Source organism: Euprymna scolopes, chromosome 15 (genome assembly GCF_053919585.1).
Source record: "Euprymna scolopes isolate OS-2025 chromosome 15, ASM5391958v1, whole genome shotgun sequence".
Taxonomy (NCBI): Eukaryota; Metazoa; Mollusca; class Cephalopoda; order Sepiida; family Sepiolidae; genus Euprymna; species Euprymna scolopes.
The window spans coordinates 128011632-128238564 of record NC_136496.1 but is presented as its reverse complement, the minus strand read 5'-3'; the positions used below and the strand labels follow the sequence as shown (position 1 = coordinate 128238564).

Genomic DNA, 226933 nt, shown 5'->3' with positions numbered 1-226933 from the left:
AAAAAAAATGATGAAAAAACAAATAATTGAAGACTACATACATGATATTTTACTTTCTTTTTTTTTTTTTCATTTATTCGTAATAGAATCAGAAATGATAGAAAAATATCCATCCTCTCAGATTTCTATAAATATTTTTTTAATATTCAAAATATATGTATATGGAACTATTCTATTTAAAAAAAGTAATTTAAACTTTCATATAAATAATTTTCTAAATACTTAAAATATATTCATATGGAAATAATCACAAATTTTATAACATAATTTTGCATAAATAATGTATCATAAAACAAAGTAAGTTCAATTGAATTATGAAACAGAAAATTTTTTGGATAACACAAGAAGTGTTAATAACTTTCATACATTAATTATGGCAAAAATTTGTGATAAAACGTGTGAAAAACAAATATATTTCCAAAACCATTTATAGAAATATAAATAATAAAAATATATATATAGCAAAAAAAAAATATTGTTATAATATTTTTCTTTACAGTTAATAAAACTTAAAATTTAAGGTAGGGTTTCTTTTCTTGTCGGCTTAATTTCCTCGGCGACGCTCGGCTTACTCTGGCTGTTGACATCATGTTTCGGGGAAAGCTGGGCGGACTCTGAGTTACGTCTGGATCACTCTCTGCATGAGTATCAACTTTTCATGCATTATTTATGACAAAATTCTGTGATAAAACTTGCAAAATAAATATATTATTTCAAAAAGACACCATTTATAGAAATAATAAAAATATATTTATATAAATATAAATAATAAAAATATATTTATATAAATATAAATAATAAAAAATTTTCATTCATTTGGGTTTTTTTTCATGATAACACTAGTGCTAAAAAAAAACTATAAAAATGTAAAAAAATGAAAGTTTATTTTTTATTGTTTTAAATGTTAAAACTAAAATATTTTTTTTAAATAAATTATTTCCACATGGTTTCATATTTCGTTTCATGTTTAGTGACTTCCATTCCATATTTGAGTAAACCGAGTCCACTTCCGGTGTTTTTACTTTGAGTACTGAATTTTTGGACATAACTTCAAATTCTATTAATAATTAAGTGAAAGATTTACTAAAAAAAATGCACTTAACTTTGGAAGAAAATATCATATATATATATTGTCTTCAATTATTTTTTTTTTTTGTTCATCTTTTTCATTGTTTCATTTTTCTGCATTGCATACATCCTTTTTAAACACCTATGTACTTATTTAAAAGTAATGCTTCAAATAAACTACAATAATCAAAAACAATTTATTAACAATTATTCTGTATACATCCACCTTGATGAATCTCTCTAACTAAAACTCAGAATGTCATTTAACGCTCCCTGCCATGAAGAAATTTAACGCTTCGTGCAGCCCGTTAATGTTATAACTCTATTTTTGTTCAACAACATTTGTTCATTCCATAGATGGCGCCTCCAGTTGATCATGTGACAAGTGTTAATGCTGCGTATCAGACACTTCAAGTAAAGTACGTAAAACTTGTGCGTATATTTCAACATTTTCGACCGAAAAGGAGTTAAAAGGAAACCTGTCATTAATCAGTGACACTCATTATATTTATTGATATTTATCAAACCTTTCACAAGATATTATAATAAATTTAAATTTTATTTTATTCATTTCTGTTTTTATTTATTCAAATGAATGTTTATTCTTACACAATTGTTAAAATATTCCTCCATTTTATAATAAAGGCCAATGTGTATTGTATATATGAGGGGTGTGCAATAAGTAATACCCTGACCCACTTCCCATAGAAGTAGAGCAACGAAACTTGGCACAGTTATTAGTCTTTCTCGACATAGGAACCACCCAGAGTTATGCATTTCTCCCATCGTTTGATGCAGCTCCGGAGACCGTTTTTGTAGAACACCCCAGGTTGGTCCTCCAACCACAACGTGACTTCAGAAATGAAGGCTGCATCATCTGGGAAACGCTTTCCTTTCAAAAACAACTTCATGGCTGGGAAGAGGTGAAAGTCAGAGGGTGCAAGGTCAGGAGAGTAGGGAGGATGGGGAAGGATTTCATAACCACACCCGTGCTTCTGATCTGGCGACATGCGAGTTGTGGACCGGAGCATTGTCCTGCAGGAGGAGAGTATCTTTGCTGATCTTGCCCCGCCTCTTGATTTTGATAGCTTCCCTTAATTTCCTCAAAAGTGAAGCATAATAGGCTCCTGTAATTATGGTACCCTTTGCCAGGAAATCTGTCATCACTACTCCGTCCTGGTCCCAGAAGACTGTGAGCATGACCTTGCCAGCGGAGGGCTGCACCCTTGCCTTCTTTGGAGGTGGTGAGTCCAAGTGTTTCCACTGCATTGACTGGGCTTTGGTCTCTGAATCATAGTGATGGACCCCGGTTTCATCCTGTATAATCAGTCTTTTGAAAAACTTTGACTCATCTTGTTGGCACATCTCCAAATTCATCCTCGAGCACTCTACGCATTCTCTCTTCTGGAATGGTGTGAACAACCTGGGAATCCATCTGTCAGACACTTTATGCATTTGCAAATGGTCATGAATGATAGTTTCCATAGACCCTGTACTAATCTTGACATCTTGGGCCATTTAGCGAATAGTAATGCGCCGATCTTCCAAAATGGCAGCCTCAACTTGACGGACAGATGCCTCATCAATGGCAGAAGGGGGGGGGTGACCAGGTCTGGGAGCTGTTTCCACAGACTTCCGATCATGTTTGAATTCACGATGCCAGCGTTTTACAAGGTCATATGATGGGGCATTATCACCATAAGTTTCTTTCATTTCATCAAAAGAGTCTCCTGTGGTATGCATCCTTTGAAATATAAAAACCAGATCACTGCTCGACATTCAACAGACTCCATTTCACACCTGACTCAGTTCAAACACCTGTAAAACAGAAACCACAATTAGTTCAGAGCTGTAATTTGCCACATAACTCGTGGAGATATAAATCATTGCACATGCAAAATTTCAGCTAGATCAGACAACTGGAAGTGGGTCAGGGGCATTACTTATTGCACACCCCTTGTAGCTCTATCTCTACTATTATATAAAATGAACTTTGTGTGTGTAAGTTCATTCCCTATACACTCGAAAACGGTTGAGCTGATTTTTATATTATTTAACATGAGGGTATTTTATGTGCCTGGCAGTGTTCTTAAATAGGTTTTGTATCGGAATTTCTTTGATAAGTATTGATCATGGAAATAATCCGATGAAAGAAGGAAGGGCGATTTTGACCAAAATTACATCTTACACAGTCTAACAACACATGCGCATTTGAGAAGTTTTATTACCAAACAAGCCAAAAGGCCCAACATATAAAATCAACTTTGATTTGATATGACAGGCGTGCGTTCAAAATGAATGTTTCTGTTTAAAGCACGATTGCACCATGATACTTGACTTTTGGATTTTAAACTTTAATTCAAGCCATTATATATATAAAACATAATTTTATAATATCAACAGAAGTTCTCTACAGTGCAATGTAGACAACAATATATTGTGGACTAAGTCACTGTGAGAAGGATATGAAGTTTCCTCCTGGTGCACCATGATAGGTTTCCAACTAGAGAAGGCATTCAATCAATTTAATTGAAAACTGGTCGCCTTCACTGATTTCTATGACAATAAAAATATGGGAGTGTGAAACATTCGTTAATCATTCAATCCCGGGCAACGTTGAGTCTCCTTGCTAGTATACACACACACACACACACACACACACACACACACATATATATATATATATATGTATATATCATAATTTAATAATTTTCAAATCTAGAATTTTTATTATATGTAAGACAAAGAATACATGTATTGAAACGTATTCTTTGTTTTGCAATAACAATTGTAGATTTGAAATTTAACCATTTCACATCATAAAATTTAAATTACTAAATTATGATTTATTTGCTCTATCTGGTATATTGAGCAATTTTTTATTTAGCTGGGATTGTCTTTATAAAACAATAATATTTTGTAAGACCAATAATCACTGGATTTCCATACCAGTAAATCTATTGCATTACATTATTCTAAAGAATTATATATTGTGGCGAAGATTATGGGAATGCAAGCTTACCTCTTAAACGACATTGGTGTGCGCTTTGCCAATGCAGTGTCATGATGCTGAAAAAGGTCCAAGATGGCGCCTGCAGCTTTATATAACAATGCAGTCTCACAGAATATTGTGTGCTCTCGTACGTATGCAAATTTGGAGGATTCTGTCTTTTATAAAAACAGGCCACTGGAGTAGATGGTGACAGATGTGAAAACGAGTCTACGGAAAGTACTGACGACACTGCTGCAGTGAGCTGAGGTTTCGTGTGCTCTTTTTTCTTTGTAACAACAAGCTATCTTGGTGTACATTTTTACCATGAACAGATGAAGCTGATACCAGAGTTTGACGGGTCCCCGGCTAGTCATTCCATGGTTGAATGGCTGGAGAAGGCCGAGCACGTTTGCTGGTTGTGCAAAATTAAGGTTTCAGCTATGGTCATCCCATCGAGGCTCACTAACGGGGCTTATGCCATGTACAACCAGCTCGGGGATGAGGCGAGAATGGAGCAGATAAAACAAGCGTTTTACGGAGCATTCAGTGCGGACCCTTTTGTTGCCTGCAGGCAATTCTCTGAACCTCGGCTTGGGTCAGGGGAGATTGTGGACGTCTACCTGGCCGACCTGAAGAAGCTTGCTGAACCCTTCAGCGGTGCAAGTGACCGAATATTGGCATGCGCCTTTTTGTCTGGCTTCCTGGATGACACCAGTCAGCTGTTACAGGCGCCATCGAAGCTCAATGAGTTTGGGTTGGAGGAGTTATTGGCTAGAGCCCGAAACATCATAAAGGACGATCTGGGGCAGCGGTTGACGCACTGGAATCGCCTACAGAGAGCCCACACCTCTCACCCTGACGTGGTACCTGTGCAGTGCTTCAGCTGGCGTGGTAGAGGGTGAAATGTCGTCCTTAGGGGTGACGTTATACCAATAGATCGTCTCAGGCAGACTTGTTCCTCATATTGAGAAAACCTCACATCACCGGTGCCGTCCACGGTGATTCCACCCAGCTGTGTAATACTATCCATTCCAAGGAGAAGGTCATATCCAAGAAGCTCCCTGTTAGCCACCAACACCTTCACAGCCACCAGGGGGACCATTGCCAACGCTTATATGGACAATGCTTACCCCACAACACACCAGCGAGCCTCCGCCAATGGTTAATACTCGGAACTTCTGTTTCGTCCATGCGGTGCAACATTTCTTTTGTATGAGAGTTTGGGTGCATCTGGTGACAACCAGCGCTGAGTGCCTACACTCATCAACTTGCACTATCACTACAGAAAGCGCCTTGTTCAGTGTTGCTTTGGGGGGGGGGGAGGCTGGCACCACGGCTTCCTCCCCTTGACCGTTCCCCGGACAGTTCTGTGCTACGTGGCCTGGCTTGTCGCATCAGTGACAGCGTCCGCGTCCTCGTTTCCATGCTCCATAGTCCGGGGTGTGCTTCGCACCACTTCTGCAGTCTCTGGCGAAGTGGTTGGGGCCGCCACATTTGTAGCACCATGGGCTCTCTGTAGGCGATTCCAGCAGGAATTGCTACCCTCTGATGAGAAGGAATTCTATAGTGGTCTATTTGACATTTGCCTTTAAAGTCGCACATTGAGGGGATCATCCATCATCCAATCTATTTTTGGCACTTTTTTACAACCATAAAATGTTTCAATCATAGTCATTTGTTTTCCTAGTTTTTGCATATGAATTACAAAATATCTGATATTTCCCCAAATATTTCTCTTTGGTTTTCATACATAAAGTAAATTTCACTTTGTATAAGGATTATTTGATACTAGAGATATTCATAATCATACCCTATTTCCAAAAGAGGGGAGATATAACATATGAGAAATATTGGGAATCAAGTCTCCTCTTGCTGTTATTTCAGATCATTTGAAACCATAGCAGCAAATTTTAGTCTTCCCTCCATCAAGGCCAGAGGTTTTGGGGAGAAATATATATAAGAGCAAACAGTTAATAAAACATGTTAAAAAACACTTTGAAAAAGAGTTAAAAACATATTTAATTTGAAAAGGAAACACTAAATAAGTGGATAGTCCTTAATCCGCGGAGTTTCAAAGAAATACTTTCCTTCTCATCAGAGTGTAGCAATTAGCAAAATGCAGGATCAGATTTTGCCTGCAAAAGTATTTGATGAAACTGCAAGTAAGTCAAAGATCTTACTTGATAACAAAAAGTGAAGCAGAGGGAATAGGGTGAAGAAAAAGGTGATTTCACGTGAATGGATTTTATGTGTGTGTGTGTGTGTGTAATTGTGGAAGGTAAAAGGAGGGAAGTATGATTCTCTCCAAAAACCTCTACTGGCATAATGATGATTCATTAAAATTGTGGGGTCTGTGTACGCGCCTAGTCCACAAAGTATGGAAATAAAAGATTTAAAAATTAAAAAAAAAAACGTTTACAAGTGTTTTTGATATAGATGTACATAATACTTTGATAAGTATGTTTTAACTTAAATAGGGATGGTATAATAAAATTGTGGGGTCTGCGTTTGCGCCTGGCCTCCATAGAATGGAAATAAGCACAAACTTTAATAAAGACTTTTCATATCTATCTGCGTAAGTATACTTTGATAATTATGTTTCAGTTTGAAGAAATATGGTATAATAAAATTATGGGGTGTTCATTCGCACCTGACCTCCATAGAATGGAAATATGTCACAAAGTTTAACAAGGTTTTTTAATATAGATCCACAGAATATTGTGATAAGTGTTTCAGTGTAAACAGGTATGGTATAATAAATTATGGGGTTTATCTATTTTATTTTTACTTTCATCATATTTTTTCTCTGGTTTTGATACCACCAAATTCGAAGCTATCTCTTTACAACCCTTCCTTTACATAATCTATCATACTTTCATAAATCAGAGTCCATTTTCTGTAGGGTGTTTTTGAACCCAGTCAACAATGGGTACTTTTGCTAGCATATATATATATATATATATATATATATATATATATATATATATATATATAGGCAGAATTTTTTCATTCTAACATTTAAGTTTGGTAATTTTTTAGATAAGGATCATTTGGATCGTTTGAACTACTGTTCTCATCTTGCATACTATTCTCACAATGTTTCGGCCGATGTAAACTCCATCTGTATCTTGTTGAACTTCAAATTGTCTCTGTCGAACTCTGGAATATGTATAGAATTTCAAACGAGACTTTATTTATTCCATTTTTCTCGTTCTGTCAGCTATAACCGAGTAGAAGTCTTAAGTAATTTTTATTTTTGGGATTCATCGGACGACTGTTCTCATCTTGAATGCCATTTTCACAACATTTCGGTTGATTTAACCTCCAACCTTCTTCAGATATATCTTGTTGAACTCGAGAATGTTTCTGTTGAACTCGGGAATTTGGACAGAATTTCAAACGGAACCCTTTATTTACTTCATGAGGGTAGCATGTTCTTGTTCCATCTGCCATGACTGAATAGAGGTTTTAAGTAATTCGCCCACACTGAGGATTGAACCTTCAACGTTCTGGAGAATATCATTTTTACAATTGATTTTTTTTCAAGTACACTAACCACTGCACCACGGGTCCTCTACTGTTTGCTGTCCAGACCTTATGGCCAGATTCTTGATACAGTATGGTGTTTGGAACAACTTCCCCAAGACTGGAGCGAAGCAATAATCTTCCCCTTCTACAAAAATAGCGACCATCATGATTACTGTAACTATAGAGTCTTAAAAAGCGACTTTGATCTCGCCAGGAAATAAGATGATCCATGAAATTGCAAATCTAATAAGCCATAATTCGAACAATTTTTCTCTATGGATGTGAGATCTGGCCATTGTACTTGTACAAGAACAATCTTCATTTACTTGAGGTCTTTGACCACTACTGCCTCTGCTGTATCTTGCACATTTGCCTCTCCGACCAGATCATCAACTCGACCATCTGTGCTAAATGTAACATTCGTGGAAAAAACTCTGCTCAAAAGGAGACTCCGGTAGTTTGGTCACATGCTACACTAGACTGGTGAGGAGTTTATCTGTAAATTGGTGGCATCCAATGCATCCACTGATTGTAGGAAGTGTCAAGGTGGCCAACTCAAGGCATGGATCCCAATGGCAAAGCTAGACCTGGAACTTGTATCCGATGCTGGGATCACAAATTGCTGAATTATGCCGTTGACTCTGCTGCTGATCGACGAGGGTAGACAACCTTGACACATGATGCGGTTAACATCATTGGAGCTTGCTCAACCCACCCTGGGTGAATACCGCTACAAGTAAATAAATCTGCCAGGATGCTCTACTAGTCTGTATTTCGTTTAATCAGCCAATCATATTCTTGTGAGGATACATGCCTATTCATTACATCATGTATATTTTGAATCTGCAAAATATTTTAAATTTGTATTTGTTTTATTTGTTTTACCATTTGAGAAATGAATGTCTCATCACACGTTAAAAAGATGATTCAATAAAAAAAAGTCCAAAATTTTTCCAAATATTTATTCTTAAAGAAAATATTAGAACTTGAAAAATACAACACAAAAAAATGTCATTACATTTTGGAGAATATGATTGAAAAAGTATCAACATTTGTTATCTATTTTTTTTTTCAGCAGTTTATATGATTTTGGTTGTCATGTTTTTTATGTTTAGTTTTTGATTATCTTCAAACAAGGCATATTGCTACTTCAACATAACAGGCTCTTGTAATAGGAGTCAGATTTGTAGGAGGACAACTCAGATGGGGAGTGGAGCAGCAAGATGTTTTGCTTTTTTTTTACATTGGATGTTGATACAGTTGGGGAAATAAGGAGCAGGGAGCATTCCAAAAGAAATTGACCAAGGACAGAATATCAGAATAATAAATCTTGCATAATCTTCAAACCTGAAGAGGTGGGATTTTGCTGCTAATAGGGTGGATCGCAGGTATTTATGTTGAAGGGATACATTATTTTGTTCTCTGCTGATCAGGTGAGACAACTCAAAACAACAAAAAATTCAAATAAAATGGATGCAGAAATAAACAAGATTTATTTTGAATCTTAACAAAAAAAAAAAGTTGCTCTGTTCATCAGGAATTTGAAATATGGTTACGCAATGAAAGATGGATTCCCAAAACCCAGTTTCTGTTGCATTTCTTCGAGTTCTTTGATTACCTCCTTATCTTGAAAGCCAAGCTGCGGACAAAATAAATAAATAAAAATATCAAAAGATTAAAAAAAATGATGAGAGTCAAGATTGTCTGCTCTTCCATTTTGCTGGTTAAGCGGATAAGAAAGCCCTTCTTAACTTAAAAAAAAAAGGGGTAAGACTCACATTATCTGAGAGGAAGATAATCATAATCAAAAGGGACCATATCTTGCTTGTCACTGTTGTTCTGTCTGCAGAGCAGAAATCGGAAGTCAAAAAGAGCACACAATCTTGACTATAATCAAAACATTTGGTGTTTTCACATCTACGTTATCACACTCTTTTGTAATAGTATTTTCAAGTCAAATTCAATTTTTACACTATCTTTCTTTTTTTTATTATTAAATTGTTAGGTGAAAGTACAGATTAATTACAAAACACCCTCCCCTTCCCATGTTAAGAAGGGTTTCTAAATAATTTATTCATTATAATAATTTATTATTCCAGCACCATAACATAGATGCACAAGTACCCCAAAATTATATCATAACAACTGTGATATAACGAGCACTCATTCTATTCATTGAATAGAAGTGAAAATTATGGAAGGGAGGATGAAATTCAACCATTAGGAAGTTTGTGAAACCATGTGACTTCCAGAGGAAGGGAAATCTTCCTTTTTTCCATTGACAACTTAGGTAGGCGGATGCAAGACATGGCTCTTTCCCCAAGAAGTCCCATTGAGGGTTGGAGGTAGTCACGCTAGGGGTAACAAAGCAAACTATCTTATTTGCCTATCCATCTGTTCATCTATCGCTCTCTCTGTCTTCAAAGATTAATCAACCCACACTTGTTAAATTCCGAACATACCTCACCATGTTTGTGAATATTTCAAAGTCTGAATATTCCACGTGTGTTAATAAACTTCTTATAAAAACTAAACATCAGCTGCCAAGTGATTGTATCCACAGATGATCAAAAACCTGAGTTGTCGAAGACAATAACGGGTGTATATACATGTATATATACATATCACACACAAATAAAACTGACAACATTAATAATTAGATTGATTCAGCAGTTCTCATAAGATCATGAAAGTTAAGCAATGTCCAGCCTAGTCAGTACTAGATGGGTAATCATTTGGGAATTGCAGTACTGTATTTGTGAACACGACAATACTTTCTTGTAAAAAAAGAAATGGCAACAACGTCATCATCATTTATGAATGAGATCACTAATATTCATGAGAAATTTCTTCCTTTGGAGGAAGCCGGTTGAACCCACTCAGGGGGAATATCGAACCAAGTATAGCGGTAGGTATATACATAAATGGTTCAGATAGATTCGTAGGGATTTTTTTTTATGAAAATTACTCCAGACAAGGCATGAAGCCACTTGATGTAGACAGCTTAAAAAATAATACTTCAAGGTCAAAAACTAGCTAATAATAAGTGCTAGATGAATAAATTCTGACCCCAAAACAGTAATTCTTCCCTTTTTGTCAGAAACATTGTCCATGAACTGCTAGATTTTGGAGTTGCTTCCCGGTTTCTGGCTTCCCTGACTGTACTAACATGCAAAAGTTTAAGTGTAACATGAACAGACAGTTCTTGCTGCTCAACTCCCTACATAGTTTATTTGTAGATATGGTGTCAAATAGTAACCGCTTTATGTCCAAGTGGCACTGTGCCTTGTTGGGGATGAATAAGAGAGTGTTTAAAAAAAAAAAGAACAAATGAGAAAAGCGAAATGCTAACATTATATTTGTTACTAATGGAGATTTGGTATCTGTCTCAAACCAAAAATTTCCTATTACTTCTATTAATTGTATGATCTTTGCAATTACAATGCAATTCAGAGGGAGTCATGTAGTATCTGTTCCATTGTCATGATATGGTATTTCAGCAACTTTATTTCAGATCTTTCCCCATTGGCAGTTGCACGCTGGTCCTACATTTTTTATATTTCATAGGCGTTGGACCCCCTCACTTCCCTGAGTGTACCGAGCCATTTCAACTGGTCAGCTTTTCAACTCTAACTTCTCTATCCAACGACGACGCAACTTTAATTGAAAACTGTACACGTCTCAAAATCTATCTTCCTATCATGACATCATTAATACACGTTGCACTACAATCATCACCTGATGTTTTTACATAAATTAACAACAACAATTAAAAATATGAACAATATGAAATATGATTTTAGAAAAGACAAAAAAGGTTGGTTAACAAAAGATACATTTGTTTAGAATTACTGTAATTATCAATGTAACAAAATAACGATGGCTTGGTGAAACTCAGGTCAAAAAAACAGGACAAGCGAGTGTAGGTTACGAGGAAGAAGGAAAGTAGTCAAATTAAACAACAGCCAGCAAACCTGACTTCGAGTGACTATTCACTCTATTAATAACGAAATTCAATGACAATAAGATTCCTTTTTTTGTTTTTCTTTTAAATGTTTGGTCAATAATAAAATTTCAAAAAACTATTTATCACTAGTCCAGAAGGTATTTTCTGCAACTTTCCGTGGGTTGAGGGGGTGTATTTTCCTTTTTTGTGTTTTGGATTCTTTCGGCTGGACTTATCCATGAATCAGGAACCGGAGTTACCTTATCGGGTACAAGCTGATAACTGATCTGCTTCCCTTTTCACAACCTATTTATATGGCACCATAACCCATTCTAGGTTATTGCAGAACCCTCTGGGACCTTCTAGATCATTCTAAAACTTCTAGATCCTTCTAAAATTTCTATTATTATACTCTGGCTTTTAAACTATTTTGTGAATTAAAAACTTTTGGGATTTGATTATTAGGACTGCCTAGAATACTTTAGAACACATTTTAAACTGTTTTAATGATTTTTTATTATTTTTTTATAGAAATGCTCCCTCATAACAATAATAATCGACTAGTTTACTTTCTGGCATTGCCCGGAACTAACAACATAACAACAAGTGATTACCTACCAAGATTAAAGAGCACTTTACCAAAACCTTTGGTAGGCGATGGTGGTTCACAAACTGATGAGCTTGGTGTTCCAAGTTCGAATCCATTTTGTTTCATAAAAATCACCTCCATTTAGGATGTTGACAACCTTCTCGTGGTCCCTCCTATAAGTACCTGATGTCTTTCTAGAAATAATTCTGACTAGAAAACTATCGGGGAAACCAATGCTAACAATAGAATCTTCAGATTCATACGATGACGATGATGATCATCATCATCATCGTCATAAGAAGAAGAACGTTTTTGTTAATTTGATTTTCAAAATCAAGATGGCCGATGAGATGGACACAATTTCAAAATAATCGTACCTTGAGTGCGTACTTGAATGATTGTTCTGCTTCATATTTCCGTTGTTTTTTAAGACAAACTAAAGACAAATAAGCCCACACTTCAGGGTCCATATTGTTTAGGATATTAGCTTCACACAAGCATTCTTCTGCTTCAGATATGTTATCCATCTACAAAAAGAAAAGGAAATTCAAACTCAGTATCTTAGATCGTTAATTCATATTCGTTAACATTATGCCACTGATGATACTAGATCAGGCTGTCTGAAGATACTGTCTTTCTGACCTCAAATGCACTAAATATAAAACAAAACAACCAAACCAAATCCCATAAATAAATATTTGGAGATATAAAAGAACCTTTACCAAAATGACCAGTTTTGGTATTTACTAGCCCGTAAAACAAAACAACCAAACCAAACACCATGAATAAATATTTCAAGATATAAATAACTTGAAGTATATAAACTTTTTTTTTTACATAGAAACTTTTTTTAAAGCCTTAAAAAGATTGATATGCCGTAAAACAAAACAACAAAGCAAAAGTAAACTATTCATTTATTCATTTATTTGTAGATTATTATCGTCATTTTCTAGTTGATGTTTCACAACGTTTCGGCTAACTATTGCTTTGGCCTTTATTTATTTAGTTGCGGACTGATATCCTCATTTTCATAGTTGTTGTTTCACGATGTTTCGGGGCCCGTGGTGTAGTGGATAGAGGCATTGAGTCTCTACGGTTCCAGATGACCATTGTCTGAAGATAGCAGTTTAAATCCTACCCAAACAGGCTAGAGGATTAGTTGGCCAAAACGTGGTGAGACAACAACAACTATGGAAGGCAGTAATTGCTGAAGATACACTTAAGAGACTCAGCATTCCTATCCTGCCGTGGTTAACCACCTGAAGAAGGCCAGAGGATGAGTTGGGCGAAACATTGTGAAACAACAATTAGAAGATGAGGATAACAGTCTGCAAATAAATAAATCATCTCAAAAGGATTTCAATAATAAAAACAAATCAAATTAATATTAAAGTAAAAGACGGTCACACATTAAATTACATTGTTTAAACATATACTTTCAAGTCTGTTTGTTACATATACGTCATCTGCTCATCCTGTGACTGTAGTGTGTGAAATTAAAGTTTCACAACAACACAAAGCAAAGAAGAATAGTCCAAATTTGATAAAAACGGACTTTATTGAGGTGTTGATGTTGCCTTGCTGGCAGTGAATGACGTTCCGACTGATATTTAGAGACGCTTGAACTCTTAGTTTATCATTGATTTAGTCATTTTTTTACATGTAGTGTTTATCCCAAAGCTTCCAATGAACTCATTTTTGTCTCTTACTCACTTTCTCTTGTAGCCATGTGACATCATGTCCGCTTCCAATACAGATCAAGATGGCCTTGAGTGCACTTGCTGACCTGATGACCTCAGGTTCCTGTGTACGTATTAATTGAAATCATTAGCTGAATACTAGCATAGCCCTTTTTAGATTTAGCATGTTTAGAATGTATAACTTGATGCTTCAATGTCTGTATTTCCGTTGGTATCATTTAACAAGATTTCATTGGCTGCGATATTGGCTGAGTTTTGTGTTTCTACGATGAACAGAACCAAAATTATTGTCATTTTTTTTTTTTAGAATGTTTTGTTAAATCTAGTTAATTATCTCCCTTATACCCTTATATATTTAGATGAAGTCAAAACAGGCTTACCTCCCTTTGGATGTGTACACCGTGATTTGGACGAGAACTTACGAGACTACACATTGCTGACATAGGACGCGCGGCTTTCTTTGTTTTTGATATTGTTACGTGCTCAGAGCACAAGCACACGTGTTAAAATGAATCTCTTATTTTTAATTCATAAATCTATACCTATTACAGGAATTCCCAAAAACTATATACATAGTTACATCTAACACATCATTGGGTACGATTTGTAACATTTACGGCCCCAGAACCTTGACGTATACTTCTGTAACATATTTTTGCTGATAAACTTTTTATTTTTATTTATTTATTTTTTTTACACAGTGATCACCATTTATCAAGGCCTGGAAGCCACTCAGGGATAAGGGTTATTGCAAGTACATTACGTTAGTGTGGAGATTTGATGAAGTGTTTACTTAAGCGGGCGGTTCATTAGGAATTTGTTAACGTTGGACTTGAAGACATCCAAGTTGTAGTCTGGTAGGAAGCAGGCAGACGGAACAGAGTTCCATAGGCGTGCAGTTCCAAGAAAGAAGCTTTGTTCATGGAATCCGCGTTTTGATTTAGGCACAGATATAGAGTGGGGGAAATTTTTCACAGTGGATTCAGCTAGACGGGTGTTTTTCGTGAAAGATTGGCGAGGGGGGACCAGAGATTGGAGTTCAGACGAGCACCTGCCATGGAAATAACGATAAAACAAGGATAGGCTCGCAACATCTCTTCTGTGGGAGAGAGGTTGCAGGGTAGAGAAAAGGGCATCCCCCACTAAGCCACGAAGTTTATTTTGTACTCTGTCAAGGCAGGATAGGCTGTTTTTAGCAGCTCCTGCCCAGATATGGCAACAGTATTCCATCCTTGGACGTACTTGGCTTTTATATAGATATAGAACTGCATCAGTAGTGAGATATCTTCTGGAGCGGTAGAAGGATCCCACCATCTTTCCAGCGACCTTGGCAACAGACTTGATGTACGTGTTCCATTTCAGATCAGGAGTAAAGGTCAAACCCAGAAGCTTGTCCAAACACGGGGCCTCACCCAGACAAGAGCCATCCATCACAATTGATGCCAGATGGGGATCAGAGCGTTGATGATGTAAGGATAGGAGTTTGGTTTTGGATGCATTAAAGGTAACCAGCCACATCTTCCCCCACTGAACCACACGCTCGAGATCAGAGGAGAGAGAATCAGAGAGAACTTTGTCATTTACAGACTTTGATGTGTTGCCGTAGATGGTCGTGTCATCAGCATAGATGTCAACGAATGATTTAAGTATGTGTTGAGGGAGGTCATTGATGTAGATCAGGAAGAGAGTTGGGCCCAGGATTGACCCTTGAGGGACTCCAGCATTTATATTGCAGGCCTCCGATTTTTGTCCATCAACCACTACTCTTATGAGCCTATCGGACAGAAATGATTTAATGATTGAGAAAACATTTCCAGTTATACCGTAGCTGGAAATCTTGTGAAGTAGGCCCTTATGCCATACCTTGTCGAAGGCCTTTGATATGTCAAGAGCAATTGCCCTAGAAAGGAAGCCTTTGTCAAGAGATTCACTAATCCTGTGAGATATAACCGTCAGCATATCTGCGGTAGATCTTGCAGAGCAGAAACCATATTGTGTGTCACTAAGAAGGTTATTCCTGCTGAGGTGGTTGACTATTTCTCTATTTAATATGGATTCCAGCAACTTACTCATAACACACAGGAGACTTATTGGTCTGTACTGAGACTATAGAGGACACTTCCTTTTTAAACATGGAGTGCAGAGGTAAATCAGATATGAATGTACGGAAGCTATCCCAGTCAGCCATAGAGTATCGGTATACAGTACGGTGGAGGGGTACGTCTGGGACTTCTTACATTTCGTTTTTATCTTAACTGATACGATGGAGTGGTCGGAGGATCCTAGAGGAGAATGAACGGAACATGAACATAGCTCAGGGGAAGTTGAGAGAAAAAGGTCTAGGAGGCTTGCATATTGACCGGGTGTATCGGGCACATGGGTGGGTTCGCGAACAATCTGAGTGAGGTCATAAGCAATGGCAAAATCATGACAAAACCTCCCCTCATCATCTGTCTTATTTGAATGGGTCAGCCATTCCACGTTATGGACGTTGAAGTCACCACAGATGTGGATGTTAGCTAATTATAGCATTGTGTTTGTGTTGATTATCACCGGCTCGCAAGGTTACAACAGTAACTAAGTGTCCTCGTTTTAAATGTAAATATAATTTTCATTTTAAATAAACTTTTTGAAATATTCTGATTATGTATTGAATTCAAGATTTTGGTAAACTCACTGTGAAATTTTAATCGATATTTGATGTAGATATTCCAAAATTAAATTAGTTCTAACTTGAACAAAGAATGGTATTTTGACCAAGTTTGGTGATGTTTGATCAAGCGATATTAAATACTAGGCTGTACATAAACAGTGACAGATTCAATCGAATACATAACCCCTTGGCAGAGGTAACTATGTTGTTTTTGGTGGTTCAGTTCTCAATGTAAAACTCTACAATTCATTATCTGCCTGCAAATATAACTCACATAAATTGGCCAAGGTGTGATTATCGTGTTATATTTTATGTTGTGATATTATCGATGCCCCCCCCCTTTAAGTGTTAGGAAGTAAATAAAGAAAAAAATATATAACAAAAAAAGAAGAGATAAGTTTATCAGCAGAACAAAGGCATAGGAAGTTGTTCACCAGCGTACACAAAAAGAAGCTAAACTGGGACTGTTAATCAAGGTGTGGCAGATGACTGGAACGATATAAAAACATAATAAACTGCAAATTCTTTGAGTGCATCGTTCCATACTTACCCTGTAGCAAGCAATTCCAACACCCAACCAACTGACAGATGACGGATTTGATTGACAAGCCAGCAGAAATGTTTTACGAGCCTTGTCAAACTAAAAGGTGAAAAATTTAAGATTAATAAACAATAGCAAATATATAATTAAACTTTAACAAATTTGACACCAGACGACGTGCACACTCAGCATTTTACATTGAAAGTGAAAACTTTTCTTACATTATCGAGCGTATATATATAATCTCTGGTTGCACTCTTCAAATGCATGCTCATAACATATATATATATATATGCATACATATAACATACATATAACATATATATATATATATATATATATATATATATATATATATATATATATATATATACATGCATACATATAAGATATACAATTATTTACTATAATAATCATTAAATACCTACAGACACTAGTGTTTCATCCTTTCGGGAATCTTCAGTGCAGGGTGTCACGATTAACACCAGTCGATAGATTCGAACCCAGCGACAGAAGCCATATCTGGCTTCATTAGCAAAGACTGTATCCATTCAGCTACCGTTAACCACATGAAATAATGTTGAAATTTAAACATTTTATTTTTAAATGTTTTTTTACGTCAGTCAGAGTGATCTAATCGTTACAATAAAATTATATATATATATATATATATATATATATATATATATATATATATATATATATATTATATATATATATATATATATGGGGAATATGTTTATCCAATTATATTCATTTATACGAGTCCTTTAATTTATGAAGCTCAATGTAACCACAGAGCATATAACAAATAAATGACAAAAGTCTACATTCCAAATTTCATGATGTTGATCATCTTACAAGTTATTTCTTTAAGTACGTTGACATTCACAATTCTTGACAGCACCTGTTTCGTAGCGCAAAATCAAGTGCTATTTCTTCTGAAGAGTTAAGGGCAGAATAGATTCATTGATTGATATAATAATTAAATGAATAATTTTGCGATTACAAACTTTGCTTTTCTATAAGCTGTATCGCCTGAAGAGGTCTCTAGTTGCTAGTAACTAGCTGACTGAAACATGCTCATGAATGTGTAGCGACATATAATTGCTTAAATAAAAACAAATAAAAAGTATATATATATATATATATATATATATGCAGTTAGTTGTAATATTCACAACAGACAAACGAATAACATAAATGGATTTATCAATTTTATTTTTATTGCAGACTATTATCCTCATCTTTTCTTAGTTGTTTCACAATGTTTCGGCCAACTATTCCTCTGGCCTTCGTCAGGTGGTAACCACGACGGATAGGAATTCTGAATCTCTTCACTGCAATTACTGCCTTCCATAGTTGTCGTCTCACCACGTTTTGGCCATATCTATTCCAATTCATGTTCCCGATGCACGTTAGGCCAAGGAGTTTAAAAAAAAGTGCTTTCAGATAATGTATTTTTGGCCATTGCTATTGGTGATAAAGAAGGGATCTTGTAATTATTGAAGGAATATTTCGATGAGACATATATATATTATATACATATCTGTTATATAATATATATATTATATACATATGTGCTATATAATATATATATTATATACATATGTGTTATATAATATATATATTATATACATATGTGTTATATAATATATATATTATATACATATGTGTTATATAATATATATATTATATACATATGTGCTATATAATATATATATTATATACATATCTGTTATATAATATATATATTATATACATATGTGCTATATAATATATATATTATATACATATGTGTTATATAATATATATATTATCTACATATGTGTTATATAATATATATATTATATACATATGTGTTATATAATATATATATTATATACATATGTGCTATATAATATATATATTATATACATATCTGTTATATAATATATATTATATACATATGTGCTATATAATATATATATTATATACATATGTGTTATATAATATATATATATTATATACATATGTGTTATATAATATATATATTATATACATATGTGCTATATAATATATATATTATATACATATGTGTTATATAATATATATATTATATACATATGTGCTATATAATATATATATTATATACATATGTGTTATATAATATATATATTATATACATATGTGCTATATAATATATATATTATATACATATGTGTTATATAATATATATATTATATACATATGTGCTATATAATATATATATTATATACATATGTGTTATATAATATATATATTATATACATATGTGCTATATAATATATATATTATATACATATGTGTTATATAATATATATATTATATACATATGTGTTATATAATATATATATTATGTACATATGTGTTATATAATATATATATATTATATACATATGTGTTATATAATATATATATATATTATATACATATTGTCTCATCATGTTTTTGGCCAAGTAAGCCTTTGGCCGGCTTTTCGTTAGGATTGAAATCGCTATCTTCAGACAATTCTCACCTGGAATCATAGAGATTCAACGTCTATCAACTGCGCCACGGGCCCCAAAGGGCGATCAAGGTTGAATTTTTTGGTCTTATAAATTTATGTTTATTATCTGTTCTTCCATAGTCGGGTCTATACCGAGTGGTATATACTATTTAATTGAATCTCTACGGTTCCAGGTGAGAATTGTCTGAAGATAGCGGTTTCAATCCTACCCAAAGCCGGTCAGAGGCTTACTTGGCCAAAAACGTGGTGAGACAACAGAAACTATGGAAGGCAGTAATTGTGGTGAATGCAGTCAGGAGATTCAGAGTTCCTATCCGTCGTGGTTACCACCTGACGAAGGCCAGAGGAATAGTTGACCGAAACGTCATGAAACAACTAAGAAACAATGAGGATAATTGTCCACAATAAAAATAAAATTGATAAATGATACTCATCTCAATAAATTCCAATTAAAATGATAAAAATAAAAAAATAATATATAGATGGATTTATTTACAAAATTGACAGAGAGAGAGAGAGAGAGAGAGAGAGAGAGAGAGAGAGGGGGGAGAGAGCGCGTTGGCATGTGTTTTGGTCTGTTGTGGATGTGTTTGTGTGGGGCGACGGCAGAAATTTCAGTCATGCTGTTCGTCTTTGTTTTCTTATGTTTTAAATTGACCTCAAATCAATATTCCTTGAATTGGAATGTTTCACAGTGCTATTGTTTGCATTTTCGACGATTTTCCAGGACATTCGAATTCTCCATCAAGAATATCGATTGATTCCTTTGTTTTTATTGAATTATGTCAGCAATATGTAAGAACATAAGAAACATGTACAATTCCATATATTCGTATCTACTAAAAACATGTCACATATCTATTTATACTTAATTATACTTACAGAATACACCATAGCTTATAGTTTATTCTCCAGTTATACTGAATTGTACTCTCACTCACAAATATGTCGTTACGTATCTACATTGAGCATACATCTTATCTTCTTGTATCAAATATTCAGAGTTTCGGCACCAGATTTTATTTTAATTCCTAACATCAAGTTAATCATACTTAAACATGTTAAACAAATAAATAAACAATGTTTTAACCAAATATTAACTCCTCCATCTAAAACCAACCTGCTGCAAATTTAATTGCTTCTACTGCATGAATTTGTACTCATCCCCTCTTCCAGTAACAATGAAATGGAAAGCATAGTAATGTCCTTCTTAATCATTTTGAGGAGTATAACTTTTCAGTAGAGATAAAACCTCTACTAAATAACCCATTAACATTAACTACCTATGCGGCATCACAGAAATACCTTATTTAGACCCAGGAGCAGGGCAAACCCTCTCGGAGCTGATAGACCTGTAGATCTTCCAAAGTCATCCGTCTAGAAGGAAAACTCAAAAGTTAAACCTAGGGGAGGGAGGCCTATTCAGTTCTGGACGACAACCTTCCTAGAGCTGGAGACTCAAACAAATCACCGGTTGGCAAACCTAAACTGCTTAAGGAGTAGATAAGCTCTGTCTATCGCCCAGCTTTCATACTCCTTCTTTGCCTCTTGGCCAGGCATAGAGGTGCTATCACAGGGATTCAACAGAAACACCCAGTGGTCGACCTTGTTTTCTGACTAGGGCAATGAATGCTGTTTTTTCTCTGCTCCCACCACATCCCATCCCCCTAAACTGGACACTGTGGGGGTGCTTGAGTGCCATATATGCCAGTGCAATTGGATTGGGTTTACTTTTGTCTAATGGGTTGAAGGTACCAGATTGACAGTTCCTGGCTGCTGTTTCCGATTGATGGTACAGGAGCTCTAACACTTTGGTAGCGCTTAGAGTGGCTGCTCCATCAACAGTTGTATAATAACTGGATGATTGTACCAAATACCAGAGCTGATTGGCCAAATAAAGAATTTCATGAATAAGGAGCGTCATGTGTCTATAGAGACAATAAGTGCACAGTTTGATGTCAGTGTGGGAACTGTACACACAAATATTTGCAAGGAACTGCAGATGTGGAACGTTTATGCATCAGTTCGCAACTTCATCCTTGTCACAGACTATTTGACTAAGATCGGCATCAAGACACTTCCTCACCCTCCCTATACTCCAGATCTTGCTCCCTGTGACTTTTGGTTATTTTCTAAGCTCAAGAAAAACCTTAGAGGCTGTCGTTATGAGACAATTGAGAGGAAAGAGGTTGTGATGAGGGTCATTGACACACAAGAGAACTTCTATGGGGCCTTCTAGAAGTTGTTGGAACGGTACAAGAAGTGCATTGCAGCCGAAGGAGATTACTTCGAAGACGACTAGAGTTTCATGTGTGTATTATCGATAAAAGTGCTCATATGAAAAAAGTCTGAATTTATTGAAGGCACCTCATATTTTGCATATTGTTCTACGCTTCTATTTCTCTCTCCATCTCTCTATCTTTCTTACTCTTCTTCCCAAGTATCTTTTTTTCTTCTTCCCATTTTCTTTTTTTATTTATCTATCACAAATCTTTTTACTATGCCAGGAAGAAAATTGTCACTTGTTTCTTTCTTGCGTTTTTATACTCCCTCTCTCTTCTTTTATACTCCCTCTCTCTTCTTTTATACTCCCTCTCTCTTCTTTTATACTCCCTCTCTCTTCTTTTCCATGATTCTTCACTTCTCCAAGCCCCTCCTGCTTATCAAACTGATTTTTCATAAAAGAAAACTATTTTCATCACAAAGTCATGTTTTAGTTCATATTATGTCAATTTCATCTTTTATTCAAGCGACAATTATTTATTCTTCTAGTCAAGCAATTTCCATCTTTTTTTTTTTTTTTGTTACATAGGCGTCACCACTTATCAAGGCCAAGAGGCCACTCAAGGATAAGGGTTAAAAAGTGTAGAGTAGTCAAAAGGACAATATAGTAATTGATAGTAATGGAAGTTCGGTAAATTTGTTAACTTAAGTGGAACGGCTCATAAGAAATTTGTTCACATTGGACTTGAAGACAATCATATTATAGACAGCTGGAAAGCAGGAAAACGGAAGACAATTCCACAGGCGTGCAGTTCTAAGAAAGAAGCTTTGATCATGGAATCTATGTTTAGGTTTAGGCACAGATAAAGAGTGGGGAAAATTATTGATAATGTTTTCAGCTAGTCTAGTGTTTCTTGTGAAAGTTTGGCGAGGGGGGAACATAGATTGAAGCTCAGTCGAACACTTTCCATGAAAATAACGATAAAGCAGAGACAAACTCGCAACATCTCTTCTGTGAGATAGAGGTTGCAGCGAAGAGAAAATCTTATAAAACAATTTTCAATATGATATGAAATAAAATAAAAAAAACATTACCTGTTTTTCTTGAAGATAAATCGACGCTAAGCGCAGGTAAACAGAATGCATATCAGTGGCATCATTAACAAATGCTAACGTCCGTTCATAGCACTTTTGGGCACCTTCAGCATCGCCCATGAAGTAATTTACATGTCCAAGTAAGGCCCACGTGTCAGGTTGCTAAAATAATTAAAAAAAAATGATATCATCATCATAATCATCATCATCATCGCTGACATGTGTTGGACGGTTTCAGAATAACATATCCTGACCAAGTCTTTGTTTATCCTTTTTCCCCTCAGGTCTATTTTTATCACTTCCTCTCATGTTTTGCTTGCCCTCCTTTAACTCTTCTACATCTACTAATCTAAGAGTTATCATCCATTCTTTCAATGTGGCTATACCATCAAAGTCTCCTGTTCTGCACATATCTCTCTATATTGTCCAAATTTAATCCTCCTCAGGTCATCAGATCACAACCTGTCTTTCAGACTCACATTACACATCCATCATATCATTCTCATATCATTTCTCTCCATGCAACGCATGTCCTCAACTTTCACTGGTCAGATTCCTTTTCCACACATTATCACACTGCATACACATGCCTGATAGACTTAAATTCAAAAGAAAGGTCAAAAATTAAGTTTTAGATCGGACAAGGCAACACACAAATTACATGCACAAAGAAAAAGTCTATTGTGTGATGTTAGTCGCTGTCTACGTTTAGCTAATTTAGAGAAGCGTTTCTGCTTTGTGTGTTGCGTAGTGGTGTCTTTGCGTCTGCTAAGACTGGATTGTGTTAGTTGAATTATTCGGACTACCATTCCTCATCTTGGATGTTATTCGCACAATGTTTCGGCCAATGTAACCTCTGACCTTCAGATGCATTGGATCAAACTCAGGAATCTGTAGAGAATTTACAACAGAATCTTTTATTTGATCCACAAAGAGTTAATGATGACGTAATTCAAAAAAGTATAACCTCAGAATAAGAGACGTATAAAAATATGCTAAGGCATTTTGTGTTTGTACGTACGTTATCACCTTTCACACAAATTTATACAAAAAAGAGATCATCTTTTCAACAAATATGGTGATTAATCTAAGATTACTAAGATTCCAATTCTACCTATTCTATCTGACTATAATTATTTTTGCAGAAGAAGAAAGAGTAATTTCCTAACAGTATTGATCCTGACAGCCATTTATTAATTTAAAATGAAAACAATAAATTATAGAGATTGACGGATGAAACACCACGGAATTTCCACAGGTCTTACTAGTTTAAATAGTAATAAAAGAAAGCATATAGGCTACCCTACTTAAGTGAAGTGACCTCGGGTAGAAGCATGCATAAACCTCTGTTCGATACTGATACCAGTCTCTTTTCTCCATACTTACTTCATAACTTATCTGCAAAGAATCCTCTAAGATTTTCTTGGCGTTGGCAAATTCTTTCTTCAAAATATTAATTTGAGCCAGGCTGATGTAATACTGAAGTTGCTGGTTCTGGTTGAGAAGGAGTTCATGGGAGAGTGCCCGTTCAGCATACTGTCGAAAAATACATGAAACTAAGGTAAAGAAACAATAAGAAAAATTCTGAATAATCAAATCCCACCTCAAAAATAATTGAATATTTCTGTTCATTTCTCTAAATATTTGTTTCTTATTAAATTAAGGAGTAAAAATCTAAGTATAATCTCAAGACCAGGTTTAAAAATTCATGTTGATGGTGGTATTATTATTATTATTATTTTTATTATTATTTTTATTATTTTTATTTTTATTATTATCATTATTTTTATTATTTTTATTTTTATTATTATTTTTATTATTTTTATTTTTATTATTATTTTATTATTATCATTATTTTTATTATTATTTTATTTCTTATTATTATCATTATTTTATTATTATTTTTATTATTATTATTATTATTATTATTATTATTTTATTATTATTATTATTATTATTATCATTATTTTATTATTTTTATTATTATTTTTATTATTATCATTATTATTATTTTTATTATTTTTATTTTTATTATTTTTATTATTATCATTATTTTTATTTTTATTATTATTTTTATTATTTTTATTTTTATTATTATTATTTTATTTTATTATTATCATTATTATTATTATTATTATTATTATTTTATTTTATTATTATTATTATCATTATTATTTTATTTTATTATTATTATCATTATTATTATTATTATTATTATTTTATTTTATTATTATTATTATCATTATTATTTTATTTTATTATTATTATCATTATTATTATTATTATTATTATTATTATTATTATTATTATTATTATTATGCTCCATTGGCCTTGGAGATAAGGCATATACACGGGGTTAAAACACAAATAATCCCGATCGATCGTAGTAGGTACGCAAGTCATCTGGAAGGACAATTGAAAAAAAACTACGAATCCCCAATGTTTTAGGCGGCCTTCAGATTTCTGCTATTGTAGGTACCACCAACATCCTAAGGAAACCCTTGATTTTTGTTCAGAAAAATTTTGTCAGGTTTGGAATATTCAAGAACCTTATCAGTTTGTATGAGCATATTTCAAAAAAGTTTGACATTTTTTTTTTTTTTTTTTTTTACACGGTGGTCACCACTTATCAAGGCCCGGAAGCCACTCAGGGATAAGGGTTATTGCAAGTACAGTACGTTAGTGTGGATATTTGATGAAGTGTTTACTTAAGGGGGCGGTTCATTAGGAATTTGTTAACGTTGGACTTGAAGACATCCAAGTTGTAGTCAGGTAGGAAGCAGGCAGATGGAACAGAGTTCCACAGGCGTGCAGTTCTAAGAAAGAAGCTTTGTTCATGGAATCCACGTTTTGATTTAGGCACAGATAAAGAATGGGGGAAATTTTTCACAGTGGATTCAGCTAGACGGGTGTTTTTCGTGAAAGATTGGCGAGGGGGGACCAGAGATTGGAGTTCAGACGAGCACCTGCCATGGAAATAACGATAAAACAAGGATAGGCTCGCAACATCTCTTCTGTGGGAGAGAGGTTGCAGGGAAGAGAAAAGGGCATCCCCCACTAAGCCATGAAGTCTATTTTGTACTCTGTCAAGGCAGGATAGGCTGTTTTTAGCAGCTCCTGCCCAGATATGGCAGCAGTATTCCATCCTTGGACGTACTTGGCTTTTATATAGATAGAGAATTGCATCAGTAGTGAGATATCTTCTGGAGCGGTAGAAGGATCCCACCATCTTTCCAGCGACCTTGGCAACAGACTTGATGTACGTGTTCCATTTCAGATCAGGAGTAAAGGTCAAACCCAGAAGCTTGTCAAAACATGAGCCTCACCCAGATGAGAGCCATTCATCCCAATTGATGCCAGATGGGGATCAGAGCGTTGATAATGTAAAGATAGGAGTTTGGTTTTAGATGCATTAAAGGTAACCAGCCACGACTTCCCCCACTGAACCACGCGCTCTAGATCAGAGGAGAGAGAATCAGAGAGAACTTTGTCATTTACAGCCTTTGGTGTGTTGCCGTAGATGGTCGTGTCATCAGCATAGATGTCAACGAATGATTTAAGTATGTGTTTAGGGAGGTCATTGATGTAGATCAGGAAGAGAGTTGGCCCAGGATTGACCCTTGAGGGACTCCAGCATTAATACTGCAGGCCTCTGATTTTTGTCCATCAACCACTACTCTTATGAGCCTATCGGAGAGAAATGATTTAATGATTGAGAAAACATTTCCAGTTATGCCGTAGCTGGAAATCTTGTGAAGTAGGCCCTTATGCCATACCTTGTCGAAGGCCTTTGATATGTCAAGAGCAATTGCCCTAGAAAGGAAGCCTTTGTCAAGAGATTCACTAATCCTGTGAGATATAACCGTTAGCACATCTGCGGTAGATCTTGCAGAACGGAAACCATACTGTGTGTCGTTTTCCTGTATCACTTCTGGTTTATGCTCATACATTTCTCATTGTGGTCTAATTTATTGAGTTTGCATATATTCCGGTGTTGTGTCTCCATTTTTTATATTGATGTTCAGCATTCTGATATAATATGGGCTAATGTTTCTTCTTGTGATGGGACGATTCCAATATTTTTCCCGATTCCTATACAATTAGCGATCCCATATTAAATTCCTGATTCTGATTCAATTACCAACTCTGATCCTTTATAAATACCGAAATATTTAACTATAAAGTTGTTATTTTTTCCAATTACCAAAAAAACAAAGGCTAAATGTGCATATCTTTTTTCCAAACGTAAAAATACGTTTGTGGGCGGGGGTGGGGGGGATCTATAGATTTAAGTTTTACTGGAAGTTTAAAATCAATAAATTTTTATTATTTTATTTTTACTTAAAACAAAATCAAATAAAAAAAGATAATTAAAGGAATCGTTTTTGGCATCGGAAAATAGGCACAAACTTTTCTGATTCTGATACTCTCTAAAGTCCTGATTCCGATTAATCGCCCAAACACTAGTTTCTTCCCATTTTATTACATAATCTGCACATCGATGATTCTGCAGTTTTGTCAATGTTTGATAAACCTAGTGCGAGTGGCTTGTTCCTTTTGGTCTGTCATTAAAGTATTTTCAGTAGATCTTAAGATCAACTTTGACCAACCAATTCCAATTGTCATTAACTCTAAATTTAGTATTTTTAAAGAATACACATTTCGAAATAATTTTTCCTCTCTTTCTTGCAATCTCTGACTTTTTTCGCCCCAGGTCTTAGTATCCTTTTTTTTTTCACTTCATAAAGAAGAGTTTCATCACTTTCAGAAATAATTAGATTTCTTTCTCTATATTTACCATCTCTTCAATGCTAAGTAAGTCTCGACTGCCTCCTTTTCTAGGTAAGTACAATCCATCTACATTTCCTTTCTTAGCAAAAACTCCATAAAATGCAAGCATTTTACGTGTTTTTGCATCCAAACATTTTAATTCATCTACATTCTAGTCAAGTATACCAGCGGTATATTGAATGATAGCTATTGCTTTGGCATTGATGGCATATATTGTATTCCGATTATGAAGGTACGATTTAAGAATAACGTTTAATCTTCTGTTGTACTCAGTTATCACCTGGTTTTTTATTTCCATGTTCTTAATCTCACCGGCTTTTAGTATCCCCAAATATGTATAGCCTCTCTCGCTGTCAACAAATTTTTTATCATTTTTTTTGTGCTGGAAGCTCAAGGTCATCTGAGTGGATGACCTTTTCATCACAAGAATATTTTCATTAAAAGAATATTTTCATCACAAGAATATTTTCATTAAAAGAATATTTTCATCACAAGAATATTTTCATTAAAAGAATATTTTCATCACAAGAATAGCACATTTGCTGATGCCAAATTCCATCCTTATGGCATTACTAAATCTAATCGTATTCATTATCAAGCTGGTTCTCATTCCTTCCAAAAACTTTAAGGTCATCCATGAATAGTAGATAGTTGACTATCAAAAGCTGTTTTTCAAGTTCATATCCTGCTTTCTCATTTCGTAAAAGAAGTGTCAACAGGAGCAAACTGATGATGAAAAGGAAAGGGGGAAAACCTATCGCCCTGAAAATTTCCTCTCTTAATTTTCACTTTGCCTAATGGAAAATGTCCTGAAGTTAAATTGGATTCCTAATTCTTCATGCTATTCTTTATAGATGTTCGGATGTTAGGGGCTTTTCCAAAAATTTGCAAACATTTAAGTATCATGTCAAATGCCTTCTTATAATCTACCCAGCCCATGACAAGGTTGATAAATCTTTGTTTGCAGTTTCTTAGGATCATTTTATCGATCAAAAGCTTATCTTTGGTATCTCATGATCTTTTTCGACAACCTTTCTGTTCTTCAAACAGTAAATTGTTTTATTCCAAATGACCATAGATACTCCCAGACAATATGAAAGTGAAACGTTTTCACATAACTTAGAAGCAAGTGATGTATTTAAAGTTTCTCACTTCACACCTTTTATCTTTAATGATCAAGTTTCTACTGCCCTTTGTCAACCACTCAGGGAAGTTATCCGTCATCAAACCGTCATTTAACATTGTTGTAAGAAGTAGGTGAAGAGCTAGAAGGTTTTCAAACCAGTATCCCTGGATTTCGTCAGGCCTTTTTGGTGTTTGTCAAATTTATGGATCACCTTTTTAGTACATGTCAAATTTACGGATCACTTTTTTGGTGTTTGTCAAATTTACGAATCACCTTTTTGGTGCATGTCGAATTTACGGATCACCTTTTTAGTGCATGTCAAATTTATGGATCACCTTTTTGGTGTATGTCAAATTTATGGATCACCTTTTTGGTGTATGTCAAAATTATGGATCGCTTTTTTGATGTATGTCAAAATTATGGAGTACCTTTTTGGTGTATGTCAAATTTATAGATAACCTTTTTTGGTGTATGTCAAAATTTATGAATCACCTTTGTGGCATATGGCAAATTTACTGATCAACTTTTTGGTGAAAGTCAAATTTACGGATCACATTTTTTGATGTACATCAAATTTACGGGTTACCTTTTTGGTGTATGTCAAACAGCCCTCCGACTTTTGAGTTTGCCATTTCCGTCAGTTTGTATTTTACTTCAATCCATTCTAAATTGTTTTAATTGCCCTTTTAAACGTTTCTGCCACCGGGCTTCTTTCTTTACTTCTTTTTCCCGCTTTTCTATTTCAAATATCTTTCACACCATATGGGCAGCAGCTTTAATTACTTTAATGCACTGATATGAATTATTTACTGCTAGAAATGGCAAAACTTCATTTTAGGATTGACAAATTTATATCTTTTCCTATTGACAAATCAGAGATTCAACAGTTGTTCTAAATTGCCAGCTTTTAGCTTCTCACACATGCCTTAGCTTTAATATCATAGAGTAAGCATGTATGAAAGTCTACTATGATATAGATATATATATGAGTAAGGCACGTGTGTGTGTAGTATGGATGGCCACCGTCCCTGACCATAGGGCGGTGCATATACGGCTAAGGCTAAGGCAACGAAAGGGAGTTATTGTTATAGTATGATATATGTAAAGGCATAAAGGCAAAGCTTGGTTGAGGGGTTAAGTTTACTTTATTATAAGTATATAAAGGCAATGGCTATGGCATGTAAGATTAGTTTACATGACAAATGATTTATGATTAACAAACAAGTTCAGACTTGTTTATACTAAATCTATAGATAACAGTAGATGATTTACGACGTCAGATGGTACAGATAAGAACAAACGGCAATATTAAGAAACGTAAGCATTACGGTCGCAGGAGGCAGCCAGTAATTTCCAGAGAACAAAGAAAAAAAAAAGAAAAGAAATTTAAGTAACCGCTACTTAAATTCCCATACTAAAAACTTCTTAAAAGAAATGGAATCAACTCAACCAGTTAATATCATACCAAATCCAGGAGCACCAAATCCTCCACGATCTCTGATCGAGTCTAATAATGAGGAAGAACTTGTATCAGAAACTGACGACGATCTACTCTGCAAAGAAACGGAATTAGAGAATCAAACTTGTGACAAGTACGAGGATCTGAAACACCGAGATGCATCACTATTAAACGAACTGGAGGTAAGTGATGCACTTTCCAATGATGATGATGCATGTTTTGATACAGATAATCCTGCAATGGATGCTATACTACATTCAATACGCGACCATGGATGGCAGCGTATGTAGATTCTAAATATGGTATATTCCAACAATGTGAAAATTGATTTTGAGTATATTTCTGGTTCTATCATCATTTAAAGGATCATCATTTAAAGGGTCATTATTTAGAGGATCATCATTTAAAAGATCATCATTTAAAAGATCATCATTTAAAGGGTCATCATTTGAAGGATCATCATTTAAAGGATCGTCATTTAAAAGATCATCGTTTAAAGGATCATCATTTAAAGGGTCATTATTTAAAGGGTCATTATTTAAAAGATCATCATTTAAAGGATAATCATTTAAAAGATCATCATTTAAAAGATCATCATTTAAAGGATCATTATTTAAAAGATCATCATTTAAAAGATCATCATTTAAAGGATCATCATTTAAAGGATCATCATTTAAAGGATCATTATTTAAAGGATCATCATTTAAAAGATCATCATTTAAAAGATCATCATTTAAAGGATCATCGCTTAAAGGATCATCATTTAAAGGGTCATTATTTAAAAGATCATCATTTAAAGGATCATCGTTTAAAGGATCATCATTTAAAGGGTCATTATTTAAAGGGTCATCATTTAAAAGATCATCATTTAAAGGATCATTATTTAAAGGATCATCATTTAAAAGATCATCATTTAAAAGATCATCATTTAAAAGATCATCATTTAAAGGATCATCATTTAAAAGATCATCAGTTAAAAGATCATTATTTAAAGGATCATCATTTAAAAGATCATCATTTAAAAGATCATCATTTAAAAGATCATCATTTAAATGATCATCATTTAAAAGATCATCATTTAAAGGATCATCATTTAAAAGATCATCATTTAAAGGATCATCATTTAAAAGATCATCAGTTAAAAGATCATTATTTAAAAGATCATCAGTTAAAAGATCATTATTTAAAGGATCATCATTTAAAAGATCATTATTTAAAAGATCATCATTTAAAGGATCATCATTTAAAAGATCATCATTTAAAGGATCATCATTTAAAAGATCATCAGTTAAAAGATCATTATTTAAAAGATCATCAGTTAAAAGATCATTATTTAAAGGATCATCATTTAAAAGATCATTATTTAAAAGATCATCATTTAAAAGATCATCATTTAAAAGATCATCATTTAAAAGATCATCATTTAAAAGATCATCATTTAAAAGATCATCATTTAAAAGATCATCATTTAAAGGATCATCATTTAAAAGATCATCAGTTAAAAGATCATTATTTAAAAGATCATCAGTTAAAAGATCATTATTTAAAGGATCATCAGTTAAAAGATCATTATTTAAAAGATCATCATTTAAAAGATCATCATTTAAAAGATCATCATTTAAAAGATCATCATTTAAAAGATCATCATTTAAAGGATCATCATTTAAAAGATCATCAGTTAAAAGATCATTATTTAAAAGATCATCAGTTAAAAGATCATTATTTAAAGGATCATCAGTTAAAAGATCATTATTTAAAAGATCATTATTTAAAAGATCATCATTTAAAAGATCATCATTTAAAAGATCATCATTTAAAAGATCATCATTTAAAGGATCATCATTTAAAAGATCATCAGTTAAAAGATCATTATTTAAAGGATCATCAGTTAAAAGATCATTATTTAAAGCATCATCATTTAAAAGATCATTATTTAAAAGATCATCATTTAAAAGATCATCATTTAAAAGATCATCATTTAAAGGATCATCATTTAAAAGATCATCATTTAAAGGGTCATTATTTAAAAGATCATTATTTAAAAGATCATTATTTAAAGGATCATCATTTAAAAGATCATCATTTAAAAGATCATCATTTAAAAGATCATCATTTAAAAGATCATCATTTAAAGGGTCATTATTTAAAAGATCATCATTTAAAAGATCATCATTTAAAGGGTCATTATTTAAAGGGTCATTATTTAAAAAAACATTATTTAAAAGATCATCATTTAAAAGATCATCATTTAAAAGATCATCATTTAAAGGGTCATTATTTAAAGGGTCATTATTTAAAGGATCATTATTTAAAAGATCATCATTTAAAAGATCATCATTTAAATGATCATCATTTAAAAGATGATCATTTAAAAGATCATTATTTAAAAGATCATCATTTAAAGGGTCATTATTTAAAGGGTCATTATTTAAAAGATCATTATTTAAAAGATCATCATTTAAAAGATCATCATTTAAAAGATCATCATTTAAAGGGTCATTATTTAAAGGGTCATTATTTAAAAGATCATTATTTAAAAGATCATCATTTAAAAGATCATCATTTAAAAGATCATCATTTAAAGGGTCATTATTTAAAGGGTCATCATTTAAAGGGTCATTATTTAAAGGATCATCATTTAAAAGATCATCATTTAAAAGATCATCATTTAAAAGATCATCATTTAAAAGATCATCATTTAAAAGATCATCATTTAAAAGATCATTATTTAAAAGATCATCATTTAAAAGATCATCATTTAAAGGGTCATTATTTAAAGGGTCATTATTTAAAAGATCATTATTTAAAAGATCATCATTTAAAAGATCATCATTTAAAAGATCATCATTTAAAGGGTCATTATTTAAAAGATCATCATTTAAAAGATCATTATTTAAAAGATCATCATTTAAAAGATCATCATTTAAAGGATCATCATTTAAAAGATCATCATTTAAAAGATCATCATTTAAATGATCATCATTTAAATGATCATCATTTAAAAGATCATCATTTAAAGGATCATCATTTAAAAGATCATCATTTAAAAGATCATTATTTAAAGGATCATCATTTAAAGGATCATCATTTAAAAGATCATTATTTAAAGGATCATCATTTAAAAGATCATCATTTAAAGGATCATCATTTAAAAGATCATTATTTAAAGGATCATCATTTAAAAGATCATTATTTAAAAGATCATTATTTAAAAGATCATTATTTAAAGGATCATCATTTAAAAGATCATCATTTAAAGGATCATCATTTAAAAGATCATTATTTAAAGGATCATCATTTAAAAGATCATTATTTAAAAGATCATTATTTAAAAGATCATTATTTAAAGGATCATCATTTAAAAGATCATTATTTAAAGGATCATCATTTAAAAGATCATCATTTAAAAGATCATTATTTAAAAGATCATCATTTAAAGGATCATCATTTAAAGGGTCATCATTTAAAGGATCATCATTTAAAGGGTCATCATTTAAAGGGTCATTATTTAAAAGATCATCATTTAAAAGATCGTCATTTAAAGGATCATCATTTAAAGGATCATCATTTAAAGGATCATCATTTAAAGGGTCATCATTTAAAGGGTCATTATTTAAAAGATCATCATTTAAAAGATCATTATTTAAAAGATCATCGTTTAAAAGATCATTATTTAAAGGATCATCATTTAAAGGATCATCATTTAAAGGGTCATTATTTAAAAGATCATCATTTAAAGGATCATAATTTAAAGGATCATCATTTAAAGGATCATTATTTAAAGGATCATCATTTAAAGGATCATTATTTAAAAGATCATTGTTTAAAAGATCATCATTTAAAGGATCATCATTTAAAGGATCATCATTTAAAGGGTCATTATTTAAAAGATCGTCATTTAAAGGATCATCATTTAAAGGATCATCATTTAAAGGATCATCATTTAAAGGATCATCATTTAAAGGGTCATTATTTAAAAGATCATTATTTAAAGGATCATCATTTAAAGGATCATCATTTAAAGGATCATCATTTAAAAGATCATTATTTAAAGGATCATCATTTAAAGGATCATCATTTAAAAGATCATCATTTAAAAGATCATTATTTAAAGGGTCATTATTTAAAAGATCATCATTTAAAAGATCATTATTTAAAAGATCATTATTTAAAGGATCATAATTTAAAGGATCATCATTTAAAGGATCATTATTTAAAGGATCATCATTTAAAGGATCATCATTTAAAGGATCATCATTTAAAGGATCATCATTTAAAGGGTCATTATTTAAAGGATCATCATTTAAAGGATCATCATTTAAAGGGTCATTATTTAAAGGATCATCATTTAAAGGGTCATTATTTAAAAGATCATCATTTAAAGGATCATTATTTAAAGGATCATCATTTAAAGGATCATTATTTAAAAGATCATTATTTAAAAGATCATCATTTAAAGGATCATTATTTAAATGATCATCATTTAAAGGATCATCATTTAAAAGATCATTATTTAAAGGATCATCATTTAAAGGATCATTATTTAAAAGATCATTATTTAAAAGATCATCATTTAAAGGATCATCATTTAAAGGATCATCATTTAAAGGGTCATTATTTAAAAGATCGTCATTTAAAGGATCATCATTTAAAGGATCATCATTTAAAGGATCATCATTTAAAGGATCATCATTTAAAGGGTCATTATTTAAAGGATCATCATTTAAAGGATCATCATTTAAAGGGTCATTATTTAAAAGATCATCATTTAAAGGATCATTATTTAAAAGATCATCATTTAAAGGATCATTATTTAAAAGATCATCGTTTAAAAGATCATCGTTTAAAGGATCATCATTTAAAAGATCATCATTTAAAAGATCATTATTTAAAAGATCATCATTTAAAGGATCATCATTTAAAGGATCATCATTTAAAGGATCATTATTTAAAAGATCATCATTTAAAGGATCATTATTTAAAAGATCATCGTTTAAAAGATCATCGTTTAAAGGATCATCATTTAAAAGATCATCATTTAAAAGATCATTATTTAAAAGATCATCATTTAAAGGATCATCATTTAAAGGATCATTATTTAAAAGATCATCATTTAAAAGATCATCATTTAAAAGATCATCATTTAAAGGGTCATTATTTAAAAGATCATCATTTAAAGGATCATCATTTAAAAGATCATCATTTAAAAGATCATTATTTAAAAGATCATTATTTAAAGGATCATCATTTAAAGGATCATTATTTAAAAGATCATTATTTAAAAGATCATCATTTAAAGGGTCATTATTTAAAAGATCATCATTTAAAGGATCATCATTTAAAGGGTCATTATTTAAAGGGTCATTATTTAAAAGATCATACATTTAAAAGATCATCATTTAAAAGATCATCATTTAAAAGATCATCATTTAAAGGATCATCATTTAAAGGATCATCATTTAAAAGATCATCATTTAAAAGATCATCATTTAAAAGATCATCATTTAAAAGATCATCATTTAAAAGATCATTATTTAAAGGATCATCATTTAAAGGATCATCATTTAAAGGATCATCATTTAAATGATCATCATTTAAAAGATCATCATTTAAAAGATCATTATTTAAAAGATCATCATTTAAAAGATCATCATTTAAAAGATCATTATTTAAAGGATCATCAGTTAAAGGATCATCATTTAAAAGATCATCATTTAAAAGATCATTATTTAAAGGATCATCATTTAAAGGATCATCATTTAAAAGATCATCATTTAAAAGATCATTATTTAAAAGATCATTATTTAAAAGATCATCATTTAAAAGATCATTATTTAAAAGATCATCATTTAAAGGATCATTATTTAAAAGATCATCATTTAAAAGATCATTATTTAAAGGATCATCATTTAAAGGATCATCATTTAAAAGATCATCATTTAAAAGATCATTATTTAAAAGATCATTATTTAAAGGATCATCATTTAAAAGATCATCATTTAAAAGATCATCATTTAAAAGATCATCATTTAAAAGATCATCATTTAAAGGGTCATTATTTAAAAGATCATCATTTAAAGGATCATCATTTAAAAGATCATCATTTAAAGGATCATCATTTAAAGGATCATCATTTAAAAGATCATTATTTAAAAGATCATCATTTAAATGATCATCATTTAAAAGATCATCATTTAAAAGATCATCATTTAAAGGATCATCATTTAAAAGATCATCATTTAAAAGATCATCATTTAAATGATCATCATTTAAATGATCATCATTTAAAAGATCATCATTTAAAAGATCATCATTTAAAAGATCATCATTTAAAAGATCATCATTTAAAGGATCATCATTTAAAAGATCATCATTTAAAGGGTCATTATTTAAAAGATCATCATTTAAAGGATCATCATTTAAAGGATCATCATTTAAAAGATCATTATTTAAAAGATCATTATTTAAAGGATCATCATTTAAAGGATCATCATTTAAAAGATCATCATTTAAAGGATCATCATTTAAAAGATCATCATTTAAAAGATCATCATTTAAAGGATCATCATTTAAAGGATCATCATTTAAAGGATCATCATTTAAAGGATCATCATTTAAAAGATCATCATTTAAAGGGTCATTATTTAAAAGATCATCATTTAAAGGATCATCATTTAAAAGATCATCATTTAAAAGATCATCATTTAAAGGATCATCATTTAAAAGATCATCATTTAAAGGATCATCATTTAAAGGATCATCATTTAAAGGATCATCATTTAAAAGATCATCATTTAAAAGATCATCATTTAAAGGATCATCATTTAAAGGATCATCATTTAAAAGATCATCATTTAAAGGGTCATTATTTAAAAGATTATCATTTAAAAGATCATCATTTAAAAGATCATCATTTAAAAGATCATCATTTAAAAGATCATCATTTAAAAGATCATCATTTAAAGGGTCATTATTTAAAAGATCATCATTTAAAGGATCATCATTTAAAAGATCATCATTTACAAGATCATCATTTAAAGGATCATCATTTAAAAGATCATCATTTAAAGGATCATCATTTAAAGGATCATCATTTAAAGGATCATCATTTAAAGGATCATCATTTAAAAGATCATCATTTAAAGGGTCATTATTTAAAAGATCATCATTTAAAGGATCATCATTTAAAAGATCATCATTTAAAGGATCATCATTTAAAGGATCATCATTTAAAGGATCATCATTTAAAGGATCATCATTTAAAAGATCATCATTTAAAGGGTCATTATTTAAAAGATCATCATTTAAAGGATCATCATTTAAAAGATCATCATTTAAAAGATCATCATTTAAAAGATCATCATTTAAAGGATCATCATTTAAAGGATCATCATTTAAAGGATCATCATTTAAAAGATCATCATTTAAAGGGTCATTATTTAAAAGATCATCATTTAAAGGATCATCATTTAAAAGATCATCATTTAAAAGATCATCATTTAAAAGATCATCATTTAAAGGATCATCATTTAAAAGATCATCATTTAAAGGATCATCATTTAAAAGATCATCATTTAAAAGATCATCATTTAAAAGATCATCATTTAAAAGATCATCATTTAAAGGATCATCATTTAAAAGATCATCATTTAAAAGATCATCATTTAAAAGATCATCATTTAAAGGATCATCATTTAAAGGATCATCATTTAAAGGATCATCATTTAAAAGATCATCATTTAAAGGGTCATTATTTAAAAGATCATCATTTAAAGGATCATCATTTAAAAGATCATCATTTAAAAGATCATCATTTAAAAGATCATCATTTAAAGGGTCATTATTTAAAAGATCATCATTTAAAGGATCATCATTTAAAAGATCATCATTTAAAAGATCATCATTTAAAAGATCATCATTTAAAAGATCATCATTTAAAAGATCATCATTTAAATGATCATCATTTAAAAGATTATCATTTAAAAGATCATCATTTAAAAGATCATCATTTAAAAGATCATCATTTAAAAGATCATCATTTAAAAGATCATCATTTAAAAGATCATCATTTAAAAGATCATCATTTAAAAGATCATCATTTAAAAGATCATCATTTAAAAGATCATCATTTAAAAGATCATCATTTAAAAGATCATCATTTAAAAGATCATCATTTAAAGGGTCATTATTTAAAAGATCATCATTTAAAGGATCATCATTTAAAAGATCATCATTTAAAGGATCATCATTTAAAGGATCATCATTTAAAAGATCATCATTTAAAGGATCATCATTTAAAGGATCATTATTTAAAAGATCATCATTAAAAAAATCATCATTTAAAGGGTCATCATTTAAAGGATCATCATTTAAAGGATCATTATTTAAAAGATCATCATTTAAAAGATCATCATTTAAAAGATCATTATTTAAAAGATCATCATTTAAAGGATCATTATTTAAAGGATCATCATTTAAAGGATCATTATTTAAAAGATCATCATTTAAAAGATCATCATTTAAAGGATCATCATTTAAAAGATCTTCATTTAAAAGATCATCATTAAAAAGATCATCATTTAAAAGCTCATCATTTAAAGGATCATCATTTAAAAGATCATCATTTAAAGGATCATTATTTAAAAGATCATCATTTAAAAGATCATCATTTAAAGGATCATCATTTAAAAGATCATCATTTAAATGATCATCATTTAAAAGATCATCATTTAAAGGATCATTATTTAAAAGATCATCATTTAAAAGATCATCATTTAAAGGATCATCATTTAAAGGATCATCATTTAAAAGATCATCATTTAAAAGATCATCATTTAAATGATCATCATTTAAAGGATCATTATTTAAAAGATCATCATTTAAAAGATCATCATTTAAAAGATCATCATTTAAAAGATCATCATTTAAAGGATCATTATTTAAAAGATCATCATTTAAAAGATCATCATTTAAATGATCATCATTTAAAAGATCATCATTTAAAAGATCATCATTTAAAAGATCATCATTTAAAAGATCATCATTTAAAAGATCATCATTTAAAAGATCATCATTTAAAAGATCATCATTTAAAAGATCATCATTTAAAAGATCATCATTTAAAAGATCATTATTTAAAAGATCATCATTTAAAAGATCATCATTTAAATGATCATCATTTAAAAGATCATCATTTAAAAGATCATCATTTAAAAGATCATCATTTAAAAGATCATCATTTAAAAGATCATCATTTAAAAGATCATCATTTAAAAGATCATCATTTAAAAGATCATCATTTAAAAGATCATCATTTAAAAGATCATCATTTAAAAGATCATCATTTAAAAGATCATCATTTAAAAGATCATCATTTAAAGGATCATTATTTAAAAGATCATCATTTAAAAGATCATCATTTAAATGATCATCATTTAAAAGATCATCATTTAAAAGATCATCATTTAAAAGATCATCATTTAAATGATCATCATTTAAAAGATCATCATTTAAAAGATCATCATTTAAAAGATCATCATTTAAAAGATCATCATTTAAAAGATCATCATTTAAAAGATCATCATTTAAAAGATCATCATTTAAAAGATCATCATTTAAAAGATCATCATTTAAAGGATCATTATTTAAAAGATCATCATTTAAAAGATCATCATTTAAATGATCATCATTTAAAAGATCATCATTTAAAAGATCATCATTTAAAAGATCATCATTTAAATGATCATCATTTAAAAGATCATCATTTAAAAGATCATCATTTAAAAGATCATCATTTAAAAGATCATCATTTAAAAGATCATCATTTAAAAGATCATCATTTAAAAGATCATCATTTAAAAGATCATCATTTAAAAGATCATCATTTAAAAGATCATCATTTAAAAGATCATCATTTAAAAGATCATCATTTAAAAGATCATCATTTAAAAGATCATCATTTAAAGGATCATCATTTAAAAGATCATCATTTAAAAGATCATCATTTAAATGATCATCATTTAAAAGATCATCATTTAAAAGATCATCATTTAAAAGATCATCATTTAAAAGATCATCATTTAAAAGATCATCATTTAAAAGATCATCATTTAAAAGATCATCATTTAAAAGATCATCATTTAAAAGATCATCATTTAAAAGATCATCATTTAAAAGATCATCATTTAAAAGATCATCATTTAAAAGATCATCATTTAAAAGATCATCATTTAAAAGATCATCATTTAAATGATCATCATTTAAAAGATCATCATTTAAAGGATCTTCATTTAAAAGATCATCATTTAAAGGGTCATTATTTAAAAGATCATCATTTAAAAGATCATCATTTAAATGATCATCATTTAAAAGATCATCATTTAAAAGATCATCATTTAAAAGATCATCATTTAAAAGATCATCATTTAAAAGATCATCATTTAAAAGATCATCATTTAAAAGATCATCATTTAAAAGATCATCATTTAAAAGATCATCATTTAAAAGATCATCATTTAAAGGATCATCATTTAAAAGATCATCATTTAAAAGATCATCATTTAAAAGATCATCATTTAAAAGATCATCATTTAAAAGATCATCATTTAAAAGATCATCATTTAAAGGGTCATTATTTAAAAGATCATCATTTAAAGGATCATCATTTAAAGGATCATCATTTAAAGGATCATCATTTAAAAGATCATCATTTAAAGGATCATCATTTAAAGGATCATTATTTAAAAGATCATCATTAAAAAAATCATCATTTAAAGGGTCATCATTTAAAGGATCATCATTTAAAGGATCATTATTTAAAAGATCATCATTTAAAAGATCATCATTTAAAAGATCATTATTTAAAAGATCATCATTTAAAGGATCATTATTTAAAGGATCATCATTTAAAGGATCATTATTTAAAAGATCATCATTTAAAAGATCATCATTTAAAGGATCATCATTTAAAAGATCTTCATTTAAAAGATCATCATTAAAAAGATCATCATTTAAAAGCTCATCATTTAAAGGATCATCATTTAAAAGATCATCATTTAAAGGATCATTATTTAAAAGATCATCATTTAAAAGATCATCATTTAAAGGATCATCATTTAAAAGATCATCATTTAAATGATCATCATTTAAAAGATCATCATTTAAAGGATCATTATTTAAAAGATCATCATTTAAAAGATCATCATTTAAAGGATCATCATTTAAAGGATCATCATTTAAAAGATCATCATTTAAAAGATCATCATTTAAATGATCATCATTTAAAGGATCATTATTTAAAAGATCATCATTTAAAAGATCATCATTTAAAAGATCATCATTTAAAAGATCATCATTTAAAGGATCATTATTTAAAAGATCATCATTTAAAAGATCATCATTTAAATGATCATCATTTAAAAGATCATCATTTAAAAGATCATCATTTAAAAGATCATCATTTAAAAGATCATCATTTAAAAGATCATCATTTAAAAGATCATCATTTAAAAGATCATCATTTAAAAGATCATCATTTAAAAGATCATCATTTAAAAGATCATTATTTAAAAGATCATCATTTAAAAGATCATCATTTAAATGATCATCATTTAAAAGATCATCATTTAAAAGATCATCATTTAAAAGATCATCATTTAAAAGATCATCATTTAAAAGATCATCATTTAAAAGATCATCATTTAAAAGATCATCATTTAAAAGATCATCATTTAAAAGATCATCATTTAAAAGATCATCATTTAAAAGATCATCATTTAAAAGATCATCATTTAAAGGATCATTATTTAAAAGATCATCATTTAAAAGATCATCATTTAAATGATCATCATTTAAAAGATCATCATTTAAAAGATCATCATTTAAAAGATCATCATTTAAATGATCATCATTTAAAAGATCATCATTTAAAAGATCATCATTTAAAAGATCATCATTTAAAAGATCATCATTTAAAAGATCATCATTTAAAAGATCATCATTTAAAAGATCATCATTTAAAAGATCATCATTTAAAAGATCATCATTTAAAGGATCATTATTTAAAAGATCATCATTTAAAAGATCATCATTTAAATGATCATCATTTAAAAGATCATCATTTAAAAGATCATCATTTAAAAGATCATCATTTAAATGATCATCATTTAAAAGATCATCATTTAAAAGATCATCATTTAAAAGATCATCATTTAAAAGATCATCATTTAAAAGATCATCATTTAAAAGATCATCATTTAAAAGATCATCATTTAAAAGATCATCATTTAAAAGATCATCATTTAAAAGATCATCATTTAAAAGATCATCATTTAAAAGATCATCATTTAAAAGATCATCATTTAAAAGATCATCATTTAAAAGATCATCATTTAAAGGATCATCATTTAAAAGATCATCATTTAAAAGATCATCATTTAAATGATCATCATTTAAAAGATCATCATTTAAAAGATCATCATTTAAAAGATCATCATTTAAAAGATCATCATTTAAAAGATCATCATTTAAAAGATCATCATTTAAAAGATCATCATTTAAAAGATCATCATTTAAAAGATCATCATTTAAAAGATCATCATTTAAAAGATCATCATTTAAAAGATCATCATTTAAAAGATCATCATTTAAAAGATCATCATTTAAAAGATCATCATTTAAAAGATCATCATTTAAATGATCATCATTTAAAAGATCATCATTTAAAGGATCTTCATTTAAAAGATCATCATTTAAAGGGTCATTATTTAAAAGATCATCATTTAAAAGATCATCATTTAAATGATCATCATTTAAAAGATCATCATTTAAAAGATCATCATTTAAAAGATCATCATTTAAAAGATCATCATTTAAAAGATCATCATTTAAAAGATCATCATTTAAAAGATTATCATTTAAAAGATCATCATTTAAAAGATCATCATTTAAAAGATCATCATTTAAAAGATCATCATTTAAATGATCATCATTTAAAAGATCATCATTTAAAAGATCATCATTTAAAAGATCATCATTTAAAAGATCATCATTTAAAAGATCATCATTTAAAAGATCATCATTTAAAAGATCATCATTTAAATGATCATCATTTAAAAGATCATCATTTAAAGGATCTTCATTTAAAAGATCATCATTTAAAGGGTCATTATTTAAAAGATCATCATTTAAAAGATCATCATTTAAATGATCATCATTTAAAAGATCATCATTTAAAAGATCATCATTTAAAAGATCATCATTTAAAAGATCATCATTTAAAAGATCATCATTTAAAAGATCATCATTTAAAAGATCATCATTTAAAAGATCATCATTTAAAAGATCATCATTTAAAAGATCATCATTTAAAAGATCATCATTTAAAAGGTCATTATTTAAAAGATCATCATTTAAATGATCATCATTTAAAAGATCATCATTTAAAAGATCATCATTTAAAAGATCATCATTTAAAAGATCATCATTTAAATGATCATCATTTAAAAGATCATCATTTAAAGGATCTTCATTTAAAAGATCATCATTTAAAAGATCATCATTTAAAGGGTCATCATTTAAAAGATCATCATTTAAAAGATCATCATTTAAAAGATCATCATTTAAAAGATCATCATTTAAATGATCATCATTTAAAAGATCATCATTTAAAGGATCTTCATTTAAAAGATCATCATTTAAAAGATCATCATTTAAACTATCATCATTTAAAGGATCATCATTTAAAGGATCATCATTTAAAAGGTCATCCTTTAAATGATCAGTAGTAAAGGGTCCACAGAATTTAGTGCCTGGAAAGTGCATCACTTACCTCCAGTTCGTTTAATAGTGATGCATCTCGGTGTTTCAGATCCTCGTACTTGTCACAAGTTTGATTCTCTAATTCCGTTTCTTTGCAGAGTAGATCGTCGTCAGTTTCTGATACAAGTTCTTCCTCATTATTAGACTCGATCAGAGATCGTGGAGGATTTGGTGCTCCTGGATTTGGTATGATATTATCTGGTTGAGTTGATTCCATTTCTTTTAAGAAGTTTTTAGTATGGGAATTTTAAGTAGCGGTTACTTAAATTTCTTTTTTTCTCTGGAAGTTACTGGCTGCCTCCTGCGACCATAATGCTTAAGTTTCTTAATATTGCCATTTGTTCTTATCTGTACCATCTGACGTCGTAAATCATCTACTGTTATCTATAGATCTAGTATAAACAAGTCTGAACTTGTTTGTTAATCATAAATCATTTGTCATGTAAACTAATCTTACATGCCATAGCCGTTACCTTTATATACTTATAATAAAGTAAACTTAACCCCTCAACCAAGCTTTGCCTTTATGCCTTTACATATATCATACTATAACAATAACTCCCTTTCGTTGCCTTAGCCTTAGCAGTATATGCACTGCTCTATTGTCAGGGACGGGGGGGGGGCATGCCATACTACACACACACATGCCTTAGCTTTTGTCAGCCGATACTTTTAACGATCACTTCTATGAAATTGTTTGATTGTCGTAAGTTACAACATTTTTGTTTACAGATTTAGTTGTTTCTTCTATCGACATTTCATCAATTCCATCAAGTTTTCATATAAGTTTTCTTTTTTAATTTCTCTTTTTAGTTCTTCAATTTCAAGAGCAGATAAGAATTCATTTGTTCTTATTGCATTGGATTGTCTTGCAAGTTTTGCTCTGTTCATTAAAACAGTCTTAGCTCATTTTATCTTCGATGCATTCCTCGTCTTTATCACCTCTTAGAGGGTCAATATTCAAATAACATTGAATCACAATTTTATTTAAAGCCTTATTTTCATTTGTTTTGCGATAGCAGTTCAAGAATTTCTCTGGATGATGGCCTGGGAAGCCTCATTCTTTCCCCTGCAGGACATAGGACCTTCACTTGATTTTCCTGTCCAATTTAAATCATTTCTTAGTTTGATAGTTTTGAAAATTCGTATTGGAATAATACAAGAAATGGTTTGTATAAGATTTTCCTTACTTGCTATTTTTATTGAGATACCATTTCAGAATTGCTTACGATAGCTAAAGACCCAATTTTGGCCATAAAACACCATTAAATCCCACCAAATTTAAAACTGCTGTTGCTTATCATCAGGTATTTACTTAAAGATATACTTTACTGGAGATTTTCTATTGTCTATGCCGTTTGACCCATGGCTGGAGTTATTATTATAATAATAAGCATTATCAACATTGCTATGATTATTTTTAGTAATATTCGATTTAAAATTTAAAAAAACAAATATTATCTAAATATCAATTTATTTCTCTGTACGTTCAGTGTCACAAAAAACATCATCATCACAAACATTAATTAATTAGAAACGAATTATCTCCCTTTAGAATCGTTCTTTATCAGTTAAAAAAGCATTAAAACCATTTCCTCTCTAAAAATAAAAAAAAATTTAAAAAAACATAGCTGTCTGTTTACGGTTTCAAATTGGATATTTTATTTTATAATTAAAAAAAATCATGTTGAGAAGAAACTGTAAGTTTTTATTATTATTATAGATTCTTTTCAAATTAAAAAATGTGCAAATGAATTGACATTTGTTCCTTTATAATTTATATGAAAAAATTATTCAGAATAAAAACAAAACAAAAAAAATGTGCTGTGTGTTGACTTTTCATTGAAAAATAATCTAAATTTTTTAAACCAATTCTTTTTAAAAGTTTAAAAAACAATTTGCTAAAAATTGTTTTAAATTCGTCGTTATTTGTTTTATTTTTTATTCATTTTATTTATGTGTTTTAAAATTTTTCAACTACCGTGGAATTTCCATTGTTTCTGCTAGTTGTAATTATTATTATTGTTGTTAATGTTATTGTGTGTACTTACTAGGAGTTTTCATTCAAGCCATCATCAAAGATTTCTCTCTGTCAACAACCTGTGGTGTTCTCTGGAGTCTAGGTGACAACAAGTCTCCCCAGATCTCCAGTACCCTCCGCCTCTTTCAATAACATTTACAAATGAATTTGTATTATCGCAACAGCCTTTTGCCATCAATTTCTAGCTGGCAGCGGCCATTGGCCAGACTGGAATTTTGGTCACAATAAGCCTTCCCAGTGGAGGTCTGGTTATTGCTTTCTATCTTCTTTGACCCTTCAGATATTTGGTGTGGTACCAACTGATGCCAGCACTACAATTTCTTTCTAATCAATTTTTTTTAAGTACTCACGACAACTGCTTTCATCTGTAAAAGCCATTCAATTGTGACCATAAAAATGCTCTTCTCTGGAACCGGCGCTTGTTCTATGGGTGTTGTCCCTTTCTCATCGCCTAGTAGCGTGCCAGGTCTCAAAGAATCCGGCTGTTTCGCTCTCAGATTATGATTCAATGATTGGTTGCCTGGAAAACACAAATCAAAACAAAGCAGAAAGATTGAATTGTTTGTTTTACAAGAAAGAAAAAATGTTTGTTTCTAAAATGATATTTATTTTTGTTTTTTAAAATGCACCGAATTTATGATTTAGATTTCTTATGCGTTTACTATAACTGTTTTTTCCCCCTAAAATAATATGTGGTGCGGTTATGACGTGAAAAAGACTTTTTTTTTCTTTGTTCTTTTTTTTTCTTTTGTTCTTTAGAATTCTAAATGTGTGATGCGTTTATGACGTGGAATGAACAAAAACATTATTTTCACTTCATTTATTCTAATTCTAATGACTGTTTCGTTTGAACAAAACCAACTAAAACTTATTTTCAAGTCATAAACGCATTATATATTTTCAAATATTGCGCTTGCATGTTATTTTTTTCAAATCAATCATCTTGAGAAAGTCTTGCAATAAGACCGTAATAAGAAAGTAGATTACAGACTCTACTATTGTATAAACAATATCGCTTGAAGAGGTCTCTAGTTACTTGTTAGCTGACCGAAACATGCTCATGAATGTGTAGCGACATATTACTGCTGGAAAATATTCACCTTGAATTATATATATATATATATATATATATATATATATATATATATATTTATGTACAGGGTGTCCAAACTTGTTTTCCACACGCACGCACGTATATACACAACTACGTATATACACCCCAGGCACGCACGCAAGCACACATACGCATTAACCACACATACGTACACACATACGAGCGTGAGGTCACTTCCTTTTTTTCTCCAAACGCATGCGCAGAAAACCAAGGTCCCACGCGCAGCCCCTTTTTCTTTCTCTTTCATCGGGTGGTTTTTGAGCTGACCAGTCGCACCAGATTTCGCCTCCCGACTACCAGTGGCCACTCCTCGTCAAAACATGTGCGCGGACGGTTAGCGACCTGCATACGTTCGCCCTTTCTTTCTCCCCCGTTAAAGCAGCAGTCGCTTTATGTGTGCCTTTTCATTTCCTCCTCACGTTTGGATTTTTCATCTTTTGAAATGAACATTAGCTTTTTATTTTTCTACGAAAAATAAACGTGTTCAAATTTATTCAACAAGCGTTTTCATTCCTTCATTTTCTGTTTGTTTCATTGTATATTTTTGCACCGGTTTGGTGTATTATTATATACTAACCCGTTACAAATTTGGTGACCCCCGAACTTTAAAATGAAATGAACGTTTTTGAAGGAACCACGTGTTGAACTCTAACACAAATATTTACAAAACACACGGAAAATAACCGGACAACCACGTGGAAGAATAACGTCAAACCGCGAACAAAAGACAAGTAAAATAATAATGTCACTACAACCCACGGAAACCCAGCATGAAACAATGACATTGAACATTCCACCCTTCAACCCGGCGAACACAAAAATATGGTTCGTCCAAATACAAGCTTTATTTGACGCCAACCGAATTACCTCACAACGAGCGCGTTATTGCTATCTCGTCGAGAAACTGTCTTTGGAGATAGTGGAAGAGGTTATAGATGTACTTGACAATGTGCCTGAAGAAAACCCATACGACACACTCAAGCAAGCCATTCTACAGCGAACCGGCGTTTCTAATGAAGCCATGCTGCGAAACCTGTTCACACAAGTTGAATTGGGAGACCGCACACCGTCGCAGTTACTACGACACATGAAATCCTTGTTAGGAGAAAATAAAATGTCTGACAGCATTATGCGTAGCTTGTGGATGAATAAGCTACCCGCGACAGCAAAACAAATCCTCGCGCCAATGTCTGAAGAGACGACGTTAGAAAAACTCGCCGACATAGCTGACCGGATACTCGAAAGTTCCCGAAGCCGACAAGTGTACGCACAACAACAGCAACCAGTGCAAACCCGAGACGAGGAGCTAGCGGAATTAAAGTCCACAGTGGAAAAGCTGTCACAACAATTAGCCGACGTTCTCCAAGTATGTCGACGTTACCCCAGTAACTACAACAACACGCGACAAAGGACCAGGCGAAGAAGCTCCAGCAGCAGGCGACACGGTTCACGTGATAGACAAAACATATGCTTCTATCACAGAAAATTCGGCGCGGACGCTCGACGATGCACTACACCCTGTGCGTTCAAAAAAACAGCACAGGGAAACGAATTTTCCAGCCAGTAACGACGACAACTGTAGCTGGAATACACAAAAAAGGTCGTCTGTTTTATATCCGTGACAAAATTCACGGATATAACTTCTTAATAGACACCAGAGCTGAAATCAGCGTCATACCGACACCGCATGGCCATCCAACGGGGACACATTTTCTCACTCTGCAAGCTGCTAACGGGACTAAAATACCCACTTTTGGAGAGAAAATGTTAAACTTAAACCTGGGAATGCGAAGGAATTTTGTTTGGAATTTCACCATAGCCAGCGTGACCACTCCAATATTGGGGGCAGACTTTTTAGCCCATTTTAACCTGTCTGTCGACATGACAAACCATTCGTTAACAGACAACGAAACGAAGATTTCGGTGAGAGGAACCACTTCAAAATTTTTAACCACCGGAATCAGCGCTGCCTTACCCGAAGATGCACACGTCCGCCAGCTACTCCAAAAATATCCTCAACTCTCCCAGCCATTTAAAAATACGGACCCTATCAAGCATAGCGCTAAGCACTACATCAAAACTACAGGACCGCCCGTCTATTCAACCCCCAGACGCTTGAAACCGGATAGATACAAATTGGCAAAATCCGAGTTTCAAGACCTACTCCAGATGGGAATAATACGGCCCTCGAAAAGTGCTTGGTCGTCACCACTCCACATGGTACAGAAAGCTGACAACACCACATGGCGCCCGTGCGGAGATTTCAGGCATTTAAACGCAAAAACAATTCCAGATAGATACCCTATCCCCCACATCCATGACTTCGCCAACGGACTTCAAGGCGCCACAATTTTTTCAAAGCTGGACCTCGTAAAAGCCTATTTTCAAATTCCAGTCGCAGAAGAAGATATACATAAAACTGCACTAACAACACCATTCGGCCTTTACGAGTTCCTTAGGATGCCTTTCGGGCTTAGAAACGCCTGCCAAACTTTTCAACGTTTGATTGACGAAGTTTTCAGAGGTCTGCCTTTCATATTCGCTTATGTGGACGATGTTTTGATTGCCAGCAGAAACCTCGACGAACACAGACAACACCTTGAGCAAACCTTTAAAAGACTATCACATTTCGGACTGAAAATAAACACCGATAAATGTGTTTTCGGCCAACAAGAAGTTAAATTTCTCGGACACTTGATTGACAAGGATGGAATTTCACCTCTACCCGAAAAAGTAAGCGCTATTTCTGATTTTCCTGTACCGACATCTGTCAGACAGGTACGCCGTTTTGTAGGCATAATCAATTATTACCGACGTTTTTTGCCTAACTGCTCTACGTTACTCGCGCCTTTAACGGACATGTTAAAAAATCGGACAAAAAACCAACAGTTAGTTTTGGAGGGACCTGCACTCCAGGCCTTTGAAAAATCGAAAACTGCTTTGGAAAACTTCACCAAACTAACTTACGTCCAAGAGAGCGATACAACGAAACTCACACTAACAACGGATGCATCTGAAATAGCAGTAGGTGCAGTCATTCACCAGATTTCCGACAACAAAATGACCCCTATTTCATTCTTCTCGGCAAAGCTAAACAAGGCGCAGAGTAAATACAGCACTTTTTCGAGAGAGCTACTTGCGATTTACCTTGCAATAAAACATTTTAAACATCTGCTCGAGGGTAGAAATTTTTCCATCTATACGGATCACAAACCCTTAACATTTGCTCTACACACACAGGTCGACAAATACGGCCCTCGAGAAATTCGACATCTCGATTTTATTGCCCAATATTCTACCGATATACGGTACATAAAAGGACACGAGAACATTGTAGCTGACGCTTTATCTCGCGCAACGATTGCTTCTTTAAATTCCGCTCCACTAAGTATGGAATTAATAGCACAAGAGCAATCAGCCGATACCACGCTTCCAGCTATAATGGAAAAGACTTCACTGAAGCTGGAAGAAATGCCGACACCATTCGGAACAACAAACTTCTACTGCGATGTATCGCAAAAACAACCTCGCCCGTATATTTCACCGAGCCTCAGACGACAAGTTTTTAATCACTTTCACAATTTGTCCCACCCAGGAAAACGCGCCACTGTGAAATTAATAGCGGAACGTTTTGTTTGGCCAAATATGAATACGGACATCCGTAGTTGGACCAAAACTTGCGTTCCGTGCCAAAAAAACAAAATACACAGGCACACCAAATCCCCTGCAGGAACTTTCAGTGTACCTGATGCCAGGTTCACCCATGTGCATATTGACTTAGTTGGACCCTTGCCCACTTCAAAAGGGCACACCCATATCCTTACTATAGTCGATAGATTTAGTAGATGGCCGACAGCAATAGCAGTCAGAGACACATCAGCCTCAACGATAGCCAGAGTATTCCTACAGGATTGGATAGCTATTTTCGGAGTACCCTCCGTAGTCACAACAGACAGGGGCGCACAGTTCCAATCAACTCTTTTCGCGGAATTTAATAATTTGTTGGGAACCAGACACATAAAGACTACTGCGTACCATCCGTGCGCAAATGGCATGGTCGAGCGCTTCCACAGACAATTGAAAGCGTCTTTAGCGATGAATGAAAACAGCGCGGACTGGGCAGACAATTTGCCGCTCATACTTTTAGCAATCCGCAACACTGTGAAGGAAGATTTGCAGAGCACGCCCGCAGAATTAGTTTTCGGATCAGCTTTAATTTTACCCGGACAATTCTGCGAAAACAATGCGAATATTGCCCCAACGACAACCTTCGTGACCGAATTAAAACGTAAAATGTCACAATTAAAATTCACTCCAACCAAAAAGACAGACACGAACATTTTCGTTCCAAGGGATGTTCACACCTGTAAATACGTGTTTATCAGGAACGACGCGGTCAAAAAACCACTCCGTCCAAATTATTCCGGACCCTATCTAGTTCTCGACAGAAGTGAAAAATATTTCACTATTTTAAAAAGAGACAAAAGAGACACTATAGCAATTGACAAAATCAAACCGGCATTTATAGACGAACAATTGCACTTGTCCCCTAGTCCAATACAAGAAAGTACACACTCACAAACGGACGAAGAGACTACGAGAAACAATACACCAGAAACAACAACAAAAACTGGGCGAAAAGTTCATTGGCCCAAACATTTCAAACAATATATTACTTATTAAAAACACACATAAAAAAATAAATATAAAAAAAAATACATTTCTATACACATATATATTTTTTTTTCTTTCCCCAGGAGGGAGAGTATTGTCCAAACTTGTTTTCCACACGCACGCACGTATATACACAACTACGTATATATACCCCAGGCACGCACGCAAGCACACATACGCATTAACCACACATACGTACACACATACGAGCGTGAGGTCACTTCCTTTTTTTCTCCAAACGCATGCGCAGAAAACCAAGGTCCCACGCGCAGCCCCTTTTTCTTCCTCTTTCATCGGGTGGTTTTTGAGCTGACCAGTCGCACCAGATTTCGCCTCCCGACTACCAGTGGCCACTCCTCGTCAAAACATGTGCGCGGACGGTTAGCGACCTGCATACGTTCGCCCTTTCTTTCTCCCCCGTTAAAGCAGCAGTCGCTTTATGTGTGCCTTTTCATTTCCTCCTCACGTTTGGATTTTTCATCTTTTGAAATGAACATTAGCTTTTTATTTTTCTACGAAAAATAAACGTGTTCAAATTTATTCAACAAGCGTTTTCATTCCTTCATTTTCTGTTTGTTTCATTGTATATTTTTGCAGCGGTTTGGTGTATTATTATATACTAACCCGTTACAAATTTGGTGACCTCCGAACTTTAAAATGAAATGAACGTTTTTGAAGGAACCACGTGTTGAACTCTAACACAAATATTTACAAAACACACGGAAAATAACCGGACAACCACGTGGAAGAATAACGTCAAACCGCGAACAAAAGACGAGTAAAATAATAATAATGTCACTACAACCCACGGAAACCCAGCATGAAACAATGACATTGAACATTCCACCCTTCAACCCGGCGAACACAAAAATATGGTTCGTCCAAATACAAGCTTTATTTGACGCCAAACGAATTACCTCACAACGAAAAATAAACGTGTTCAAATTTATTCAACAAGCGTTTTCATTCCTTCATTTTCTGTTTGTTTCATTGTATATTTTTGCAGCGGTTTGGTGTATTATTATATACTAACCCGTTACAAGGGTGTCCACAAAATCTGGCTGAATTATGCAGCCAGACTTTGTGGACACCCTGTAGATTATGTAGCCAGATTTTGTGGACACCATGTAGATTATGTAGCCAGATTTTGTGGACACCTGTAAATTATGTAGCCAGACTTTGTGGACACCCTGTATATATATATATATATATATATATATATATATATATATATATATATATATATATATATATATTAGTATTGCTGTAGTTTACTATGATTTAATTCAATCAAAACCCGGTACTTAAAAAAGTGCTCAGTAACAAGTAGAGCAGTATTATAGTATAAATTCTTTTATTTATTCAAATATTATTGGCTACAAATGTGCAGACATATTTTAGGTGCGACTTCTTTCGAAATCCAACCTCATCAAGCGAAAATCTGCAGATGAATTGAAAGTTTAAGTCGTAATTATCTCAATATAAAGCATTTTTTTTTTTTTTAAGAGGAAGGGTATTGAATGAAATATTAAAAATAAAAATAAAGTAAAAAAAGAAAAAAGGAAAGAAAAAAGAGGGTGTAGAAGAGATACCTCCTATTAAACTGGAAAAGCATTTATTTTTCTATTCATTTTGATTTATATACACTTTTGGTTATTTTTAGTTTGCACTAATGACCTTGTAATAAAAACGCTATCGTGAATTGACCCTGACCTGAGCAAGAATCAGTTGATCTGACTACCATGATCTTGAGACAGAATCTCACACCAGTTGACCTCTTACAAATTTTTTTTCTGAGCCAAGAAAGAATTTCAAATATTAAATAAAAAGATCTGAACCATGGATTTTGTCTTGTGGTTGTTGTTCTGTTGTGGGGGAACCACTCTCCAAATGGACTAATCCATCATCCATATAAACTAACTCATGCCGATCCCGAGAGAGGGATCTAATTCCAGAGCGACCCTCGCATGCTCGGTGAATTACCAACACTTTCGTTTGTAACCTTTCCGTTGTTTTCATGTATTTTAAACTGTCATGCATTGTTCTGTTCTTCTTGTAGCTATTTGCAAGCCATAACATGTTCCCAAACAAAATTTGACTACGGGAAAAACACAAGAAAGATGGACGGCTAATGAACCCGAGACAACAATAAAGAAAAGTTTAACACGCCTTTACAGCTATGGGTAGAATTTTTTATAAAAATTGTTCCAGACAAAGCATGAAGCCACTTGATGTAATGGGCTAAAGAAAAATACTACCTTAAGGTCAAAAGCCAGGCAACAATAGGTGTGAGATGGATAGATTCCAACACTTAAAACAGCAATTCTTTCTCCTTTGGCAGAAACATCACTCGTAGACATGTGAGGATTGGAGACAGTGGGTGAAATGGACAGAGAATTACTTAAGAGGTCCTAATTTTCCAAGAGGACTGTTTGGTAAGTATTTGTTTACATTAGACTTGAAGGCGACCATGTTGTAATCGGTTGGGAAGCAGCCTCGTGGTATCTTATTTCACAGATTAAATATTGTAGGAAAGAAACTTTATTCATGGAAGTTCTGTTTGATTTTTGGTAAAAAGGAAAATTATTTGATGTGGTTGTAGTTAGACGAGTTCTTGATGTGAATGTCTTACAAAGATAGCAGGAATTTGAGCTCAGATGAGCACCTATCATGAAACGATACAGTGTAGAGATGCTAACAACACCGCTATCCATAATTGTCTTCTTTCAAATGACAAAATCAATTACTCTAACCCTAACCCTTTTTTCCAGACTAATTCAACAAATTTCTCATCGGAGAATGAACATACGCGAAGGTTTTCTTTCCAGCTTTGGTTTTGGTGTCGATGCTTTGTCCTGTGAATGAATAGAATTTGATCTTATTGCTGATTGGGGAATTGTAGAAGCACTTTGTTCACTGGCTGGAATCCCTTTGAGATCCCCTTCAATTACTGGAAAAAAAAGCATAAAACTGAAATGAGAACATAATTTAACATGGCTTTATTCAATTAGTCCATTGGTTCCCAACCTTTTTAGGTAAGCACCCCCTAAAATTTCTGAACTCGTGGTTTAATACATGGCTGGATTAAATCTAAATTTAATAGTCGCTCAATTAAAATACTTGAGTGCAAAATAGAAGGAAAGCAGTTGACACATTGCAAAAGAAAACAAAAAACACAAAAGAGTAACACACAAACGAATACCCTATTTTTTCATGTAAACTTTTTTCGTACTCCCTAGTATATCTTCTTGCACCCCCAGGGGATGTGAGCACTCCAGGTTGGGAACCCCTGAATCAGACTAAAGTACGGGTACCTGTCCTCTAAAAAAAATGATGGAGAAAAATGTCATATTTTAGAACAAGTATTATTTGAATTATTTAAACTACGTTTTGGATTTTATTCTTCCAACGTTTCAGACAATTTAACCATTTATTGTCTTCAGATCCGTCTTGTCGAACTTGGCAATTTTTATGTTGAATTCAGGAATATGTACAGAAATTTGAAAGGAATCTTTTATTTAATCCACAAGAGAGATTGCCCCTCCCCCATTCCGTCAGCCATGATCGGGTAGAAGTCTTAAGTAATTCACAATTGTATTCTTAGTATCGCCTGCACTGAGAATTGAACCTTTAACCTCCAGACGAGTGTGACTTGAAGGTTCAATTCAAAACGTTAAAAAATTATTAATGATTTTGTATGGATTTTTATTTGATTGATGAAAAAAATAATGTGGTTCAATTAATGAAATAAACATCAGTTTTCTGTTCACCTTTGACTTTTTTTTTGTATTTTCACTCCAAATAAAACAATGCCACTTGGATGTAGGTGACTAATATTTGGGACACAATTTGCAGGGATACTATGTAGGGAGTTGAGCAGCAAGATGTTTGTTTACATTACACTTGAACTTCTGCATGTCAGTACTGGCAGGGAAGCAGGGACCTGAGAGGGAATTCCAAAGTCTAACAGTTCAAGGGAAGAAACTATTAGAGTAAAAGGCTTTATAGCATCTATGGATTTCTACTGTGTAGGGGAGAAATTTTGCTGCTTTTCTGGTTTGTCGGGAGTATTTACATTGAGAGTATACAAAGGCTTGGAGCTTGTAAGGACACGTTCCATTAAAATACTCATAAAATAGGCAACATTCCATCGATGGGACAAAAGGGTTGAAGTATGGTTGACAGAGGGAGACCTATCAAGTTGGCGACTCTTTTTTTAGCCCTGTCTAGGAGAGAAAAGCTAGTAACAGATGCACCGGCCCAAATGACAACAATACTCCATATATTGGCAAATGGTGGCCTTGTAGAGGTACAAGATACTCTCAGGCATAAGTAATCCTCTAGCATGGTAGAGAGAGCCCACCATCTTCACAACAGCCTAGGCAATGCCCTCAATGTAGCTATTCCAACTCCTTTTTCCCATGAACTAAAGAGTTTGAACGAAGTACTTTCAGGTAGTGTATCATTAGCCATAGCTATTAGTGGTTGAGAAGATTTCTTGCAATTATTAAAAGAAAGAAGCTTGAATGTTACCATCGATTTATGTCTCCATTCCACTACAGACTGGAGGTCTACCTCTAAGGTTTCAGCTAATATTTAGTCATTCATTTTCTCCTCATGTTTGTTATAGAGTGTGATGTCATCAGCAAATGTACCCATCTCAGAGACAATTTTATCAGGGAGGTCATTTATGAATAAGAGGAATAATAAGGATCCTTGAGGCACACCCACCTTCATATGTTGATCTGACGTATGACCATCGAGGACAACCCGGACTTTTTTTCTTATTTAAGGAAGATTTGATTATGTTAGATGATTGATACCAGAGTAGAGGAATCAGAGGGAGTTGGAGGTTTTGGAAAAATTCAGAATCAGAGTTGTAAGAATGTTAGAAATCTGAGTCGTGTTATTTAATCTTTAATAATTCAACAGACAGTTGGATTACTAGAAGACTTTGAAATGAGGAATCAGAGTATGATATTTTGGAATTCTATGAGTTGAAATCGCAATTTTTGGAATTCTCGGAGCCAGAGTCAGATCTTATAGCCTTATAATTCTGACTGATTCATTCGATATAGACGTTAGATGTTTTAATTTCTTCATCCAAGTTAAACAATGCAGCAGTATCAGATTTCTATATATACTGTGATAAAAGTTGGGTCGCTAATTTTATGTATGGGTTGAACGGCATAGCGTTTGTATTCAGAATTATGTTTTTTTTAAATAATATTTGAATTAAGAAACATATAAAAAAACAATTTTTATGCATGTACCAACAAGTAAATTAAATGGGATTCATTAAGTCATAAATGAATAAAAATATAGTATAACTGAATAAACGTTACTATTGGTATAAATTATATCTATCTATATATCTGTAAAAGTGAAAGTGTGTGTGTGTGTGTGTGTGTGTGCGTGTGTACACTTTCCTATCAAATAACTCTGTCAGTTTTGGGTCTACACACTCGAAATTTTACATACAAGGTATTGAGATTTGGGAAAATCTTTTTAATCGGGTTTCAGCCACAAATTTTGCTGTTAAGGAGTCAAAGTTCAACGATTTGACCTTGAAGAACTCTACCAAACTCCTCCGCAAACTTTTGGGCTAAACACTTGAAATTTAAGATATAGGTTACTTGGACATGGATCAAACTTTTTAATTTGATTTGAGCCCAAAATAATAAATGCTAAAGGATCATTATTGGGGTCAAATTTTAAAAAAATTGACCTCTGCGGTCTCTACCAAATTATTCAGACAATTTTTGGTCTAAACATTTGAAATTTTAAATAAAGTGTATTCAGACATAAGTCAAGCTTTTTAATAGGTTTTTGGACAAAAAGTTGGCTGCCAAGGGGTCAAATCTCAAAAGATTTTACCGTTGCAGTCTCTAGCAAACTATTAAGCCAATTTTGGTCTAAACATTTTAAATTTTACATAAAGGGTATTCAGATATGCAGCAAGCTTTTTAATCAGTTTTGGGGCGAAAATTTTGTTGTCAAGAAGTCAGAGTTGAAAGAATTGACCTTTGCAGATTCTACCAAATTCCTCCACTAATTTTGGGTCTAAACACTTGAAATTGTAGATGCAGGTTACTTGGACATGGGTCAAACATTTTAATTTGATTTGAGCCCAAAACAATAAATGTTAAGGGGTCAAAACAGACAGAACTATATAGAAGCTAGAAGTAACTGCAAGAAAGAAATAGCGACAGCTAAAAGAGAATTTTACAGAAACCACCAAAAAATGCATTGAAGCACAGAAATTAGGGACCCATGATTTCTGGAAAATCTACAACAGTGTAGTAAATAATGGACAATTCCCCCACTATCCAACAATCATGAGGTTGTTTGCTCAGCAACTGAGAAGGCTAACATGCTTGCCAGTTGGTTTGGCTCAAACTCCACACTGGGCCCTGCAAACCACTCCTCCCTGACTTTCCTTTGTGGACAGACGCCACACTAGATGATCTGAAAATCACCCCTTCTCAGGTGCATGCTATCATAAAAAATCTTGAAACTTCAAGGAAAGCATTAGAGGCTGTCATTATGAGACAATTGAGGATATGAAAGAGACTGTGACGAGGGTTACTGACATGATCATACTAGAGAACTTTCGGAAGTTGTTGGAACGATACAACAAGTGTATTACAGCCAGAGGAGATTACTTCAAAGGAGACTAGAGTTTCATGTGTGTACTTTCAATAAAAGTGCCTATACGAAAAAACAATCTGAAAACTTATTGAAGGCAGATCATATGACTACTTACTCATGACCAATATTTACAGTAACTTCCTATGCTTATATTTAATATTAAATATTAAAACAAATTTAACTCAAATATAACAAGTAAGTAGATAAAACAAAATAAACTGTTTCAAACTAATTTCTCAATTCTTTTTATTTAAAATGATTTATGTCACTAATAGTAGCGTTTGTCTAGAATTGTCCTAATGCACAAAAATAATAGGGAATTTTAAAGCAAAGGTTTGCGTATAACTAACCTGATCAGCCAGGGTGCAGACTGGGTGAGACAACTGGAAGCATGGGTGAATCCGGTGTTAATCATCACCTAGATCCACTAGTACAGTATATTCAAAAAAACTCGCAGGATTTCTTTGTTCTTCTTTGCACCAATGAAAAAAAAACACACACACACAAAAAAAAAAAAAAAACCCCAAAAATCTGAAACTACTCACTGACATTTTCCTGGCTATTTCCCGTTAGCATTTCTGAATGTATTGGTTTGTCGTTTTTTTCATTGGCTTCGATGATGGACACATCAGGCTTTGGTGACACTTCTGTGAGTGATGTATCACTTGTTTTGGGCCCATTCAGTTGCGACAATCCGGTTGGTTGTGACGATACTACAGCGATTGCTACGTCAGCCTCTGTTATATCTTTCGCTAGAAATTTGGTCAGGTTCAATTGGTTGGCTTTAAGGAAAGCCATTTCAGCAGGAATCTCATTGTTTAATGCATCATGGAAGAGTCCTGCCACAAGGAATAGAAGAGTTTATAAGAATGTTTGAAAAACCGTAAAAACTTGTATTTCGAAGGTTTAATATTTTCAAGGTTTTAAAATATTTTAAGAAATAATTTTATATTTCAGTTTTTAAATTTTATTTAATTCTGGTATTTATGTTTTTATTCATTTGTTTATTCATATTTTATTAAGAAATAACTATTATTAGACAGCTAATGACCAAAAACACACAAAATAAAAACAACTCACATTAAATCTAAGTTTCCTCAAGGAAATACATTGATATTACTACAAGTGATTCGACGATTCCCAAAATTTTTCCGATTCCGATACATTTACGATTTTTGTTCTAAATTCCTGATTCCAATACAAGTACCGATTTCGATTTTTTAAAACTTTTTAAACATTTAATTAAAGATTTGATGCTTTTAAAAATGTTCAAATGGCTGTGTGTGTTCTCAAATGTTTTTCTCAAATGTTTTTCTTGAATGTTTTTCTCAAATGTTTTTCTCAAATGTTTTTCTCAAATGTTTTTCTTGATTGAAAATTGTGAGACAAGATTTGCTTTTCTTTTAAAACGAACCTAATTTGCATATTTTATTTATTTATTTATTTTTTTTTTTACACGTTGGTCACCACTTATCAAGGCCCGGAGGCCACTCAAGGATAAGGGTTATTGCGTGTACAGTAATCAAGCATATGTTCGTTGTTAATGTTATTTGAAATTTTCGTAAACACTTAAGAAGAATCAACGATTGATATGCAAAATAAAAAAAGTGTAGGAGCAGAAAAGTTAAAAAAGTAAAAAAAAAAATAAAATAAAAAAAGCCTGTCTTATGCCAAGAATGAATTTCTACATGATAATGTTTTTTTATAAAACATTATCATGTTAACTCTTCTCTACCTTCCTTCTATGAAAAAATTCTATAATTTGGAGTCAAACTCCATCTTCAGAATTTTGTATATTTTTTTCTTTCTTGTTATGTTGTTAAGTTAGAGAAAAGAAAAATCAGTAAAGAGCTGTATGTTGTCCCTCAGCAGTGGTATTTTGAAATTACGGAACGATGCATTGGCTACACAATATTAACATCAGAGGTGTGAGTTCCATGATAGAAGCGTTGATTGAATTTGAATAAAATAAAATATGTATAAGATACGTTTGAAAGCCAAATCAAAACGCAATATCACGAAAATAAATATTTATTTGTTTGAAATTTATAATTTATATATTTCAGGGTCAAACTCCATCCTCATAATTTTGTATATTTTTCTTTCTTTTTTTTTCTTTTATGCCATATTGTTAAGTTGGAGAAAAGAAAATACAGATGATGATAATAATAATAATAATAATATTAGCAAATAAGTTAACACCTTTAGCTAAATAAAATCCTACTTTTATTAGATGGTTACGTGGTGGAAAAAAAACAATTTAGAATTTCGAGTAAGAAAGCAGTTTCGGACATAAATTGAACATAATGGCCCATTATAATGTTTTATTCTTGTATAAGCAAATAAAATACTTATAGAACATAACATTTTCGGGTACTTGTACAGTTTAATCAAGATATAAAAAAATGAAAATATCGAAAAAAGGTTATATTGTACGTATCCGTTTTGGACTGAAGATCTCTGAAAAAAATTAATTTAATTTGATCGAGTAGTTTTTATTTTACAGCAGAAAAACACGTTTTTATGAGAGTGTGTTGAAGTCAGCCATTATGAAATTTGTTGAACACGCCATGGGGAGATAACTCCAGTTAAAGCGCCGACACTCCGTCCCCATCATTATTACTAGGTTTTCTTCCTAAAAATGGAACCTTTTGCTCGGTATTATAAAAAAATTTTTTTTCGCTGTAAAATAAAAACTACTTGATGAAATTAAATTAATGTTTTTTCGGAGAACTTCGTTTCAACACGAATACGTATAATATAACCTTTTTTTTTTCGATATTTTCATTTTTTAATGTCTTCATTAAACTGTACAAGTACCCATTTTCGCTTGATTGTTAACATATATTTGATGTGTTTCTGCATTTTTTAAATTTTCCATTTTGAGAGGTTATAAAAAGTTCTTTAGACTAACAATGCCTATAAAATGAGCTTTCTTACCAAAAAGTGTCCAAGCAACTATGCTTTTTGGAGCAAGCATTAAAACTGTCTCAAAAAACGTTTCTGAAAGTTCGGTGAGATTTTTAAGGCTACTGACGATGGCAAACAACAGAAGCCTGAAAAATATTAAGAGAAAAAAAAAACGTATCAAAATTTATGCTAACAAAATTATATGGAAAGAAATTGATCAAAATCAATAGAAATGAAAAAAACATGACAAAAAAGACATGCGGATTACCAATGTACAGGGTTACCTCCCCTTCACACACACACACACACACACAAAAAGACATGCGGATTACCAATGTACAGGGTTACCTCCCCTTTACACACACACACACACAAAAAAAAAAAGACATGCGGATTACCAATGTACAGGGTTACCTCCCCTTTACACACACACACACACACACACACAAAAAAAAGACATGCGGATTACCAATGTACAGGGTTACCTCCCCTTTACACACACACACACACACACACACACACACAAATACCACCCATGGATTCGTTGATATAATTCGAAATCCTTTTTGTAATCCAATCATATTTGATACAAATAAACTTCAGTCTGTGAATGACTTGTCCATCAAGTTTCAATCATGAATGCCCAACAGTTTTTTTGTTTTGCTGCTATTTGATAATAGACAGGAATATTTTAATGATCGTCTCATCTATAAATCTGACACATGCAGTGAAAAATAAAACACAAAGTTAAAAAAGTTATTTTTACCCATTGAAATTTTCCTGGTCGATGGCAACACACTTTTTCAGGCATTCTTCAGCCTAAAAAATACAAACAAAACATAAAAAAGTATTAAACAGATGCCACGAATGAAAACAAGACTTAATTCCAGCAAATAAAAGCGATTCAAATGTGATTCTATGAAAACTTGAAAATGAAATCATAAAAAAGGATTCAAATCGAACTTAATCCCCTCCCCACCTCAAAAAAATGATAAAACCTTTCTGTTAGTAATTGTCTGTATTTTTGAGATGAGGTGTTTTCATTGATTGAGGTTGTCGGACTGACTTCCTCATCTTGGTTGTTATAGTTACAACGTTTCGGCCGTTTTGCCTTCCGGCCTTCATCAGGTGTTTTGTATCCAACTGGAGAACCGTTGGTTAGGAGTCTCGAACCCAACCCTTTATTATTATTACGGGGGTACCGTGTTCGGACTCTAGCTAGGCTCTGGGACATAGTTGCTGATTCTCTGTTTTGAATGTTACTTTTCACTGCCTTTGTTCAGGATTGAACTCAGCAACTCGGCCATATGTCCTAGTGACATATGGCCGAGTGGTCCTAGACGTTGTATCAAAGTTTACAGTTATCCAAAGTTGCTGACAATGCTCACATGGAACTGTAGATATTCAACACCTCTATCCACTGCATTACGGGCCCTGAAGGGCGATCAAGGTTGGATTTTTTGGTTTTATTAATCCAAGTTTTCGTTCTTATCTGATCTTCCATCGTCAGGTCCGTACTGAGTGGTTATTATTATTATTTTATTAATGGAATCCTTTGAGATGAGTAATTTGTATATTTTTTTATTTGCAGATTGTTATCCTCATCTTCATAATTGTCGTTGTTTCACCATGTTTTGGCCAACTATTCACCTGAAGAAGGCCAGAGGATGAGTTGGACAAAACGTGGGGAAACAACAAATATGAAGATGAGGATAACAGTCCGCAAATAAATAAATATACAAATCACTGACCTCAAAGGATTCCAATAAAATAATACAAGCACCAACATAAAAACGTATGTATAATAACATTTTATTTCGTCTCTTGATCACTCACAGGTGAGAACGTAACCCTATTGCAGTAGCTCTTAAGTGGTAACATGCTCTGTCTGGAGCTAATAAAATGGCACAAAAAATGTTTTCAGTGGATAAATCTCTACCAATAGACAAAACTTGCTTATTGGTCAGTTTTTACAGATGGATCTAGATTGCCATCAAATGCTACATTGCTCCTTCTAATCTGTCAGGTGAGTGGGGCTTGGGAAAGTTAACAAGTGGATGATGCAGCAAAACATCTACAAGCAATACAAGTGTTAAATAATGAAAGCCATTATTTTAATGGGGGAGTGATTTAAGGATGGGAGGTCAGAATTTAGCCTTTAGATGATGAAAGTTGGTGAAACCACATGACTTACAGAAGACGAGAGATTTTCCTCTTTTTGGTTGACAACTGAAGCAAATGGATGAAAACTGTGGCAACCAGGGAGGCTGAAGACAGTTATGCAAAATCATATGACATTATAAAGCGCATATTGTTTGTTTCTTTGTTAATTCTCATATTTTGTGTGGTTTAAGAATATAAATGCATTGATTTGCATATGAATGACTAACTGCATTGTTGTTTTACTATTATTCTTATTTGATTATACTTTGAAAACTGTTTCTAGCAGTGTTCACATTTGCCTCCTACCTTATCGATGTCTTGTTGACCCAAACAGAAAACACCATAATCCAGCCAATGGCTAGCATCATTTTTATCACGTGATATTCTCTGGAAAATATTTAAAGAAAATACAGCCGATTAGAAAAGTAAAATTTTGAATAATATAATTTAAATAAAACACAACATTTTTGTTAAATTTATCTTTTTTATAAGTATTAAGCAATACATTTGCATTGTTATGGCGTTTTATTATTTTACTAAAATATTTTCCTTGTCTTCATCACAAGAGTTGTTATATATGTCTATATAATAAAGTAAATTTAATTCCTTCCATAAAATACTTTATCTAGATCAGAATTATTTCCGTTATTTTTAATGGGAGGTAACTCTGTATGCGTTCATACAGACATGCTTTCCTTTGTTTGGAACAGAAAATATTTTAGAAAACAAGGAACATAATTCTGTGTTTGTCAGATTTCAACGAAATGGCATGATAACCGAAATTTGCCACTTTTGGCTTAAAATGTGCCCAGCAGTCATTTCCCATATTTTGTTTCAGACAAGGACTTTATTAACTATTTTTATTTTTTAACAAAAACATATTTTCTTTTGTTTGTTAAATTGTTAAGTTAAGCCCTGTCTTCCCATGTTAAAAATAGCTTTCTAAATAATCAAATTATTATTTAGAAAGCTTAACATGGGGAGGGTGGGCTTTGTTAATAAATATTTCCTTTGGGTATTTGCAAAAAAGAAAACATTCCAATCATAATTGATGAATTTGTAATAAAAATAAAAGAAAAAATTTCAAATGAAAGAAATCACTTTACATACTTTATGTGCTGACCTACGTGGTGTCTTCAATAAGTTTCCAGGCTTTTGTGTAAACATTTAAAACTGTCATAGACTACTGAAAATTCAGTATGTTATTGCTATACATCTTATGAGATGACTGACCAATTTTTATGATTTCAGGTTCAAATGAATAGCTACAGCATGAATTGGAATGCATTCTACTAAAGCCTGATTATCACAGCTGGTGAATTTTAAAAATGCAATCTAGACATGAGCACACTTTAGAAGAACGATATGCAATAAAATTCTGTTTTAAACTTGGAAAAAATGTCACATAAATGTATAGAATGCTTAAGATTGCTTTTGGACCATCTTGCATGAATCGAGCATCAGTTTTTGAGTCGCATAAGAGATTCAAATAAACCTGTAAGTCTGTGAGGGATGATGAGAGGTGTGGGAGGAGTAAGGAAGCTAGAATACCAGAGTTGATTGGCCAAATAAAGAATTTCATGAATAAGGACTGTCGTGTGTCTATAGAGACAATAAGTTCACAGTTCGATGACAGTGTGGAAACTGTACACACAATTATTCGAAGATGCGGAACACTTACGTGAATGCACCAACCCATTACTCCATCCTTGTCACAAACTATTAGACTAAACAGTTCCTCATCTTCTTTATAGCTCAGTCACAGACCCCCTGCCTTTCTTGAATCTCTTATGTCACTAAAAAACTGATGCTCAATTCATGCGAGATGGTCCAAAAGCAGTCTGAAGCATTCCATACATTTCTGTGGCAATTTTTTTTTTCAAGTTAAAAACAGAATGTTATTGCACGTCGTTCTTCTAAAGTGTCCTCACGTCTAGATTGCATTTTTGAAATCCACCAGCTGTGACAATAAGGATTTAGTAGGGTATATACTAATTCTTGCTGTAGCTGTTCATTTGAACCTGAAATCATAAAAATTGGTCATTCATCTCATAAGATGTATTGCAATAACATAGTGAATTTTCAAGAGTCTGTGATAATTTTAAATGCCTTTAAAAAAAAGTCTGGAACCTTATTGAAGGCATCTCATACTATTTTTTTTTAAATCAATTTTGACATTTCTTTTCTTTCTTTAATTGCATTTTGGCCATTATTTACTCTAAAGATATAAAACATTTTGGAGTAAAAACTCAAATATTTTGTACATTAAATCCAAATCGAAATTAGGCAATAAATTACTGGTAAATTTTATTTGTAATTTCCATGTTCTGATAAACAACTCATTTTTGTAATTTTTTTTTTGGAAAAGCTTTTTAAATTTTTACTTTTTAAGAAGTAAAACTTGTTTGAGATATTCTAATTATTAAAATGTTCCTATTTACAATGCCTCCCCACGGGACAGAGTTAGACACCAGGGTCGTTTTTTAATGTGGAGAAAAGGAACAAAAATAAAAATTGTCTCAGTCGTGAAAGATTTCTCCTCCACTGACAGAGAACAAGAAATTGAAGTGCAGTATCTGAAGAACAGATTTGAGGTATTTATTTGCTCCCCCACTAAGCAAATTAGGCACAAGGCCGATTTTTAAAGTGAGGAGTGAAGGGGAAATAGGGACCAACTCCCCGGGGAGTAGGGGAGCTGGATAGTGACAATTGGTATGAAGGGTTGCCCCTATATTGACCAAGGTCTTATATGTGGGGTCGCCCCCACATATGGTCTTTGCTTGCAGTATCTTCCGGGACAGATACTACACTTTGAGATATTAAATCTTTTATTCATGTTAAAAAAAAAAAATACAGAAAAAAAAACAACGATGAACAAAAAACTTAGGCACATGGCCAACTCAAAAGGGGGGATTTTGGGGGTCGTTGGTCATCCTTGTCACTCCAGAACTAAACAAAGTCGAAAGTTTCTCCCAGCTAGTATCTTCTTTCACCATAATACCGCATTCACTCTTTCATATTGGGGGACGTCCTAGTAACTCCCAATTTTTAAAACATTTTTTATTGACGTGTAAATACAAAAAAGATAACAATAAAATGGTAACAATAATTCATTTGTGTCGAGGGAGGGGGAAGAAAAAACAAAAGGTGATTAGTAGGACCCTCCCAACCCCGTCTAGTTGATAGACTGCCCGTTCCACTAGGTTTGTAAAAGGAACCTCGCTTCTGCGGGTCAGTCTTTAGGTGGGGATGCCCTCTAGATGGGGGTGAATGGAGAAAAGAAAATTTTGTGGGTAAGGGATGGAGGTTAGTTTGTATTTCTTTTTCTCCAAGATGGGTAAAATTTAGAGGAAGGGGTGAAAACAAAAATTGCAGGTAAGAGGGGATGGGGATCTTGGAGGCTTCCTAATCGGGGAGAGATGGAACACACACTCAGCTAGCTGAGAGACTACTTGTTTAATTTAACTTTACAGAACTGCGCGTTCCACACCTAGGCGGGGAACACGTATTCAAATTTGGCTCCTCTTTGTACACACAGACTTGCCACATGTATCCATCTTCTGTCAAATGCCGCGCGATGCAGCCTTCTTCTATCACATCTGATCTTCACCCGTAGTTGGTGTTTAAAGAAAGCGATCAGATCTTGATCAGAAAAAGACAACACCCCCCGGCAACCTTGCAGACGCGACGTCCAAATCACCATTCTCGCCACGGCCAGAATCGTAACGTAGACCATTTGTCTTTCCCGGTCCCACGGCGGCCTCACGTTGTCCACAACATTGGATACAGTAATTGGGCGAGGATGCTCAGGATCGATGCGAGCCGTCACCCCACTGACATACGACCAGTACTGGCGGAGTTCGCGGCAATCGAAGAAAGCGTGATCCGTAGTTTCCACAGCCATTGTCCCACAACGGGGACAATCAGGCGACTCCAGAAACCCAGAACTGCATTGTACGTTGTTGAGTGGAAGTGCATTTCGGGCCAATCGCCAGGTCAGAGAGAACTCCGAATTGTTTAGATGACTCGAACCTGGCGCCCAGCTCCACGCGGAGCGGATCTCACTCTGCTGCCACCCCAAACGCGCGCATAGCGGGTCGTCAGCGGCCCCCTTCACTAGATCCCTGTGGAGTTCCCTACGGGTAGCAGTCACAAGGTCACTGGACCTTGGTAGTCGTTTTAGCGCGGCTCGGCACTCTTTCATGTAGGCAGATTCTCCCCGCGGCCTGCGACGGCTCTCGATGGAAGGGTCGAGAACGAGGTCGGGGAAGGCGGCAGTAACCACGGGGTGCCACGGTTGGTCCTCCTGCATATAGTGGCTCAGGAAGGCCAGCCTCTCAGCATCTCGATGACACTTCAAGTCCGGCATTCCCAAGCCTCCCTTACACGGACGTTGAATACAGACCTGTCTGCTCACCCAGTGTCTTCCTCTGTCCCAAAGGAGCGAGGACAAGAGTTCGACAAGAGCTTTTAGGTGTTGTGCAGGCAGGGGAAGTACGGCCAGTCGGTAAAGGATGAGAGGAAAGACGTAAGTGGCGCACGCCTCAGCTCTACCCTTTAAGGAAAGTTTCCTAGGAAGCCACGAATTGACTGCAGCCTCCACCTTTGACCGTACCTCCAACCAATTCTTGTCAAGCTGGAGACCCGGTCCGAACCACACGCCGAGGATCCGGACCGGGCCATCTGTCCAGCTGAAGGGCGCAGGGAGGTTTGCGTTGCCACTCCATGCGCCCAACCGCAGTCCTACCGACTTGTTGCGGTTTATCTTGGCCCCTGTAATTCTTTCGTACTGTGTGAGTGCCTCCGACACGACCTCAATGTCTCTGAAGCCCGACACGAAGATCGTGACATCATCGGCGAACGCGGATACCTTGGCAGCTGAGCCGCCAGGCAGAGCCATTCCGCGCAGGGCCGAATTTGCCTCCCCATGTCTCAGCTTGCGGAGAAGAGGCTCCAAAGCCAGGACATAAAGCAGGGGCGACAGCGGACAACCCTGACGAACCGACCGAGAGATAACAAAGGGTTTCGAGCGCTTTCCGTTAACTTGCACGACAGCCATGGGCTGTCGATACATTATGGAGATCCACTTGCAAAAGTCCGGTTTAAAACCGGCGGCCTCTAAGACAGATGCCAGGAAACGATGGTCGACCCTATCGAAAGCTTTGGACTGATCTAAGTTTATCAGCGCGGCTTCCGTGTCGTCATCTATTCCCCCCTCTAGGATCATGCGGATCAGGTGCAAGTTGTTCTGAATCGATCTCCCCTTCACAGCGTAGTTCTGTTCCGGTTCAACCAACTCGTCGATAACAACCTGCAGCCGATTCGACAGGACCTTGGCCAAAATCTTCAACTCTGTGTTTAGCAGAGTTATGGGCCTGTAGTCGTCTAACTCTTCCCCTCCATGCCCGTCACCTTTCTTCAGCAATGTGATCACTCCCTTGGTCACCTGCCCTGGGATGGATCCCTGAGAAAACCAATGGTTGAACATATCCGTCAGAAGAGGCAGAAACATGGGTGACAGCCTCAAGTACAGTTCGTATGGCAGACCATCAAGTCCTGGCGATCTGTCACAGCTGACCTGCTTCAGCGCAGTAAAGACCTCCTGCTCCGTCACCCGGCCCTCGCAACCAGCCGCTCTAGCCGCCTCGAGGCGGGGAGAGTCGGCCAAATAGTCGCTAAACTCAAGGACCGGAAGATCGGGCTGCTGCATAAAACGCTCCTCGAAATGTTCTCGAAACCCCTCGCAGATCTCCCGAGTCGATTCCAGGGTGCGTCCATTCGGATGTTTGATTTTTGCAATGTATTTGTCCGAGCCACGCCTAGAAACCTCACGGCGCACGTCTGCATCAGAATTGACTGCTTCGTTGCCTATCTTTCTAAGCCTAGCTCTAACTACTTGGCCTTCGTAACGCTCGCTAGTCTCGCGTAGAAGGTCCTGCTTAGCTAGTTCCTGACTAACCCTATCACCCTCCCCCGTAGCCTGGGCTAGTTTCTGCTCTAGCTTCTTCTTCATCTTGGCCTTATCTAGTGCGAGGCGCTGGGCATACTTGACGGAGAAGCTTCTGATCTTGGCTTTGAGACCTAACCACCACTTACTCCCGGTAACCGCCCCCACTAGTACCTTTTTAATCAATTCTCTTAACTGATCTTGGAAGTCTTGTATCTCCAGAAGGGAGGTGTTTAACTTCCAGTACCCCACTAACTTAGGCCTATTTCCTAGCTTCAGCCGGGCCATAACTAATTTATGGTCCGTCTGGCCTAGCCAAGTGAACGTGGGACAAGATAAGAAGTCTACTTCGCCTCTCCTAACTAACATCCTGTCCAAATAGGTATTTGGATAGGAGGAAACACTATTGGTCCACGTCCACATCTCCCGCCCTGGATGCTCGAACCGAAACCTGTCGACCAGACCGCATCTAGCCATCAGATCAGCCAGGCTGGACTCGCACCTCTCCGATCCTCTAGCTCCGCCTCCTACCTTATCTATGTCAGGGTCTAAGATGGAATTCCAATCCCCCATTAGCACTACCCGCTTCCGACAATCTACAAACGCGTCAAGCTGACTGAAGAATGAGACCCTCTCACGAGCGGTGCTGGGCGCATGAACCGCAATCACCCGAAACACAGAATCTTTTACGGCAACATCGGCCACAACCAGCCTACCCACCGCATCTCTATGGACAACGTCGACCGTCGCCGACAGGGTACGTTTAACCAACACGGAAACTCCCTTCCCCCGCGGGCTGCCATATGCTGAGAAAACCTCAAAGTCTCGGGCCAGCACCTGACAGTCCACAGAGGAAACGAAATGCGTCTCCTGAATCGCAGCAACATCCACTCCCAGGGACAAGAGGTCGTGCCGGAGGCGAGCCACCCGGCCCGATGATCTCAAGCCCCTCGCATTCAGACTAGCCAAATTCAAAGCCATGGTACCTACCTTAAGGTGTGTTACACTCAGCTCCGAAGTCATCCGGGGAAAGGACACCGACGTTGTGTCCAATGCTCAAGGTGGTCAGGTTTTTCATGTCCTGACCTTCTCTCACAATGCCGCCGACATCCAAAGGGTAAGTCAATTTAAGGGCCCTATAGAGGGACGGATGGACCAACACTGGGACCCTTCCCTTGCATTGTTTTGCGAGTTCCTCAAGGGAAGGGTCATTTTTCCTAATCAGTTCAATTCCCGGACCAGCCCCTTCAGCGGCTTCCAGCATTGTCCACACGTTGGTTTTGCAGGCCTCAGGAAGCCTGACGAAAGTTGTTAGCCGTGGGGCGTCCGGGAAATTAGAGGGGACATTAACGTCTTTTCCCCCTATCTGTTGGAAGTCCAGCAGAGGTTTTAAATTTTTTCTCTGCCGGTGTGGTAAGCCCATTGCCACAGACAGGGGGTCTACAAAACAAAGTTCCTCTCTCGTTTCGAGGGCGAGAGTCCCTGTTGGAGTGAGTCCGTAAGTGGGAGAATCTGAAGGGTCTCTCCCCCTCCCGGGTTCATTCTTTTCTTTCTGGGATGGCGGCTCAATTTGCATTGGTGTGGGGACGAGTGTCTGTGTGGTGTCTGGTGTTGGTGTTGGTGCGGTGTCTGGTGTTGGTGTGGTGTCTGGTGTTGGTGTTGGTGTTGGTGCGGTGTCTGGTGTTGGTGTGGTGTCTGGTGTTGGTGTTGGTGCGGTGTCTGGTGTTGGTGTTGGTGCAGTTTCTGGTGTTGGTGCAGTGTCTGGTGTTGGTGCGGTGTCTGATGTTGGTGTTGGTGTTAGTGCAGTGTCTAGTGTTGGTGCAGTATGTGGTATGGGGGTGGAAGTGGGTTGTGTTGTTGTTAGAGGTGGTGTATGCTCACAGGGAGTGGGGGCTGCCTTTTCTTCCCCTTTTCTTTTCTTTTTTATTCTTTTGAATGAACCGGGGAGTGGTGAGGTTGAGTTCCTCTCCCTCTCACTAGCAGATTCATCCTCAGAGGAGCAGTGTTTTCTTCGCTTGATCCCCGTCTCAATTGGTGTGGGGACCGTTGGTTGTTGCTGCTCCTCTAGTTGTTGTTTCTCCGGTTGGTGCTGTTGCTTTTCTGGTTGCTGCAGCCGTTTTTGTTGCTGCTGCTGCTGTTCTGGCTGTTGCTGCTGCTGCTGTTTTTGTTGTTGCCGCTGTTTTCGTGGCATTGGTTGTGGCATTGGCCGCGGCAGCTGATGTTGTTGCTGCGGCTGGTTCAATGGCTGGTTTGGCTGCTGCTGCTGTGTCTGCTGCCATGGCTGTTGCTGCGGCTGTTGTGGAGGCTGCTGTTGTTGTTGCTGCCTCAGTTGTTGGGTTGGTTGTGGGACGGTGGCAGATGGGATTGTGGGCTTCCATTTCCGCCTCATTACCGTGATCCATTCCTCCCCTTTGGCCTCCTGCACAGTTTTGGGTTTCCTCGGTGCTGGGTTTGGTGCTCCGGTTGCAGGAGTTGTGACAGCCTGTTTGGACACTGGTGCTGTCTCAGAGGTTGGGACCGCCTTTAGTGTCACTTGAGTAGGAGTTGACCTTTGAGACCCTGTTTTTGGCAGAACCAGCAGTGCGGACGATGCCCCTCCACTACTACTGTCATAGTTGCCTCCTTAAATGTCAGCTGTGCTGGTATCGCCTGGAAGCCTTCTTTCTTTAGCCTCATGGCCACAGTGTAGCTGCCCAAGTGCATGCCGGTTTTCGACCGCACTGGGGTTATTTTTTCCACCTCGCCGAACTGTGTGAAGAAGGATCCCAGGATTTCTGCTGATATTTGCATAGGTACATTGAATACCTGCACCCGGGTCCTTGTCCTGCCCTGGTATTCGGGCTTTAGTTTTATTCTCCCATACTTAATTTCCTGTAGGGAGAGTCTCTCCGCATCTTCCTTGGTGGGTAGGAGGATGTCCCACATGGCGTAGCTCCTCTGGTACAGGTATAATACCGGGATGTTTAGCTTGTGTAGGAGCCCTGCCATGTCTTCCTTTTTCATCCCTAGGAGGCGGTTTTCCGGCATATCCGAGATGATGAGGGAGAGCACTCTGTCTTCGATTGCCTCCCAAGCGCCTGGCACTGATTTAATTTCTGCCCCCTCTATGTATTGTCTGTACTTGGTCAAGTACAAGTCTCTATACTCTTGAGGGGACAGTTGCTTCTCTACAGTCTTCCCCCATGCCGACCCTCTTGTTGGTGTTGGATCTTTGGTGAGGTTGGACTGTTTTTGCTGTTCCTTGGCGGAAGGGTTGCTATTTTGAGGGGCATTTCCCTTTCCGCTTTCCTTTGGGACCGACTCTCCCTGCTCTATACTTCTTCCAGGAAATACTTCCCTTTTTGGGGAGTCGGCCTCCTGGGGAGCATTGTCCTCTTTATTGTCCTTGGGAGCTTTTGCCCCTTTTGTTTTGGGGAGGTCTAGGCTGTAAGCCCCCTCGTTTTCTTGATTTGCTCCCCTTTTGGGGCAGTAGCCCTCCTGGGGAGCACTGTCTCCCTTATCGTCCTTTGGGGCTACTGCCTCTTGATTTTTGTTGTCGGAACAGGATGCCCCGTCCAACATTGTTTTTTCTCCCCTTTGTGGGGAGTCGCCCTCTTGGGGAGCTGCTGGTGAGTTTTCTCCCTTCTGGGGGGCGTCCTTCGGTTTAGTGTCCGGGCGGTATGCCCCGTTGCTTTTTGCTTCCCCTGTTGGGGAGTCGTCCTCTTGGGGAGCAGTTTTTCTTGTGGTAGCCCCCTGGCTGGGGGTATCGGTATTGGTGGTCCCCGGGCTGGGGGTGTCCATTTTTGAAAAAAGCTCTCTCTTCCCTGTATAATTCACCAAAATGAGTGACGTGGAGTCGGCGTCCAAAGTGGGAGCCGACTTTGGCGCCAAAAAGAAGTGGCGCCAAAGGCGGCAAGAGGGGAGAAAGAACTGAGAGAGGGAGTGGGAAGTTAGTGGAGGGAAGAGAGAAAGTGTTTCCGACCCTCCCTCGCGGGAAGGTCGTAAATTATCAGCTCGGATCCCCCCGTGAGGGGGGAGAGCAGAGAAAGACAGACCAAGTGGGGGTGCGGACAGAACGCTACCCAACAAGCTCGCCGGGCACGAGAATGTGTCGCCAGAACAACACTGCCTATCGCTGTGTATGTATCAGAGAACAGATACTACACTTTGAGATATTAAATCTTTTATTCATGTTAAAAAATACAGTAAAATTAACGGTGAACAAAAAACTTCTTGTCCCAAAGGCCAAGTATGATGTTTAATTATTAAAATGTTATTCTAAGACCAATTCAAATAAATATGTATTCATGTGTGAAAAATTGTGGTTTGTTTTAGCCATATCAGAAACTGACATTTTGAAGTCGGAGGTCAGCAGAACTGGGATACTGAATTTATATAAGATCTCTTTGGGAAGGTATGACGTTTGAAAGATGATGTCACACTAAACACGTCCCTTTCAAAGATCGGCAGAAGTGGGATGATACATCTGTGGTTCTTAATATTTTAATAGAAAAATTAAATTCTTACCTCTTCATGGTACCTAGTGGCTAGGGCTATATTTCCATTTGATTCAGCTTCGATTGCAAAATCCTTCAGCTGGACCAAATCAGAGAGAGGCTCGGGAACAGGAGGCTGGTCGTCAAGGCAGAGAAATTTGTTAAGAGCGACGTGCATCTGATCCATTAAGAAAATATACAGCTGACTTAGAAAATTCTGAAAATTAAAAAAAAAAGATTTTTTTAAAGAAATCTATGAATATTTAATTGACGGAAGAGTCAGTGAATGTTGAAATTTTCTTTTCTTTTTTTTTTTCTTTTTTTCATGAAAATCGCTCCAATGAAGGCATGAAGCCACTTGATGGAAGGAACAAAAAAAAAAAAAATTACTTCACGATCAAAAAGTAACAAACAATAAATATTAGATTCTGATTCAGAAAACAGCAATTCTTACTCCTTTGTCAGAAACATCGCTCATAGAATGTGAAGACTGAAGGACAAAATAAGAGAGTGTTATATTCATTAAATACCTGTTGACAGATTCGGGTGCAACAGGGTGCAGCAGATACGAAATATTATTTTCTGGCAACTATTTTACATTCAGCAGCAATAAGATATAGTCTATATATATATATATATATATATATATATATATATATATATATATATTACATAGGCATCACCACTTATCAAGCCCAAGAGGCCACTCGAGGATAATGGTTAAAGAGTGTACAGTAGAAATTCGACAATATAGTAATCGTTAGTAATGGAAATTCGGTAACTTTGTTAACTCATATGGAACGGCTCATCAAGAACTTGCTTACGTTAGACTTGAAGATAACCATATTGTAGTTAGCTGGAAAGCAGGAAAACGGAAGACAATTCCACAGGCGTGCAGTTCTAAGAAAGAAGCTTTGTTCATGGAATCTACGTTTAGGTTTAGGCACAGATAAAGAGTGGGGGAATTATTGATAGTGTTTTCAGCTAGACGAGTGTTTCTTGTGAAAGCTTGGCGAGGGGGGACCATAGACTGAAGCTCAGTCAAACAATTTCCATAAAAATAACGATACAGCAGAGACAAACTTGCAACATCTCTTCTGTGAGATAGAGGTTGCAGGGAAGAGAAAAGGATATCTCCTATTAGGCTACAAGTCTATTTTGAACTCTATCAAGGCAGGACAAGTCCTTTCTAGTAGCTCCTGCCCAGATGTGGCAACAGTATTCCATCCTTGGACGTACCTGGCTCTTATATAGATAGAGAATTGCATCAGCAGTGAGATATCTACTGGATCGATAGAAGGATCCCACCATTTTTCCAGCGGCCTTGGCAACAGATTTGATGTACGTGTTCCATTTAAGATCAGGAGTAAAGGTCAAGCCCAGAAGCTTGTCAAAACTTGAGGTCTCCTCAAGACGAGAGCCATTCATTTCAACTGATGCCAGATGTGGATCAGAATGTTGATGATGTAAAGAGAGAAGCTTGGTTTTAGATGCATTAAAAGTAACCAGCCACTCCTTTCCCCATTGTACCACGTGATCAAGATAAGAGGAGAGAGAATCGGAGAGAACTTGGTCGTTTACTGACTTAGATGTGCTACCATAGATGGTAGTGTCATCAGCATAAATGTCTACAAATGATGTAAGGATGTGATTTGGAAGATCATTAATGTAGATCAGGAAAAGAGTTGGGCCCAGGATGGACCCCTGAGGGACTCCAGCATTAATACTGTGAGCTTCTGATTTTTGCCCATCAACTACTACTCTTATGAACCTATCAGAGAGAAATGATTTAATAATTGAGAAGACATGGGACATTTTTGATGTTTATTTGGAGTTTTACAAAATTTTTGGCCGCCATGTCAGCTTTTTCATTTCCATGAAAACCATAGTGACTAAGAATCCAACAGAAGAAGAAAGTTTTATGTTGTATGATAGAATGGATCCTTTGTAACAGTTTGATTAGTAAATGATTGTTTAATTTTTGATTTTTTAATGATTCAAGTACTGATAATGAGTTTACAAATATTATGAATTTCTTGAAGTTTTGGTTTGTGATAATATCTAGAGCCAAGTTTATGGCTGTAATTTCTGAATTATAGATTCAAGAGTTATTTGGTAACTTTTTCTGCCAAATAGTGTTTTCTGAAATAGCGGCATATCCCACTTTGTTTTCATTCTTGGAACCATCTGTGTAAATGTGTGTCCAATTTGAATTTAGTATATATTGTCAGATCTAGTATGACTTTAGGTTGATTTCACAGCTAGGGTGGGAGTTCTGGGAGATTTTCCTCGTGGATGCTGGTTTGATCTATTGAGTTGTCTGTAAGTGGTTTTATTGTTTCTTCCATGTAGAGATCAAAGGGTTTAATTGCATTTTTTTTTTTTTTTGAATAGATGTGTGTAGTTGAGATTGAAAGTGTATTGATAGCAGAATTTTGGGGGTTTGATTTGAGTTTTAGATAATATTGTAAGCCTTATTTTTCCCATCTCAATTTTAGTGGGGGTTCATAGGAGGCTTCAGCATATAAGCTTTCTATCAGGAAGGTTTTGAATGTACCCAAGGAAAGTCTTAATCCTGTGTGATGGATGGGGTTCAGAGTTTTTAAGATAACTTTTTCTGGTTAAACCATATATAAGGCTTCTATCATCTAGTTTGGCTCTTATCAGAGTTTTATATAATTTTAGAAGTGATGCGCAGTCTGATCCCAACTCTGTATTTGCTATGACCCTTAATAGTTGTAGGGTTTTGAAACATTTTTGTTTTAAATATTTTAAGTGAGGGATGAAGAATTTTTTTTGTCAAAAATAAATCCCAGAAATTTATGTTAGTCCGCTATTTCGATTTTTGTTTCTTTGAGGTTGAGAGTAGGGTCATTGTGCATTTTCCTATGATTACAGATATGGATACATTTAGTTTTGGTTGTTGAAAATTTAAAGCCATTTTCTGTGGTCAATTGTGTTAGTCTGACATGACATATGAGAGATAGTTAGATAGAGAGAGAGAGAGAGAGAGAGAGAGAGAGAGAGAGAGAGAGAGAGAGAGAGAGAGAGAGAGACTATGTTACTTAACTAATTAGTTGAATATCTTATTAAGGATAAATGGGTGGAAACGGTGAACAAAGAACTTAAGGAGGCATTTCGCTCTTGGTGATTATCAAAGTTTTTCTTTCAATTATTACAACATTATTGGCGATCTGACCCATGCAACGTCTATAGACAAACTTTGGGTTTTAACTATTGTTCGCTGATGGGAAACATTTAATTCTTATTCAAACTTATTTGAATGTTTTAATTGTTAACATATCAATTTCTACAACACACAAACAAGCAAACATTGAATTTTGTATATAGAGAGAAGATAAAAAAATATGTTTTTTTGGCATACTATGCACTTAAAAGTTTATTAAGGGTATATATGCTTTTCGTCCATGGTGGGTTAAAAAACAAAACAGCAAATGAAACTAAAGCGGATGTCAACCTATTAATGGTCACATCTAAAGATGAGAAACCCGGATAACTTTAATAGACTTTTAAGCATATGCATATTGTTTTTACAATTAGACACTTTCGTTAATTCCTTTTCTGGCATGAGGCATGCAATATATATATATATATATATATATATATATATATATATATATATATGGAAATTAAATTATGTAGAACTACATCAAAATATATTATTTGGCAAAGGAGTACAAATAATTAAAGTTTTTTCCTTAATCCATGGATTTTCAATGAATGGCTTTTCTCATTGGAGGAAATGTTGTTAGCAAAACAGATGTGGGTAATTATAAATTTTGCTTATTAGCACATCGATTGAGAATTAAAATGATAGGAATAGTTGCACTCCCTTGTCAAACAATAAATTTTGTTGTAAATCTACATAAATTAACTCAGAATTTCCATTTCCAATATTATTGCGCTATCTCGTATATTGAGCTTTCTTAATCTGATTGGGATTGTCTTATAAATGTTGATAATAATATTTATTTGCACTTTATTTACAGTATTATACAATCTGTAATTGTATTTTAGCATTTCATTTAATATGCTACATATATATATATATATATATATATATATATATATATATATATATATATATATATATATATATATATATATATACGAGCAAACAGTTAATAAAATATGTTAAAAAACACTTTGAAAAAGAGTTAAAAACATATTTAATCTGAAAATAAAACACTTGATAAATGGATAGTCCTTAATCCGCGGAGTTTCGAAGAAATACTTTCCTTCTATTCAGAGGGTTGGAATTAGCAAAATGCGGGATCGGATTTTGCATACAAAAGTATTTGATGAAACAACAAGTAAATCAAAGATCTTACTTGATAACAAAAAAGTGAAGTAGAGGGAATATAGTGAAGAAAAAGGTGATTACACGTGAATGAATAGTCTGGTGAAAGGTAAATAATCGAGTGACGGTAAAATCCAAAAATATAACTTCAAGAAAGTTAATTGAACTTCCATTTGCACAAGTAAAATCCGAGGAAATCCCGTAATTGGAAGATGGTCCAAAATAATACAAAGGCCGAAATCCATGGAATAGTTCACAAAAATGTGTACAAGAGAAAAGGGGAAAAATTCCAATAATATTAATAAAAGAAAAATAATATATGCTTTTCACACTGCTGCCGAGACATAAGTATAAATAAGAAATTTATATATATATATATATATATATATATATATATATATATATATATATATATATATATATATATATATATATATACGAGCAAACAGTTAATAAAACATACTAAAAAGCACTTTGAAAAAGAGTTAAAAACATATTTAATCTGAAAAGGAAACACTAGATACATTTATATATATATATATATATAAGCTCGCGATTTGTTTACAAACAAACGTTTGAGCCCTCTACGAGTAGCGGACGGATGTTTATTTAAATAGACGTTCGGACAGTTTAATTTCGGCCACCGATTCCGTAGTCAGGGGGTAGGACTGCCGACTGTCATCACGACGGTTCTAGGTTCGATCCTCGGCTTGGGAGAGGTGTTAGTCTAGCGGCACTGATGAGTTGTCAAACAACGAAACAGGTCTGTATGTCGATGACTAAAATATATTTTATAAAGCTCCCCTCTTCGGTAGAGCACTCTCGTAAATTATCTTACTCGCTACTTAATTTAGCTGAAATAATGCGAAGCTCGCGATTTGTTTACAAACAAACGTTTGAGCCCTCTACGAGTAGCGGACGGATGTTTATTTAAATAGACGTTCGGACAGTTTAATTTCGGCCACCGATTCCGTAGTCAGGGGGTAGGACTGCCGACTGTCATCACGACGGTTCTAGGTTCGATCCTCGGCTTGGGAGAGGTGTTAGTCTAGCGGCACTGATGAGTTGTCAAACAACGAAACAGGTCTGTATGTCGATGACTAAAATATATTTTATAAAGCTCCCCTCTTCGGTAGAGCACTCTCGTAAATTATCTTACTCGCTACTTAATTTAGCTGAAATAATGCGAAGCTCGCGATTTGTTTACAAACAAACGTTTGAGCCCTCTACGAGTAGCGGACGGATGTTTATTTAAATAGACGCTCGGACAGTTTAATTTCGGCCACCGATTCCGTAGTCAGGGGGTAGGACTGCCGACTGTCATCACGACGGTTCTAGGTTCGATCCTCGGCTTGCGAGAGGTGTTAGTCTAGCGGCACTGATGAGTTGTGAAACAACGAAACAGGTCTGTATGTCGATGACTAAAATATATTTTATATATATATATATATATATATATTGCAATCATGAAAGGAAGACTTTTATTGTTCATGATTTAACGTAAAGCTCGTACAACGCATTTTTTAAAAAATGAAAATAGAGGAAAAAAGGGAAGAATCAGCTGATCGGTTTCGCCCTTGCTTTCCAAAGCCGAATCGGGAATTTGCGATTAAAAAGGGGAAAAACACAAGGGCAAAGGTACATAATTAAAATAAAGCTGCATTTCGTTATATTTACGTGTGAAAAAATCAAATAAACAAAAAAAAAAATCAGGGAAGAAACCTGTCAGCTGATTCCCCCTTTTTTCTTTCTTTTTTTCTTTCTCTCTCTCCCCGCGAAAAAAAGAAGAAGTACATGACAAACTCCCCACCAGATATTTCGGCAGAAGGGATACGAAGAGAAGCAATTCTCCGGATATTGAGTACCTTTTTATGACTATATTCCCGTTTAAGCGAGTTTCTTTTATACTCCCTCAGTCTAGAGAGATTTGCTATTACAGTTTGTTGCGACGAAAACAAACTGTAAATAATTCAGCTTCAAAAATACCAAAGTAGAATTTGTGTTAACCAAAATACACGTTTTTATGTTATAAAAATGATGAGTTATGACTTATTGTGTTATTAAAAGAAAAAAAATTAGCAGTTACGATGTCAAAATAATGCAAAGAAAAAAACTGGCAAAAAAATGTAAATGAAAGTTATTTTTGTTTCTGTTTTAAATAAAGAATCGTAGTTGAATTGGATTGTTTATTTTAAAATAAAAATCCCCTGGATTGCGAAATCACGGAAATTATTTTATTTGAACTGATTCCAAAAATAATGCTTGAAAGTTTGTGTGAATTATTTTTAGTTTGATTATCCGCCAAAAAAGAAAACAAAAACAAAAAGAACAATGTTAGCGTCCAGGGGAAATAACTCAAACTGGTTTATAAAAAAATCGATGTCGGTAAAAATAAATTAAATCAAATATGTTATCAATATAATCAAATTTAAATAATAAACTTAAATAGAACACTTAAAACAATTCTCTCACTCTAAACAATAACCAACACACCGCTATTTAATAAAATCGATTTTCCTTAATGTAATATACAAATGACATCACCTTTTAATCGTATATTTTGCAAGAATCATACTATATATATAGGAATGAATGAAACATCAAAGTAATGGACCTTTTGCATATATATTAATCAAATTGTGAACAAACAAACAAATAGATAAACAAACAGACAGGAATACGAATATATATATATATATATATGCGTATGTGTATGTATGTATGTATGTATGCATATAGATAGATAGATATCAATAGACATGTGTCTCATATTTCCGACTCATCAATGTGGCTAGTCATAACAAAATTTAAAATCGGAACTCCAGTGTTTAGCATATGCTTTTTATTTATTTTTTTTTTTAATACAATTTTCACCCCAAACAAGGCACAATGCCACTTTGAAGCAGGGGGCTACTATCAGGGACTTAATTAGCGGGGTCATTATGAAGGGAGACGAGTAGAAAGATGTTTGTTAACATTACACTTGAACTTCTGCATATCATTGCAGTTGGGAAAGCAGAATCCCGGAAGGGAGTTTCAAAAGACGCGCAGTTCTGGGAAAGAAACTATTGGAGTAAAAGGCTTTCTTGTACCTAGGGATCTCTACTGTAAAGGGATGAGACTTAGTAGCTTGTCGGGTTTGTCGGGGGTAGTTACGTCGGGGAGGTACAAGTGTTTGCAGTTCGTCAGAGCATTCATCATTAAAGTATTTGTAGAACAGGCAGAGGGATGCAACATCTCATCGATGGGACAGAGGCTGAAGCCTAGATGACAGTTCAGGACCTATCAGGTTGGCGACTCTCTTTTGAACCCTGTCCAGGAGCGAGAGACAAGCAGCAGATGCACCAGCCCAGATGTGACAACAGTGCTCCATACATGGGCGAATGGTGACCTTATAGAGGTATAGGATACTGTCAGGCGTATGTAGTTTTCTAGCACAGTAGAGAGAGCTAACCTTCCTTGCAGCAGCCTTGACAATGCTCTCAATGTATCTATTCCAGTTCATATTCCCTGTAAACGTTAGGCCGAGGAGTTTAAAAAAAGTACTTTCAGGCAATGTGTTCTTGGCCATTGCTATTGGTGGTAGAGAAGGTTTCTTATAGTTACTGAAGGAAACAAGCTTAGTCTTAGCAGCATTGAATGTGACCAACCATTTTTGTCCCCATTCCACTACTCTTTTAACTAAACAAAATTGCTACTGGGGGTGGGATGAATTATATTGCATTTCATTGAAGATATTCATTTATTTGCACTTTTTTTTTACAATATTGATAACCGAAAGTACTCGATTTTTTTTATAGTAGATATAAACATATAATGCTGGTTGGTGCATACCTGAAGTTCTTCCCTATCTTCAAAGTTGCTTGTCTTTAGGTATTTTTCTCGTACAATTTTAACCACTGCATGTTTGAGCCGTTCTTTGTAGGTGAAGTATTTACCAGAATTATTCAACTCATACAAGAGCTTACGTTTTCTGAAATTTAAACATTAAAACATGAAATCAAAGTCTAATGAAATGTGTTTATTATAATAGATATGTGCAAAGGTTGCCAACAAAAATACTTTTTAACTGTCTATTTTGACATTTAGTATACATTAGAAGACTTACCCATGACCCGTTGGGTCATAACCACTACTACTATTTATTCTACTTTGATTTCATACGAACATACATAGACTGTGGAATACATATCTGTGAAGACATACTTCTTGCATAACTTCATATCTAAACATTGCATCCAGGCTGCAAACAAAGCAAGAAACACTATATTTCTCAACACCGCATTCCTCATTTAGGCACTAGTAATATTTTATCTTATTTTGCAATTTCATAAATAAATCCGTAACCTGAGGCACAAACTCCGTGAGCTTTAGGCAGAGAGAAAGAATCATCAGCAACGATAATGTGTTTGTCATTAATAATAGATTGATGTATATGTTTATTTCATGTGTGTATTTATGTGTAAGCTAAAAGACGTTAAAGTAATAACATCTGTGTATGTTGTAATACATTCATGTGTGTGTGATTATTATATATATATGTATGTGTGTGTGTGTAGGCTTTGCTTTTACTTTTCAAGTATCAGTAAAAACACCACATCCTCATTTAGGCGACAGTAATATTTTATTGTATTTTTCAGTTCCATAAATAAATCCGTAACCTTCACACGTGTATTTATATTTTTCCTCCACTTGACTTAATGTTCACATTTGCTTTCAACGACTTATTCTATAATAATGTCGATAAATGGTGTTATTTCGCAGTGGATTCTCCTTCCGATTCGACTCTTACTTTTGCTGATGACAGTGCTCTGCTCAATGAGGCGAACAAGACAAAAAGATCTTGCCCTTCTGCTCAACTCATGCTTCAAGACATCTAAACATTGCATTCAAAATGCAAACAAAGCAAGGAGCACTCAATATTTCATTCGATACTCCTTCTACAAACTCCTGAAATATTGTAATTTATGTCTCATCAGATCACCGTTAAAATATGCTGTTCACACATCTGATCCATATCTAACACGTTATATTCAACACCTAGAGAAAGTTCAACAACTGATCGAATGTTGCAATCCCTATGAGATCTGCCCTATAAAATCTGATACAAAAAACCTAACGTTTTTGGCTTATAATCTCATTAATGATTATTATGATATACCCCGGGGCTTATTATTCACTCTTACATAAGACAAAACTATTTCATCACCAATTTCGATTGAAACGGAGGAGGGATGCTTTCTCAATCAGTATTCATTGACGTTGGAATAAACTTCCAAAAGTATTAAACGCGCCAACAACGTAGCGATTCAATGTGAAATTGGACAGGTGATGTGTTAATATATTCTCTTTAGTGTAAATTTATACCATCTTTTTTTTACATGGCAATTAAAGTACGATTTTAAAAATTTCTTTTTGCCAAACTGAATTGAATTGAATAACTTTGCAACTTCTGGGACAAACAATGTCATAATTGCATTGTTTATTGTGTTTCAGCTGTCGGCAGATATTTTTTGTTCAATGTGAAATATTTTTCCTACTTTACTTCTCCCTCATAAGAACACCGTTAGAGTATTGTGTCCAGGCTTATTCTCCATATCTAATATGTGATATTCAACATCTGGAGAGATTTTAAAGATTGGCTCCGGGATGGTGTACAGACCATGGGATTTGCCCTAGAAAAATCAAGTTAAGAAATTCAATATTTTTCCCCCTTAATAATTAAAGAATTGCATTCTTTCTATTCCAACTCTATGGAGAAGAATTCATGCAAGGGAAATTAAAATCGTGTAGTTTCAAGCATTCCATTGGACAGTTCTGAATTGCTGGGATGCTTCAGTCTACTATTTGACACCTTTTTCGCCTTCTAATCATAGGAATGGAGTAGCGCTCTCCCTCACATCTCAGCTAATAAAAAGGGAGCCTTCATGTCTCATGCAACTATACACTGCGTGTCAAATTATTAACGAAATAACATTTTTTACCAATTTCAGAAACTTACTGGTAGTTTTGTATCAAAAGCTTCGGAAACGTTGGCAATGCTGAGCTGCGCGTACTGTGAAATTTTTGTACTGTTCTGCACGATGTAAACATCTTGCCATCGTAATTGCTGAATCCACGGTATTTGAGGTGTGTCAAATTATTAACAAGGCAGTTTGTTTCGTCAATAAAATGGGCCGTAAAGGTGGTTTGAGTAGTTCTGAAAAGAGTACTATTACAGAGCAGCTAGCAAAAGGCAAAACTACCCTCGCAATATCGAAAATGATAGCAAGGTAGCATCAAACTGTGAAGAACTTTGTCAAGAACCCTACAAAGGTACGTAAGAGAGCTGATAAAGGTAAATCTAGAGTTGTATCACGTCGTTCTCTACTCCAAATTGGGCAGACAAGTCAAGAAATCTTTGATCAAGCCGGATTGAAGAATGTCTCAAAAAGCACTCGATGTCGTCTTCTGAAAGAAGTGGCAAAGTCTGTTAAACCTGTGACAAAGCCTCCATTAAAACAACATCACATACAAAACCGATTGAAATGGACAGAGGACAACATGAAAACGGATTTTTCCAAAGTTTTCTTCACGGATAAAGTGCGTGTCACTCTTGATGGCCCAGATGGCTGGAGTAAGAGATGGGTCGTCATCAGCGTTTAAGGCGCCAACAAGGTGGTAATGGGATAATGATTTGGGCTGGGATTATCGGAGGTACTTTAGTTGGCCCATGGAGAGTCCCAGAAGGCGTAGAAATGACGTCAAATGCTTACATAGCTTTTCTGAAGGCGCACTTTGAACCATGGTTGAAGAAGACATTCAGAAGAACCATTATGCAAATACTCTTTGCTTTTGTTTGCTGCATGCGAGGGAGCATTATCCTGCATAAATCCAGGATAATGCTCCCTCGAATGCAACAAACAAAAGAGAAGAGTATTTGCAACAACTGCGGTTCTCTGAACTACGGAAGATGGAGTGGCCTGCGAATTCACTAGATTTGAACCCAATTGAGAACCTTTGGAGTATCATGAAGCGACGCCTCTATGTAAGTGAATGCCAATTTAAGAGCAAAGGTGAGTTGTGGGATGCTCTCCAAGAGGTATCACGAGGAATAATTGTTGACGAAATCACAAATTTGACTAATTCTGTGGACCAACGTCTTTTACAAATCATTCATAAAAAAGGATCGCATACCCCTTACTAATTATGTCAACGTAGAAATTGCTATGTAGTTGTTGTGTTCTAAGCATTTTTCCTAGTTCATTTAATGTTTGAAAATTATTTTAATAAACAAGTTTTCGGTTTATTGTGTTTTTTTTCAACCTCGTTAATAACTTGACACACTGAAAGCAACAGATATTCCTATCTTCTGCCATAGTTTCGCTAATACTGCTTTAAATACTTTTATTTTCTGACTGGAGTAGCTGAATAGTATTGTAAGCACTTTCTCAAAGTTTCATGGATTTTTATTCACTCGTTCCTTAAATATTTAAAAAAAATGTAAACTCATTCATAATTTGATACGCAGTGTCATAAGACACTTTGTGACATTTTGCTTCAATAAGTTTGTTGTTCAATGGATGCCGGTTTGGTTTGTGATCTACATACCATAAATCTAATTTGGTATAATATTTACAATTACATTGCAATCTACATCTCAGGAATCTACTTTGGTATGTGGTCTACATCATATATTGCATTCAACATGTTACAAGAGCAAGGAAAATACTTCTCCAAATTGGTTTCGAAAGAATATGTGGTTAGAGAGCTTGGAATGCTAATATTCATAGAAGAAACATTGTGTGACATTTTAGTCAATTATTCAACGAGAAACCGCTGAAGTTTCAGTAATTTATTCCTTATGGATACCAAGCTAAAGTAGAGAGGTACATAATGTAGTTTTTGTTTTTTCTGTCCTTATTCTTTACCTATCTTCCATGATAGTTGGGTTTGGTACTTCGTCTGAAGTTAATTCTTCTTTGAATTGCTGTCTGTAAGATAAGAAAATAAATTTTTTGTCACAACACATAACAAGAAAAGAAAAAGGTCAGACAGAACGAGTAACGAAACACACTCAGTTCAAATGATATCTTATCAGTTACAGTAATCTACCGTATTAATAAAGTAAAGTCCCCTATAAATTCAGTCATCATAGTAATATAAACACAGGTGCTAGATATAATTCCAATATGATCACACTTCCTGTCATTAACTGATACATGTTTCCAGAAATAATCAGTCAGTTCCATTCGATTTCATAATTTCCTACATTAATTTCGACCTAGCTGACCCTCACAAAAAACTCATACTTGTACAAGTCAGAGTAATTTTTACTCATACACAAAAATCTACTACTTCTCAATCACTGGGACTGCTCCTTTATTGGATTCATTTTTTAGCTAAGACAGTCATTGTCCAATTTCTTTATTATTTTTTTAATTATTATAAAATCTATAAATACATACAAATCGCTCATTTCAGCTTACATTCTTTATTTTATCAATACATACATAGAAAACAAAAAGTAATTTTAATGTTTTTGGCATTGGTGAATTTATACAGACTGTATTTAGCAAAATATATTAACCTGACTGAAGCGTTTGATAATCTAAGAGAAAAAAGATGATGGTCAGAGGAACATCAAAATAAAATTGATGGCAAAGAAACCAATAATTAATATTTTTGATTCCAAAAAGGAGATTACGTTAACAAAAGATGCAAGCAAACATTCGATATCTGGAATCTTATCACATGAAGAATATCCAATCATATATTAATCAAAAAGATTAACGAACACCATATTTAATTGTTCAAATATATAGAAGAAAGTGTTGGCTATTGTGTGATGATTTTTAATTGGAGAAAAATTCTATAAAAAATGGTCATAATTAATAATCAGAATTTATATTCAATCACAGAAAAGAATTACTCAAGGTCACGACCTCAAGATGGGAAATATGATTAAGAACAGTTGACTTGGATATGAAATATGTCAAAGAAGATTTAATTTCACGTATAAATGCATTATAAAAGTTGTGAATTTACAGTAAAAAGATAAAATACAAAAAGGAATTGGAAGATATATTCTTACATTGGGACTGCATTACATTAGGGATTGATGTTTTGGTTTTAGAGAGAATTGTTGTGGGATTGTTGTGAAACACGAGTGTTATTTTCATGTTTTGGTCGATATAACCTCCGACCTTATGCAGGTGTACCTTATCAAACTCGGGAATTCACTTGTAAGGTTACACTCTTCTGGCGGTTGAAGATTCAATCCTCAGTGCAGGCAGCACTCAACAATACAATTTTGAATTACTTAGGATTTCTATCCAATCATGGCTGATGGAATGAGAGCATGCTACATCCGTTGATAAAATAAAAGATCTGTTCGAAATTCTGTGCAGATTCCTGAGTTTGACAGAAATATTACCAAGTTTGACAAGATACACTTGAAGAAGGTCGGAAGTTACATCAACCAAAATGTTGTGAGAATAACAGTCAAGATAAGAACAGTAATCCAAATAATCCAAACAATGCAAGTGCTGTATTGTTTGTTCATAATTCAACCGGAAATAAAAGGTGATTCTAATGTAAAGGGTGGCTCAAATCTATTTGATCCAATTATTTTATCACTTCATGAGTAAAACTTTTTATTACGTGTTCGTTTTTCGTTGAAGTTTTTAAAGTTGTCTCCAGAAATTTCAGTTGGAATTACCTGAATTGATCCAGTACCATTCTTGATACACATTCAACTTGTTTGTGAAAATCGGATACGGCCTAGAAAATATATAAAGCAAAATATATAAATTACACCAGAGAAAGGTTTTCCTATTAAATACGGTCACCATTTTTTCTTCTTCTTCTTCTTCTTATACCATTGATAGAGGCTAAATTTATAAAGGAGCATCCTGAGTGCTAAACTTCCTATACAGGTTGTCCTCCTATAAATATAGTTTCTATCACAGTAGCCCCTTACGCTTCAGTGGCAATATGTCTTGTTTGAGGTGAGCAAAAGTTAAAAAATAAAAGAACAATGGATAATGTGGACTTTGCTTTTGTTAGATAAGCTTAAAATTTTATTGCAGCACATCATGCCAGCCAAAATAAAATACTATCAGGACTTTATCTGTTCTACTAACTTGGAAAAAAAATATCTTATTCTAAAAATCACGTAAATTAATCAGGTAGTTTTATTTTTATAAAGAAAATTATTTTCAAGCGAATTTGAGTTTTTTCAATGTCCTCCTCCTCATGTTAAGCATAGGTTTCTAAAATCTCAATTTGGAGTTTTCTCCCTTGTTCCTTAAGAATGTTTTCAAAATGGCGTCGCAATATCGTCGCTCGTAGTTTATTTATAAAATTTGATTTTCTTATTTAAAAATTAAATTTCTTAATCAATATATGCGATTTTTGGTGTATGATATTTTCTTTCCATTATAGACTTTTCTTTATTTTTTTATTTTATTTATTTATTTTTTTTTTTTTTTCATAGGAGCCAAAATTCTGGCCAAACAGTAAACCTTTTGTAAATAAAACTCTGACGCTTTATTTTGTTCATGATTCAACCGGAAGTTAAAAAAAAAATTGTTTTGAGTGTTTAAAAAAAAATGTGTTGTTTTGGTCATTGGCCATTCCAGGATTTCTCAAATCATTTGACCAAAAATAATTAGGGTCGTTATAATTTTGACTTTTATGCCTTAATTTATGAACCATTTGTTTGAACTTACCCTGTCTGCGCCTCCAACTCTTTTAGGGAACAATGGTCGAGGTGGAATATACGAAGCAATGCTACAATAGACAAAAAAAGTTAAAACAAATGTTTGCTGTTACTGTAAGTCTGTACTCAACATACAAAGAATTTAAACTATTATTTAAGTTGTGGCTGACTATAACTGAGGGCGACCCGAAGGCTCCCTTTTAATTAGCTGCTATACCGAGGTGTAGGGGAGGGTGCCACTCCATTCTGAGAGTTATGCCATTTGCTATTGATTCTCCCTTTTTAATGCAAGAAGACATCAAGTATCATTTTTTTAATTCTTTGATATGACTCAACCAAGGATTGAACCCCGCTCTCCTGTCTCATTAGTGAATATTTTTACCATTATGCCGAATAGTTCCGTCTATTGTATTATTATTTAAAGAATCCATATAATAATACACTGAGGCATTTTATGTTCGTATGTACGTTATCACCTTTAATACAAAAAAAAAATGAACTTGCCTGATCAGAAAAGTGAATGGCTATTAAACTGATGTCGCTAAAGTGATTCTAATTCTGACTTTACCCGTTTTACAATTAATTGTTCCAAAATCAAATTATCTCATCTGGTCGACGAAAACAGTACAAATTTAAATAAATTCATTTAAAAAAAATGACATTCGTTTTATTGATTAAAAATAATCTTTAGCTATGCATGGAAAATTCAGAACGAACCTCTATCTTACTGGCGCTACTTTCAAGGCTTATGGACGTTTCGTTCACTGCTTCTCATTAGAGTATGACTCTAAAAAGGTTTGACGACCATTCGATCATATATTTGCCAAACCAGATTGGTTTTGCCTGTAGATTACACTTCCTGATTACAATCCATAGACTTTCAGAAACAAGCACCACAATATTAATAACATTTATGCAATCATTACTCGTGCATATTCTTTATCCATGACCCCGATAACATATGTCCTTTTTTATTGTATAGGAAGCTTAATTAATCAATGTGTAGTATCTGTGTCTGTATCGATGCTTTAGTGTATTTATAAAACGTACTACATTGCATGTTTGGCAACGTTTGAGAAATTTTTTATCTGTGAATAAATGTATACGCATGCGAATTAAACCGTTTCTTCGCTTTTATCTTTTTCTTTTTTATCTTTTTCTGTTTTTATCTTTTTCTTTTTTATCTTTTTCTGTTTTTATTTATGCTTTTTTTTATCTTTTTCTTTTTATCCCTTTCTTTTTATTCTTTTCTTTTTATCCTTTCTTTTTCTTTTTTCATCTTTTTTATTTATATTTTTATCTTTTTCGTTTTTTTTAGCCCCGGAAAGCTGTGCGTTATCAGCAATGAAAATGCACAAAATGGCGACTGAGAAAGATGCAGGAAAAATATCCACACGCATGTGCGTCACTAAAATTTTAAAGTTTGAATATAAAATATTCATGGCTTTTCACTGTGATTGACCGAACAGATCTGCTAATAGTCAAAGATATAAAGTATATTTGAGAAAGTTAACTTAAAACAGGTGAAAAACACAAAGCAAATGTTCAGGTATGAGTGATGCTTTTCTTTATTCGGTAATTGATGTATCGAATAAATCAATTTTCAAAATATTCTACATCATTCATAATCATTAATCTATAACAATGTAAGTATCACTCACAAATGTAATATGGCCGTTATGCTCGAACTTACAAACCTCTCTCAGACCACCCACCTCGTCCGGCACCATCAGAAAGGAACAAACAAAAAAATAAATAAACTCGGGTCGACTTTTTCCTTTTTTAATATCGGTCGTTTATTACCGTTACTCTCCCATCTCAACACCAATTAAATAGTCTCTCGCTACCACATGTCCATCTAATTTAGAACACATTTCTCTTTCTTTCGACCGCATGCTAGCCACAGCCCGCCCATTCTCACCTTCACTTTACACGTTCATCTCCTTCAGCATCAATCTTTTTCTCCCATCATTTTTTCCTTTTCTCCAGACGCAAGCCCGGCCACACTTGCCAATTTGCATATGTGTTTAAACGCTGCTGCTAATAGAATCGATTGACATTCATCCTTCGACTGCTGCTGATATTTTTATATGCGCTAGGTTACACAAATATGGGATGTAAAAATGACGACATGCCCAACACATGTGGAGTCCAAATAAAGCCATTAAGATTCATCATCATCATCATCATCATCATCATCATCATCATCATCATCATCATCATCATCATCAATACACCGTAAGTTAACTTTAAAAAAACTTCAAAATCAATAAATATTAATTAATGGGTACATACTGATGTAAAGTTTCTGATGAACTCGTTGCACTTGTGTTCCCTCTCACCCCTTCACTGTTGAGGTCCCTAAATGCCAGAAAGCTTTCTATTCCAATAATTTCTTCCCTCAAAAAAGCTAAAGTTTGGAATTCCCTTCCTGCTACCTGCTTCTCTGACTGTACTGATATGCAGAAGTTTAAATGTAATGCTAACCAACATCTTGTAAATTTTTCCTGGGCAAATAGTAGCCCCTTACATACAAGTGAGGATATGTCTTGTTAGGGGTGAACTTGAGTAACAAAAAACAATTCATCATCATCATCATCATCATCATCATCATCATCATCATCATACAACAACAATGACAACAACAATGTCCTATAAATAAAAAACAACTTCACAATCAATAAATATTGGTAAAAAATGGGTACACACTGATGTAAAGTTTCAAATGAATTTACAAAACTCTACCTTTCGGATAATTCTCTGAGGGTTCGTTTTGGAATTAGAGGTTGCTGCAAGGTCAGTTCTAACATAATGTATGCTTTGGATTCAACATATTGCTGACCTTCAGTGTTGATGTTACTTAAGTCGAAGTCGGAAGATGCATCCAATCCTGGTTTGGCAGTCTGAGAGGAAAATAATCAAGACGTTAAATGAAAGGTTAACATACATCTAATATATAAAGAAAATCCAGTCGGATTCTTTAAATTTGATCTAAATAGCATTGCATGTGTCGAATCGATATTTGATTCTGACTAGTCAGTAAAATACAGAATTTATTAAAAGATTTTAATCTAAACTCATTTGATGACCAATATAAGAAATTAAAAGAATACCCGTAACAGGATGATCAAAATGACCCCCCCCACCACCACCAAACAAAACAGTTTTGCATCATTTTATGTCCCTTACGAAGATCAAAATTATCATATAATTCTACTAAATGCAAATCTGAAATATTTGAATTTTCAAATGAGAAGTTATAATAATATTATGCCCACTTCAAATACTTTAAAAACCCCAAAAGACACTGAAAGTTGAGGAATATTTATTAATTGATGTCTGATATGTATTGTTTGAATTTAACAAAAATCAGGGGTATCTGAATTTTCACGAACAGCATCTACCTCCTTTTTATCCCTCTTGCATAAAGCTAAATTGAATTAAATATATCCCACATTTAGACCCTTTGCACTTAGTAGCTGTGTTCTGAAATTCATAATGATCAGTTAATTGGTTTAGATATAAATCATATGATAAAAATATATAAACATGTACACATATCAAACTTTATATAAAGACAAGCAGAGGGTGGGTGGGGGTGGGGGGCTCCCGGCCTTATCCAGTCATGAAATAAGCTTAAATATATTTTAATTCATGCAAATTTCGTATTTATCATTACAGAGCTTAAATCAAACTAAATATAGTGCACATTACGAGTCCTTACACCTAGGAGTTGTCTCAAAATTCATAATGATCGGTTAACTAGTTTAGGAGTGAATCCTGTACATGCATATATAAACACGTTCACATACCTAAGTTTATATAAATAGAATACGCACCGCATGATCGGTCAAATGAAGGCTTAAGTTTAAACAGTCTTAAACCTTAAAATTGATTTAGACATTTCCAAAAACAAAATCATGTAATGGATTTGGACCAAAATTATGGATGGTCACATTCAATGCTGCCAAAACTAAGCTTCTTCCCTTTAATAATTACAAGAAACCTTCTCAACCACCAATAGCTATGACTAAAGATACAATACCTGAAAATACTTCCTTCAAACTCCTCGGAATAATGTTCACAGGGAACATGAGTTGGAACAGATAAATTGAGAGCATTGCCAAGGTCGCTGCGAAGAAGGTGGGCTCACTCTACCGTGCTAGAAATGTTTGAAAGTATCTTGTACCTCTACAAGGCCACCATTCACCCATGTATGGAGTACTGTTGTCATATTTGGGCAGGTGCATCTGCTACTAGTCTCTCACTCCTAGACAAGGTTCAAAAGAGAGTCACCAACCTGATAGGTCCTGAACTGTTATCAAAGTTTCAACCACTGTTCCATCGAAATGTTGCATCCCTCTGCCTGTTCTATAAGCATTTTAATGGTGGATGCTCTGACAAACTACAAGCACTTGTACCCCTTGATATAAATACCCTCAACAAACCCGACAAGCAGCAAAATTCCACCCTTACACAGTAGAGATCCCTCAATGTAAGAAAGTCTTCTACTCTAATAGTTTCTTCCCCAGAACTGCTAGACTTTAGAACTCACTTCCGGGTTCCTGTTTTCCCAACTGTACTGATATGCAGAAGTTCAAGTGTAATGTGAACAGACATCTCGCTGCTTAACTCCCTCCATATTATTCCTGCAACTTTGTCCCCGATAGTAGCCCCCTATATCAAAGTAGCACTGTGCCTTGTTTGGGGTAAAAACAGAATTAAAAAAAAAAAGAAATAAGGATTCTAGACATACAGTTTAGTAACATTATATATTGATTTTAATAAAGGAAAAGAACGTGGTACAAACCTGTTCTATTCCGTTCATTATTTTTACTTGTCTCAGGATAGGTAGTCTTTTAGATACATGTAAAAGGTGTTTTTTTTTAAGGTAAATAACTCTTTTTGTGTTTTTTAAGGGAAATAACTCTTTTTGTGTTTCTGAATTTTTAGATAAGGATTGATTATTTGTATTATTTGGATTCTTCAGATTACTGTTCTCATCTTGAGTGTGATTTTCACAATGTTATACCACAGGTCTTTGGCATAATGGATAAAGTACTAAGTAAAATTCTGTTCTAAGCAACTGGATATTGAAGGTTCAATTCTCAGTGAGGGGAGGGGGTCAGTACTAAGAATATAATTACAAATTACTTAAGACTTCTGCTCAAAGAGAACATGCTATCCCTGTGGATTAAATAAGTGTTTGATTTCAAATTCCATACAGATTCCTGAGTTCGACAGAAAGATTCATGAGTTCAATAAAGCACATCTGAAGAAGGTCGGAGTCGGAGGTTACATTGTCCAAACATTGTGAGAATAACACTCAAGATGAGAATAGTAGTCCAAATAATCTAAATAACACAAACTCTTTTTTTTATCTTGAAATTATCTTCCCTTGTCAAGAGACACTGAATGAGGATTTATCTGTCCATGGTAGGAACAAGGAATTATGGGATAGAATTTCAAGATGGCCACTACTGATCATAGTCCAATAAAACATTATCAAGTCAACTATCATCATAGTTTTATTCTGCAGTGCATTATGTTTTAAATAAAGCATTGTAAATTTGTTATCTCCTAATCATCTGTTTTATATTTAAAAACAATTTTTTTTTTACAAGGAAGTCACTACTTATCAAGACCCAAAGGTCACTTGAGGATAAGAATTAATTAGTGCATGGTGGTCACAGAGACAACAACGTAGTGGTCGTTAATGGTGGAGATTGGATATAATTTAGTTGGTTGTGGCTCCATCAAGTACTTGTTTACATTGGACTTGAACACGATCATCTTGTAGTCTGCTGGAAAGCAGGCCAGCATAACTGAGTTCCACAGAACAGTTTGAGGAGAGAAACTTTGTTCATGAAATTTATGTTTAGATTTAGGGACAGATAGAGAGTGGGGGAAATTGTTGATAGTGGTTGTAGCTAAAAGAGTGCTTTTCATGAAAGTTTGGCAGGGGTCATAGATTGAAGCTCAGACGAGCACTTGCCATGAAAATAAGGATTGTTTTGTGTCTCGTCACTCAAGCACATCACAACAAAATATAAATATACTGCATTGATTATTGTTACAGGAATTGAAGGATCTATTTAAATAAAAAAAAATAATTTTTTTCATCTAAAATTTTATCAACTAACCTTTTTTATGTCATTTCGTTCTACTTTGCTTTTACGTTGTGCTGCTGTTTGGCTGCTTTGCATATAAATGCCCATCGCAACTTTTGCCGCCTCTTCAGAAATTCCAACTGTGCATCCAGTCTAAGAAAAATGGTTAAAAAGCGAAAAAAATTAAGATCAACTTTATTAAAACAGTTCTGAAGTTGTCCCGTTAATTTTTTACCCTTGTTTTTTTGTCTTCGTTTTGGAATGAGAATTTATTATTTATACTATTACACGCCCTCCATATAAAAAAAATGACAAAAAATATGCTTCACCAGTGTTCATACTTAGTATTTATTTACTAAAATATTAATATAAAATCATAGAATTACGTCAGAAATTTAATTTTTCATATATAAATTATTATCATCATTTCTGATGACCCAAAGAAATAAAAAAAAGCACTCGCCGTTGACATTTTATAAGAAAGTGAAAGATTCATTTCCAAATTAATATCATGCAATGAGGTAACTCTGAGGTGGTTGTCGGACTTTCTATTTACTTTCTTGTTTCCCCTCACCACTTAAAATAGTTTATTCAGGCATAAGAAACAAATCATCTGTGTGGATTTCCGAGCAACTTAGTTGTTGTGGCAGAAGCTCATATGTTGAAATCGACGAAAGAGTCCATCATATATATATATATATATATATATATATATATATATATGTATGTATATATATGTATATATATATATAAAAGTCTGAGGAAGCTACAGACGGCCAAAAAACAACCGGGTAGCTGAAACAATTATGTAACTTAACAGAAAAATACGGTAATAAAAAATAAAATGTATATATATATATATATATATATATGAGGTGTTCAATAAGTAATGCCCTTGACCCATTTCCCATTGTCTGATGTAGCTGAAATTTTGCATGTGCAATGATTTATATCTCTGTGGGTTATGTAACAAATTACAACTGAACTATTTGTGATCTCTGATTTAGAAATGCTTGAACTAAGTCAGGTGTGAAATGGAACCTGATGAGTATTGCACAATGATCCATTTTTTGCATTCAAAAGGACTCCAGACTTTTGATGAAATGAAATGTATGGTAATAACTCCCCATCATGTGACCGTATAAAGCATCGTAGCATCGTGAATTAAAACTTGGCTGGAAATCTGTGAAAAGAGCTATTAAACCTGGTCATTCCCTTCTATCATTGATAAGGCATCTGTCAGTCAAACTGAGTCTGCGATTTTGGAAGATCGGTGCATGGCTATTCACCAAATAGTCCAAGCGGTCAAGATTAGTACAGAGACTGTGGAAAGCATCATTCATGACAATTTACATATGCATAAGGTATCTGCCAGATGGATTCCCAGGTTGATAACACCTTTCAAGAAGCAAGAAAGCAACAAGTACTCACGGATGAATTTGGAAATGTTCCAAGCAAATGAGTCAAGTTCTTCAAAAGACTCATTACACAGGATTAAATCCAGGTCTATCACTATAATTTAAAGACTGATTTCCTGGCAAATGCGTACTTGCTGATAGAAATAAGGATGCATTATTATTCATTTATTTACTTTATAATATATATATATATATATATATATATATATGGTAAACAACTGATAATCCCTTTAAGAACATTGGTACTATTTCTGTTCATGTAAGTAAAATGATTCAGCTATGCAGGAAATTAAGATAATGTCAGTCGATGGGTTTGACTATATTCGTTTGATTATTTGGTTTCATTGAATAAAACTCAACATTTTTATATGATGTGTGAAGAAACAATAAGACAAAGTTTTGAAATGTTTAATTAAGGTTAGGATCAATTATCCTCTCCTCCCCATCCGCCCATGTTAAAAAAGAGTTTAATAATTTTCTTCAAATCAGTGAAGAAATCAACTTTATTTGCTTTAATTTTTTTGAGTAAGATTTTTTCCAGTTTACTGATTTTTTTAGGGAGGTTAAGTTAAGGGATAAAATTTGTTTTAATCCTAATCTGCTTTTGCATTTGTATGCCTTAGTGTCGTCTGCCTTTACACATTTTTTTTTCATGGCTTTCAAATTTCATACCATCTGTGTAACCCTGTCTTTTTATTCATATCGCTTGGTCAAAGCAGTCTACGATTTGAAAGCAGCGAAAAAATAAGCAATTTAAAATGGCACACGATACTAAGCATACAAAGGGTTAGTATAAACACTCGGGACCCAACACGTTGTAGCAGAGGACCTCGCAAAGAACATAAGACAAGTAATAACTTGACTCCTTTGTTTTTGTAATAACAATATTTATTTCCGGGTACTCTCCCAAATAAAACATGATCGTACTCCTTCTCTTTGACCTCTGTCCTCTTAAAACATCATTGTCGATCTGTGCACATGTTCTTTTTTATAGTCTTTTTCTTTTTCCTCACCGTGACGTCACTTGACACACGACTCGGCATTTGCATACAGCCGCTATAATCTGTTACATTAGGTTAGGGTTTTAGAAATTTTGCCTCTCAAAAGATAAAATTGAAAAGAACTGCCACAAAAAATAAAGTCAGAAAAGTAAAGAAGGTGGCTTTCAAATCATGAACGGATTCAGCCATTTTTTAGTTCTACCATTTTCTGGATACTTATTCATTACAAGCACCAATTATTGAAAACAAATTTTGTCTCTGTTTTACCTTTTCTTGAAGTGCTGTCTCAGAAAATGGAGTAATCTTGTACGCTCCTCGGATAGTGTTAACTGGAAAATAAATTTGTGTTGAATTCAGTGGAATTCAGTTAACGTAAAATTTCAAGAAAATCAGATCATTTATTAAATAAAGGAATGCAATCAGAATTGAATAATCTATATAATATGTGTGGTTTCTCTGTTCAGGGATGCAAATGAAAACACAGTCCTATACAAAGATCAAGCACAACTTTTAATGATAAGAAATGCCTTTTAGTACAGAATGAATGAGTAAAAATATTATTTTGTTTGAATTATTAAATTATTGATGACCGAGAATAGCGATAAATTGAACTACGTAATTTTTGTGACTGCCCAATTACTTCTGACTCATGCTGTACTTAGGAAGGTTAGTTTTAAAAATGCTAATATGACTAAAATATTTCTCGTAATTTCTATAAGTGATTTGTCCAATGAAGCACGTTGAGAAGTACAACTGTCGATTTAATACTCAATTCAAAAAACAATAAAAATGTCCAAAAGAACAGAACGAAACAGTTAAACGCTAAAGGTTTAACATCTTAACATGATGCAAGCAGATTTAGCCAGCATTGACTGAGTATGAAATATGTTGAACATAACTGATTATACTTGGGAAATCATTATTCCATATATATTACTTACTTCCAGGATATAATAACGGACTAGCATCCACATATGCAATTCCATGATAGGAAACGGCACCTTCCTCTTCCTGGAACAGAATGAAAGATTAGAAATAAAAGCAAGAAAAGGATTCTGATAGTCTTTGTGCTTTTTGTTTATATATATATATATATATATATATATATATATATATATATATATATATATATATATATATATATACATGTGTATGTATTTAACTTATCTTTCCTCTCAATTCATTTGTTTCCTTTAATAACTATTATCCTATTGATAATTTAATTCTTAAGTAATAACTTGCACATTCCTGTTGACCCCTTTTTTTGCTTTAAATTTGGCGCCTTTTGAACGACATCTTGTCTGGATCATTTTGACATTGTTTTTTCTATTCTAAAATTAACTCAATCACCATTCAACTTTTATTTTTCTTCACTCATTTTTCTTAAATTAGCCCAGCCTTGACAGTTGTGTTTTAAATTTTTTCCATTTCTTTTTGTCTACGCACATCTTATCTTTCTTTTAATAATTTTATTTGAACTCATTCACTTTTCCTTGTACCCATTTGTGAATTATTCCACGGATTTCTGCCTTTTGGATTACTTTGGACCATCGTCCAATTACGCGATTCCCTTGGATTTTACTTGTGGAAATGGAAATTTAACCAACTTTTTTGGAATCTGGATTTTTGTATTTTATCGTTATTAGATATTTCACCCTTCACCAGATCATCCATTCACGCGAAATCACCTTTTTCTTCACCCTATTCCCTCTGCTTCACTATTTGTTACCAAGATCTATGATTACTTGTAGTTTCATTAAATACTTTTGCAAGCAAAATCTGATCCCGCATTTTGCTAAATCCTACTCTCTGATGAGAAGGAAAGTATTTCTTCAAAACTCCGCCGATTAAGGACTATCCACTTATTTTGTGCGCACTTTTTACAGTTAAATATGTTTTTAACATGTTTTATTAACTACTTGTCCTTTATATATATATATATATATATATATATATTTATATATATATATATTTATATATATATATATTTATATATATATATATATACACAAAATAGGATACGCATCAGGTGCACTTAAAAGCCAAATCACAATGCAGTATTACAAAAATAAACAAATATTTTACTCGTTTGAAATTTATAATTTAAATTTATTTCGGAATCAAACTCCATCCTCAGTATTTTGTACATCTTTTTTTCTTCCTTTTTTCTATCCTTCTTTTATATAATATATATATATATATATATATATATATATATTATATATATATATATATATATATATATATATATATATATTATATATATATATATGGTAAATTCTCTCATCGAAGACGATAAATGAGGGTTCTGTATGCAATCTTTAGCAGCTCCTAAGCACTGTGACACCACATGAATAATTGCAATCCTGTAGACGTCCGGTACACTCCTCCGCAGATGGCGAACTTGCATATGCTCGTTGATCAAAGATGCCTTCTTAAGTGAGCAAATAACTCCGCTTTCCTGCATGCTTTGAAATCAAAGTGGCATAGATATTCATTTTTTGATGGATTTTTCTGGTGTTTTGCCTTCATATTTGCACGAAGGGCGTCTCTATGACAAAAGCGGTTATGTTCAAATTCTTTGGTCCCTAGAAAACACATCTTCCTCCATTCTCTGCGATCTCCTGCTGCACTCTTTCACTTTTAGAGACACATTGTGGCTGTTCCAGAGTGTGTGTCGCAACCTATCAAATGCCTCACTATTAATTCTACTTTGGATGTCTTTTTCAAATTTAGCATCAGACACAACAGATCCGAGGTATGTAAAAGATACTGTTTTCAAAGCAACATATACCACTGGTTGTGAAGAGGGTGTAGCCTTTGGTTTTGGCTGGTGAATAATTTCAGTCTTTGTTATGCTAATTGTAAGACTGAAGACCTTCATGCACCAGAAAAGCTATTGAGGATGTTCTGCATGTCATCAAGACTATGGGTGACAAGAGCGCAGTTATCAGTATAAAGGAGATCAAGAACAGTCTGCACAGAAGTCTTGGTTTGACCTTGAACCGTTGCTGGTTAAATAATCCTTCACTTGATCGATACTAAACATCTACACCTTCCTGAAGTGTTCTTGAAAGCCGTCTCAAGCATCACCGAAAAGAAAAGAGCAAAAAGCACATCCTTGCTTAGATCCATTTAATACTCCAAATGGTTCACTTTGTTCACAGCCAGATCATACTGTCGCCACCATTCCCCAGTGAAAGAAGATAATCACATTCAACATCTTGTCTGGAATACCAAGCTTCCTCAAAACAGTCCACAGGGCATCCCTACAGACGGTATCAAATGCCTTTGTGAGGTCAACAAATGTAACAAACAAGTCCTTATTCTGCTCCCTCGCTTTCTCATGTAGTTGCCGAAGGCTAAAGATCATGTCCACAGTACCTCTTCCTGCCCTAAAACACACTGGGTTTCTGGGAGCACAGTTTTACAGATTGAACCACTGAGTCTGTTTAAGATTACAGGAGCTAGAATTTTACCAGCAACAGATAAAAGAGAAATTCTTCTTTGGTTATCACACTCATTTCCCTTTTGCTTAAACAGGTGAATAATTGACGCGTCTTTGAATTTTAACTTACACTTTTTGGCCATTTCAAATGATCAACCACTGGCCTGTCAAAGTTATGATTTGAAGGTATGTTAGAAGACAAAAGAGGCAGAGGAAAACCAAGGAGAAGATGAAGAGAAAATGTTTTTGATTGAACATCTCAATAGTTGGCCGTCCATCAACTAACTTGCCCTGGTTTGGAGGGAATGGCGAAAAAATAAGTCATACAGGTTAGCAATCCACACCAAGTCAAAAATGTGACTCATGATGATATATATATATATATATATATATATATATATATATATATATATATATAGTAGAATCCCGGGATACGGTGGCCCCCCGGATACGTTTTTTTCAGGTTGTGACGTGGAATACAATGCTTTTCTGGTTACAGTATTTGCCTGCCTTACGGTGTTATTTATAATGTTATTTGATTATATACATGTGTATTATATACTGTACTGTATTTGGTTACTAATTTTTAATGCCGTATCTCGGGGTTTTACTATATTTATATATATATATATATATATATTATTACTAAAGTGTAAGGAGCTACTGTGATAAGGGACAGATCCATGGAAGAGGCAACCTGCATATGGAGTTTAACAGCAATATGTTTGTTCACATTTTTGCATGTTTGTACGGCCGGGGAAACAGGTACCAGGAAGGAAATTCCAAAGACAAGTGGTCTTCGTGCCAACTCTGACTGAAGAACTTAGTAGAATTTCCAATGCCAAATTTACATAAGTCTTGGAATATTTTTTTTTAATCAAAAATTGTAACTGCATTTTGTATATAAACTATTATTACGTTACAACTGTGTTGGCACTTTTTCTTATTTGTGCTCCGGGACTAATTTTGGCCAAATCACTATTCAGATGACTTGCAGATTTCCGTGACCAAAAAACATGGGGTGGGGAGAATTGTCACCCAAATACAAAAATGGATCACGTATCAGAAAATAAAGGTTTACTTGGAGCATTACAATTATTTAAATATTTCAGGGGTGGGGGGCGATTGCCTGTTTGCCACAAGCGGTTTAATTAAATCATACTTTTAGCTTTCTTCATGCTCGGATGTTCACAGTTTACAGATCCTCCAATGACTGAGATTGTCCTTAGAATCAAAAGTTAATACAATCATCAAATGAAAAACATCAAATTCAATTTGAATTTATAGAAAGATCTTCTTTATTTGGCGGAATGATATTGCCTCGACTATAGCTAACTGCAGGAAGGAAGAAATGCTGAGTTGCAGATTTGAAAAGGCCTTGCCCGAACTTTATGTATCATGGATTCTGAACTTATTTGTTAGCATATCTGGCCATGTCGATTTTCCAAACCAGACCAACTAAAAATCTCTATCAACACCTGCTCTCTCTCTCTCTCTCAGACCCATGTGACGTCATATTCACGAGATCACATTTTCCCAAACTAAGTTAATATTCACCTTGGGTTTTGTGTGTTAATCTTTGCTGACCCTTTGCCTGCAACATATCCTGTTTATTCTCAACATATTTATTATCCCAGCCTTAACTAAAATATATGCTAGATGACCCACCCGTTGAATACGTAACAGAGGAACACTGTTTGCATCTTTTGTAACAATGAAACCATATTAATTGACATGAGAAAAAAAAATGCAAAAAAGAAGATGAAATCATTTTGCTGGCTCACCTTTTTGCTTTTATTTCCTGATGGAAGTTGACTACGAAACACTTCGACCGGTAAATATCTTTGCTTGGTAATCTGATTCTGAAATCTGGGAAAAGAAAATCAAAAAACTATTTTTTCATAGTGTTTTTTTAGAAAACAACAAACAAAACAAAATAATTTAAAAAATAATTTCAGATATAAATGTGTTTAAAATTTTTGTCTTGAAAAATCAATTTAAAGTAAAAAAAATTAAATTTTAGAAAATCAAATAATTTTATATAATTTTTTTTATTACATGAATAAAATCATTAAAAAGCGTTTTTCTTTTTGTTTTCTTTATACTTTTGGTTGTATACATCTTCTTTTTTTCTTCATTATGGTGATGGTATTAACCGAGAGGGTTAGGCCTCTCGTAGAGAGAGCAAAGTATACATCCGATCTTGTTGACGGTTGTTGTAAAGTCTGAATCTGATATGTTTGTGTGTTAGATTATGCCGGATGACACCATGTTACTTTGCTGATAGTCGATTCAGGAAAATTGACTATTATTATTATTATTATTATTATTATTATTATTATTATTATTAAAAATTAAATGTTAGATAAAGAACATTATTATTTTTCGGTTTGCTGCAGAATTAGTTTGTGTACAAAGACAAAAATTTTTATAGGTTGTTGGAATTTAGAACAGGTCTTGGAGAACAATAAACAAAGGAATCAGGAATATAACCTTGACGAAATGAATGTTAAAATACTCAAACAAATAGGTTTTAAAATAACAGATCAGAATAGAGGAAACGTGATTCAAAGTCACATGTTAAAAGATGTGAGTTTAATGACGTAATAGTAATTGAAGTTACATATATACAGAGTTAGTCAGTGGTCAAAGAGAGTGAGAGAGACAGACAGATAGACAGTTGGAGAGTTGGAGATGGGATCAGCTAGCGACAGGGCCTCATGACTCTGTGCATCAGGGGAAGCAAAATCTAAGACATGCGCAATTTTCCAATGGGAAAACATTTGGAATAAAAGTTGTCTGAAAAGACAACCTAAGGCTTGTTGGTCATTCGTTGGGATGGATCTTCATTTCAGCTTATGGTAGATTCATAAATCAAGATCACAGATAAACGAAGGTAATGTTTTCCTGTTTAGCAAGATGCAAAACCTCAAGAAAGATGTTCCGTCCATTTGTTGTAAGGAACTGTTTGTTTATAAAATGTTATATGCCCTGTTAAAACTGTATCTATATGTATAACATATATTTGTAAACAGTTATACACGCATTTACAAAGAATATTATGAAACACTAGACAATGCAAAGAAACTTCATTATATACACACGTACATTATATACACTCTTTACACACCCTCTATCTAACATACCGTTAACCTACGTAACATGTGTACTTGGCAAAAATTTTGAATATATGAAGTTTAGTCATATCTTTGAAAAAAATATTTCGTAAGGTTATTTGAAAATTGTAAAAACCGTTTCATAATTTTTTTATTAAATTAACTAAATCATTAAAAAATAAAAGTTCCAAGACTTTTAGTGGTGTACACTTTTTCAAAGTAAAATTTTCAAATAATAATGTTGTTAAGCATGCAAAGAGTAAGATTGGGTTAGGGTTAGGGTTAGAGAATTTCTAAATTTAAATGTCTCAAAAAAAAAAAAGATTTAAAAACTTCCAAAAAAATTAAAAAAAACAAAAACGAAGTGACTTTCGAATCGTAAAGTGTTTCAGTCTTTTCCGGGACTGACCCTGAATCGACTACATAAATATAAATACTGAAATCCCTTGGATACCCATTTCTTAGAAGTATCTGTTTTATTTTTCCATTTTTCTTTCACAAAAATTAAAATTCTGAAGACTTGCGTTTTCACTGCTGAAGGATGCAAAAAGCACCTCCTCTCCATGTTCCAAGTGTAGCGGTTCTTTTCTTGTTCTGACTGTTTCCGATATTCTTTGTCATCTTTAGAGCGAAAGTCGCCATATTCATCATCGAATGCACTGTCTGGTATCAAACTGAAAGAAGAAGCAAGTTATTTTTTTAATAAAAAAAACAACTAAAAAATGTAAAAGACAAGAAAAGAAAATTAGAATAAAAATGTTTTGCATAGTTGATTTGTCCAATATTCGACTGGATAATTTTGGATCAGTTGGGTGCCTGAATCGGATTTTTACATTGCTATATTTGAATATCATGAAATCATTGTGTTGAATGCTGCTCGGATGTACTACAGCTCATCAAAAGTGCAAAAATACATGTGTATTCCCTCTAGATATGTATATACATTTCGTGAAAACGTGGGCATATCTCGGACAGTCAGCTGAACGCCGTTCGATAATTACAGTTTGTAGACGTATGTCACAAAAACTTATTGCTATACAATAAAAGATATGAGAAAGAGGGGGGACCGTTTAACAACGTTAACAATTTACCAAACCTTTACAATTAACAATAAACAAGGACAAACGTTAAAGGTTATTGTCTGAATTGCATCAATTGAGTTTGAATCAATTTCCAATCCATCAAAAATAAAACATTCTTGATTTTGGGAGGGCGATGACACCTCCCTGCAAAAACTAACCTTGATAAAATCATCTGCCTCAACCAAGATAAAAATGTGATTTTGAATTTAATATTTCCTAGAAACTTCCTCTCTGGATTTATATGACTCCTCACCATAGAGGAAAATCCAGAAACAAACAAATCAAATATGGTCACAAAAATAAATATCAATGTTTAAAATGTTGCAAGTAATTGAAGAGTTTGAATATATATATATATATATATATATATATATATATATATATATATATATATATATACTAGCAAAGATACCCGTGCTTCGCACGGAGCTTTGTTGCGCACTCGGGTACCAAAATCTGTGGGCACCTTTCCAGTAAGTTGATGTTGTAAGAGCAACGATTGCATAAGGTGATTAACATTTTAACTACCTCTTGTAGTGACTGAAATTCAATCAGGAACTTCACAAAACATTTTCATCAAAAAGGAAGGTTACTTGATGTTACATAGTAAATTTTTCATTGAAGTCATTTTCAACTCTTGCTTAAATTTTATCTTGCACATTCAATACTAAAAACTTACCACAATCAGATCATGTCAGTTTTTCCTCATATCCATTTCTCGAACTTTTCACTAAAGAGCCTCAGGGTAAACTACATTTCTGCTGCTTTGATTTGGAGCCAGAATGTAGAGTTTTTCTGAACTTCCTGTCCGGCTGATGGAGACGTAGAACATACCGTGACTGAAGCAGTCTGATGTCAAGTCTACGCCAATGGTGTTAAATGTCTGACCTTGACTTTTGTTTATGCTCATTGCAAAACACACCTTCACAGGAAATTGGAGTCTCCGGAATTTAAATGGAAGTACTGAGTCCGATGGAACTAAGGGGATCCTTGGCAGTAGAACGGTTTCGCCTTTGTAGGGACCACAGGAAATGGTGGCCTCAAGTACATTGGTGTGCAATCTGGTGATAACACATCTGGTTCCGTTTGTTATTTTTGGCGGTTCCAAGGATCGAAGAATCATGATTGGCGATCCAATTTTGAGATTTAAAATGTGTGGAGGCATTCCAGATATCTCCAAAGAGTTTAAAAACTCCACAGGGTAGTGAACAGCTTCATATTCATTAATAGCTGAATCAACTGACTTGTATTGCTTTGTGTCTCCTGGAAATTCATCCATTATTGAATTGTTCAAATGATTCACATTGCTGTTTAATGGCGAAATAATAGCCCTCTCAGCAAGCCAATCCGGTGATTTTCCATTGTTTTGCAGGTCTGGGTACACTTTGTCTTTCAGTTGCTTCTGATTACCGACACATTTACCAAGCGCAGTTGGAATCTTAATTGTGTCAGGTGAAGAAGTGATAGGAAACTGACCATTACCGCTTTGGAGAAGCAATTTTGAGAAGTCTGCTGCAGCTGTGTTATCAGAGATATAGGCTCTCATATTAGTAGTCAGTCTCTTCACTATAACGTGCCTCCAGAGATAGGATTGTTTCAAACTTGCATTGACAATGTTAGCCCTTGTGCCATTTTTAACCACTGGGAGGATTTGACGGAAATCACCGCAAAATAAGGTTGGAATGCCACCCATGGGATTCTTGTTTCCTGTGATGTCTTGCAGTGTTCGGTCAATTGCTTCATAAGCACTCTTGTGCGTCATTGGGGCTTCGTCTACAATGATTGCAGAGGTGTCTCTAATTACATTTGCCAAGGCTGAGTTACCAGTAATTTTGCAAACTGGTTGATCCATTCGATGAGTATCCAAGGGTACTTTAAAAGTGCTGTGAAGAGTGCGGCCACCTTGTAGTAGAGTAGCAGCAATGCCACTGAATGCTGTTGCAAGCACAATCTTTCTCATGGATCTAATCTTTGCAAGGATCAAATTGATTACAAAAGTCTTGCCCGTACCACCTGGAGCATCAAGAAACATCATGTTTTTGTTCATTTCACCTTGTGCTTCCAACATTGCCATGAATGAATTGTAAACTTCTCTTTGAGAATCGGTCAGTTTTTCTTGCATATTTTCTGCTTGTAGGGAAGTTCTTCAAGATTATAAGTAACTTCACGTTGATACTCTCTCGCGAGTCTTTCATCTCTCCCTTGCATTGGTGCAGGTAATCCATAGCTTGCCAATGGTTGACCGCACATAAGGAGAACTTTTTCTTCAATTAGACAAAGAGTTTTATTGTAGATGTCCTCATTAAAATCTGCTTCTGGATTGTTAACTTCTTGCCTGTATCTGTGAAGAATGTCTTCAGATATTACATCACGAAAAGCCATCCAGATCTCAAGAGGATTTCTTGGCTCACAGGCTGTTAAAATTATCACAAATAGGCTTCGCAAATTTGAAGGTGATTGAGTGGCACTTGCCTCTCCTACTGCTTGATGCAAGTGATGGTCATTTTCTAGAAGGCCTCGAGCAAGGCACGCTGCTCTGTATGTTTCAAACACCTGACCATTGTATGCTCGCAAATTTTGAAATGAAGTTGGACCAGCAACCTCATTGAGCAACAGGCGTAAGAAATAACACTCCCCTGCTTTTGGACTAATCGTGTAGATTCTCCCAATGCATGGTGCCTTCCATACATCATCATTTTCAGTACCTTCAACTTGTACCCCACGCATTCTTCTCATCCATTTCTTTGTCGATTTGTTCCAAGTGTAAAACTCAGGGACTTCTACGTATTTGAGACCCCTTGCAAAGTATTCCTCATGGCAGAGTTGAAAAAATGCTGTCAAAGTTGTGGCAGGCGGTGGACCTTGGGCTCGTTCCAGAGCAGTATCAGCTGAGAACATGACACGCTGCCCATTTTCAAGATGAACAGAAAGTTGTACAATTGGGGGGAAATGTTCATGGATGGGATGTTCCAATATCCTCCAGGCTGCCTCTGAACTGCCGACATACCTTGCATTCTGGAACTGCTGGATCTCATCCACAATGTGACTTTGTACTTGGCCTTGTTGGTTAGCTGCTCCATCAGTTCTTTGTAGTTCAAACACTGCTTGATCACATCCTTTATTCACGTATTTGAGGACATATTTGATGCTTTGGATCGAGCTGCAAATTTCTACGTTAATGTGAGCGTTGAACTGCTGAAGGAGGACCTTGTTGTACGGAACAATCCACTGGTTTGTTATTTCTTGATTAACATACCGACCATTTCTCTTCATCCTTATTGTACCAGTCTGGCCTCCATCTTCTGGTTTTCTTCGCCTGTACTTGGGGTAAGAGTCTTGGCCTTGCTTGGTACACTGAAGAAATTCTTTTGGGTATTTTTTGGAACATTTGTTGTCAATCATACATGGACAATTTGGATTAAATGGTCCACAAGGTCCATGCACCATATGTGCCATCACTTTAGCATGAAGATCAGGATCTTCCTCTTTGTCAGGGATCTCTGCAGATATGCAGAGATCCATTTTTTCTGGTAGAAGTTTGTCCTCTGGGCCCTGCCAGGTGAGGATGTGTGCATGCGGCAGTCCTCTTTTTTGATATTCAATACTGTACAGAGAAAGCCCTCAACCTGCCAAATCCTCCCTTTTTAATAAATTCAAGTAACTTTTTTAGCTTCTGCCTGAAAACCCTGGCAACAATATCTGGACGATCCTGAGGGTCTTGCCCTTGAAGACAATTTTCTGTAATTTCTGTCCACTTTGGATTTGTTGTGAACATGATGAAGAGGTCGGCTCGGCCCATTCGCCGAACATATGCCATAGCATCACTTTGACGCTCAAACATGTATCGAGGGCCTCCTGTATAAGTTGCCGGAAGTACAACTCGTTGACTAAACTGTTCTGGATTCCCATCCTCCCTAAGAATTGAATCTCTCAAGTTGCTATAATTGTCAGCTCTCAGGGTCTGTTGCTCACGCCTCAGGAACTGTAAACGTTCTGTTTCAGTCTTGCAGTACACATCCACCAGCCATTGTTGAAATAGCCTTCGGTACCAGAGAAAATAGTTTCCAGGCCGAGTCATTAAATGGTACGAATAAAATTGCTGTTGGGTAACTTTTCGCCCATTGGATGCCTTCATGTAGATGTTGTAAGATGGAGAACCATAGGGGTACATTAACGGGTACATTAAAGTATCGTAGAGAGGATGTAGTTCGGAGATCCATTTTAATGTATCATTTCTAAAACGCAAGACAATATCCCGGTTAGCTGTTGGTTCATTCTCCATTAATATTCCAATCTCATACGTTGTTGTTGGAGCATTGAATCGCCGTGGATGCTCTTCTTACGGCCTTCGGTCTTCCCTTATGACAACTTTATGTTCTACCAAGTGTTCTTCTTCAATCCTCTCCTTTGTTGTTTTCAGCTGACAAATAAAGCTGTTGTTCTCATGTAAAAATTCAGTCAGACTTTGGAGAATGTCTCTATTGAGTCTACTGTCACGTCCCCGATTATGTAGTTCCTCTTCCAGACTATCCAAGAAGTAGACTTGAATAAACTTTGCTGTTTCATCTTCAGGTGGTAAAAGACTCCCAATCTGGTGGCAAACCTGGCCTCGAATTCTAAAAGAAGGATTCCACCCATGTACTGCCGCAATTTTGTGACCAAATGATGTCATTGCAAAACAATTGTTATAACTGCGTAGATTTTGCAGAAAATCTTTAGAGATGGGACCATTGCCGGAGAGCAAATCTTGAAGCAACTGAGGCAGTGGTGGAAAGCTATCAAGCACAACTTTGCCAGAAGAACAACAACAACCAGGGGTTTCTCCTTTAAATTTTACAGCTGAGCAATGTTGACATACTTTGTCCATTTTTCCTATATCAGCTGTAGTGAGAGAGTCATTTTTGTTGTAGAGCAATCCTTTTCTATTGCAGTGTTCTATTTCATGGTGTCTCAAAGCAGTCATTCGTTGTCTAGCTGCCTCGTTTTCTGTCAATTGCTGGGGCAAAGTCATACTCTCTCTCCATGCAGCCTCTCGTTGTTGCCCTTGGGCGAAAGCTTCGTTGGGTTTCCGATTCATTCTGATGTCGTTGAGCCACTCTCAACTGACCTTGTGTACGTCTACTTACCTCATATAATTCATTCGATCGTAATATTGCTTCTCTTTCCAGTGCATATCTTTGCCTTTCTTGAATTTCATCTTGTGATGAATTTAACCGCCTTACAGCATGTCTAGTTCTGTCAGCTTCACGTTGGGTTTCTCTTTCCAAATCTGACAGTCTTGCTCTCCTTTCTCTTTGACGTATCCTGTTAAGTTCTAGACGTCTTTCTCTATCTGAATTGTTTTCATTGGAGCGAATTGCAGCAACTCTTAGTCTATTAGCTTCCAATCTTTCCATTCTTTCTTCCTCACTTTCGTTTCTACTTCGTTTGGGTGGCATAATTTCGGTTTTAAACGGAATTGTTTAACGATATTAATGATTGTAAATTAATTAAGCGTAAAGGAAATGTATACTAACTGAAATGGACGAACTATAAATAATATTTCTGAATAGTACAATTATAAACAATTATATTGTACCTATTTACTATGCCTCCCCACGGGACAGAGTTAGACACCAGGGTCGTTTTTTAACGTGGAGAAAAGGTACAAAAATAAAAATTGTCTCAGTCGTGAAGGATTTCTCCTCCACCGAAAGAGAACAAGAAAATGAAGTGCAGCATCTGAAGAACAGATACTACACTTTGATCTTGACCAAAAGGAATGAATAAAAGCGACCTACGTGTGACTCATTACTTCCGGGTGTAAACGTCACAGTCTAAAAGTAATAATTAAAAAAAAAAGTAAATGTAAAATAAATGTAATACCAACTTAGGTTAACTAAGTAAACAGTACAATTAAAACAGTTCTATTAAAACAAATAATTACTAAGATCTAGGTAATTGTTAGTCTCATTGTTATGGTTGTAAAGAAAAAAATGTGTAAAAAAAGTTCTGCTTTTGTGAGTACGTGTATTTCTTTTAAATTACATAACCTTTTTATTTTATTATTTATATCTCTTTTAAATTTATATATTTTGTTAGTAAACTGGAAGAAATTCAGTTGAATAAAACCTTGTTCGTGTTCTTTACGTTAAACTCATATTTTTATAAAAGGTTCATCCGGTTTAAAGAAAGCACTAAGTTTAAATAAGACTGGAAATAACTAATTCAATATATAAATAGAAAAATGAAATAAATATAAGCTTTAAGTCTTAAGATAGTAATAATCAAAATGTAATAAATTATTTGTAGTTCAAATCTATGATAAACAGGCTTTCGAAATAGGCTCGACCAGAAAGATTAAATTGGAACGAAATTATAATCTCCGTGCCATTTTCAAAACAACCCCACAAAAGTAACGATATCCTGCAGTTGGTTAAATGACAATGGTTGTAAGAAAAATGTAAAAGAAAATGCGCTTATCTGTTTATTTTGACCTGTTTTATTTAATTAAAAAAAAATTGGCTATAACTGGAAGAGAGCGTTATGTTTTGGGGGTTGTTTAAAAAATAGAATGGAAATAAAGTTAGTTCCGTTTTAATTGTGTTTAATTGCGGCAAGCGCTAACAAAATCGAAAAATCACTGTTTACATTCGAAATGTTAACTTTTATAGGTTTACAGGTTTGCTGACAAGGCTGGGGGTGTTTAATACAATTATTTTACTAAATTGATTTTTTTCATTTAAAAATAAAATTATTTATTTTTTAATAAAGTTTTATTTTAAAATATTTGTTTTTGTTTAAGTAAAATATAAAAGATTAAAACGGAACGAAATTGAAATTTCCATTACATTTTCAATACAATCCCAAAACATAAAGCTTTGCTCGCCAATGAATTGTTTTGATAATATACGTAAAGTGAAATAAATCGAATATAAAATTAAATGAAAATATATTAAATAATTAAATGTTAAATAGATTTTGTAAATAGTACAGTTGAAATGATTAGAATATTTCCAATATGTAATAAGGTCGAGGTAATTAGTTAAAGAGATTTAATATAATGTGATATGCAAATGAGCATAAGTCATTCGATATGGGGGTGGTTTGTAGACTAGTATATAAAGAAATTAGGCATAGATTCTTATGTCTCCTATAACAGAAACATCCTAAAATGGGTTCTAATGTTTCTCTACCAGGAGAGATCTACCCTCTTACCTCCTTTATATTTCGTTGATGATGGAGAGCTGTACACACAGACAGAAACACACGAACCCTATTACTTTATAAAAATATAGATATTCGAACTCTTCAATTACTCAATATTCAATATATATATATATATATATATATATAAGGACCAATTAACCGGCGTTGCCCAGTGGAAGCATCTCACCCACCTCCTTGAAAACAAACTAAACGGTTGTTGTTGATGGCCATTGCTGTCCCTGGAAAATAGCAGACACTGGCGACTGTGGCCCAAATGAAATAATCTGGCTTCCACTGTCACACATTGTTTTCCAGTGGCATCTAGTGGAAGCCACTGTCTGTGATTGTCAACACTGTTGGTTACTGGTGATTAGTGCTGGTTTGGGGCGATAACCTGCAGATACTGGCGGATTCTAAAAAAAAAAGCATTTAAGGGAAAAACAGCATTATGTACTTATTTGTCATGCCTAAATCAGTATAGCGTAAAAAAAACTATGAAAAACGGTCTATTATAATAAAAATAATATAAAGTAAAAAGAGATTTTTTGAAGTTAATGATTTTCACTGTCTATTAACTCTTTAGATTGATATAAAATGAAAAGGGAAAAAATAAATAAATAAAACAAAAAGTCAAACCGCCCTCTTGCACGAAAGTCTTTTTTTCCTTTCTTTCCTTAACTTGCAACAAATACTCATGTATTCGATATTATCTTCCACCATTCGTTCTCATTCTAAGCTGTCCAACAAAAGACTCCACTCAATTCTCTGCTTTAGAATTCATCCCATTTAACAGTTATCAATTGTGTACATATGCAAAATAATGACACACGTTCACCAATGAGCGACCTACAAAATTATGCTTGTTTTTTCTTTTCCACATTTTCTGCTGTCATTTTAAATGCTAAGCAAACATGAGGTCGTTTGCGAGAATGATAATTTCTATTACACCCCCTCCTGATATCATTGTCACATAAATAGCCTTTATGTCAACCTGCAAACTGTATTCGTCAACATTTCACTTGCGGCTTTAGTCTTAACTCGTGCATTTCCAGTTAAGGTGTCAGTCAACCAGTGGTAAACACATGATGAGTCAGTGTGGAGGTGGTGACAGCACCTTGTACCCGATTTAGTTTCCCAAACAATCGCAAGATATGTGACCTAACATATTGCAGCGATAACATTCATCATACCACTTCGACTTTGGCACTCCTTAGCAAAATGGTTAGGACCCCCACATTTATAGCAGATAGGGCTCTCATGCTTAGCATTAGCTGGAAGAGAATCCACATTGTCTTCATAGGGTTTAGATGCTGCATGACTAGTGTCAGCTGCTGCTGTAATTGGTTCTGGTTCTTTAAGGATGTTTCCTGTTCGGGGCAATAACTCATCTGTTGTTAATCTGTCAATACATGATGACGCTTGCAATAGTCTACTGACATCCTTAGGTAAGCCCACCAAAAAGGCAGAGCTTAACATTAACAGAGTATATAAAAGACGAAATCTGAAACTTTCAACCTTCTTTCATTCTGACCCTGCCGGGCAGCACACATTGCCTGGGGCTTTGGCCTCAGGCTGAACGTGAGTACTACAAGCTAACATGGCGACCTTTCAAACTCTCATTTGTTTCCACGTGCGGTATCCAAACGAACATTCTTTGTCATGCTAAAGAACATACACCAACACACACACACACACACACACACACACACACACACACACACACACACACACACACACACACACACACAAACACACACACACACACAACAACAACAACAACAACACGTGAACACACCTAAGTCTTTGCCCTTTCTTTCTCTTGTAATCGGCTTCCTTTGTCCCAGCGACTACTAGCTATAAACACATGTGGACTGAGCTGTTCTCTCCTCAACAAGCCGGCAATATATTAATTCTATCTTTACACAAAAACACTTCAACCTACAAACCTGTTTCTCTCATCTACTAACGACACTAACGAAGATAACAAATAAAGTTGTTTATTGAAAGTTAAAATGAGACTTCCTTTCGTTGTCTTCATTATTAACTAAACATGTAATGTAGTATTTTATTATCACGACTGAATGTGTCTAAAATGGTGGCTATTAGTGTAGAAGCGTAGATGTATGGAATTTGTATGTGGCATCTGTTGTTGCAAACCTACAATACTTTGGCCCAGAGGGGAATTTTTGCAGCCATTTTATTATATATATATATACACACACACACATGCAAGAATCATAAATGAAAACTTCAAATTAAAATTTATATGTAAAATTTATTTTCGACAGACAAAGATAATAATCTTTGTTTGAGATATTCTGTCGAAAAATTTTACATATAAATTTTAATTTACACATTTATGATTCTTGTATCAAGTTCTACTTCCTATTGTCGTCGTATTGAGCTTTTTAATTTGGTTGGGATTATTATGTAAATATTCATATTAGATTGAAGTGTACATTTGCTTTTGTCAAGAAAACTTTTCTCATCCACTGTCTGATTGGTATATATATCATTATTATTTAATTATATATATATGATTAAATAATAATTATTCTTTTATACCTACAAACACCAGCGTTTCATGCTTAAGCAATCATCAGTGTAGGGTGGCAATTCCTGCTGATCTGGAGATTCGAACTCAGCCACGAAGTCACCTTTAACATTACAAAGATAAAGATAAAATATTATCTTAAAATTAGAGCCTATAAGGATAAAAAAAAGCTCAATAAACTAGATATAAATTTCATTGAATTCATTGATTTTTTTTGGATTTGCGATAATCCGTTCAAACCTAGGATTATTTTCTTCATTGAGCACCTTAATGAGTGCAACCTTATTAGTTTTTTAACTTTAAAAAAAATTTTAACAAAGTTTTTTGCACTTTACTATAATCCATTTACATTTGGATTCGAGATTCTTCCTTTGCTTTCACGGATTAATATTTCAGGAATTAATTGATTGACTAGCTTAGTTGATCGATTTTTTTTGTCTGTTATTCTATTGAAAATGGATTAACATTTCATGTTAACTGATTGATTTTTTAAAATCTGTTATTCTGTTGAAAATGCCTTTTTGTTTCACAAATGTTTATATATATATATATATATATATATATATATATATATATATATATATATATATATGTAAATGTTGGTTCGTTCGGAATTAATTGTCTAAAAAACCACTGGACGGATGGCTTCCACGTTTTGGTATAATATGTTTATTATATCCATGTGTGTTTTTATATATTTCTTTTTAATTATAACATTATACTTAATTTTTCTATGATAAATAGGTGGATTTCTTTGTACCGAGAGGCCATTTTTTTATTTAGGGACAATTATTTATTACCGCTTCCTGTCACATGACCAGTGTTACAATTTAGCGGTTTTCCTGCTATATCTGGAGATTTCGGTTACAATCTAGCGGGAAATTCTAGAAAATCTGGAGGTATTTGGCACCCACACACCCGCATTAGATTATTAAAAAATAAAGAAAAGCGCTTGAAAATATTCAATGTAAGTAAAAAAAAGTAGTATTTATTGCCTTTGGTAACAATTATTTATTGATTATTTGTTTTGTTTTTCACCTTTTTTTCGACTAACCATTCTTAAATCTCACTCTAAAATCGATTTTTCCAAGTACATTTTAGGTTGGGGGGGGGGATTCCAACCTCCGAAGTTTGGGTTTGTATTATTGTACACATAGATTCGAAAAAGTTGTCAAAAAACAAATATATAACAAATAAATGTTATCAAAGGCAAGATAAGTTACTTTTCTGCCAAACTGGATATTTAAATTCACCACACGTGGTCGCAAAATGAATGCCGACGCTCAAAATGTATACACATTTTGACTCCTCCCTTTACTTAAAAATTCACCAAAAATCAGGAAATTAACGAATTTTAATGAAAATTGCAGTATTTTTCAAATAATGATCGCAGAATATAATGAACTAATTATTTTTACTTAACTCTTAGTGAAAATGTTTTATTTTGTTTAAACAAAAAATACCTTTACTAAAGTTATGTTTTCAGTAGTAAATAAAAAACGCAAGAATTTATTTTTGCTTTTTTTAAAGCATCGTAATTTGTAACAATAAAAAATAATTTTTACAGTAACATTACGAAAAAAGCCCCTAAAGTCCGTATTAATGTATTCGATATAACTCGAATAAAAATGAATTATCGGATACTATTCAGGAAATTAAAGATTCAATTAGATTCCTATTTCAGTCACCTAAATTATTTAGGATGAAATGAGTTTAGGAATTTATAGCCAAACCTAAATATTTTTTTTTTTTGTAAATATCCACATAGGCTACTACAGAACACCGACCACTCTAATTTGTTTGGGGGGGGGGGGACAAATATATAACAAATAAATGTTATCAAAGGCAAGATAAGTTACTTTTCTGCCAAACTGGATATGTTTTCATGTTTTTATTCAATGTAACATATTTATTCAGCTCGAAAAACATACAGTGTTTACCGATGCATTTGAAAATTCAAGATGGCGTCTCACACCCTCTTTAACACCGTAAGTTTGGAAAAAGGTGTTATAAATAAAAAACTATACAAAATACTATTAAAAACCCGCCGAATATATGTCAACCTATGTCACAGTAACATGTATTGAGCGAGTTTTTAACAGTATTTTATCCGGTTTTTTATTTATAACATCTTTTCCCAAACTTACCGTGTTAAAGAGAGAATCAGACGCCATCTTGAATTTTCCTATACATCGGTAAACACTGTATGTTTTTCGAACTGAATAAACATGTTACATTGAATAAAAACACGAAAAATATATCCAGTTTGGTAGAAAAGTAACTTATCTTGCCTTTGATAACATTTATTTGTTATATATTTGTTTTTTGACAACGTTTTCGAATCTATGTGTACAGTAATACAAACCCCACCGACCACTCTAATTTGTTTGGGGGGTGGGATGTGATGTTGGGGCGCGCGCGCGCCCCAACATCACATCCACCCCACCCCCAATGTACAAAGTAAAATCTTCGGAAAATGTTAAATGGTGTTCTAATTGGTAAATGTCGGTGCATTACTTACAGAAAATTTGAAAATTCGATGTTCCAGGTAAAAAAAAAACCCAGATAAATTACCCCCCCCCCTACTCCAACTTGATGTGCTTTCCTTTTCTTATTTTATTTCTTTTTCAGCTAATTTTAAATTTTCCACCCAAAAAGCGCTATAATGTATTTTTGGAAATTAGAAAATTCTATGTCCTGGAAAAAAAAAATCCCCTCCCCCCCAACGTAGTTTGCTTGGTGAAGCCATCGTTTATGCTACAGCGTGCATGCGCGTAGCATAAACGGAAGCTGCAAAATGGTGGAAAGAAGTTCGTGGGTTCAGGGGTAAATACCATGCAACGGTAAATTTGCCCCAAGTTTGACTATCAGATTCGTTGTCAGTGACCTCAATTACCTATACAAAAACAAATTAGAGTGGTCGGTGTTCTGTAGTAGCGTATCTGGATATTTACCTTTTTTTTTCTTGCTTAAAAAAATAGCATTAATACAGTAAGTTAGGTAAACTGACTTTTTCGTTTAAAAATGGAATTATTTCCATTTCGTTATTAACTTTTTTTTTTTAATTTTTTTTTTTTAATAAATATTTTGTGTTTTATATACATAAAGTACAATTGTTGAATGTTACTGTTTTGATCATATTCGTTTGGGGGGGCACAATTAAAAAATTAAGAAAGATTAAAATGAAGCGAAATTTAAGTTTCCGTTCCATTTTTACAACAACCGTAAAACAGTGCATACTCAGCAAGTTTTATCGTAATTTATAAGCATATTGAAACACTAAATCAACATTTTATTTATTTTTTTGCATAATTAATGATGGAAGTATTTTTCTGTTTATTTTCTTAACATCTGTTAAAAAAAAAAAATAATTTGTACATTCTCTTGAAAAAAAGAATCAAACTTTTCTCTACTTTCACATGTGTTCCATTTTAACAAACTGAGCCACAGCAACGCGTGGCCGGGTACAGCTAGTATATATATATATATATATATATATATATATATATACATACACTAATACGTCGCCTGGCATTGTACGATCGTAAAATATGCATACATTTTATACAGGGTAGGGCAGAGCAACTTGCTTATTTGTGTATCAATTAAAACACAAAAAAATCAGGTTGCTCTGACCCACCTTGTATTTTAATTAAAGCAGAATTCTTATTTATTATAAACAGAAATACCATAGATATTAAACATAACGTTAAATTTCTTTTTAAAAATATGTAGTAAAAACACCGGAAAGAAACCGAGATATGTGTATGCGAGTTTTATGTTTTTTCTAAACAGTTCACTTCTTGTAAGTAAAGAAAATACTTGAGCTGAGATCGAAACCAAAACCTAAAGACAGTGAATTAAGGTCGATAACCATTAGACCAGCTTGATAAATCTTTAGAAAGTGTTTTCAAACAAACTTATACTTAACATAAGGAAGCTGTCATGTTTCACGACTGAGCTTGCACGGTCGTGAAACAGTTGAAAACAAATAAAAATCTGATCACCCACCACCACCACCACCACCACCATGTACCAATTTTCAATTTTGTCCCTTAGCAGTCCTTTTTTCCGAATCAAAACCGATTAAAAAGTTTTCCACGTGTCTGAATAACCTATATACTAAATTTTAAGTCTGTAAATTAAAAATCCGTTGTGTATATAGATTGAGAAGTGTCCTTACACACACACACATACACACACACACTTTTATATAATATAAATAACCAGTACATAATAAACAACTTTAACCTATGTCCCCTAATTGGATTAACGGTGAGTAAAAAAAATGTCTTTGAATCTATTTTTAAATATGACTATACAGAAACCTGAATGTTTCAATGAGGTTGCACTTAATCTTTTTTTCCAAGTTAACTAAATTGATCTTTGCTAGTTTCTGCTCATATCATAGGTTCCTTAATTCAGGTACCATCTTTCCTTCATCACCTTTTCTAACTTGACAATATCATTTTGCAATGAAGAGCTTGTGGCGGCTGAATAGTGAAACGAGTCGGATGAACACTAAAAAGCAAATTGCTCTAATTGCTATTTCTTTTTTTCCTCCGTTTCATTGGAACTCACTTTCTTTATCAATTCCAAAAACAAGTAAGTTTTCACAGGAACATGTTAGCTCAAAGTATTTTCAATCAATGGCGATTATTTCAAACCCCCAAAATAACAAGTCTACGTCAAAGTAACAAACCAGTGTGGACGTATAAACTTCATACTCGCACATCATATCTCAGATGAATAGAGTTTTCTTGCCTTTTGTTACTGATTTCTTTTTAATAGGTTATATTTTATTTGCCTTCTTTGCAGCTCCTGGCATCTGTTTGCTGTTTGTCAAACCAATTGTAAGCGAAAATATTGTAATGAATGTCACTGATAGCATTCCGTAAATATATCTGTGAAATAGGCAATTTATGAATACATTGTGGGAGCCTTTCCTAGTCTCACACAAAAACATGCGTTCACATTTCAAGACACTTTTCTTGTCATATACATACGCGCACACAAACATATGTGCACACGTACACACACGTAGATATATTCACATTCACGTACATACACTTACATTCATGTGCATACACACACACACACATGCTAACGTACACACATGTACGCACACATGTACACACACGTACGCACACATGGGCAAGGTCACTTCCCCTTTGAAGGAAATCAACACATGCGCAAAAAACCACCGGAAACAACTATAAAAGCAAAAGACAAGCTGTTTCCAGCCTTTTCAATTTGGCTTCAGAGCTGAGAGGTTCTACGAACCATTCGCCCCTTCCGGGGCGGGCGCGCCTGCGCACGTCACGTTCCCTGCTACTGTATGTGTGGGGGCAAGAGTTAACAGACAGTATGTACACCTTACACGTTTTCTATCTCCATGGCCTGGATTGACTTTTTCTCATTTTCTCTCTCTATATATATACTACAGTAGACTTTCCTTCTCACCAGCTAACAGCGAGAGGCGCACACCAAACTGGATTGACTTTCTCTCTTTCTCTTTCTACGACAATAGACTTTCCTTCTCACTAGTAAACAGTGAGAGACGCACGCCAAACTAAACATGTGTAGTACCCTTTTCATTCATGTGTTTCTTCACGAAATAAATTCTAGTTCGTTTACTTCAAATAAACGCGTTGTTCGTTCCTTCTTCAAAGCAATTCATTTTTCCTTTCCCAATTTAAATCATTTCTCCTATTTTATACGACTGGGGGATATATATAATATATCCACCAGTCCACTACAACATTATTATTATGTGAAGAAACTGGGGGCTCGTAAACAAAATTGATTTCTTTATTGTTTATATGAATATAGGTTAGTATGTATTTGATGTGCGAATTTATTCATTTATTAAGTAAACAAATTAATAAATTACAACTACTAAATATTGGTCGTTCCCTTAAAATAAAACAAATAAGTTTTGGTGTATAAAATAAAAATTTATTATTTCATATCTGAGCATCCGTAGAGTTTACAAGCGATGCAGAGAAATTTGTTGCACGTAACGTTGTCGGTTATGATGATCCCAAGATCTTTTTCTTCTTCATATGTCATGTGTCAAAAAGCAAAACACCTGCAGTGTTAGGCAAAATATAATAGCTATTTTTATTATGACCGTATATTTTTTTGCTGGTTTTTAAGGAAGAGAAAAAAGGAATCTATTTAGGAAATAATAAAGAAATTAAAATTACGACAGTTTATATTACAATTTAGGTACTTGTACAGTTTAATCAAGACATTCAAAAATGAAAATATCGAAAAAAAAAAATTTATATTGTACATATCCGTTATGGAATAAAGTTTTCCGAAAAAAAATTTCACTTAATTTCATCAAGTAGTTTTTTGTTCTTTTTACAGCGAAAAACAATTTGTTATGATACCGAGAAAAAGGTGTTCGAACATGCTTTTCTTCACATATACACAACCACACGTACGTACGCACACACACACACACACGCATATACACAGCCTCATACACACACTCACATTCATGTGCATACACACACCCGAGCTGTGACGTCACTTCCTTTTAAGTGAAAACCAGACATGCGCACCCAGAACACTAACTCCAGTATAAAAGTCAACAAAACCTGTTAACTTCCCTTTTTTTCGTCCGGATCAGCGTTCGACCTGTTGAGTCGACGAACCGACCGCAGGCTCTAACGTCACTCTATCTCCCCTTCGCTTTCGTCCATCAAAACAGACATGTGCGCGACGCTCTACTGAGCTTAACCCTCTCTTTCTACAGAACTTCTGCCACTTCGCGTTTCTCTATTGCATTCCACCTTTCCTTCCACGTGCGTAGTCGTCAACGGCTGAATGAACACGTGTACACCGAAGACTTTCTTTTTTCAACAGAAAATAAACGACATGTTTATTTTATTCCCGCATTTGAGTTCTTTGTTTTTTTCATTCAATTCGTTTCATTATTTTTCTTGTAGCGAATTAGGGTATTTTATATCCTGGTCCGCAACAAATGTTCGATTTTCTAGGAAGAAAAGCTAGTATTAAAGATGGGGAGGGAGTGTCGGCGTTTTAAACTGAGTTATCTCCCCGTGGCGTGTTCTAAAAATCCAAAAAAAAATAAATAAAAAAAAATTCAAAGATGTCTACCTTCAACGTGCTGTCATAAAAACGTGTTTTTCTGCTGAAAAAAAAAACTACTCGATCAAATTAAGTGAAATTTTTTTTCAGAGATCTTCAGTTCAAAACGGACACGTACAAATATAACCTTTTTTCGATGTTTTCATTTTTTAATGTCTTGATTAAACTGTACAAATGGCGAAATTTATAACTACTTTTTCTTTGTTATGATTTTATTTAAAATATAATAGCAATATTAGAATGTGGATCTATGCATTTAGTTTGAAGATTCCCTTTTTGGAATAAAACACAAACGTTTATGTGTAGCTTATTGTGATCAGAATAGTTCCATACTATTGATGTAATGAATAGGGCTATGACAACAGCATATTCTTTTCATTGTTTGGACTCTCGAGTGTGTATCTGTTGATATCTTATATGATTTTATATAAAGTGATGTGATTCTCGGTTGATTAATGAAAAGAATATGCTGTTGTCATAGCCCTAGTAATGATTATGAGTACATCGACGTTCTTCCTTCTTACAAAAATATAATTGGCTGATTAAGCGATAAATACCGACTGGTGGAGCCGCCTGTTTTTAAGGATAACGATAAAATATTGGCATTTTATATTCCTTACCTGTTTGGAATATAAATAGAACCTTCTTGTGCATTTCCAGGATTCACCCATTTCTTCTGTTTGTATACAGGATCTTTTTCACTGGGAGATCTTAAGAAGGCACCAGTAAACACGGCCAAGTTTTCTTTCTTCAAAAAAGAAGAAACAAGGATTGTCAGAAATTGGTATGAATTTGATAAAGAAACAAATGAAGCATGCATGGTCCCCTGTGAGTGCACAGTAAACGAGGGGCATAAAAAAATAACCAAGTTCAGCATTTGCCCTCCCCCTTCATTTAGCCCCCAAAGTCTCCAGGGGACATCAAATCCTGGTGAAAATGAACAAACGGTGCAATTTTAGGCCATAACGTGTAAATTTGAGTTATTCACTATGCAAAAAAAAAATAAAACAAATGGCGAAGTCCATCATTTGCCCCACCCCCATTTAGCCCCAAAAGTCCCCAAGGCCTTAACATATTTAAATTTGAGTTCAGCACTATGCAAAACTGCTAAATAGACATACACAGAAAAATTTGGACAAATATGGTAAAATAGTCCCAAAAATGGAGTATTTTTATTAGCCCTAAAAGAGCCTCTGGGGCACACCCAAGAGTTATCGCGAAGTATAGACAAACAAAATTATATAGAAATCAGTTAGTTACAATTTTTCAGAAAGTTTTATAAAAATCCAAGGCATCAATTTGTTTTAATAAGCACAAAAGTGTTAATTTTAGCCATTTTAACCCGAAAGGCACTCGTAGGGGACAACCAAAGTTTTCCTGGAAAATACATTCTGTTACTTTTTTACTCATATCATGTTTAATGTTTGTGCAAAATTTTAAAAAATTCCAAGGCATAGTTATTGAGAAAAGTGCGGACACTAAAGTTACGGATGAGTGTGAATTTACAGGTCCACCCTCCTTTTGTCAGGGGGTGGGGAGACCAAAAAGATCTACATAAGTTTATAAATGATAAAAATAACAGTCAAATGATCTAGGAGTTTGTAGCGTGATGGTTAACACACTAGACTGCAATACATATGATCTGGGGTTCAATTTCTAGAAATCATCAAGCTACACTGATGAAAGGTAGAACGTCGAAACATGCATGTCTGTAGATTACTGTTTATCAGGCAATATGAACTGGAACAATTACATTGAGGACATTGTGAAGGTTGCTGCAAAGAAGGTGGTAAATAGTGCTAAAAGACTACTCACACCTGAGAGTATCCTGTTCCTCTACAAAGCCACCATTCACCCATGCATGGAGTATTGTTACCACATCTGGGCTGGTGCATCTACCACTAGTCTCTCCCTTTTGGATAGGGTCTAAAAAAGAGTCTTCAATCTAATAGGTCCCATTTTGTCAACTAAGCTCCAATCCCTGTCCCATCACCGCAATGTTGCATACCTGTGCCTGTTTTACAAGTATTTTAATGGAATGTGTTCTGATGAACTCGTTGCCCTTGTGCCCCCTCGACGTATGCATACACAACAAATCCGCTTAGCAGCAATAATAAATAAATAAATAATATTTATTTATGTAAAAAAATATGGGCGATTTAAAAAAAAAAAAAAAGATTTTCAGGGTGAAAATACTATTTAACCATTTTATCGTTTAAAAAATCAAGAAATCTAAATAAGTTTATAAGCGATAAAAATAACAGTAAAATGATCTAGGACTTCATGGCGTAATGGTTAACACACTAGACTATAATACATATGGTCTGGGGTTCAATTCATAGAAATAGTCAAGCTATGCTGATGAGAGATAGGACCTCGAAACATGCATGTCCGGAGATTACCATTTTATAAGTAGAATATCTACTAAGTTATAAAATATGTTTTTTCTTCAGATTACATGTGTAATACTAAATTGATTTTACCTTTAAAATGTTGAGTATGTCATAATTTTAAACAAAACAAGTTTTTTGCTTATATTGTATGGTTCATTTGTTAGGAGCAGTTTGTAGCGAATGATTGTCTGTGCATGGCGAATTGTCACACCTTTGAAGAGATAGCATTGTTAATATGCATGGACATATAGACAGAACCCGGCTGATCTAGATAAACAATTCAGTTATTCCTATGAGTAACAGTAATTTTTGTGTTGTCCAACAAAAGTGCGGTAACGAGTCAGAGAACAGCATGGTTGTGCAGATAGTCATATTCTTGACAACAAACAAGCACAATGCCCCAGTTAGCATAGATGGTGTCTCAACAAAATACTTGTCCCTTAGAAAGGTGTTAGGAAGAGCATCCTGTGGTAAAACTTTTTGCTTCAAACAAACTATAGCTGTTCTAAGTGGCAAACATATACCCGAGCAGCCGACAAAAGGCAGACGTATGCGATCCATGGAAGTCCATCTACAAGTGGATAGTCAATCAGTCGTTATACACAATTTTATTCCGTCTTTTTGAAAAAAAACAGTTAATTAATTAATAGTAAGTAAATTAATCTTAACTTTTACTAGTATTACTTACCTCTTTCGTTAGTGGTATACCAAGTGCGGCAACATAGATGTGGTTCTGTAAGATAAGGCAGTCTGGTGGAGAGATGACAGATTCTACGGTCATCCTGAGAATGTTAAAATCTGCCAAACCAGATTTGTCTTTTAAAGACTGACTGATGCTGACAGCAATGTCAATTTCAGGCTGATGAAGGAGAAAAAAAAAAAACGAAAGAAGATTAAAGGAAAATAATAAAAGAAAGATTATTTTCATTGCAGGAAATAAGTCTTTATGTAACAGAGTGCGGATGCGTGTATGCAAATGCATAGGAAATGCGAAATGACGTCACTGTAAGAAAACAGACTATAAAAGGGAGAGGACGTTAGAGAAGATGATCACGTTAGAGATATGTGTGACGTCACAGCTGTAATGAGAAGTCACAAGTGGCGGAAGAAGGAGGAAATAAATGTTGTTAAAAAAAAGGAGTCGAGTTATTACTTGCCCCATGTTCCTTGCAACGTAACTTGCATACGTGTTGGTCCCATATGTAAATATGCGCAGTACATTACACATATGCAAATGAACATTATTTTATGTTTTGATAAAAGAAACTTTTTATAGAACGTTCATTTCGACACACTCGTTAGATCACCAATGCTTAGCAATTTTTAGCTGCAATAGAGTGACAAAATGTATTGAGAAAAACATACAAAAGTGAGGTTGCTCGTTCAGCTGATGAACAACCTTGGATATCAACTCCTGCCTTATGGCTTTGTTTTCTGGTATTTATTGTGCATAGATCAGTTCATTCGTAGGTAACACAGGACGTTTGCACCATATAAACCCATCACATATTTTGGATTCTAACGAATATGGTTTGGTGGGAATTTCCAATTTTCGGCTTATAACAAAGCCTTCATCAGGAATATTTTTAAAAACAATACATCTTTTTTTCTATAAGCAGAAAATTTTAAATAAATAAATATTTGTTTATTTAAAAAAAAAATCTGCACGTGGTCGTTCTTATAACCTCATGTTTTGAATTTCATTTTCTCTATACTTCTAAAAAGTGAATTACTTCTATTTGCTATGCATTTGCACATGAACAGGCGCCAACCCACTGGACTGGACAATACACAATCACCATCTTTGACAAATAAACTGTGCCAAACGACACCATGGCAAGTAAAAAAAAAAGAAAAGAAAAAGAAAAAATGTATTGTTTTTTTAAATATTCCTGATGAGGGCTTTGTTATAAGCTGAAAATTTGAAATTTTAAATACATTTGGCTCTACCTTCTTTAAGTATGAGTCGGGTCCTGAAGAGACATTTACATTTGGGAAGGGGATAGGTGTTCATGTACAATTACCTAAAAAGTAGATTTTCTGTTTTTTAGGGGATGGAGGAGGGGAGATTTAGAAAAGGGTATAATTTTTTACAATAATACAAAAAAAAAAAACTCATAAAAATGTACAAATTGAAATAAAAATGTTTAAAAAAAATCAATTAAACTCAAGCTGTTACAATTTTTTGGAATCATAGAAAACAAAAGTAACAATTATTTTCAAGTGTAAAGATAACAATTTTTTAAATTTTTATAAAGATTTAAAATACGATTTTCTTTTATTTATATTTTCAATCACATAAAAATCAGAACAATGAAATTTGAAATGATACATGATCAACAGGAGCATTGTTTTCAAATGAGGAGTTAAAAAAATTAATGTCATGGCCGGAAACAATAAGACGATGAAAAGTGTTGTATCTAGTTAGGCCAGGTTTACATTTGAAAACCAGGAACCTTTTTCAAAATGTTCCTGAATATCTTAGTTTTATCATAATATACAATTATTATATTACAAGATGCGCATACTCGACGTTGCCCGGATGCTTGAAGTCATTCTTAGTGTTTATTTATTTGCAGCTATCTCAAAACTAATATTTCTTGTGATCTTACAACAAAAAATTTAATAATAAAAAAACACACACAGAAAAAGAAATAAAATTTTAGTTGTGATTATATTCTTCAAGTAAAATATGAGTTATTCCCTTACTGTTTTTTAATAATTTAAACATATTTCATATTACCAGTTGTGTAGGTTAGAATGAGTAATTTTAAAAGTAAATTGTAAAGTACATTATTATATTGCTAAGAACATGGTACAACAATAACAAATAATTGTTTGAAGTTTGATTTGTGAGCTTAAATGCTATTTGGGTCTGAATTTTAAAGTCATTTTTGAAACCATTTTTCTATTGTGTAGGTTTCAGTTTTCAATTTGGTACCCGCATTACTCACCAAAGTTAAGCAACAGTGAGCATGAGCAATATAAGATGGGTGACCATTTTGAAATATCAGGGGTTGTATATGAAAGGATGGTGAAATTTCCCTGTAAAACTGACCCTTTCAAACAAATCGTAAATACAAGATTTCAGTGTGACTTTTAAGCGCAGGCAAAATCTACTACAACCATGGTCATTTTACACCGGGAGTTCTTCTTCATGGGATTAATTTTATAATTGCAAACGTAATCGATTAATGTTTTACATTCCATAATATCGTCTTTAACTTCAGTTGAACCTGTTAATCAACATCCAATCACAGAAATACTCAAAATTGTGTTAATATGACCAGCACATTTAGTGATAGCTTTAATGTTAAAGTGTGATTACGTATTAGAGATTTGAGATGCTGGGTTTGTTGCTTTTCAGCTAAGAAGTGTTATCCAGTGTTGTTGAAGTGTTATCCAGTGTTGTTGAAGTGTTATCCAGTGCGTGTTATCCAGTGTTGTTGAAGTGTTATCCAGTGTTGTTGAAGTGTTATCCAGTGCGTGTTATCCAGTGTTGTTGAAGTGTTATCCAGTGTTGTTGAAGTGTTATCCAGTGTTGTTGAAGTGTTATCCAGTGTTGTTGAAGTGTTATCCAGTGCGTTTCATATGGATCGTTTGAAAGAGATGCTGATGATTTAGTGTTTGTTTGTGAAAAAATGGAAAATCTACTTTTTAAGTTGGAGACTTGGAGAAATGCTATGCAAAGTAAAAATATGAGAATGAATGTTACCAAAATTAGTGATCAATAAAGGTAAATACATACAATATTATGACACGGATGATCTCCCTTGATTGTTTAAATAACAAGATACATTCTTTATTAGCAAAATAAAACATGGATGCAGTCTGCTTAGACGTTAAAGGTAGATGCATACAATATTATGACCCGGATGATGAAAAGTAAAAATATGAGAATGTGTTGCCTTTTTTATTTTTTTTTTATTTTCTTTCTTTTTTTTGTGTTACAGTTACCAAGACTAAAATCAATGATCAATGGTTGCAGTACTGAAAAAGGCTTCAGAAAGGAGAAAATTTTGTTGACTGAGAAACAAAACCTCTTCTAAAAATGCAACCTTGCACGGCAACCGAGAAGGCTAACCTGCTTGCCCGTCGATTTTCCACCAACTCTATTTTGGACCCAGCAAACCACTCACTTCGAGTTTTTCCTTTGTAGACAGAAAACACACTAGATGATCTGAAAATTCTCAAGTACAGGATATCATAAAAAATCTAGACACTTCAAAAGCATGTAGACCTGATCTCATCCCGGCTGTACTAATATTAATGTAATTTTTCAGCAAATGCCTGAATGTTATCAAAATTAATGATAATGATGTGTTGCAGTGTTGAACAATACTTCAGAAAGAAGAAAGTTCTGTTGACTGAGAAAAAAAGCCTTTTCTAAAAATGCAATATTGCATCTGTTGTAGTCATAATGTACTGACTCCTTTGTAAGAAAAAAAAAATAATTGAAGACTTATTTTCTCTTGTGGAAAAATGTCCCTGCTAGGGGATTTGGCCACATACTAACTAATCATTTTGCAGGGTGACATGACTCCATCTGTTCCCTAAAGAGCCACTTTAGCCCCTTTGAGAATCATAGAAGCAACAAGGAAAGATGTCCCTTCTCTCTCCTGTCCCTGTCCACTGGACACTCAAACATTGATAATTTTCACCCAAAGATAGCTTTTACCAACTCAAAGAATTTTCCTTTTTTTCACTTAGACACTGTCCAACTTTCTTCCATTTAAATAAATCCTTTTGTTGTTAAAAGGTTTTTTTTTCATGTGACGTTTCTATTTACTACTACTACTACTACTACTACTACTACTACTACTACCACCACTACCACTACTACTACCACTACCACTACTACTACTACTACATCTACAAATTACAAGTATTGAAGTCATGAAGTAAATGTCCAATTCTATCATTCCTAAATCATTCCTCAACTTTTCAAAATGAGTAATTTAGTATTCTGGTTTTACCTTTGGATAATCAACAGCCAATGATTCCCATAAAGATCCGGACACAGGTAGGACTTCCTGAGTAATCTCAAAACTTTTTTCACCTGAAATATTAAAAACATATTCAAAAAATATTTTGGAAATATTCAAAATATATTAAAAAAAAATTATAAAAAATACCCCCCTCCCAACTTTTTTTTAATATTAAAAAAATATTCTCCCCCGCCCCAACTTTTTTTTAATATTAAAAAAATATTTACAAAATATTTCAAAAAATATTTAAAAAAATATTCACAAAATATTTTTTTAAATATTCCAAACATTTCAAAAATATTCAAAATATCAGAAAACACATCAAACTGTGATCATTTGTACCAAAATTACTTATATGTAAAAATATCATCCTTATTTTACATTCATAATATTGAATAAAAGAAATTTATATACACACAGATGAAACAGATTGTATGATATTATTTGCTATTTTATAATTTCTATTTATAACTTAACTTTCTCTCACTGTATGTTGTTTTATATATATGAAATGAATCGCTCTCATCTTGGGGAGACTCCATATTATAACAAGCTTCTAGGTCTGACCTTTACTCCTGATTTGAGATGGAACACACACATCAAATCCATTGCCAAGTCTGCTGGAAAAACAGTAAGAATCGTTCTACCGCTCCAATAGATATCTACCTGCTGATGCAATTCCCTGCTTGTATAAGAGCCAAGTACGTCCAAGGATGGAGTACTGTTGCCACATCTGGGCAGGAACTGCCAGAAGCAGCTTCTTCTGCCTTGACAGAGTTCAAAATAGACGTTGTGGCCTAGTGAAGGATGCTCTTTTCTCTTCCCTGCAACTTCTTTATCACAGAAGAGACGTTGCGAGCCTTTCTATGCTTTACCATTATTTTCATGGCAAGTGCTCGTCTGAGCTCCAATCTATGGTCCTCCCTGACCTGACTTTCATGTAAAACACTCGTCTAGCTGAAAACACTATCAATAATTTCCCCCAATCTTTATCTGTGCCTAAACCTAAACATAGATTCCATGAACAAAGTTCCTTTCTTAGAACTGCACACCTGTGGAACTCTCTTTCGTTTTCCTGCTTTCCAACTGACTACAATATGGTTGTCTTCAAATCCAACGTGAACAAGTTCTTGATGAGCCGTCCCCCCAAGTAATTCCATTTACCAAATTTCCACTACTAACGATTACTACGATATTTTTCCATTGACCATTGTACACTCATTAAACCTTATCCTTGAGAGGCCTTCGAGTTTTGATAAGTGGTTAAGTGGTGACTCCTTTGTAATGTATATATATATATACATATATATATATATATATATATAGACGGCCAAAAAAACGGCCGCGTAGCAGAAACAATAATGTAACTTAACAGAAAGATACGGTAATAAAAAATAAAACGCATATACTTGCTCTACAACAGTATTGAGCACTATCTCCAGTTTTTATTAATTACCATCTCCACTATATATATATATATATATATATATATATATATATATATATATATATATATATATATATACAAGGTGCTTCACTATTTTAAGTAATTTAAATGTAATTTGAACTGAAGCATGTGGGGTATCTGCAAACAAAATGAAGGGCTTACCTATATTGCTCCATGTGAAAGAAGAGAAACAAAATGGCTGACTAATTTATGCACTTAAAGTGCATTATGGGAAAGGAAGTGCATGATGGGAAAGGCAGTTTTTTGGGTTATTTTTTTTTGAAGTAGGACAAAGCATATAAAAACATCCAGATTTTAAATGAAATCGTAATCAAAAACTGCCTGAAGACGACTGAAGAAAATCAGTTTAAAGTACTTGCAAAAATGAAAAAACAAATGGACGAAAACGACTATGGAACTTTCTTACACAAATTCGACCGAGATATTAGAACGACTATACGAAAAATGGAGAAATTACAAAAAAAGAAGATAAAGTAAGAACACTCCATGCTGTTCAACAGTGTGTGTGTGTGTGTGTGTGTGTGTGTATATATATATATATCCTTCGTTTATTTTCAGTTGAAGCTAATAACGAAAGTAAAGAATAGAAAAATCATTATATAAAGGGCAGTTGTGTCATAAAATCATTTGAAATAAAAAATATTTTGAATTTGTACACAAACATCCTTTAATGACAAAAACAACAAAACAACAAAAACAACAAAACAACAAAAACAACAAAAACAACATGGCTGCCAAGTTTTGTTGAAGAAAATATATTAATTATTGGTTACACAGATATTAATAAGCAAATTACATCTGAGAAAATTTTGGATTTTTCTCCATAACATTCTTGAATAACTTTTGATTAAGTATGCAGTGTAGTATCCGTTCTGAAACTACATTTTATCTTTTGTGTCCTCAGTAAGTGAAGGAGTATTCCTTCTAGATTAAGGCATTTTTTTTTTTACTTTCCCCTCAATTCAGAGTGCCCCATTCGGATCTGAATTTTCTCACATTGAAAATCTATGTTGTATCTTACTCTGCCATTATGGGAATTAAGAATAATTGATTTCTAATTAAAGCTAGACAAATGAAATTAATAGCTTGACTGCTTCAGGAAAAACAAATGACATTCTCAGCCTTAGGGTAATGTTAAGTAGGTTTGATTATAAAGTGAGTGTGGTATTTAAGTAATTAGAACTAGTTTAAAGAACAGATCAAAAGGGCAACAAATGACGTTTATACATCCTCACCAACTTTTAGCCTTGTGCCACATCTTTTTTATATGTGTGAAATTTTTGGTAAAAGTTTGAAGATAAATAGATAGGTCTTCAAACTAAGATCAAAATATAGAATCTGTTCTTAAATGAAAATAAGATTAAAAAAAATAATAAAAAATATTTGTCCGAACTCCTTCTTGCCAACTCCTGACTTGCACTAATCTTTATTGTCCATTCTCTCTCAAAAAGGAAAAATCTCCTCTGCGCTTTCGCATTCGTCATTTTCACAGCCATCAATGTCTTCCTATGCAAACTAATGACATATGTATATTAATAAACCGTCTATAGATGAAAGTTTTTCTTTTCTCTTAATTCGGTCACCCAACAAGATAGACACGCTATCGCTTGTGTAAGGTACATTTTGCATGCCTTTCGCCACAGTTCTCAGTCAAGTTCTCCAAGACTTTGGAAATTTTAATTTTTATTCCATTCTAGAATACTCTCTTTTTGGGGAGCTGGATTTGGAGTCACCATGTTTTGACCCATGTAACCTTTGGCCTTCTTCTAATGCACCTTTTCTACATAAATATGGAAATGGACATACTCAGGTGCTGTAGCAACACCATCCAAGGAGGAAGTATAAACTAGTGTGTGTTGTATTTCATCTGTCACACAAACCATGTTATCATCATTATTACCAAATCACATTCAAGTTCATAAATTGTATTGGAAAGACATGATACTAGACACAAGTCTCTGTACAAGGTTTTGTCAGGACATCCTGGCATGAGGATATTTTCTCTTAAACCCTGATTAAATATTCAAAATAACATAATATTCGCAGCCCAAATAAGATCCTTTCAGTATGGCTACCCCACACTGACTTCTATAAGCATTAGTGCACATTCTCCAATGGTGTTGCTTAAAGTAATAGCACTAAGCTGGACACTCCACCAGACTAGATGAATTCTTCTTGTTCTGAAATCCAGTAAGACCAAGAGACCACAAGAAAAATCTAATATATAAAAGGCTCTATTTAACAGTATGTACAAAAAGACATTGAAAAAAACATACCTTCTATTATTGGTAGCAAATCAATTGTACATTGACCCAGAGTGATTATTTTCTCGTCTTCTTTCTTCTTCTTTTCTCGTGGTAAGATTTTGGCAAAAGTCACTGAAACAAAAATTTTTGTGTTTTTAAAGATTTTTTTATATAAGTTGTATTTACTCAGTGTTGCCCGGAAGTTTTTCTGATTTTTTTCTGTTTTTTAATTTTTTTACTCTAAGAGTTGTGGACATGCATTGCATGGACAGAAATTATATGAGAAGGATACAATAGATATGCAAGTCTTAAAGACAAACATATCTGCTGATCTCAGAGGAAGATTAAATCTGAACAGTGTAGGGAGATATGCATAGAACAGGTTGTGGTCACATTGAAAGAATTGATGGGAATTTTTGGTTGGTAGATATAGAACAGTTAAGGCTGCAATATTAGTTCACAGGAAATAACCAAGGAAAACGTGAGAGAAAGTGATATGGCTAAACTTGAGAGAAAGAGGGATAAATAAAGACCTGGCCAGGAATGATAAATTAGTTTGGAAGTCAATTTCTAGAAATCGTCCAACACATGTCAGCATGTAAAACGGACGTTAAATCGATGATGATGATGATGATGATGATGATGATGATGATGCTTCACACATTGAATCTGCTTTTCCTCTTAATTAATTTCCTATAAAAAAGTTTGGAAAAGATAATTCAATAAAAAAAAATATGTCATTAAAAAAAATCGGTTCTTCCAAATGCTAAAATTTAAATCCCAAAAATATACTATTGATTTTTTTTAAACAAATTTTTATTTTAACGATATTTATATTTTAATAGAACATTGCTTTCTTAATTTTACGATGATTGGGTACAAGTCTACTTGTTCAAATATTGTTTCATATTCAGGTGACACGCAACCAAGAACACCTGTTGTAAATAAAAATAACAAAAGTTGAAAAGGTCATAATGAAATCGTAATTTGAGAGTTTATATTTTCAACTGACGGAAATTGAATTGTGTTTATGATCCGAAATGCTATGTTCGAATTAAAATTAACAATAAGAGGAAATTTTTTGTTTGAGCAACTAAATTACCAAGAAATAATGGTGCTCCTGCATTTATCGACCTGCATTTCTACGAAATTACTCGGGTGTGCCCGGCAGATGACAGTAAGAATTGGAAACTGCCGGTCAAGCCTTATTACAAAAAAATAAAAATTGTCGCAACCACCCACCCCTTCCCATGTTAAGAATGGCGACGACCACTGAAATTCATTAAGTAATACATTGTAAAAATGTCTTAGTATCCAGAAAACTACTTGTTGACCGTTTCTGGTTCTTCCTATAACCTTCTGGGCACACTCGAGTAACTTTGTGAAAATCACGGGTTCATAAATGCAGAAGTGCCAAAATAATTTTTGAAAAAACATTTATATTGACAAATTAAAAAGGTCACAGAGGTACACTTACCATATCTGATGAATATAATTAGATGTCAACAAATATTAAGGCTTGCTGATTTTAAAATAAGATTCAACCCCATAATTTGGTCTGATTTTATACCAACCTTTCTTAGGTGTAACAAAGATTTTCATGTTCCAACCAATCACAGGACAGTAGAAAATGTGACATACATTGTGATTGGCTAACAAATCACAAAACATGTCTCACTAATTAATTTGTACTTATGTCTAATCATAACAATAAAAATGTTTTCAAACATAACTCAATGCCAAAACTAAAGAATATTTTAGCATGTATTTTGAGTGATCAAAATATATAGAAAAACATACGTTGATTAATTTACATTCAGTATTATAATAAATTGATAATTTGCCATTAAAATATTGAACAATCTATCTGTTAGATGGATAAGAAATTCCGTCTACAGAATAAGGTTTTAATGCTTAAAAAGAAATCACTCTTGTGGCCTAGAGTTATCTCCCTTGTCAAAAGATATTTTGCAGCTTAATTGATTTGTCCAGAATTATCTGCTCTTGCATTTTATCAGACGATAACAAACAGGATAAATCGAATGGAGGAATGCTTTCTAAAATCGGCTTAGCACAAACAATTAAAATCACCTTTATTCAAGCTAATTTTTTCAGTTGTAAAATTGTTAAATAAATGATTTTATATTGTTGATCTGCATAGAATCATTTTCATCCATTTATTTCTTCATATTTGTGTTTTGCCAGTGACACAAACTATTTCACAATCATAAACGGAAAAGGGACGAATACAAAACATGTACATCAATAGTGAAATGCAAATAAATCTTTTTGGTCCCTCGGCAAAAGGAAGGTGGACCTGTAAACTCACATCTGTTTGTCTGTCCGCACTTTTCTCAATGACTACACCTTGGCATTTTATTAAATTTTGCACAAACATTAAGCATGATATGAGTAAAAAAGTAACAGAACGGATTTTCTGGGAAAACTCTGGTTGCCCCCCTAGGGTGTCTTTCAGGTTAAAATGGCTAAAATTGACACTTTTGTGCCTATTAAAACAAATTGATGCCTTGGATTTTGATAAAACTTTCTGAAAAATTGTAACTGATATCTACATAATTTTGTTTGTCTATACGTGCCTCAGTGGCTCTTTTAGGGCTAATAAAAACATGTCATTTTTTAGGCTATTTTACTATATTTGTCCAAAATTTTCTGTGTATGTCTATTTAATAGTTTTGCATGGTGCTGAACTCAAATTAAATATGTTAAAGGACTTGGGGACTTTTGGGGCTAAATGGGGAGGAGGTGCAAATGATGGATTTCTTTTTTTGCATGATGTAGAACTCAAATTTACATATGTTAAGGCCTAAAACTGCACCATTTGTTCATTTTCACCAGGATTTGACATCCCCTGGGGACTTTTGGGGCTAAATGGGAGGTGGGGGATGTTGAACTTAGTCATTTTTTTTATGCCTCGTTCACTGTGCACTCACAGGGGATCACGCTTGCTTCACTTGTTCTTGTTGTGGTTACTGCCTAATTCCTTTTTTTGGGGTTTTGGTATTCTGGCCCTTTGCAAATCAAATGCCAAAATATCAAAAGCCTAATAGATCCTAGCTAAATCCGTTACCATAAAATAGGATCTTAAAATAATGTAAAAAATACAAGAAAAATATCGTTCTAGTTTGAGTAATATCGTAATAATGGTATAAAAAGATAAATAATTATTTGCATTCTACATAGCTTAGGAATTGAAATAAGGTATGTGCAATTATTTCTGGGTCATGATTTGGTCAATACTCTGACCAAGTGATATTATAGAGGGGATGCCAAGCCTTTTGAGATTAGAACCCAGACAGAACAGGTCACTTCGTTTCATCATCAGTCCACTGTTGGGTCAGTCCAATGTAATAGTAGTTTTTTTCTTTAGCCCCTAATCGTACCAATGAGATAAGAATCCAAATCTTTATACATTTTTAGGGTTAGGGTTAGGGTCAATATTTCTTTGCTCATTTATTTCTTATTATTCTTGAAGAAAACTTTTTGTACCTGGTGTCGCTGTTATGTCTATCTGCTACTTTTTTCCTTTGTATTATTTTATTTGTTTGTATGTTATTTTTGTAAAATATATCTTTTTTGTATGTTATTTTTGTAAAACATATCTTTTTTTGCATGTTATTTTTGTAAAATATACCTTTTTTTGGATGTTATTTTTGTAAAATATTATATCTTTTTGTATGTTATTTTGTAAAATATTATATCTTTTTTGTATGTTATTTTTGTAAAATATTATTTTATTTGTTTGTATATTAGTTTTGTAAAATATTATATCTTTTTTGTATGCTATTTTTGCAAAATATTATAACCTTTTTTCTACATTTTGTATTGCATTTATGTCAATCGTTCTTATTTATTTTTATTGCAGTTTTCACAGCAGCGTGTGTACATGAATAAAATCATTCTAAACAATTCAAGCAGTTGTTAGTTTTCCCAAAAATATCAAGAAGCTAAAGAAATCAAACTTATGCTAAGTAGAATGCAAACAAATCTGTTTCTTACGAACGACTGGTCTGTATGCAATTTCATCCAGAACCGATGCATCATCGCTTTGACAATTTATTACGACTGAGTATTTCAAGTCAACATCTGTCAAAGTACAATCCAACTTTTGAATGTCACCAAGAGATTTTTCACCAAATTGTGCTTTGATTGTAACTGTTCCCAAAGGTTCTCCTTTTGCTCCTGCCTAGAAAAAAAAAGAAAGAAAAAAATGAAGACAAAATTAACATTTTAAAAGAAAAAAAGGAAACTGACAAATTATTTTTTTAATCCCAGGGTTCATAGAGATTTTCAATATCCATTTTTAAGACTTTTCAATGTTTTTCAAGGCTTTCTCCAGACAAAATTCAAGTTTTCAAAGCAAAATTTGAGGTTTGTTTTAAAATCCACAACTATTCGAAAAAGTGGTATTTTGCAATCTACCTGCATTATTTTTATTTTTTGATGTTTTTAAGTAGTTTTAAATGTTTCTTATTTCATTTCAAATATTAACTCTCTTTATGGCTTTTTATTTCCAAGAAAAATGGCTGCCGTTTGTCCTTTTTTTTTGGGGGGGGGGCGATTGGACTAATTCTAAATTATCACAATTTTTTTTCTAGGGAGGTCGCCATTGAAGAGTCCCAATCATGCAAGGAAAGTATTTTTTAGAGAGCGGGGGGGGGGGTAATTTTATTTCTGATGACCGCCACCCAAATAAAATATTAAATTATAAATGAGAGCAAAAGTAGATGGAAATTTGAATCTTTATCATGACACTACCCAAGGTAGTTTTGTGATAAAGGGACATAATATTTGTATGCACAATAATGCGATTTCAGAACAATGTATTTCGACTTTATTTTCAATATTTAAAAAAATATTTTAATGGTATTTTTATTATTACTTAAAAAATAATAATATGTATTCAATTTTATTTTTAATATTTTGACACACATTTTTACTGGACATAAAGAATTCAATTTTCAAAGCCTTTAAGGAAAACTCTGAAGCTAAACCTAAGGGGAGGAAGGCCTCTCCAGTCTTGGATGACAACCTTCCTAGAGCTGGTGACTCAAACAAATTACTGGTCTGCAAACCTAAACTGCTTAAGGAGTAGATAGACACTGTCTATCACCCGGCTTCCATACTCCTTCTTTGCCTATTAGCTAGGCGTAGAGGTTGAATCACAGGGAATCGACAGACCTTCAGTGGTCGATCTTGTTTCCTGACTAGGGCAATGAACACCGTTTTCCCCACTCCCAACACATCCCATCCCCTAAACTGGGCACTTGGGAGTGCTTGAATGCCATAATGCCAGTACAAGTAGATTGGGTTGACCATCGTCTGATGGGTTGAGGGTACTGGATAGACAGTTCCTGGCTGCTGTTCCCGACTGGTAGTACAGGTGCCCTAACTCTTTGGTATTGCTTAGAGCGGCTGCTCCATCAACAGTTGTATAATATCAAGTTGTTTGTAGTGCCATGTCACGCATGGAAAGGGACCCTGCAGTCATCCCTGGTGGGATATCCCAAGGCCACAATCCTAGTAGATGACAGGACAACTGATGGTCTACTTGTGTTGCATGTCTGGTATTCTGCATAACCACTTGCTCAGCATTCCTTACCTAAACTGAAACTCTTAAAAAAAAAAATGACAGTACAATCAAAAATTATGCTAAAACCAGGCTCAAACTCAAACAAAACCAACCTGCCTTCTCCCTTGAGGCTTGCATTTATTATGAACATCCATGGGCTTAAAACTAATTTAAATGATATCGAAGCATTTCTCCTAACAAACACCCCGGATATCTTAGCACTAAGTGAGACTAAGCTACACTCCTCTTCCCCTCTAACTACTTTAACATGCATGGATATCTCCCACTCTGCCGTAAGGACTCTGACAGACATATGCACTGGCTTGGAGTATATATTCGGAACACCCTTCCCCGTGACTAGAGAAACTAAACTAGAATCGAACGATCAAGCCTTTATGTGCTTTAGACTTAACATGCAACATAACATTAGCTACTTTTATTTTCTCTACCGCTCTCCCTCGACCCAGGACTGTACTCTAATAAACAAAGTCTCTGACAGCATAGATACAGCACTTTCCCTCGACACTAGCGCACAAGTGCATGTGTTTGGTGCCATCAATGTCCACCACAACAACTGGCTTGGATTTTCTACTTACACAGATGCAGCTGGTATGACAACATATAACTTCTCTATATCTCATTCCCTATCAGAGATGGTTACGTTTCCAACCCGTTTCCCACACCAGCAAGAGCAACACGCATCACTTCTAGATCTGTTTCTGACCACGGTTCCCGATGACTGTGTAACGAATGCGAACAGCCCACTTGGGAATGCCGATCATGCAGTGGTAATGGTTGAAATAGTCCTAAACTTTAGAGCCAAAACGGAAGAGCAACTGCTCAAAACAACGAGATATTATAAAAAGGCTGACTTGGAAGCCATCATGGATCTCATCAGAGACGCCCCATGGCAAAATATCTTTTCACTTCCTGCTGAACAGTGTGCAAATGAGACCACTGAATGGTTCAAAACGGCAATTGAAGCACATGTTCCCACACGGAAATTTTATAACAAGCCCTACTTTCCCCTATGGTTTACTTCTACTTGTGCAGCCGCCATTGCGCAAAGGCAGCATGCGTACTGCAGATTTAACCGACATAAGTCCAGTTCAAATAGACAGAAGTATATAGAAGCCAGAAATAACTGTAAGAAAGAAATAGCAACAGCTAAGAGAGAATATACTAAAACTAACAAAAAACGCATCAAAGCATAGAAATTAGGAACTTGTGACTTCTGGAAAATCTACAACAGTGTAGTAAATAATGGGCAATCAACAATTCCCCCACTATCCAACAATCATGAGGTTGTTTGCTCAGCAACCGAGAAGGCTAACATGCTTGCCAGTCGGTTTGCCTCCAACTCCACACTTGACCCTGCTAACCACCCCCTCCCTGACTTTCCTTTGCTGACAGACGCCACACTCCACGATCTGAAAATCACCCCTTCTTAGGTGCATGCTATCATAAGAAATCTTGACACTGCAAAAGCATGTGGACCTGATCTCATCCCGGCTGTGATATTAAAAAAGTGCTACGCTGAAGTAGCTCCAGTTCTCTCCAAACTTTACAACAAATGCCTTAATGAATCTTGCTTTTCAGACTGCTGGAAAACTGCTTCTGTGGTACCAGTATTTAAGAATTCTGGTGAAAGAACTGACACAGTAAATTATCACCCCTTTAGCCTCCTCTCACTTTTCGGCAAAATATTTGAAACCAAGCTCTAGTCGATCACCTTACAGATGCTAAACTTCTGACTGACCAGCAATATGGATTTAGACAAGCCTGTTCCACAGCAGACATCCTAACTGTAATCTCAGAACGTATATACCAGTCACTGGACAAAGCGGGGGAGAGTAGAGCGGTAAACTTGTTTCCTTCAATAACTACAAGAAACCTTCTTTACCACCAATAGCAATCGCCAATGACTCTTTATCTGAAAGTACATCCTTTAAACTCCTTGGCCTAACGCTCTCAGGAAACATCGAGCATATCGCCAGGACCGCTGCGAAGAAGGTAGGTTCTCTCTACCGTGCTAGAAAGATACTAACGCCCGAAAGTATCCTATACCTCTATAAGGCCACCATTTGCCCATGTATGGAGTATTGTTGTCATATTTGGGCTGGTGCATCTACCAGTAGTCTCTCACTACTAGACAAGGTTCAAAAGAAAGTCGCCAATCTGATAGGTCCTGAACTGTCATCTAAACTTCAGCCCCTGTTCCATCAACAAAATGTTGCATCCCTCTGCCTTTTCTACAAGTACTTTAACAGTGAATGCTCTGACAAACTGTAAGCACTTGTGCCCCCTCGACGTAAATACCCCTGACAAACCCGACAAGCAGCTAAATCCCACCCCTTCACAGTAGAGATCCCTAGATGTAAGAGAGACTTCTACTCGAGTAGTTTCTTCCCTAGGACAGTTAGACTTTGGAATTCTATTCCGGGTCCCTACTTCCCCAACTGTACTGACATGCAGAAGTTCAAGTGCAATGTGAACCGACATCTTGCTGCCCAACTCCCTACACAGTACCCTTGATGCCCATGTCCCTGATAGTAGCCTCCTACAACAAAGTGGCAATATGCCTTGTTTGGGGTAAAAATGTAATAAAAAAAAAAAGAAAAAAAAAAGAAATTTTCAAGACATTTTTCATATTTACAAGGATTTTTCAAGGTAATATTAGAAATAAGGCCTTTTCAAGGAAAAATTCAAAATTCAAGGAATTTTCAAGTCTGTTATAATCGTAAAATTTTCTTTTAAAACCTTTTTTTCATCCTAAACGAGGCATATTGAAACTGAAGCATAAGGAGCCAGATTTAAGGGTTGGGTAAACTGGGTGGGGAGTTTGGTAGCAAGATGTTTTTTTCGCATTACATTTAAATTTCTGCATTTTGGTACAGTCAAGGAACAGGGAACAAGGGGAGAATTTCAATATTTTAAAGTAAAACATTTTTATGTATTTAGCGGTCTCTACAGTGAAGAGGTGGGATTTTGTTGCTAGGTGGATGAGTTGGGAGTATTTTCGTTGAGAGTGATACAAGTCCAGTAAGTTCGTTAGGGCATATTCCAGGAAGTATTTGTAAAACAATTATAGGAATGCAGCATTGATGTGATGTGACAGAAGCGGGAGCTTGGCAGACAGTGCATGAAATAATTTTCGAAATAATTTTTTGCACCCTGTCCAAGATGAGAAGCTAGTGGTTGGTGCACCAGCTGAGATGAGGCAACAATATTGTCAGGTGTAAGAAGATTTTTTTAGCCCAATAAAGAGTACCAACCTTCTTTGTAGCAGACTCAACAGCATCTTCTTTGTATTTATTTCAATTCATGTTGCCTTAAAATGTCTGAATGGCGAATTTGAAGATTGGGTAATCAAGAAGGATACTATCGGTCATGCCAATCACTGGTTGGAAAGCTTTCTTATAGTTGTTAAAGGAAAAGAGTTTTGTTGTGATTGTATTAAATGTGATCATTTTTGGCTTCTATTTTTCTATAAACTGAAGGTCATTATGACAGGATTCAGCCATTGCCTTGCATGTGTGTGTACATTCGAATTTTCTTCATGCTAGGAATAGAGCATGATGTCATCAACAAATACACCCATCTCAGATGCAATTGCATTACAAAGGCCGTTTATGAAGATCAGGAATAATATTGGTTCAAATCCTGGTGTGATGTTGTTTAGATTAATGGTAATTGAATTATGATATAAAAAGAGATTCCAAGAAATACTGGAGGCCCTGATTGGTTGAACTAAGTTTCATGCACTTAGAGAAGCATCTTGTTTGAAGTAGAGTTACATAGTACAATTAGTGTTTGGCAATGTATGGTGATTCTTGACTCTCATGTCCAACTTAGAAGATAAACTTTTTCAGAATCCACTCTGCTACAAATAACTCAGGCAGTGAAATTATGAAAAGAATGAATAAAATGGTTTTATAAATATTCAATGTATCCATGTTCTTCTTCAAGTCATCTGGAATGAATTCTAAGATGGCTGCATAGTTCAGATGTGAGGTCCAGAGAAAATCGATTAGACATATCTTACAACTGTTGATGTTTTACTTGACATCATGTGTTTGATATTTCTTCACATTGTCTCACTGATTACATCCGGTAGCTGGACCTTCTACTTAGTTTCATCTAGCATTTTGACCAAGTTCTTTTCCTTCTGTGTTTCAACTCTGATTTCAGAATAAGTGTGTCCCCTGTCATGGAGGTCCATGAAAGGTACGGGACCATTAAAGGATGACTGAAAACCAATAGGACGCTTTTGGATGGAGTCTTAGAGAACTTCTGTGGTTGAGCATTGAAGACACCAGGCATGATTGAGTTGTATGGCTTATAACTTGTTGATTGCATTACAATGACAGACATTTATTTGATTGTGAAGTTCAAACTGTGAACCTCTCCATTTAAAGGGAGATAATGCAACACATCTGGTATTTGGGCCTTTCAACTGGTTTCATCTGGTATCCAAACCTGCTGCATATTTTCATCTGATGATCTCAGTACATGATGATTCCGTCACTTATTTTTCTTTATTTGACTTGGAATGAATATGAACAACATTGAATATTCAAAATATTAATTCAATTGTACAGACCATAAATACCGGCCGGTTAGTTGCATCATAAATTCCTAGGAAATTTCAATTACCACTGACCAAGATCTTTTTGATTCTCTCTCTTCTGATCTGGAGCATGTGGTGCAATGAGGAAAAAGGTGGCTGGTTAATTTTAATGTATCTAAAACCAAGCTTCTCTCTTTTCATCACAATCGCTTTGACCCCCATCTAGCCCCAATTGAAAAATGGCTTTCGTCTTGGGGAAGCTCCATGTCTTGACAAGCTTCTGGAACTGACCTTCACACTTGATCCGAAATGGAACACATACATCAAATTTGTTGCCAAAATCATTTGACAAATGGTTGGGTCATTCTACCGCTCCAGAAGATATCTTACTACTGATGCAATCCTCTATCTGTATAAGAGCCAAATACATCCTAAAATGGAATACTGTTTCCAAATCTGGGCAAGAACTGCTTCGCACACTCTGTCTTGCCTTGATATAGTTCAAAAGTGACTTTGAAACTTTGTATGTGATGCCCTTTTCTCTTCCTTGCAACCTCTTTCCTACAGAAGAGACGTTGTGAGCCTGTCTCTGCTCTATTGTTTTTTTTTTTTCAGTGCAAGCGCTCGTCTGGTTCCTTAATATATGGTCCCCCTTGCCAAACTTTCACAAAAAATACTTAACTGGCTACAACCACTATTAACAATTTCACCCACTGTCTATCTGTACTTAAATCTAAACACAGATTCCATGAACAAAGTTTCTTTCTTAGAACTGCTCACATGTAGAACACTGTTTCACTGGCCTGCTTCTCGGTTGAATACAACATAGTAGCCGTCAAGTCCAATGTAAACAAGTTCTTGTTGAGCCATCCCCTTAAATAATCCAAATACTACCCAATTTACACCATTAACGATTACTACGCTACCACCTTACATTCAGTAACCCTTATCCTCGAGTGGCCTTCAGATCATGATAAGTGATGATTCCCTTGTAAAAAAAAATTCCGTTTTACAGATTAGTGGTGTGGCTCTTCTCATAACCAATATATTGTTTACCAACCAAGTTAATGTTATTTAAAATAATCCCCCTCTCTATCCCTTCCTTATCTCTCTACACTCTCCTTGTTATTATCTAATTATTTACCAGGTGGGTGATGTATTTACTTGCGCTGGGAAGCAGTCCCATGGTAATGTGTCCTACAGATGGTATGTTCTTGGAAAGAAAGTCTCTGTAAGAGACTTAAAAATGATGGATGAAATGAACAAACCGCTCAACAAGTATTTTTTGAGATTTAACATGAAAACGATTATGAAAGCAGTTCTATGGTAATATGCTTCAAACGTGGGAGGTGCTTGAAAGGAAACTTTGTTCATGGAAATTCTGTTTATAATAAACTTAATAATCAACTAATCAATTGACTTTTCGGACTTTTAACCTTAATACTCAAGCAATAGATACGAAAATAAAAACTTATCATCTTCAAAACATAGATGTTTTGCATGTAAGATGACCGTTTTACAGAGATAGAAACAAACTCATGTTCATAACGACAAATTTTTATAGTTGCAACTAATTTGCACATGTAAATGTTTGATTATGCTAGGATAACATTTCGGAAAATTGACTATTATTATTTAAAAAGTAAAATGTTAGATAACAAACATTATTATTGTTTTGCTAACTGTTATGTAGAAAAAGGTATGCAGAGAGAATGTTTAGAAAGAAAAGAATGTTTAGAAAGAAAAGAATGTTTGGCAAAATATTTAGGTTAACTTAGAAACAATAACAAGGAAAGAATGTGGTGGACATAAACAAAATAGGTTTCTAAAATAACAGATAGAAAAACGTGATCCAAAGTCACATATTAAAAGTTGTGCATTGAATTACATCATCGCAAGGATTAGTTTGAATATATACAAGTTAGGAGTTAGAAAGAAAAGAGATAGAGAGCGCTAGAGGACGAAGAGAGTTTGAGGTTAGAGACAGGAACTGTAATAGGCTTTTAAAGGGGAGGAGAGAAGCAGAATCTAAAGACACATGCAATCTTCCAACAGTAAAACATTTGGAATAAAAGCTGTCCAAAAATATAACTGGAGACTTTTGGTCGCTTCTTTAGAAGGAATATTCATTTCGGCTTTGGCCGGTTCATCAACCAAGATCTCTGGATGAATGAAGGTAATATTTTTTCGTTTGGCAAAATAAATCCCCAGATGTTCCGTCCCTTTGTTGTCAGGAAAAAAATGCTATATGTTCTATTGAACTATATATATATATATATATATATATATATATATATATATATATATATATATAATGTATATTTATGTAAAGAGTTATATACACAGTTACAAAGAACATCCTGAAACACAGATGATGCAAAGAAACTCACTGTATACCAGATGCATTACATATGCAAATCATTATATGCTCAAAATACATTATATACCACACACTTTATACATGCTCTTTGCACCTGAAACGTAACATAGACATTGAGTGATTTTCAAAAAGACAAATTAAAAGCAGGCAGTAAATTAAATTTTAAAGCTGAGAGAAAGTGATTATGTTTGAAATTTGTCAATGTTAGAGTGTTGTTTGAACAATAATTCATACTGGAGTTTGAATCATCAATGTAATTTCATTGCAACAATTTTTTTGCAAATATAGGATGCCCACTTAAAAGTAGCTCGATTCTTTAATCTTTCTCTAATCAATAAATCACCCAATTCTTTTTTTTTTTTTAATCAACTGCGAACACTGACGTTTATCTACACATCTTGGAACAGTTTAATGATCAACTGACACCACAAGACAAAATGCAATTCTTCTTGCAACAAGATGGCGCTATATGCCACACGTTTCACAGATCACTGACACGAGTTCATGTTTACGGAAGAGATAACAATAAGGAAAAACGGTTACGGTCACCACATTCCCCGCACTTGTCATCATGGGAATTTTATATTTAGCGAACTTTAAAATAAAAACTTTATTCAAATAATCCTCACAATCTATACCAACTAAAGGAAAACATTAACAACACTATCAGGAGAATCACCAAAGAAGATCTACAAACAGTATCTGCAAACGTTGTTAAACGTGTCCAGAAATACACAGATGTAAATGGGAAGCACTTCCAGCATCTTTTATAGCACTACAAGTAATTTAAACAATAAAAGAATGTTCCTCCTTACTACATTTTCTGTGCTACTTTTAAGTGGGCCACGCTGGATTTTCAATTTTTACCTTCAGATTTATGTCTTACAGATTCGTGATCAAATTAAATAAGAAAATCACTTGAAGCAAATAAAAAGCCACAAAAATGTCTGTAAAGAAAGGATCAATAGTTTTTCTTAACGATGATGACCAACACTATATTTCTGACATGATAGTAAATCGAATGTCCACACACTGAAACCAATGGCTGAATTGTTAGAAAACGACCGCCAGTATATAACAGAATAGAAACAAGAAGGGGTGGTTACATTTGATGCTACTAAGACAAAACTGCTTTCCTTTAACAACAATAAGAAACCTTTCAAACCATTGAGTGTCATGTTCGACATCACCTTTCCCAAGTATTCAATATTCAGATTTTTTGGCTTGACATTCTCAGGCTACATGAAATGAAATAAATACAAATATCTTACAAAGTTTGCTGCAAAGAAGGTAAGCTCCCATAACTGGGCAAGAAAACTTTTCACACATGCAAGTATCCTATATCTCAACAAAACTAATATTCTCCTGCGCATGGAATATTTTTGCTACATCTGGTGCACGTTTTCTTAGTCTTGGGCAGAGTGGCAAAAAGGAATTTCAAACCTTATATGTTCCACATTATCTGCTAAGCTTCATTCCCTGTTGCATCTTGGTGTTTGTCTTATAAACACTAGCATGGAATATGCTCCGATGAATTTAGTGTACTTATACCTCCTTAATATAAATATCCATGACCCACACGACAAACTACTAAAGTCACATCTTTACATGCAAGAAATTTTTCTTTTCAGATAGCTTATTTCCTCGGACTAGTTATCTTTGCTGCTCCTGGTTTCCATGAAAATGCCAATATGCAAAAATTTAAATGTAATGTGAACAAACATAGAGTTGTGCAATACCTCATGAAGATTTACCCCTATAAATCTGTCCCCTATCATGGTAACCGCATACATTTCAGTGGCAATATGCCTTGTTTTTTTTTTGGGGGGGGGAATAAATGTTTAACAAATTTCTTTTTAATTAAAGAAAATAGTTGCTCAGATTAAATTTCTGTTTATTTTATCTACAATAGATAAAAAAAAAAATACTTACAAAATTTTTCCCATGAAGGATTTTAATAGTGATTACTTCATTGCTTGATTCAGAAGTTTCTTCTTTCTCTGTCATTTTTATTTCGTCTTAATCAGAAATAAACTAAAAAACAAAAAATAAAAAACGAGTAATTTTAATGATAATGGCTGTATAAAAAAAAGAAGTTTTTTTTTTTCGTCTTTGGATGATCCAAACCTTTTTTTTTTATATATATATATGGTGGTCACCACTTATCAAGGCCCGGAAGCCACTCGAGGATAAGGGTTATTGTGTGTACAGTAATCAATGGGATAGTATCGTAGTAATTGTTAGTATTGGAGATTTGATAAAGTGTCTTACTTAAGGGGGCGGTTCATCAGGAATTTGTTTATGTTAGACTTGAAGACATCCAAGTTGTAGACAGGTGGGAAACAGGCAAACGGAAGAGAGTTTTACAGGCGTGCACTTCTAAGAAAGAAGCTTTGTTCATGGAATCTACGTTTTGATTTAGGCACAGATAAAGAGCGGGGAAAATTATTGACAGTGGTTTCAGCTAACCGGATCTTTCTCGTGAAAGATTGGCGAGGGGCGGACCAGAGATTGGAGCTCAGACGAGCACTTGCCATGGAAAACGATAAAACAAAGACAGGCTCACAACGTCTCTTCTGTGGGAGAGAGGTTGCAGGGAAGAGAAAAGGGCATCCCCCACTAAGCCATGAAGTCTATTTTGTACTCTGTCAAGGCAGGATAGGCTGTTTTTAGCAGCTCCTGCCCAGATGTGGCAGTAGTACTCCATCCTCCAATGGAAGGGCTCTGCAATTACTGGAATCCTGACGAGACATTGCTATTCAAATCCCAGAGAATGCCAATAGTAAACGGCTATTGAGAGAAGACAAAGCGGTTTTTTAATAGTGATTAAGTGTGTAGAGAGTACTGGAAATCTGGTGAGACTTGTTGTCACTTGTGTAACAGAGCGCATATATACACAGCAGCAGCTGTTAAAGCACATATGCAAATTAGCAAGTGTGTGTGAGCTTGTGTCACAAGAAAAGGAGAAGAGTGCACCATGTGGTTGAAGGGAGAAGCAAGTTGCGTACTGGACAAAATGATTAGCGCCGGCGTCAGATGGTGGGGAGGTAGAGACTTTTAAGAAAAGCACGTGTGTGTGAAAAGACTTTTGAAAAATACTGAAATGCGTTGTTTTGGAAGAACCATGAATAAATGCATTTTATTTGCATTTTAAAAAAAATACCGATTTTTATTTCTTTCCTGTTTTATTTGCTTGTTCCTTTGCGGCAGGTCTAAAGTGTAACGACACATTTACAAAATTAACGGCCAGGTTACACGTCGACTCCAGAAAACACCACTTATTTTGGCCAGTGAGCGATCACTGATTATGACTTGTGTGAGAATTCATAGATAAGTTGAACCAGAAAAAGTTCATAAGTATAACTAATAACATAGATGGAACATTCTCAGACGAAACCAAGGGAACTGAAACTGGCAAGTTAGATAGATCATAAAAGCTTATCATCAAACACTAACCCTACTGGTTGGTACTACAGAAAATAGTTGTGGAGACCCAGAGAGGATGGAAAACCCGGTGATAAAAAGCACAATCCAGTCCTCTTTTGGAAAGGCATAGAGAATACTGGAACCCTGAAAGCTGGTTGGGGAGGTTAAGAGAATAAAAGAGCAGATGACAAAGTGTGAGAACAGAAATTATGGGATAGACTACTGAATAAGAAAATGATGACGTCATAGAGAGAAGAAGGGGTTTGAAAATTAAGAGATCAGTTCAGCATAAGGATGATGATAGCAATACCTCCTTGTGAGCCAATCGTAATAAACTAAACTAAAATAAAATGAACTAAAATTAAAATAAAGTAAAATCTAATTAAATGTCCATTAAAATTAAAATTAATATATATATATATATATATATATATATATATATATATATATATATATATATATATATTTAAAAGAGTGTAGCCGTCAACAATTGTGGGTTTTTTTTAAAGGTTTTCATCATATTTTTATTTTAAAATATTTTTATAACGCGTTTCGAGCTTAGGGTGTGCTCTCTTCAGATGTTTTCGTAAAAAGTTTTTCTTTAAAATAGGAGTTTGTAGAGTTACCTCCGCTGATATTAAATATGTTTTTCAGAGTGATGCGTGTGTTCAGACATTCTGACTCCAACTGTAAGTGTTCAAAGTGTCCGGTCAAAGTTATTTTCAAAGAGTGTTTTTTAGTCTATATGGTGAAGGTTTTTATGGGTTTTTTAGGGTTCTTTTTAAAGACTTTCTTTCCCCATGTATAGCATACACTCACACACAATCACACACGCATACATATACATTCATGTACATGTACACATGCACACGCACACGTACGCAGGCACACACACACATACACACACGTACATACATAGAAATATATGTAGGAGCATACATATATACATACCCACCTACACACTCACACACGTACTCGCATACATCCACCGCTAACAATTATTTTTATTTTTTTATTTTATATATATATATATATATATATATATATATATATATATATATATATACTTTTTTTTTTTTTTCCCAACCAAAACACGCATGTATATATGCGCTTAATCATTCAGACATACGTACACGCACCCACACACACACAAGTAAGATGGAGAATATGTAGAAGATATATATACACACACATACACGCACATACACACATATATGTACACACATATATGTATGTGCACATACATACACTCACAAACATCCACATACTATGTAGGCACATACACATACACACACACATGCACACACACAGACATATGCAGGGGCTCACACATACGCGTATATCCATATCCACACGAACACATTTACTCACTCATACATGTGCATACATATGTATATATATATACACACACATACATACGGATGTGTATACACACATCCACCCATATATATATATGGGCACATGCACTCACAATCACACATACACATACATATTCATACATCCCACCTTATGTATATATTGGTTGAAGTTTCCTTTCTAATCCAAGCACATATGCATACATGGATTCGGTCACCCAAACATAAGTGCACGTATACATACAAACAAGATGTAGCATAGATAACAGATGATATATATATATACACACACGCATACACAATCATATGTGCACACCCACGCACACACACATATACACACGCACACACGCGCGCACATACACATACATACGTATAATTTCTAGTTGTTTGTTTAGTTAAGAGAAATGGTACTGTACTGGGTATGGGCGCGCGCACCTGCGAAAGTGTGTGTGTGCCTTATTGTGCTTTTTTTGTTGTTTCGTGTGTGAGGGTGCACACCTACCCAAGTATGCATGCGTGCAAGTGTATTTTGTGTTTTGCCTATTTATGTGTATAATTATGGAGAGATGTTTAAGGCGGGGTTAAACTTTGCTATGAAATTTTTTTCTTGTGTTAGCAAGTAGAAGTAGTTGTCAGTTTGGAAGATGGGTATTATCTCGAATCTGCCTCCACTGCATGTGTGTATATGTTGTGATACATGTAGGTGTCTATTTTCCGCGATTTTGATGTTGGATCGGTGTAGGGCTACTCTATTACTAAGGTTTTTTGTAGCGCCTATGTAGGATTTATCGCATGCTGGACATTTTATTACATAGATCACGTTTTTTGAGGTGCAATCTAGTTTTTTTTTAATTTTGAATGTTTGTATGGGGTTCGTAAATGTGTATGTGTTTCCATCTAATATTATGTTGCAGACTCCACATCGTTGTTTGTTGCATTTTGTGACTCCTTTTGTTGCGTCTTGATTGAGTTTGGATGAGGTAAGAATGCGTCTTAGGTTTTTGGGTTGGCGTTTGCTTTTTATTATTTTTGTTGTTTTAAGGAAGTTGTTTAGTTTGCTGTTTTGGTTAAGTAGGACGAGGTTTTTCGTTATCTCTGTGAAAAGCTCTGGGTTGTTTGTGTTGTGTGTAGAGACGTATGTTAGGATTTGTTCTTTGTTTCGTTCTTTAGGGGTTCTCAAATCTTCTACTGGTATATTTGTCGCAAGTTGGATCCCTTTGTCTATAAGTTGTGATGGGTATTTTCTTTTTCTTAAATTTATTCGTAGTTCCTTGAGTCGGATTTTCCGAAGGTTATTGTCCGTGATTATGGTGCAGATTCTACGTGCTAGGGTGTAGGGAATTGATTTTATGCAGCTTTTAGGGTGGTGACTGTTAAAGTGTAGGTATTGTTGGGTGTCTGTAGGTTTGCGGTAAATGTCTGTGATAATGTTATTGTCTTTAATCTTTATCAGTATGTCTAGGAAAGGTAATTCTGTAGAGCTTTGTTCTATGGTGAATTTAATTTTTGGGTGTAGGTTCTGGAGTATGGTGTGTAAGTCTGTGATGTCCCCCCATGTGGGTTTCCATAGGATGAAGCAGTCATCTAAGTACCTTTTCCATGATTCTACAAACAGTATTTTAGTGCTGTGGCCAAATTTTTGTTCTATTTTTTTATATAAGGTTTCTTCTAGGTAGGCTAATGTAAGGGTTGCGTAGGTCGGTGCCATTTTCGTTTCCATTGCTGTACCTAGTGTTTGGATGTAGTTGGTATTGTTGAATTCGAAGGAATTATTATTTAGAATTATGTCTATACTATCGATAATGAATTGCTTTGTGAATCTGGGATGTAGTGTTTGTGCGTGTCTGTTGATCCAAAATATTATTGCTTCTTTTCCTAATTCATGGGGTATATTACTATATAAACTGCTAACGTCAAATGTAACTAATAGTGTCCCGTTTTCTACTGTATGTGGTAAGGTAGTAAGAAAATGGATGTCGTCCCTTATGTAGCTCTTAACTTGATCTGTGAAAGGTTGTAATAAGATGTCTATTAAGTTGCTAAGTCTGCTTGTCGGACAGGCTGGTCCTGCTACAATGGGTCTAAATGTAAGGTCACTAGGGTTTGGAGCGCTAATATATTCTGAGTTTTGTGTATCGATGGCAAGTTTTATTGTGCCAGATTTGTGTATTTTAGGCAGTCCATAGAAGTTGTTGGTCTTTGTAATGAAATTTGTGAGGAAGTCCTTTTCTTTCTTTTTTAGTATTTTGTTGTGTGTTGTACAAAGTTTTGTGATTTTTGAGATGGTGGTGTTATCTATGTTGGTACTAATGGGTTTATAGTAGTGTTTATCATCCAGTAATTCTGTAATTTTTGTTTCATAATACGTTTTGTCCATGATTGCTACGGCTTAATCGGAATTGGAAATAAAAAAAAATGGGAAATTTTAGGGGTATCGGAATCAGTATCAGAATCGGAAAAAACTGTGCCTATTTTCCGATACCAACAACGATTCTTTTAATTGGCTTTTTTATTCGATTTTCTGTAAAGAAAAATATTCTACCACTGATAGTAATACTCAAATAGTGAATATCTGTTGCTTTTAATTAAATAGTAAAACTAAAATCGATAGATCATCCCTCACAAGTGTATCCTTACGTTTAAGAAAATATCTGCACATCTGACATGTCTTTTTATGGTAATCGTAAAAATAACAACTTTATTGTTAAACTAGACTACCTGTGACCCGTTGGGTCAGTATGTTATATTAGCTATGGAATTCATGTATGAGCATGACATTTGTGACGTAAAGAAAAAATAGTTTTTTTTTTGACATAATAGAAACATTTCTATGAAAGTATATTAAAATGAAAAATATATATAGATAGATTTCTATGAGTCGTTCTGTTTATTATAATTGACTTCTTTTCTTTTTTTTTTTTAAATTTACAGTTACTGAATTATAAGTGGTTGGCCATACTTATAGGTAAATGTGCACTGAACAGACACCATAATATTTATTATAGTTGAATTCAAATTTTGATATATCTGCTTTTTATTTTTTTTTTACATCGTTCATTTCTGTATTACGTTTAAGTTATTTTAAACCCCACTCTTCCCAGTTTAAATAATAATTTTGAAATAATAACGTTAATATTTCAGCGTCCCAATTGTTCTTTTGTTTTTTGTTTATTTTAAACCCCATTCTTCCCGTGTTAAATAATAATTTCGAAATAACGTTAATATTTCAGTGCACAGGTCATGCACGCATGCGCAACCGGATGTCGTAAACCGGAAAGTGGGTAACATACATCGTTACAAGATCATTTGAGTTTTATAATTATATAGATATGTAGAGATTTAGAAAGAATCGGAATCGGTATTCATGCCGTATCCCGGTATATATATATATATATATATATATATATATATATATATATATATATATATATAGTGTTATAATGGAATAAATCCAGAGGAAATCCGGGTATGAGAGCTCAATGTGGTAAACAGAGCAATAAGATAAAAATTATAACACGGAAATTACATAATTGTCGATGCAATAATTTATTTCAACCTTATGGTATTTTCAAGCATCTAAATCAGACAATTACATTTTTGATACTATATTTTATATTTTATATTATATTATATATATATATATATATATATATATATATATATATACTCCCCCCCTCCCCCACTGTAGAATTTCATATTTCTTTATGAATGAACTAGCATAGAAGTCTTGATACAATAATGACAAAGGTACTTACGCATTATTTGACCAGGTTTTTTTTGTGACTTTGATGCAGGCGTGACCGACAGTTGATGCGAATCGACGGAAAAAGTTGAGCAGTGATTGGAGACGCCAAGAATAACAAGAGTGATTTAACGTGTCCCTATTTACTATGCCTCCCCACGGGACAGAGTTAGACACCAGGGTCGTTTTTTAACGTGGAGAAAAGATACAAAAATAAAAATTGTCTCAGTCGTGAAGGATTTCTCCTCCACCGAAAGAGAACAAGAAATAGAAGTGCAGCATCTGGAGAACAGATGGTATTTATTTGCTCCCCCACCGAGCAAATTAGGCACAAGGCCAATTTTTAATGTGAGGAGTGAAGGGAGGGGGAAGGGAAAAGGGGACCAGCTCCCGAGAGGTGGGAAATGGGAGCTGGTTAAAGGTCAGGCATGTGGGGTTGCCCCCACATCTGGTCTTTGCTAGTCATAGCTTGCAGCATCTGGAGAAAGATACTACACTTTGATCTTGTCCCGTGATTTAAAGTGTAACCCAATTTTAATAAATGACTTTGTGTGTGTGTGTGTGTGTGTGTGTGTGTGTGTGTGTGTGTAAGCTTAAGTAAAACTAATTTACTGTTTGTTATTTTTAATACAATTTTTTTTGCATGAAAAGTTTCAATATCTAATTTTTTCATTTTTTTTTAATGTTTATTTTTTAACAAAGTGTTTTTCAAGAATAGTTATTAAAAAATGAAAAAAACTTTTTGTAGTTTTTATGTTTTTATTTTTTTTGATAGTTTTTATGTTTGCATATCAAAGAAATGATGAAATTTATTTATATTTTTTCTTTTTGTAAAATGATGGAGTATTTGCCATTTTCTTTTCAGTGAATATTTTCTTCTTCGTCTAATTTATTTAGAAACTCGAAAGTCGTCTCGTCTGCTGCTCCCATTGCAAAAGTTCTATTTTTTATTGGCTAATAAAACTCTTCGACTGAATTATTTAAAACATAAGTAAAAATCCATCCATCCTCCCTCTAAAAAATGACATAAACACTGTAAAAAATAAAAATAAAATCTTTAACAAAATAATTCGCATTTTTTTTTTTTTTTTTTTTCGGTTTTCAACGGCTGCCGATCGCGTTCGCAATCAACACTTGGCTTTTTCCGTCGATTCTCGTCACAAAAATCCGGGTCAAATAATGCATAAGTACCAAATAAAATTACTTAATAAAAATGAAAGAAGCTTTCTTTCTAGTGTAGCGTAAGCACATTGTAGCAAAACAAACCAAAAATTTTAAGATTGCTTCAACATTTTTAAGCAAAATTATAAGTCAAATAAAAATAAAACTTACTTTACAAGGATAATATTCTTAATTGATATGTAAAGGAATCCCTTGTATATGTATAAGTATTTGTTGTTGTTTTTTTTTTTTTCAGGCACAAAAAAGAAAATAACTCAATAGCAACTTGAATAACACGTGTGATTTTGTTTATATATAAGTCAAAAGTATGTTTATATGCGTTTCTAGGCAACACAACACTACTGCCACCTTCCGGTCACCATGGAGTTATCTACCTTGGCACAGTTGGCACCAGCTGGAGCCATCTTTCTTTGTCAGAAATTAATTGTTATGTTTTAAATTAGACTTAAAATGATTATTTTTAGGATAATGTACTCAAAGGAATCACGAAGAAGAAGAGAGGGAAGATAAATTATATATATAAAAATATAGAATTAAAAAAGTTTCATTTATTGTTTGTTTTGGCTATCAGGAGCCAAGAAGATCGTAAAAATGGTGGGCTGTTCGGCACCAAACTGCTCGAACCGAGCAGCCAAGGGTGGCTATAAAATGAAGCGTTTTCCAGCTGACCCAGCGATTCGTCAGATTTGGATCAATAACGTTAGGCGGGCCGACTGGAATTGGAATCCTCCGGCGAACTTTCGGAACTGTCGAGTTTGCGAGGTAATTAAAATTTTTATTTCTAGTTTTTGCTTTTAATTATTTATAGCAGCGCCCTCTATGAATCAACATGAAAATTAAAAAGAAAACAAGGGTAGACAACTGCGATGTACTCGATCTTTATGACATGTGGCCGTCAGTTTAATGTTTACAACGACGAAAAGAGATCAAATGGCCTTGTGCCTAATTTTGTTTTGTCGACATTTTGTTTTCAGAATAAAATATATAAATCAAACGAGTTTTCTCTTGTAAAAATAAAGAATTTTTTTCCGTTTATCGGTTATTGTTAGTGTTTACTGTTTCTTCTCCATAAGCTCACCATGATAAAAAGTCGATTAAAAAAAGGTGTCGACTAAGCACTAAGCAGTGCTTAACAGTCGACACCTTAACTTAAGCACTAGTACTGCTTGAGTGCTTGCTTGACTCAAGCCAAGCAGTGCTTGTGCTTGAGTGCTTGTTATACATGTCGACAGATCGATTTTTTAAAAATGTTTTAAACAAAAAACAATATTACATACTTAATTGTCATGTCGAAAATAGTAATATATCCAAAAATTACGAAAACTCATCGAGCAGAAAGTTGTATCTAGTTAAATGTAATTTTTACGGAAAATTGGGTAAAATCGCATTTTTCTTAGACGTTATAAGTAGGCAGTGGGAATCTAAACGCAAGGGACATAACTCTGAAAGGAATATTTTAGATTACTTGTTCATGATTGTAATATTTGTTGTCGAGCGATAGACTTTGTAGTTATAAATTTTGGCACTTGTACAGTTTAATCAAGACATTAAAAAAATGAAAATATCGAAAAAAAAAAAAAAAAAAGTTATATTGTACGTATCCGTTTTGAACTGAAGATCTCCGAAAAAAATTTTCACTTAATTTGATCGAGTAGTTTTATTTTTTTTTTTTTTTTTTTTTTTACAGTGGGAAAAACATGTTTTTATGACAGCACATTGAAGGCAGATATCATGGAATTTTTTAAATTTTTGTTTGGATTTTAGAAACGCCACGGGGCGATAACTCAGTTTAAAGCGCCGACATTCCCTCCCCATCTTTAATACTAGCTTTTCTTCCTAAAAATCGAACCTTTTGTTCGGTATCATAACAAATTGTTTTTTTTTTCGCTATAAAACAAAAACTACTTGATGAAATTAAGTGAAAATTTTCACAGAGAACTTCATTCCATAACGGATATGTACAATGTAAACGTTTTTCGATATTTTCATTTTTTAATGTCTTGATTAAACTGTACAAGTACCTTTTTTTTTTTTTTTTTTTTACTAAAAACACAATAGCAGCTGTTCTACTCGATGAATTTTCGTAATTTTTGGATAGATTACTATTTTCGATACGACAATTACGTACTTAATATTGTTTTTGCTAAAACGACGTATTTAAAAATTCGATTTGTCGACTATATCTTAACAAGCACCAAATATCGGTCATTATGCAATGTGCTGAAATATAACCATTATTATTTAGAAACCTATTCGTAACATAGGGGCGTAAAACGTATTCTGTACTTTCATCTAACAATTTAATAAACCAAAGATACCATAAAAATTGAATTTAACTTAAAAATAATATTTAAAAAAAAAACACTATCCGTATTTTGCATAAATACCAAAATGTTCCGGTTACAATCAAGTTCCATCCGTCTTAGTTTACACTCTTCATCAACTGATTTGATATATATGAATGCCCTGGAAAAGTCACTTTTAATTAATGCTTACAAGTACTAAAGTATTGTTATTCTGAAAAACATTCAAGTTCGTTTGCATATTTTGAAATGGGTAAACATTAATCAGAAGTGACTTTTCCAGGGCATTCATATATATCAAATCAGCTGACGGAAAGTGTAACTGAAGATGAACAGAAGTTGATTTTAATCCGATTTTTGTCTCCATAACTTTTTGTCTCCATAACTCATCATAAAACCTTGAAATCTCCCTACATTTAGAAAAAAGGATTTTTTATCTTTTGGCAAAATCCAATTTTAGTCACCCAAATTATTTAAAGTGAACTTTCAACATTACTCCCAATTATTTTTAAACGAGTTCCATCGGACATGTGAAACGCCTAAAGAGTAATGAAAAATGCAAGAGAGTTGTATGCTCTGTCTGTTAAATCCAAAATAGCTGAGCAGTGGCTTGGTTCCCACCAAGTTTTGGCAAATAGCAACCAGGGTCCTGAACAGAAGTGTGCTCCATCCCAACGGACCTGAGGAAATCACGTCAGCATCAGACAAAGCCAAACTCTTTGCCAAGAATTTGCAAGTTATTCTACCCTATGCGACAAAGGCCATCACCCCCCCCCCCATATTTCCTCCTATAACAGACAACACGCTATGCAACATACAAATATCTGTGCATGAGGTTGCCAAGCTAATCAAGAACCTTGATTCCAGTAAAGCAACTGGCCCTGATGGCATTCCAATTATAGTGTTGAAAAAGCTTCAACCAGAACTTGCCCCCATACTTACAAAGCTGTTTAAGTTTTGTCTTAAGGAGAATTGCTTCCCAACACCTTGGAAAACCTCATCAGTATGTCCTGCATTTAAGAATTCAGGTGAAAAGTCATCTCCCTCTCAGTACAGACCAGTAAGTCTCCTGTGCGTTATGAGTAGTTGCTGGAATCCATGTTAAATAAAGAAGTAGTCGACCACTTCAGCAGAAATAAACTTCTTAGTGATGTGCAATATGGTTTCCGTTCTGCTAAATCTACAGCAGATGTGCTAACGGTTATATCTCATAGGATTAGTGAATCTCTTTACAAAGGCTTCCTTTCTAGGACAATTGCTCTTGACATATCAAAAGCCTTTGATAGGGTATGGCATAAAGGCCTACTTCACAAGATTTCAAGCTACGGTATAGCTGGCAATCTCTTCTAAATTATTAAGTTATTTCTCTCAGATAGGTTCATAAGAGTAGTGGTTGATGGACAGAAACCGGATACTCTCAATATTAATGCTGAATTCCATGCAATATTAAATGCAGTATTAATGGTCCCTCAGGGGTCCATCCTGGGCCCAACTTTCTTCTACATTAATGATCTCCCAAAACACATCCTTACATCATTCGTAGACATTTATGCTGATGACACTACTATCTATGGCAACACATTAAAGGCAATAAATGACCAAGTTTTCTCTGATTCTCTCTCCTCTGATCTTGAGCACGTACTACAATGGGGAAAAAAAGTGGCTGGTTACTTTTAATGCATCTAAAACCAAGCTTCTATCTTTACATCATCAACGCTCTGATCCCCATCTGTCATCAATTGAAATGAATGGCTCTCGTCTTGGGGAGTCTCCATGTTTTGACAAGCTTCTGGGCTTGACCTTTACTCCTGATCTGAAATGGAACACATACATCAAATCCGTTGCCAAGGTCGCTGGAAAGATGGTGGGATCCTTCTACCGCTCCAGAAGATATCTCACTACTGATGCAATTCTCTATCTATATAAGAGCCAAGTACGTCCAAGGATGGAGTACTATTGCCATATCTGGGCAGAAGCTGCTAGAAGCAGCTTATCCTGCCTTGACAGAGTTCAAAATAGACTTCGTAGCTTAGAGGGGGATGCCCTTTTCTCTTCCCTGCAACCTCTCTTCCACAGAAGAGACATTGCGAGTCTGTCTTTGTTTTATTGTTATTTCCATGGCAAGTGCTCATCTGAACTCCAATCTCTGGTCCCCCCCTCTCACCAATCTTTCACGAAAAACACCCGTCTAGCTGAAACCACTGTTAATAATTTTCCCCACTCTTTATCTGTGCCTAAGCTGAAACATAGATTCCATGAACAAAGTTTCTTTCTCAGAACTGCACGCCCGTGGAACTCTCTTCCATTACTGTTTCTCAGCTGACTACAAATTGATTGTCTTCAAGTCCAACATAAACAAATTCTTGATGAACAGTCCCATTAAATAATCCAATTCACAAAATTTCTACTACTAACGATTATTAAGAAATTATCCCATAGACTACTGTACACTCAATAACCCTTATCCTCGAGTGGCCTCCGGACCTTGATAAGTGGTGTCTCCTTTGTAAAAAAAAAAAAAAAAAAAAAAAATCAAAACTTACTCGAAATATATAGTCGCCGTCTTTATCAGCGATGATAACTTATGTCTCTAATTTTTTAGTTAAAGGGCAGGGAACTCTTTGGGGTGGGGGAACTTTTTATTTTTTTTTATTATTGTATTTTCACCTCAAACAAGGCACAGTGCCACTTTGATGGAGGGAGCTATTATCTGGGACATAATTTGTAGGCGTACTCTGTAGAGAGTTGAGCAGCAAAATGTCTGTTCACATTGCACTTCTGCATGTCAGTATAATTGTGGAAGTAGGAATCTGGAATAGAATTCTAAAGTTTAACAGGCTGAAGGGAAAAACTATTAGAGCAGAAGGCTTTCTGGCATCTAGAGATCTCTCTAGTGTAGGGGTGGGATTTTGCTGCTTGTCAGGTTCGTCAGGGGTATTTATGTTGAGTGGGTACAAGGGCTTGAGTTCATTGGAACATCCACCATTAAAGTACTTGTAAAATAGGCAGAGGGATGCAACATTTTGTCGATGGGACAGAGGTTGAAGCCTAGCTGACAGTGCGGGACCTATTAGGTTGGCGATGCTCTTTTGAACCCTGTCTAACAGTGAAAGACTTGTAGCAAATGCACCGACAATACTCCATTCCATACGTGGGCGAATAGTGGCCTTACAGAGGTACAGGATACTTTCAGACGTAAGTAACTTTCTAGCAGAGTAGAAAGAGAGCCCACCTTCTTTGCAGCAGCCTTGGCAATACTCTCAATATATCTGTTCCAATTCATGTTCCCTGTGAATATTAAACCAAGGAGTTTGTACAAAGTACTTTAACCCTTATCCCTGAGTGGCTTCTGGGCCTTGATAAGCGGTGACCACCGTGTAAAAAAAAAAAAAACCCATTGCAATCAGTGGTTGAGAAGGTTTCTTGTTAAAGGAAACAAGTTTAGTCTTGGTAGCTTTGAATGTTAGCATCCATTTTATGTCCCCATTCATCTACAGACTGGACATCTTCCTCTACGCTTTCTCCATATATGTGTTTATTATTTTCACCTCATGTCTATTATAGAGCGCAGTATTCAAGCATAAAAATGGTAAAATAATTTTGTTTTTAAATAAAAATGGTTCCGTGTATTTTAATTAGAAAATCGTGAACTGGAGTTATTTCCTTGAATTTGTTTGTAAAGATAGCAACTATATTTTATTGAGTTGTCATTTCGACGTTTCAGGTGCTCTACAATGAAATTGATCTGAAATGGAACACATACATTAAGTCCGTTGCGAAAGTCGCTGGAAAAATGGTTGGATCATTCTACCGCTCCAGTAGATATCTCGCTGCCAATGCAATCCTCTATCTACATAAGAGCCAAGTACATCCTAAAATGGAGTGCTGTTGCCACATCTGGGCAGGAGTTGCTAAAAGCATCTTATTCTGCCTTAACAGAGTTCAGGGGATGCCTTTTTCTCTTCGCTGCAACCTCAAGGAGGTCACTCAATCATGAGTGTACAGTCATCATTGAGTGACCTCCTGGCCTTGATAAGTGGCGACTCCTTTGTAAAAAAAAAAAAAAAAAAAAAGAGAAAGTCCATTATGAAATTACATTCCAATTCTAATTAAAAATATGTTGTCGCATTATCTCCCTTTCTCAATACAATTACACTGATTCACCACCAGAGGGCATTTTCAGACCAGAGTTATGTTTGTAAATGTCAGCTGGTGATCAATGGGACAATATCATAGTAATCGTTAATCGTGGAAATTTGGTAAATTCGATTACATTGGACTTGAAGACGATTATATTGTAATCAGCTGGAAAGCAGGAAAATGGAACAGAGTTCCACAGGCGTGCAGTTCTAGGTGTATCAGAATTTGGGGGAATTTTTAACACCCCTAACACGAAACTGCGAATAAAATATAAAAAAAACTCGTAATTTGTCTTTTAAATGTGAGTTGTTTATTTTCTTTATGGATTATACTTCCAAAATAAACTATTAAAGTTGTATAAAAAGTAATAGAAATATTAGTTTTTAAAAAACATTTTTTTACGTAATGAAATCAATTGAATTTTACGAGTTAAGTATTTTTCAATTTTTAAACTTTAAAAATCTATCAAAATTTTTCTATTGATTCAATTTTTTTACGATATTTTCAGGGTCAATGTGAACTTTTATGCTCTTTCCAATAAACCGAATATAATATTTTATACAAACGTTTTTTTTTTTTAATTCACGCTCCCCCCATTTTGAAATGTCTATTAAAAAGTAAATAATTAATTTACTCACTAAAGTTTTATATATCACAAATTGAAGATAAAAGATCAATAAATAATATATTCAAATTTAAAACAAAAAAAGAAGTGTTTTTTTAGAAATTTACCTGTAAAGTCCGAAGTTTAAAACCTTTTTTTTTTACAACCCACATTGTTTTTTTTTTTTAAATGAAACCTTGGTCCTTGCTCCTTTAATTGAAAAGAAAATTAGGGTTTGAATTACATTTTTCGAGTAGTTATAAGCTTGGAAAGACGGGGTGAAATTAGTCAATATTTTTTCACGCATTCGTGAGGTCAGTTTCTGACACACTTAGTGCAGTTCTAAGAAAGAAGCTTTGCTCATAGAATCTATGTTTAAGTTTAGTCACAGATAAAGAGTGGGGGAAATTATTGATAGTGGTTTCAGCTAGATGTGTGTTTTTTGTGAAAGTTAGGCCAGGGGAGCTATAGATTGGAGCTCAGACAAGCACTTGCCAACCAACCAGAATGTGTTGTGTATTATCACTGCAAGAAAACAGGAAAGAGAAAAATGTTTTGTTTGGGTTTTTAAATTATGTGCAAACATTTAGAAATTAATATTTCTTTTGCTATTATTGGTTAAAAGTGGAATATCAAACTCTGATTTTTTTCCCCTTAAAAACCTTCTCAGTAAAAACATGTCTTCCTACTACTATTGCAAAGGACTTCCTCTATGTACTTAAAATCAAATAGAAATTCCATGAACAAAGTTTCTTTCCAAGGATTTTCTATCTGTGGAATATGTTACTGGTGAAATGTTTCCCTACAACATGGTCGTTTTCAAGTCTAATGTCAACAAATATCTGTCATGTTGTCTTGTGAATTAATCATAATTCTAATCTTTACATAGTAAATTTCATCATCGAATTGAAAATTTCACTGACTTTTATCCTCAAGTGGCTTCTGATCTCAGTAGTGAATCATTAGTATGAAAAAATGTTAAACAAAGTAATTGTTTTTTGAATTCACTTTGATGATGAAGATAATTTGGTAAGCAATAAAAATTATTGGTGTTGCAGCAATCAATCAGAACCAGGAATCAAGAAAATCAATTTTTTTTAGAATATCAGAATCGGAAAAATTTATGCCAATTTTCCGATGCCAAAAACGATTCTTTTAGCCGTTTTTAGTTTGTTTTTGTTTAAAACTTAATTTTCCATTGCTGGTATCAATGATAAAATGATAAAAAACATTTATTTTAAATGACCAGTAAGACTAAAATCTATGGATCAAAATATTTTATTTCTACATATAATACAATAATACGTATACATATTTTATTTATAAAAAAATTACAATAATATATCTACATATTTTATTTATAAAACAAAAAAAAACATTTGATTTGGGAATCTTTAGTAGGACAACCTCTCGTGTGTTTGTATTATTATAGTGAATGAGAACTCTAACTAGATTTAACATAGACCAACCAAAGGTACAGTGATGAGAATGACCATAGATCCCCCTTCCCTAATTTTTGAGTGGCCTTGTGCCTAATTTTTTGTTTTGTGGATTTTTTTGTGAAAATATAAAAACACATTATATGGGTTCTTAAGATAATCAGAAAATTAAAACCAATAACTTTATAGCTAAATATTTAGAGATTTAAAAAAAGAATCCGATTTGATAATTGTATGAGAATCAAGAATCTAGAACAGAATCGGTAATTGTATTGGAATCGAGACAAATATTGGCCCATCACTAAAATCTATGCCATAATTTACAATGATATGGACACAACTGTATTTGTATATAATCGTGTAATAATGCAACAATGTTTCTTTCCAGGTTCATTTTGACGAAGATCAGTTTGAGTACAACACATCCGATGGAAGTCACAGACGTTTCAAGCCAGGAGCAATACCTACCTTGTTCAATGTCAGCCCTAGCCCAGAAGAAATGTCAGGTATCTCTTCTTTCGGCAAATACTGCTCCCGTCGGCGAAAAAAAATAGTTGGTAACTATGATCCATCTGTGTGTGCTTCTAACATGAACCAAAGAAACCCAAAAGAAAACGCGATGACAAGTTCTTTACCGGTAACTTCCTGTTTAACGGATCATCCTTATTTCTTACCTTCTTCGAGTCAAGTTCAGTACAACTACCATAAAAGATTTGAAGACAACAGACCTCAAATGCCTTTGCCATTTCACGGACGGGCAGTAGATGCTGTACACTTACCAAACATACCAATCTCAACCGCAGAAAGATTTAACATCTCCTCCACAACCTCTTCTAGAGCAGGGGATATCCCAGATACCGATCTATCCGCGGACAATATCCAGACTATGTTAGAACCAGGTGAAATCAAGCTAGAATATATTGCTGATTCTCCAGCATCCGAGAATGAGACGTCATCATGGTCTCCAATTGATAAAACTATCTCTGTTAAGCCTCTTCGCATTCAAGAAAACCCTGAACAGAATATATTGCAGGAGATTCCACAAACAACCGTCCATAAACAATTTAAGAATCATCATTCAACCATGCAACCTATGCTGCCAATGATCCACAAGGATCAAGAGCAATGCAGCCAACCAGCTCCTGATTTATCGCAGAACATCAAAATCGATTATGATTTTAAAATGTCCGCCTCAGATTCCATTTTAAGGCAGGATTATTCTGAAACAAATATAGACCATGTGCAACCTTCTAAAAGCCTTGCAACATCAACTTCAGCTTTATCAGCAACGACGGCAATGCCTACGGCACTTAAAGAAGATCTTACAATTTTATCAACCTCATCTGAAGTGAATCATCAAGAAAGAATTGAAAGATTGATTCCAATGGAGAAGTGGACGAATTCTCCAAATCTTTCCATGCAAAAAGAGGTTCCTTGTAACACCATTCCCAAATCACTGGCAGATCAGATATCTTCGGGAGGCCAGTTCTCCACATCTCCAAATAGGAGTCATGTTGCTATGCTGACAAAGAGAAATCCAAATCTTTTTCAACAAAAATCAGAACGTGAGAAGTCAACAGATGGAGATAGCTCACATCTGGCTTCATCACCAGACTCGATCTCCTGTAAGTTCCTGCGGTTTTATTTTTCTTTTCTTTTTGTGTTTCTTTCCACAGAAATAAGCAAATGTCAGACGATAGGTTGTTTATGTTGTGTGCAAATGTAAAGTTAGTAAAGTTAGTAACTCAAATGCTCAACTCTGATTCTTAGTTTTCAAATTTTAAAAGGACTGACTCTGTTTCTAACTTCGATTCCACAGATCTGATAAAGTTTTGGATGCTTATATAGATAAGGGCTCAAATAAAAACTGCCATTACAAATAAATTAACAGGAAACCCCTTAATATAATAATGTATCAGGCAAAAAACTGTTATCTACACCAAAATTTATGGAAACTTATCGAGTAGAAATTTAATTAAAAACAAAAATCGGTTTTATCCTATTTTGCTGATTCATTATCGATAAGAGCAACAATCCCATAAAGCAAGGGGAGATAAGTCATTCTGTCATTTGACCAAGTAATAATAAATGTCAAAATATGAAAACTGATTTTTATTTTTAATTAAAATTTTATTCAATAATTTTTTAGGTGAAGATACTTATTTTTGCTTGATACTTAAGTATATCAAAAAATTTTTAATTGGAATGAAATTTTCATTTGTGCCCAATACTGTAGAAGCACCAACATTTTGCTTTTACTGCTTGGAATTCCTGTTTTGTCCAGTTTATTGTTATTATTCGAATCGTTGTTGTTGTTCACACAAGTCATTGTTTTTAATTCAAAAGTTTTTTATGTACATTTTTTTTTTTTGCATTATTTTCGAATTTCATTCCATTTTTTTTAATTTTATTTTATTTATTAGTGATAGGCTTGATGAATGTTATAGCTACAATGTGTGAATGTCTGAGCTTAAATATATAGTCCTTCCTTGCCAAACTTTCACAAAAAACACCCATCCATCAACAGTTTCCCAGACTCTCTATCTGTGCCTAAATCTAAATGCAAATTCAATGAACAAACCTTCTTTCCTAGAATTGCAACGCCTATGGAACTCAAAACTATCAACAAATAGATAAGAAAGATTTAAAATCAAATTATTTCAAACTATGAATGAATTTGCTCATGCGCAAAAGTAATAGAAATGTCGGCAAGTTGAAATGAACATGTTTGCATTTCAACTTGTCAACATATTTTTGTACACGTTATTCAAACCATTCTTGGTGTATGATTACTATTTCCTGTTAATTTCAATGTTATTATGTGACCAGTAGTTTAAGAGTCTATCAGTTAAATATTTAAAAACAGAACCACACACATGCATGCATGTATTATTTTATTTAGATAGTAGAGAATTGTCAATTAATTGTTACTGTAGTTCAGCCTAACTTTCACAGAAAACACTCATCTAACTACAACCACTGTCAACAATTTTTCCCACTCTATCTGTTCCTAAATCTAACGACAAATTTCATGAACAAAGCTTCTTTGCTAGAACTACCCGCTCATAAAACTGTTCTGTTGGTCTGCTTTCCAGCTGACTACAATATGGTCATCTTCAAGTCCAATGTAAACAAGTTCTTGTTGAGCCGTTGTTGCTAAACATTGTTCGTTCATATTATTTGGAATCTTCAGACTACTATTCACATTTTGAATGTCATAATAACATTTCAGTCAATGTAACATCCGACTTTCTTCAGATGTAACTTATCGAGTGTGCAAATTCGGATGGAGTTTCGAACGCAACCTTTTATTTACTTCATGGGGGTAGCATGCTCTCGCTCTGTCAGTTGGTTAATTTGTTGATATGAATTTTGGGAGCCTTACACCTCTTTTTTTTTTTTAATTCAATTTTCACCCTAAACAAGGCACAGTGCCACTTTGAAGTAGGGGGCTACTATCGGGGGCATAAGTTGCAGGGATATAAAGAGAAATGAGTAGAAAGATGTCTGTTCACATTACACTTGAACTTCTGCATATCAGTACAGTTGTGAAAGCAGAATCCAGGAAGGGAGTTCCAAAGACTTGCAATTCTGGTGAAGAAACTATTGGAATAGAAGGCTTTCTTACACCTAGGGATCTCTACTATATAGGGGTGGAATTTAGCTGCTTGTCGGGGGTATTTACGTCGAGGGGGTACAAGGACTTGTAGTTCGTCAAAGCATTCACCATTAAAGTACTTTTATTTCTCGTTGTAACTAGTGTACTAGAACTGTCTGCAAGGACCCATGGTGCAGTGATTAGAATATTTGGGAAAAATCACTTGTAAAAGTGATTTTTCCCTGAAGGTAAAAGGTTTAATTCTCAGTGTAGTTGATTGAAAAATACAGTTGCGAATTACTGAGGACTTCTATCCTGTCATGGCTGACAGAACGACAGCATAAGTAAATAAAGGATTCCGTTTGAAATTCCATCCAAATTCCATAGTTCATCAAGTTACACCTGAACAAGGTCTGATGTTACATCGATGAAACGTTGTAAAAATAACACTCAAGATGAGAACAGTAGTCTGAAGAATCCAAATAATAGTAATGATCAATCCTCATCTCAAAAATTTATAAAAATAATATTCCTTCATTTATTTCGTACGAATCAGAAGATTATTGCTGGCATTCGTTTCTCCAGTTAGAATTCTCTTTAGAAAGATATCAAATACTTACAGGAAGGACCACATGAAGGTTGCCAACATCCTTAAGTGAAAGTATTTCAATAGAACAAACTGGATTCGAACTTAGCACACCCTGATTGTCAGTCCGTGTCATTTACGACTTAGCCATTTTCACCTCCCAACTTCTGCTGCTTTTGCAAACAAAGATATGTGAAACTTTATGAATAAAAGAAAAAGAAATTTGAATTATTAAAAATAATAAACTGTAAAAAATTATCTCTTTTTATCATCTCTTGTTTTTATGTTCATGTAGCGTTGAAATGGAATTTGGATGAAAGTTTTCTCAGTCAAAAACTTGCATGTGGTAGCATCAAATGAATCAGAAATAGAGAAATTGCATCGTATGGTTTATTAATAATTAAAATTTACTTTTTTTTTTTTTTTTTTTTTTTTACATGGGTGTCACCACTTATCAAGGCCCAGAGGCCACTCGAGGATAAGGGTTAATAGGTATACATTAGTCATTGTGATTTTAGAATAGTAAACAGTGGGAATTTTGTAACTTGGATTACTTAGGGGGACGATTCAATTAGAACTTGTTCACATTGGACTTTTTCTTTTTTTTTTTTTCATAGGTATCAACACATTATCAAGGCCCAGAGGCCACTCAAGGATAAGGGTTAAAGAGTGTACAGTAGAAATTGGACAATATAATAATCATTAGTAATGAAAATTTGTTAAATTTGATAACTTATATGGAACGGCTCATCAAGAACTTATTTATGTTAGACTTGAAGACAACCATATTGTAGTCAGCCGGAAAGCAGGAAACTACATTTAAACAATACTTTTAAAACAAAAACACTATTTCTATTTCATTTAGTGCTTTCATCCTAATTCCATTTTGAGACAACCACACACAGATTGTATACACCATAAAAAAGATAAAGATATATTTTTTAAAAAGGTATGATATTATAACTTTAAAATTTAAAAAGGTGTGTTTGAAAGCTTGTCAATGCAGGAATTATTCAGTTGTTGTAAATAAATAGACAAATAAATACAATTCAGTAGTTTAAATAAATATTCATTTATTTACCTGACTGCAGATGGTAAATTCCTCCAAGCAAACTATAACATGCATTTTATATAACATAATTTTGAAGAGGATTTGTATTATGAAAACTTAAATTTAAAAAATTGCATTCTATGGCTTTTCTTTAATTTGCATTATATTTTTAAAAACCCTTAAGTTCCTATAAACAATGCCTTCTAAACAGGAAACAATCTATTTTTAATGCTATTTAGTATTTGAGAGAATAACTATGATGGATGGGATATAAATTACTACCAGAACAATAGCAGAAACTCACCAAAAAGCAAGCGAACAACAGAAGAGATTGTGTTTTGAAAGAAACAGCTTACCTTGTAGGCTTGTATATAATGATGTTTATCAGTTGTTTTCACTTGTGAAATAATCCATTTTGACTTACAGTTAATGTTGGTTATCAGGAGAGAAAGCGAGCTGTTTCAGGGGCTCCTTCTTCTTAGTTTATTCTCTCAGAGATTTGTATTGTGTTTATCGTTTTTCCGTGGGAATAATGAGCCAGTTATGCATTTATTTTATTGGCAGAAAAAAAAAGCCATAGGAAATTGTGTTTTTAAACAAAAAATAATTCACTTTGAAACAATGCTGAGTACTCTTTATGTCTATTTCCTTGTGAATTATATAAAAAAAAAAAGTTAATCTAATTTTATAAAAAATATTTATGTAATTTTTTTTGCATTTGTCAAACACACATTCAGTTAAAAACAAAATGTGACATTGGAACTTGACTATTAACATTGTAAAAACTACTTCCTTAGTAATGTGTACTCCTCCTATTTCTTTTTTGTCAACAAATCAAATGTTTCTATTTGTGTACAAACTCTAAAAACATCATAACTTTTTATGTAGCATATAGATTTGTTTTGTTTTGTTTTGTTTTTCTTTTAATTAATGTTTTGCTGTTTGAAAATATTAACTTTCTTTAAAATATATTTTTTTATTGCTTCTAATTCTTTTTATAGATTCAACGTCCAGTCAAAACCTCCAATCCAGAAAACACATTCGACTTCCTATCAAAAAGAAAGAACAACCTACATGCGCCAGGAAAAGGCTCCACAATAAGCAGCTTTTGGCAGACCGTCTTCAGAAAAAACTGCAGGAAGAAAAGCGATTATCACGCAGACTGAGACTCGAAAACCAGAAACTGAAGAAACAGTTGGGGCCGCTGCGTAGTCTTCGTCATTGGATTTCCAAATTCTTGGGTACGGATCAGGTGGAACAGTTGGAAAGTTTAGAACCAAGGAAAACATTTGAATCACTGCAGAAAGCTCTTAAAATGTGTTCTCTAGTTTGTGGCTATTTAAGCACGGTTGTCAAGGTTCCCTTTTATTCAACACAAACTCGACAAGTGTAGCAAGTAATAGAGACTTATTCAACGGAAAACAAAAAAACAAAACAAAAAGGAATTAAGAATATTTCTAATAATATTGTTAAAAATATTGCGAAAATATGGCTAAGAATATTGATAAATATTTTATTACAAATATTGCCAAGAATATTGCTAAGAATATTATTAAGTATATTGCTAAGAATATTATTAAGTCTGTTTTTAAAATATTGCTAAGGATATTGTTTAAAAATATTGGAAATTATATGGCTAAGTATATTGTTAGGAATATTTCATAGGATATTGCAAAGAATATTGCTAAAAATATTACAAAGAATCAAAATTAATTAAAAAATCAAAGAACTAATGCATTGATCAAACAAAAGTTTCTCAAAAAAAATTGAAATGTTTTTATTTCCTCATCTTGGTTTCTGTTATGCTCTCACCTAGGTTTCACATAAGATCAATAATTATCAAAACTGATCGCATAAGATCAATAATTATCAAAACTGATTGCATAAGATCAATAATTATCAAAACTGATCGCATAAGATCAATAATTATCAAAACTGATTGCATAAGATCAATAATTATCAAAACTGATTGCATAAGATCAATAATTATCAAAACTGATTGCATAAGATCAATAATTATCAAAACTGATTGCATAAGATCAATAATTATCAAAACTGATTGCATAAGATCAATAATTATCAAATCTGATTGCATAAGATCAATAATTATCAAAACTGATTGCATAAGATCAATAATTATCAAAACTGATTGCATAAGATCAATAATTATCAAAACTGATTGCATAAGATCAATAATTATCAAAATTGATTGCATAAGATCAATAATTATCAAAACTGATTGCATAAGATCAATAATTATCAAAACTGATTGCATAAGAGCAATAATTATCAAAATTGATCGCATAAGATCAATAATTATCAAAACTGATCGCATAAGATCAATAATTATCAAAACTGATTGCATAAGATCAATAATTATCAAAACTGATTGCATAAGATCAATAATTATCAAAACTGATCGCATAAGATCAATAATTATCAAAACTGATTGCATAAGATCAATAATTATCAAAACTGATTGCATAAGATCAATAATTATCAAAATTGATTGCATAAGATCAATAATTATCAAAACTGATTGCATAAGATCAATAATTATCAAAACTGATTGTATAAGATCAATAATTATCAAAACTGATTGCATAAGATCAATAATTATCAAAACTGATTGCATAAGATCAATAATTATCAAAACTGATCGCATAAGATCAATAATTATCAAAACTGATTGCATAAGATCAATAATTATCAAAACTGATTGTATAAGATCAATAATTATCAAAACTGATTGCATAAGATCAATAATTATCAAAACTGATTGCATAAGATCAATAATTATCAAAACTGATTGCATAAGATCAATAATTATCAAAACTGATTGCATAAGATCAATAATTATCAAAACTGATCGCATAAGATCAATAATTATCAAAACTGATTGCATAAGATCAATAATTATCAAAATTGATTGCATAAGATCAATAATTATCAAAACTGATTGTATAAGATCAATAATTATCAAAACTGATTGTATAAGATCAATAATTATCAAAACTGATTGCATAAGATCAATAATTATCAAAACTGATTGCATAAGATCAATAATTATCAAAACTGATCGCATAAGATCAATAATTATCAAAACTGATTGCATAAGATCAATAATTATCAAAACTGATTGCATAAGATCAATAATTATCAAAACTGATTGCATAAGATCAATGATTATCAAAACTGATTGCATAAGATCAATAATTATCAAAACTGATTGCATAAGATCAATAATTATCAAAACTGATTGCATAAGATCAATAATTATCAAAACTGATTGCATAAGATCAATAATTATCAAAACTGATTGCATAAGATCAATAATTATCAAAACTGATTGCATAAGATCAATAATTATCAAAACTGATTGCATAAGATCAATAATTATCAAAACTGATTGCATAAGATCAATAATTATCAAAACTGATTGCATAAGATCAATAATTATCAAAACTGATTGCATAAGATCAATAATTATCAAAACTGATTGCATAAGATCAATAATTATCAAAACTGATCGCATAAGATCAATAATTATCAAAACTGATTGCATAAGATCAATAATTATCAAAACTGATTGCATAAGATCAATAATTATCAAAACTGATTGCATAAGATCAATAATTATCAAAACTGATTGCATAAGATCAATAATTATCAAAACTGATTGCATAAGATCAATAATTATCAAAACTGATTGCATAAGATCAATAATTATCAAAATTGATTGCATAAGATCAATAATTATCAAAACTGATTGCATAAGATCAATAATTATCAAAACTGATTGCATAAGATCAATAATTATCAAAATTGATTGCATAAGATCAATAATTATCAAAACTGATTGCATAAGATCAATAATTATCAAAACTGATTGCATAAGATCAATAATTATCAAAATTGATCGCATAAGATCAATAATTATCAAAACTGATCGCATAAGATCAATAATTATCAAAACTGATTGCATAAGATCAATAATTATCAAAACTGATTGCATAAGATCAATAATTATCAAAACTGATTGCATAAGATCAATAATTATCAAAATTGATTGCATAAGATCAATAATTATCAAAATTGATTGCATAAGATCAATAATTATCAAAACTGATTGTATAAGATCAATAATTATCAAAACTGATTGCATAAGATCAATAATTATCAAAACTGATTGCATAAGATCAATAATTATCAAAACTGATCGCATAAGATCAATAATTATCAAAACTGATTGCATAAGATCAATAATTATCAAAACTGATTGTATAAGATCAATAATTATCAAAACTGATTGCATAAAATCAATAATTATCAAAACTGATTGCATAAGATCAATTATTATCAAAACTGATTGCATAAGATCAATAATTATCAAAACTGATCGCATAAGATCAATAATTATCAAAACTGATTGCATAAGATCAATAATTATCAAAACTGATTGCATAAGATCAATAATTATCAAAACTGATTGCATAAGATCAATAATTATCAAAACTGATTGCATAAGATCAATAATTATCAAAACTGATTGCATAAGATCAATAATTATCAAAATTGATTGCATAAGATCAATAATTATCAAAACTGATTGCATAAGATCAATAATTATCAAAACTGATTGCATAAGATCAATAATTATCAAAACTGATTGCATAAGATCAATAATTATCAAAACTGATTGCATAAGATCAATAATTATCAAAACTGATTGCATAAGATCAATAATTATCAAAACTGATTGCATAAGATCAATAATTATCAAAACTGATTGCATAAGATCAATAATTATCAAAACTGATTGCATAAGATCAATAATTATCAAAATTGATTGCATAAGATCAATAATTATCAAAACTGATTGCATAAGATCAATAATTATCAAAATTGATTGCATAAGATCAATAATTATCAAAATTGATTGCATAAGATCAATAATTATCAAAACTGATTGCATAAGATCAATAATTATTAAAACTGATTGCATAAGATCAATAATTATCAAAACTGATTGCATAAGATCAATAATTATCAAAATTGATTGCATAAGATCAATAATTATCAAAACTGATTGCATAAGATCAATAATTATCAAAATTGATTGCATAAGATTAATAATTATCAAAACTGATTGCATAAGATCAATAATTATCAAAAGTGATTGCATAAGATCAATAATTATCAAAACTGATTGCATAAGATCAATAATTATCAAAACTGATTGCATAAGATCAATAATTATCAAAACTGATTGCATAAGATCAATAATTATCAAAACTGATTGTATAAGATCAATAATTATCAAAACTGATTGCATAAGATCAATAATTATCAAAACTGATTGCATAAGATCAATAATTATCAAAACTGATTGTATAAGATCAATAATTATCAAAACTGATTGTATAAGATCAATAATTATCAAAACTGATTGCATAAGATCAATAATTATCAAAACTGATTGCATAAGATCAATAATTATCAAAACTGATTGCATAAGATCAATAATTATCAAAACTGATTGCATAAGATCAATAATTATCAAAACTGATTGCATAAGATCAATAATTATCAAAACTGATTGCATAAGATCAATAATTATCAAAACTGATTGCATAAGATCAATAATTATCAAAACTGATTGTATAAGATCAATAATTATCAAAACTGATTGTATAAGATCAATAATTATCAAAACTGATTGCATAAGATCAATAATTATCAAAACTGATTGCATAAGATCAATAATTATCAAAACTGATTGCATAAGATCAATAATTATCAAAACTGATTGCATAAGATCAATAATTATCAAAACTGATTGCATAAGATCAATAATTATCAAAACTGATTGCATAAGATCAATAATTATCAAAACTGATTGCATAAGATCAATAATTATCAAAACTGATTGCATAAGATCAATAATTATCAAAACTGATTGCATAAGATCAATAATTATCAAAACTGAGTTTAAGTGTAAGAAATTCTAAAAACTGATTAAAAACTGGTTTTAAGAGATTTTTTTAATGAATTGATATTGCGTTAATGCCAGACATTTGAAACCAAAACATTTAACACTCCAGCCGCGTTCCTTACTGTTTGAGCTAACCCAACAGACAGATGAGAAAGTTTTAAAATGAAAATACTTTTAGCTATGATTAGTTTTACACATGTGCAAACTAATACAAATATGTCGACAAGTTGAAATAAGTATTTTGCATTCCAACTTGCCAACTTCTGTACGCGTTATTCATCCATCCAAACAAAGATTTTATTATTATAAACCATCTTTGGTGTATGATTACTGTTTCCTGTTAATTTCAGTGTTATTATGTGACCAGGAGTTGAAGAGTTTGTCAGTTTTAAATATTTTCACACAGACACACAAACATCTTGTTTTATTGATATAGATTTAAGATTCAAAAATTGTACCAAAAACATATACTCACTGCTTCTTTGAGTTGTCCACTGTTTTTCTGTCTATAATTTTTACTTTGTGCCATAAAATAATTCTGAAGGTGAAAAGAGTAGTCCAAATAATCCAAATTATCAATTCTCATTTCCAAAATAATTTATTGTTAAAAGAATTAAATTGACGAATTATTTTCGTTTGTGCACCGTTTTCAACATCGAACAATCAAATCTATGATCGTTAATTTGTTTACAATGCTATAGCTACGGCATTTTGTAACAAAGTGCGGACGCACATATGCAGATGCATGTGGGTCTTGTGTGTAAACTTGTGTACAGTAGAACCCCAAGATACGGTGGGCCAAGGATATGTTTCTTTCAGATTACGACGTGGAATGTTTTTCCAGCCCCTGGTTTTGCCCCGCCTTACGGTGTTATTTCTAATGTTATTTGGTTATATACATGTGTATTATATACTGTACTGTATTGTGTTACTAATTTTTAATGCCGTATCCCAGGGTGCTACTGTACAATGATACAATTTGACTTATTGAAGAAAAATGAATATATATAAAACTAGCTGGCCGCCTGGCATTGCCCGGTCGTACAATACACTTAAACATGACATTTTAATTTATGCAGATTATGTATGTATTATTATAGAATCAATCCTCTATTGAATATTATACTAGCAGGACCTGTGGAAATTCCACAGCGGACTCATTCATATGTTATATATTGAGGGATGCTGGCATTCTGTGGGTGCTCAGTGTAAATAGAGATGCTCTGATATTATTGCAGCTCTTTTGTTAAAACTGCAAAAGTATTTATCTAAGCTAGTAGAGACGGCCCTGCATAGCCCGGTCATAAAATACGCTTAAATATGATATTTTAATTTCTGCAGATTTTATATATAATTATAAATTAAAAATAATGGACAGTCAATTATTCCCCCACTAACAAACAATCATGAGGTTGCTTGCACGGCAACTGACAAGGCTAATCTGCTTGCCAGTCGGTTTGCCTCAAACTCCACACTGAACTTGGTACACCACTCACTCCCTGATTTTCCTCTGCGAACAGACGCCACACTTGACGACTTGAAAATCACCCCTTCTCAGGTACATGCTATTATAAAAAACCTAGACACCTCTAAAGCATGTGGACCAGATCTCATCCCGGCTGTGCTATTAAAAAAATGCTCTGCCGAGGTTGCTCCAGTTCTGTCCAAACTTTACAATAAATGCCTTAACGAATCTTGTTTTCCCGACTGCTGGAAAACCGCCTCTGTGGTACCAGTCTTCAAGAATTCTGGTGAAAGAACTGACCCACTAAATTATCGCCCCATTAGCCTCCTCCCGCTTTTCGCCTAAATATTTGAGTCCTTAGTTAATAAAGCCCTAGTCCAGCACCTAACAGCTGCTAAACTCTTGACTGACAAACAATATGGATTCAGGCAAGCCCGTTCAACAGCAGATATCTTAACTGTAGTTTCTGAACGTATATACCGTTCATTGGATAAAACAGGGGAGGGTAGAGCGGTGGCCCTTGATATATCTAAGGCTTTTGACAGGGTATGGCACGATGGTCTTCTAAGGAAAATTAGATCATATGGAATCACTGGAAGAATTCATAACGTAATTAAATCCTTCTTAAGTAATAGAAAAATCAAAGTTGTCCTCGACGGACGTACATCCAAACAATATGACATAAATGCGGGAGTGCCTCAGGGGTCTATCCTTGGACCTCTATTGTTCCTAATATTCATAAACGACCTCCCTGATACTATTGTTTCGGAGATGGGTATATTTGCCGATGACACCACTCTCTATAACAGATATGAGGGGAAAACAAATGAACACATATCCAAGAAAATGGCAGAAACACTAGAGGATGACCTCCAATCCGTAGTGGAATGGGGACAAAAATGGTTGGTCTCATTCAATGCTGCTAAGACTAAGCTTGTTTCCTTCAATAACTACAAGAAACCTTCTCTACCACCAATAGCAATGGCCAAGAACACATTGCCTGAAAGTACTTCTTTTAAACTCCTCGGCCTAACGTTTACAGGGAATATGAACTGGAATAGATACATTGAGAGCATTGCCAAGGCTGCTGCAAGGAAGGTTGGCTCCCTCTACCGTGCTAGAAAACTACTTACGCCTGCCAGTATCCTATACCTCTATAAGGCAACCATTCGCCCATGTATGGAGTACTGTTGTCACATCTGGGCTGGTGCATCTGCTGCTTGTCTCTCGCTCCTGGACAGGGTTCAAAAAAGAGTCGCAAACCTGATAGGTCCTGAACTGTCATCTGGGCTTCAACCTCTGTCCCATCGACGAGATGTTGCATCCCTCTGCCTGTTCTACAAATACTTTAATGGTGAATGCTCTGACGAACTGCAAACACTTGTACCTCCCCGACGTAACTACCCCCGACAAACCCGACAAGCTACTAAGTCTCATCCCTTTACAGTGGAGATCCCTAGGTGCAAGAAAGCCTTTTACTCCAATAGTTTCTTCCCCAGAACTGCGGGTCTTTGGAACTCCCTTCCGGGATTCTGCTTTCCCAACTGCAATGATATGCAGAAGTTCAAGTGTAATGTTAACAAACATCTTTCTACTCTTCTCCCTTCATAATGACCCCGCTAATTAATTCCCTAATAGTAGCCCCCTGCTTCAAAGTGGCACTGTGCCTTGTTTGGGGTGAAAATTGAATAAAAAAAAAAAAAAAAAAAAAAGTCAATTTTCTATCGATTCTTATATATTATAAAGTTGTGATTTCAAAAATAAAAAATATATCCATGACTTGGGTGCATCAAATTGAATCAAAACTGAAACCAAAACTTATGAAGAATTCTTGGTAAAATTATTTATTACAAGAAATAGAAGGCCATAACAATTAAATGACAGCCACTTGGAAGAAAAAAGATGTAAGCATGATACACAAAATAACACACGTGCTATCGTATTGATATATAGATATTACGAGGACTAATTTGCAAAAATATATATAATAAATAATAATTCTTATAATGTCGTTCATCAAATTCCATCTGTGTTTGTTTACAATATCATGTCAGCTGATATTTGGGATTGACGATCTTTAAAATAGTCTTTCTTCTCTTATAGATAAAAAGAAGAATTTTTACAGAGGAATATTTCACATTACACTGGCCTGTCTAACATAAAATATTCCCTTGTAAAAATTCTTCTCTTTTTTCTATAAAAGAAGGAAGAGTATTTTTAAGATCAGATTTTTTAATACTTATCTAAGAACATTGCCAGATATATAAATTAACTTTGTGTGAAATTTGAAAAAGATAGGCTCAGCTGTTTTGAAACTTACAAGGAAGGAACTCTCACACACAAATTGACTTAAAGAGATATTTATAGTACTAGCTGATCTGTGTTTCGGGGAAAACAGATTAACTCAAGAAATTCCATGCCCAACCTTAAAAATTTGATGCAATCTCGTTCATGTGACTCTGTATGTACTGATCTATGCTGATAACTTGAAGACGATGAAATTCACTTTACTTTATTGGATATTTTTTCTAACTGAATAGGAATGTCGTCTGGTATCCACCATTTTGAAAGTAATCAAGTTTATGATATTTCATTTTCTTTTTTTTCTTTTTTTTTTACAGTTATAAGTTTCTACATTCGACTTGTTAAAGAGGGATGAATGTACAGAAAATGGAGTGATATTGAATTATCTGGCTCAGATGCCAATATTCCAAATTTTTGGCCATAGGCAACCATCGATGGACTCTCTTGCACCAAACAGTCATAAACAACGTAACATTTTCAAACTGATATAAATGACTGCACACTAAAAATTATTAAATTAAAAAAAAAATCAATAGTTTTGGATTTCGAATTTGATGATTTTCAATAATCAAGTAAAAAATTTCAATCATTCCAGCAAATTGTAAAAAAATTTAATTATAAAATTTTGCTTGGGAAAGACTAAGAATTTTTGGTGCTTCTATATTCAAATAAAAAAAAATTGAATTTCAACTAAAACAACTGATACTTACATAATTATGTCGCAAATAGTAACATATCCCAAAATTGCATAAATCGATGAGGTAGAAAATTAATTAATCATGAAAAAAGACATTTGTAAAATTTGGTGTTTTGGTTTCAAAATCTTCTGATTCGGATTGGAAAGTTAGAGGGGAGGTAATTCAACTTCCAATTTCAAAAAAGTCATTTAAAAAAGTTTTAACATGGACTTGAGATTTAAAGCAAAATTATTATTTTTTTCAAATGCAGACATTGATTTCTTCTGTCTGCTATACATGGTGTTTCAATTGAGTTACTTCTCTTTGGCCTGTATCATGTGACCCACTATGTCCGCTTCAGCATGTAAGCTTATCAGAGCATTTTTACCTTTATCAGAACTGTTTTTCATAAATAATTAATTTTCTACTTTATCGATTTCCATAATTTTGGGATATGTTACTATGTGCGACATGCTAATTATGTAGTACCAGTTGTCTTACTTGAAATTCAGTATTTTTTTCGTTATTTAAATATAGAAGCGCCAAATTGTTTTTTTTTATTTTTTCATTATGACCCGAAGCAGCTTGCTGTTGACAAATTCAGAATGGAAGTGCTGAGGTTAGATAATTCAATATTGCCCAAAACTTTTATATATAAAACACCTACCATCATAACAGAAAAAATGGTTTTGTGACAACCATGCAACCAAGATATAAAAATATAGATTTGACACACATAATTGCTCAACATTAAATAAAAAATATTCAAGTTCGTTTAAAGAAACATTTTGTGTCTTATATATTTTGTTTTAAATCTCTTGAGATGAGTAATTTGTATATTTATTTGCGAATTATTATCCTCATCTTTATATTTGTTATTGTTTCACCACGTTTCGGCCAACTATTCCTCTGGTCTTTTTCATTATGATTTATAAACCAAAATATCCAACCTAGATCGTTCTTCAGGGCCCGTGGCGCAGTGGATAGAGACGTTGGTTTCAGGTGAGCATTGTCTGAAGACAGTAGTTTCAATCCTACCCAAAGCAGGTCAGAGGATTAGTTTGCCAAAAACATGGTAAGACGACAACAACTATGGAAGACAGTATTTACTGAAAATACAGCATTCCTATCCCATCGCAGTTAACCACCTGACGAAGGCCAGACGAATAGTTAGCCAAAAAGTGGCGAAACTCAGTTGTATCAGTTAAGATAAAAATGAAATGCAACAAGTCTTCAGATGTACCTCTCCACCGTACAGTATATCGATACTCTATGGCTGACTGGGATAGCTTCCGTACATTTATATCTGATCTACCTCTGCATTTCATATTTAAAAAGGACGTGTCCTCTATAGTATCAAACCTGACTGAATTGTTAATTGTAGGTATAGACCGATTTATACCATCCAAAAAATTCCCCCCCAAAAAAACTAACACGGTTCTCCCCAGAATGTGCTGCTGCTATTGTGCAAAGAAATCACTTTTTCCATAGCTACCAACGTAATAGATGTACTGAGACTAAAGCTACTTTCAGGACTGCCAGCAACCACTGTAAAAGCTCAGTACCACTGTATATGCTCAGTCCGTTAAATCCAAAGTAGCTGAGCAGCGACTTGGTTCCCACCAGTTTTGGCAAATAGCAAACAGGATCCTGAACAAAAGCGTGCGTTCTATCCCAACCATCATCAATGGACCTGAGGTCATCTCATCAGCATCAGACAAAGCCAAACTATTTGCCAAGAACTTTGCAACTAATTCTACCCTATGTGACGAAGGCCATCAATTCCCTGTATTTCCTCCTATAACAGACAACACGCTAGGCAACATTCAAATATCTGTGCGTGATGTTGTCAATCTAATCAAGAACCTTGATTCCAGTAAAGCAACTGCCCCTGACGGCATTCCAATTATAGTGTTGAAAAAGCTTCAACCAGAACTTGCCCCCATACTTATGAAACTGTTTAAGTGTTGTCTTAAGGAGAAGTGCTTCCCAACACCCTGGAAAACCTCATCAGTATGCCCTGTATTTAAGAATTCAGGTGACAGGTCATCTCCCTCTCAGTACAGACCAATAAGTCTCTTATGTGCCATGAGTAAGTTGCTGGAATCCATATTAAATAAAGTAGTCAACCACCTCAGCAGAAATAACCTTCTTAGTGACATGCAATATGATTTCCGTTCTGCAAGATCTACCGCAGATGTTCTAACGGTTATATCTCATAGGATTAGTGAATCTCTTGACAAAGGCTTCCTTTCTAGGACAATTGCTCTTGACATATCAAAGGCCTTCGATAAGGTATGGCATAAGGGTCTATGTCATAAGATTTCCAGCTACGGTATAACTGGAAATGTTTTCTCAATCATTAAATCATTTCTCTCTGATAGGCTCATATGAGTAGTGGTTGATGGGCAGAAATCAGTTCCACAGTATTAATGCTGGAGTCCCTCAGGGGTCCATTCTGGACCCAACTCTCTTCCTGATCTACATCAATGATCTCCCAAAACATACTTAAATCATTCATTAACATCGATGCTGATGACACAACCATCTATGGCAACACATCAAAGGCTGTAAATGACAAAGCTCTCTCTGATTCTCTCTCCTCTGATCTTGAGCGCGTGGTACAGTGGGGGAAGACGTGGCTGGTTACCTTTTAATGCATCTAAAACCAAGCTCCTACATCATCAACACTCTGATCCCCATCTGACATCAATTGAAATGGGTGGCTCTCGTCTTGGGGAGGCTCCATGTTTTGACAAGCTTCTGGGATTGACCTTTACTCCTGATCTGAAATGGAACACGTACATCAAATCTGTTGCCAAGGTTGCTAGAAAAATGGCGGGATCCTTCTACTGCTCCAGTAGATATCTCACTGCTGATGCAATTCTTTATCTATATAAAAGCCAAATACGTCCAAGGATGGAGTACTGCTGCCACATCTGGGCAGGAGATTAAAAAAACAGCCTATCCTGCCTTGACAGAGTACAAAATAGGTTTCGTGGCTTAGTGGGGGATGTCCTTTTCTCTTCCTTACAACCTCTCTCCCACAGAAGAGATGTTGCAAGCCTGTCTTTGTTTTATCGTTATTTCCATGGGAAGTGCTCGTCTGAGCTCCAATCTCTGGTCTCCCTTTGCTAATCTTTCACGAGAAACACCTGTCTAGCTGAAACCACTGTCAGTAATTTTCCCCACTCTTTATCTGTGCCTAAATCAAAATGTAGATTCCATGAACAAAGCTTCTTTCTTAGAAGTGCACGCCTGTGGAACTCTCTTCCGTTTGCCTGTTTCCCACCTGACTACAACTTGGATGTCTTCAAGTCCAACGTAAACAAATTCCTGATGAACCGCCCCCTTAAGTAAGACACTTTATCAGATCTCCATTACTAACGGTTACTACGATATTATCCCATTGATTACTGTACACACAATAACTCTTATCCCCGAGTGGCCTCCAGGCCTTGATAAGTGGTGACTTCCATGTAAAAAAAAAAAAACAACAATAATGAAGAGAAAGGAAAGAAAATAAAAGGGAACGAAAAAATTATGAAAACAAAAAAATTTAGATTATTCAGACTATTGTTGTTGAACTCTAATTTCTCCATCGAATTTCAAAGAAAACTTTTATTTAATCTACGGAGATAGTATGTGTTCATTCTGTCTGCCATGTTTGGATAGAAGTCCTAAGTTATTCGCAATTGTATGGTGTAATGGATAAAGTACTTGGTAAATTCAGTTGTAAATAACTCTTCTGGAGGTTGAAGGTTCAAGCCTCAGTGCAGGTGGTACTCAGAATACATTTGCAATTTACTTAGGAATTCTACCCAGTCATGGTTGAAGAGATGAGAGCATGCTACCTCTGTGGATTAAAGGATTCTGTTCCAAATTCCATGCATTCTCGAGTTCGACAAGACACACCTGAAGAAGGTTGGATTGTTACATTGGCTGAAACGTTGTACGAATAATACTCAAGATGGAAACCAGTAATCCAAATAATACAAATTATTAATCCTCATCTCAAAAAAAGAAATGAATGGATAATTTTACGACTGCTGAAATTACCTCAATTCCGACACAATTATCTAGATAAGAGCCAGATATGCCGGGTTTTTTTTGTTTTTTTTAAACCTTGAAGTATTTTTTGTAGCTCTTTACATCAAGTATGAAACTTTATGTGGAGCAATTTCCATAAAAAAAAAAAAAAAAAAAAAAAAAAAAAAACTACCACCTTGCAGAGATAAAACTAAGATGCACAAAATAATTATCAAACAAAAACACATTATTTCATTAAAAAAAAAAAAAAAATCACTGTTGCGGTCAGTATTTTATTCACGTTATATACAGAGAAAAGTCATCTTATACAAATTGCACAGCCAATTTGAACAAATTAATTTAATATCTGCGGCATCCAAGTGTTGCGCCGTAAATATTTTAAATCCATACAATATGACTCGAGTTTCATAAAAAAAAAAAAAAAAAAATTAACGAATGTGGAAAATAGAATTTATTTAAATCATTTTAAAAACTTGCAAATATAATTATCATTTGAAAAACAAATCATGTTCTTTTATGGTTAAAAGATTATAAATAAAAAATTGTTAATTTTTTTTCGTTTTTAAATTTTTTTCCAGTTGAAAACAGTTTTGAAATATTCTAAAAAGAATTGTTTAAATAAAATTTAATTTTTTGTTAATACAAACTGTACAAAAAAAAAAAGGGGAAAATAATTGTTTGTTGGGAGGGGGTGTAAAATTGATCAAGATATTGTCAGGCGAAAAAGTATCAATTCAAATCAGCATTCATTTAAAAAAAAAAAAATTTCTGTAAATGAATCCTGTTACAATGGAAATTGAACAGGGTTTAAGATATTAGGTGATAGTGGAAGGTTATGAACGACGATTTCAATAACCAGATCTGTGGTGTTTGTCTGTGGATACAGTTGAAAACAAAGCTTTACACCCAAATAAAACAATTTTCCATGAAAATCCAAGGGGGGGGGGCTTGAATTTTCTATTGGATGCTTTTACAGGTTCATTGTCAGCTCAAACATTAAATGTTTTACTAGATTTTATTTATAACTGAAAATATATAAATTAAAAAAACGAATTAAAAGAAAATAGTTATGAGGTTCAGGGCTAGAAGCAAGCATACACAGTTTGTTTATTTCTTCAGTAAAATTGGTTCTGCTGAGGTCTAAATGTAATAGTTGGCATATAATCTTTTCCAGGAATAAAACGAATGGCATCAGACCACTTGACCTGGAAAAACAGGGAAGCTGGGAAAAGCAAGATCTCATCAGGCCAGCAATTATGTTACAGAAATCTAGAATTTACATAAAGGGGGGGGGGGTCATAAACTCTAACAGAATGATGAACAATAAACCTGGAAAAATAAAATTAAAAAAAACCGATAAAAAAATAAAATAAAAAACCGATAAAAAAAACTAAGGATCCCCCCCCATACACATCACATCCCTGTAGTCAAAAATTCATCTGGCAGAAAGGAAAGACTTTTGCAGATAGTGATTGAGAAGTGCTCTGCCAATGAAAACGATGTTGGATACGACAGTGGTGAGGATTGCCATATGAAAAGTAATCCAAAATTGACAAGAATCAAATTGCCATCATCATCATGTATCACTGAATCTTGTCTTACAATGCAATCAAGCATGTGACAAGATAAATAAACTGGGAAGAAGGAAAAAAAAAAAATCAGTGATTAAATGATAGGCTTTATAAGAAAATCTACCATGCGAAAGAGAAAAATGCCAAACAGAAAAAGCGGCAAAGAATGATGTAGGTCTTCAGAAAATACAAGAAAAACCTAGAGGCAAATCTGTTTCGCCAATTTTACCAAGACAAGTGCGCTTAAAATCTAGCAAGATGCTTTTTGAGAAAAGATTAGTAAAACAAAGAACATTTAAAGAATCTTCCAAAAAATGGAAGCAACATATTTGATTAACCAAAGTTTTGCAAAACAGCAAAGTGTTCTGGGAAAAGATTCACGAGATAAGTACTCTCATCGCAAGCAGCATATCTCATTAAAGAAGGGTTTCCCAAATTTCAGGACACCATAGAACCCCTGAGAAGCGCAAAGATTTTTCACGGAGCACTAAGATAATTTCTCAAATAAATATGAAACATTAATTTTAATTTATACTTGTTTATTAGTTGTTTTTCATAATTTTTTTTATATTTTCATGTTTAATCAAACAAAAAATGATTGTAATCCAAAATTGTTGCATTTTTTGTTAATTTATTTTTTCTTTTCTTTTTCATAAACCTGAAACTCTTTACACCTGTAGTTATGTATCGTATCTATATCGAGTAAAAAAAGATCAATAATGAAATGTCTGCAGCCATTTAATTTTTCCATATGAAGCAGCATGAAGGACAAACCATAAGCAATCGTACAACATACCCTCGATTGCTGGAAGACAGCCTTTTTTTTTTTTAACAGAAAATGCATTTGACACAAATGAAAATTATACAAAACTAGATGCAGTTTTAATCAACTAATTCGAAATTCATTGGAGAGGGAGACCAAATGTTTGTTCAAAGGTTATACTCAGACAAAATCTTATTGGATCATATTGTATTTTGGAGGTATTTATTGAGTTCCCTGATTGGTATAATCATTACCCCAAAATAACATCTAGTAAGGGACATTGAGTTCACCCTTGACAATAAAGATCATCTTGATAATATTAATAATACCAGATGAAAACTGAATAGAATGAAACCACAAATATAAAATGAGCAAATCTGAAGATCTTAGATTAGACGTAGAAAAGGGGATAGTTGGTAAGGGTTTATTCTGGACACTTTGTACCAATTTCTGCACCAAACTGGAATATAAGTTAAAAAAAAAAAAAAAAAATTATATATATCTCCATCGAACAATGTATCATCATCATCTGCAAGAGAACATAATTAGATTCCTGCAACATTCGCATAATGTACATAGGTGTGAAAAGAAAAAGGAAAAGTGCTGTTTGGCTTTTAAAATTCTAAATATAATTCAAATATTTGCAATGCTTGAAAAGTGGGACTATTTATTCAGAAAAAAAAAAAAAAAATTTTTTTCACCAAAAAATGTGCAGATCGACTAGGTGCACCTTAAGGTTTTTATTTCTCGAAAAATTAAAATGTAGAAATCGATAATAAAATTGTCATACAAAGTTATTGTTTTTCCATTGCAATTCATATTAAAACGTAACTTTAAAAGTATATACTTTTTAAAAAGTCACGATCAAAAGATACAGCTTCAAAAATCCAATAAAAAGTTTCATTTTGAATCAAATTTCTTAAATCAATAGCTTCAAGTGTTAATGAAAAAAAAGTCAGTCACCAACTTGCTACCCGAACTATACAAATCTCAAGGCAGCTTGTATCAAGATAATACAGTATTTTAAGAAAATCACAACATTAATCCAGTTAGTAACATATTAGGTCATATGAGCGATGTTGGTACCTACGCCATTTCCTTTTTAACCTAGCTTCTAGCATTAATAGATAATAAGAAAAATATTTGGAAGTTAGTTACTACATAACTACCAACGTAATAGTGGAAGAAAATATGCTACTAAAAATTTGCACAAGAGAGTAAGTAACCATGATTAAGGAATTTATATATAGTTTAGTGTAAAAAAAAATTAAATTAAAAGAATATTATCTTTTTAAGTAAAAATAATTTACTTTGAATTCATGTCAAATACCATTAATGTCTACTCTTATGGATTATAAAATCTTTTTAAAAATATAAAAAAACAAAGTCAAAATATGTATTTACATAATGTTTTATGTTAATTTAAATTTATAAAACAAATATCGAATTTAAAAAAATTGTTTTAGACTTGTGTGAAATTTGAGTTCTGTCGAGGTTCTATTCGAAATTCTATGCAAATTAGAGTTTAACAGAAAGATTCCCAAATTCGATAAGATACACCTGAAGAAGGCCGGAGGTTACATCGACCAAAATGTTATGTGAATAACACTCAAGATGAGAACAATAGTCCAAATACTACAAATTATCAATCCTTATCTAAAAAATTCAGAATTACAATAATATCTACTATTGACATCGTAACACCTACCACCTTAGTAATGTGTATTCTGCCTATTCCTTTTGTCAACCAATCATGTTTCTTTTAGTGTGTAAATAGACAAACTCACAAAACAGAACTTTTTCAGGAGTATATAAGTATTTTAGATATCTTGGGACTTTTCCAAAAAAAAAAAAAGAAAAATAAACAAAAAGAAAAAACATTCATTCCAGAGTGGGGGAGGGGCAGAGGCAGGAAGGTTAAGGATGATAATGCTTATATATTCAAAGAAAAGAAAAAAATCTAACGTGGATAAACGATTATCTGTTGAAATTCATCCATTGTCACTAAAGCCATTAAGCTAAACAACGTTGCAAAAATAAATTTACTGAATAGTTTCTCAATTCGTATACTTGCCAGTATTTTCTCATTCACAATGGAAATCTTTTTAAGGATGCAAATTTAAGGATTTATCAAAGTAAATTTTGTAGTTTTTTTCATAACTTTATATTTTTATTTATATAAAATTAGGTATGTGTGTTTATATATTTCTATGTTAAAGTTTCACTGCTAAACTAGTTCAATGATCATTATGAATTTTGGAGCACAGCTAGGCATAATGTGTTCAAATGTGAGCTTTAGTTTCCAATTAAGTTACTATAGCAAATTTAACATCAATATTCTCTATATTTCAGCATTTTTGCACGATTTCAAACAGCTTTTTAGGGGCACAATAAGGGCATGAGATCCCATTTGAAGATTCAATGATTTTAGATTTACATGGGTTGATTCCAATATTTTCCCTGCCTCCGATTCCGATTCTTTATAAATTTCTAAATATTTAGCTATAAAGTTGCTATTCCCCCACGCCCATTACCTTAAAAAACATGTTAAATGTGCATGTATTTTTTCAAACATAAAAACGTGTGTGTGTGTGTATGTGGGTGGGGTATCTATTGATTTTAGTTTTACTGGTAGTTTTAAAATCAATAAATATTTGTTTCATTATGCTAAAAGCAACGGGAAATTTTATTTTAAACAAAATCAAATAAAAAAAAAATGACAAAAGAATCGTTGTTGGCATCGGAAAATAGGCACAAATTTGTCAGATTCTGATACCAAATTTCCCAATTTTTTTATTCTGATTAATTGTCCCAACGTTATTATATAAGTGATGGATGTTAGTTTGTCCATCAGTAATGACATCACTGGACCAGCAGTATCTGTTCTTAATAAAAGATGATTTTATTTGCCCCCAAAAGCTAGTTTTGTATAATTCTTTTCATATCCAAAAATGATTTTATAAAAATTATGATAATCATTTAACTATCAATTATTATTTAGTTGCTGTTTTTAGTACACCATAAAGGCCGTTCAGTTATTGCTATTTATTGAATATTATTGATCAAAAAAAATATTTTTTATCCAAATTCAACAAAATCGATATTTAAACTAATTTTATATGATCAGAATGACAAAACAAGTCTGCTGGGGAAAAAGTGAGAGTTGTAAGGTTATTGGCAAATAATGTTTACTTTGGTTAATGAAAATAAATACAAGCACAGTGATATGTGGACAATCTGAATAAATGGTTCACTTAATTTTCAAGGTGTTATATCTGAAGATCAGTGGTATGATGATTGAAAAAAAAAAGTTGTGGTGACAAATTGAGTCTAGCAACAAAAACACTTTTAAATTAGAAAAAAAAAAAATCTATTTCTCATCTAAAAATTTCTGACAAAGAAAATTTGTTTACACAAAAATCTCCAAGAAAAATCTGAAAAATCTCACAATAATTGGTTCTTTTTAAGAAAAAAATGGGGCAAGAATTGCAACTGATTAATACAACAAGGTATAGCAGTTCAAGATTAATTCAGACAAAATATATTTGGAGAAACGAGTGGGGAACTCAAGTTATGTTAATTTTTACAATATTCTTTTGGATATAATAGTTTTCAATGAACCATTGAAAATATTATTTTAGCAATCCATTAAAAAAGGCAGAGAAAAAAAAGTCATTTTTGATAGATCATTTTTTTTAAGAAACAATTCTGCCTATTTTTTAAATTTTTTTTAAATCTCATCAGAGGAAAATAGAAATTGTCACTTTGATACAAATAGAAAGGAGTAGTTTTGTTCTTATTTAATTGTCTCCCCATGTGGGGTGAGTTACACACAAGGTACATGTTTGATGTGAAAGAAAAGGCCCAATCCTGCCTTTGTAGGAGGAGGTATAACCCCCCCCCTCCCGAAGATTTTAATATCGATGTAAACTTAAAAATTTTTTTTTTTTTTTTTTTTTTTTTTTTAATCGGTGATATTTTTATGGTTAGTTAATTATCGAGGAAACAAAATTATATTGTAAATTTGTTACCTTTAATCATCCCCCGACCCCCAATAGTAGACTTTGGAATAAACATTCATTCTGCTATATTGACAGCATGTCACTTTTTTTTTCTTTTTTTTTTTTACCATCAATGCATATTGCTAGTCTAGCATAAGGGGCTAGATTTCTATGGGAAGAACCTGATGGGGAGTTGGGCAATAAGATGTTCATATTACATTTAAGTTTCTGCAAGCTGAGAAACAGGAAGATAACCCAAAGGTGAACAATTTTTTTGTAACTCACCTTATTGTGTTCTTTAGTCCTCACATTCCATAATCAGTGTTTCTGACAAAGGGGAAATAATTGCTGTTTTCTGGGTCAAAATCTATCCATGTAACACTTCTTATTGGCTAATTTTTTTTTTAGCTCCTTACATCGAGTAGCCACTTGTATCAGACTGACAATTTCTATTTTTATCTGATGTAAATAAAAAAAAAAGTTGTAGGAAGAATTGGTCCTTAAAAAAATATGGTTTACTGCCAACGCATGAGAACAGTTTTTCCTCATTGCCTGGAGTGATTTCCATAAAAAAATACAATAATTTAAAAAATAAATCTTCAAATAATGTCTAGAACAGACATATACAATGCAAAAAAATTTGTCCTCCAGTTGATTAAAAAAAAAAATTTTTTTTATAGAGTTGATTGTCAATTAGCATAAAAAAGAAAATGAATGTCTACTAAACGTTTTCATGAGAGCAGAAGGCAAATGATCAAACTGTGATAAATTTTGTTGACAAGACTGACATGTTTAGAAAAAAAATGCTATCATTTGAAATTTGGACAATAAAGAATTTAGATGGAAACAAAAAAAAATATATATATATATATTGTTAAAAAATAAAAGGTTTGGTTTTGTCTGTTTTGCAGATTAGTCTCACCTTTCTCCACCGAGTGCCAACATTTACAATGATCTCATTTTTTCCTACAATCTCATCAATAACCATTATGATCTCAGGGCTTACTAGTCACTTCTATACCAGAAAGAGGCCTGCACGGACATTAACAATTATGATTAAAAAAATGGTGAGCTAAAAAAAAAAAAAGAAATTAAATCTGGATAGTAGATATGTTGTTTTGGTAAAATGTTTTTGTTTTGCCATTATATTTCACTGTGTATACCAATCCTTTTCGCGTAGAAGCTCAATATATGTTAAATATAACAACAGAGCATATATATAGTCTTTGACGTTTTTAACCTTTAAAACTATACAAAAAAATATTTTTTATCATTCGTTAGAAAACCATCTAGTCAGTAAGTCATTTAATCACCTGCAATCCCTGCATCAACTCGCTCTCGAATTTACTATAATACCAATAACTTATTTTTCAAAGGATCATCAGTTGTTTACCATGAAACACTGTTTCGGGGATTTAAAAACAAAACAGTATATTACATAATGGCTCCCCAGCAGTGTTGATCAAACACCACCACCCTTAATCTTAGGAAGAAGACATGTTACAAACATTTGATCCAATTTCCTATTCTTAATTGCAATTACTAACCTTTTCCTACTATAAAAATGAATTTCTTACCTGTGCGATTCATCAATTTCCACATTTAAAATGGATACATTTATAAATTTTTTTAATTTATCAGTCTTATATTTATAAGATTAGGATTAATCCATTTAACTACTTATCACCCCCACTATGATTAGTATTTAGTATATTTACATTCTTATTTATTTAAAATTAAATATATAAAGGTTAAAAATATTTTTACATATATACATTTTTTTTTTTTTTTATTTTTTTTTATTATTATAATATATAAATTTATTATATATAATTATAAATACATTTTATACATTGCTAATATAGTTTTGGATTTCCTTTATTAATATAGTCTGGTTTATCTTAAACGATTCAAAAGCATCAGGATAACGAACAAATGCTTTATTTAACTGTTTAAATAAATTATTTTTATCCCCACCTTGTTTTATCATCCTTATTACTAAGCTAGAAACTGGTGGTATAAAATATGTTAATTTTAAAGTAACGCGAGCTATTCTCAAAAACTCTGACATAATGGTTCCATAAAACATAAAAACAGGGCAGGTGCTATCTTTATGGGGCATACGCACTATTTTAAATTTATATATATATATATATAAAGAATAACAACATTAGTTACATTCCAAGATTCAAATATTTTTTTTCATGCAAAAAAAAAAAAAACTCCTAGATTTTGGTACATTTTTTTTTTTACAGATCATTTCGTTATGTCAATAGTGTCTCTTTTCATGCATATACTCTTCAGAAAAATTAGAAATTCTTTGCTTAGATAGAAAAAATATGCGTAACAATATAATGCTGTAAGAAGAAAAAAAAGTTCATAGAAGACTCAACATTGTTCCGGCAGCCATCTTTGTTCGTATGTATGTATCAGAAGATACATGCAGAATCGGAGTCTTCCATGATATGGCTATATTGAAAAAAAAAAAAAATGGATGAGAGTTCTTGGGTCAGTTGATTTACAACAGTTAAGGTAACAGGGTCAGTTCATGGGGGAAGGCCAGTCAAGCAAAACATAAAAAAAGAGATAAGAACGGATTTGAGAAAAAGAAGGATAAATACCTGACCAGAGATAGATTAATTTGGAAATCAATTTCTAAACGTTCTCCAACACATTTCGGCATGTAAAACGGATGTTAATTTGAGTATAATGATTGAGTGCTGCTTTCTTGATCAAAAGATCTGCATCGTGGAATAGACTTCCACAACACATAAATTTAAGACAGAATTGGGCAGGTGTTCAGCCATCGTATCCTTTTCTGTGTAGATTCCTGACCCCCCCCCACCCACCCCTCTCTGTATGGCAACTGAAGTATGCTAGATTTATTTTTTGCCAAATTTATTGAATTGAAGATGAATCGCTTTGGGGTTATTTAATGCCACAATATTTTAATATTTCATCGTAGGGAGAAGCCATTCTAGACAACGGATCAATTAGGTCTTAAAGATTTCAGAAAATAAGTAAAATTAAAGAGAATCTCGGGTCTCTTCTGATCGATCTGTGCATCTTATAAACAATTAGAGAAGAAACCTCAGTTCTTACTTTTTTTTTTTTTGCAAGGTCAATTTTAAATAAAGGGAAAGATTTATTTTTAGAGAAAAAAAAAATGGGGGATACTAAATATTTATTAAAAGTTAATGTCTACAAAAAATAATATAAATATTAAAATGTAAAATAATTGTTTTTCAAAAAAAAAAAAAAGAAGATTTTTATTAGAATTACAACAATTTGAATATAAAAAAAATCAAATAATCATCAGAGAATGAAGTAATTTGAAAACAAGAATTTCTGTCGCTTAAAGCATACACAACATGATTAAAAACTCAACCTTGAGACGTTAAAAACAAAACAACTCAGGTTATTATTGGTTTGTTTATAGTGAGCACAGTTCAACCTGGCGAAACCATGGTAAATCTGAGATTGTCTCTTTCATTTTGATTTTTTTCTGGGGTCCTTAAAACCTAGTTAATCCTAGATTACAAACAGATGGCCCCTATTTCTAGCAGATACAATTAGCATTTTATAGGGGCCAGCACACAGATTCAGTAAAAAATGCTTCAAAAGAGAAAGATTTTTTTCTATTTGTTCAATGTCACAGAATAAAAAATAAAAATCAACGAGATTTTCAAGTTTTTATCGAAAAAAAATCTAGCTTGATCTCTCGTGTTATGAATCATTAAAAAGATTCAATGTGTCAGCTGTTGAGATGAATCTTATATAAGATATCAAAATTTTATGCTTCTGTATCAATTTTGCATGTTTTTCACAAGGTTAATCGAATGCTGGATCTAATAATTATGGTTTCCATTACATTTCATTTACCACAAAATGATATTTCATTTATCAAAGGTTTTTTCATTTGTTTGAAGTTTGCATTTTCAGTTGTAGGCCAAGGAAATTTTGCTTCTGGACTGATAACACACAAGATGAATTTTCTAAATTCCGACAAACAGTCATAATTGCTAATTGAACTAGCAAAATAAACTTTGCAAACATCTAAATATCCGCATTAAAAGTATTTTTTATAAAGAACTAGTTTATACCTACTTCTTCAGCAATGTTGCTATAGTATGTGGACATGTCGAGTTTCAGCTTTATCTAGCTTCTACTGCTTTATGACTAATATGAAGAAAAATTAGTGTGAAATTTTGTAGAAAAAAATATGCTACTTATTTGCATAAGAGCAAGTTACTATGATGTATGCATGTATATATTTTTTCATTGAAAAAAAAAAAATATTAGAAATTTTTAAGTAAAAAAAAATTCACTTCAAACTTTTTATATCTACTTTTGCAGATTCTAATTTAGTTTTTTAAAAAATATTTGTGTAACGTTTTGTTTTCTTAATTTTCTTTAAATTTATAAAACATGTATAGAGTTAAAAAGAAAGACTTTAGACTTTAGGTTATTCAATAGCGAAGTGCAATGCTTATTGTAATTGAATGTGTACGACAGCTTATAGATTTCCGTGAGATTCGAACTCTGCAATTGTATGGTTAAACTAACAATTTCTCCGGTAAACTTCCAACTTGAAAACTTGACACTTTTTCAAGTCGACTTGCACGCGACGACGTACTTAGTACACCTTCTAACTTGTTCGCTTTGCATCCGTTTTTATTCATCGCCTCAATTTGCATATAAACAGCAACAGTCTACATCGCTTACGTGAGTGTCAACCATAAAACCAATCGATGTCACTATTTTAGCCTTTCTTCCATTTTTCTTTACACACAACTGACACTTTGAAGCACGCACATATGCTAGTCAAGTAAGTTATGATTTTCTCTACAAATTGACATTGTATAAACTACTACCTTAGTAATGTGTACTTTGCCTATTCCTTTTCTTGTCAACCAATCATATGTTTTGGTTTGTGTATGAACAGAAACTCCAAAACATGATTTTGTAATAGTATATACATGAAAATAATTTTTTTTTTATTTGTAATACCTATCTGAAGACTTTTTCTTATATGCATGCTGAAATATTCTTTAGTTCTGGAATTGAGCTATGTAGGATTGGATTTCCAGATTGAAGTGCAAGTATCGTGAGGAGTACAGACCGAGGAAATGATAAAAGGTATTTGTCTTAAGATCCACTTATAGACTGTATGGATGGGAGACACACACACACACGATCAACGGCCATGTCATAGTTATACACACACCATACAAATTATATAAACTGGCACACAGCATTAGTACTAATATTAAATAAAATAACTTTCTTTTAAAATATTTTTTTTAAGTTGACTTAATCATAAACTACTTTGGCCCTTTCTCGTTCGTTCCTTAAATTGCAATCAAAAATATTTGGGTTGATCGATACAGTCTCTCCCCTCTCCTCATTGAAGCACAGTTTTATCCTCTTATTTAAAAAGAAAAACAAAAAGCAATTCATTTTTGTAAATATTCATCATTTACGATTTTGGATTAGCAAGAAAAGGAGTTAGAAAAAAAAAGGGGAGGGGGTTGTATTACTATACACAGATTCGAAAAAGTTGTCAAAAAAGAAATATATAACAAATGTTATCAAAGGCAAGATAACTTACTTTTCTACCTAACTGGATACGTTTTTAGTGTTTTTATTTAATGCAACATATTTATTCAGCTTGAAAAACATACAGTGGTTACCGATGTATTGGAAAATTAAAAATGGTGCCCGATTCTCTGAACACAGTAGGTTTTGGAAAAGGAGTTAAAAATAAAAAACTAGAGAAAATACTGTTAGAAACTCGCTCAATATATGTTACTGTGACATAGGCTGACATATTCGGTGGGTTTTAATGGTATTTTGTATAGTTTCTTATTTTTAACTATTTTTTCCAGACCTACCGTGTTCATCAGAGAGTCAGGCGCCATTTTTAATTTTCCAATACATCGGTAACCACTGTATGTGTTTTGAACTGAATAAACATGTTACATTAAATAAAAACACTAAAAAACATTATCCAGTTATGTAAAAAAGTAACTTATCTTGCCTTTGATAACATTTGTTATATATTTGTTTTGACAACTTTTTCGAATCTATGTGTATAGTAACCCCCCCCCGCCCAAATTAAAACAAAACTAATCCTCCAATTAAAAGAGAAAGTATCCTTAAAAGACAATCACATTTTTATATTCTTATGCGTTATTTTTATATTCTCAAATCTTAAACCTGGAGAAAAAAAAGTATAAATGTTTAACTTCTGTTTGAAAGCTCAGCAGAGAGAACTTCCATATTTCATTATAAAATCACGAGAATTTAATTTAGAATTAAATATAAGCAATCATTTTACTTTTTTTTATTAACAAATATAGTTGTATTATTCATATTTTTTTACAAGAGTGCTCGATATCCATAATAGAGCTGATATAAATCCAAGATTATAGACAGACGCCATCACACGACAAATAGTTTCTCACTTGCTGTTCTTCAGATCGGAAGAATGTAAGACGAGAAATACTAATCATTATGTGCTGTTCTCATTTCGTAGAAATGAGACCTCTCACAATATATATCACAATTATGAAGGGGAAACTTATTTTCTTACTATTTATAATTAAAAGTAAAAAGCGCAAAAAAAAAAAAAAGGTTGCTGATCAGTTTCGCTCTCATTTAAAAAATGTTTCAAGGGATTTATTTTTTAGGAGAAGCAAAAAAACTATAATGGACCATTTACTTAACAAGCCATCATGTGCAATGAATTTTAGCATCAACTCATTTTCTATACCAAATGAAGCTCACTCGAAATATCATTTGAAAATCTTGGACTATTCACGTTTGTTTAAAACGCTCGTAAACAGAGGAAGTGTCTTTTCGGTTTAGATGTGATTAGTCAAAAATATTTCTCCATTGTAGATATAACAAATTTGTGTTTATTTTAAGTATATATAATTCTTGCTTTTTTTTTTTATCCAAATATAAAAAATTCCTGGATACAACTTTTGTTAAATGAGGAAAAAATCGCTCAGCTGACTTATTTTGAATTATACTTGATTAAAAAAAAAACAAACGAATATACAGAAAAATCTTAATGATGACATACTCGTCATAGAACTAAGATGTCATATCCCCAAAAAATATATGAATTGATCCAACTCTTTTTTTATTTTATTTTATTTTTTAAAAATCAAATTTTACGATTTTCAGTGATTAAAAGGTTTTAATTATTTTGAATAGAAATAAAACTTGAATTTTGGGTAAACTTTAAAACAATATGGCTGATCCAACCTCCTCAAAAGTATATGATTTTTGGAATATGACCTCTTCGTTCTATGATGAATATGTACATGAAAAAGATTTTTCTATATTTTCTTTTTTTAACTAAGGGTAATCCTAAATAAGAACGTTTTTTTTTTGTTTCACATTTTGCTTACTAAAAAGAAATCTCTTCACAATTGTGGTAAAATTTTATACCCCCCCCCTCCACAAAAAATAATCATATTTAGATTTGTAGCATCTTTATCTGACCAAGTGTTCTCAGCAAGTAGTCTTGTGTGGGTGAAGTTTCAGCAATCTGAAAAAAGAAACAGAAAAGCAAATTGAATGATAGTAGTTGAAATACCCACCGACGTGGGATGAGTGATTATCGTTTTTATATACTAGATGAAAGTTATCTTGTTGAATTTTAGAATTAAGATCTAAATAATTTGATCCTGTCCAGCCATTTTGTATTTTACCTTTCGGCATGTTCTGTAGGATACAGCAAGTTTTTCTTTCTTGGTCACAAACTGTTACAACAACAATTTTAAATAATTACTCAAATAATTTAAGGGAGATAAATCTTTGCAGCTTAAAATAGGACTTACTTCCCTTATATTACTAAAGTTCCTATGTATAATGTCTCCCCACGGGACAGAGTTAGACACCAGGGTCGTTTTTGAACGTGGAGAAAAGGAACAAAAAGTTAACATTTGACAGAACAAAAACTTGAAGTGCAGCATCTGGAGAACAGATACTACACCTAACCAGAGTTATCAACCTTTTTTTTTTTATTTTATCTTTATATTAGCATTCTGTGATGACTATTTCCCGCCTGACTTGTTTTTATTTTACAAGTAATTTAAAATTTGAGATAATTATTAATAGAAAACAGAGTTAAAATTTTATTTCTTTTTCTGTATAACTTTAAAAAAAAATGCAAATACTTTACACTAAAATCACATTGATAGATCCCGGGCAATGCCGGATAGGGACAGCGAGATCACAAACGTCACTTTCCAATAACGAATGTTTAAAATTAGAAATTTTAACGATTTTTTTGGCACTTATGTTATCGTGCTAAAATACTATTATTTAGAAAGTCATTCTTCAAATGGGGGTGGGTAACTATTCTGTACTTTCACTTGACAATTTAAAAAAAAAAAAAAAAATTGTAAAACTCGAATTTAATTTGAAAATACAATTTTAAAACGTAGTGCAGTAACATAAGTGCATAAGCACCATTTTTATTACAAAAGATTAATTTTGTAAAAATTCTGTTTTCTTAATTCATACTTCTATCTATGTATATATATATATATATATAAAAAGGGCAAAATGTGTGTGCGTGTTTTTATGTTTCGCAAAAACATCCGTTCATCTGTTGTTTTGATTCCCCCCCCCACTACTACCACCTTTTCAACCCCCCACTAGTTCCTTACTACACCACCTACACACACCCGGGCAACGCCGGGTACCCCTGCTAGTTTTCATATAATGGCAATATTCATTTCAGATTTTTTTTTTTTGTTACTTAAGAAACTTCATTAAAAAGTTTGAAAAATAAAAGTTATTTATTTTCATAGAATGTGTTTTTTTTTTTTTTTTTTTTTTTTACATAGTCACCACTTATCAAGGGCCGGAGGCTACTCGAGGATAAGGGTTAATAGGTATACAGTAGTTAATAGGATTATACCGTAGTAATCGTAAATAGTGGAATTTTATAAATTTGATTACTTAGAGGGGACGGTTCATAAAGTACTTGTTTATGTTGGACTTGAAGACAATCAAATTGTAGTCAGTTGGAAAGCAGGCAAACTGTTCCACAGGCGTGCAGTTCTAAGAAAGAAGCTTTGTTCATGGAATTTACGTTTAGGTTTAGGCACAGATAAAGAGTGGTTTTGGCTAGTCGAGTGTTTTTCGTGAAAGTTTGGCAAGGTGAGGACCCAAGATTGGAGTTCAGACGAGCACTTGCCATGAAGATAACGATAAAGCAGAGACAGGCTCGCAACATCACTTCTGTGGGAAAAAGGTTGCAGGGAAGAGAAAAAGATATCCCCCACTAAACTACAAAGTCTATTTTGAACTCTGTCAAGGCAGGATCAGCTGCTTTTAGCAGCTGATCCTGCCCAGATGTGGTAACTAGGGTTGGATCAAATACAATTGTATTTGTATTTCAATTGTATTTAAATAGAATTTTAATGTAATTGTATTTGTATTTTAATTGTATTTAAATACAATTTTAATGTAATTGTATTTGTATTTCAATTGTATTTAAATACAATTTTGATGTAATTGTATTTCAATTGTATTTAAATACAATTTTAATGTAATTGTATTTGTATTTCAATTGTATTTAAATAGAATTTTAATGTAATTGTATTTGTATTTTAATTGTATTTAAATACAATTTTAATGCAATTGTATTTGTATTTTAATTGTATTTAAATACAATTTTAATGTAATTGTATTTGTATTTCAATTGTATTTAAATACAATTTTGATGTAATTGTATTTCAATTGTATTTAAATACAATTTTAATGTAATTGTATTTGTATTTCAATTGTATTTAAATAGAATTTTAATGTAATTGTATTTGTATTTTAATTGTATTTAAATACAATTTTAATGCAATTGTATTTGTATTTTAATTGTATTTAAATACAATTTTAATGTAATTGTATTTGTATTTCAATTGTATTTAAATACAATTTTGATGTAATTGTATTTCAATTGTATTTAAATACAATTTTAATGTAATTGTATTTCAATTGTATTTAAATACAATTTTAATGTAATTCTATTTGTATTTTAACATCACAAGAAAAAGTAATTTGTATTTGTATTTATATTTGAGAGAGAGAGAGAGAGAGAGAAGGATGTACGTCACACAGACGAACTATGACAGTTCACATACATGCTGCTGCTAGTTGCGTGACGGTAAGTCTGACTGAGTCAAGTAGTTTCAATTTATTCATTCACTGACAGCATTGCCCAGCTGAAGATAGTGAAGAGCGACGACAAATTTTGCCATTATAGAGGTAAGTTGTTTATTTGTTTGTGTGTGTGTTCATTCTCTTCCAAATTTTAATTTTCAATTACTCCCGTACACCCAGATTTTATGTATCATTTATCATTTTTTTACCATAAAGTATTTTCTGAATGAATTTTGATCAGATTTATTCATACTTATTGTACATTAGGGACCTCCATTTCTTTGTGAACTTTCTCTAAATATACGCAGATACTGATGACGTCATCAGTCTATGCGTTCCTCGCCGAACAATAACAAACTGTGTTTACTTTGAAATACTATTTAATACTGTAATTTCATTAATAAGAATTTATTTTTCATTCAAATAGTTTACGTAAAGATTAAATTATCGGAATATAAAAATATATCATTATTATGAGAAATAATTTTGAAAAATCTGTTTTTATTTAGTGGGGGTTGAAAATGTTACATATAGATAAAATATTACGTCTGTTTTTTTAGCATCTACGGAAGATCAGAAGGTACAGTAATGTATATTTCTAGTTCAGTAGACATGTTACTGTTATATTTTTATTTTTTATTTTTTGAAACGGTTTACATTATTTCTACGAAAGTGCACTTCTTTTACTTGAATACTACTTGAGAATAATTCGTAGTTAACAGAATTCTCGACGGAAGTTAATTGACCGGAACATTCTAATCTTCTGGTCAAACAGTTTATTTGGTAATTAGCTGCTTCCATATTTTAAACGATAATCTTACGGTTGAATCAGACATGAGTTACCTGGTTTAAATGTACTTTTTCGGATACTATTATTTTTAAGTGAGTTTTCATCCTGCGCTAAAATAGCAGGTAAGAGTCCTGTTTATATAATAATTTAATATTTAAAACAAAATTCACAGCCGTTAATTAAAAATTTATGTTGTAACGGAGCACTTTGAAATAATGGATTTTTAATCGTTTAAAAATTAATTAATTTTTAGGAAGTTTGTTTTGGGGGGAAATTCAACTGACTATAGTACGTATTAATTGGAAAAATCGCTATTTGAAAACAATAACAACATAATATTACATTCATATCATTATTTTTAGTGCAACTTCAAGGTAACGTTGTTCAATGATAGTTCACCTAAATCTGTAATAATTAAATATTTTTTACTTATTTGAACTCTTAAGCTTCATAACAAATAGAAATTTCTATACACTTGAATATATTTGGGTAAAATTTCGAAACTTGAAATATGGGGGGGGGGTACGCACTAAACAAATTTTCCCTTTAATATATTTTACAAAAACTTCCTTTTATGTATAATTTCATTCAGTAATGGATAAGTATTGAAAACCTGACCATTAGTTGATTTTTGGTAGATTTATTAAACACGAGTGTGTTTTCACGTTCGACGTCGTTTTGAAATAATTACTACATGGCGATATTATTTTTAACGCCACATTTCTGTAAACACGATTTTCGACTCTCACTTCCATTATTTTCGTACGCTTAAAGAATTTTAAAAATATTATTACTAGTTTATTTTGCCCTTCCTCTTTTAAATGGTACAAGAGTTATATTGATAATATTAATTTATAATAAAGTTACATCGTGTTACACAAAGGGGGGGGTAATTCTGTGGTGACAAGTGGAGGTCCCTATTGTACATATTTGGAAAAGCAATATGTTTATGTTCTGCCATCAGTCTCTATTCGGCCTCATGCTGACTGAACCCTAAAATATCAACATTAAAACTCATTGGTATATAACACTTTGATGATAATAATAATACTAAGCTAATACTCCTCCTCCTACTACTACTATTACTACTACTACTACTACTACTCATAATAACAATAACTAAGTAAAATTAAATTGATTCTCACTTCTCATTTTTATTCTTTGCAGATGAATAACAAAGACATTGATACTCCAGATGGCCATTCATTTGGGGACCTACAATTACCTCAACTATCAGCTACACTGGCAAAGTTTTATTCTGTCAATGGCAAGTCTACTGACATGAATATCATAGCTGACTGTTTGCAGTGAAAGAAGTCGTATTTGGCATCAACTAAGGCAACATCTAACCTAGTTATCCACCTCAGAAGAGTTCACAAAGTTCAGTATGCTGATTATGAGACAATGAAAGCTGCAGAAGAAAAGAATAAGCGTGAGAGCTGTGCATCACATTCATCACAGCACAAAATGACTTCGTTCTTCAAAACCAAGCCTCTACAAGAGAACAAATTTAGCACTAAGCACATCAAACAACGATCTATGGTAAAGAAACTCTTAAACTCCATTGCATGTGACCAACTGCCTTTGAGTATTGTGGAAAGTAACACTTTTAGAGCTCTTCTACATGAAGCAGAACCACGCTTCGTGTTCCTAAGCAGAACCACACTTAGAAGCAGTTTAATCCTGCAGAGAGCAAATGACATTAAGTCGCAATTGATAAAGGAATTTGAAAATCTCAGTCTTATTTACCTGACACTCGACAAATCGGAAAATGGCATCTTTTCTTGGTGTCACCGTACACTTCATCAACTCATCATGGGAGCTGAAGTCGCGTGTCATTGCTTGTGATCAGTTTGAAGAACAACACACAGCTGTAAATATTGCTACATCATATGAGGATGTAGTCACTAAATTTGGAATTCGTGGCAAGGTGAGGAAAGTGGTTGCACACAATGCTTCGTCAATGGTGAGAACATTTGATATCTGTCTACCAGGATTATATGGAAATGAAGTGAAAAATGAAAGTATCAGGGAAAATGGCGACATAGATAACGTTGATATTTTGGAAGAAGAACTTGATCTGAATGAAGTCCTTGCCCTTCTTCCACCGGATCGGTCCAGTTGCTTTGCACACACACAACAAATCTGCATACGAGATGCCTTCAATGATCTCAGTGTCAGAAGCAGCGCAATTGCAACTGTGATACACAAGTGCTGTAGTATTGTAGCTGCAATACGGCGATCTACTGTGGCAGCACCGTTCTTGGAAAATATTGGGGTTTCACTGCAGGCTGCTAATGCTACTAGATGGAACTCTCAACTGACTATGCTTAAGTCAATCCTCAAAGATGTTAATGGCGTCAACTCAGCTATTTGTCTCCTAGGATCGTGCAAGAACGTACAAGAATTGAAAGTAGTGGAAATAGCAATGCTAAAAGAAGTGGCGCCAATTTTGGACGCATTCAGTTCAAGAGAGGAAGTCTTTCATGACCGTGAACACAAATCAAGACGAGGCTGACATGAGTGCAAAACGCCCTCGTCTTTTTGCCTACATGCCACCAGCTGGGAAGCTAAATGTAAGTCCATCAACAAGTGACACTACAGCGGTAAAGGCAGAACTCGATTCCTACTTAGGTGTTCTGGCTTTTGACGTCAACCCACTGAGGTACTGGCGGGAAAACAAGAGCTTCAACATTTTGAAGCCTTTCGCCAGAAATATTCTAGGGTGCTGTGCAACATCGGCACCATCTGAAAGAGTTTACTTGGCCCGGAAACTTTCAGAGCTCTAATGATAATAAAATGCAATGAGGACATGATATAGAATGTAATGTAGATGTCAAATTTGGAAGGAAATATTTCTTTTCTTTTTTTTCTTTTTGCATATTTTCAGATTTCTTTATTACTTTGAAAAAAAAAAGTACTTATATTTGTTTTTTGTTTAAATCAGTTATTGTATTTTTATTTGTATTTTGAGATTGAGGAATAAAAGTATTTTATTTGTATTTTTAGACTTAGGAAGAAAAGTATTTGTATTTCTGGTAACCTAAACGAAAGTATTCGTATTTCAATTGTTAAAAGTCAGTATTTGATCCAACCCTAGTGGTAACCATCATTAGACGTATCTAGCTTTAATAGAGGTAGAGAATTGCATCAGAAGTGAGATATCTACTGGAGCAGTAGAAGGATCCTACCATTTTTCCAGCGACCTTGGGATGGATTTGACGTACGTGTTCCATTTCAGGTCAGGAGTAAAGCCTAGAAGTTTGTCAAAACCTGAAGCCTCCTCAAGATGAGAGCCATTCATTTCAAGTGATGCCAGATGGGGATCAGAGCATTAGTGATGTAAAGATAGGAGGTTGGTTTTAGATACATTAAAAGTAACCAGCCACCGCTTTCCCCATTGTACCACATGCTCAACATCAGGGGAGAGTAAGAGAGAATTTGGTCATTTATGGCCTTTGATGTGCTTTCATAAATGGTAATGTCATCAGCATAAATGTCAATGAATGATCTTAAGATGTCATTTGATAGATCAGGAAGAGTGTTGGGCCCAGGATGGACCTCTGAGGAACTCCAGCATTAATACTGTGAGCTTCTGATTTCTGCCCATCAACCACTACTCTTATGAATCTATCCAACAGAAATGATTTAATTGAGAAAACATTTCCAGCTATACTGCAGTTGGATATCTTATGAAGTAGACCTTTATGCCATACCCTATCAAAAGCCTTTGATATGTCAAGAGCAATTGCCCTAGAAAGGAAGCCTCCATCAAGAGATTCACTAATTCTATGATATATAACTGTCAGCACATCTGCTGTAGATCTAGCAGAACGGAAACCATATTGCATGTCACTAAGGTTATTTTTGCTACGGTGGTTGACTACACTATTTAACAGATTCCAGCAACTTGCTCATGATTACGGCTATGAGAACAGCATATTCTTTTCATTGTTTTGAATCTCGAGTATATATCCGACTCAGACAGTTATTCAACCGAGAACCACATCACTCTATAAAAACGTAAGATATCAACGGATACATACTCGAGAGTCAAAACAATGAAAAGAATATGCTGTTGTCCTAACCCTACTCATGACACACAGGGGACTAATTGGTCTGTACTGAGAGAAAAACTTAAGAGGTTTTCCAGGGTGTTGGGAAGCAATTCTCTTTAAGACAACACTTAAACAGCTTTGTAAGCATGGGAGCTAGTTCTGGTTGAAGCTTTTTCAGCATTATAATCAGAATGCCATCAGGGCCGGTTGCTTTACTGGAATCAAGATTTTTGATTAGCTTAGCAACATCATACAGATATTCGTATGTTGCATAGTGCGTGTTCTGATAGAGGTGGAAATAAGGGGAGGTTGACAGCCTTGATCGTATACGGTAAAATTAGCTGCAATATTTTTGGCAAAGAGTTTGGCTTTGTCTGATGCCAACGAGATGACCTCAGATCCATTGATGATTGTTGGGATAGAGCACACACTTCTGTTCAGAACTATTTGCTATTTTTATTTTTTTATTTTTTATTACATTTTCACCCCAAAACAAGGCACATTGCCACTTTGGTGTAGAGGGCTATGGTATATGCGTTCAGAGATTACAGTGAGGATGTCTGCCGTGGAATGGGCTTGTCTAAATCCATATTGTTGGTCGGTCAGAAGTTTAGCATCTGTAAGGTGCTGGACTAGAGCATGGTTAATTAAGGTCTCAAATATTTTGGCAAAAAGTGGGAGGAGGCTAATAGGGCGATAATTTAATGGGTCAGTTCTTTCGCCAGAATTTTGCCAAAACTGTCGGGAACCAAGCTGCTGCTCAGCTATTTTGGACTTAACGGACGGAGCATACAACTCTCTCGCATTCTTTAGTACGCTTTTACAGTGATTGCTGGCAGTCCTGAAAGCGGCTTTAGTCTCAGTACATCTATTATGTTGCAAGCAATGGAAAAAGTGATTTCTGTGCGCAATGGCAGCAGCACATTCTGGAGAGAATCATGGGTGGCTGTTAGGTGTTTGGAGGGTATGAAGCCGTCTGTACCAACAATCCATTCCATCAGGTCTGATACTATAGAGGACACATTATTTTTAAACATGGAATGCAAAGGTGGATCTGATATATATGTACGAAAACTATCCCAGTCAGCCACCGAGTATCGATATACAGTACGATGGAGAGGTATATCTAAGGACTTATTACATTTTGTTTTTATCTTAACTGATACAACCGAGTGGGCGGAAGATCCAAGTAGTGATAGAACGGAAGATGAACATAGCTGAACATACAGATACAAATCAAAAAATAGGAAATAAAAACATTAAACAACAAAAAAATATATGTATAACAAGTTAATAAAAAATAATAATAATAATAATAATAATAATAATAATAATAAAGATAAAATAAGTCAAACACAGTTATCTCCCTTACAACATAAGTTACCTGGATTTTTACTGTGATACTAGAATAAAAAACAAAAATTAGCTGCATCGCTAGTTTGAAACAATAATAATAATAAGAAGAACAACAAGAAGAAGAAGAAAAGAAGAAACAAATAAATAATCAAAATACATTAACATAATGGAATACAAAATTCCACCGTAAGAGGAAAAATATATAAATAAAATAATAATATTAATAATATTAACAACAAATTAAACAAGATTAAAATATATATATACGGTTTAAATTAGTCACATCTTACTGCGGATCTAACCTCTATCTGCAGTTGTGTTCTCTTCCGCCATCTTGAATATAGTTTGTTTTTCTTCAAAGTTCCATACCATCAACGGACTTTATATACATCGGACATATCAACAATTAATTATATAACGAGGTGAGGAATGATAGATGAATTAACAGTTAGACATTTCTCTGCTTGAACATACCCGTCTGTTTGCTTGTTTATTTTTCTTTTCTTTACTCTCATGATTCCGGTCCTTTCCGCATTGTTTTTGGCTTTTAAAACTTCCATATATTCTTTGACCAGCAATACCTCAAGCAAACTACCATTTACTTATATTTTTTTTTTTTTTTTTTTTTTTTTTTACACAGTGATCACCACTTATCAAGGCCCGGAAGCCACTCAGGGATAAGGGTTAATATATATATATTTAAAAGAGTGTAGCCATCAACAATTGTGGGTTTTTTTTAAAGGTTTTCATCATATTTTTATTTTAAAATATTTTTATAACGCGTTTCGAGCTTAGGGTGTGCTCTCTTCAGATATTTTCGTAAAAAGTTTTTCTTTAAAATGGGAGTTTGTAGATATGCCTCCGCTGATATTAAATATGTTTTTCATAGTGATGCGATGCGTGTGTTCAGACATTCTGTCTCCAACTGTAAGTTGTTCACAGTGACCGGTCAAAGTTAGTTTCAAAGAGTGTTTTTTAGTCCATATGGTGAAGGTTTTTATGGCTTTTTTAGGGTTCTTTTTAAAGACTTTCTTTCCCCATGTATAGCATACACTCACACACAATCACATACGCATACATATATATTCATGTACATGTACACGCACACGTACGCAGGCACACACACATACACACACGTACATACATAGAAATATATGTAGGAGCATACATATATACACATATACATACCCACCTACACACCCACACACGTACTCGCATACATCCACCGCTAACAATTATTTTTATTTTTTTATTTTATATATATATATACTTTTTTTTTTTTTTTTTTTTTCAACCAAAACACGCATGTATATATGCGCTTAATCATTCAGACATACGTACACGCACCCACACACACACAAGTAAGATGGAGAATAGGTAGAAGATATATATACACACACATACACACACATACACACATATATGTACACACATATATGTATGTGCACATACACTCACAAACATCCACATACTATGTAGGCACACACACATACACACACACATGCACACACACAGACATATGCAGGGGCTCACACATACGCGTATATCCATATCCACACGAACACATTTACCCACTCATACATGTGCATACATATATACATACACACACATATATACGGATGTGTATACACTCATCCACCCATATATATATATATATATGGGTACATGCACTCACAATCACACACACACAGACATATTCATACATCCCACCTTATGTATATATTGGTTGAAGTTTCCTTTCCAATCCATGCACATATGCATACATGGATTCGGTCACCCAAACATAAGTGCACGTATACATACAAACAAGATGTAGCATAGATAACAGATGATATATAATTATACACACACGCATACACAATCATATGTGCACACCCACGCACACACACATATACACACGCACACACGCGCGCACATACACATACATACGTTTAATTTCTAGTTGTTTGTTTAGTTAAGAGAAATGGTACTGTACTGGGTATGGGCGCGCGCACCCGCGAAAGTGTGCGTGTGCCTTATTGCGCTTTTTTGTTGTTTCGTGTGTGAGGGTGCACACCTACCCAAGCATGCATGCGTGTAAGTGTGTTTTGTGTTTTGCCTATTTATGTGTATAATTATGGAGAGATGTTTAAGGCGGGGTTAAACTTTGTTATGAAATTTTTTTCTTGAGTTAGCAAGTAGAAGTAGTTGTCAGTTTGGAAGATGGGCATTATCTCGAATCTGCCTCCACTGCATGCGTGTATATGTTGTGATACATGTAGGTGTCTATTTTCCGCGATTTTGATGTTGGATCGGTGTAGGGCTACTCTATTACTAAGGTTTTTTGTAGCGCCTATGTAGGATTTATCGCATGCTGGGCATTTTATTACATAGATCACGTTTTTTGAGGTGCAATCTAGGTTTTTTTTCCTAGACATACTGATAAAGATTAAAGACAATAACATTATCACAGACATTTACCGCAAACCTACAGACACCCAACAATACCTACACTTTAAAAGTCACCACCCTAAAAGCTGCATAAAATCAATTCCCTACACCCTAGCACGTAGAATCTGCACCATAATCACGGACAATAACCTTCGAAAAATCCGACTCAAGGAACTACGAATAAATTTAAGAAAAAGAAAATACCCATCACAACTTATAGACAAAGGGATCCAACTTGCGACAAATATACCAGTAGAAGATTTGAGAACCCCTAAAGAACGAAACAAAGAACAAATCCTAACATACGTCTCCACACACAACACAAACAACCCAGAGCTTTTCAGAGATAACGAAAAACCTCGTCCTACTTAACCAAAACAGCAAACTAAACAATTTCCTTAAAACAACAAAAATAATAAAAAGCAAACGCAAACCCAAAAACATAAAACGCATTCTTACCTCATCCAAACTCAATCAAGACGCAACAAAAGGAGTCACAAAATGCAACAAACAACGATGTGGAGTCTGCAACATAATATTAGAGGGAAACACATACACATTTACGAACCCCATACAAACATTCAAAATTAAAAAAAACCTAGATTGCACCTCAAAAAACGTGATCTATGTAATAAAATGTCCAGCATGCGATAAATCCTACATAGGCGCTACAAAAAACCTTAGTAATAGAGTAGCCCTACACCGATCCAACATCAAAATCGCGGAAAATAGACACCTACATGTATCACAACATATACACGCATGCAGTGGAGGCAGATTCGAGATAATGCCCATCTTCCAAACTGACAACTACTTCTACTTGCTAACTCAAGAAAAAAATTTCATAACAAAGTTTAACCCCGCCTTAAACATCTCTCCATAATTATACACATAAATAGGCAAAACACAAAACACACTTACACGCATGCATGCTTGGGTAGGTGTGCACCCTCACACACGAAACAACAAAAAAGCGCAATAAGGCACACGCACACTTTCGCGGGTGCGCGCGCCCATACCCAGTACAGTACCATTTCTCTTAACTAAACAAACAACTAGAAATTAAACGTATGTATGTGTATGTGCGCGCGTGTATATGTGTGTGTGCGTGGGTGTGCACATATGATTGTGTATGCGTGTGTGTATAATTATATATCATCTGTTATCTATGCTACATCTTGTTTGTATGTATACGTGCACTTATGTTTGGGTGACCGAATCCATGTATGCATATGTGCATGGATTGGAAAGGAAACTTCAACCAATATATACATAAGGTGGGATGTATGAATATGTCTGTGTGTGTGTGATTGTGAGTGCATGTGCCCATATATATATATGGGTGGATGAGTGTATACACATCCGTATATATGTGTGTGTATGTATATATGTATGCACATGTATGAGTGGGTAAATGTGTTCGTGTGGATATGGATATACGCGTATGTGTGAGCCCCTGCATATGTCTGTGTGTGTGCATGTGTGTGTGTATGTGTGTGTGCCTACATAGTATGTGGATGTTTGTGAGTGTATGTGCACATACATATATGTGTGTACATATATGTGTGTATGTGTGTGTATATATATCTTCTACCTATTCTTTATCTTACTTGTGTGTGTGTGGGTGCGTGTACGTATGTCTGAATGATTAAGCGCATATATACATGCGTGTTTTGGTTGAAAAAAAAAAAAAAAAAAAAAAAAAAGTATATATATATATATATATAAAATAAAAAATAAAAAAATAAAAATAATTGTTAGCGGTGGATGTATGCGAGTACGTGTGTGGGTGTGTAGGTGGGTATGTATATGTGTATATATGTATGCTCCTACATATATTTCTATGTATGTACGTGTGTGTATGTGTGTGTGCCTGCGTACGTGTGCGTGTACATGTACATGAATATATATGTATGCGTATGTGATTGTGTGTGAGTGTATGCTATACATGGGGAAAGAAAGTCTTTAAAAAGAACCCTAAAAAAGCCATAAAAACCTTCACCATATGGACTAAAAAACATTCTTTGAAACTAACTTTGACCGGTCACTGTGAACAACTTACAGTTGGAGACAGAACACACGCATCGCATCACTATGAAAAACATATTTAATATCAGCGGAGGCATATCTACAAACTCCCATTTTAAAGAAAAACTTTTTACGAAAATATCTGAAGAGAGCACACCCTAAGCTCGAAACGCGTTATAAAAATATTTTAAAATAAAAATATGATGAAAACCTTTAAAAAAAACCCACAATTGTTGATGGCTACACTCTTTTAAATATACATTTTTTCTCTCGTTGGAACTACACAACCATCACTTTAAATATATATATATATATATATATATATTACACAGGAATCACAACTTATCAAGGCCAGGAGGCCACTCCAGGAAAAGGGTTAGTGGCTATACATTAGGCAATGTGATTATAGTGTAGTAAACATAAGTAGTGGGAATTTTGTAAATTGATTACTTAGGAAGGCGGTTCATCATTTAGGTTTAGGCACAGATAAAGAGTGTGGGAAATTATTGAGAGTGTCTTTCGTTAAAGTTTGGCGAAGGGGACCATAGACTGAAGCTCAGTTCAGGGCAAGTTGTGAGTAAAAGATCTAAAAGGCGTTTTTTTATTTTTATTTTTTTACATGGTAGTCACCACTTATCAAGGCCCAGAAGCCACTCAGGGATAAGGGTTATTTTTTGTACAGTAATCAATGGGATAGTATTGTAGTAATCGTTAGTATTGGAGATTTGATAAAGTGTCTTACTTAAGGGGGTGGTTTATCAGGAATTTATTTATATTGGACTTGAAGACATGCAAGTTGTAGTCAGGTGGGAAACAAGCAAACGGAAGAGAGTTCCACAGGTGTGCACTTCTAAGAAAGAAGCTTTGTTCATGGAATCTATGTTTTGGTTTTGGCACAGATAAAGAGTCGAGTCGGGAAAATTTTTGACAGTGGTTTCAGCTAGACGGGTTTTTATCATGAAAGATTGGCGAGGGGCGACCAGAGATTGGAGCTCAGACGAGCACTTCCCATGGAAATAACGATAAAACAGACAGGCTCCCAATGTCTCTTCTGTGGGAGAGAGGTTGTAAGGAAGAGAAAAGGGCATCCCCCACTAAGCCACGAAGTCTATTTTGTACTCTGTCAAGGCAGGATAGGCTGTTTTTAGCAGCTCCTGCCCAGATGTGGCAGCAGTACTCCATCCTTGGATGTACTTGGCTTTTATATAGATAGAGAATTAGCATCAGTAGTGAGATATCTACTGGAGCGGTAGAAGGATCCCACCATTTTTCCAGTAACCTTGGCAACTGACTTGATGTACGTGTTCCATTTCAGGTCAGGAGTAAATATCAAACCTAGAAGCTTATCAAAACATGGAGCCTCCCCAAGACAAGAGCCACCCATTTTAATTGATGCAAGATGGGCATCAGAGCATTGATGATGTAAAGATTGGTTTTAGATGCATTAAAGGTAACCAGCCACGTCTTCCCCCACTGTACCATGCGCTCAAGATCAGAGGAGAGAACTTTATCATTTATGGCCTTAGATGTGTAGCTGTAGATGATCGTGTCATCAGCATAAATGTCAATGAATGATTTAAGTATGTGTTTTGGGAGATCATTGATGTAGATCAGGAAGAGAGTTGGCCCCAGGATGGACCCTTGAGGGACTCCAACATTAATACTGTGGGACTGATTTCTGCCCATCAACCACTACTCTTATGAGCCTATCAGAGAGAAATGATTTAATGATTGAGAAAACATTTCCAGTTATACCAAAGCTGGAAATCTTGTGAAGTAGGCCCTTATGCCATACCTCATCAAAGGCCTTTGATATGTCAAGAGTAATTGCCCTAGAAAGGAAGCCTTTGTCGAGAGATTCACTAATCCTATGAGATATAACCATTAGCACATTTGCTGTAGATCTGGCAGAACGGAAATCATATTGCATGTCACTAAGAAGGTTGTTTCTGTTGAGGTGGTTGACTACTTATTTAATATGGATTCCAGCAACTTACTCATGACACATAGGAGACTTATTGGTCTGTACTGAGAGGGAGATGACCTGTCACCTGAATTCTTAAATACAGGGCATACTGATGAGGTTTTCCAGGGTGTTAGAAAGCACTTCTCCTTAAGACAACACTTAAAGAGTTTTGTAAGTATGGGGGCAAGTTCTGGTTGAAGCTTTTTCAATACTATAATTGGAATGCCATCAGGGCCAGTTGCTTTACTGGAATCAAAGTTCTTGATTAGCTTGGCGACCTCACGCACAGATATTTGTATGTAGCATAGCGTTTTGTGTGTTATAGGAGGAAATACAGGGAGTTGATAGCCTTCATTGCATAGGGTAGAATTAGCTGCAAAGTTCTTCGCAAATAGTTTGGCCTTGTCTGATGCTGATGAGATGACCTCAGGTCCATTGAGAAGGGTTGGGATAGAATGCACGCTTCTGTTCAGGATCCTGTTTGCTATTTGCCAAAACTAGTGGGATCAAGCCACTGCTCAGCTACTTTGGATTTAACAGACTGAGCATATAGCTCTATTCCATTTTTTATTTTACAGTGGTTGCTGGCAGTCCTGAAAGCAGCTTTAGTCTCAGTACATCTATTACGTTGGTAGCTATGGAAAAAGTGATTTCTGTGCGCGATGGCAGCAGCACATTTTGGGGAGAACCATGGCTGGTTGTTAGGTTTTTGTTGGAATTTTTTTGATGGTATGAATCGGTCTATGCCTACAATTAACCATTCAGTCAGGTCTGATACTATAGAGGACACATCCTTTTTAAACATGGAATGCAGGGGTATATCAAATAAAAATGTACGGAAACTATCCCAGTTAACCGTAGAGTATCGATATACTGTACGGTGGAGAGATACGTCTGAAGACTTATTACATTTCATTTTTATCTTAACTGATACAACCGAGTGGTCGGAAGATCCCAGAGGAGACAGAATGGAACATGAACATAGCTCAGGGGAAGTTGTGAGAAAAAGGTCTAGAAGGCTTGCGTACTGACCAGAAGTATCTGGCACACGGGTGAGTTTGTGAACAATCTGGGTGAGGTCATAGGCAAGGGCGAGATCATGACAGAACCTCCCCTCATCATCCGTCTTGTTCAAGTGGGTCAGCCATTCCACATTGTGGACATCACCACAAATGTGGATGTTAACTAAAGGATGAGCAGACAAGATGTGGTCAATTTTCTCAGATATACTCTTAAAGACAGTAACTCTGCTGTTGGGGGGGGGGCGATAGAGGATAAATATAAATGCAGTGGCATAAGCAAGTGCAACCCGGAAGCACATACAAGATAGATTAGGGTTTTCTCTGGAGATATCCTTACCATACAGAAAGCCATCTTTAATGTACGCACATATACCATGCTGATCTTGGGGGTCAGATGTTAAGTTAGTTTAATTTAATTATGAACTCGTCTAGGGAAGTGGCCGGCCCTATGCTAGTTTTGCTTAGGCTTGCATACTGACCGTGAGTATTAAGCATATGCATGGGTTCTTGAGCAATGTGAGTGAGGTCATAAGCAATAGAGAAATCGTGACAGAACCTCCCCTCATCATGTCTTGTTTGAGTGGGTTAGCCATTCCACATTGTGAACATTGAAGTCACCACAGACGTGAATGTTGGCCAAAGGATGAGCAGACAGGATGTGGTCAATTTTCTAGATATGCTCTTAAAGATAGTAACGCCGCTGTTGTGAGGATGATAGAGGGCAAATATAAACGCTGTAGTGTGAGCAAGTGTAACACGGATGCACATATAGGGCAAATCAGGGTCCTCTCTAGAGATATCTCTACCACATGGAAAGCTATCTTTAATGTAGGCACATATTCCATACACATGTTAGGGGTCAGATTTGGATGTTATGTTAGAGTATTCTTTAATTACAAAATCATCAGTCCAATGCCAGTTTCGCTTAGGAATAATAGGTCTGGTTTAGTCTACTGTAATTGGGATTCAACCTCTGGAAGGTTGGAACGTAAACCCCTGATGTTGGAGAAGCAGACATGGTAGTGGGGGTCTACGTTGAAGTTCTGGGTTTAATAGTGTATTTTTTCTGGAGACTTTTCATGGAGTTTTGGGATTTGTGGAACAGGTCGACAGACTTGGTTAGAGCAGGGCAGAGAGGGAAAGTAAGAAAAAGAAATGAAGAAATATATACTTTTTGTAGCACATGAAAAGGTAAAGCCGTAACAATTACCCACTAGTATGGCATCGAGAAGCCCCACCAGAAGCTACTGCATGATCCAGAATCCATTCACCAAATGGCAATACAGCAGCCCCAGTACTTTGCACCTGCTGATAGGACAGCCTCATTAGTGGTTAATCCAAGGTTCGGGTCCTTGACTATCAGGTGTATAACGTCAGCCCAGATAAAACGCTAACCTCCAGCACCCTTACTAGTGACATGGCCACAAGGACAGAAACAGAAAATTTCCGACATCTTAGGTTACTGTCCATGCAAGATACTGCTGACCTAGAATACAGCTTTTTCTTTTCCCTTTATCAGAAAAATCACTCATTAATGAGGACTGAAGGACAAATTAGGAGAAACGAGAGTTACGGGAGCTGCCGTTTCAGAAAAAAATACAAGAAATGTTTGCTGTAACTTAAATTACAATTATTTTATAGAACCTAAATATTTTCAAGTCATTAAATGTTCAGCTAATTGTTTTATTTTATTGTGTAGATTTACTGCTTTTATTGTTTTTATCAAAAAGTTACATGCAAATTTCACATTTTCTGAAAAATTATTTGAAAAACTTAAAGATCTTCTTGAATTGTCTCCCGATGTTCCGAGTGGAGTTCTCCAAAATGGAAACAAAATAACTGTCCACAATAACTAAAATGCACAAGTGCTATTATGTCTGGAGAATTTCTGTTTAAAAAAAAAAAAAATTATTTATCACCCCAAACAAGACACATTACCACCGAGACGTAAAGGGCTGGAAACAAAATGTATTTTTATTACCAGAAAAGACTTCCGGTTATTTTAGTAACAAATTACTATTTCAGTAACGAAACATTTTAATAAGATAAAATAGTAAAAAAAAATTTATAGTAAGCCCTACTCCCCTCAATGGTTTACTTCTACTTGTGCAACTGTCATAGCACAAAGGCAGCATGCATACCCTAGATTTAACCGACATAAGTCCAGTTCAAACAGACAAAAGTATATAGAAGCCAGAAGTAACTGTAAGAAAGAAATAACGACAACAAAGAGAGAATTTACTGAGACCACAAAAAAAAAATCATTGAAGCACAGAAATTAGGAACCCGTGACTTCTGGAAAATCTACAACAGTGTAGTAAATAATGGGCAATCAACAATTCCTCCACTATCAAACAATCATGAGGTTGTTTGCTCAGCAACCGAGAAGGCGAACATGCTTGCCAATCGGTTTGCCTCCAACTCCACACTTGACCCTGCTAACCACCCCCTCCCTGACTTTCCTTTGCAGACAGACGCCACACTAGACGATCTGAAAATAACCCCTTCTCAGGTGCATGCTATCATAAGAAATCTTGACACTTCAAAAGCATGTGGACCTGATCTCATTCTGGCTGTGCTATTAAAAAAGTGCTCCGCCAAAGTAGCTCCAATTCTCTCCAAACTTTACAACAAATGCCTTAATGAATCTTGCTTTTCGGACTACTGGAAAACTGCTTCTGTGGTACCAGTTTTCAAGAACTCTGGCGAAAGGACTGACCCATTAAATTACCACACCATTAGCCTCCTCCCACTTTTCGGCAAAATATTTGAGTCCATAATTAACCAAGCTCTAGTCCAACACCTTACAGATGCTAAACTTCTGACTGACCAACAATATGGATTCAAGAAAGCCCGTTCCACAGCAGACATCCTAACTGTAATCTCCGAACGTATATATCATTCACTGGACAAAGCAGGGGAGGGTAGAGCGGTAGCTCTAGATATATCTAAGGCTTTTGACAGGGTATGACATGAAGGTCTTCTCAGAAAAAAATAGATCATACGGTATCATTGGATGAATACTTAACATAATTAAATCTTTCTTAGATAAGAGAAAAATCCAAGTCGTCCTTGACGGTTGTACATCTAAATATGATATAAATGTGGCAGTACTGTTGCCACATCTGGGCAGGAGCTGCTAGAAAGGACTTATCCTGCCTTGATAGAGTTCAAAATAGACTTAGTAGCCTCATAGGAGATGTCCTTTTTTCTTCCCTGCAACCTCTTTCTCACAGAAGAGATACAGCAAGTTTTCTTTGCTTTATCGTTATTTTCATGGCAAGTGCTCGACTGAGCTTCAATCTATGCCCCCCCCCATACCAAACTTTCACAAGAAACACTCGTCTAGCTGAAAACACTATCAATAATTCCCCCCCCCACTCTTTAGCTGTACCTAAACCTGAACGTAGATTCCATGAACAAAGCTTCTTTCTTAGAACTGCATGTCTGAAACTGTCTTCCGTTTTCCTGCTTTCCAGATGACTACAATATGGTTGTCTTCAAGTCCAATGTAAATAAGTTCTTGATAAGCCGTTCCACTTAAGTTAACAAATTTACTGAATTTCCATTACTGACAATTACTATATTGTCCAATCTCTTTAACCCTTATCCTCAAGTGGCCCCTGGGCCTTGATAGGTGATGATGCCTATGTAAAAAAAAAAAGTGCCTTAAGGGTCTATCCTTGGACCTCTATTATTCCTAATATTCATAAATAACCTCCCTGACAATATTGTCTGTGAGATGGGTATATATATATATTCTGATGACACCACGCTCTATAACAGACACGACAGGAAAACAAATGAACACATATCTAAAGAAATGGCAGAAACACTAGAGGATGACATACAATCTGTAGTGGAATGGGGACAAAAATGGATGGTCACATTCAATGCTGCTAAGACTAAACTTGTTTCCTTCAAACCTTCTCTACCACCAATAGAAATGGCTAATGGCTCTTTATCTGAAAGTACATCTTTTAAACTCCTTGGCCTAACGTTCACAGGAAACATGAGTTGGAACAATTACATTGAGAGTATTACCAGGACCGCTGCGAAGAAGGTAAGTTCTCTCTACCATGCTAGAAAGCTAGTAACGCTCGAAAGTATCCTGTACCTCTATTAGGCCACCATTCGCCCATGTATGGAGTATTGTTGTCACATTTGGGCTGGTGCATCTGCTACTAGTCTCTCACTCCTAGACAAGGTTCAAAAGAGAGTCGCCAACCTGATAGGTCCTGAACTGTCATCTAAGCTTTAGCCTCAGTCCTATCGACAAAATGTTACGTCCCTCTGCCTGTTTTACAAGTACTTTAATGGTGAATGCTCTGATGAACTGCAAGCACTTGTACACCCCTTGACATAAATACCCTCGACAAACCCAACAAGCAGCTAAATCCCACCCCTTCACAGTAGAGATCCCTAGATGTAAGAGAGCCTTCTACTCCAGTAGTTTTTTTCCACAGAGCCGCTAGACTTTGGAATTCCCTTCCGGGTCCATGCTTCCTTAACTGTACTGACATGCAAAAGTTCAAGTGTAACGTGAACCGACATCTTGCTGCCCAACTCCCTACATAGTACCCCTGTAGCTTATGTCCCTGATAGTAGCCCCCTACATCAAAGTGGCAACGTGCCTTGTTTGGGGTGAAAATATAATTTAAAAAAAAATAAAAAATAAAAAAAAAGTAATTCGTTCTTATTAAAATTATAACAGGAAAATACATCTTTTCTGGTAAATGCGCACCTGAATAAAAAAAAAAAAAAAAAAAAAAAAGTGCAGCAAAATAAATAAATTTCGTTACATTTCGTTTTTGGTATGTGGACGATTTCTTTAGCGATGATTTGGCCGGGGTATTCCGATAGTCACATTTACCTATATTCGTTTGATACTGTCTACGTGACACAAAAAACGGTCCACTGGCACTCCACTGATGGCGGCCCCCGGCCAAGTATTCGGAAGAATGACAAAAAAGATGCGTTTATGATATTCAATTAATGGTGCAAGTTCAGAATTCAACCTAATTAAAGAAAAAAGAAAATGCTGAAGAAAATCGGTTATGCACTTATGTTACCGTACTGAAATAACATTTAGAAAGCCATTCTTAACATGGGGATGGTGTTTTGTAATTATTCTGTACTTTCACCTAACAATTAAACAGAAAAAAATATAGCGAAACTTGAAAATACTGTTTTTAAAAATTAGCACAGTTACATAAGTGCATAAGCACCGAAAAGTTTTTTTTGATATCTACTAGTCACGGAACGAAAATGTAAAAAAAACTCCTTGATCAATTTACGTGATTTTTGAAATAAAAGATTTTTCAGTGCTTGTTAAGACATAGTAAACAAATCGATTTCTTTTAAAATATATCGTTTTAAACAAAAACAATATTACGTACTTAATTGTCATATCGGAAATAGTAATATATCCCAAAAGTACGAAAAATGATCAAGTAGAACAAACACCTGTTATTGTGTTTTTATTAAAAAAAAAAAAAAAAAAAGTCGGTACTTGTGCACTGCACTTTTGCCACTGCGTTATTTTTAAATAGTTTTTTTTCAGCTTAAATTCAAGTTTCACGATATCTTTATTATTAAGTTTCTGACAATTTTTTCGAATCTATGTGTACAGACAACCCCTTAAGTTGTTAGATGGAAGCACAGAATAGTTACAAAACACCATCCCCTCCCCATGTTAAGAATGGCTTTCAAAATAACGTTATATCAGCATGGTGGCAAAAGTGCACAAGTACCAAAGAGTCTATAATAGACAAATATTGCAGCCAGAAGTAATTTTAAATATTCGTTTCAGAGTTATGTCCTACTTTATAACGTCTAACAAATGCAATTTTACCCAATTTTCAGTAAAGATTACATAACTCTAAATAATTTTCTACTCGATGAATTTGATATATTACTATTTTCGACATAAGTACGTAATATTGTTTTTGCTTAAAACGACGTACTTAAAATATTGACTGTTCATGAGCAACCAATTTTTGTTTTTGTTGCACTATTTTTTAAATTTACATGTTTAATTAGAGTTTATGTTTTTATTAAATTGTAAGGTTAAATTACAGAATAGGTACAAAAATCTCTCCCTGTGTTAAGAATGGCTTTCTAAATAACGTTATTTCAGCACGGATCAATAAGTGCACTTGCACTAATACCGTTTTTGTTGTAAGAGGTTGAATTCTGGACTTGCACTGAATTCAACCTATAACCTTTTGGTATTATTATACAAACACCGTGACAGCGTTAGGGTTAGGGTTAGGGTTTAGGGTTAGGGTTAATTCGCTGTCACGGTGTTTGTATAAATTTACCCCTTTTTTCGATATTTTCATTTTTTTAATGCCTTGATTAAACTGTAAGTACAAAAAAAAAATATTTTTATTTTTTACCTCTTCTGTTTTGTTTTTTGTTTTTTTAAACGAAGCCGAACTTAATAATCTTCATCGTCGGTTTCTTCTTCGGAGTCAAAGTTGCGGTCGGATTCGATCCCTTCAAATAACCTGTTAAAACACAAACTGTTCGGGGAAGAAAAGTGGATATATGGCGAATTGCGCGGAAGTGACTGCATGCACAACCAACAAAAGAAAGCCCTGCATTTCGTGCACGTCATTTTGTTGCAACCGTCGATCTTTTGGATATTCGTATTGCATTGCGGACAAGGTTTGGAAAACTTGGCCAGCCATTCCTGGGAGAAGGATTCGTCGACGGCCCTCTGAAGAGTCTTCTTGCCATAACGCTTCTCAAGAAATAATTTCATCGTAGCGTCAGCATTCAGGTACTCGTCCTTGAGTCGCTGGTGCTCGCCATTTTTTATCTTACAGCTGGAAACACCGTGATAGGTAAGCATGCAGAGACTGCAAAAGACCAGGTAACAGTTGGGACAATTCCCTATATTGTACTCCCTCTCCAAGATGACCGGCTGACCGCAAGCAGGACGTGGGCAGTACACAATGTCGGCCATGGTTTGCAGGCCGACCTGCAACAACAGGTAATCATAACGAGAAAACACTTCGGGTTCGACCAGAGATTTAACCTGCGCCGGGTGAACCTTGGATTCGCATTTATCTGCGGGACACTGAAGGCCTGTGATGTTCCCAGATTTTATTTGTACGGTAAAATATTCTTTCATACATTCCTTGCAAAACACGTGTTCACAGCCATCGAATTTCAAACACGAGCAGCCTAATTTATCACAGAAGCAAATTTCACACGTGATGGACGACTTTGAAAACTGCCTGTGGGTTTCCTGTCGGTCGTATTCCAAAATTGTGGACAGCAGTAAGTCTTGCGAAGCGATATCCTGAATCCCTCGGCTGTCAAAATCGTCCGCCGACAACGATCTCGCGGTGCCACCCTCTTTCTTCGGGGCGATCACGTTCGACAGGTTCAAAGGTGGTTCAAGGTGGAGGAGATCCAACGTCTCGTTCTCTAGGACGTCGAACCAAAGGAAGAGCACCACCATGCCAGCGTTCTCCTCCCAGACCTGGTCAAGCCTCTTGCAAAGGACGTCCAGTTGAGAACATGAAAGCCACTTGCAAGACAGCGTAAATATTGGGGCACTCGTGGACGGGTAACTCTCGGGGAGTTGGAAATTCATGACGATCGGGGGCAAATATCCGATTCGGTGGAAATTGTCAACAGGGGGTTCAAACAAATTGGTTGCCGATTTGTGGTCCTCATTGTCGTCATCACAGCCCTGAAAATGGATCATAAAAGGTTGGGGCAGTTTTAATTTAGCCATAAATTGTCCACCGTAATCATCTTCGGAAGGTAGAAACACGTCTTCTCCGTAGATACTCGAAATCGCCATTAGTTCGTCAGCTTTGTCGTTCGTTTCTTCTTGTTCCATGACGAAAGAAAAACGGTAAACCAATGCCCAAAATACAGAAAATAGTTTGATTTATTTAGGGTCGTAATTTACGGATTCGTTGATACGCACATGTGTCAAGTTGGTAGTCAAGACACGACATAGGATGCGGGTGTCAGACGTCAAAGCGACGAGACTATTTTTTTTTTTTTTTCGAGACTCGTTTCCCCCACACAAAGGTAAAAGCCTGAAGAGTTACAGAACTATTCCAAGTAAAGGTACTTCGTATGTCACACACTTATTTACAAAACTATCAGCTGTTTAATTATATATATTGTCGTATTGTATAAGCTCCAATAATTATTGTTGATTATCCGGATAAATCTCCTTTTGTGGAATTGATCTTTTTCTTTTACTTAAAGCTATATTTCTTATCCAGAAGTTGACTTAATTAAAAAAATAATACGGCGGACCTGGACGAGAATCACCCCCCCCCTATAATTTTCATAGTATGTTTTAGTAGGTGCTAATGAATGCACTTACTGATCCGCGCTGTTTTTTTTTTTTAAATCGTATTTCCAAGTTTAATTAAAGTTTTAAACACCCTCCCCTCCCCATGTTAAGAATGCTTTTTTTTTTTTTTTATTTTTTTTTTTTTTAAATAATAACGTTATTATTTCAGTACGGATCAATAAGTGCACTACTGCACTAGTATCTTTTAGTATGGAGTAGTACAGTTTTCGAGGTTGAGGGGGGGTGTTTATTCCGAAAGCCGTTCTTAACATGGGGAGGTTGGGAGTGTTTATACTACGCTGGGTTAGGTCGTAAAAAATACCAACTACAGAGTACCGGTTAAAATGGGGGGGGGAGGGGTCATTCAGGTCCGCCAAAAACACAAAAGAAAAAATCGGTACTTGCAGAATTTGACTCGGATTCTTGGGATTTTCCGTCAATTATGGCTCGGCTGGTAATCACCGGATTAAGCCGAGAGCGTTGTTCAAATGTTGAAACGCCAAATCGACATTTGTGTGTGTGTGTGTGTGTGTGTGTGTTTTATAAAAAATGTAATTTTTAAATTATTTTTTGGGTGATGGAAGGGTGTGTGTTTATTTTCTTAACATTTGTTAACAAAATATAATTTGTAAATCTTCTTGGAAAAAAACTGTTCTATACTTTCACCTAACAATTTACGGTTTTTATAAAAATCATCTTTTCTTATAAAAAAACAACTTCTGTTTACAAAAAACAAGCAAAAAGTTTTTTTACTGCCAATTTTCTTTTAAAAAAACAAAACAAACAAAACAAAACCGTAAGTTTTCTTGACAAAAAACCGTAATTTCACCTAACAATATGGTTAAAAAAAACATTCATCTTTTCTTGAAAATAAAAACTTGTTAATAAAAAAAATGCAAAAAAAAAAAAATAATAAAACTAAATAACCGGTAAATGTTTACTTTAACTACAACAGAACACCGACCAATAAAATTTGTTTTATAAGGTTTTCGGGGTCGCTGACAACGAATCTGATACTCTAAGCCGTCGCAAATTTACCGTTTGCATGATATTAACCCCTGAACCCTCGCACTATTTTGTGCCAACTCACCGCCATCGTTTATGCTATTCTTACATGATGCGTTCGCGCATGGACGCGCGTAGTAAGGTGACTTGTTACATCGCGGAAGAATATTTTAGCAGACATTTGAAATAACAAAGTTTTCAGAAACCAAAAAAATGTGGTTCATTTTTCTGTTACGTAGTTTTGGATGCTTTTTAATTGATCTAAAAATGTAAGTTGTCACGAGCGGTTTACAAAATCATTTTTTTAATTTTTTATTTTGGAGGAGAGGGGGTTATTCAATTATAGATTTTGTACAACAGGTGCTTCTGCTTCTGCAGTTTAATTTACCGTTTTTCCGAAAGTAATGCCTCCCCCCCCCACCAATTTACCGTAAGTAACGCGCCGACATACACCGAGCAGAAGAACTGTTTAATTTTTCACAAAAATTCTATTTACATTGGGGGGGGGGTCGCATGGGGGGGCAGGGGTAGGAGGGACGAGTAGGGGATTTTTGTTTGCCTCAGAGACAAACAAAAATCCCCTACGTCTATTTATAAATAAGCCTTTTTATTTAAACAAACATAATATTATGAATGCCCCATCCGATTAAGATTAAAACGAAATCACAATATAAAAAAACTAAAATCAAAAAATCAAAATCACAATTAAATGAAAACATCTCTACCGATTACCCCTGTTTCAGAGAAGCCCCCCCCCCACCTCACACGAACTTGTATCACATTTGCTTTCTTAGGAAAGCAAATAAATTTATAATGTTATAAAACTATTAGACATATAACATAGATTCTACAAACCAATACAAGGAAAACACACACACACACACTCCCCTACGCACCCACTTGACCAAGTACCAACGCGACCCTCACTTCCACCCAAGTAATAATAAAATATTTTTTAAAAAGTAGTAAAAGGAGAAAAGAGACGGGACAGCAAAAGACAGGAATGACTATGGTCTGACCCCAATAAGAAGGGTAGGTGTGGAACACACCCGTGAAGACATTTGGAATTATTTATAGACATTTCCACCGCTCCGGAAACATGTAACCAAAATGGACTGCGAAAATGCTTTTAACACTTTGAATAATTTCTTAAGAGGACGCTACACAGAACGTCTGAAACGCGTAAAAAACTATTTCAATGATTTCAAAACATTATTACAATGATCTAAACATGATACCTTTTTATATGAAAAATCAAAACATGGTATTCCATATAATATTAAAAAATACATAGCAAGTGTTGGTGACCTTTCTTATTTAAATATATATATATATATATATATATATATATATATATATATATATGACAGCCCCTTTAAGAAATTTATTTCTTATCGTTGAGCACTTTCAGTTGAATTAAAGTCGGTCAATTTAGCTCTTATGCATAGATCATCGTATAACGATTAGATCACTGTCTGACTGACGTAAATGAACATTTAAAATTAAAAATGTTTAAATTTAACGTTATTTCACGCGGTTAATGGTAGCTGAATTGATTAGGTCTTCGCTAATCGAGCCAGAGATGTATCGGGTTGCAGGGTTTGTAATCACGTCGGGGTCACCAAAGGTTCGAATCATTCGACTGGTATTAATCGTGACACCCTGCACTGAAGAATCCCGAAAGGATGAAACACTAGTGTATGTAGGCATTTAATTATTATAGTAAAAAAAAATAATAATTATATATATATTCTCAAGATGCAACTTTTCTTGAGAAAAAAAAATAATATATATATATATATATATATTTTCTCAAGAAAAGTTGCATTTTGTATTGGTTATTTACTTTTATTCTATATATATACTAGCATTTCAGCTTGGCGTTGCCCGGGTGTTTGGAGGTGTGTGTTGAGCAAAAAAAAAGTGGTAGTAGGAAGGCAGGCTTGAACCCGTACTGCGAAGGAGGAAAAGAACAGGAAAAAACCTGACGCCTTTGCTGTTACGACCACCGCCAAACCGAAAGTGACGTACGTTTAAATTAAAGCTAGATAATCAAAAAGAGGGGATGACTTTCGAAAATATCGGCGAAAAAGCGACCCCTCCCTGTAGAAAAGTGCTCAATTGAGGGTAAAGAAATTAATGTTTTTAGCAAGTTTTTCGGTATTTTTCGTTTGAAAGGGTCGAGCTTCAAAATGATACTGATCTTGTAAAAATTCATTGCCTCTGTCGAAAGTTTTAGGCAGACATGCAAACATACATACATTTATATATTGGTAGCTCAAATTTTCGACCCAAACCGATTAAAAGCTTGCCCTATCTCTGAATACCCTTTATGTAAAATTTCAAATGTTTAGACCAGAAATTGTCTGAATAATTTGGTAGAGACCGCAGAGGTCAATTTTTTTTTAAACTTTGACCCCTATTATGACCCCTTAACATTTATTGCTTTGGGCTCAAATCAAGTTATTAAGTTAGATCCATGTCCAAGGAACCTATATCTAAAATTTCAATTTTTATACCCAAAATTGGAGGAAGAGTTTGGTAGAGTTCTCAAAGGTCAAATCGTTTAACTTTGACCCCTTAACAGCCAAATTTCTGTCCGAAAACCGATTACAAAGATTTTCCCAAATCTCAGTACCCTGCATATCTATAATTTCGAATCTGTAGACTGAAAATTGATAGAGTTATTGTGTAGGGAAATGTACACACATAGACACACAGACAGACAGACAGACAGACAGACACGTTCGCTTTTATATATATATATATATATATATATATATATATATATATATTCCAAAATATTGTAAATTTACAGTAGGTTTTTGTTATTTTTTATTTATTGTATTTCTATTTTTTTCCGGTTTGCTTGCTTTGAAATTTGTCCGTGACATTGCTTGATGACTGCCGATCGAGCCCGAACCATAATCGGTGGAAAATCCTGAGGATCGGGGTCAAATTCTGCAAGAGTACCAAAAATCTTTATAATGTACGTACCGGTCACAGGACAAAAAACTTTTTTTTTTTTTTTTTTTTTAATTCTATTTTTACCCCAAACAAGGCACAGTGCCACTTTGATGTAGGGGGCTACTATCGGGGACATAAGTTGCAGGGATACTATGTAGGGAGTTGAGCAGCAAGATGTCTGTTCACATTACACTTGAACTTCTGCATGTCAGTACAGTTGGGAAAGCAGGAACCCGGAAGGGAGTTCCAAAGTCTAGCAGAAGAAACTATTAGAGTAGAAGGCTTTCTTACATCTAGGGATCTCTACAGTGTAGAGGTGGAATTTTGCTGCTTGTCGGGTGTAATTATGTCAGGGGAAGAGGCACAAAGGCTTGTAGTTCATCAGAGCATTCATCATTAAAATACTTGTAGAACAGGCAGAGAAATGCAACATTTTGTCTATGGAATAGAGGTTGAAGCTTAGATGACAGTTCAGGACCTATCAGGTTGGTGACTCTCTTTTAAACCCTGTTCAGGAGTGAGAGACTAGTAGCAGATGCACCAGCCCAAATATGACAACAGTACTCCATACATGGGCGAATGGTGGCCTTGTAGAGGTACAGGATACTTTCAGGCATATGTAACTTTCTAGCATGGTAGAGAGAGCCCACCTCCCTTGCAGCATCCCTGGTAATGCTCTCAATGTATCTATTCCAACTCATGTTCCCTGTAAACGTTAAGCCGAGGAGTTTGAAAGAAGTAATTTCAGGTAATGTATCTTTGGCCATAGCTATTGGTGGTTGAGAGGGTTTCTTGTAATTATTGAAGGAAACAAGCT

General features: G+C 34.1%; 3 protein-coding genes across 6 annotated transcripts; 1 reads left to right on the top strand and 2 right to left on the bottom strand.

The window, feature by feature from the left end:
* Window positions 1–9062: 9062 nt before the first annotated feature.
* Window positions 9063–156729, bottom strand: LOC145294128 (cilia- and flagella-associated protein 70-like). 3 transcript variants are annotated; one of them, XM_080141234.1, is made up of 29 exons: window positions 156711–156729; window positions 147661–147762; window positions 137206–137392; window positions 133219–133320; window positions 129463–129545; window positions 125175–125345; window positions 122714–122841; window positions 104672–104821; window positions 102816–102900; window positions 98525–98594; window positions 97851–97912; window positions 95198–95317; window positions 91800–91957; window positions 89065–89125; window positions 88053–88114; window positions 86263–86325; window positions 82187–82325; window positions 74063–74248; window positions 63916–63996; window positions 62213–62265; window positions 61477–61592; window positions 59082–59375; window positions 54695–54835; window positions 46448–46617; window positions 24249–24398; window positions 22863–23024; window positions 17027–17116; window positions 12501–12650; window positions 9063–9227 (listed from the first exon to the last, which is right to left on the bottom strand). In XM_080141234.1, the coding sequence occupies exons 2-29, from the start codon at window positions 147733–147735 to the stop codon at window positions 9141–9143; spliced, it is 3396 nt and encodes a 1131-aa protein (XP_079997360.1). In that variant the 5' UTR covers window positions 147736–147762; window positions 156711–156729; the 3' UTR covers window positions 9063–9140. The 3 variants fall into 3 exon arrangements, with proteins under 3 accessions (XP_079997360.1, XP_079997359.1, XP_079997361.1); XM_080141233.1 differs by lacking the exon at window positions 156711–156729 and adding an exon at window positions 155584–155910; XM_080141235.1 differs by lacking the exons at window positions 54695–54835; window positions 156711–156729 and adding an exon at window positions 155584–155910.
* On the top strand, window positions 156025–170684 carry LOC145294129 (uncharacterized). The gene is made up of 3 exons (XM_080141236.1): window positions 156025–156195; window positions 164308–165544; window positions 170156–170684. The coding sequence occupies exons 1-3, from the start codon at window positions 156025–156027 to the stop codon at window positions 170545–170547; spliced, it is 1800 nt and encodes a 599-aa protein (XP_079997362.1). The 3' UTR covers window positions 170548–170684.
* Window positions 170685–196617: 25933 nt separating this feature from the next.
* Window positions 196618–222023, bottom strand: LOC145294127 (E3 ubiquitin-protein ligase RNF14-like). 2 transcript variants are annotated; one of them, XM_080141231.1, is made up of 2 exons: window positions 220214–222023; window positions 196618–197541 (listed from the first exon to the last, which is right to left on the bottom strand). In XM_080141231.1, the coding sequence occupies exon 1, from the start codon at window positions 221671–221673 to the stop codon at window positions 220255–220257; it is 1419 nt and encodes a 472-aa protein (XP_079997357.1). In that variant the 5' UTR covers window positions 221674–222023; the 3' UTR covers window positions 196618–197541; window positions 220214–220254. The 2 variants fall into 2 exon arrangements, 1 of the variants encoding a protein (XP_079997357.1); XR_013869824.1 differs by lacking the exon at window positions 196618–197541 and adding an exon at window positions 218621–220036 and having other exon boundaries at window positions 220136–222023.
* Between the last annotated feature and the right edge of the window lie 4910 nt (window positions 222024–226933).

Bases quoted from the DNA above. Each gene is read 5' to 3' on its own strand.
- LOC145294128 (XM_080141234.1), bottom strand. From the start codon at position 147,735: ATGACAGAGAAAGAAGAAACTTCTGAATCAAGCAATGAAGTAATCACT. The intron at 89,126-91,799 runs GTAGAGTTTTGT...TGTCTATTGTAG, and splicing joins CTCAGAGAATTATCCGAAAG to CATTGCTTCGTATATTCCAC. The intron at 59,376-61,476 runs GTAAGAAAGCTC...TCCTTGTGGCAG, and splicing joins AGTTGCTTGGACACTTTTTG to GACTCTTCCATGATGCATTA.
- LOC145294129 (XM_080141236.1), top strand. From the start codon at position 156,025: ATGGTGGGCTGTTCGGCACCAAACTGCTCGAACCGAGCAGCCAAGGGT. The intron at 156,196-164,307 runs GTAATTAAAATT...GTTTCTTTCCAG, and splicing joins GGAACTGTCGAGTTTGCGAG to GTTCATTTTGACGAAGATCA. The intron at 165,545-170,155 runs GTAAGTTCCTGC...TTCTTTTTATAG, and splicing joins ATCACCAGACTCGATCTCCT to ATTCAACGTCCAGTCAAAAC.
- LOC145294127 (XM_080141231.1), bottom strand. From the start codon at position 221,673: ATGGAACAAGAAGAAACGAACGACAAAGCTGACGAACTAATGGCGATT.